The following is a 253,629-nucleotide window of genomic DNA, read 5'->3' as shown; positions in this document are numbered from 1 at the left end:
TATTTACTATTTTTTTTACTTTTGGGTTCCGCACTTGTTGTTAAAGTGTTTAGAAATGGAAGAAGGGGCTGACAGGGAGGCCAGGATATTAGTCCACGCCCACGGTCTCGTCTCTTGTAAACAAACCGGGTACGGTGTTAGTTACCTGACATGTACCCGACACGGTTTACTTATAAAGGCCTTTGAGAGAAACCAGTCTGTCGGCAGTATTTTTACGTTTTAATGTCTAGCCTTGATAATATATCCCTGACTTTACCCATCTCTTCTGGACTCTCCAACCTTCATTCAATTTAATCTTGCAAACCCTACTGGCCTTTCAGAGTTCGGATTGTGACTGACTCTGTCCAGCCCTGTAAAGCTTGTCCGGCGACGATGTTTGGCCGGCCCTTCTTGACTAGAAAATTCTCAAAATCTGCCCAGAAGCTTCAGCCCGACAGAAAGATGATTCTGCCCCTTCAGTAGCTTTACATTCAACAGATACTCGTCATTCAGAGCTGGACACGTGAATGACTCCTCTGCTCTTCTGGCCTTTTGCCGTGCACCGGACCTGCCCTCCCTTACCTGTCTTTCAGAGGCGTGTCGAAAAGCCTTCGGATTTTATCCGATCTGATTCCATCGGCTACCCTGTAGAAATATAGTGCCCACTAGGGTCTAGCGCCTCGCCTCCAGGCGCATGCTGACTTTAATGTCCTTTTTTCCTCTGCCCTGCAGAACATCTCGTGCACATGCTGTGGAATGAAGCTCACCATGGTGTGAGTTTACATTTCACTGAAACCCCAGCAGTTCTAAACAGTGACACCAATCCGGCCTCCTTCCCGCCTCTCACACTGCTGTGTTGCCGTACAGATACAAAACAGAACACTGAGGCAGCATCATAGCTCGAAGGTCAATGCCCCTGCTGCAGACCACTAGACGTCATCCTCAAAATGAATTCCAACTAGTTGGACTCACTCAGTCTTTCATGCTTTGAGATCGATTAATTAAGCCTCACCAGGTTGGCTAAAAATGCCACCTATTATTTATTATTCAAGCGCCTAGAAACATTGCCATGTTAATGCTCTGCTCGAACCTGAGGTCCTTGCATAATAAATGGCATACAAGAATCATGGAAATAAAATGTATACCTATTGTGAAGCAAAATGAGACAACTGCAGAATGTAAAGACAAAAACGCGAGGGAGTGTGAAAAAGAAAACACTATGGCGGGACGAGATAACAAAATGCATTGGCAAAGCCAACAGGACCTGCTTCCTGTTGCCTTTACCTTTTAGAAAAGTTGGCTGCCCAGCATCATCCAACAAGCATTTGCAATGCAACAGGTCTCGCATTTACGCGAGTTTTAGCTATTTACAGTGTAAATGACAATGCCTTTTATTTATGTTTTTTTTTTTTTAAAACACATTGTCATTTACAATGCCAATAGATCCAACTCGCGTAAATGCGAGACCTATTGCATTGCAAATGCTTGTTTTAGGTCAGGCGTCAGCCAAGACCTTTCGATCTATTAAATGTGTACGTTTTAACGAGGTCACCTGCAGCAAAGATGTTGTGTTGGCTACAATGTTTGAAAATGCAACAAATAAAAGCTTTTTTTGTTTATTTTTTTTAAAGTATACGTATAGTATACGTACATGCCAACATTTTAGAAGAGATATAATGTGGGAGAGTAAAATAATCGGGAGCTTGACATTTCCCCTTTGACTTCTATTGAAGCAGAGGCGATCTGGTCTATTGGCATGTATGCTACAAGGGCTTTCACACAGTCCTCTTTATCCATTGGTGTTTTATTGTGTCATTCACATTTTTCTTCCTCCCACTTCATCAATGTGGAATTCACTTCGGCCGCTGGCTAACTTCACTGTGAGTGACAGCACTCCGTCTTTTGACAAGGCACACTTCCACATACAAAATACCTCTTTTCAATGACAGAGACTACAAAAGCCATGTGTTTTTGATCGGGGAAAAAAAAATCCTTAGGCAATGCTTTTTTAGGTCTCGCCTAGCGTTGCACACATGCATAGCTCGCTCGGCGAGATTTATTGTTAATGCTATACAATACCATTAGCAAAGCAAATGGCTTTAACTTAATCAAAGGCGAGACCTATTGCATTTTCAATGCTTGTTTTATATATACCCTAGCACATTTTACAAAAACCGTGACCTACTGGGCTTATCGATGCTTGTTCTTTATGCCCTTATTTTCTGATAATCTGGCATCTCCATCTAATAAAAAAAACATATATTGAGTAATTAGCCTCCCATTTCTTTCTGCTAGAAACTTCTAACCAGAAATTCCCCAGCCATCAGACTTGATCTAGAAACTTTTGAGCAGTACCTCTGGGTACCAGTAGGTGGCATGTGAAGCTTAGCACTGACACTGTTTCACTACTAAAATTAGGTGCGGGGCCCATATATGCGGTACTCCCAGGCACTGGTGTCAGTTCCTTTCTTTACAAGTCACCAGACCAGTGCTCAATTTGAGCCGGTGGTTTTCGTTGCTCGGCACCGGCACTTAATTGTCAACACCGGCTCTGGGGACAGTCCACCACATGGCAGCACTGTCTGTCTAATTTTGAGATGAGCACAACAACAGTGTTTAATAAGTCAATATACATAAGAAAATCTAATACCTGCCGCTCACGCCATTAATATAGCTTTGGGTGGCCTAAAATAGTCAGATTTGTAACACTTGCGGGAGTGCGATGGCTAGTGGTTATGTTAAGACTGTTAGATGCAGAGCTGACTGGGGCAATGGGTGGTGCAGGCTGCAGTGGCGTCACAATAAGGCCCTGACACTTACCTTTTTTTTTTTTTTACAAATCAAGCACTGCACCAGACACGAATCTGGAATTTCTTGACGGAAGTTCTCCAGCCATGGCCAACTACTACCGAGCTCATGTTACCCTTTAACGAGGCCTTCAGATATACCCTCTTAGGGTCATGGCCCAAACCTTGCTATGAACGCCCGGTAAACTGCCAAATTGAATGACCCCATCGACCTGCACAGGCATTTTTCTCTCAGGACCCTTTCCTGAGAGCTTAGTGGTACAGTCATCGACTAGCTGGACTGATCCATACACATTCCCAACTTCTACCCCCTATATGGAGTCCAAAAGAGTATAAACATTTGGGAAGAGGGCATTTTCTTCAACCAGTTTGGCCCTCAGGTCTGTAAATACCAACTGCTGATGAGATGCTATTCCCTAGCTCTTTGAGATTCGGTGGCTCAAGTCCTCCCGGGCGTCCCGGAAGATCACCGACCTGTCCTAACCCAAACTATACAGGACTGTTGTGATGCGGCCATGTTCACAATTCATTGTGGCTTGGATACCACCAATTCCATCAAGCGAGCCATTGGCACCAGCATCGCCATTTACCACCACGCCTGGCTGCAGTCAGTGGGTTTATCGGGTGATGTCCAAATGTCCCACATGGACATGCCATTTGACAGGACTCATTTGTTTGGGGACAAAGCAGATTCTTCTCTGGAGCAGTTCAAAGACAGCAGGATCGCAGCACGCTGCCTGGCATATATGTCTGCCTCACCAGCCACATCATCCGTGCCGTTCCTTTTGCGGTTTCAGTAGAGGCACACAAAGAAAGACGGAGGCCTTCCTCCTATTTTAGACCAGCACCCTCTCAACACCTTCCTCCAGATTAACAAATTCAAAATGCTAACACTGGCCCAGGTCTTGTTTGCCCTTGACCCTGGAGATTGGATGGTGGAGTTGAATCTGCAGGACACCTATTTCATATACTTGTGCTGCAGGTCCATCAGTGCTGCCTGTGGTTTGTGGTGGGGACAGGAGCGTTTTCAGTTCACTTTTCTTCCCTTTAGTCTCATCAGCACCCATCAGGTGTTCACAAAAGTACTGGTGGTGGTAGCAGCGCACCTTCAGCTGTCAGGAGCCCCAGTCTTCCCCTACCTCAATGACTGGCTGCTGAAGTCAGCTCACCCCAGGCAGATGTCAACCACCTTCAGACTACAGCGAACCCCCTGTCATCTTTGGGGTTCACTAGCAGAATTCCAGAGTCACAGCTGAGTCCTTTTCAGATCCTCTCCATCACAGCCAATTTTGGACACAGTTTAGTTTTGTGCCTAACCCTCGGAAACGAGAGTCCAGGATATTCAGGCTAAGATCTGGATCTTTCAGCGAGGTAGAGTCTAAGGCTTCTGAGACTGATGGCCTCCTGCATCCTGCTGGTCAAGCACACCAGGTGGCATATGTGGGCTCTGCAGTGGGATCTGAAGTCTCAGTGGACACAACATCAAGCAGACCTCTCCAAACAAGTACATAGTTCAGGGGAGACTGCAAAAGATCTGCAGTGGGGCTTACTGGACAAAACTTGGGTCAGTGGCAGACCGTCTACCTACCCCACCAAGAACTGACAGTGGTGACTGATGTGTCACTTCTGGGTTGAGGCAGCCACCTAGGAGAGGTGGAAATCGGAGGTCTTTGGTCTCTGGCAGAGGGCCTGCTCCATACCAACTTCCTGGAGCTGAGGGTTATCCGCTTGGTGTTGAAAGCCTTATTTCCATCCATCAAAGGGAAACTGGTACAGGTAGTATAAACAACACCACCATGTGGTTTTACAACAAGCAGGGTGGAGATGGGTCCTGTGCCAGGAGGCACTATGCTTTTGGAAATGGCTGGACCACCAAGGAGTCTTCCACACGGAGGATTTTTCATAGAATGTAGAATGCAAGAGTGAACTGCAGTAGGACTTGAAACTGTGTGAGACTGCTACTGGGAGCGCGTGGTTCAAACCCTGAACAATTTGATGGGGAGGACGGCCTGCCCCAGTTCCTGACCTACACCGTGATGAGGCAGTCAATGTACAGCCTCTCTTGGTAGTGGGCCCGGTGGAGCCACTCACGCACAATTTACTACAGATGCTGCTGAGCTTTGGCGGCGGACACAGATTTCATAGATCTATCGAACTCTGTTGTCCATGTTGACGGACCATGGGAAGCTGGCTGGTTTAGAACATCCAGGGGGCAGGAATGGGAGCAGGCTCTAAAGGGTGCATAAAGTCTCATGGAGCAACCACTAAAAATATACACTATTCAATTACTTACACCGTACATACCTCACTCCATACAAGCTAAACATTTCACTTTATAACAGACTCCTTGCTCTGCCCACACTGTAATCTGGTAGACGCTGACTTTACAGACATGGCATGGAGTTGGCCTATTGCAGCACAATCCTGTGACATGAGCACACATTGAAGAGGTGTGACCTGCAAATGCTAGACATTTGTGTATTAGGCATCTACCCACGACGGGATAAGAAAGTAGGCATTAGATTACCTAACCTGGCCCTTGGTATTGCCCATAGGGACATAGCACAACCCTGGAGCTCCCCAGAAGGGCCACCTCAAAGTAGATGGAAAAGGGCAGCGGAGAGTTGCTCCACTGCTGAGGGAGCTGCCATTAGGGGTTGAGGAACTGAGAGGGATCGGCAGGAAATCTATAGCAGAACTATGGACAGAAGTTCTTACCACTTTCAGGGATGCGGATGACTGATACTACTGTGATACTCTGCACTGTTGATGACATGAGGCTCCTGATCCTTCCACCACAGGCTTACGTACCATAATTTATATCTGTTTATTGATCACGTGATTTATATCTGGAAACGGCTACTGATACAACTATATGTGTGTCCACACATGTATCTCCTCTCCCACCCTCTCCTCCAGCATGGAGTGCTGGAACGTCCCTTTGCCGGGACAGCCATGCGCTCTATAAATTACATAACATATGTACGACCACGAGAATGTTATATTACCACTTAAAAAAAACAAATGAAACTGAATAAACACATTAATAATAAAATCTTGGCAGCCAGGCATCCCTCGACAAAAACTGCAAATGCCTGTCAGGGGACATTTGTGGTTTAGTGCATCACACGCCATATCCACCTCCCCCCAGGCCAAGTTATCTAACAGTCTTTTTTTCTCTCGACTAGCAATGCTTTGGGCACAGATAAAGGGTCTCTTTCTGTCTTTTGCAGGTGCCGCACCTGCCATTTTACTTACAGCACAGGTTGTGGTGAGATCTTTGAAAGGCCTACAGCCCTTGTTTCCCTCTCCTTTTATCTCACCACAGTGGGACCTTAACTTGATCCTCACTTATTTGATGTGCATCCCTCATAGGCCACTTCAAAGCTGCCTCTCGTGGGGCTTCTGATGCTCAACAAGATGTTCCTCATTGCCATAACATTTGCGCGGTGGGCGAGTGAGCTGCAGTCTCACTGTGTCAATTTGCTGTAACCACCTTCTTTCCAGACAAACTGGTTCTGCAGACGCGAGTATCCTTCTTGTCAAAATTTGTAACGCTGTTCCATGACAGTCAAACTATTACCCTGATAGCGTTTAATGCTGAGCCTCACCTCTCTAAGGAAGAGAATAGACTCCAAAGGAGTGCTGAAAGTTTACATCAAAAGCATAAAACAACACCGGGTGGAGAATCAGCTCGTTGTAGGGCTCACTGGTGCAACAAAAAGCAGGACCCTCTCCTTCTGGATTTTACTCTGCACCAAGATCTGCTATGCGTTGGCCGAAAAGCAGCCTCCAGAAGGCCGGCGGGCTCATTCACCAGGGTCAAAGCTGCTTCTACTGGCATGTGGACTTCCTGTTATTGACATCTGTCAGGCAGCTATGTGGGGGTCCCTCCATACATTCACGAAGCACTACTGTCTTGACTGCCAGGTTTGCAAACCGTGTCATTGTATCCACTTGGTCCTAACAGACTTTTTGGTTTGAGCCAATTCACAGACCCACCACCTACTAGGTACGATTCTGGTATATATTTAAGGTGAGGAATCTGCAGTTAAAAGTCTCTATCAAAAGAACAAGTTACTTACGTTTGGTAACCCTCTTTCTAATAGAGACTTTATCTACCTGAGCATTCCTTATCTAACATCCCATCTTTCCAATTCTGTGAATTGTTCCCTACCCATTCATAAAATCTCAAGTTTAGAAATCTGCACACTGGTCAAAGCCAGTTTGCTGTTGGGTCTCTATTCTGGGAGTGTTGGGTCTCTATTCTGGGAGCACGGACAGCCCAAAAAAGAAACTGCCTTCATCGCGCAGAAGTAGCGCCCATATAGGCCCCCCTAGTGTCATTTCCAGAGCGGAATGGCAACAGTGCAGAACTGAACGGTGCCATCTGCCGGCACATAGGGGTACTGCTAAAAAACCTTTTTGATCTAGTCTGACACCTTCGGAATATTTAAAAGGGTGGAATTTACAGTTATAAGGGTGAGGACGGTGCACCAGAAATGGAGTCAATGGAAAACCTCAAGTTCATTCAAAATGTCCTTTATTCTATAAATTAATTTTTAAAATTTCCACCACAGCCAACGCGTTTCGTTCCATAGTAACTTCGTCAGGGCTCAAAAAAGTGTCTCACGAGGGCTCAAAACAGTCCTATACCCATATAAGCAAGATCATAAACACCTCCATCCGATATTGGAGGTTTGTTCACCTCAGCCTGTATTTGTAAATAATATTACAGCCTCTTATCCGTCATTTAAAAGCAGCGCGGGGGAGGGGCCATGTCTCGCAGACAGTTCTGAACCTGGTGAGTGCGTCCGCAAAAGCTCGTGCTTATGATCCTGTCCGATTCTCAGTGGAGCAGAGGTGCGGCAAGCTCCGGACGGGTGTGCACAGACAAAAGACTCTCTTCACTTTGGAATTGAGGTGCTGAACCTTGGTCAGCCGCATTGATCTTTTGTATGGAATTTACAGTTAGATAGAGTCTCTTGGAAAGAGAGTCACCAAAGGTAAGTAACTTGTTCATTTAGCATATTTTTAGAATTGTAACAGGCTCCTGCCCCCTGCGTTCTTCCTCCTTCCAGTGATTTACTCTGAAGAGATTCCACATGAAAAGCTAAAACAGCAAAAAGTTGTTCTTTTCCCCCCTCAGGTCTGACTGTCAGCCCCACCACACCACACTTTTTGCCACCATTTTCCCCAAAGCCTCCCACCTCCCAGAGCCCCTCTCACCTCCAGGACCCACTTAACGGAGGCCACAGCATGGCTGCACAACAGATGCGCCGCCAGCCCAGGAACTCAGGTCCCGCCTACCTCCATCAGTACACCACCAACTGCTGCAGTGTTTCACCGAGAACGACAGAAGGACCTTTCACCTGCCAGCACTGTTGCTTTACGTGCAACATCAAGATCCTTGCATCTCCGATCCAGCCGATACCTGTCCACAGGTCAATGCTCCACTGCATGCTGCTCAACGTCAGGTCCCTCCGCAAGCAAGCCTTGGAAATCTGGGACACCATCAACACTCTCGCATCTGATGTGATGTTCATCACAGAAACATGACTCACTCCCTCTTCTGCACCTAAAATTACCACGGCAATGCCCACTCCTGGATGCAACATGCTTCACCTCAACCACCCAGGCTGACACGGCAGAGGTATCACCAACATCCACAAGGACACCCTACAATGCACCACTATGGAGGACCAGAGTATGCCGATCATGGAACACCTCATCTTTCGGATCGGAATAGACGGTAAAACGACCATCAGAGTAACGCTCGCCTACAGACCCCCGGCCCCCATCAACGTTTCTGCAACGCCATCCTGGACTTCATCACCCTCCTAGCTATTGACTCTAAATACTACATCTTCCTGGGAGACCTGAGCTTCCACCTCGAAGACCCCAAGGACACCAACTCTGTCACTCTCCTGGAGAACATGAGCAACATCGGGCTCTCGCAGCTGGTCACCACTCTCACGCACATTGCAGGACACAGACTAAACTGATCTTCTCCTCCAGTGACAGAATCACAGTCTCCCATGCAACTGAGCTAACCTGGAAAGACCACGGCATCGTCAACTTCACCATTGCCAACTCTCCATAACCCCCGCTCAAACCGCCCACCCAGCCTCGCTGAAACTGGAGCAGAGGCACGGAACCCCTCTGGAGCTCCGCTCTCAAAGAAACCAAGCTAGACCTCTCAAGACTCTCTCGAACGCTATGTTCAGAGCTTCTCAAATTGGATCGTCTGCGCTGCCAACTCCATCCACCCCATGAGGACCACTACCAGCAGCAGTCCCATCAAGCACACCAACTGAATCAATCCTGAACTACTGACCCTCAAGCGTAACTGCAAGAGACTGGAAAGACGTTGGCACTGCAACAATAACCCCACCAACCTCAGCACCTTTAGGTCCACCCTCAACAAGTACCACCACCACCTCCGGGAGGCCAAGAAGAACGCCCTCACCAACCACATTGCGTCGAGCATGAACCACGTCCAGGAACTCTTCAGCATCGTCAGAGATTTCTCCTCCCCAGCCACCACAGAGAATACAATCACCCCTCTCAGGCCCTCTACAACAGCCAAATGACATTGAAGCAACAGGTCAGTGCCATATCCTCTTCCTGCTTCCATACCCTCGGCAGAGTTTTCCAATGGATCCCCACCTCCACCAGGAAAAGAGTCCCCCAAGGCCTCGTACCCAGCTGCCTTGACTATGGCAACACACTCTACGCTGGAGCTACCAAACAGCTCCTCATCTGCCTCCAATCTGTCCAGAACACCACTGCAAGACCCATCCTCAACCTCCCCAGAAGAACCAGTGCCTCCCCGCTACTCAAAGCTCTACACTTGCTCCCCATCCAGAAAAGATGCCTCTTCAAACTCTTGACACATGCCTACAAAGCCCTCCACAACTCCAGACCAGCCTACATCAACCACCGTCTGACGTGACACCGACCTACCAGAGAGCTCACTCCGCCTCCCTCACTCTGGCACGCATCCCCTGCATCTGTCGGAGCCGCTGCAGAGGTCGTTCCTTCTCCTACTTTGCTGCCAAGTTCTGGAATGACCTCTCCCTCCACATGCGGACCGCCCTCTCACTGGAAGGCATCAGGAAGCAGCTCAAGACATGGCGATTCGACCAAGGCCCGCAGAACCCCAGCGGCTGGAGACCTCTTGGGGTGACAAGTCACGCTAGACAAGAACTGATTGATTTAAAAAAACTGTTAAAAGGTATGTGAGAGCTGTCTAAATCATGTTAGAGCGACTACCAGAGCAAACAATGTGAAAATAGTCATGTACAAAAGAATTCGGACAATTTAACTCACGTTTATTTTCATCTACTTGCTCATGTCAGTTCCAGAATAGCAAAAAAGAAACTAATGGCCAGTATTTGTTTCTCTGAGAATGTTGAAAACACTACAAGGAAGTCTTCTAAAAGAGAGAGAGAGATTACAACTCTCTCAGACCCTCAGTAAATTAGGGCTGCCGACTAGCCGCAGTGTTACTGGTCTGGCTTGTATGATTATGTCCTTACCAATAAAGAAATAGGAAAAGGAGTGAAATCTGGTATTTATTCATTTTAACTATGAGACTGCAGCGGACGTACCAGAAGGATTTTATTTATTTAGAAAAAGTTCAAGATCAAGGGATGAGCTCCACTCACAATTTGAGGTTTTCCCTTTTCCTCTTGTGTAACTATGAGCTTGGACTGAAGTCACACAAATGAAACTGAAAGCAGATAGTGCGTAGTTTTCAGTGTGATCAGTGCTTGGGGGGAATAACCCGAGCCGCCAAGCACCGTTCAGCGTGGAAGAGGTACCTCTCTCTAGTGGTTCCCTACCTAGCAATCACTCTCAGAGGGAAAACCCTAAGAAGGGATCCACCCACTGCTCACCAGGGATTCAATTAGGGAGATAAGCCCTTCCTAGACCAAAGGCAGGTGCTCCTTCCTTCCCCAAAAAAGCAATATTCCGCCTCACTGGGGAAGGTGATGGGAGAGAGGTTTACTGGACACCAAGGATATTATAAAAAAGAAAAGAAGGGTTGGGGGTCGCCCTCCGAGGCATCAGGCTGAGCTCCCACCCAGTAACAAGTCCAAGTCTTTCAGCCCCTTTTACTAGGGCCCGTTATGTTAAGTGCTGGTAACCTCAGACGCAACAAAAGAAGGTACATGAAACTTTAAAGGGTTCTGTTTAAATTTATCGAGACAACAATATCAGACACTTCCAGGCCCGACAAGAGATGGCCATCGGTACCAATGGCTATCTGTGCTACTATCGTTGCTTCAAAGTGACTGCACTGCCCATGGTGTCTGCGGATTACACCAAGTAGGAACACCGAATGACACTGAGACTTTGAACTTTACCCCAGGTTGACAATACAATTAAGGAACAAGGCAACCATGTTTTGTGGGAAACAACTATGTTGAATTGAAGGAAAAGTATACTACAATGTTACATGTATTATTCAATTTTATATCTGTGCACACCTGCTCCAACAGTGGTTAGTAGGTAATAAATGACGCATCAACTTTACCAACGACAGCTAAGAAGGAAATACACTGCCAAGGAGGTTCCATCTCCTGTCCAATAAGAGTTGTCATTAATAACAATGTATTATAGAATTCCCCTTCAAGGGATACGAATAGGAGGAGTGAGTTCTTCCTAGGTTGAGACTAGACCAACAAGTAGTGGCCCCACTATGCATCCCAGGTGCCCGATGCCCGATCTTCTTTTCTAAGTCCACCCAACAGGTAGCGCATGACTATCTTGGGTTTGTTATGACCAAAATGTCCCAAGTTCAACATTTGTTAACACAATGAACCACAAATAGTGGTATACCATGACAGCCACCAAAGACTGGCCTAAATGAAATAATAACGGTGAAATACAGCAATGCTAATTATTCCCCACGGTAGCAACAGCACATGTGCAAGACAACATCTAGCACTAAACAGAGATGGAAAGGGGCAGTTCCAGGAGAATTAGGAACACTGACATTATTGACTGTCAGAGGAGGGAACGTAGAAACCAATTTAAGTGACTTTTAATATTGAGTGTTTTTGTTGTTATTTTTTTTTTTTTTACAGCTCTGCTTGTTCCTGCAAGCTGAGAAGATGGAGATAACTGTACAGCAAACCTTTTATTGATGCCATCTTTAGAAAAAAATACTCTTTATTCACAGCACTTTTTTCCCCATTTTTCCAAAGGAAAAAAAGACATCTTTGCTACATTTCGGGGACTTTCTCAGTCCTGTCCAGGGGAATACACAAGCTCTATGCACCTTCAACACCCACAATATATGGTAAAAAAAAAAAGACTCAGATTTTGCCCACACACATTTTGTGGAAAAAAAGTTATGAATGCTTATGCACAAAGTACTGCAAACATTTAAAAGTCTCAGCAGAAGAGGGAAAGGCTCAGTAGAGAAGGGGTTACAATATATACCCAAAACATGTGAAGAAATCATTAAAAATATTTGTTAGCTGTCTTTATTTGTATGTTATTATTGAAGCAAAGAGAGGAATCAATCACAGAATACTGATCATTGTAGGCAAGTTCTTTTTGAACTTCCAGCTTTTGCTTCTTTCAGAATAGCAAAATTAAACAAGATGGCAATTACAAGAGGCCACTTAATCATGATAGGGCTGGTATTAGCAGTTACTGGCCCCATCAAAATCTTGAAATTATGCCCTCCCCTTTTCCCCCCGGCATTACTATACTTGGGCTTTGCCTGACTGGCCTCTGTCCCCTGCTCTGTTGTTCCATCTTCCCTCCCTTATCTCTCTGCCCTTCTTCTCTTTACTTTCTTCCTTCTACAGCTTTTTTTTTTCATCCCTCTCTTTCTTTTTCTCCCTTTCTTGTATATTAGCATGGTTTGTAATTGATGAATGTATCACAATCAACATTTGTATCACAATATGGGTCCAATCTGGACTTGCATGTCGCTGTATTTGCAGGTATTTTTTAGTACTTCATTTATGCCAATAAAAATAATTGCTACACAAAAAAAAAAAGATGCAACCTGCATCAACACCCTAGTTCTGTTCCCTCTTTCCCAGAGTGTTCAGTCGTTGGAAGTAGCTGACATCACCAGGTAAAAGTTCGGGAACAAATCAGGAATTACCAAAGGAATCAGACCCAAAATTATTTATTCAACTGGTCATTCTACGCCCGTACATCTCCTCAGTGAAACCGCTAAGATGCGGAGTACCCCAGGGCTCAGCCTTAAACCCGCTGCATTTTAATATCTACATGACTCCACTGGCAGCTCTCTTCGCTAGGAGAGGGGTCAACGGGATCTCCTACGCGGATAACACCCAGCCAGTGTTTTCCTTAAAATATCACTCTCCTGCAGCTTTTGATTTTTTCAAAGACTGTTTACAAGATAGCAGTCTGGATGAATGGAAACTGCTTAAAACTGAATGCCGATAATACGGAGGTCTTATTTTTTAATCAAGCTTCCCCACCTCCTGCGGGCCTTTGTTGGCCCTGGGAACTCGGCTCCCCACCAGTACCTAAAAAAATTGTAAAAAACCTTGGAGTCAGGTGGGACAAAGACTTAGCCCTATCGGCTCAAGTCCAGAAAGTTTTCGAAGCCTGCTTCGAATAGATGAGAACCATCCGAAAATTTCTGGGCTTCCTGCCGGAAGAAAGCCGGAGGACCATGGTTCATGCCCTGATGACCTCCCACCTCAACTACGCAAATGGCCTATTTCTGGGCATACGTGGGTTTTTGATCAAAAGGCTGCAAATAGTGCAGAACGCAGCAGCGCGGTTAATCCGCAAGGTGCCGCTGCAGCAGCACATGCCCCCACTCCTCAAACAATTTCATTGGCTCCCAGTGGCCAGGAGGATTTAATTTAAGGCCCGAACTATTGCGTTCTGCCCCTACCAGGGTAGGGGCCCGGCTACCCGAGGAAGAGACTTTGCCCGTACCGCCAAAAGCAGATCTTATGTTCCAACCTCTGAGGCTACCTTACTGTCCCCTGCTTTTCCAAAGCCAGGCAGGCGAGGTAAGTCTTTCTCGGTGGGGACTGCCAAATTGTGGAAAGACTTACCTACCCCCTTACGCATGTGGAACAGGTTTTCAGAAAGACGCTAAAAACCTGGCTCTTTAAGCAAAGGGAATAGCTGCTCAAGTTCTGCTTCTCTGCTGTCTGCTGCGCTAGTGCCAGGACACCTCGCTTAAGGTAGTTGTGTGCTTTATAAATGCTCTTTATTATCATTATTATTATTCCTCAGGTCTTTGGGCAGCACTCGAAATAGGCTGGATTTCTTCACTCTCCACCCCCAGGTCATACCGATAACCAAGGCGGTCCATTTTCCGGGCCACCTTTATGGGCTTCAGTGGTGAAAATGAAGAAAGTAATATCAAGTGACCAACATGTAGCATTATTTTTCCAAAGTCTGTACCAAAGAGAAAGACTAGCATACAAAAGTTCCCACTTACATTATAAGTCAAGTCAGAGCCTAGTTACAAAATCAGTATTTTGTCTTTACACTTACCAAGCAATAGTTCTGGCTTTCATGTGCTAATGCATGCGAGCACAGGGGTGTAGATGCTGTTTGCATGTCTTAGCACCTTGAAGCAAGACTTACCAAGCTTTGCCAATGCTTTTTAGACTTGGTCAGCTGTGGTCCGAAGAAGTGCTTATTTCATGGCCCAAAAACTGCTGGTGTGAAGACTTAAGACAAACGAGTGAGCAATTCATAGGTGCCAGAGACCCTTCTAACTTCTTTATTTATATATACAGTTTTGTATAGTGCACAGTGTATAACTGAATATCTTCTAAGCACTAGTGATAGAGAAGAGAGGCGGGGAATCGTTTTCTGAATGCCAGGTGGTTGTTAGATTTCTACAATGTTTTAGAAAAGTTGGAATGAGGCCGTTAGCCAGGCAAGCCATGATGTCGCCCTTGCAAGTGGATGATTTGGTGTGTGTGAGAGATCACCATCCAAGGAGCAAGTATAGACTGCCTTTTGGATCATCACTGTGAAGCCTTCTCTGAACACAAAGTGACTATGCAGAGAGGTGATGAGGAGGCACACAAGAAATGTATCCTTTTCAGGCGATTTAGGAGACCCAAAAGTCAACCCTATTTGACGAACAATGATCGAGAAACTAACAGAGGAGAAGTTACCCCAATTATTGTTGTCTGGCCGAATCTGAAGACTCTCTGAGGTTGAGAAAATCTGTGAGGTGGCCTTGGATGGTGCCCTTGCCTGGTCGAGGGGAGACCACCTCAGTATCGCCCTCTTGCTAATGCAGCACCGTCTCAGAAATACCGTGATTACGAACAGCGATCTGGATACCGCCTCATGTAATACAGTTTGCAGCTGTCTTAGAATAGATCCTATTCTGGGAAGAATGTAGTGTTTTGTGCGCAGCGCTAGGGAATTGATAATGGTTGCCCTGGTTGTCCACCCTCTACAACCGAGGGACTGGCTCATGCCAGAATTATGTCATGAAGTGAACATGAGGGTCCAGGACCCCATGTGTGGGGTCTTTATGAGTTGGTTTCAGCCCGCCCTGTGACCGTGCACTTTATGCCACCGCTAGGAGGCAACCCCCACACAACACCAACCTCTGATTTAAAGACAGGAATGTAATGAAGTCCTCTACTATGCCTGACAAGGAAGTACCGTGGCCTTCAGTGCTCACAGTGTACACGCTCAATCATCAAATCTGGACTTTATTAGAGGAATGGTATGTATGCAGGGAAACATCTCTCCCATATTAAGGATAAGGTATGTGCAGAGATATGAAACAGACACTGCCCTTCTCCTCCTAAGAAAACATTTTCAACAACAAGCATTTGTGGTTGTTAATAAGTAAAATGCATTCCCAGAACACTTTATTGGAAAATAATTTATTAGGACAGAATAGAGAACACAATTAAGCAGTGAAAGATAAAACTTAACAAACATGTCAATTCACACCAAATAAACGAATGCAAGTTCAGCATCTTGGGCCTCACAGGGGAAGTGCTTGCTTCCCTTTTGTTCTGCTGCCTCACCAGGTCTCCAGAGACCCAAGCATAGCGGTGAAATGGAGGTTGGTGGAGTCATCCATCTTCTTCCGCCTCTCCCTGGTCTCCGCCATACTCAAGGAAGACAGAGGAACACGGGTGGCGCTGCTCCTAACCGGTCCCCTTCTCCCTTGTCAGCTAGGGTCTCTACAGACTTGTGCCAAGAGGAGAAAAGAAGACACTGCCAATGCGGTGATGGCTCTCCCCACTCAGTGTGAGAGAAGGGAGCAAGGCTTTGGCCTTGGAGGTGGAAGGCGTGCACATACGGTGGAGGGGGTGTTTGGCAGGAGACCACGTTTTCTTTTTTCTTTATTTTGGAGTTGAGCGGGTGAGGGATTTTTCAGAGGGTCCTGGGGTGGATAGCAAGAGGCCTAGTATTTATTTTTTTATTGGTGAGGGGGACAGTATATGTAGAGGGTGGTGGGGGTGGGTGTGGGTGGAAGGAGGCCAAGGTTTTTTACTGTAATGTTTTTTTAAATGTAATATATGGTACCCCACTTACGCCTCTGCCCCTGTGTACAAGCTGGAAGCAAGAGCAGTTGATTTGGAGAGGGCCATGTACAACATAACATTTCAGATGCTTAAAATGTGAATAACAGGGATGTTCACATCAGAGTTCTGAGTCACATCACAGGTAACTCCAGCTTCCCTATTGTTATCAACCTAATTCTACTCAGAACCCCTTGGTGAATAACATCCCTGTTATTCACAGGTACCCATCCATAGATGTATAGGTTGGCTTTGAGAATATGTGGATAAATGATTTTTAATTTCACTAGGAGTCCAATGCAAATTAGCTAAAAATGACGAAAATATTTCTTCTAGGTAATGTTGTAGCACAGAAAAAATTTCAGATGTGCAAAGTTTCAGTTGTTAAAATGATTTCAGTCAATCTTTTGTTAGAGAAGGGAAAGAGGTTACTTTCTGTCTAAATATGTTGGTGGTATTTCAGCCTTCAACAAATAGCTCTGCATAAAAAGGGCCCCAGTTCACGTACCTTCCTAGGTCCCTGGGTAGGAGGGAGTTAGGAAAGACATTTTCTCATTTGGTGCGGTGAAAGTGATTTTCTCCAATATGTGTCACTTGTTGTATAAATTAGTGAGACAAAAGAGTTTTCTTTTGTCCAATGTTCTTCTCATGTGTAGTGCCGGGAAAGGGCCTCACCACCTATGGATTCCTTGCTGCATCATTACAACCGACTTATGAACAAAAATTGTCTCACTCTGTTACACAACGCTGTAGAAGTGCCTTTGAGTAACGCTCATTCAGTTGAAGGAAAGGGCCTGTGTGTGTTTTTGTTGATGTCTTAGGAGAGTTTGCTTTATTGTGAAGCTTTTCTCACACTCAGTGCAGGGAAAGGGTCTTTCTCCTGTGTGAATTCTTTGATGAGCTATAAGATTTTCCTTTCGTATAAAACTCTTTTCACACTCTGTGCATTGAAAGGGCTTCACCCCTGTGTGGATTTTTTCATGGTCTTGAAGATGTGACATGTAAATAAAGCTTTTCCCACACACTGAGCATTGATAGGGTTTCTCTCCGGTGTGCGTTCTTTGGTGGTATACAAGATGTGCCTTTAGAGCAAAGCTCTTCTCACATTCATTGCAGTGAAAGGGTTTCACCCCTGTGTGGATTCTTTGATGTGTTAGAAGATTTGACTTTTGAGTAAATCTTTTATCACACTCAGTGCAGGAAAAGGGTCTATCTCCTGTATGTATTCTTTGATGTACCACAAGATATGCCTTTCTAGTAAAACTCTTCAAGCACACAGTGCAGTAAAAGGGCTTCCCTCCTGCACGTAACCTTTGATACCTTAGAAGACTGGGCATTTCAATAGAACTAGTTTCACTTGCAGTGCCGAGAAAAGTTTCCCATTCAGGGTGCATGATTTGATGGTCTACAAGAAGTTCTTCCTTGTTAAATCTCTTCTTAAACTCAGTACCATTGAGACGTCGTTGACTCCTATGGACTTTTTGGTGTTTCTTCAATGACCATGTATTGGACTCTTTCCAAAATAAATGTCCTGTTTCTGATTTGTTCCCTGAAGAATGAAAACAAGTAGACATTCATGTAAGAGAAATGTTTTATAACATAAAAAGAACACAATTACAAACATACTAAAGGAATTGGAGCTGAAGATAAAAGAAAGGATGTTTCTGTTCTGGTGCATATAACCACGGGCACTGGTAGAGGATCTTGGGATGGATAGGTTGGTGAGGCGGGGAAAGAGGATATGGCTTGCTGTATGGACAGGGGCAGTGCGAGTGCTTCTTATTATATTATATGATATGCAATACAAAATAAACTTGTGTTCAGGAACCATACTTGTGGTTATGGAAGCTGAATGATCTCCCAAAATTCCATCTTTTCAGACCTGCTCCACGTTTTCCCCTGCAGTCGGCTCAACAATCTTTGGGTTTAGTGGTGGTGCTACAGGCTTTTGTAACACTGAGCAACAGAGCACTAGGGTGTGAGGGTCATGGGGTGCACCAAGAGTGTGATGCCATTCGTAGGTGAGTGCCTTTTGCCCCCTCATGCCAGGCAGTGAGCAGTCTGACACGTGGTGGCAGATGAATTCTATTCTTAGGAACACATACTTTGCCTTAAACCCTTGTGAAGAGAGGTTCTTCCAGACTATCCCCTGTAAAATATGTGCAGTCCCATGGAGATGGGGGTCCTTATTTCCCTAATAGTGTGTGTTGCAGCATGTTCCATGTATGAATTACTTGTATACATGAGATCAAGAGACTGGTGAGTGAATGTTGTCCATTCTTGGCACAGGGTACACTTGAACAAAACTTTGAATCAGTGACAACCGGAATATATTTGGTTCTTTTGTGTCTACCTGGACCTTCCTATGGTGCCTTGTGGACTCATGGTGTATAAGTCTGCTCACTGCCAAACCAGCTTCTTCCTTGTGCTGTACGCGAGCCTCCTTCCAACCTACATATGCTGTTTTATGCATTGCCCAGAAACCTTGAAAACCCTGGCTGGGTTTGTCTGGTTTCAAACACGGGGAATCAACAAAAACCTTGACCAAACAATGCAAATTGCTTCTCCTGGCCTGCAAATATCTAGGTAGGCACTCTAGTCTGATGGCTCACCATTTACATGGTTTGCTATGTGAGAACAGCCCATCGGCTGGTCCTCGCTTTCTGTTGATGGGCCTCCTTCAGCATGCATAGGGACTTCTGAAGGAGCTGATGCCTGCAGTGGCACAGAGGGACATTGGTCCTTCTCCTGCTGTTCACCTTTAAGGGTAGGGACCAAATCCTAAACTCCAGACAAATCCTCTTTCTGTTGAGACCTGGAGAAGAGGGAGCAGTACTGCCCTTTAAGAGGAGAGGAGATGAATAGACCCCGGAAAGCAGGAAGCCCAAGGTAACTGAGCATTGCATGGACAGTGCTTTAAGGAGCCATCCAGGAGCCAGGAGGACTTGGCCATCCAGCAGCCTGCAGAGGTACATTCCAGGTCTGGCAGGGGGCAAGCTCCATCTCACTAGACTGGATGGATTTATTGCTTCCTTGCTGAAAACAAGTCAAACCTTCTCCTCGATTTCATGTTTGATTGCAGACAATTTGAACGTTATCTCCAGCCCTTACAATTCCAGAGAAATTCACTGTTAAACCTGCAATGGCCTTCTGACTCTACGCCCAGTTGTCCTGCTTGAGGCTCAAATGTGAGACATACGCCCAGTAGGCAGGCACTCCCACAACTGAAACACTTCACTAATTCCAATTCTGAGTTTCTGAAGTTCAGTATCCCCGGGGATTACGGTGGGTGCCAGAGTCATTTCAGGCCCTGATCCCCCGCCATTTATCCGAGTTTTGTTGATTTCCCCATGAACTGCGTTCCATGCGAATGTTGCCTTCCGGACTGCAAATATCTCTGGTAATTGGAGACCAAGGCACTGCACGAGCAGGCGATTACCCATAGTGTGTTTCCTCTTTAATTTGAGTAAATGCAACATTACAAATGGCCATTTCAAACAATACATATCAAATATAATGTCCATTGTGTATTAATTATTAAATGTCAAGTTTATTACACCATAGATGCCACTATAAACATACATTAGCAATTCACAGCTCTAAAGCAATTAAGGCTTTTTTAAATACACAAGGCTAATGCTGTAGCCATCTTTGCATCATTTAAAGTAAATAAATAGTCCACTGCTTTTAATAACGGAGACCAATAGATGAGTACAAGTAGCAAATTACTAGAGCAAATCTTTACAATGTTTATTAAATACCTCTAATATTTCATTGATGAGTCACACTGAGTAACCCCTCTAGCTTGCCCATGTAACAATTATTTATTGAGAAAAGTAAGCCCATTCAGACTCTTAGTACGATCTCCCTAGATCTTACATCTGAGACTCTTTGACCTGAACTCTAAGGATTTTTAGTAATGCATAATCCAGATCGGATATACTACAATTAAAAAATAGTTTCCTTTAATTCATACTTGTTTATACTAACTGCAAGTTGTTTTTAAATGAAAACATAGGTAGGCATTGTAAATTATATCTAAGAGTTTTTTTATGGTGGAGTAAGACCACTCGGCGTTATTACTGCAAAGTTTCCCAAAACAAGGTTCACTTTTAGTTACACGGATGAAAAAGAAGATTGACTGCAGTTGAAGTACTGCATTTGGAGATTGTAAAGCCAATTTAATGCAAATCTTGAACAACAGCGGAAGCAAACAACCTCATTTTAGCAGCTTCCTCTCAAACTTGTCAAATTTATAGTATGGCTCTAGGGATGTCACTGGGTAACCATATGGCACACTAAGGTTTTTGTTTGCTTTATACGCTCTCAAAAATGGAATCACCGATTGTCCCCCATAGAGGGAGTTAAATTGTATAAAACCACCACAGCCCATTAGGGCTTTACTGAAGATTGCTTTCCCGGGGAATGTCCATGTAAGTAGACCTCCGTTATAAACCCCCAAATATTTATAATACTGTGCTTCCAATTTCACCCCCCCGAGATACCAGCTACACGTGATATTCAGTCTACATATTTATCTTAAATTTGCTATTACAGTTATCTAATACCAGAGTCAAGGTAATGACGTAAACAAATGTATGTCATATCAAGACTTTAAAATTGTTACCTGAAAGCAAGACTGTTGCTGGACATTTACTACCTTTGGGGGACAACTGCGTCCATTAATAATAACTCTCTTATTTGATTATTTCTCCTTTTATGTTGATTTACTTTCGTTTTTGGTTCATTTAAGTTTATAGCACCAAGATTTCGTTAGCAGTTGTGCTTCATAAAACTAGATAACATAACTATTCTCAATAGGAAATGGTGTTGACAAATCACTGAAGCAATTTAACTTGTCCAAAATGTCAAGTGCTGCTGGGAAGTCCACAAAACATGCTTACAACACCCCCTACTTGGGATAGTGGACTTCCATGCAAAATACCACAATGCAAACTTATAAAATTGTGTGTTACATCCAGTTCAAAGACCTGGTTGTTTGCTTTACCAAATATTCTCAACAAAAAAGAATCAGCTTTGCAAACATTTTCCCTCTATATCTGAAAGAGTAGTGCCAGATATATCTCCCTTTTTAAAGATGGGTTTAATAATGGAGACTGGGTGCTGGTAGTTGGCATTTTTTTACAAAAAGATATGAAGCTAGGGGAAGTCTAGTCTAGCTCACCAATTGAGATTTTATTTACTTGTAGCACTTGGAATACCATCTGGGCCTGGGGTCCTGCTATTCTTTAAAGACATGATGATGTGTGCAATTTTATTTGTACTAAGGTTTGCTTCCTTGTTTTTCAGTAGTTTACATGGGGAGGATTGTTTTGTTAAATAATAAAAGAAGGATTAAAATGTAAGAGAATTGTTTATAGTCACGGGTTTACAAAAACAAGTCTAAAAAGGTATCAAAAATATTTACAGCAGTTATATTTTACAAATTAAAATTGAATTATATTAGGAAGGCATAAACAGCGTTACTGGAACTATTGGCAAGAGAGGGCCAAATTATGTGACAGGGTTGAGTAAATAACGGCAAGCGCGGTCAACCTCGAATATGGGGAACCGAGTTTGAGTCTCGGAAGGGATGCTCAACAGCCTGCGAATCTGGGCAAATCACTTCATCTCGCTGTGAAAACCAAAATAAATGTGTCCATCTGTAACGTAACTGGTGCTTATGTAAAATGCTCCGATACCTTCAGGCCGAGTTCGCGCTGTCTAAAGCTTTCCCCAAAATACGACAAAAAACGGCAAATTATGAGGCATAATGCGGCACATTTTGTAATAGTATTACTTCAATATTTCAGCATTTTTAAACTTAATAACACTCTATGGGCATTGGTGGCACAATTATTAGTGCCAGTTTAACACCCAAATATAACAATAAAGCAACAGAAACGTGACCAGTCCAGCAAAGAGCCTTCCACTGCGCGGCAACATGTGTTGCTGCATTTTTAGTAACTTTTGAACCGTTTGAGCTCAAAATTGTTTTTGTTGTTGTTTAAACCTATAGATTATGCTGCAGATGATGGCTTATGCGGCAAATGCAGCAAATCTATAATTATGCAAAATCACTGCAGCCGCACAATCGCATAATCCAGTGGTCCTGGGCATAAGCAATTAGCTAGCAAGTTTCATTTACTTCAACTCCAGGGATTTAATTAATATCTGGTTATTCTAATGACATTTTGCAGTTTCGGTTACAAGCTATTGTAGCAGGAGTCACAGCCCTAAGCCCTATTTGTGATGAAACAAAGAGAGCGAAAGAACACCTAGAAGTGATCTAGCACAAATTCATGTTCAGTCTTCTGAGGAAGTTAAGTCTCTAGAGCACCATCTACAAGTAAAGCACTCAAAAGGGTAACATTTATAAACAAAATGTAAAAATAAAACCTTGGCAGTTTGAGGCTCAATCAGGTGGACATACTTTTCAAAGCACCAAGTTATTTTGAGCGGACTATAGTATGGTGTCAGAGGATGCAATATTTACTTTATTAAATGTTATTGCACAGGACCAAACAATAAAAATGCTTTCAACCTGCATAATCGAAGGCATTGTAATCATTAACAAATTGCTCCAAAACGTTCCTGGTCAAGATTTGCAGACTTTCACACACAAGTTAAAAGAATGGAGATGCTGCGTGCCAAAAAAAGTTCAAAAATCTTATAAACTTTGCTAACAAGTATCAACTTTAGGGAGATCCAAACAGCCAATCAGTATTTTTGTGGGCCAAACAAACCAGGCTGCGGTGAAAAAAACGTCACTTTTTAATTAAGCTACCGGCATAGTTAATAGCGGACGCCAGGTTGAGAAAATATTTTCTGTAATTCTCAAACCCAACAGGTAAACAATGCCTCATATTTCTGACCCATGTAATGCAGCTGCGACCGTTCTGACTTGATGGACTCTTAAAAATAAATGAGACAACTCTGACACCAGTGCAACGAGTCACAGTTAAGACGCTTTTCCTGTATCTGGTCCTTCCCTTTATAATCAATACTAAGGAAGATCCTCAGATAGCCAAAGGCGGACGCTCACTCTAGATGCTCTCCATGTAGATGAATATAGTCATTACATAGTTTATGGGAATAATACACAATATATTTATTTTTCTTCTTATTAATGCAAACACCTTAATCACTGCAAAAATAGGTAAGCCCCTTAAACAGGTTAGACAGGTCCATAGAGACGTAGGCAGTGTCATCTGGAAAAAGCAGAATGCTAAGAGGGGGCTAGACATGGTGGGAATACCATCAACTAGGAAAGGTAATTAGTTAATCCTAACTCCGCTCCCATTGGACATTTCCAAAAGTGCTGCCATGGATGTTCCTTATACCTGACAATAAATAAAGTTGTTTATCTAGTTTCTCCCGAATGTGCCAGCTTTCCATGCAGGACACTATTAAATTCTGATTTTGTCAATGAATTATATGTAAAGCGAACCAATTCTCAGATGAACATATTTAACAAGAAGTAGATGCTGTCTAAACGCCTAATCGATTGTGCAAATTGTTTTCAAGACACCAGCACAGACAACTGTCATTGGAGACTAAATTACAACGACATGGAACACCACTTTTTGTTTATGAAAGATGTCAGCATCATGTGAATTGTACCTGAAATGTTAAATGACATCTTTTCTTTTTGGAATTTGTGGGAAATGTCCAATTTATTTATTTATTTATGCAATTTATTAAGCGCAACATATGCCCTTAGGCGTCTTGGCGCTACGACTTCAACAGAATCGAAAGGAAAAAAGACTTTATCAGTAGTGGGGGAGGAAAAGGGAGAACCAATGGGAATCATTATTGGTTAAATAGCCAAGTTTTCAGTAATTTCCTGAACTGAAGAAGAGTTTGGCTTAGTTTAATATGTAATGGTAACATGTTCCACATTCTAGCAGCCGCTACCACAAAGCGTCTGTCTCCCCAAGACACGGTTTTTGTGCGCGGGACAGTGATTTGAAAACTTGTCGTCGATCTCAGGGCTCTTGTGGGTTGGTATAGGATCAATTGGTCTTGAAGAACTTGTGGACGTTGCTTATTTAAAGCTTTAAAAGTAAGACATAAGGTCTTAAATTTGATCCTATTCCTGACTGTAAGCCAGTGAAAATCCCTAATGGTTTGACTAATGGAATCAAATTTAGGTGTTTTAGAAAGCAGTCTTGCCGCTGCATTCTGAATTGATTGCATTTTTGCTATCACCCGGGATTGAGCATTTGCAAAAAGGCTATTGCAATAATCCAAGGAAGACAACACTAGTGTGCTCACTACTGTTTTTGCCGCATTGTCAGGTAGGAATGGAATAACCTTTTTAATAATCCTTAATTTCTGAAATGCAATTGAGGCGGTCTGATTTGCATGAGAGGCGAAATTAAGTTTATCATCAAAGATGATGCCTAAGTTCCTAACTTTAGATACCGGAGTCGGCAGTGTTCCCATAAATGGAGGCCACCAGACGGGGGACCACTCTGGGGATAATTTTCCAAAAATGATCACCTCCGTTTTCTACGAATTTAGTTTCAAGCAATTTCCTGCCATCCAATCTCTGATTGCCAGCATACCTTCCTGGAACCTTACTGCTACCTCCTCCCCATCGTTCTTAATTCGTAGTCAATAATTCCCGATAGAGAAAAGTACATATTTAAATGTGTTCCTCTTCCATGCCTATTTCCACACATAAAGAGAAACCTCCTCTAGCATGTTTGACCACCATTATGAATGCACTTTTTGCTATTTCCCACTCTTGAAAACGTTGGTTGTAGAGGTACCGTTCACCAATGGATTCAGTTCTTCCTTCGCAATAGATTTCAGTGTCCCTGCTCCTTCCTGAGTCTACAGCACTTACCTTTGGTGTTCCAATGGGCTGTGCCCTCCCTCATTTAATTCATAGGTGGATAACAGACACCTGATTTTCGCTCTTCCTCCACTAAAAACACACGATCTGCTTCCGATCAACCTGTTTGTTTGCTGAATTCACTAGTATCTAAGCACATTTTTGAGAATTGCCATCAGGGCACGTAAGACAATGTCTAATCACTGAGTTTTATTCACGTACGGACAGTTCTTAGCCATCGATTAGATTGGTTTTATATTTTAGTGATTTATTTATTATTGAGGACTCTTGTTTTATTCTGTCATCCGAATTTTATGATATTGTGTTTATACAACTGTTATTCTAACTATTTTGTATTGTTACTTTTTTCCCTGTCATTTTTAACCATTGTCGTACTTTTATGGATACTATGTTTATCCGAATAAAGTTTTGTGAACTGAACTGAACACTAGTATCTACAGTGCAATGGTAGATGTCAACTAACTTTCTAAATCCATTAAAAACAAAGATTTTCTGGCCCTTCCTACCCTCGCTAGCTGGGTGCAGAACATGGCTGACCCCCTTCAAAGTAGTTTGCAATCCAGGAGTTTATGTAGATGATGCTCTTTCCCTCGAAGTCCACAAAACCAAAATGGCTCAAGTTTGTTTTCACAGTTGTGGATTTTATAAAAGATTTTACCATTCATTCCTTCTGTCTCCGCATCTTGGTCCTAATGCTTTGGTACAGTCCAGATTGGACTGCGTGAAGGCCAAATGTTTGCTGCTCCTGAGAAAGTATTAAACTACCTACAGCTTGTCCATAATGTGGTAGTGCGCTTGATAGCCAAACCCTTCTGGACACGCCCACATTACGCCTGTATTGATATTCCTTCATTAGCCATCTCTTAGATCTGGAATTACTTTTATAGCAATGACTGTTATTCCAGCACTCTTTCAACCCAAAAAATGGCTGATACACCACTTGGTGTAGAATTCATAGACTAGCCAAGCCTCTGATGGTTGATGTTCCCGAAGCTTGCCGAGCCTCTTCTGGAGACCGTGCGTTCTCTGGTGCAGCAGTAAGGCAGTGACCGTACACTTGTGACCTGATGTGCCTCACTTTGGACAGCTTTTAGAGACGCTGCTCTTTAATCTTAGATTACGTTTGTCGTCCGATGTCATCCTCCTGTTCTCCAATCTTTTACCTTATGTTTAGTGCCAAGAAGCCCCATTGTATCTCACGCTTTATAAATACTCATAACGTAACAGGGGTGGTACATTTCAGGTTTTGTACATTTTATAGGGGACGGGGAATTGGTCAATTTATAGCACGCCGTGCACTTCTATCTGATTAAGATGTAACTAGTGGTAACTTCTTGCTCTGAGTGGTTTACAATCTGGGGGTTTCTGAAATGGACTGTCTTGCAACTTCGTGACAAACCATTGAGGGGCACGATCCCACGCATTCTAAAAGTGGTTTTCATTGGTAGACACAAGTGTTATGGTTGAATGGGTCATAGGCAATACTCACAATATTTATATCAAAAGGTAACATGAGCAAATTCATAATATTCCTACAGGTACAACATACCCTGCAGCTTATGCCCCTCACCAGTGGAACATCTTGGACATCACAGCTCCCTTTTTGGGGCAATGCATCAGACAGCTGAAAGGAGGCGGCCATCTTGTGCACTCTGCCTTGCAGCAGAGTGGAACAAAACCATCCAGTGCCTCTCCATGCAGCTGCCACTAAACCTACTTGACTGGCTTACAACACTATCACCTCTGCTACACTAAGGAAAATGAAATGGAATAGCTGGACTCGACGGAGGAGAAGGTTACAGAGGAACCTAGTTTCATGGGCCATCTCATGATGAAGACCGGACCCAAGGTTCGAGCCAGGCTCTTGAAGGAGATTATTACCGAAGGAGCCAAAGGTAAAGCAATATCCCCTCAGCCCGGTCAAAGTTGAATGTTACATACGTTTACGGCTATGAGGAGTATTGTTAGGCATCTGCTGCCCCAACACCAGATCAGAGGTTGGCCCCTGGAGGTAGCCCCACCTCTGAACCCAGCCTGGATGAGTTCCATTATATGCCTCACTTCCCTTGAAGACATTGCTATTGGTGTGAAGGGCCACAGAGTACTGAAGAGATGTACCACATCTGCCCCATCACGTGGAACCAGTGTCACAGTAGGCCTAAGAAGGATGTGGGCAGATCAGCTATTGGCCATATATCAAGGGGGTGGGCTTGGCCAAGCTTCATAACCTTAACATTTAATGCTAGCAACATTTAAGGCCATGTGTGATTTTCAAGATACATGAACCATGCTAAACAGACAGTGCCATCCTTGAGGGCAAACAGCTCACAACAGTATTTGACTAACCAACACCTTCCCTTACAAGGGACACTGCAGGGGGAAGCTGTGGGTGATGAGCAGCCTTCCACCAGCCATGCTCGCCCCCTCTGTAGATGACAACAGGCAGAAAAGGCGACTAGCATGGGTACAATGCTACTGTCGGACCCTACACCCATTCCTCCTTAGAGGCCTCAGGTTCTCCTGTAAGCGGTTCCTATAAAACGTGCCGTGTTCTCAACTATGGATAAATGCAATTATTGAGTTATCCCAAACTTCACTGCTTCTACAAATTAAATATTACATTATGTTGATATATTTATTTTATATTTACAAAGAAGCAACACACGAAAAAAACACGAGACCTTTGTCAATACATTTACTTGATTCATGATACATTATTCAATTTACAAAATATTAAAACCACATGTTTTTTACATAAGCACAACATATTGTATAGTCCTAATAAATGGTTTATCAACCTCGAAACACTATATTTACGAATGTGTTTCACTTGCCAAATAGAGGCTCGCTTTCACATGGCGGTGAGCCACTTGCCGGCACCTTTATCCATTGCATAGACTCCACAGCATTTTTGAAATAAGTGCCTCCCTGGCACATTGTCTGTAGTTCTGCATCCTCAAGGCAATCCTTGCAAGGGCCCATGGTTTACGTTGCTTGTGCACAATGCAGTGTTACATGTTTGTTCCAAACATTTGCCTGGTCCAATTTGCACAATCCTTCCTGGGTTTGTTAATCCCAAGTAAAGCGCGCCTTAAATCGCAGCACCACATGTCAAGGAACTATAAACTGGAAAGAACAGTAGTCAAGAATGGAGAACAAGTAAGAGCTGCTGCTCTAGTGAAGAGTCAGATATTTACATCATGCATGGTCCCTCTGTTGGTACCTCCATCACTGTTGCTTCTACTGTCTCCATCCCCCACAGGGTACCTCCAATCACAAAGAGGTGATGCCACCATCTCCATCCCCCATCGTGCTGCTATGCCCCCCCATTGCCCATGCTCTTGTTGTCACTACCTCTATCAACCGTCTTAGCTGCTACCATCTTCAGTGCCCCTGCCTATTCTACTGCCACCTGCATTACTCACACCTCTGCTGCTGCCGCCACCAACACCTCTGTGCCACCTCCAACTACTGTTACCTTCATCACCGCTGCCTCTGTTGTCACCTACATCACTCTTAGTGCTTCTGCCACCTCCTACTCCTGCCACCTCCATATCTCCTGCTGCGGGCACCTTCACCCTGCTGCTGTGGATGCCACTGTCCCTGTTGTTGCTACCTCGATAGCTCCTGTCACTGCTGCTGGCACCTTCAGTGCCGTCGCTGTCACCACCTCCACTGTCCCTGCCTCTGTGCCACCGCTCATGTCTACAATAGCACCACCTCCATCGCCACTGCCTCTGCCCCTTCCTCTGTTGCCGCCCCTTCCATCACCCCTACCTCTGCTGCGGCCACATACATCATCTTATTCTACGGATGCCATCCTCAATTATCTGTCTGCTGCCACCAACTTCACAGCCCCTCCAGCCACTGCCCATGCGTCTGCCACCACCTTCACACCTGCTGCCGCCACCACCAATGCCCCTGCCTCTCCTTTCACCACTCCAATGCCCCTACTACCACCTTCAACGCCTCTGAACCTTCACCCATATCTTCTGCCCTGCAGCTTTGACAGCTGGAGTTCAACCAGCTAACTTCGTCGCCCATGCCTATCCTGCCACCAGCACCTGCATATTCCAACTCATGTCCCTTCATCTGCTGCCACCAACTCCATCTCTTGTGTTGCCACTGCTTCCATCATCCCTTGTGCTTCTATTGCACATCCATCAAGCATGGTTGGTTTGTCATCACTTCTTTCTCCCCTGATGACACTGCCTCCACCGCCCTGCCTCTGCTTCCACATCTATGGCATTTGGATCTCCAACTACATCCACTGATCCTCCAGCTGTGGCAGCTGGCATAGCTGCCATGAGGTTAGCAGGGAGGGTGCAGCCAGACATCATCATGTCGTTCAACAGACTGGAGCCTTGGGGTCAGGACTTGGAACATGAGTGGGAGGATACAGTCTGTTGTGCTCATGTAGCGGGACTACTCTACCATTGCACATGTCGACATAGGCAAACTATGGCAGTCATGGAGGCAGAACTTATCTTATCACATGCTTATCACCTTCTGGGAGGCTACAAAGGCATTGTAGTACTCCCTGAAATTAGGAACACTCTCCAGAGGCTGATGAGTGTGCAGCTCTAGGAGGCTACGTTGGCACTGCCCCACTGGATATTGGCAGTTATCAAGGATTCACCATTCGCACTACACAGCAGCCAATATTATTCAATCGCTGCAGTTGCAGGGAAGCTGTTCTTAGGGCTGTACCATTTGTGGAGACAACGCCCCTTGGATTTACAATCCTTCCTACTTGCGCCATCCTACGAGTCTCATTGTACTCTGCTTTTTTGGGGCCACTCTACCATAGATCGTTAGCGTCCAGTGGTTGCACAGAATTGCCTACACCTGGTCCGGATGTCTTCAAACTGGGCTGCTGGCCCACCTGCAGAGCTTTAAGTTATCTCCGTGGTGCGCCAATCTGTGATGTAGGGAAACGTTTATTGGGCCCAAAGGAAACCGGTAAAACATACTTAAAATGGTGCTGTATTTTTAGTGGACCACTCTATAATGGACCATCAGTAAACATCTTTTGTCACTCATTTCTTAGCTGTGATTAGGTGTTAAAGTTGTGGAAGGGGGTTGGTGTTGATTGGGGCCTGCAGATAACCTTCAAAGTCTCCCCACAATTTATTTTAGAAAGGATCACACTGTGGCTTTTTACAATTTTAGGAAGTCCGGACTGTCCCTTGCATGCTAGACATCATGAATTTGATCACATTTCTAAAAGGGATAACTCAACAAAAGTCCAGTGTTTGAATTGTTAATTTTGTTTAGAGTTGCCAGTTTTATAGATTAATTATGAGTAACATTAAAATCCCCTTGCCCATGATTTTTAGGTCATAGCCTACTAGACAGCACAACTAACGACATCTTGGGGGATATTCTGAAAGCTTCCCTAGGAATGCATTCAGTGCTTACGATTGGCTTGGTGATCTGTAACTCACATTTACTTGCTTTCTACTTACTGCTTTATTTGTTTTAGGCTGTCCAGCTTGAGGTAATACCTTCTGTGGAGCAAAGCCTATTTACTGCATTCTCCTTCCACTAGTGCGTGCCTATTGTAACCAGGCCTTTAAATCTTGTTCTTATCTTGTCACATTTACTTTACAAAGACAGAGGTCAAATGTCAGGCTCGGTCTTCTGAGGAAGATTGGTGTTTACTTTTCTTTCTCGGACTTCAAAGTGAAAGGATTTATGTAACAATCTTGCTGTGAAAGGAAAGGCTTGTCTCTAGCACACAACAAAATGTAAATGTCTGTAAATGATCTGTGCAGATATTTCAGACTATACCAGAATTAGGATAGTACAAACAAAGCACATTTTGTTTGTAATTCAAGTGCTGTGGAAACTAATTGTTTAATATGATCAAAACAATACACTAGGTGATGACATTTACTCATATCGCTTGTGCGCAGTATACATTTATCAGTAAAACTGTATGTCTATGCAAATGTAATGGTCATTTCAATTGAAAATGTGTTGTCTGTAATGGCAGTGTGCTACCACCCTATGCATACGCCACACTTCACCACTCCACTCTACAACATTCTATGCCCCTCCATTCCATTCAAAGCTAATCCACTCTGCTCCGCTCCAACACACTACACCACTCCCCTACGCTGTACAACATAGCTAAAACACATTGGCTAAGTGAATAGCTCTTGCATAGGTGAGAACCTATTCACTTAGCTAATGCTTGTTTATAATGGTCTCTTCAAATAGTTAAAAAAACACCCTGTTCTCGTTTTGAAGTAAATAAACCCAAAGGAGCTAGAGTCTGCATAATACTGGACACAACAAATGTGAGTCACCACGATATCCCAGCAGTGGCTGGTATGTAGGGCAGAGGGAAACCATGCTACAGGAAGAGGGACTATTAAGCCAGCAAGTGACAATACAGGACCTAACCAAACACGTAGAATAAACACAACTGGCCTAGACGTTTGCTCTCAGGATGCACACCTGCCTCCTGGAGGTAATGGAGCTGCAACTCCCAGCAGCCACCTGCTAGCCTAGGGTAGCAGCAGCACCACTCCCAGCTCACACACCCACCTCCTCTACCCCTACTCATCGCAACTGGCCATGCAGAAGGACCTCCAGTGCTGGACAGCTGCTTGGAGCAGGGCAGAACCATGCTAAACAACCTGCAGAGGGGCACACTGCACATGAGTTTTGAGGTTAGGGTGGGTGTTTGAGGAGTGTATACAGGGGTACGTTAGTAGGGGTTTGGTGGAGGGAGCAAACAGCAGCTAGAGGATGGTTTACTTGGTGTCATGTGGGGGGCTACATGACCTGCCAGAATGGCAGGACTGTTTGAGTAAGGGTGGGAGGTAGGAAAGGCAGTTCGGGGATGCATTGGTTTGGGGTCAGGTGGGGGTTAAGATAGAGCAGCCATGAGTGTTGGGTTAGGGTAAGAAAGGATTTATTACTTAGTGTCTGCTGTGGAAGCAAAGTCTGCCAGGAGTAAAGAAAAGCATTTAGATGTTAGAGTGGTTGGGGTCAGGTGGAAGTAGGATACCGCTACCAGGGGACAGGGGCTGTTGGGGCTAGGGTTGGAGGTAGGATAGAGCAGCTAGGATGTTGGGGGTCAGATGGGGATAAAGTACAGCTTCCTAAAGCATGGTGATGGTGCTTTGATTATTAGAACATTTGACATTTGAGTTAAGCTTTTCACACAATCTGTGCACTTAAAGGGTCTTTCTCCTGTGTGTTTTGTGATGACTTAGAAGAACCTCCCTCTAACTGAAGTTTTTCTCACACTCTAAGCAATGGTAGGTCCTCTCTTCGGTGTGTTCTTTGATGTGTTAGAAAGGTTTACATTTGAGTAAAGCTTTCCTCACACACTGCAATGAAAGAACCTTTCTCACATGTGTGTTCTCTGGAGATCTAGGAAAGAGTGCTTTTGAGTAAAGCATTTGTCATACTTTGTGCACTGATAGGGCTTCTCTCTGCATGTTTTCGTTGATGGTTTACAAGACTTTGCCTGAGAGTAAAGCTTTTCTCACATTCAGTGCAGTGATATGGCCTCTCTCCTGTGTGTGTTCTTCTGTGCCTCTGAAGATTTCGTTTGTAAGCAAAGGTTTTCTCACACTCTGTGCACTGATGAGGCCTCATTCCGGTGTGTGTTTTTTGATGTACTAGAAAATTTGACAATTGACTAAAGCTTTTCACACAGCCCATGCACTGATATGGCCTTTCTCCTGTGTGTGTTTTTTGATGGTTTAGAAGAGCATCCCTGTAAGCAAAGCTTTTCTCACACTCAGAGCATTGGTAGGGCCTCTCTCCGGTGTGTGTTCTTTGGTGCGATAGAAGGTTTTGCTTTAAATTAAATCTTTTCGGACACTCATTACAATGATATGGTTTCTCTCCTGTGTGGATAATCTCATGCCTTAGAAGACTTTGCCTTCGAGTAAAACTCTTCAAACACACAGAGCAGTGAAAAGGCTTCCCTCCTGTATGAAACCTTTGGTGCCAAAGAAGACTCGACATTTCAGTAAAGCTCTTTCCACACTCCGAGCAGAGGTAAGGCTTCAGTTTTAGTTCAGGGTGGATTCTTTGATGCGCCAAAAGAAGTTCCTTTCTGTTAAATCTCTTCTCACACTCAGTACAGTTGAAGTTTCTCTCACTCTTGTAGACTCTTTTTAATGAGTATGTATCGGACTCTTTGTCAATCAAACATCCTGTCTCTGATTTGTGCTCTGAAGAATGAAAAGAAAAGTAAATATCATGCAAGGATTTTTTTTTATGAAATAAAAATCATACAGCTGCATTAATACAACAGATACTGAAGCGGATGATAATGGGAGTGGATGACAGTACAGACCTGCATTTCGATGGTGCAGAACTAGGCTATGGAAAGAGGTGTATGGATTGCTAGGTTGGGAGAGCGGGCAGAAGTAATGAGGTTCACTGGGTGGCCAGGAAGGGGCTGGTGAGGAGTAGGGGTTAATAGGGGTGTTTGGGGGGTATAGGTGTGTATGAGAGTGTTAAATCTATAATGTACCATACAAAAGTGTGCCCATAAATCCGATCAGTGGAATCTGTCCATTTTCCACGTTTTCAGATCTTCTCTGCATTTCTTACTGCAGTGAACACAACAATCTTTGTGTCCACAGGAGGTGCAACAGGCTTTTTTCAATGTTCACCAGCAGAACCCAAGGTTGTGAGGGTCATTCGGTGCACCCACAGTGTGCTGCCTTCCACAGCAGAAGGTGGGTACAGCCTCTACATGACAGGTTATGAAAAGGCTGACACTTAGCAGCTGAATTGTGATCAGAAGGGCCGAGAGCTTTTTACCAGCATTCCTGGACAAGAGGTACTTTCAGACTCTCTCTTGTAAAATATGCGCAGTCCCTAGTAACTGAAGTCCTTGTACATCCTCCTTACCTCCACATTATGTGCGCTACACTCAGTGCGTGTGTGGTATGTTTCAGACTTTATTTACTTAAATAGTAGTCATTGCCTTTGCCACGTGAATGATGTGAATGCATTCAAGGTGCTATCCCCTGCTATGCTGTGGAGGCGACAACCAATACACATTTAGTTCCTCAGTCTTCTACACCGGCTAACTGACGCGAGCCTTCTTCATAGGCTGTGCTAGGTATTGACTAGCAACTCTGAAGACCTTTGCTAAGCTTATTGGCTATCTGAAAAGGGAGTCTATGAAAACAGTCTTAACTAGTTGCTATACCTTTTCTGAAAACTTCACAAAATACACTCTTGTCTGATGCCAGTGTCCGAAATTTGGAAAAAGTTAGTCTTTTTGCTGGGCCCTGCTTCCTGTCACTAGGCCTCCTAGAGCAATTATTTGGACTTTTGAAGGAGTTCTTGTCTGCAATAGCATAAATAAATGTTTTGCAAGGAACATGATGCTGCTGCTACATTCCGTTAAGGGCTGGGACCAAACCCTAGAGTCCAGATGATCCCAGGAAAGGAGTGATTAATACTGCCTTTTGAAAGGATGTAATCTAACCCCCTGACTAAACAAGCCAGGAGAAAGCTCGGCTATCTGACCCCTACATGGGTTGCACTTTAAGGTGCTGAGTCGTCTAGCTCAGGAAGCAACTGAGTGACTAGAAGTCAAGGACCTGCAGAGATGGTGAATTCCAAGACCACAAAAGTGATTGCAACCTCTGCAACCAGTCTGATGCTCGCTGACCCCAGGTGTGCCCTTCTCGAGATCAGCTCCAGAGGGAGAGATGCTGTGGTTCTTGTTAGTGTCCAGTCGTTACTCTGATTTCTGAACCGTCTCTCCAGCCCTTACTATTCCAAGATAAACTCTGTTAACTATGTGGCTGATTCTGACCATAATGAATGAACAATTTATATAGTGCAAACAAATACTCTAAGGTGTCTAGGCGTCAAAGCAATTACAGCGATCTGGTGGGGACAGAGTATAAAAGATCAAGTTTCCAAGACAAAAAGCCAGGTCTTCAAGGCCTTGCGAAAAGGAAGATGTACCTCTAAGCCAGATATAGATAAAGGAAGAGTATTCCAAAGCTTGGCCGCTGTGACCGAGAAAGCTCTTCCTCCCTATCGTGACCTTCTGTATCTTGGAACAACCAGCCAATTTTTATTGTTCGATTGCAATTGTCTGATAGGGACATACTGGTGGAAGATGTTCCTGATTCCCTCTGGTCCTTAATTGTGTAGTGCCGTATGCACAATACACAAGGCTTTAAATAAAATTATTTTCCGTGCTGAAAGCCAATGCAAATTCTTGACGGCAGCCGAGATTGAATGGTATTTAACAATGTCTAGTACCAGTCTTGCTGTCGCATTCTGTACTTGCTGGAGTTTATTTATGGAAGCCCTGTTAGATTCTAAAAGAAGGGCATTACAGTAATCCAACTTTGACTGAATTAGTGATACAGCAGCTTGCTTCCGTGCGCCAAGGGAAACAAATGGGAATATCTTTCTGAGGGTCCTTATGATCCAAAAGCAAGAGGATACAGTCCTATTAACCTGGAGGCTGAAAGATAGCCTGGTGTTAACTATGACACCAAAGTGTCTTGCAGATTCAACCGGAGTGGAACATGACCCCAATGTTTCTGGCCACCATGAGTGGGTCCATTCGGGGTGATGATTACCAAACATCAAGACCTCAGTTTTGTCATCGTTTAACTGAAGGTAGTTGTCTCTCATCCAGAGAGCCACCAACTTCATACAGTTATTAAAATTGGCGGCTGAGGCGTCTATGTTTTGTGTGATTGACACAATTAGCTGTGTGTCATCTGGATAGGATATTACCTCCAGCCCAAAAGATCTGACCAATTTTGCCAGTGGGGAAACATATATATTAAACAGTGTGGGGCTCAAAGAGAACCCCTGAGGGACTCCACAACAGTTTCGAAACAGGTCTGAATTAAATTGATCCATCTTAGCCTTTTGTGATGTCAGTCAAGAAGGAGGCTAGAAGCTTCAATGCACATCCAGAGACCCCTATTTGTTGTAGTGGATTGATCAACTTGTTTTCAATTCCTAGTAGTCCGGCCTCTGCGTTATTTGTGGGTCTGCTGTCCTGTGAATCCTCCAATTGAAACTTGTCACTGAAACTAGTTCTGAGGTTCTTACTCCTGAAATTTAGGACACCTGGGAAAGTTGTTGTAGGCACTAATCCCAGAACTTCTCCGGGCCAATTCATTGACCTGAGACCAACGGAAATCCCTTTGAACTGGGTCTCATGTGAATATGGATAACCAGATTCCAGGTATCCCTGTTAACTGGAGACTCAATCCTTTGTGTGGCACCCAGACTCCAGTTTGGCCAATGGGATTTTAGAATTACTGTCTATTAACATTTACTGGAGGCTCCTCCGTGGGATTTGACAATTCAATCAATTAATCCATAATAGTTTATTTCGAATAGAAACAACTCACAACAAATATACATTACAAATGATGATTACAAAAAATTCATTCTATCCAAAATAAAGTGCGAGTGTGTCAAGAATTATTTTAAAAAATAAGGATACAATATAGCCATTTGTAGGGACAGATTTGCAAAAAATATCTTGAAAATATATACAAACATTCATAGCAGTTATGTTATACAATTCAGAACGTAATCACAGTACAGAGGCATGAAGAAATAGACGGCAAGCTTTACTAAATTCTCATGCCTCCTACATCAGTACAATAAATATTTGGTTAGTGCATTTAAGAGCATTCTGTAGTCACATTACAAGCTAGTAGAGAAGAGGTAAAAGTTCCGAGTCCTATTTGTCATAAAATTGAGAGTGACCCAGAAAGTCTAAAGTGACAAAAAAAAGGAGAACAAAAGCAAAAAGTGACATTTCATCTTCAGGGGAAGTTGTGTAGCTGGAGTGTTATCTAACAGTAAAGCTCTGTAAAATTCCTAAACAACATTTAAGAAACAAAAGCCCAAAATTATTTTAAACTGAATAGGTAGTTCAGTACAAGGGGTGCAGCTTTCTATTTTTTTTTATTCTGTTGCACAGGACCAAGCAAACCACAACCATTTAACCAGAAAGGTTGTAATTTTGAATGTATTTGACCAAATACTGATGCCATTTCACAGACAAATTTTAACCAATGGCGAAGCTTCACACCAGATAACATTAAGTGACATTTGCTTACAGATTTCAAAGGGAGAGCTAAAGAGTCAGCAAGAATTTTAGTGTGCCAAAGCGGGCTTCGTGACAATATCATCACATCCTAATTCTAAGTAGCTCAAGAATTACATGGTGGAAGCTGGGTTAACCAATGCAAGACAAAGTTGTGCCCAACTACAAAAGGTTAATATTTTCGCGATTTTGAAATGCAGATGAGTCAATTTGGCTTCATGGACTTTACGAACAATTGAGACCACTCTTCCATATTGGCTACTGCTTTTCGACTAGGTTCGCACAACAGAGATACATTTTTTTTCCCCCCAGAGATTTATATAGTGCGAACTTGACCCGAATCGGGTATTAGAGCGCTTTACATAGCACCAGTTGCATTACATGAGGACACATTCATTTTTGTTAGGCACAGGGAGATTCAGTGGTTTGCCCAGAATCACAGGATGTTCAGCGTCATTGCAGAGATTCTAACCCAGATCCCCAGATACGGGGTCGACCGCCCTAGCCATTAGGCCAACTCCTCTCCCCTATAATGAAATGGTTACTTACCAATAGGAGTAGTTTTGCAGCTTTAAGAATTTTCTGAATTCACATGCTGTGCATTATGCAGCCATCTAGTAATTGGGTCCGGAAACGTTTGTGTTTTTCTTTTCATTTTGTTTTCCGTCATGGGTGTTGGGGACCACCGTTTTGGTGGTAAGCCCATCCCTTGTCTGATGTCAGACGGTACCCCTGAAGTTCCTGTATGTGATTGCCATCTTCAGATTCTTCTTTCTTTTCTCTTTCTCTTTTTGTTTTCTGTTCTCTTTCCCACCTGTTTGTTTCCTCTCCCATTTCTGGGGAGTCACGAGGATTGCATGTGAATCCAGAAAATTATTCAATCTGCAAAACTACTCCTACTGGTAAGTAACCATTTCGTTTTGCAGCATGCATCCTTCTCTGGATTCACATGCTGTGCATTAGATTACATTGTATTATTCTGTCCCTTTGATTGTTTGGGATGAAATGTGGATGTGTTGGCAAATAGGAGTTGTAGTACCTTCTGTCCCACCTGTGACTCTTTGCTCATTTGGATGTCCACACAGTAGTGTCTATGTAGGTGTGTGGAGATGACCAGGTTGCTGCTGCGGAGATTTCATCAATGGATACATTTGCTAGTTATGAAAGTGTTGTGCCCTTCTTTCTGGTTGAATGCACTCTGGGATGCACGGGTAATGTCTTTCCCACTCTGGTGTAGCATATTTGAATAGTTTCTACTATTCACCTTGCGATTGTTCCCTTGGTTACTGCTGATCCCATGTTCACCTTTTGTTTGCTAAAGGTAGTACATTAGTGTCCTCTGCACGTCCAGTGTGTGAAGGTCCCTGTCTGCCTGTTTCTTTGGCTCTTGGAAAAAAGCTGGTAGTTGTATGCTTTGGTTGACATGGAATTATGACATCACCTTTGGTACGAACTGTGGATTTGTTTTAAGGACCCCCTTGTCCTTGTGGATCGGCAGGTAAGGTAACTATTATTTGAGCTTGCAGCTCGCTGACTGCGTAGGGATGTGACCGCTACTAGAAATGTTGTTGTAAGGGTTAGAGACTTTAAATCAGTCTTGTGTATAGGTTCAAAAGGGTCTGTCATCAATTTTGTTAGCACCTTGTTTAGGTTCAACACTGGGGCTGGTACCGTTCTTGGTGGTGCAACCGCTTTTGAACCTTCCAAGAATCTTTTCATTATAGGAAGTGTGAAGAGCCTGGTTCTTCCTGTATTCTGGTAGAAGCTACTATTGCTGCTAGATGTATCTTTAGTGATGTGTATGTTAGTCCACTCTCTAACAAGTGTGTGAGGTATGTTAGTACAGTTTCCTGTTCTGTCCTTGTTTCCATCCTCCTGTTGCTTGTGCACCAGTGAACATATCTGTTCCATTTCTCTATGAAGCATTTTATTGTGCTTGGTTTTCTTGCTTCCCTAAGTATTTCCATTGTCTTGGGTGGTAGATGTAGGTGACTAAATTCTAAGTATTCAGTAATGAGCCACGCTGCTAGGGTTGTGGTTAGTTCCGGATGGTACACTCTTCCATTTTGAAATTTTAGCAGTTCCTGTTCAGCCTTGATTGGAATCTGGCGCCCTATAACTATCTCCAGCAGGTCTGAATACCAGGTCAGTCAGGCCCACTATGGGGCTATGAGAAGGAGCATTGTCCCCCGCTGTCTGGCCTTCTCCAGTACCCTTGGGATAGGCAGAGGCAAATTCCCCTGACAAGCTTATTGACAGGGCATTCCCCTTGGAAGGGTGGTGTGCACCACCTGGAGGCAAAGTCTTGGCATATTGCGTTTTGCGGGCTTGTGAAAAGATCTATGCTTGGTGTGCCCCAAACTTTGAAAATATTATTTAGTACCTCCTGTTTTATATTCCATTAGTGGGAGGTGCTGTCTTGCCTGCTCAGTCTGTCAGCCTCTGTGTTTAGTGTCCCTGACAGGTGAACTGTTTGAAGTGTGATTTGTCTTTGAATGGGCCATTTCCATATCTCCTGAGCTAGTTTGGACAGGGTGAATGACTTTGTTCTTCCCTGCTTGCTGAGGTAGATCATGGTTGTTCTGTTGTCCGTTCAGATCAGTACAGTCTGACCTATTACATGAGCTTGGAACACTTTTAGGGCAAGAAAGATTGTCTTCATCTCTAGATAGTTTATGTGTTTTGCAGCATCCGTGTTGTTCCATAGTCCTCTGATCTTCAGGTTGCCTGTGAGTGCTTCTCAAGCCTTGTGGGATACGTCTGTCATTCTCCCTATGTTCACATTTCTCAAGTTCCACCATTTTATTTCCCTTTGTACCTTTTCAGTGACAACCACTAAATCCTCCCAACTCCCCGTGGCTTGTGACCATCCATTGCAGATTCATTCCTGTATGGGGCTCATATGTAATCTCGCATGCGGTATGAGTGGGATGCATGATGCCATCATGCGCATCAGCTTCATGACAGTTCTCACCATCAACGCCCGCCCCCTCCGGTAAAGGCCAGCTTGCTCCGCCATTGCCTCTGCTCTCTTCTGGACTGGGTATGCTTGCGCTGTCCTTAAGTTTATGATTGCTCCCAGGAACACTTTCACTTTCTCCAGTTGTGGTGAAGACATCTTGTGGTTTATTATGAAACCAAGGCATTGCAGTGTGACGATCACTGTTTGGATGTCTTTGTGGCATTTTGTCTCTGATTGTGCTTTTACATGGATTCCTTGTCTACTTAGGTGGGCTGCTACCGCTGTTAAACACTTTGTGAATACTCTTGGTGATGATTTTATGCCGAAGGGTAGCACCCTGAGCTGGTATGTACCTTGTGAATAAAAAACAGAGGTTCTTTTGTGTCTTTTGTTCATAGGCACGTGTAGGTGTGCCTCCTTTAAATCTAAGGTGGCCATGTAGTCTTCTCCGTGCAGTGTTGTCATCTTAAAATGTTCGTATGCACTTGTTTAGAGATATGAGGTCTTGGATTGGTCTTGCTTTGGAACCACCAAATATGGCGAGTACATCCCGGTGCCTGTTCCCCTGGAGGGAATCTTTTCTTTGGTCCTCCTTTGTAAGAGCTATTTGACTTCCTTTCTGAGTTGCAAGATCACTTGTCTGTTGATCCTTTCCCTCTGGGAGGATGGCCTCTTCTTGTTTACCCCGACTAGGATGCCACGCTGGATCTTGCAATTGATGTTGCAGCGTGTGTTGTGGGTTTTTGGGGCGTGGTACTTTGGAGCTGCTTTTGCTGCAGCCCGGAAGTTAAAGCCGCCGTGCCTGTGGGTCTTCTGTTTTGGGGCCCTACTCTCCTGAAGGATCCTCTAAACTGGAGTTCCCTCATGGTCTCCGCAGTGTTGGTATCCTTCTTTATCTGTTGTAGGGTATCATCTACTGCCTGTAAAAACAGAGCATCGCCTGTAAAGGCCATGTTGATAATTGAGGCTTCTACCTAGATTTTGAACCCTGATACCCTGAGCCAGGCATGTCTCTTGAGTGTTGTTCTGGTACACATTTGCCTATTGGCTGTCTCTGCCGCATCCAAGGCAGATTTAAGGCAGGTGTTGGCAATGTTCTTGCCTTCCTGTATTACGCTTTTGGCCTTCTTGCGGTATTCCTTAGGAAGGTTCTGCATTAGGCCCTCTATCTCATCCCACTGCTGGTTTCCATAGTGGTAAGCAGCACGTTGGAGTTCGCTATCCTCCATTGTGTGGCTGCTTCTCTTCCCATCAGATCAAGCCTCTTGCTTTCCTTCTCTATTGGTGGCGCCGGTGATCTGGGGACATGGTTTCTTTTCCTTGTGTTGGAGACTATTGCGTCCGCTGCTCTTTATATATATGGAGTCTCAAGTGGAATGTTTGTATTTTTTCTACACTGGTGTTACTGCCCTTGCTGTGGCCAGTTCTCAGGAGGCCTCTTTCCCCTGGTCGATGATGCGAAGGATAATTGGTAGATAAAGATTAGTCTTCTGAGGGCATTAATGTCTCAAGTAGGTAGCATGCTTCTTCCTTCTCCTCTTCCAACTGTACCCCATAAGTGTCTGCAGCCCTTTTGATGAGGCTGTGGAAAAAGAGATAGGTCATTTGGTGGTGAAGGCACAGAGGGATAGCTTTCTACGCCTTCCTCTGGCGACTCGGCATCAAGATCCTGCCATATGTCCTCAAACTGGTTTTGTTTGAACACTGCCTTTTCTTCTACCTTCTCGAGTTCGCACAACCTCGAGTGCTGTCTGCATTCTTTTTCAGCGTCAGAGGTCTTCTCCCTCTTGAGCAGGTGTCTGCGTCAAAGGTCTTATTGACGATTTGCCCCCATCTGTGTCCTTTGGTCAGGACCTGTGTTGCTCTTTCTGTTTGCACTGAACTTTGGTCGTTGGTTGTTTTGAAGCCAAGGCCATTTTTGAGGACTTGGAGTTCGAGGGTTTATTCTCCATGCCTTTCGGCAGTTTGTTTACCTTAAGTCTTTTCTTCTCGACGTGTTCAACGCTTGCCTCTTTTCGGCGCAAGCTGTGTAGACTTGAGTGTCCAACTCCTCTCCTCGCACTGTCTCGCCTCATCAACATTCTCTTCATCATCATTGGATAAGCCAAAGTCTTTAAGAGATTCCTGAGTCTTGTGAGAGCTCGCCCTGGTGTAAGGCTCTAGCCTCAGTCAATGTATCTTGAATGTTTTCGGTACAAACTCTGCGCAGGCCTCACAGTTCTCTTAGTCCTTCGGTAGGGAAAGGTTTCAGACTTCACGGGGGTCTCTTTCTGCGAATTTGTGATGGTGGTTAGGCCAAAAGTTAAAGGGGGTATTTTCCATGACCCCTTTCACCTCTCCCCTCTTCATTTGCCGACCACTTTGTTCTTACCAGCGGGGTCACCCGTCAGGATCGAGAAGGCTCCCCTTCTCTGGTTTAAATTTTCTTGTGGTTTTCGGCGATTTTTGTTGATTTTCTGACTACTAGTCTTCTCCTCTCAAAATTTCTTCAGAGCTACTCAGTCGTGCTTCCAAACCCAATGGCGGAAAAAAGAATCTGAAGATGGCAACCACACACACAAACTTCACACAAGAGATGGACTTATCAACAAAAATGGTAGACGACGACACCCACAAAAAGAAAAAGAAAAACATGAATGTTTCCGTACTCAACCACTATATGGTAGAATAATGCACAGTATGTGAATCCAAAAAAGGATTTATGCTGCAAAACATACATACAAATATTTTTATAATGTTTGGGGTGGTGAGTCACAGTTAAGGCATTTTTCTGAACTTGGTCTACCCATTTACAATCATCACCGAACAAAATACCCACTAGTAAAGTAAAATAGTAATAATATCACGTTCTGTATCAGGTCCAGTTAGGCTACTTTAATTTAAGCCTTAGCTCTGTCCTGAATAGATGTGGCACAAAGCAGTCAGGCTTAAGTAAGTGGAAACAAGTGTAAAGCATTTATCAGTATATATTTTTATATTGAAATAGACACCAAAAGGACAAACATCTGATGAAGTTCAAAATGCAGGTCTACCACCAGGGGCCAGATTTATCGTGGTGAAACGTTTATCTTCTGACTTAGTCGTTCTACTGGAGGAATTTTCTTGTTGGCAGGCTGGGCTGCCAGATTGATTTAACGTAGGGCTCGGGTGACAGCGGAGTGGTGCTCGGCATTGGTCCTGGTAATATCCTTCCCATTGGGACTTAGAAATGTTTCTGAAGGTAGAAGTGCTTTCAGCAGGGATACCAGCAAGTTGAATCCTACCAGCAATACGATGGTCATGGTTTGGTGGGGATCCCATGGTAGCCTCTGGTTCTTTTATGAAAAAGTTCATAAAAAGTTCTCAAGTTTCCACTTTTGCAATCTTGAGCGGGAGAGAGTACACTCTAAAACCAGCCAAGGGTGAGGAAAATCCAATTGGAACTGGTCGGCTGAGCTCCTCTTTGTTGCAGGCTTCTTGCAGCTTTTGTGTTCCTGGAGCTTAACAGGAGGCTAGCTAACTAGTCATTGGAGTCCACTCTAAGGGGTAAAGGTGGGAGCATGTCCAGTCCTTTGGGTGTCTCTCCAGAGGTACAACAGGAGGCTTAGTCCTTTATCTGAGTTCCAGTCCTTAGGTGCTCTCCGCAGGTTCAGCAGTGTTTTGAGGCAGGTAGCCTAGAGTACCATCTTTATGCCTGGCCCTAGCTTGTGGGTGGGGCAGACACCCTGACCAATAGGAGTAAAATTCCCATGGGCAATCCTACCCACTCTTATATCACTTTATAGGGGTTTCACTCTAAGCAATCCCAAGATGTCTGTATCTTCCTTTCCTGGTTCATAGCTCTGGGCACACCCCTGTCCAGGGAAATGAGGAACGCTCCTTGCAAAACCAGTACTGGGAGAGGGCCCCCCCCACCAACATTGGTGCCACTCTGGCTACTTGGACAATGGCAGGGATAGGCCTAGGTGTGAGTTACATCTGCCTGTGACGGAGGCTGCCCCTTTGAAGCTTGTACAGTTGATGGCCTAATCCCCAGGCCACCCTGTCAGGAAGAGATCACACCTCCTGCTAGCCAAGGCCCTTTTTTCCTCTTACTGAGAGCAATTCATACCTCCCAGCATGCTGCCAAGTGACAGCTGGGGATTATCTCTGAAAAGGCTACTATAGGCTTTAGGCTTTTTCAAAACATTCTTAAACTGATGTTCACAGAAAATGTTTACCAAGAATAGTATGTAATTACGCAAAGTGCCGTCATTTCGGGAGTTTTGTGAAACAAACGTAATTTGAAATTCCCCAAAATAGAAAAATTTACCCAGCTTAATATAAATTTCGCCCATGCCTACTCACAATTAACTTTGGTGGAAGATTGTGTGTTTAAAGGCCTTGTCTCTGTTCAAAGGGATCACAGCAGTAGAAAGAGAAAGACTATAAAACTGAGGAAAATGGAAGTTAATTATAAGAGGAATAAATGGCTCAGTGGGAAGTGAGGTTGCCATATCTCTTATTGCAAGCCAGGGATTTGCCCCCATCCCCGCTAGACTCCACCAATCCCACAGACTGCCCGAGAACATGGGTTCTTGATGTTTTTATTTTAATTTCCTGCAAGTTTTCAAAGCCCTTTGTTTAGGGTCTTTGTTAAGTAAAATTAGTGGGAACTTGATTTTGAAAGAGATATTTAGTTGCACGATGTTAACAGGTCTACATCAGAGTCCAGTCCTTGCTAGTAGCCAACAAGATCTATGCCAGAACCACTCACTGTAAGTGGTGTTTCACTCCCAGAACAGCACATCAGCAGTAATATATCTCTCCCAGAATCACACTGGCACTGAGGTACATCTCCTAGAACCACACACTGGCAGTGATGTAATACTCCAAGAACAGTACATCAGCAGTGATACACTTCTCCCAGAACCACACACTGGCCCAGAGGTACATCTCCTTGTACAACACACTGGCAGTGATGTAACACTCCAAGAACAGTAAGTACATCAGCAGCAATACACCTCTCCTAGAATCACACACTTGCACTGAGGTACATCTCCAAGAACCACACACTGGCAGTGATGTTTCACTCCCAGAACCACACACTGGTGATGATGTTCGTCTCTTAGAACAAGACACTGGTGGTGATACACCTCTCTCAAGAAAGCACACTTTCCTTTAATTCACCCACTGCCAAGTTTAAGGTAAAGAGTCCCGACGGTAAGAACGAAAGAAGATATTGGTTTAGGGAAGGTCTTGCATAGGGACAGGGCTTATTGTTTTGGGAATATGAGGTGGAGTTGGACATGGTGTTAGTGCATTTTAGAAATAAATGTCTCAATGTATTTACGCCCATCTTCTTTTCAACTGTGATGTGTCTTAGTTAGCCCCAGTGGGAAACACAGCCATTTTACATGCATACGTTTTTCCTAAGTTGGCTTCCCCCTCACACAATGACTTTTGACACACATTTGCGTGCAGGACAGTGTAGGATTAGTTTCCATGAAACTACACTCGCTTACAAATTCCACTACGTAAGAACACTATCACAACACTTTGAACATACAGTACAAGGTCTGAACATACATTTTTCTAATGTGGTTGTTTGTTGTTCCTCCATGCGGCAACGCAGCTCTCTATAGAACATAAACAATGGAGGCCTGACTAAGGACCGGTCTCGGAGCAAGGATACTGTTGTATAGATGAGCGCGACATGCTTGTTGCACTCATGCTTTGTTTTATGAAGTAGATATGAGCGGGACATTGTGTGTTGTGCTCGTGTCTATTTCATATGATGCTGGCACATGGGGGTTTGGGCACCCACACAAGTGAGGTGTAATTTTTATTGGGAAACTGAGGGGAATGCTGCGTGGGCGGACATTTGTGCTGGCGCAGTGATCTCACAACCTTCCCACACAGAAATGTGAGGGAAAATTGACTTTTTAGCTACATTTAATGTGTGCAGGGTGTTCTGGGTAAGAAAACATTGGGAATCCACACAAACCACACATCCCCGGACTCCCCGGGTGTCTAGTTTTCAGAAATGACTGGGTTTGGTAGGTTCCCCTAGATGACCGCCGAGCCCAAGACCAGAAATGCAGGTGTCCTCCATCAATCACAAAACAACCTGTTTTTGCAAGGGGGGCACCTGCGTTTTTGGTTCCGTACTCAGCGGCCATCTAGGGAAACCTACCAAATCCAGACCTTTCTGAAAACTACACACCTTGGGGAGTCCAGGGAGGTGTGGCTTGCGTGGATATGCCAATGTTTTCTTACCCAGAATTCCCTGAAAACCTCAAATTAGGCACAAAAAAATTATCATTTTCTTCACATTTTTGTCTGAGATCACTGTGCCTGCACAAATTTCCAATCACCCAGCGTTCCCCTCGGTCTCCCTTGTAAAATGATACCTCACTGGTGTGGGTGGGCCAAGTGCCTGTGAGAAGGAATGGCCAAAAACAGAGACTGAGGGGCTAACACAGCGAGCTCTAAGAGCTATATTTTTTTTATATACGATTTTAGGCTGACTCTGCATTGGACACCCACAAAAGTGAGGTATCATTTTTATTGGAAGACCAAGGGGAATGCTGGGTGGTAGGAAATGTGTGCCAGTGCAGTGATCCAAGAAAAAAATGTAAGGAAAATGTGATTTTCTTAGCTAAATTTGAGGTTTGCAGGGGATTCTGGGTTGGGAAATGTTGGGAGATCCACACAAGACACACCTCCCTGGACTCCCCCAGGTGTCTAGTTTGCAGAAATGTCTAGGTTTGGTAGGTTTCCCTAAACATGTGCCCCCCCCCTGCAAAACCAGGTAATTTTGTGATACATAATTTTAATGTCTCCACTGCACTGCACATAAAATCCTATCCTCTCAAGGGCCTCCCATTTTGTCCAATTTGTTTCGCCCTTATCTGCCTGCATGGGCTCTGCGCTCAGCCAACCTCAACTTGGCACGCGTCCCACGTGTCATAACAGCAAGCGCAGGAGGCCACACTTTTCACGCCAAACCACCTGCTCTCTGGAGTTTACTTCCCCTGTCTATCAAGATCATTCAAAACCATTGGTCTTTCAGGAAGGCACTGAAAACCTGTTTGTTTTCTGCTTAACCATGCCTGTGATTCCTTTGCTTGTCTTTTACAGTGGCCCTTCTTGAGAACAGCACTGGGATGCCCGGTTGCTGGGGCAGCCATGCTCTTTACAAATATGTTAGCATAACATAATAGATTTTGGGCCCTTACCTGTCGCGTGTACCCAGCCCACACACAAGTGATATACCATTTTTATCAGGAAACCTGGGGGAACGCTGGGTGATAGGAAATATGTGTTGGCCCAGTGATCCCACAACTTTTCCACACAGAAATGTGAGGAAAATGTGATTTATTTAGCTACATTTGAGGTTTGCAGCGTATTCTGGGTATGAAAAGATAGAGGGATCCACGCAAGCCAGACCTCCCTGGACTACCCCAGGTGAGTAGTTTTCAGAAATGTCTGGGTTTGATGAGTTTCCCTAGATGCCCATTGAGCCCGGGGTAAACACCTAAGGTGACTCCCTTGCAAAACCAGGTTGTTTTGTGATAAATAATTTTGATGCCTCACAATATATTTTGGGCCATTTCCTGTTGCAGGCATTAAGCCTACCCACACAAGTGAAGTACCATTTGTATCGGCAGACTTGGGGAATGCTGGGTGGGTGGAAGTTTGTGGCTCCCCGCAGATTCCAGAACTGCCCATCACAGAAATGTGAGGAAAATGAGTTATTTTTGACAAAGTTTGAGGTTTGCAAGGGATTCTAGGTAGCAGAACCTAGTGAGATCCACACAAGTCACCCCTGGGTGGCTAGCTTTACAAAATGTACAGGTTTGCTCAGATTCCCTAGGTGCTGGCTGAGCTAGGGCCCAAAATCCACAGCTAAGCACATTGCAAAACAAGCATTGGCATAGCCAATAGGTCTTGCCTTTGGGACCTTAGAAGTGCTTAGCCATGCAACACTTGATGTTGTTGCACCAAGGATATTGTACTGGATAACTAAACACTTATAAGGTCCCAGAGGGGAGACCTATTGGCAGTGCTATCAGGTTCCGGCTGCCACTTAGTCCACCGCATCCCACGTAGACGCTGCAGCCGTCTGGGCGAGGTGTAGAGAGAGGTGTTGAGAGGTAGAGAGAGAGGTAGAGAGAGAGGTAGAGAGAGAGGTAGAGGGAGGCAGAGGGAGAGGTGGAGAGGTAGGGGGAGAGGTAGAGAGGTAAAGCGGGAAAGAGAGAGAGAGGTAGAGAGTGGGGTAGAGAGAGGTAGAGAGGTATAGAGAGAGAGAGGTAGAGAGAGAGAGGTAGAGAGAGAGAGGTAGAGAGAGAGAGAGGTAGAGAGAGAGAGAGGTAGAGAGAGAGAGAGGTAGAGAGAGAAAGGTAGAGAGAGAGGTAGAGAGGGACAGGGAGAGGGAGAGGTAGAGAGAGAGGGAGAGGTAGAGAGAGGTAGATAGGTGTAGAGAGGTAGAGGTAGAGAGAGAGGTAGAGAGAGAGGTAGAGAGAGAGGTAGAGATAGAGGTAGAGAGAGGTAGAGAGAGGTAGAGAGAGAGAGGTAGAGAGTGGTAGAGAGAGAGGTAGTGAGAGGTAGAGAGGTGGAGAGAGGTAAAGGTGTAGAGAGGTAGAGAGAGAGGTAGAGAGAGAGAGGTAGGGAGAGAGAGACGTAGAGAGAGAGAGGTAGAGAGAGAGAGGTAGAGAGAGAGAGGTAGAGATGTAAAGAGGTAGAGCAGTTCATCAAAATGCTCAGGTGCCAGGATCAGTTTTTAGGCCACAAAGCTACGGGTTCATGTTTAATACTTTATTGGGCGATTAATTAAAACACATATGATATACTCAGTAATGCAGGCAAGCTGGTCCTTTCTATGTAAACAAGGAGGCACTGCACGCTCCTGCAGGCAAAACGCCGTGTGATGCGAGGAATGCAGCTGAGAGGGCAGGGGTGGGGGGAGTGCGGCCGAGAGCACAAAAAAGCATTTCCCTTGCGGGACCGAGCAGGGGCACCATCTGGTTGCAAGTTAATTACAAACAGATGGTTTTAAAGCGCGCTCCCGCAAGGGAATCGCCAAACGTGCACACGTTGCCATTGAAAGCAATGCAAAGCGTGCACGTTTTTGGCCCAAAAAGGGAATCGATTCCTAAAGGTCTCCTCCTATGCACCGCATGCGCGCTGTGTAGGCGAGACCTAAAAAAGGGTCAGTTTACAGTGGAAAAATGTGATGTGCCATGTTGCGTTTTGGGATGTTTTGAGTCGCAAGCACTATGCAGACCCACACAAGTGAGGTACCATTTTTATCGGGGGACTTAGGGGAACACAGAATAGTAGAACATGTGTAATTACCATTTGTCTTTCTCTGCATTTCTGCCTTTCCAATGCAAGACTGTGTGTAAAAAAGAATTCACATGCTAATAGGGGTACCCACAAATTCAGAGAGGCACAAATAACCACTGCTTCTAAACTCCATATTTTGTTCCCATTTCAGCAATAAATAGGTTTCCTTGATACCAATTTTTCACTCTTTATATGTTACCAAATGAATTGTTGTATACCTGGAATACAATGAAAAACCATTGCAAGGTGCAACTCAGTAATTGGCTCTAAGTACCTCGGATTCTTGAGGAACCTACAAGCCCCATATATCCCACAACCAGAAGGGTCCCGCGGACGTAACGGTATATTGCTTTAAAAAATCTACTATAGTTAGAAGTTACAGGTGAAAATGTAGGCACAAATTGGTGTTTTTTCAACTCAATTTCAATATTATTTTTACCTTCTATAGGAAAACTGAAGGATCTACACAAATGACCCCTTTCTGAATTCGGAATTTGTTCTACTTTTCAGAAATGTATAGCTTTCTGGGATCCATTATTGGTTTCACACCCATTTCTATCACTAACTGGAAGGAGGTTGAAAGCACAAAAAATAGGAAAAATAGGCTATATCCCAGTAAATGCCAAAACTGTGTAGAACATTTTGGATTTCTGACAAAAGTCTGCCTGTTCCTGAAAGCTGGGAAGATGGAGATTTTAGCACCACAAACCTTTTGTTGATATTATTTGAAGGGAAAAAAACAGAGGCTTTCTTCGGCATCTCTTTTTTCCCCAGAAAAACCCAAATGTAGCTGTATTTTAGCTAATTTCTCAGTCTCCGCCAGGGAAATCCACAAACCCTGGGTACCTTTAGAAACCTCTGGATGGTGAAAAAAATTGACACAGATGTGGCATGGATACCTTATGTGGACAAAACGTTATGGGGCTCTTAGCACGACCTACCACAAATAGCCAAAAAAGGGGGTGGCATGGGGGGGAAAAATTCAAGAAAGGTTATGCACCACTTTGGACATGTTACTAAATGCAGCCATAGAAATTGCTAAAGCGATTGAGCATTCGGAAAAGTTTGTACAAGAAATAAGGGGGAATGATGAGGGTGAAGTCCATGTGGTATCTAAAGAGAAGTCTAAGAAATTGCCTGTGGTCAAAACCGAGTCATTGCATTAACCGGAGGAGAAAAATAAATGGCAATGGCCAGAATGGAGAAGAGGGATATTACTATGTTTAAGGTGTCGTAGTTGGACAATTCGAAGATGTGTCCTGCAATGGATAATGTTTGTTCCAGGTGCAATAAGAAGGGACATTTTGTATGCAGATCTGAGCCCAGGAAAGTGAATGTTGTGCAAAGTTATGATGATTATGATTCCCTTTATGACAATAATGATTAGGATAGCAACACTGTTTTGAATATTAATGGAGGCGCATGTGCCACAAAATTTCCGTCATGTGACGTTACCAGTAGATGGTGTGAGTATTCGGGTTTTAGTGGACTCGTGTGCTTGGTATACCTTCATTTCCTACGATTCGGTCATAAAGAAATGGCCTGCCAACATTTTTTTGCCTCCAGATATCTCTCCAGGTGGTTACACGGGATATAGAATTGATTTAGTTGGATATTTTTGGGCCAATATTGAATTTGGCAGATGCTGCACTTTTCGGAAAACTAATGTGGCAAAAAATGGGCATAATTTACTATACTAGGTTGGCCATATCAAGAGGAAATGAACATCAGATTAGACCCAAGAGCTGATCCTCCCTTGTACACTTTTGGACCCACTTAAAGCCCTGTTGCAGGATTTATGTGAGAAAAAAATTATTAAACCTGCTGAATCTTCACCATCGGTTTCTACGGTGGTGATATCAGTTAAACCTTCTGGGGAATTGAGGCTCTGTGTCGATTTACGTAATCTTAATAATGCCATCGGGGTGGATGCTCATCCCCTTCCTAATTTCCATTAAAGGGTGACCACTTTGGCAGGGGAGCAGAGGTTTTCTTGTTTAGCTCAGGCTAGTGCCTACCATCAAGTGTCTGGAGGAGAAATCCCAAAAACCTCCCTGCATTTATTAGGGATTGTTTAGCTTTTTTTGCATGCCTTTTGATTTAGCTAGTGCAGCTGCTGTTTGCCAAAGACTAATGAAAGAGACATTGGATGGTTTAAGTGGCACTGTTACATTTCAGGATGACATATTGGTATTTGGCAAAAATGTTGATGAGCACGACTGTAGGTACACGAGCACGAGCGGCAGCAGACGAGCTGCAGAGGAGCGTAGCAGCGAAGCGAAGCATGACCGGACCGGTGCGGCGTAGTGAGGCTTAGCGAGGCGAAGCGGAAGCGGGAGCTTGAGGAATCTGAGGAGACGGAGAGACCGGGTGAGTCTTGCCTGGAGAGCCGTGAGCTACGAACCGCCACCATTGCCATTACCTTTTCCCCTGTCCCCGCCATTGCCGCTGCCCCCGCCACCACAGAAGATCGCTAAGCAGGAGCGGAAGCAGTACAGGGGCAGCGGTGTAGGAGCAAAGCAGTTGCGGGTTTTGCGGATCCCTAGAGCCCGCGAGTCCCGCAAAGTTGCGGGAGTTGCGGATTAAAGCCAGAGAGTCCCGCGAAGCGGCAGGACCGCGGGAGGATTAGGGAGGCCCGCGGGAGCATCGTAAGGGCACTTCAAGGCCCATTAGAAACTGAAGCTGTAGCCGCAGCTGGGAAAAGTGTGGGAGCACCGGGAGGCAGCAGACCCAACAGGTCCATTTCCAACAACCCCTGCTAGGGTGCAGGGGGCTGCAGTGGCGGCAGGGACCACATCGAGAGGCTGAGGCAGTTTTGGAGGAATCAACTGCAGTAATAACGGCAGGGTGCAACCATAGGTAATAGAGCAATAGAACCCGGCAGCAAGCAGTCATAAAGGGAGACCAGTAGAGGGCTAGTTGAATTGGACTCGGTAGGTGGCACCGTCATACTTGGAAGACAAAGAGCCAAACAGGAGCACACAGGAGCAGAGGAGCACTCAGGGGATTAAAGGAGCCTCAGTGCACCCAAGAGGGAAATTTACAATCAATTTAGTCCCTCCAACACCCAATATCAAAACTCTTTATACATTCAACCTACCTGCCCCAGAATGAGATCGGGGAAAACCGGTCAAGCGGCAACAGAAAAAAAAACAAAGAAGAAGGTATACCATCAAGCCAAAAAGAAAAGGCTTCAAGACCGAGAGTGATGTTGGTCTCTGCACCAACCCTGGAAACAACAACGCTGGGCCCGGGAAGTAAAACTGGGATTCACAAATTCTTCTTTTTAAAGGACCCAATGGCGGTGATTTACGCACCGGCAGTTGAGGCCACACAACTGCCAAGCCCTATTTTTCCAGACAGAATACACGTTCCTCCCCTACAGGTATTGGCAAATACCCACGACGCGCCAACAGGGAACCTAGCATCACAGAAATTATTTGCAGATTCACCAGCGAGCAAGCTGGTATTTGACACTGCTCAGGTGCATCAGTCAAAGTCTACAATAAATGTAAAGGAAACGACTAGAAGTGCAGTAATTGGCGGAAGCACAGAGGAACCTATGGAGGAAAAGTCCATGATAGTCGGCTCGCAAAAAGTAAGGCCTTACTTTTTGCGAGCGGACTATCGTGTTACCAGTTGTCGTGGACAATCTTGTTTTCGGGGTACACTCTTATCATGGACTTGTGCCTATACTTTTGACTTTTCTCCGGAGCACTCGCTCTTATCGACTGACTATTTTGCCGTAGCCAGAGGCTTTTTTCCTTTTTGAATGAGATAACTACGCTGCATTTATCGGGCTGTGTGACAACACGTGACTCATCCACATGACCAGCTGCATATTATTGTCTTTTTTGATATACGGGAAATCATCAGTACCACCACAAGATACTCCATAAGCAGTTTTATGCATTCCTGTGCCTCGACGTTATTTGAATCCACTGTTGCCATATTCACAAACCGCCTTGAAAAAGTCTGAGTACAGACGAAACACGTGTCGGCTAGATCGTGTGCTGGGAATCTTTTAAGAAAAGAACCAATAAAGACAAGAATCTGTAAATGACTTGACTTGGTTTGGACTGTCTGTTGGTTTTCAACAACAATTCATCTGGGAGCTTCAGCAAGGCAACTCCAAACGGGATCTGACGACATTCTATGTGTCCTACTTGACTTGCCTGGGAACAAATTCATAGCCCTTTTAAATGTCTATTCAAGACCCTCCCCAGGAGGCTGTGAATCCAGGGTCATTACAGCTCTGAATGATTTTATTCTGACTTTGGATTCAGAATATTCACTCATAGTTGGTGGTGACTTCAATTGCCAATATGAGCCACTAAGCCTCTCTGCACAGAATGATCCTGTGGCGGAAGATGCTCACTCGAATATTCCTGAGCCTATGATTCCCAAGGTTAGGGCTTGGACCCCTATAGTGCTGCAAATACTCTCTCTGGCCCTTTCTCTATCGTTGAGGGCTTGTAACGGACGATTTAAATCTGACCAGCCTGGACAAACCACTTTTAATAGAGGTGGGCATTTGTCGATCTTGGATTACAGTCTGATTGACATAAAATCCTGGGATAAGGTCATAGATTTTAGGGTGGTCGCTCGAGATGATAGCGACCACAATGCCCTTACTCTGGAATTAAAACCAGATCACTGGGGATTTACAACATATGTTAATGGACCGTCATCTCCACCACAACCCTTAATCCTACACAATAATAAACGAAGAGTAAGATGGTCCAACATCCTTGTGTGTCCCGACAGATTGGCTGAAACATATAGATTGGCACTTCCCTGTCTCATTGAAATGGCCGGAGTCGAGCTAAATTGCTCCTCTACTGAGAGCTTACTCAGCCCTGTCACTATTCACACCCAGCTATCCACAAAACTTGTGGAGGTTTTCTCCAGGTCAGAGGCTCCTAAGGCCCATGTGACCAACAAACACGCCTGGTACACTCCTGAGTGCAGGAAATTAAAAACTGAATTGATTGGGGCAATAAAAATGAAGGACAAAGCTAGGACCAAATTACTCCGAGCCCAGTATAAACAACAGACCAATAGGGCAAGGAAGTCTTGGGATGATGATAAGTGGGAGGAATTGAGAACATCATTGCAGAACAAGGATTTTAGAACATTTTGGGCCATTTTTAATAATGGAAGGCTGAATCCTGATACTATTACTGGCTCCAATATTGCTTCTGCAGTATGGGAAGGGCACTTCATGGCCCTATATTCTATACCAAATTGCAACTCATTTCCCCCGATTGATCTTCCCTCCAGTCCAGTTTGTCATGCTGACCCCATTCCACGAATTGTAATCAAAGAGGTCCAAAACGCCATTCTTATGCTCATATCTAACAAAGCGCCGGGTCTGGACAAAATTCCGGGTGATCTTTTTAAGTCTGAACCTTTGATATGGGCCCCATATTTATGTGTCCTATTTAATGCTATTCTATTCGGTGCAGATCCACCAGCAACTTGGCGAGGTGCCGAGATAGTGCCTATTCATAAAAAAGGTTGTCCTTTACAGCCTTCGAACTACCGCCCGATAAGTCTAATTGATACGACTCAAAAATTATTCGGGCGTATAATTCTGAATAGACTACAGGCCTGGGAAGAAGAATGCAACATCCTAAGCCCTTTGCAGGCAGGCTTCATGAAGGGTATTTCAACCCTCGACCAGATCTTTCGTCTCCAGGTTATATCCTGGAAATTTGCGAGTGTAGAGGGTGGCAGCCTCTACCTCGTTTTTGTTGATCTACGATCAGCATTTGATCTGGTCCCGAGGGAAAAACTGTGGGCCGTCCTGCAAACGCTCAATGTTCCCCCCTATCTTCTGGATGTCCTGAAAAGCTTACACAAGGCCAACTTCGCTCGGGTCGGATGCGGAAAATATGGCGAACTTTCTGAACCCTTCCCTGTCTCTCGAGGAGTTCGACAGGGATGTGTGTTAGCGCCCACGCTGTTCTGCCTCTACATCAATGGGCTTGTAAACCATCTTTTAGCCCTCAAAGACACTGATGTTCCTAGGCTGTCCACGGGTAAGGTACCGGCCTTAATGTTTGCCGACGACACCTTCTGTTGTCACGCACCCCCATGGGCATTCAGCGCATATTAGATGGCTTTGTAGACTTTTGCAGTGATAGGGGTCTTGAGATCAACCTGGCCAAAACGAAATTTATGATTCTTAATCCTCCTAAACGTACCCGCCCCAACCCAGTCTTGAATGGCACTCCCCTAGAACGGGTGAAAACTTTTACCTATCTGGGGATTACTCTCCAGGAAGACTTGGGCTGGGGTGGCCAGGCTCTTTATTCCACTCTTAAGCTGACACAAACTTTAGGAGGCATGGCCCGATTGTTCAATGGATCGGTTTTCAAACCAATTCTACCAGTGGTAGAAATCCTTAAAACCCAGGCAAGACCTGCTTCAACTTATGGAGCAGAACTATGGGGTCACTCGAATATAGATAGTCTAGTGAGGGTTGAAAATTCTATTATAAGAAAATTATTAAGTCTACCCTCTAGTTCTCCTTTGGCCCCCATTAGATTTGACCTAGGTCTGCTTCCTATTGAAGAGGTGGTGGCAGCTCAGCCTGTCCACTATTGGAAGAGACTATGGTCTAATCCGGATCTCGGGACCTATAGAGATGAATTTATAGAGATTTGGCCCACAATCAAACATATGAATATTCCTTGGTTGACTCATGTCAGGGACACCTGTTCCAAGATTGGACGACAGGAACTTTGGGATACCCCAGGAAGTTCCTGTTTAGCTGTTTCCAAAACCAATCTGGCTGATGAACTTAGAAATTTCCATTTAACACGTCTACACATGAACTCTAAAATAGGTAGGCTGTCTGAACAGTTTCTCCTGGTCAAACCAAATTATGGGAGGGAACCATTCTTGGATTTGATTTTTCCCAATGTGGCTAGGAAATTATATGTACAATTCAGAATGGGTACTTTACCACTCAGGTCTTTTACCTCTAGTTGGGGCACCACTAAGACTACTTCATGTCCTGCATGTGGCTACAAGTTGGAAGATGAAAACCATGTGTTCTTCTTCTGCCCAACGTACCATATCCATAGGAAGCGTTGGGTGAAATCAATATGCAGGAATCTTGGTTTTAGAGACTGTGTTACCGCCCTGCGAGTTTTAAAATATGACACCCATCCCCCCATTGTCTTCGCAGTTTCACGTTTTTTAAATGCTGTATGGTTGCAGCGTAGGAAATTTTCCACCAATTGTTAATCATTTGATTATTTTAAACCCAATTCGATCATTTTATACTGTTTTGGTGGTTTAAATGTGTTCTGCTTTTTGACATGATTATTGATGAAATGTATTGCTGCTTTTATGGCCCTTGTGGCCGAAATAAAGTTTTCAAATGGAATGGTTTTCAACAACGTTGATTTATCCAAATTGATTGGACTATTGTATGAATCCTGCTTGTGTTTTGAATTCATCGCATACCAGTGGTGGACAGACCAATATACATAAGGGTGTGCTGTATTAGCTTGTGTTTCATGTATATGCATGTTATAATTTAATGTGCTGACAACATCTCTAGGTAGTAGGTGTTACAAGCTGCCCTAGCACCCCGTTCTAACCTTTGGAATATAAGGATACATGCTGATGAATATGAGATAAAACATACAGGATCATTATTTGAAGTGCGGTCTTTTCCTTCGGGGAACAATACTACCTATCTCTCTTGTGTATAATAAGAAGGTGTTGACAGCCTCATCTTCAAAGGGTCTAACTTTACCTTCTTAGAAAGGCAAGTTTTAAAAAACCGAAATGGAATACTTAGGGCATTGCATTAATAGTGCAGATATTAAGCCCACGAGCAACCATGTGAAAAACATTTCCAAAGCACCATTTACTTTTTGTTATAAATAAACAATATTTCCTGGTTGAGGTAGAGGAGCACTTGCTGTCATTGAGAGGCAAGTAGACGCCGAAACCTCAGCTCAGCTGCCTTCTGATCCCTCTGCGAGGAGGGATGTCCAACTTGTGAGCCAAGACGGGGACCTACATACTTTCCCTTCAAATAACGGGGTTGGGTCATTCGATAGCGGATTCTTGGCAGAACGCGCACACACCCTAGATGCTTAGGTTAGGGATCGCATAGTAGGAGTACACTATCTAGATACATATATTGTTTTTAGCAAGATGCTGGAAGTGTTCACTCTGTTCCCTGTCCATATACTGTTAATTACTCTGATCTGCTTCTGTCTATTGGTCATCGCAGCTTATATATTCTATAGAAGAATCACAAAGGTTCAATAAATATTGAAAATGACCCTCTATGTATTCTTTGTATATTTCTCAGTGGGAGAGCACAAGTGACTGAACGAAAGGGTTCTAGATCTGAAACCAGGGAGAGTCAGGGTTGTCTTGTTCTGTGGTAGCCCAAGCCATTTGCTACCTGTCCAGGTTTAGGGGTGCTTATAGTGGCACTCTGAGGTAGCCAGCCTATAGGACAACATATCCTGCGGCGGTGCACTGAATCAGTTTGGCACCACCCCAAAGTTTATATTGCCCAACAAACTAGCAATTCCTACTGGAAAGTGGAAACTACACGACATAACTCTAGGATACTTCTGGTCCTGCACTGTCAGTGCTATGTCTGGCGGGAGGTATCGGGCTGGGGTTGCATAGCTGCCAAGGTTTCAGATTGTGATGTGTAACATTTTCATATTTTCAGTGTATTTATTAGTGACATTTCAACAACTACAAGTGACGTGACACTTTCTCACGAACAAAATCAAGCAATAAAGATGAGGGAAACAAATATCAGAAATTACACCCATGAGCGGTAGAAAAATCATTAATAGTAGCTCATGCTAAGTGGCAGACCACCCTGGTGTCCTGCACGCCACCAGCTAGTAGCACCAGTCATGGCTCTAGCAATTTAAATTAACAATACATATAGCACTGGCACAACGAACGGAAGCCAGACCCAGAATGTCAGTGCAGAGAAAGCAAAGGACTGATCGCAGAATGAGACATACGTGTGGCGGGACGCCATATACATTGATGAAGGACACTCGGTTGGTGACCATGCCCCAGCTAAGAACGGGGTCAACGCTGGGTCCAGATCACAGGACAATCACTCAGAGGAAACCAGGATGTTCTCGGGATCTGAAAATATGCACCCACTGGCTATTGAGTTTTCCGCCCTGGAGCAGGAATCAGAGTCTAGATTGCAACTACTGCAGGACGAGTCTCCAGATCTGGACCCCACAGAAACAGGAACTGGTACATGAATGCTGGTCGATGGAGCTCTAACTGTGCATCGAATGCTCCAAATACCCCTAGCCTAGCGCTCGGGACCTTTATTGAGGGACTTTGCTGGTTTTGTTTACAAGTTCTAAGTCCTTTAGTGTTGGGCACGGAGTAGTTTCAGTGGGGGTGGACGACCGACCTCTCCCTCTTCTCTGGCACACTGCTGTTTCTCATGGATGAGGTGAGGTGCTGTGGGGGGGGGGGGGGGTCAGGAGAGGGTTTGGTTGGTGGGAGAGAGGGCGATTAAGATTCAGTTTCCATTGTTCTCTTTTGTTGGACGCATGGGTCAATGGAGGACAGATACCCCAAAGGGCACAAGAAGTCTCCAAGAGATATTGGCACACAGGTGACACATTGAGTAACCATACCCTATGGCCATGCCCACCGCTGCAGTGAATTCAGACTTTACGGTGATGACATGGAATGTCGGAATGTCAATGGGTTTGGGTGATAAGATTATAAGGGGTTTGGTGACACAATATTTCAAAAGGCTACACTCAAATAATAGTGATGCTCCAGGAGACATTTGCAAGGCACAAATTGGAAATTCCTTGGCCCGGGCGCTTACACAGTGTTGGCACACGCAGGCTTTTCCACAGAGTCACAAGTCATGGCCATACTAATCAAGAGATCCCCCCTTTCAGGTGACGCAACAATGGTTAGATTCCCTGGGACGATACGAGGGAGTCACAGGAAAGTGGGGCAGATGAGAGGTAAATCCTAAATGTACATATGCTCCCACGCTGAATAAATTGTAGACATCCTGCTCGAGACATATTCATCCCTCCACTTGATAGCGGGTGACTTTAATGATGTAATTAATCAGTCGCTTGATCACTACGGATATAGCGAGGGTTCGCTGGGCACCACACCCCTGTCACGATTTGCTAGTAATCTTGGACTTACTGACCTGTGACAGCACTGCCATAGCCAAGACAGGCACTATTCCTACTTCTCTGACGTGCATAACATGTACTCCAGGCTAGATTCCATAGTTGTACCAGGAGATGAAATGAACAAAGTGGGGCAGGCAGAAAACCTGGCGAGAGGTTTCTCCGACCACTCCCTTCTCCTGGTGAGACTAGGGACTCGAAGCCATGACCACTGCGCAGTATGGAGTCTTAACGCTTCGGACCTCCGGGATAGTAAGGTACTATGGGGAATACAGGCAGACACAGAAATCTACTTTCTTGAAAACAAGAATATCATCTCTTCTGGGGTAACAGTGTGGGAGGCCTATATGATTGCTGCGCGATAAAGCTCAGAACCGAATCGCGTGAAAAAAGAAAAAAAGGGTTGATATAATGAAACGGCTAGAACAACAGATACTACTGCTTGAGAGGTGGGTGGCCAATGATAAAGACTCCAAGATAACCCATCAACTAGATACACTAAGGCAAAAATATAGGGATCTGGCTACGGATAATGCCAGGAAACAAAGATTGGTAAAGCCACACCAACTCTACGAAGTTGGAGATAAGGCAGGGAAGTTACTGGCCAGTCTCAGTAAAAAAGAAATGCAGGCCAGGAGGGTACAGGACAACGTGGATAATCTAGGAGTAACACACACCGCCAACACACACATCCCTAGAGCATTTGCAGATTACTCTAGAGAGTTTTACGAAGCACACCCACTTAACGATAATGCAGAGATCAGGGACTACTTGGCGGCTGTTTTGACCCCTTTGCTGGGAGATGGGGACGCGAAAGAACTAGAGGCAGACCTAACATTGACAGTAATTCAGGAAGCAGTGACTAAGGTAAACATGGGAAAATCCCCAGCCCCAATGGAATACCAGCAGAACTAAATAAAAGGTGCATAGACCTCTTAGCCCCCCCCCCCACTGCGTCTTTATCAAGATGCACACAAAGATTACATTTTACCCCCTGATCCGAGGACCTCCACAATTGTAGTCATACACAAAGACGGTAAACCCCATAATAGATGCAACTCATACCGCCCCATCTCCCTATTAAATACCAAGGTAAAAATACTGGCCACAGTTCTGGCGACTTGCCTCCCGAAATGTATCACATCTCTCATTCACGATGACCAGTCCGGATTCATGCCAGGCAGCGCTATCAGGCTCAACCTTTGCAGGACTCATAACTGGCTGATGAGGGTCAAGGACAATGGTACACCACACATTTTTTTGTCATTAGACGCAGAAATAGCATTTGAGGTAGTGCACTGGCCATTCTTTAACTGCACGCTAGCCAAATTTGGAATAGGACCTAGATTCGGGAGCTGGGTGGCACTACAACACAACATGCCAATCGCAGCAGTTAGGGTAAATGGGGAGCTGTCTTTGGCCTTTCCTACTGGCCGGAGAACGAGGCAGGGCTGTCCTTTCTCCACTCCCTTTTACACTCACACTGGAATCACTGGCTTGTGAGATCCAGAGTCACTGAAAAAGTTGAGGCTTCAAAACCACTCCCTCTAAAGTGGCATGGAAGCTTCCAGATTATTGCCAGCGACCCAGGTTACCCTGGAGGTGTGAGAAAGAGCAATAAGAGGAATAAGATGGACACATCGGGTCACTGCGGGGATGCCGCTATTGAAGGTGGTTGGTTCAAAGACTTGGATAAACTGAAGGGTTTTGGGGTCTGGGACCTGGTGGGCATCTCTACCATAGGGGATATTGTGGACAGAGGCAAACTTAAATCTTGGTCCACTCTAAGTGAAGAATATGGGCTTCACAGGTCCCAGTTCATTAAATATGCACAGCTATGCCATGCACGGTTGGCAGAGGGTATACCGTGTGCTGATTTACCAGAATATGCACCACTGAAGGGGAGGCTACTACAGGAGGAACTTACAGAAAAAGTGGTTTCCTTTACATATAAAACAATAAACAATAACATGAAAGATAACCTCGGGAGGCTACGCGAGAGATGGGAGAGGGACTTAGGGGCCTTGGAAGATGTTGACTGGGAGGTGGCCCTGATGCGCCCTAGAGAAGTGGCCATCAAAGCTAGATTACACGTTGTTCAATACAAAATCCTTCTTAGAATATACTTAGGCTTTCCTGTTTTCAGTTTCTATCTTTGGTAAATTCTGGTGGGGTTTTTTCAATACTTTAAAAAACAGTGGTTACACATTTTCGTGCCATTAAAAACAACAGAAACAGTGTTTTTCTGGTGATTATGGAATTTTAATTTGATTTTGTTTATTACCTGCTTTCTGCACTGAAAGTGCATGTGTATAGATAGCGTGTGCATAGGGTATATGAGGTCCGGAATACATTTTTACTGCACCAGAATGGACTACAAAGTCAATAGCATTCTTCATTAACTCTGAAGATGCTTTCAGCATACCATCTAGCAAGTGACAAGGATCTCTTACAGGGAGGCTGTTCAGCTCAGGTATTGATTTTGACAGACCATCATACGACTTTTTCACATACGTAGCTGAATTACTGCAAATACAAACAATATCACTCCAATCTTCATTGAAATTGGTAGGACCTTTTTTCAGCAGCATTCCAAGTGACACTGCATTCAATTTTTATCAAACGTCTGGTGTCATGTTTTCACCACTATCTCAGATGCTTGGTGACAACATTCTTTTCACATATACCTGTCACTACATCTTGCATTGAATGTTTAAGGCCTGGGGTATTTGCTAATTCACTTGCAATCAATGCTGACTCACTAGAAAAGGGGGCTGATGTATCAAAATATTTCACCCATTCTTCCCCTGGGTAAATGTGATGGGTACATATCAGGAAAGAGTCTTATGAAACTAGCCATTTTACCTATCAGTGAAATCAAAAGTATCCAAAATATCAAATATGATTTTGATATTTCCAGATTCTCTACAGTTTACAAAATAACTAAATAAGACCTAAAACATGCTTCTAAACACTGCATCTTTAGACCAAAGACCACAAAACCGAAGAAAGCAGAAGAAAGATGAGACAATGTTTTCGTGACATCCCTCAACAACAAAACTCAAGCAGAATAATGTTAGCCACGTCTTTCTTGATGCTACCTTGTATAACAAAGTTACATTGTATTGGCCCCTTCAGGAAGAAATAAAAAGGCCTCTTTCACTCATCTTTTCCTTTCTTTGAATGGCACATAGTTTGTGGTTGCAAAGGTGTTTTTTCAGTGTTTATATGTTTACACCGGTGATGGCTATTTTCCTTTCGGTTGGGGTTTTATCAGTTATTATAGGTTTAAGCCTAAAACCAGCTAGCCTAAATAAACTATGATAGAGAGAAACTACACAAGATGGGCAGGGTAGAGGCACCATACTATCTTAAATGTAGAGATGTTAGGGGTGACGTTTTTCACACAATATGGTCTTGCTCCGCTATACAGGCCTATTGGCCGGCAATCATTGGGAAGCTGGGTGCGATTATGGAGGTACCATTGCCGATTGACCCTGGGTTTAACCTTCTGCGGATCCCGAATGATGGCGACATCAACAGGGCTCAGTTGCTCTTTAGGTCTGGTGGTGGCCAAGCGAGATGTGGCTGAATGGTGGGGTGCAGAGGAGGTCATCACGATACAGGAGTGGAGGGGCATGGATCTTTATATAGCCGCTGAATGTACCACATACACTAGCAGGGGATGCCCCCGAAGGTTTTGTAAAATATTGGGTCTATGGGCTAGACCTGTTGGAAGAAACGCACAAGCCCGCGTCATGAATAAATATATATGTGGACCCCACCACATACTGCGGTAACCATTAGATTAGATCCCATTACGTTGTCACTGTCTTTGGGTCTGGATAAGGAACTGGGAATCACCTAATTTTTCACAATATTTACTATTTGTAACTGGACATATTGGAGTCGATTATACACTGTCCGTGATGATTGTACTTTACACGACAAAAGTTGTCATGAAGACTGTATGTTCATGTTATCTAAAACTTGTAAATAAAAAAATAGTTACAAAAATCATTACAGATAACAGTACAGAAGTGTTTACATTAGGACATCCTTTTAATACGGGCTGAGCTCACTGACAGTCTCTCTGGCACTTGCTTAGGTCTGGTGGGCCTCATCAGCTTGGCCAGCCCACAAAATGTACTCGCTCCTGGGCCCCCGGCAACGCACCTGCCGCACAGATTCATGATTTTGTGGTGCCACTACAGACCGTGCTCTCACTCAGGGGGTCGCCAGCTCAGGAACGCCAAAGGCCGCCTGGGTCCGTACTCCCTTGGAAACATCATGATGATGTGTGGCAGGCAGCTCTAAGTACGGCTGCAGGCGCTGCAGCCTGGTGCGCTGGGGTCGGGTCCATCCCCACTCATGAGAAGGATGTCATCCAACACCACGGGCCGCTGACAGCGAGATTCATCCACCGTGGCCAGCATTGCCTGGGTCCGGTGTGTCGCAGGAATCGATCCTCGATACCGCCTGCCGCGGTGCAAGCAACGAGGTCAGAGGAGATGCAGCCAAATCTTTATGAAATGCACCTGCTCGCACCGCGGGTAGCAGCAGGATGGCGTCGGACCCGTGACTCACCCCCCCCCCCCATCTATAAAACGGTAAGTCTCAGAGAATTCACTCACTCTTAGTTACTAGTAGTCAGGTCATTAGGCATTGACTCTGTGACGTCATATGTGCTTCTGTCGGGCCCAGGCGTGTCTGTTTTTAAACTAGATACATTAAAGCAGAGTACTCAAACTGCGAGCAGATCTTGAGCCAGGCCCAGCCCTGCCCCTTAGCCTCCCGGGACAAGCGTGCACAGCGCTGTGTGCTACTGCAGCTCAACAGTCATGGTGCATTACACCAGCGCTGAGGAAGTGCTATAATGCATGATTTTGCATTTTAGTGCGGTGATATGGATCACCACACTGAGAAGCGTTAGTGTAACATCTGATGCATGGTACTTGGCAAGGTTGGGGTTGGAATGTGTGAAATAGAGCTTAAGCAGACATCACAGTTGGAGAAGATTAACCCACTGAGGTTTCCCAAGAGAATACATGGCCTGCATGATACACACAGCACTCTGCACGACTTCTCTTCACCCACTCTTTTTGCCTGGGATTAGAACTTGTGACCTGTGGACTACACATAGATCTCTGCAGATAATTATTAACCCACTGAACTATCTCACAAGAACTGGAACTAGGGCCCAGAAAATTACACATGAAATTCTGCTATATGCAAATTAATCATGCGCGGTAACTCCCTGACACTGTAAACTGCAACATATGGAGCCGGTTACTTTTGGACTACTTTCTTATTATTTCATTCTTCTGCCTTAGACACCCTTACATTTTACTTCTAATCTCTTCCTTTGTCTCTTTTCATTACATGTTTTATGTTATATTTTGCTGCTCTCTCTCTTCCTTTTAATTATTTTCTGTTTTACGTGTCTTACTCTATTCCTCTGTTTTACATTCACTGGGTCCGATTCTAAATTGTATGCGAAATCCCAAATCGGATAAAATTGATTTCTGCACCAATTATTAAACTGCGTGGATAAAACATAGCAGTCAGGATTATACTGTGATTGTGCACCTATTACTATGGCCACTAAAATCAGAATGAGGCTGTAGGGCTCTTACCAGTCTTTGATTGTTTCTGTAGTTTCCAATTCTTGTATTGTTTTTCCTTTCTCTGCTTTTCTGCTCTTGTGGATCCTTTTAATCTCTCTCCTCTTATTCGATTTTTATCTCACTGCAAGATCTCTTCCACTCCTTTAATTTGAGTGTTCTTTTCGGTCTCTCCTCCCTTTTCCCCCTAGTGTGTCCTGCAGTTATATCATTTCTGCCACAGAACCATGTGACCCTGGCACCTGCTGCCTGGTGCTGCTCTTACTGAAGTGTTTCAGATGCCAATGCAATGGGTGTCTTTGTGCGCAGACCACCGCGACCCTGGCACCTGCTCCCTGATGCTGCTCTTGTTAAAGTGTTTCATGAGCCCGTCCGGTGGGTGTCTTTGTTCCACAGACGCACGCAAACCCGGCACCTGATGCTGCTCTTGTTAAAGTGTTTCAGGAGCCCGTCCGGTGGGTGTCTTTGTGCCGTGGACCCCCGCGACCCTGACACCTGCTGCCTGGTGCTGCTCTTGCTGAAGTGTGGCATGAGCCCGTGCTGTGGGTGTCTTTGTGCCACAGACCCGCGTGACCCTGGCACCTGCTGCCTGGTGCTGCTCTTACTGAAGTGATTCAGATGCCAATGCAATGGGTGTCTTTGTGCAGCAGACCTCCGCGACCCTGGCACATGCTGCCTGGTGCTGCTCTTGCTGAAGTGTTTCGGCGCCTGTGCAGTGGGTGTCTTTGTGGCACAGACCCGCGTGACCCTTGCACCTGCTCCCTGATGCTGGTCTTGCTGAGTGTTTCAGGCGCCTGTGCAGTGGGTGCCATTGTACCGCAGACGACCGTGATCCTGGCACCTGCTCCCTGATGCTGCTCTTGCTGAAGTGTTTCAGGAGCCTGTGCAGTGGGTGTCTTTGTGCCGCAGACCCCCGCGACACTGGCACCTGTTCCCTGATGCTGCTCTTGCTGAAGTGTTTCAGGAGCCTGTGCAGTGGGTGTCTTTGTGCCGCAGACCCCCGCGACACTGGCACCTGTTCCCTGATGCTGCTCTTGCTGAAGTGTTTCAGGAGCCTGTGCAGTGGGTGTCTTTGTGCCGCAGACCCCCGCGACACTGGCACCTGTTCCCTGATGCTGCTCTTGCTGAAGTGTTTCAGGAGCCTGCGCAGTGGGTGTCTTTGTGCCGCAGACCTCCACGACCCTGGCACCTGTTCCCTGATGCTGCTCTTGCTGAAGTGTTTCAGGAGCCTGCGCAGTGGGTGTCTTTGTGCCGCAGACCCACGCAAACCTGGGACCTGCTCTCTGATGCTGCTCTTGCTGAAGTGTTTCAGGAGCCTGTGCAGTGGGTGTCTTTGTGCCGCAGACCTCCGCGACCCTGGCACATGCTGCCTGGTGCTGCTCTTGCTGAAGTGTTTCCGGAGCCTGTGCAGTGGGTGTCTTTGTGGCACAGACCCGCGTGACCCTTGCACCTGCTCCCTGATGCTGGTCTTGCTGAGTGTTTCAGGCGCCTGTGCAGTGGGTGCCATTGTACCGCAGACGACCGCGATCCTGGCACCTGCTCCCTGATGCTGCTCTTGTTAAAGTGTTTCAGGAGCCCGTCCGGTGGGTGTCTTTGTGCCGCGGACCCCCGCGACCCTTGCACCTGCTCCCTGATGCTGCTCTTACTGAAGTGTTTCAGATGCCAATGCAATGGGTGTCTTTGTGCCGCAGACCTCCACGACCCTGGCACCTGCTCCCTGATGCTGCTCTTGCTGAAGTGTTTCAGGCACCCATGCAGTGGGTGTCTTTGTGCCGCAGACCTCCGCGACCCTGGCACCTGCTCCCCGATGCTGCTCTTGTTAAAGTGTTTCGGCGCCTGTGCAGTGGGTGTCTTTGTGCCGCGGACCCCTGCAACCCTTGCACCTGCACCCTGATGCTGTTCTTGCTGAAGTGTTTCAGGCACCCATGGAGTGGGTGCCTTTGTACTGCAGACGACCGCGACCCTGGCACCTGCTCCCTGATGCTGCTCTTGTTAAAGTGTTTCAGGAGTCCGTGCTGTGGGTGTCTTTCTGTCACAGACCCCCGCAACCCTGGCACCTGCTGCTGCTCTTGCTGAAGTGTGGCATGAGCCCGTGCAGTGGGTGTCTTTGTGCTGCAGACCCCCGCGACCCTGGCACCTGCTCCCTGATGCAGCTCTTGCTGAAGTGTGGCATGAGACCGTGCAGTGGGTGTCTTTGTGCCCCAGACCCATGCAAACCTGGCACCTGCTCCCTGATGTTGCTCTTGCTAAAGTGTTTCAGGAGCCCGTCCGGTGGGTGTCTTTGTGCCGCGGAACCCCGCGACCCTTGCACCTGCTCCCTGATGCTGTTCTTGCTGAAGTGTTTCAGGAGTCAGTGCAGTGGGTGTGTTTCAGTCGCAGACCCCCGCGACCCTGACACCTTCTGCTGCTCTTGCTGAAGTGTGGCATGAGCCCATGCAGTGGGTGTCTTTGTGCCGCAGACCCCCGCGACCCTGGCACCTGCCCCATGATGCTGCTGTTGCTGATGTGTTTCAGGCACACATGGAGTGGGTGTCTTTGTGCCGCAGACCTCCGCGACCCTGGCACCTGCTGCCTGGTGCTGCTCTTGCTGAAGTGTTTCAGGAGTCAGTGCAGTGGGTGTGTTTCTGTCGCAGACCCCCGCGACCCTGGCACCTGCTCCCTGATGCTGCTCTTGCTGAAGTGTGGCATGAGCCCGTGCAGTGAGTGTCTTTGTGCCGCAGACCTCCGCGACCCTGGCACCTGCTGCCTAGTGCTGCTCTTGCTGAAGTGTGGCATGCGCCCGTGCAGTGGGTGTCTTTGGGCCACAGACCCCTATAATCCAGGCACTTGGTGCTGCTCTTGATGGAATGTTCCAGGAGTCAGTGCAGTGGGTGTCTGTGCCACTGGCCTCCAGGGCACTGCCTTAGCTGCACCATTGAGAGCTGCATCTCTCAGACAGGGTTCGTACTGTTGAAAGGATAACAGAAAGACAAGGCCACGGAGAGAGGTCGATTATGCTGTGACAGTTGAAAGGTCTAAAAGAGAGGGTTCAAAAGTGGTTTTTCAGGGGCAATAACCCAAATTCTGATGAGGGTAGGAAGGGCAATCCCTAGACACCTTCAATATTTCCCGGTTTTTTACCCAACATAACTTTGAATATTCCTGCATATAAATGCACGTAATAATGAAAGTGATAAAAGCCAAAGAAGGGAAAACAAATATTGGTAGAAGATTACAGAACTGGAAGGAATGCTTCCCAAGGTATGAGGCATGAGGCAAGATCCCAAGTCACAGCAATGACTGGAGAAACTTAAGTATTAAGAAGCAACTGTAAGGAGCATGTTGGAGCCTTCAGGGCCTGGCTGAGTTCAGCTCTTTCTGCAACACCTCAATGCATGATGAGATACAGCCTGGCTATATATGGCCCATCAGTAGGTAAAGCTGTTTTGCTCACTTGTGCACACCTTTGTTCCGCGCACTGCTCAACAGCTTTGTGGTCTGCCCTGCAACAAGAAGTGATACAGGAATAGCGCGTCCAGTCTCTTTTGTCCTCTCCATAGAGTGTTCTGCATACGTCTCAATCCACGCTGACCAAGCTCTCCTCAAAGAAGCCGCGCACTTAGGTTAAGTTGGAGACACACACACAGGAGAACACACTCTCAAAGAACTGGACCTCTAACCATACCTAGGTGTCCTACATAATGCCACAAGTCTGCTGCCCAGATCCTTTGTACTTAATCTTGCAGCGTCTCGTAAAGCGATACATGTGTAGCTTTTTCTTGTGCATTGCCTATATATACAAATGCATTGCCTTAATATTTAAGTTGCTGTTGACAATGTCAGTCAGGGTCCAAGGCAGCCTGCGTTTTCGAGCCTGTAAGAACTCAGTTTTGCTTTGTAGAGGGTTTTGTTGTCTTGAAGTGACAGGTGTGCTAAGGGCAGGGCATTGAACAATATTTTTAATTAAGTTAATTCATTTAATCCTTTTTTTAAAACTAATTTCAGTTTCTTTTGTAGTTGGATGTTCTCAATTTCCACATCTGTGTGGTTAGGTTGCACCATCTTATGTATGGTCTAACGGAGGACATTTTCTGCATGACTTTCAAAACGCATCAAGAAACTTAATGAATGGTGGGTAAACAGAATCAGTCACATTTCAGGTGGCTGCTACAAAGACCACCAGTATTAATTTGTGTCAGTTCAATCTCAGAGGAGCTGCGCCAAAAAAATATGTGGGATACAAATGAAAGGTGTACAAAAGGGAATGTCTTATTCGAAAAAATCTCGCTGTACTAAGACAAATATGTTTTATTTAATGGTCTTAACTAATTTTATGTCACCTAGCTTGGATTCTTTTTTTTGTTCCACTGTGCCTGTAATGCTGTATATGTGATACATCTGGTGATATAATCACTACCTGAAATTGCTGTGGTTTGACTCTCTCCACACTGACTCGCTATAAGTACCTTCAATTTTGTAAACATTGATGTGTACTGAGCAAGTGTTTAATAAAAAGACTAGCAAAAAAAAAATATGATTCAACAAAAACTAAAAACAAATCTGTGTAAATCGATGAACGATGTGGTCGGGGATTCCAACTGTTTCCATAAAATTTTAAAAAACATTGCCTGAGAGGAATACTATAATAGTGGGCGACACTCCTAGAATTAGGTTTCTGGGTGTAGCCCTTTTTCTGCAAAGAACTACCACAATCTATGGCTTAGCGAAGTTCTCTATATAGGTTAGGTTGTTTTATTGTTCAGAGGCCCCACATTCACCAAACGTAATGGGACAACCCCCTAACCTGAATTACACATCTTAGGTGCACCTTCATTACAGTAAAAATGTGTGCATCCATCACAGAAATACAGAGTATTTCATTTTTGTAAGGACACTGAAGATGTTTGGTGGCCATGCTAAGGCCACATACATTGCTGCAGGCAAATTAAGGCATCTGCTCAGGTGTACTAATCTTGTGTGCGTCTCATCATGGTGGAAACACAATGCTGCCTGGTGCAAGCAGGGCACTCGAGCAGTTAACTTTTTCTGTGTTGTGTACTTGTGCCCGTCCAGATAGCTACGCAGTCCTGCTGCCGATTGAGCAGTGAGAGCAACTCTTACCTAGACCACCCCCCCCCCAACAGAGCCCAGTGCCACTGCCCCTGTAAGTGAGCCTCCAGCTCTATGCCGAGCCATCCCCAGTTTGGTGAGGGAGGAGCAGTCTGTGAGATTCTCTATGCCCATCAGCACTCTCCCCTCCCTCCATTGCTTCTGCCAATCCTGGTTCCAGTATGTGAACTTAAGCCTGGTGAGGGGCAATGACATTCATAGAGGGCACCCTACTCACAGCGCCTTGCAATAGCCAGCTCTGGTGCTTCCTGTGTGAATTAGGCTAACCTTCTAAGAGCCAGAAATGCATTGGCATTGCCTCTGAGAAACCCACTCCATCAATGGATTGGTGCATCCTTTCAGAAAAGACAGCCCTCTCCCTTGCTCTTCACCCAGCCAAACATCTTTCTGCCCACACTCAACTACAGTCCTGGTGTCCATAGCAGTGCAGTTGCCCCTTTCCTTTAATTCTCCCCTCCAACAGAAGGATGATCAGGGTGCTTAAGCTGAATCTGTCTGCAGGAACTTCAGTGACATGGACTCCTGCTGCACTTTGATGGCTCCTGCATAGAGAGAGATGGCCATGGGCAGGGGTGAGCAGCACAGGCTCAGATATGTTTACATCCAGCTGTATTTGCTCATCATTGGGACACTCTGAATGAAGACCACAAATGTGGGTGGAAGCAGTGGCGGCTGCTACTTAACAGCAAGGGGGTGAGTCACGGGGGGAGGGAGGGTTGCCGGTTATCACGGGCTGGTGGGAGGTTAGGTGAGGGAATGGAAAAAACATTTTAAAAAATCACCTACCTGTCTGCCAGCCATCGCCTCTCAGTCCTCTTTACCTGCTTCCAGGACTCCAGGGGCAGGAAGCAGGAACAGGAAGCCCCCAGGCTTCCAGACTCCTCTAGCCAATAACGACGCTAATGTTAGCAGCGTCATGATTAGTCTGAGCACCGATGGTTTGGCGCTCACATGGGGACTGGGAGCCTGGGCATGTTCTCCACCCAGGCTGTGTAACACAGCCAGGTGGAGAACATGTCAAGTGCGCATGACAGTTTGGCCGGACCGAGATGGCGAGACAAACCGCCATGCGCACTTAGGAAGTGCCTACTACTCCTCCCCCTACTCTGTGGGCAGCCCAGCATGCCCCGCCTCTACAGAAGAGTACTGAAACATAAAATGTTAATATCATGCTGTTATTATCATTTTATTTTTCCTGTGGGGCCACGCTCCTCAGCCGCAGCAGAGAAGCCGCCCCTGGGGAGAAGTGTTCAAGGGAGAATGGAGGGTTGGATGATAGTGTGAATTCAAATGTGGCACCTGTCTGCAGCAGTGATTGGTGGAATGTTGCTAAAAGCTCCCTCCTTCGTCCAACTTCACTCATTGTCAGAAACTGTTCCTTCAATAACAACAAGCATTTGCAATGCAATAGGTCTCACATTTGCGAGACTTAGAACAATTGGTTTTGTAAATATAAAAGCGGGAGCCGTGCTCATACATAAAGTGTGGCGCCCGTGCACATAAACGTTATGCGCTTGGCGGCCGAAGAAGTGCCCACCATGGTAATTTTTTTTAAAACATCAAAGCGGGCGCTGTGCCCAAACATAAAGCGCGATCCCCCGTGTTGTAAATATGAACGGAGGCACCATGCTGAAACAAAAAGCGTGCCACCCATGCACATAAAAGTAATTTTAAAAAAACATGACAGCAGGTGCGGTAGTGATACAATATCATTAGCAAATAAAAGAAATAGTCCCTAAACGAAACACATACCTTTAGCCCACGTAAACTGCTGTTGGCCGGTGCTCCTTGCCATGATGTATTGATTTATCAGGAGCACCAAGCAAGAAAGAGCCAGGAAAGAAGAGCAACACTGGAGTGAAACAATGGCAAGCAACAGGAGGGATTGCACTCTGGATTATAGCAAGTCCTCCAGACAGCGCATGCGTGCTGCCTAGGCTCGACCTAAAAAGGAAAGAAGGTGTGCTGCCTTGGTTTGCCACAGGTACATCCAGGATCCCTCCACAAGCTGTAATTGGGGCAGGCTTCTGGCGCAGTTCTTTCCAGTTAGATGTGCACACATTTATCAGCAGCCGTCTTGCTTGCGTGAACTAGGAAGGTTCAGCTCTTACGACGCGTGTGCATTCACAAGTGGCCGTCTTTTTCATTTATACAAATGTGCAAGGGAGTAGACTTTTCGTTCCTGAAAGATGTCAGAGCAGGTTCCTGGTGCTGCTTTTTCAGTTACACATGCATGCAGTCACAAGCGGCCATCTCTCTTCTGCTTATTAGGAAGGCTCAGCCAGTAATGTCAATACATTCCACGCACTGTCAAGGGAAAGACGTGCACGCTTATGTAGCGCCCATCTTCCCTACCAATCATGTGACTCTCCCTAGCTGCCATTGGCCTCCACGCGCGCATGAAGAATTCACTTTGAGAAGAGAGTGATCCCACGTGGGAAGCTCCAGTGCCCAAATTCATTTAAAATTCTGTTATCAGGTGATGACTGAAACAAAAAGATACTTTATTGAAGATACTCTGTTTATTTTCTCTTTAGAACTCTTTAGAACTCTCTGGAGACTCCACAGAGATGAATTAGATTCTATCTCAGGACTGGAGGTGAGGATTATGCATTTCTTTCTTCACTTTATTAAATCAGCAGCCTTTAAAGAACATATTACACAAAAAACAACACAGAATACATATCCCATGAACCATAGAGAAATGAGTCTCCATAGTAACCATAGTCCAATCTGGTGTATATAATTGTATGATGTCCCTTCCTGTTCCTCTTTCTTCACTGCTCGTCAGTTAAGTCTCTGTCTTTTCATAACTGTTTTAAACATACTTTTTCTCCCGACTTGTGTAGATTTAGCGATTTACTGTAAAATTGTATCTGCCTGTGATATGCTACTAGCGTTTGGTCATTAGCGCTTATTTTGCGCAGTAGGCTCATTAGCCCGAGTGTCTCGCCTGCTCGGGTCTTGTGGGGGTGTTGTTGCGCGCCGTCTTCAACCTTGTCCAGCACATTACTGCCGTGTGAGGTGGCTTTTTCTAGCGCTCCCACGGGCAGCACACACACGCTTGAGGAGAAATGCTGTGAGGCACTGCGTAGCTTTTAGGCTCTTCTCCCCAACCAACTCTTGCATCAGACACCGCTTCAGGTGGCTGAGTCCCTCCTGTGGCCGGAACGCTATAATGCCACTTAGTTGTAAATTTGCAAAAATACAGCGGGTTACACAGCAAAACTGAGCACTTGCAAGGGGGCTATTCACAGAAATTATTTAGGGCAATTGATTCATTGTGGTGCTCTCACACTCAAAAAAAAATTATTAACTCAGCCAGGGATCACAAATATTCCTCCTTTTAGGAGGCTGAGGAAGAATCCCCTCCTAACGCCTTCCTGGGGCTGTGAACCCAATACTGTCCCAAGCTATATCCAGGGCACTGGCAGTCCTTAGGGACCAGGCGGATAACTTAGCCAAATGTACTTCTAGGGTATTCAGTGACTCTCAATGTCTGGAGGCAGGACCTAGTGGTAGTGCTACGGGGAAGCAAAACGGCCTTCAAGCAGACACAAGCTTCTGGAAGGTTTTGATAGGATTAGGTAAACCTTCCGTAAGAGGGCACGCACGCTTAAACACATACCCATCTGGGAGGAAGAAGAATCCAGAGAAAATGCCCAAAATTTAGACCCAGATTGTGGGGTTCCATATAGAGTGTATTGGAGGGAGACTTTTCCGCCGATAAGGATAAGGACTCAGGTAGACCATGGCACCCGGGATCCAATTCCTGTGAGTCCCCGGACGGGGATGGCAGACACTCCGACATGTTTGACCCGTCTGTCATAAATCAAACTAGGTCAGCAGAGTGGAACCTACACCAATAAGTTGCAGAGTATGTTGCCAGCAAAATCCGCCAACCTCTGGAAAAGATGGTCAGGGCAAGACTTTGGGAAGAGTATCCAAGACCATCACTGAAAGGAAAGGTAACGGCCACCTCTGAAATTGATGATGAATTTTGCACCTTCTTTGGCAAATATATGAGACCCCAGGAATGGCATTGATCGATCCTGGAGGGCCTGCCAGGATAAACTCTTATATAGTGGGACCTATCACCCAGATCATTCAGACGGCAAACACACAAACTGTGCACTAGTGGTGGAAAGGAGGAAATCTCTCCTCATTAAGATCAACCCTAAGCAGGGGGAACTGGTCACATCCGAAGCACGGACCATAGCACAGGGTAACCAAATCGGGGAACCTTTCGTCAAGGAGCTGAATAAATTCATAACAACGTTCTCCTCCCTTGACAAGGCTTTTTCCCAGGAAGGTTTTTGCAGGGGCCGGAAGAGGCAGGGGCTACTCCTCCTGCCGACCATACAAACAGCGTCCTTCTAGAGGCTAGTCCAGGAAAAAACAACGGCTGAAATGACGGCCAACAGGGCACCTTCTACCCCAGCAGAGGCTACGGCAGAGAAAAGGGTAACCGAGCCGACAGAGGAGGCAACAACACCCCAAGACGAAACTCTGGTAAACATTACCCCTTCTTCCACTCAAGAGCTAGGGGGGAGAATCCTGCGATATGCACACAATTGAGGGAAGTTTACATCGGACCCGTGGGTCCTACAAACAGTGAGAGGGTCCCACAAAGAGTTCTATGGATCCACCCCATTCAGGGGAGATGTCCGAAACCACTGTTTTTCTCAACCAAGATCATGCACCAAAAAGATTCTGAGGTAGCAGAACTTTTGCAAAACTGTGCCATTTATAGGTCAGCACTTCACCCAAGCAGGGTTCACAGCAATCTATTTCTCGCAGAGGAAAAATACAAGGGCGTCAGGCCCATCATCAACTTGAAGGAGTTCAATGAGTGGCTAGTGTATTGCCACTTCAAGATGAAGGGTATCCATCTTCTCAGGAATATTCTTCATACAGGGAACTGGATGGTCAGGCTCAAGGATGCCTACCTGGCAGGTCCCATCTACCCTCCACAACGGAGATTCCTATAATTCGCATGGAGGTGACAAATTTACGAGTTTTGGGCTCTCCTCTTCGGCATCTCACGGCTCCTTGGTGCTTCACCAAGTTACTGCTGCCAGTGGTACTGACCCTCCACATGGGAGTAGTATGAATGATTATTTACCTGGACGACATCCTCCTCATGGACAAGTCACCAATGCAACTCCGACACAATCTGAACACAACGATTGCGCTATTTCAGGATCTTGGCTTCATCATCAAAAAGCAGAAGTCTGAACTGATACCTGCAAAACAGATCACCTTCCTGGGGTTTCTCATCGAATCGACACGGGCTTCCGTGTGCCTACCATCCACAAAGGTCTCCAAAATCCGTAAAGAACTTCGAACAGTCCTAAGGCAGGACAGAATCTCCCTGTGGCAACTGGCCCGGAGTGGGACTACTCTCGTCATCAATCCAAGCCATCTTTCCGGGCACGCTGCACTACTGGGCCTTACAGAGACTGAAGGCAACACACCTACGAAGAGGACTAACCTAATCGTAAGTATTATCCCTGACACAAGAAGCCAGGACAGAACGCCAGTGGTTGATTGGCCACACAGATGCTTGGAACTGGAGCGCGATCTTTGGGACGTCGCTGGTCATATTCATAGAATCAGAGGCTAGCTGGTTGGACTTGGGAGCCAGATGTGTTGATGGGGGGATGATGCTCAGAGGAGGAGCACAGTTACACATCAACTGCTTAGAAATCTGCTGTGGTCAAATCTCTTACCAGAGACAGAGTATCCTGTTGCATCCTGTTACAGATGGACATCTCGGCGGTCCAATACATCAATCGGCTGGGGGCACCCACTTGAAGACACTTTCAAATTTAGCGAAGGGCTTCTGCCACTACTGCCTACAGAAGCAGATTTTGGTGATGGCAGAATACCTCTCAGGAGTACAGAATGCGGTAAAGGACTGGAAGTCCAGGAACTTCTCGGACAGCAGCGATTGGCAGCTGAACCACACGATCTTCTTGGCGCTGATGGACAGACGGGGTCCTTGCAATTTGGACCTTTTTGCATCATGGCTGAATTATCAACTACCACAATATACGAGCTGGAGACCTGATCTGGGAGACATACCGGTGGATGCCTTCCTCCAGGACTGGGCGCCATTCATGATGATCCCCAGGGTAGCAGCTCAAATCAGATGTCAGTCAGCATCCCTGGATTTGGTCAAGCTGATCTGAATGTCACAGGCATGGTTCCCGATGCTGCTGCAGCTGTCCTGGGACCTACTGATAGAACTGCTGTCATTCCCTTAGGTATTTTGGGACCTACAGGTTGCTTGCACCCTCATGTTCTACAGGGACACCTCTCTCCCATGGCATGGAGGATTTCTGGGGACGCTGGAAAGTCGACCAACTTTAAGCAAATGCTGCAACCTTGGTGTTTGGAGAGACATCTGGATCCCTCAGGGGCAGAAGTTAATCACATTCTATATTTCTTGGCAGAATTGGAACAATCAGGGCTGGAATACCGTACAGTCAATTCCTTCAGGTCAGCCATATCTGACTGACATAACATTATTGATAACAAACTGGCTGGAGAACACTCTTGGGTCTCTAAACTGATAAAGGGTATCAGACTCTTTAAGCCCCTGGAGGCAAGATACTCGGGACTATGGGACGTTAATGCTGTGTTACGACTTATCCTGAGTTGGCAGGATTACCAATACTTGTCACAAAAGTCTGCAAAACTGGCCATATTACTATGCCTCATTTCATGTATGAGGGCTTTGGATATCTCCGCAAGAGTTATCACGCCAGAAGGAGTCACATTCACCATATCTACAATACTAAAACTAATACCAGGTCTGTTTCTTATGATTCATTTATGGAGCACCCTAAAATGTGCGTGGTCAGATGCGTTAAAGCGTATGAAGAAGCGACAGCAGAGATTAGACCAGCAGGTGGGAGACAACTTCTAATTGCCATGCAAAAGCCGGTCAAGGAGGTATCATCAACTTCTGTTGCCAGGTGGGTAAGGTGGATTATGGCCGAGGTCAGTGTGGATGTGCATCACTCCAAGAGAGGCGCCATGGCATCTAAGGTCATACATGTAGGTGGCAGACTTGAGGATATCATGAATGCAGATGGCTGATCATCAGAGTCAAGCTCAAGAAGTTTTACTTCAAACCCATTTTGGAGGCTGCAACTCCAGTAGTAAGTAAGCTTTGAACATGCATAATCCTCGCCTCCGGTCCGGACATAGAATTAAAAATGTCCTAGCCAACGAGAAGGAAAGTTTCAATTCTATTAAGGACAAGAAGGTCAGGATTATCCCACCTAGGGACATCATGAAATGGTTTTTCGGACCCACCCGAAAGTACTTCACTATCAGTAAGTAGGGTAATATCATATCTATTTAATTGAAAGTTCATGGCGGTGAGGTAAATGTTTCTTATATATCTATTTAATTGAAGGTTCATGGAAGTGATGTAAATATTTTCTCAAAATGTAATGAAATTGAGGTGTTAAAACCATGTTTGTGATTAAAGAATCTTATAAGGATTTGGATAACGAGTTACCTCTCTGTTGTAGGGAATAATCAGAAATTAGAATAGGAAAAGCGTACACGGTTAACTTCCTCCAGTGAAGAAGAGGAACAGGAAGGGGTGTCATATAATTATAACACCAGATTGGACTATGGAGACTCATCCCCTTATGGTTCATGGGACATGTAATCTGTGTTGTTTTTTCTTTAATATGCTCTTTAAAGGATGCTAATTTAATAAAGTGAAGAAAGAAATGCACAATCTTCGCCTCCTTGTCCTTAATAGAATTAAAACTTCCTTCTCGTTAACTTGGAAATTTTTTGATTAATCTACATTCTAAATAGTGGATTTTGACATTGACTATAGAACGGTGAGTTTTTACAGCTCTTAGCAATAGGCACATCTCCTTAGGTCTTGGGTGAGCTTGGTATTAATATACACATATCTTTGATTTATAGGCAACATTGGGAATTCATACCCCGTTTCCTTGAAAAGAATAATTTGTGTTTTAATCTGGAGATTTTTCCACCTGCGTACAGTGGAATTGGACACATAACGGTGAGTGTTTTATGTCCCACTTGGTTACATGCACAATTGCTTGTGCACTATAAAACATGTTAAAGGAAGTAATCATTATGTTTCACCCACATGGAAACACTTAATTTAGAATTCTCTCCCTCCTTGGAAGATAATTGTGGGATACTGGTGGATACCTGGCAGTGGACTCCATCCTAGGGTGGAGGAGTCCCGCTCTATAAGCATTCCAATTACAGCTTGGGGAGTCACTTTAGCGTCTTCCTTTTTTTCTTTAAATCATGTTATTGGACAACATACACCATTCTTATGTGAGACTTTTGGTCAATCATCCCCTAATGGAATTAATGATGTGATAAGGTGCATGTTGAACCAGTAGATACAAGGACAGACTAACATCTTTCTATTTTTTGTTTCATGTACATTTTTTGTATTATGTTATGTCAAGCACTTTTGCACTTCTTCACCAAGTCAAGTTGTGTTATTCATTTCTGTGTTTGTGACAGTCTCATACGAAGACATTTCTGTATAGTATCATTATATATAATTGTGAATATACGCAATAAGTAATGGTTATGTTGAGTGTTGTTTATTTCTTCACTGATTTGTGCTATAGGGTGTTAAACATTGGTCAAGTAAAGGACCATACTCCACTTATGTTGTGGATATTGTCTACTCAACTTTCCAGACCATAGATTGATCTGCATAAATTGGATGATCTATTTATACATAAACACCATTTTTATTACGCAAAGCAACTCAGATAGCCGACAGAACACATTGTAGCTTTTATCATTATAATTCACTTCAGCTCGGTCATGTTCACCTGGCAGCCCATGCATATATTAACACTGCAGTGCTGTCATGTTCACACGGCAGTCCCCACATATATTGTCACTTCAGCTCTGTCATGTTCACGTGGCAGTCCCTGCATATAATATCACTTCAGCGCTCTCATTTTCACCTGGCAGTTCCGGCGTATAATATCACTTCAGCTCTGTCATGTTCATGTGGCAGTCCCGGCATATCATATTACTTCAGCGCTGTCATGTTCATGTGGCAGTTCCTGCATATAATATAACTTCAGCGCTCTCATGTTCACGTGGCAGTCCCGGTATATCATATTACTTTAGCGCTGCCGTGTTCATGTGGCAGTTCCTGCATATAATATCACTTTAGCGCCGTCATGTTCACGTGGGAGTTCCTGCATATAATATCACTTTAGCGCCGTCATGTTCAGGTAGCAGTCCCTGTGTATAATATCACTTCAGCGCTCTCATGTTCAACTGCCAATCCCTGCATATAAAATCACCGCGGTAAAAAAACAATGGTTCGGGTGTGGCCAAAAGGTCCAATAATAAAGTGATCCTAAGGAGAGCACTTATGGTTAGAGAGTTGAAGATTAATTATTTTAAAGGAGCAAAAAAATTAATAATGTATATAGGGACATAAGTCAGTTCATGTGGAACATTTATTATCACAAGAATAGAATTCAGGTGCTCACACAATAAGTGAAAGAGGCGTGGCATGCAGAGTGATGGTGAAGTTTAAAATAACGGCATCGCATTGACAACAATAGTGTAAAACTCCTCAAGCAACTTTATAGAATAGGAAGAGTTTTGTTGTAAAGGGTCAACGGCGTTTCGATCTCAACTGTTCGAGATCATCATCAGGACATATAACGGGTGAGCAAGCTGAATTGATGCAATTATTCGTAGCGCAAGGAAGAGAAATTGAGGGCTTCAGAAAACAGCTGAGGGTAGACGAGTTCACCCAGATTAATTCGCTGAAGGTACGAGTGTGAGAATATCACGTGTGTGTAAACTTGAAAGGCAGGGTCAGCTGTATAAGTTGCGCTTAACGATTTGCTGCCCATATGTTTAGTTAAAGTCACTATTATACTCACAACAGGTAACCTAATGGAAATTGTGCTAATATGTGAATCACAAAATGCAAAAGACACACTCTAAAAGTAAGGAAATGAGCATAAGCTTTTTAAAGACCAGAACCCTCCACCACTTGGGTGACATGCTTCATCATTGGGCTCCCTCTTACACACAGTGCCCGCAAGGTGCACTGTGTGGGCTACAACTCTCCCTCTGGAGAGGAGCATGGTTTGTTTTTCACTCCAATGTTTACGGTGAATGAGGGGCAGAGTGCACAAATTATAATCAAAAGTGTATTAAAACCATCTCAGCAAAACACACAAGATGATGGACGGAATGTTGCACATTGGCAAAATATTCATCCCCAGTCACAGATCTGGGTTTAATCCATAGTTATTTTGCTCACCACGTCACCCCAGTTCAGACATGGCAATATGCAAATCAGTCTTGACCCTGTGCCTCATGGGAACAGTCCAGCCCGAACTGCCAAGCCATGTCTTCCCTGGACCGGAATCAAGCATCCTAGGACCGGTTTCGGGGTTTCACCCCTCTTCAGCCAGGATAGCTTGAATCCAGTGGCGTAGTGAACACGGGACCCACGTCTGGGAATACCCTTCCCACATAGGGCAAACAGCAAAACACACAAGATGATGGACGGAATGTTGCACATTGGCAAAATGTTGTTTTTGCATTTGTCACCCCGAGTGGGACTGGTATGCTCAGACATGAGTCCCGTGCTCTCCATGCCACTGGAATAAAGCTATCCTGGCTGAAGAGGGGTGAAACCCCGAAACCGGTCCTAGGATGCTTGTTTCCAGTCCAGGGAGGACCTGGCTTGGCAGTTCGGGCTGGACTGTTCCCATGAAATAGACGCGTTCCCCGTTCTTGTGGCCTTTACTATGAAGGAGTGATGCAGGGATATTTGGTGAGTCTGTTTATAATGGATAGCTGTAACACGCATATATCGTGCATGTTGTGTGATGTAGCCGGTTTGAGGGCACTGCGCAGAATGTTCGAGCCTTTGGAGAAAACGCATCGTGTAATACGATGATGTGGATATTATAGGACCAGTGCTTTATTTATAATTTAGACACTACGTGGTTGTGAGAGGCGCGTGTGTTTAGCTAACACGTTAGATCCATTAAGAAAGAGGAATATCAACGGGACATATAATAACCTATTCGAGATATTCTTTAGATCCAGTGTATATCTGAAAGACGCGTTGTGGTGATAGTGACAATACATTAGTTTATGTAGTCACTTGCAATAATAATTTCTTTTTTTTTTTTCCAAACATTGTCCTGATATCGGCCTTTGATGTGATTTAATTTGACCTGCAGGTACCCGCATACAGATAAAGGACCTGTACAAAGTAGAGGCAGACATTGTATCTGCTATTGGTGAGAATAATGATTTATTCATGTGGTTTTCACGTTGGCAGTGTTATTAGGCACTATTTTTCACAATACACGTGGGTAATAGTTCATATTTGGAAAGTCTTGGGAGAGGAGCTCAGCGCGTCATGCTGCTTGGGCTGTCCGCGTTTAGTGCACTAAACGGGCAGTTCCTGCATATAACGTCACTTGAGTTCCGTCATGTTCACGTGCCAGTCTCTGCATATATCACTGCAGCGCTGTCATGTTCACGTGGCAGTTCCTGTATATAAAGTCACTTGAGTGCCGTCATGTTCACATGCCAGTCCCTGCATATATCACTGCAGCGCTGCCGTGTTCACGTGGCAGTTCCTGAATATAATATCACTGCACCGCTGTCATGTTCACGTGACAGTTCATGCGTATAATGCAACTTCAGCGCTGTCATGTTCACATGGCAGGTCCTGTATATAACGTCACTTGAGTGCCGTCATGTTCATGTGCCAGTCCCTGCATATATCACTGCAGCACTGCCGTGTTCACATGGCAGTCCCAGAATATAATATCGCTGCAGAGCTGTCATGTTATAGTGGCAGTCCCTGCATATAATGTAACTTCGGCGCTCTCATGTTCACCTGGCAGTCACTGCATATAATATCATTGCAGCGCTGTAATGATCACGTAGCAGTCCCTGCATATAATGTCCTTACAGTGCGGTCATAATCACCTGGCAGTCCCTGCATATAACGTCACTTAAGCGCTGTCATGTTTATGCAGCAGTCCCTGCATGTAATCTCACTTCAGCGCTGTCATGTTCACGTGGCAGTTCCTGCATATAACGTCACTTAAGCGCTGTCATGTTTATGCAGCAGTCCCTGCATGTAATATCACTTCAGCGCTGTCATGTTCACGTGGCAGTCCCTGCATATATCACTGCAGCGCTGTCATGTTCACGTGGCAGTTCCTGTATATAAAGTCACTTGAGTGCCGTCATGTTCACAAGCCAGTCCTTGCATATATCACTGCAGCGCTGCCGTGTTCACGTGGCAGTTCCTGAATATAATATCACTGCACCGCTGTCATGTTCACGTGACAGTTCATGCGTATAACGCAACTTTAGCGCTGTCATGTTCACGTGGCAGATCCTGCATATAACATCACTTGAGTGCCGTCATGTTCACTTGCCAGTCCCTGCATATATCACTGCAGCACTGCCGTGTTCACGTGGCAGTTCCTGCATATAATATCACTGCAGTGCTCTCATATTCAACAGCCAGTTGTCTCACATGATGGGACTACTCTTATAATGATCAGCACCCTTGTTCTATTTCATTGTCTCGCGTATGTGCTTATCGCCACCACTGAGCTCACGGTCCCCCAGGGGTACACTGAACAGTTCTGAATCCACAGGCTCCTCCCCTCCAGTGCCCAAGCAGCGGCTCATCGACTGCGATATGGACATGGACTGCTTTCCCAATCATCAATGCCAAATGTGTTAACTGTGCCAAAAATCCGGTACTAATGGTATGCATAGGTATTTTTATAGCGCAATCTTTACTGGCTGGAATCCAAGCACTAGCACTAGCTGGGAGACATTAAAAGTATATACATTTGGGATTTATACGTTTGAAGTTGACAATAACATGATTTTCCATACATTTACAATTGCATTACATTTCATAGCGAAGTAGAATTATAGGCTCAGGGAGATTAGGTGATCTGCCAAAGTCATATGATTTCAGCCACCTAGAGATGGCAGCCAAGCCACTAGACAACATCTCCTACCCTGAAAGTCACAGACCTGCCAACCTTGGAAAGATTCCACAGTGTGATCCTTCCGCTGATTTACGGGAGTGGGCCTTGCAGTGCGCAGAGCAGTGTCGCAAGAGTTAAAAAGAAGAAACTTGAAATGCTGATTCTGGGAATTACCAGGTAGTTTATTAATTGCTGCATGTGCATTAACTGCTTTAAATTATAACATTATTGTAAACATCGAAGTACTTTATACACATTAGCTGCTTTGCAGTCTTTCCTTTGCTAGCCAGTACTGGTCTGGTAAATAAACTGACAGTTCTGTTCTCTGCCCAACCCCAGCCTAGGGTTTCGGGTGCAAGCTGCTGCTTTTCTATATTGGGAATGAACAATGCGAGACCTTACGTTTTAAGGACTCGTTGTGAGGCTTTACCATTATAACTGCCGAACAGAAAAAATAGATATCAGCAATTCCTTGTACAAAATGAACATGCCCAGATCCTACTTTGAGGAATGTTCCCTATTATAGGACTTAGCTGCGGACTTGGCGTTATGAAGTTACTCTCTGGATGGCTCCCAGCTACACTGTAGAACACTACTTTCTGGGTAGGCATATTGAACAGATAAAATATTAAACAGTGTCCCATCAAGTTTTAACAATGCTCTAGAGTAACTTTTAGTTTTACCAACAATGCTACACACGCTCTCAAGTTCTGCGTTTGAATGAGGTATTAAACGTACCAACTTTGCAACCTTAAAAAGCAGTTTGAATCGCTTTACATTATTTGTACAATCATACGTTGCAAGTGGTACCATAACATATACATCTGATGCTGGCACCGGCCATCTCCCTCATTCATGAGGGCCTCTGTGAATGCGGATTGTCCTATTTCCTCATCGGAAACGCTTTGATACTCTGAAAACTCATCAAAAAGCTGCAGGACCTATTCTGAAAATCTGAGAAGGCTGGAAGACCTTATTACAAAGTCCTCGACATTTGACCAAGCAGCATTAACCTGGTTTGTAATATTAACCCATTTTGCATTGACAATTAAAGGATTAGTAAGTGGAAATGTATTTTAGTATACTAAAGGCTTCACCTAAAGTACTGTTGTGCTGCCATGAAAACTTGCTCATACTCTGCTTCTGAGATGTCTCCATCACTGAGAAGTTGAAGCAGAATAGTTTTTGTAGACAACCCTAGGAAAACATCATCTGGTGACTTGTAGATGTTTTCATCATGTAAATCAATGTCCCACAGAGGAGTTGTCTTCAGGATGTCTGGCAGTATGACAAGCTATGCAAACCTCTTGTCACGATCCAGCATGGCTTTGTGTAAAATATAGATCTGTGGTTCTTGCCGCTGCAATAGAGTGTTGAACCACATGAAAATTGGTAGTGCTGAGGAATGCAACAGTAGGTGGACCTCTGTTAAAGGATCTTCATACAACATTTGAAGATGTTGAAATATTTCCTCATAGAAATTCTGACTTAGAAAGTAAGACTTTAAACTCTTATGTTTTGTTAGTGCGCTTTCATTTCAACACAGCGCACCAGCGATAGCCATCTTGTTTCTACATGCTTTAATACTTTTGCGTACCCCAAATCACAATATTCCATGAAGTCTACTAATGCACCTTTTATTTAAGAGCTTTTTTCAAACCAATAAAAAAAAAGGTCTACCTTCATATCCTTGACATTGTGCCCAGTAACATATGTATAGCTATATTTGCCATAACAAGCCGTTATATGAGCAAGGTGGCAGGGAGAGCCAGACAAAGATACTACCGACTTCTTTGCAAGACTGGGAGTCAGCGAATTTCTACAGCCAGAATGAGTAGCTGTGTTAGCAACACTCAAAGAGACACTGCTTTTAAATGGTATCTGATCATGCCTTTCAATGCAGTAAATATGGATTCCGCAGTTGCTCGATGTTCTCCAGATGTAAGGCACATATCATGAAAATGGTTGTGACAGCATGTGCTCTTTCCACGTCAAATACATTTGAAACCACAGCATTCATGTTCTCTACCTCAGTGTCATTGGAGCCATCAATTCCCATGCTAAAGGGTTCATTACGACACAAAGTTATCAACTAATTGTGGCATTCTGGGCCCATGGCACCATTCGAAGTACAGGTTTCTTTTGTCTGTGCTGATGTATACTTTTTTGCAATTGCTGAATCTGGAAAGATTGATTTGAATAAAGGGCCAATATGGTCTGCAGTAGAATGCGGTAAATTGTGCTGCACCAAACATTGTGCAACTTTTACTTCCGAAGCCCGAAGTACTTTGTTATCTATGTCACTGGCAGCCGTACTCGCACCAAATTGCAGTGTTTGCTGTGATGTCACTGCATTTACTCGCTTCCTGTGACCCTTTGTACTACAGTGCAGCTGTATGTCTCTGACTCCTTGATGTTCACATTTCATTATCTTTAAGCAAGCAAGACACTTATATGAAAATGGATCATTATTCACTCCACAGACAGGGTACTCTTTACTCCAAGCTGGTTGAAACTTTGTTTTGTACTTTGCTGCGCCATCCAACTTCCTCGACTTAATAGCCTGACCACTTCTTTCCTGGCTACTCTTTCTCTTTTTAGGTGTCCCTTTAGTAGGACACCTATTCTCACCATCAATCGAGATTTCAGAACTGGGCAAATATCCTCCTGCCGTACGCTCTGCTACCGACATTCTGTGCCGAACTGAAATAAAGTTAAAAAGATATTGGTCACACTCCGACCGAAAGTCATCCTCTCTTTAAAACATGGCAGATGCTGTAAGCAAGCACACTGTCATCAAGAAACTGTACTTATTATATAAGAGATAAAGTACCCCTACTGTACATTATTAGAATATTGCAAGTCACTGAGGCGTTTCATAACCATATAGAGGAGCGAGGCCGAACATGTATGCCAGGGGGTACATTATCCCATATAATACATAGTCACACTATCACCTTTTCAACAAACCACTTAAAACCATGGTGTGAAAGAGCGAGCATGTTTAAACATGAAGAAATAAAACGTGCCTCTAGTTCAAAATTAAACACATCAAAAACCTGTTAGATATTTGTTGCAAACAGATATTAGAAACACTTCAATATGAGTACAGTTCTACATTTTTTTTTTTGAAGGTCAGCTCACACACATCCACATCTTCCACACTCCACCGCTGCTGGTGGAGGGTCTTTTGGGGATGCCTGATCTCATGCTTCTCTGGCAGAACCAGAGTCGCCTCATTAATTTTTGTCAGATAGGGACCTGCCCACTATTCTGTGCCTCGCAAGATAGAGTAGCAAGGAGTACAGACGGGTGCACCTGCAGAGCAAAGTCAACCTCAGAAAGATTGCAACAGGAACTCTAAAAACAACAGAAACAGACCAGAGGCTGCTGGGACCAAAGTGTTCAACTGACAATTTGCTCCAAGACTTTTCACTGATGGTGGGCTGACTTACAGAACTTAAAAGTAGATATGGCCTTTTGCAGGCCTCACCTGGACAATACGTTTTTTTCTGATGCAACTCCAACAGGCACGAAGCACACTTGAGCTCCTGAACAGCAAACGTTCAATGCTATGTACAGCGGACGGCAGTGGCAATTGTAGTTTGTGTTTACTTTATCTACTGGACACCAACTCAAGAGGACACAAAGGGTGGGGGGGCATCAGCACTGGGAAACAACCTCAATACCATCATTTTTCTTAAGCAAAACATCAATGGAAGAGATGCCTCTCTGGACATCTCTGCCAAGTGCACCATATTTTCTTTGTCAATTAAAAAAGCTTTGTAGTATTCCCTAGCAATTTCAGTCACTATTTTGCTGTTTAAAATAAATTGTTTGGATGGGCTCATTAAGATCACACTGATTTTGACATCCCAAAAGGGGGAAGGAAAGACGTTGGCCCTCAGAGGCCACGGTTTCTACAGCAGCGAATGCACAAGGCTTTAAAAGAACAAGCAAATCACATTAATTGCAACATGGGTCAGGGATTTATTCCTCTGACTCGGGACGCGCTTCCGGAGTAGGTGCAATGTTTGCACCGTTATCTAAATTTAATTGCCAATTATTAGCAAACTCAATTATATTGCTTTTTGTTACAGGTCACGGCCACGTGTTTCGTGCCTGACACACTGTTTAGTATCAGTGTCTTAAAATGAACTGAGGCCGTGTGTGCAGTGCTGCAGTGCACGACACACAGTGCATGCTTCTGCGGACGCTGGCACACTTGCGGCGCTCTGAGCACTTAAGCTGTCTGGCCCGTGAATGGCCGATTGTCTTCGGCAAGGCCCTCTTCTTGGGCCCTTTCAGAGTCATGGCCGACATTCCTGGGTGTTGGCCATCAGCTTGCGCCATTCTGGAGCCCGTGACTGTGGGAAACTTGCCTTCGGATATTCAAGGGGCCTTGTTTGCCGTCTCTGAAGAGTAGAACCTGAGGGGAGCCCAGAAGCACAATTAATCAAAAGGCAGATTTCCATAGACAACAGGTGACAGTCTGCCAGCTTTTTGACTGTTTTTCTCAACAGCTACCTCTCCACCCGAATCGAGGTACATCACCACCTTCTCAACTCACGCTGGACTGCGGAGGTATCGCCACCTCAACTTTGGCATATCCAGTGTCGCTGAAGTCTTTCAGAACATGATCCAGGAGATCCAGGAGATGCTCAGCAGCTTGTCGAGAGCCATCAATGTCAGCAATGACATTCTAATATATGCCAAGTCAGTTAGGGAACATCACGTACACCTTGCCGGAGTTGGGGAAAGCCGTGACCGCAGATGTGGCGGACCCCTTGTCCGTGGCGGCTCTGCCCCCCCCCCCCCCCCCCCCGGTGAGACGGAGGGCCTGAGACGTGCGGGGTGGATGAGCAGGCCATCCCTGCCGATTGACACGGAGTTCGGGCCCGTTACTGCATGCAGCCGGTCCCCCTGCTCATGTGGGGGATCGGTGGAAGAGACGGTCGCTGACTGCCCAAAGGTATTGGGGGCGTCATCGCCTGGAGCCACCGGAGGCGGGCGTTCGTCCCGCTGCTGCCTACCTCAGCTGCTCAGGAGTGACCGGGAGGCCGTGGAAGGGGCCAGATGAAGAGGCCTGTGCGGATGCTCCGGAACAGGTGAAGAAGTGCCTGGAACGCTGGTACCGAGTCAGACAACGGACGCGGGGGCCATCCAGAATCCGAAGTGTATATAGGCAGGCAATCGGTGCAGCCCTTCCCCCCTCCCTGAAAGACTGGTGGTAGTGCGAGGGGTTGAGCAGAAGAGTACCGCAGACAGGGTAGTGATCACACCTACCTTGGGAGGCCGACCGCGTGGCTGGCACCAGGAGGCGGCTTACTAATACAGGAGGGCCTGTGTCTGACTCGCGGCCCACTGTGTGAGCGGGAGGGAGGACTGCCGCCGGGGCTGCTGGGGGCCCGCTTGCTTCATTGCTGCCACCCACTGCCCCGCAAACACCGAGACGGTGCTGCGGTGGTTACTGTGGCCCACAAGAACGGATCATAAGTGAAGCAATGGAGTGGGAGAGTTGTGCGCCTGCAGCGGCGTAGGAGCTGGCACACCATCAGCAAGAGAGCGAGGCCGACACCACGGCGAGGCCCAGCTGGAACCCCCTGAGGGAGTTGCTGAAAAAAACTGGAGAGATCGCAGGGGTGACTAGCACCCATACGTACTCGACCACAAGACGCCCGCCACCGCTTTTTTAGGCCCAACCTAAGGCTGGCAGGATCGCCTGATTGGGGCCCCATGGCACAAATATAAATATTATGAGGACAACAGGATTATTGTCGCGATTAGGGGGTGGCGAAAGCAGTGAGTGACACATTGCCCTTCAACTGTTCACTCTTTATTAGGAACGGAAAGTACCTAGCTTGACTGTTTCCTGCACCTGCAGACCCCCCAAAATCTACTATTCGCTCGCGGACCCGAAGCGAGGACTCTGGCCCACTAGAGTGAGAGGCCTAACTTGACATTACCTAGTGCCTCCCAGCCCCCCGATTGAGATACCACGCAACACCACAATATGGGCAAGGACAGGCCACAAAGAGGGGTGCAACAGACAAAATTGGACCAATACATTGCACGAGGGGGGCATCAAAACCCAGACCACCAGTGCGACCCCCCCGCGTCGGACACTGATACATTGCAGTCGGGACCCTCAGGGACTCAAATCCTTGCAGGCATAGAGGCCTCGAGCACAGCTGTACAGGCCAAAATTGACGCAATATCGATGGACATTGGGTTACTGATTGTCGACCTATGCACAGTGGCCGAGAGATCCCTGGCCACAGAATGTATCTGAGCTAGAAAAAGAAGTCTCCACCCTGAAAACAATCCTTGCAGAGTTAGCTTCAAAAACTGCCATGCTGGATCGCAGAGCTGAAGAAGCGGAAGGGAGATCGAGAAGAGGCAACCTCAGATTTGTGGGGTTCCTGAGGGCAGGACTCCGGAACTCTTCTTGGAACAATGGGTCAAGGACGCCCTTCCCACGGCTCGATTGTCGGCCATCTTCGTAGTCGAGGGGGCCCACTGGGCACTCACGCCAAATCCTCCAGCAGGCGCACGTCCCAGGACACTCATCGCCAAAGTGCTAATACGGGGTCTTTCGCCTCCTCTAACTCCGCTATTGACATTCCCGCTATTTCCCCTGACCCGGACAGGTAACCCAGGGCCAACTCCAGATCTGTTATTAAGGAAAACCTACTCCAAATAACTACTGCTCATATTGAAGTGATTTACATCTCCCCTCACATTAAATCGATGCTGCTCAATTACAGATCGGCTGTGAAACATTCTGCTGACATTTCTGCACTCATCCTAGTGCAAGATTTGGACTTATTGATTCTAACGGAAACATGGCTCAACGATGCCTACTCCCGTTCGACATTTTAGTACCGCCCAACTATGCCATTATCCAACGTGATCGGCCGGGGGAAATGGGGGGTGGGGGTGCATTGCCTGCATTCATCGCTCCACCCTAACCATAAAGCAATCTCAGAAGGCCCCGCTATCTTCCTGTGAGCTACTTATGACTGAAATTTGGAATAAGGGCAAGATTGTCTGTGTGTTTCACACAATTTACCATCCTCCGGGTGACAACTTGATCTTCATAGAACAAATCACGGAGCTCATTAGCTCATGCTCGGATCAACTATACCATATCTTCCTTGGAGACTTTAACCTCCATTGGAATGACACCAATAATCTTTTAGTCAACTCCTTTAAGACATTCCTCTCCGATCTCAACTTCTCTCAGTTCTGTAAAGGACCAACACACAACAAAGGCGCCACCCTCGACCTCATTCTTGCTAGAGACAATCTCATTCAAATGACTGACATCCTACCTTGCGACTGGTCGGATCATCATCAAATTGCCTTCCACATACTGGAAAAGACCACTAGCAGAAAGGGACAACCTCTTAAAGCGAAACAATGGTCTTGCAACTTTAGAGACGTCAACATTAATGCTCTTACTTCCATCACTATGAATAGACTTCAGCCTCCCTGTAACACGACTAACCTGGATGATCTTTCGGATCATTACATTAGCACTGTGGCTAATATCTTTGACACCATTGCGCCGAAACAACTTAAAAGGATTCCTCTCAATCAATCCAAACCTTGGTTTAATAGTTCCCTAAATGACGAACGCCGTAAACGTAGGCTTTTAGAGAGGACCTGGAGAAACGAGCCTTCCACCACCAGCCTCTATAGGCTAAGGAAAATGAGAAGCACTTACAATAAAAAAAATCCTCATTGCTAAAACTGACCATTTCAGGGCGCAGCTGAACGGCGCTAAAAACAGACCCAAGATGCTATTTGAAATCATCAAACAGCAAGCGAACCACACTTCCAGCCCAAACCTGTCTTCGTGACTCCGCTTCCTAGCAGGGAGGACTTCACAGTGCACTTCTCTGAAAAAACTAGGAAAATTGAACTGGAGCTTCAACCGGTCACTCCTATGGTGCAGACCCTAATTCTCACCACATCTCCAGAGGAGCTTGGGGTTCCCTTGGCAGTCTCCTCTTTTCTCGGTTGTTCTCCCAAAAATGACGCCTCTTGGAATTCCTTAATCCTACCAGATTGCACAGAATTTCTCCACGATATGGCAACTCTAAAACCGGCCAATCACTTCAATGATCCTCTTCCTGCTAAATTTTTCAAAGACCTCAACTTGCCCATTCTGCCTCTTTGGTCGCGGATTATTCATGAATCTCTCCTGCAGGGGAGCATCACCGATTGCCTCAAAGTTGGGCAAGTCACTCCCATCCCTAAGAAGCCCAACTCGGATTTATCTTATCCCAACAACTTCAGAACTATGACTAACAACAAGCAGCTCTGCAATCATATAGAGAAATTTCAACTACTGGACCTCTCTCAATCTGGTTTCAGAGCAGGGCACAGTACTGAAACTGCACTAACGCACATTGTGGGTGACGCCCTGAAAGCCCTGGATCAAAATGTCCCTTGTCTTCTGATCCTTCTGGACCGGTCTTCTACATTCGACACCATCAAACATGAAACCTTGATTAATCTTCTTCATCGTAGGATGGGTCTAGTGGGACCAGTCCTAAAGTGGTTTACCTCGTTCTTACATAACGCACACAAAGGATTAAACTCAACCAGTCCTTTGCTTCCAGTACCCAGTTCAGGATTGGAGTTCCGCAAGGATCCGCACTCTCGCCCATGCTCTTCAACCTTTTTATGGAAACTCTCACTGTCATTCTGAACCAATCTAACATTCACTACCACATGTAGGCGGATGACACGCAACTTTACTTGAAGGTCTCCTCTCTAGATGACATTAAAACTTTAAATGAGGCTCTTTCGCAAACAACCATCTTTTACTGAATACCCACAAAACTGAATTCCTGTTGATTGCCCCACACAATCCCTCTGCACCTACCCTGGACTGGCTAAGGCTAAAGCAAATCACAGCCCTGAACTGCACCCCTCACTTGGTTGACTGCGCTAAATCGTTAGGCATTACTTTGGACAAATACCTTAATATGCAAGCTCACATCAGTGCCACTATTAGGGGTGCCAACTTTCATCTGAACACCATCAAGAAAATCAAACCTTTCCTTCCGACTGAAGACATACAGCCTGCAGTACAATCCCTGGTGATTTCTCGTCTTGAATATGGTCTGGTGACACTTGTGGGGCTGCCTAAAGGGAGCTTGGCTCCCCCAGAGCCACTCTCAACACATCGGCCAGGCTCATCACGGCTCCAAAAAACACGATCAAATTACACCGGACCTTGTGCAGCTTAACTGGCTTTCTATTGAAGCGAGGATTAGTTTTAAAATAGCTTGCCTCACGCATAAAGCCATGCATCCCAACACTCCGGCCTATCTGGCGAACAAGCTTGTTCTTTCTGGCTCGGGTCGAAACTTAAGAAGTACTTCCACACTTCTCTTGAAACCTCCCAAATTCAAGAAGAAAACAATGTGAAAACGTGCTTACTCCAGCCTTGCACCTAGAATTTGGAACGCTCTTCCTACTGAGATTAGAGCCAATCCTTCCACTGCCTACATCAAGAAACAGGCCAAATTGATTTTCCTGAATGATCACTAACTGCACCATCGTGTTCTTTTTTAAATGTCCCCATTTTGACAGACTTGACATTTATCCCAACATATCGTTCTCCATTTATTTTATATTTGGTTAATAATTGTTATTTTACCCCAGGGCCCTCACCCTACAGTTTTGTCACCTATTTTATTATATTGTAAATATGTTGTCAAGCTCACTTTTGTTTGTTTTGCTGAATGTCATAGGAAATATTTTACAGCCTAGGAGAATTTTTTCTAGTGTGGCCCTCTACCAGGTCCCTGATCTTGATTGTGTACTCCTTGTTGCTTCAATATGTTGGCCTCTATTGTACGGATTTTATTCATGCTTTATACTTTTGTACAGCACTCTGATACCCGCAAGGGTCATGTTCGCGCTTTATAAAACTTTCTTAATAAATAAATAAATATAGGGACAGAGACTGCATACTAAGAGCGGCCCGTCAAGAAGGTGACCCCACATATGCGAACGATGTCATTCGTATCGTCCCGGATTAGACAACACAACAACAAAGGGCATCCTTCGGTGGGGTAAAGCAGAAACTCAGGGCGATGGGCCTGCAATATGTGCTACTCTATCCAACCAAACTAAAAGTGATGCACAATGATCGAGCTAATTTCATTACCACAGCTGAGGCCGCATGGGACTGGCTAGAAGTGCGAGCAGAGGCTAGGGCGATCTACAGAGCGACAGAAAGTTAGAACACACCAGGTTCAGGAACAACGAAAAGAAATTCATTGAGGTCAGGAGGCGGTGAGGGCCCTGGTGGAGGTGGTCACAGCATACAGTTCCGATGCCAGCACAGACGACATGGTGGAAGACATGCCACAACCAACGAACATTGAACTGGCCAAAATCCGGACAATATAAGTATAATCTCGAATGGGAACTTTCAATGTAATGATAGTCAGAATGTGCGTCATGCGACAGACTGAGGAGATGGCTGTGTGAACTCGCAAGGCTACTGTAAGGACTGATATGGGACGTGCCCTCTATCTACCTTCCACCTTACCTACCCTGCTCTCACTATTTTCTATCTCCTCTACAGTGTTATATCTCTTTCCTTGATCTTAACGGCATGTGTGGTGTGGTTGCGGTATAAATGTGTGGATGATATGATTGGTAGTTGAGTGATGAGTCTAGCGGTATGCCTGGGTGCCAAGAGACAAGGTGATGTGCTAAACGATCCACAGCTGTGGCCTGACGCACTTAAATCCACTCTGGCTGTCATTTCGATATTGGACGACCGAAAGTATAATTGTATGTGTGATAGTTGGGAGAACTGAATAGCGCTGAAATTGCGAATGCCATCTTATCAGAACATAACAGCAATTGGATGTTAAGTGTTCTAACATACATGCTACAGATGTTGCTGTGGATTTAATGCTATTGTATGTTGGTTGGGGTCTGGGAAGAGGGGTGGGGATCTCGGGGGTTACAGCAATTGGGAATGCACAAATTGTTGGTACAGTGTCTCCCCAGGGGGAGGGAATTGTTAAAACGTTACAGAGGGGGAATATCAAGTTTTTAGCAGCAGTGACGGTGGCGGACCAAAGAGGGGTAATGCCAGGGCCAGATAGGCAGTTATATGAGCCATTTTGAGATAACATGGAATGTGAGGGGGCTGAACATGTACACAAAGCGATACCGGGTAAAGACTTACCTGTGCAGGCAAGGGGCACAAATAACAATGTTGCAAGAGACCCATTTATTAGATCCGAAATTCAGAAACTATATACGAAATGGAGGGGGCAATTATATGCTTCCACATATGCAAGGGAGTATTAGTATGGGTCACACCCCAAATTTCCTTTCAGATGCACAATTACATAGCGGTCATTGAGGGCAAATACATAATAATACATGGCACGCTAGATGGAAAGGAGGTATGCCTCATCAACATATATGCCCCCAACACGGATGATGGCGGCTTCTTCCTGGAGCTAGAAAATCTCATTACATACGCAGCAATACTCATCATCTGGGCCACAGACTTCAATTGCATAACTGATGGCAGAATGGATAGACACCCCCCAAAAATGCACACCAAGCCTAACATGACTGCTACACTGCGGAACGTGATGCAACGCCTGCTGTGTGTGGATATCTGGCGAGAGACGCATCTAGAGGTGCAGGCATACACCAGCTTTACACCAGAGGTCCACAGTAGACTGGATAGATTCCTCCTCTCCAGCGAAGCCTTACCAGCTACCGTACAGACTTTTATCCTAACACGTATCCTTTCAGACCACGCTCCGGTCCTGCTCTAATGGGGCCCAATTTGTGCTAGACAGAAGCTGCTTATTTGGCGGCTAAGACCCCGATGTGCTTAGGGACCCTATGGTATGTACGGAACTTAAAGAGTCAATTGCTGGATTCATTAACTCGACCTGGTCCACTGCTAACTCTAGAGGAATAGAATGGGACACACTTAAAGTGGTAATCTGTGGGGAGTGTCTCTCTAAAGTTGGAAGGACACGACGCAAGCTAGAAAGGGAACTAAAAGAAGCAGAAGATAAGCTTTCCCGATTGCAAAATGGACTACAACTAACGTCATCATTCAATGCCTCCCTGCTGCAGGCCCTTTGCCAGGTGATTAAAATATGGGACAGACTTGACTGTCTCACCAGGCGGGAATATCGCCAGCTTTTACACAAAGAATTGGGAAGACTCCTAGCATGGTCACTGAAGAGGGAATGCACACCCCCGCTAATCCTAAGGTTAATGCATTATAAACACACAGACAGGAATTAATAGTCACATATACGAGCACTTAACCGCAGTATACCTTGCACCCCCAGAAACTACAGAGCCCACCATTCTCGAGTTCCTTAGGAGCATACCTCTCCCTCACATTATGGGAGAACAGGCACAGGCTGCAATTCAGATAGATGAATTACGTGAGGCTGTGCAAACGTTGGCTCGGACAAAGCCCCAGGCCCTGATGGCCTACCAATAGAGCTCCACAAAGACGTACAGCGGCTTATTACTCCCTAGATTATTGGAAACCCTGCGAGAAGATAAGGTAAATGGAATCCTCCCACAATCTATGAGAGATGCCCGCATAATTATGCTTCCGGAACCAGGTAGGGACAAGCGAGATCTGGGATCGCATAGGCCCCTGTCCATGCTGGGAGTGGATACTGGCTAAGATCCTAGCCACTCGCCTTAGCCGTGTGGTATCCCATCTAGTCCCTGAGGCCCAGTGCGGATTTATTCCAGGAAGGGGGACGCACATGAAGATAAGCCACATCTTGCACATGCTGCATTCAGGGTCAGGCTGAGCAGATAGGGCGGCGGTTGTCACCCTCGACATAGAGAAGGCGTTTGACACTGCGGTGGAACTACTTGTGGGAGGTACTCAAAATAATGGGTCTTGCCGATGAGTTCATCACCGTTGCTCTTCGCCCTGGCAATCGAGCCATTGGCGATCTGGTTGAAGAGAGATATGGACGAATGGGGAAATCACAGTCGATGGCTGCACTCACGTAGTATCCCTATATGAGGACAACACATTACTCTATATCCGGCACCCGGAGGAGGCAATGCCCGTTCTATTCGACTTACTACACTCATTCAGGCAGTCATCAGGCCGCTGTATAAATCATCGTAAGACTGTCATCTTCCCGTTAGCCGCTCATACACAAGCGGGTAAACAAGACCTCCCGCCGGTAGAGTTCAGCTGGGAAATTAATCATCTTAGGTATCTTGGCATACCAGTGAAAAATAGGCCTGAGGCACAATATGCCCTAAATATAGAGACAGTAATCGTTAATCTGACGGAGTTAATCTGGTTCTGGAACAAACTTCCCCTCTCTATGTTGGAGCGTGTTGCATTGGCTAGAATGGTCATATTGCCTAGGTGCCTCTACACCCTACAGAAAACACTCTGCCATATCCATGATACCACATTTGTTACTTTGAATAGATTGTTGGTTTCGCTGGTATGGGCTGGAGGACGCAGTAGGGTAAAATTAGACATACTCAAACTGAACACGGACCTGGGTGGACTAGGTCTCCCGGACTTTAGACTATATTATTTTGCTAGACTGCTTCAATATGCAGCACAGTGGTGTATGGATGGACGCAATATGGATAATGCATTACTAGCAAGCTGCAATAATGGTCCGATTTACCCAAATATCTGATGATGAGCACTCGGGCCCCCAACTCATGCCCATTTATAATCCGGCATGTAGCGGCGATCTGGGAACAGGCAGTCACCCGGTCCGTAAGGCGCCTTCCACGACCTCACTCCCCCCTACAATGGTTGCAGGGGTTTTGTCAAATTCGGTCAGTTATGGACATCTCTAAATGGGTAGATGCTCGACGGCCGGGGATCTATTAACTAATGGTTCCTTCCTGATGGATGAGAAAGAGAAGGAATGGTACCAAATACCTGAAGGACATTTCTTACAATACACCAAGATTGCACATACCTTCAGGGGAATGTGGCCCTCCTTTCCTGATGAGCTGACAGATTCACACACACTGGCCCTCCTGCTAAACCCGGGGTCAACTAGAGGGCTAATCTCCTACTATATAAGGCCCTTAAAGAAGACCGCATCACTGAGGCTTCACAGATAAAAGACAGGTGGCCAGCTGACCTGACAGTCCCCCTTACGGAAGGGGAATGGAAAAGGGCGTTCGCGCAGGTCCGGGAGGTGGCTAGTAATGCTAGGTTTAAACTTACCCCGTTCCACTACTTAAATTGTACATATTTGACCCCTCAGAGACTAGCTCACTTTAACTCAACGCGCACTTCCCACTGCCCCAGGTGCGACTCTGACCCTGCCACATTCCTGCATTTGACTTTGACATGCATCAGGTTACAAAGGTACTGGCATCAAGTTATTCAGAAGCTCCGTGCCACCACAGCAGTTCGCATAGCACAGACGGGTAAACACTGCCTAGTGGGGGTACTCCCGACACCAAAAAAGGGAACACGCACCAGACACAAATTTGCCCTCGTAGGCCTAGTATTGGCTAAACATCGCATTGCGATACACTGGACTCAAACACTCCTTCCAAAATTTTATGCATGGCTGTCAGACATGCAGGAGTGGCAGAAGAAAATTGTCTTAAAACACTGTGCACAGACAAACATGCTGAGCGAGATTTAGAGTACTGGGGACACATGCTGGAAGGGTTACTAATACCGGACTTGCAACAGGAGTCGGAAGCGGATAATACACAAAGAACGCAAACAAACACCTCTTTCCCACATACAGGGATAAGGAATAAGGGATAGTCCGGACACCCGTGCTCAGGAGAGTCAGATACTGCTAAGCACATCAGTCAAATAGCCCCAGAATGATGGGTGGTCGCCCAGTCCCGCGAAATGGGCAATTAACGGATTGGTAACCTCAATATTTAAAGTGAATTCCGTAACCAGTCACTGCTGCGCAACGTTATAGTTTTTTTTTCTTTCATACTGTATGATTCTAATTATTGTAATTACTGCACGCGGACTGTAGGCATAAATGATGAGTGAGTGAGTAAACCCTGGTGCACCACGCATATTGCAATGTAATCCTTGTTGAGCCACCATGGGCAGATTACAAGTAAATGTAAAATGGAACAATTTCTGTGCTTAACAATGAAGTAATATAACAAAAATAAGTTAGAAAATATATATATATATGTCCTCAATAACAGTGGGCATGGGTCCGAGGCGAGTTACTAGGGTTAGCGGGAGTTGTGCAAACATACAGAAGACAGGTCAGACTCTAAAGAGTGCATTTGGGAGGATATATGTGCATAATTGTATTTTTGGTTCATTTAAAAAATGTGAATTAACATACATCAGGGATTTGTCTTCCATATATGGGTTCTTACTAGCTAACCCAAAAGCACAGGTCATGTTTTCGAATATCATTGTCTTTGTATTTATTCACAAGCAAATCAAGGTGATCAGAATTACTGAAGGCTCTTAAGAACCAATCAGGGCACAGCTTTTCCCATGCCTTCAATGACAGAAAGCAAACTTTCTCTAATTTACAAATTATCAACTCCACCTCCCAGCCAATGACCTGCACATCGCACTCACCCGTGTTTCCCTGTTCATCCTTTGTTGCCTGCTGGACAAAGTCTTTACGGTCATCTGTAAAGGTCCGAGAAGTCCCAGAGATAGCAACTGGATCACCTGAAAGAAACATAGAACAAACAGAAGAATCGTATCAAGTCTTTGAAGAGTATTGTCGCTCAGAAGTGAATGAAACATTGACTACTAACTATAAAAAAATGTTTTCCATCAGCAAATTCTAGAACAACTAACACAGTATAGGTCCTGACCTGCTTTGTTCTATGGTGTGCTATTATGTCTCATTGTTTACGCTTTCGTGCTCTTCATTTATCAGAAACCTACAAAGTAGTTTGAGGGGCACCAGGCAGATAAGGTTTAAGAAGATACAATTTGGCGCAGACCTGGCCAATCAGGAATGCTCGATGCTGCTATGGTAGTAAAAGTTGGCTAATACAGTCAAGCTGCGAGAGTGCTTAAGCCAGTGAAGTAAGCCACAGAATTCTCATGTCCACAGCCAGACAGCACAGTGCCCCCACTCCAGGGTTTGGCCTTTTAGAGAAGTACACCATTGGAGCAGTCATGTTGGCATGGAGCGTGGCTGTAAATTTTTGATTTAGCATGTAATGCGCATAAGTTGGATGCTGAAGTTTAGGCAGCAGTGCCACTGAGCCATGAATGAGTCATCAGTCATTAATGAGTCATTTGTCATGGCTGCATGAAAGATGCTGCAGCCTAATACTACAGGAGCATTAAAATTGACAGAAACAGCCAAGGATTCTCTTGGGCTCCTTGAAGGCACAGGGTTCAATGATATTTAAAATATGTTAGGGAAGAAGACTTCTGAGGCATTACCATCCCTTTGTTCTCTACACCAAGTCCCTATTTCGAAAACTCAAGACGATACAGAACACAGCCGCCAGACTCATCCTAGGCATCCCCCGGCAAGAACACATCAGCCAACACCTACGAAGACTCCACTGGCTCTCCGTGGAGCAAAGAGTCACCTTCAAAATCCTCACCCACGCCTACAAATGCCTACACAACACCGGACCCAAATACCTCAACGACAGAATCAATTTCCACAAGCCCAAAAGAAACCTCCGATCTTCCAACCTCGCACCGGCCGAAACCCCGCGCATCTGCAGAACGAGAGCAGGGGGAAGATCCCTCTCTCACATTGCGGCAAAAACCTGGAACGAGCTCCCGGCAGACATCAGACTCGCCCCCTCCCTGAACAACTTCAGGAAGGCCCTCAAGACCTGGCTCTTCAGCTAATCGGATCTCCCCCCCCCCCGCCCCTATCCCCCCCAGCACCTTGAGACCCTCACAAGTGAGTAGCACGCTTAAAAACCCCTGATTGATTTTGTTAACAGAACTACTTCCTGGATGAAGGTTCTCACTATATTGAAGTTCCCAGGCTGCTCACAATATCTGCTGACAAATGGGGAGCAAACTGCGAGGGAGAGGTACACGCTTTGCAGCAGCCGACCAAACAGAGAGAGAGAAGACTGTCCAGAAACATGGCCAGCAACATGTAGAGAATGGACATAAGAAATCCTAGGGATCCTAGAGTAGAGCCGCAGGTTAATTGTTCCCTTCACTGGGGTCAACCAAGGAGGAAGCCCAAGGATGACAAGTGCAGGCAGCTCTAACCCTGGATGCCGACAGAGGCAAGCAAGGCACTCCTGGGTTTGAACGCAGCCATCCAGGTTTCCACAGTGTCTTCCTTCACATAGATGTAGAGCCTACACGTGCGCCTCTGGAACCAAAGGTGGCATTAGAGGACGATTGGGAGCCTGATCAACAGTGCGTTCCTCCACAAGGACTAGCAGCCTACAAGTAAGTGCCTCTCTGGAAACATAGGTGACATAACAGGATGACTGGGAGACTGATCAACACATAGATGAACAGCTCACAAATGCTCTTCTGGAACCACAGGTGGCATTACAGGACAATTGGGAGACAGACTACAGAGTGGCCCGAGCATACCAGTGTCGCTCATCTCAGCTGTTTATGCTAAGTCTGAGTCTCCCTCAAAATAAAAAATACCTAGCAGGACACAGCAAGTTACATACTTGCAGGTTTTCTTCCCTGGCACCTACATTGAAGGGGTGGGAGTTGGAGTGAAAGGACAGTAGAAGTTGGATCAAGACATCATGGGCGAGACCAGCTGAGAAAGGGGAGCGGCAACTGCTAGGCAGAACAGAGTCGTAATACACAGGGTTGGGGAGTGCAGGCACTGTTGGTGGACATCATATCACACACAATGTGACAACATAGTCTGAATGACTGTGTTAGACCCTTGGTCACCCAAAGGTTTTGAAAACTATGGATTAGCAAAACTCACCCACACTTTTATTTTTTTGACATGGTTAGCCCCATTTTGTGCCTGGAAATTGATGTGGTTTCGATTGTAGTGCACACAGTGTAGGAAAGTGGCTCTATATATACTATTCCCAAATAGGTACAGTGTGTATAGAGTCCACAGTCCCCAGAGGTTTGGCAGAGGCTAAAGTTAGATATAACCTTACTCTCTAAAGTGGTAGCTTGGTCGAGCAGTAAGGTAGTATCAGAGGACAGTGTAAAGCATTTGTTGTACACAGCAAATGGTCTCACACACTCAAGAACTGAACTCTAGGCCAATGGTTTGTTAAAAAAATATATGGTTGTTTTATTTTAGAACCAATAATAGGTATCAAAAATATACTTTCTCAGAATGAGATGTTTTAGTTAAATACTTTGCAAAAGACAATTGACTTTGAATGCAATAGTTACAGTTTGTTGCACTAGGCAAAACAATTTCAAACACAATAATACATTGAGCTCAATGGGAATTTTAAGTTGTATGCAATTGATTACTTTCAAGATTACTTTTCTAACTCCAGGACTGGATCCTAGATTCAGTCCTGGGACAGTTCTTGGAAACAAGTGAATAAATACTTTTTAGTTACTGTTGTGATTTTTAAGCAATATTTTGCTATTTTAAAAGTTGACACTTAAAAAAACTTTTTCTGATCTAATTACCAATGTTATCCTATGGAAGGAAAATCACTTAGCAGGTAAGTGGGGTTATGGGTACTTTTTATAGGTCAGTGTTGGATCCTGGATCCAGCATTAGTGTATCACCTGTAAGCACTTGAGAAACTGCGTTTAAGTTATACAGGCGATTTTTAAGGAATATTTATAAGTTTGCAAAATCGACACAAAGAAACAGTCAATGGTTTCCTATGGGAGAAAATTTGAGTTACGCGTAAAGTATGTTCTTTGTTACTTTTGTAATCCAGTGCTGGGCTCCTAGGCTCAGTGCTGGGGCATCTATCTAAAACAGGTAAGTATTTACGTTTTCACAGTTGGTACGATTTTTAAAGAATGTTTGTAGTTTGCAAAAATCGACACTTTGAAGAAATTTCACAGAAAAACAGTCAATGGTTTCCTATGGGAGAAAATTGAGTTAGTGGTAAGTACGGTTGGGAGTACTTTTCAGGGTCAGTGCTGGGCACCAAGATACAGCACTGGGATCTCGCCTAATACCAGGTGAGTATTTCAGTTTTCGTTACTCGGTTGATTTTAGGTGAATATTTTAAAGTTTAGAAACTCCACACTTAGAAATTTCAGAAGAAGCCAGTCAATGTTACCATAGGGAAGAAAAGTGAGTTATCGGCTTTTGGGTAAGTACTCGACTGGCAGAGTTAAGGTCCTGGGCACAGACTCAGGGTCTCCCAGGGTCAGGTAAGTACAGTTGTTACACCCTCAGCGGCACTGGGGCAGCCGGGTGCAAAGTGAGTTAGGCCCAATGTTATCCTATGGGAGGCAGGGGGCCTTGGTTGGTGGCTGCTGACTAGCAGGCCACATGGCTGTGAGTGCTGGGCTCCTGGTCACTTGCTCAGGGCAAATGGGGAAGTAGGTGGGAGTAGAAGTTGCACTGCCAGGGCCACTCGGGCGGCTGGGTGCAGGGTGCTTTTAAGCCTTCGGGCGCTCAATGGATTTCAATGGGAAAGCTCAAGGACGAACAAAGGCTGCAAGCTCGGGGACGAAGATTCTTCAGGTGTGCCCACCACTTCGAGAGGTAAGTCGGGTAGTTGGAGGATGGGTAGGTACCCAGGAGTCAGGCACAGGGGGCCACAGGGCGCCGGGGTGCCTTTTGGTGTCGGGAAATCTTACCCTCCGTTGATCGCGGTAGGGGGGGTCCCTGGTTCTGAGGCTGCCGGCGTCGTCAGGAGCGTCGAGGTGGGTCCTTGGGTGCCGGATTCTGGGTCACAGTCGCCAGGGGGACGTCCTCAGGGTCTTTGTCCACTCCAGCATAGGCCAGGCTTGGCGGGTGCAGAGTGTGCAGGGTTTGCGGTTCCGGGCTGATGCCAGGGGTTACATACTTGCTTTGAGCAGAGCCACTGCTCGTGGGAGTCCCAGGTGCTAGGTCCTCCGGGGTTTGTGAGGTTGCTGGCCACAGGAGGTGCTGGGATTTAGCAGGAGTAGGTTCGAGGGTCGACAGGCCGGTAGGGCTGGGGCCAAAGCAGTTGGTGTGTTCCTCTTCTTAGCAGCTGCACGGCAGGTCTTCTTTCTTCTTGATCTTCTTTGCTGTTTTAGAATCTGGAATTTGAGGAAGGAAGGTTCAGGGTGCCCCTAAATACTAAATTTAGAGGCGTTACAGGTAGGTAAAGGCCAGGGACCACTGGGTCCCTGCCCTGGGGTGGGTATACCCCCTATCCTGCCACTCTCCTGTGGTAGGGGGGCAGTGGCCTAGTCCTGATTGGGTAGGGCTCCTCATCTTCAAGATGGCGAGGGCCCGGAGATGTGCTTCACCTCGCCTCTCACACCTGAGGGGTGGGGTTGGCAGGGCTGGCACATCCCCTGTCCTTACTTGGAGTCCGGGCAGTCTTCCCGCCAGAGTGGGGGTCAGAATCGGTGGGGGCCAGTTGCTGGGTACAGCAAGTGGCCTGGAGAAGCTCACCAAGGCAGCATGCCTTTGAAGCTTCCCCCTGTCCATCCTGGGGGAGGAGACCTAGCACCTCACCCAGGATGTGCATTGTTGCAGGCCCAGGAGGGCGGGGGCTCTCCACCCAGGGGTCCAGCAACATGTCTGCTGTGTGGCAGCCTAGGCAGCCTCTCAGACAAGAGGTGGATTGTAGGTTAGGTTTCAGGGGGCATCTCCAAGATGCCCTCTGTAGTGCATTGTACATTAAATCCCACACTGGCATCAGTGCGGGTTTAATGTGCTGAGATGTTTGATACCAAACTTCTCAGTCTTCAGTGTTGCCATCATGGTGCTGTGGAGTTCGTGTTTTACGAGCTCCCAGCACCATATACTCTTAAATGGCAGCACTGCACTTTCAGTGCCCAGGAATGGACCTGGGTATTGTAGGGGCACAGTGCTCATGCTCCTGTACCCACACCACTGGCACAGTGCACCCAGCTAGAGGGGTGGCTGATGTATGCCAGGGCAGTGTAGGTTGTGGGCATGGCACACAGGGATGTGTGCAATGTCGACTCTCGGTTTTGTCTTGCACCCAACACTCAGCCTGCAAGGGAAGTGTGTTTGGGTTAGGGTACAGGGCTTCTAAGGGTGGCACAATAAGTGCTGCAGCCCTTCGACGCCTTCCCTGGTCACAAGGCCCTGGGTACCTAGGGTACCATTTACCAGGGGCTGACATGTGGCTAGGGTTTGCCAATTTGGGTTTTAGGGAAGGAACATGGGCCCTGGGCACCTGATTGGCAGGCGTCCAGGGCACACTCAGTCAAAGTACATTCAGCAATTCAGCAAAAAGTGGGGGCATGCCATGGAAGAAAGATGGCACTTTCACACACAGGGTCCCTGCCAACCAAGTCCCCTGTGCCAGTGCTTCTTCTCTAAAAACATATCCACAAGTGGTACTTCTGCCCCTTGTAAATCCATAGTAATTGGTTCCCTGGGAACTTGGGGCCTGGAAGCTGAAGAGGGTCCTCTGGGATACCCTCACTGGAACCATGCCCTTGTACCTTTCATGCCCTTGTACCTTTCATGCCCTTGTGAGGTGAAAAAAGACAAAGACGACATGGTCCCCTGCCTGGGTTCCATGTCAGCCAGCACTACCTGAAGGTATAGGTAAGTCACCCCACTAGCAGGCCTAAGGCAAGGTGCACTATACCACAGGTGAGGGCATATCTGCATGAGTATAGAAATGCCCCTACAATACTTAAGCCAATTGTTAAATATCGTAAGTGCCAGGAAAGCCAAAAGGAGTACATGGGCTGGAAGCTCGACAACTCGAGTTCCCCAGCACCATGATGGCTTAACTGAAATCAGAGTGTTTGGTACCAAACAACTCCTTGTAAAAAAAACATTTAAAAAATCCCCACTGATGCCAGTGTGAGATTTATAAAACCATGTACTTAGAGGGCACCTAAGAGGTGCCCCCTGAAAACCTACCAACCCTGGTGTGGTCACTGACTGGTTTTAGGCATCCTGCCCCACACAGACATTGTTCTGGACCCCTGGGTGGAGAGCCTCTGATCTCTCGGACCAGACACAATGCACATCCTGGGCGGAGGTGTCACACCTCCTCCCCCAGGATGGGCCCAGTGCTTGCAGGGGAAGCTTCAAAGGCCAGCCGCCATTGTAATGCGACCCCAGCCTCTGCTGCTAGCAGCATATGGCAGCCCACGGTTTACACCCCCACTTTAGGTGGGAAAATCAGTGGGGAAACTTAGAAAGACTAGGAGGTACACACCTCCACCCCTCAGGTGGAGGAGGTAAAGTTTAGCACACTTTTCAGTCTCCTAAATCTTAAAGATGAAAGGACTCGTCCAATTAGGGCTAGGACTATGCCCCCTACCACAGGAGAGTGGCAAAGTAGAAGGTGTAGTCACCCCAGGTGAGGTGCCCATTGGCACTATTACTCCATTAAACGCCCCCTAAATCTAGTATTTAGAAGGCTCTGACAGACTTTGAAACTAGGTACCTGCGACTTAAGAAGGACGAATAAAACGCCATGCAGCAAAGCCTGAGGACGACTACTGACCTGGCCCCAGTCCTACTGGCCAATCTCCAGCTTTAAAGACCGTGCGAGAAGACAGCGCCTGTCCTGCAGTCAGCGACATCCAGAAACACGAGGAAGACTGCCTGAACTTTGACAAAGACCAGATCTCCCGAGGACAGCGGTTATGTCTCCAAGAATCCAACCCCAAGGGCCACGGTGCCAGCTGGAACCGTGAGTCCTGACCACTCTGCACCCGACACCCAGAGCCAGTGGCCAGGTGGCCCACTGACCCAGAACAGGTTCCACAGCGATCCAGATCTCAAATCCAGCGTTGGCTAACCCCTCCTGAACTCCACGACGACACCTGCAGCCTGAATCCAGTCTCCCCCTAACCGGCTCCGGTAAGAAGACTCAGATATCTAACCCTCTGCACCCGAAGCCCCTGAGCCTTGGTTAACTGAATTGACTGTGCCCCTACAAACCACGGCGTCTCTACTTACCTCTGCTGTCGTTAGTCTTCCTCCTGCAACCTCCGGTGCGACGCCTGCAGCATGTTTGTCCGAATCAAGTTCTCAATTAAAAAGCATTGGGGGCACAACACTGAATTTTCACCCAGCCGCCCCTGTGCCGCTGGTGTTGTATGTTTGGTGCTGCTTTGTGCCCTCCCCCGTGCTTGCTCTAACCCCCAAAGCTTGGCCACTGCAGCCAAGTTACCTACCTGCAAGCAGCGTGACTTTCAGCACCCCCAGTCTCTATTGTAACGCATTGGGCCGAACTCAGATTTTGACCACTGCACAGGGCTGCTCCTGTACCAGTTGTGGTGCAGTTTTGGTACTTACCTGCCCCTTGCTGACCTTTGATCCCGAAGACTAGAACTGTAAGTCGGGTACCTACCTGTATAACCACATTGTTTCCTCCATAAGATAACAACAAATTCTTTGAAAATTGCACTGTCGACTTTTGAAACTGAAAATAATTCTTATTTTAAAACATACTTACCTTATTGCAAAGATCTTGGTATTAAAATAAAACACAAACAAAGCTTATTTTTTTATTAAATTTGTGTGGATCTCCTTTTTGAGTCCGGTGTCCTTTATTGGTTAGTTGTGTAATAAAGATCCCACACTCCTCTGTGTTAGGCATAAGACTGCTCGCCCACAGTACCACTAAAAAAGCACTGTGGGTTTTGCATTAAGTCCTGAACACTTTTGGGGAATCTCTGGACTCTGTGCACAGTATAACCACCTAGTGGCATACCACATACAGAGCCCGCTTCCTACATTGGTGGTGCAGCGGTGAGGCACAAGACTTTGACATTTGCTGTACCACTTGACCAATAAGTGATTTCACAAGAGGAAATCCAAAATTGTCTTTAGCTAGAATATTTTTTACATATTTGATTTTTTTCAAATTTGTTAAACTAGTGTTAGGGCCTTGGTTACGTCCCCCACTGTTTATGAATTAAAAGTCTGTAAACTAGTTTGGTCCTCAGTAGTCCTCTTATATTTAAAAAAAACAAAACAAATGTTTATAATAAGATCCCAATTACTTTAAAAAAAAAAAAAATAACGTCTGATACTCCAGGTACCAGCCAGGATCTCAACCTGGCCCCCTATGCACATCTGAAAGTTTCTCAACTTAATGATTTGTGCAGAGCATGGAGATGGAGATGGAGATGGAGATGGAGGAGATGGAGATGGAGGAGATGGAGGAGATGGAGGAGATGGAGGAGATGGAGGAGATGGAGGAGATGGAGGAGATGGAGGAGGAGGAGATGGAGGAGGAGGAGATGGAGGAGGAGGAGATGGAGGAGGAGGAGATGGAGGAGGAGGAGATGGAGGAGAAGGAGATGGAGATGGAGGAGATGGAGATGATGGAGATGGAGGAGATGGAGATGGAGGAGATGGAGATGGAGGAGATGGAGGAGGAGATGGAGGAGGAGGAGATGATGGAGGAGGAGATGGAGGAGGAGATGGAGGAGGAGGAGATGGAGGAGGAGGAGATGGAGGAGGAGGAGATGGAGGAGGAGGAGATGGAGGAGGAGGAGATGGAGGAGGAGGAGATGGAGGAGGAGGAGATGGAGGAGGAGGAGATGGAGGAGGAGGAGATGGAGGAGGAGGAGGAGGAGATGGAGGAGGAGGAGGAGGAGGAGGAGGAGGAGGAGGAGGAGGAGGAGAGGGGCAGTCCATGCGCCTGGCCTGAGGTAGTCACTACACACTCGCAGTGCAGGGTCCGCTCCCTGAGGCGCTCTTGAAGACGGGCAGCGCACACACCTCTCCCATTAGCAGAAGTGTCTGTGCATGGACCAGTCCCTCACGTCTGCCCTGCACAGGTGCAGTGCATGTGCCTGAACCCCCTCTGTTGCATGCACCAGTCGCAGTCTCTTCCGCTCCTGCCTCATCCGTACACAGAGGCACAGTTGGTGTGCAAGCAGCTCGCTCCCCCTCCATCCATGCAGCAAGCAGATCCGTACCAAGCTCCTCGGACCCGTGCCCCGCTCCCCTGGCTGCAGCAGGCAGCGCTGTAAACAAAGGCGACCCGGGGAGTGAGAAGCAGTAGGCACGGGCGCAGCAAGCACGAGCAGGGAAGGCACGGGGAGGGCGGAAGGGACCTGCAGCAACCACGGGGTGCAGTGAGCAGGCAGGGGTGGATGAAACCACCGCGAGGGGTGAAAATAGCAGGCACAGGACGTGCGGCAACCTCAGTGGGTGTAGCGAGCAGGCGCCTGGAGGTGAAGTAGCAGGCTCAGGATCCCAGAGGCGCCAGGACCAGGCACAGGGAGGTGCACCAATCACAGGAGGTACAGGGAGCAGGCACAGGAGGTACAGGAACAACAGGGTACAGGGAGGAGCAGCAGTCATGGGAAGAGCTGGCACGGCAAAAGTGAAAGCAGCTGCAGTGGTGCACGCGTGCTCGGCTCGACCTACAAAACGCGAGCACCATCTGTTTCCAATTACCACCAACGTGATAATTGGGCACAGATGGGATTAAAGCTTGCTCCCGTGGTCCCTAGGCCAAGGACCAGAGAAGGCAGGACATGCACCCGCCTTGAGCCAATTGCGTGCTGTCTTTCTTAGAAACATCTCTGTAAATTGTCTGGAAATGACCTGGAGACTTCCCCTTGGGCTGAAGTCGAACTGAGAACCCATGCAACCATGATAGGACTCTCAGAATTGGGTTTTGTAACAACCAAAGCACAGAACAGAGATCAAAGTGAAAAAGAGGTGCTGGACTCTGAAAGAGTGAATCAGTCCTCCAAGAGAAAGAGCAAGAAGACTGGGGGACCAGCTTCTAAACAAGATCCCTAGTCAGAACCCCTCTTCTCAGGAAGTGGACTTATTATCCACAGAGGGAACTGAGCCTGAAGAAGTTGGGCCTTACCAGACAGATCTCTTGGGCACAGGGGACCCTCTAGGATGCATCTGTGCCAGTGATAAACCTGTCCCAGGCTTGAAAGCCTGAGGCAGCAAGCTGCTGCACAGGAAAAGGGCGATCTCAATGGCACCCACAGTGTCTACTGGGAGGATGGGCTCCTATACACTGAGGCTTGAGACCCCAAACATGGTGCATTCAGAAGGGTGGTGGTGCCTTAGAGCTTTAGAGAGTTTCTCCTTACTTTGGCCCATGATATCCCTTTAGCTGGGCACATTGGTCAGGTTAAACATGAAGTAGATTGGTCAATCACTTCTACTGGCCAGGGATGTCCCATAAAATGAAGGACTTCTGTCAGTCCTGTGTCACCTACTAAGCCAGTGGCAAGGAAGGCGGCCACATGAAGGCCCCCTTTATTCCACTTCCAGTGGTTGGGATACCATTTGAAAGGGCAGGGGGTCGACATTGTTGGCCCCCTTGACCGTCAAACAGTCTCAGGGAACAGATCTATTCTGGTGGTGGTGGATCATGCCACAAGGTACTCTGAAGCGATTTCCCTAAGGATCACTACTGCTGCAGTAGTGGCAAAGGTCATACTTGGTATCTTTACCAGGGTAGTTTTCCTAAGGAGGGAGTATCGGATGGAGGTACAAATTTCATGTCTGTATACTTAAAACACATTTGGGAGGCATGCAGAGTGACTTATAGGTTCACTACACCATACCACCCACAAACCAATGGCCTGGTGGAGAGATTCAACCAGGCATTGAAAGGCATGATTGGTGGACTCCCTGAAAAACTCAGAAGGAGATGGGATGTCCTACTTCCATGCTTGCTTTCTGCCTACAGGGACGTGCTACAGAAGGGAGTGGGGTTCTCACCCTTTAAATTTCTGCTTAACCCTGTTAGAGGTCCTATGTGCTTGGCCATCAGTCCAGGATGGCTGAGTACATGGTAAAAGCAAGCCAACACCTTTAGACCAGCCAAGAGCTTCAAAAGCAGTGGTATGACCAGAAGGCTGCCATGGTGGAGTTGAAACTAGGGAAGAAGGTATGGGTATTGGAGCCTTTAGCCCATCGGGCCCTCCAGGATAAGTGGAGTGGGCCGTACCCTATCCTTGAAAGCAAAAGGGAGGTCACCTATCTAGTGGGCCTTGGTATTTGCAAGCACCCCAAAAGGGTGACACATGTCAACCGCCTGAAGCCCTATATGACAGAGCTGATGTGACCATGCTCATGGTTAAGGATGAGAAACAGGAAGCTGAGCGTGAACCTCTCCATGATCTCCTCTCCAGCAATCCCAAAGATGGGTCTGTTGATGGAGTGGTCTTATCAGCCACCCTCAATGACCAACGGCAAGCTAACTGCAGGCAAGTCCTAAGTCAGTATGTTGAGCTCTTCTGTCTGCTAGCTGGTGTACCCGTGATGTGGACACCCGTGACAGCATACCTGTAGAAAAACAAAATTTACAGGCAGTCTGATCACGTCAGAGAGAGTATCCAAGCTGAAGTAAGCAAAATGCTGGAATCCCTCAGAGAGCCCCTGGGCCAGCCCAGTTGTCTCAGTCCCCAAATCTCACTCACAAGGGTGAACAGAAATAAATTAGGTTTTGTGTGGACTATAGGGGCCTCAACGCTTTGACAAAGACTGATGCCCATCCAATTCCTAGAGCAGATGAGTTGATTGAGAGGTTAGGAGCAGCCATGTATCGGAGTACCTTTGATCTCACTTCAGGCACATACGTCTGACCCCTGGAGCAAAAGAAAAATCTGCATTCTCCACTCCAAATTGGCACGTCCAGTTCACTTTGATGCCCTTTGGATTAAAGAATGCTGCCTGCCACCTTCCAGAGATTGGTGAACAAAGTCCTTGCTGGACTGGAATCCTATAGTGCAGCGTATCTAGATGATATTACTGTCTATAGCTCCACTTCGCAGGATCACCTGATCCATCTGGAAAGGTCCATGAGACTCTGAGAAGTACAGGCCTCACTATCAAAGCAAGCAAGTGGCAGATGGGGCAGGGAAAGGTTGTATACTTCGGCCACCTGGTAGGAGGGGGTCACGTTCAACTACTCCAACCCAAGATCCAGACAATTCTGGACTGGGACAGCATTTCTTGGCTTGACTGGGTATTACAGGAAGTTTGTGAAGAATTATGGTTCCATAGTGACCACCCTCACAGACCTCACTTCCAAGAAGATGCCAAAGACAGTGACTTGGACAGTGAGCTGTCAAAAGTCTTCTGACACTTCGAAGGGCTCAATGTGCTCCGCCCCAGCCCTGAAAGCTCCAGATTACTCCAAGCAGTTCCTAGTAAGATGCATCTGTGCATGGGATAGGTGCAGTCCTAGCCCCAACAAATGATGATGGACATGACCAACAGTTTCTTTCATAAGCAGAAGAATACCCCCCCAGAGAGAAGCGTTGGAGTGCCATAGAGAAGGACGCCTTTGCTGTGGTCCATGCCCTGAAGAAGTTGAGGCCATACCTGTTTGAAATTCACTTCCTAGTTCAGACAGACCACAGGACTCTCAGGTGGTTACAACAGATGAAAGGTGAAACCCCCAAACTGCTAGGGTAGTTGATCCCCCTACTGGGAATTACAATGGAACACAAACCTGGGACTTCCCATGCCAATGCAGATGGCCTTTTCAGGTTCTTCCACTTAGAAGATGAAGACTCTCCAGGGAAAGTTAGTTTCATCCTCTTTCGCTTGGGGAAGGGGTCACGCGAGAAAGTCTTTTGACATGGTTAGCCCCTTCTTTTTGCCAGGAAATTGATGGGGTTTCATTTGTAGTGTACAGGGTCCCTGCCAACCACGTCCCCTGTGCCAATGCTTCTTCCCTAAAACAGATGCACAATTGGTACTTCAGCCCCTGCAAGTTCCTAGTAAGTGGTATCCTGGGTACCGTGGGCCTGGAACCGGAAGAGGGTACCCTGGGATCCCCTAACTAGGACCATTCCACTGCCTTTGCAGCCTGCATGCCCCAGTAAGGTGAAAAACAAAAAAGTCGACATGGCACACTGCTTGGGTGCCCTGCCAACCAGCACTGCCTGAAGGTACAGGTAAGTCACCTCTCTAGCAGGCCTTATAGCCGCAAAGCAGAGTGCACTATACCACAGCTAAGGGCATATCTGCATGAGTAGGTATGTCCCTGAAATACTTAAGTCAATTCTTAAATATTGTAAGTGCCAGAGAAGCCATAAGGAGTACATGGACTAGAAACTTGACAACCCGAGTTCCCCAGCACCATGATGGCTTAACTGAAACCCAACCAGGAGTGTTTGGTACCAAACAGCTCCTTGTAGTATATCCCCACAGATGCCAGTGTGGGATTTATTAAACTATGTACCCAGAGGGCACCTAAGAGGTGCCCCCCAAAAACGTAATGACCCTGGTATGGTCACTGACTGGCTTTAGTCAGCCTGCCACACACAGACATGTTTCTGGAACCCTGAGTGGAGAGTCTCTGCTCTCTGGGACCAGAAACAATTGACATCCTGGGCAGAGGTGCCACACCTCCTTCCCCAGGATGGGCCCAGTGATCAAAGGGGAAGCTTCAAAGGCCTGTCGTCTTTGTAATGTGACCCCCCTCCCCCCCCAGGCTCTGCTACTAGCAGCAGATAGCAGACCCCAGTTTACACCCCCATGCCAGAAAACCAACGAGAAAACATTGGAGAATAGAAGGGATGCCCACCTCTGCCAATTCCACCCCTAAGGTGGAGGAGGCGAGGTGAAGTACATAGCAGTCCCTGACATCTTGAGGGTGGGAAGAGCCCTCAATCAGGGCTAGGTCTATGCCCCCTCTCACAGGAGGAGGGCATAATAATGTGTGTAGTCGCCCCAGGTAAAGTACCTATTGGCCCTACTTGCTACTCCCTAAACCGCCCCCAAATTTAGTATTTAGGTGGCTCCCACAAACCTGGAAACTAGATCTGCGACGACCTAAGAAACAGGCAGACAACCCTACAGAGAAGACTGAACATAACTGCCTTGACCCCAGCACTACCAGTCTGTCTCCAGCTTCTGTGTATGCTGTGTCCCAAATCGCATGTACATTATCAGCAATGAGACAAGTGGCAATGAGGGATTTTATGGCTGTGCTCCCTTCCGACAACACTTTCTCAACAAATTAGTCAATTTCTTCAGACTCCCTATTGGAGGTGGTGGTAGGAAAAGTGCTTGTTGGTAGCTTGGAGGAGCAAGAGGCTTGAACCACAAGGCTTCCCAGAGACAGATTTGAAGACAAAACTGCTGCACCCCTAGTGGGCAGTCTGCAGCACACTGCAATTGATCTGTGCATTGCAGTGCAAGTATTTGCTTTTTCCTAAACCACAAGTATTGGTTCCATTAAGGCTGGCTTTTGTTTCTGTTGAGTGTAGCTGAAGTTCCAACATCTCCCTGCCTTTTAATTACTGAATGTTAAGAGGTAACCTCAGGCGTAGGAAGTCCAGTTGGAGAATACAGATCCCACTCGAGGGAGCTATTGAGATAACTGGCATTCTTCACTCCTGCAAAAATCAGGGTCCACAGTAGTGGAAAGCCCATACTCATCATCATTCTGCCTGGGGTGTTGTTGAGGATCTCTGTCTCCAAAAACAGAATCTGCCCTCCTCGACCAGGTGCTATGCTTCACTAAGATCGCTGGCATGGAAACAACTACAAGATCAATCTAGATGAGATAGTTTTGACGATGGTGAAGTCATAGGCTATGGCGCCGTTTGTGACAATCTGCAGCACCGGTGGAGTTGACTACAGTCGGGGAAGTGATGGTCAAAAACACCTGCGCTGGTGTGTGCACTACAGAGGTAAGAGAACGTGCACCATTTTGACTTGAAAATTCTATATCATTATTAGCCCATCCACACTAGACATATATAATTCTCCCCCAACACACTCATCTGAGATTTTTCCAATCAATTATACAAAGGAACTGCTGTATCAAGCTACACTCTAAGTCTAGGTCCGATTATCTGCTCCTCACAACACATTCCGTGTTGCACTAAATCGCAAATTTCCACCAGTATATACTTAGCACCCCCTCCATAATCGAAAGGATGCACATTCTCTTTTCTCTGTAGCACATATACCAATGCAAGTGGTTTCGACAACACTTCCCAGCAGTCCGCAGGGAGCTTGTCTTGATATCACGCGCCACGCCTAACATCCAACATCGTATTTGCGCTTACCTCCATACGCAAGTGAGCACTACAACAGCCACATAGACAGACACCCTGACCATCAGTGAATAGACAATTACGGTGGAAGGAGGGAATAGTATGCTAATATGTTGGAATCTTCTACTGAGGAAGAAAATAGGCAACATTTTGCTGGGCACGGGTGGCCCACCTGGGCAGCCACTGTACCATTTGTATTTTGTATCTATAAAGCAGTGTTTGTGCTGCTGAGATTAGTTGTTATGAACAAAATTTTACATGGTATTATCAGAAAGTGTATGACTATCGTTTTACTTTTCGTTCATGAATGGCCACAATACTTAACTCTGATATATACCATGCAATTATGGTTGCAAGTACAAACCACCTAGATGTCCTTCACAGCTATTACTACAAAGCTTGTCTGACTGAGCCCTTCCTGATACAAGCTCCTGCAATGTGTGTGGAGCGATACGATTCTGTAGAAGGATATGCACATCCCAACTTCAACAAAGTGCAACCCTGAAAGGGCACCAGTAAAGCCTACATTTAGTCAAATATACGTATAAATAATGTCTTTAATTGCAAGAGTGTGGCTACCTAGAGTGCACCCTCTTCACGGCCATGCAGTGGATAGAACTGCAAGTTAGGGTAAATAGAGAGTGTAAGAGAGTGTACAAGCATTTCCCTCCTGTGTGCAGTGTGAGTGTTTCTTTGAAGTAACTTTACGGTTTATCACTTTGGGAAATCACTGTGTGTGATTGGTTTTTTTTTGTTTATGTCATAGCAGTGTAGAATAAATCTATAAGCTATAATGCTCCCTTTATGCATCTCATCCATAGGTAATACCTACTGCTACTTTCAACCAACAGAGGTAGGGGAGTGTTGACCAAATTGGACCATGTATACACATATATAAATGCTGGCCAGGGAGGTATCAAATTCAGCCCTACTGAATGCCGGGAACCCACGTGGGCATTGAGTATGGCAGAAACAGGTTGGCACTGGATAGTGGATGAACGAGCCTAACCTTACCCTAGGTACCCACCTAATAAAGAGATCTCTTAACACTAAGGTAAATTTATCAGTCATGATCCCTACATCTATCCAGTTAATTTTTATTAAGAACTTCCTTAACATCAAGGTTGCCTCGCTACCACTGAGGGTCAAATACTGAAGAGGGTATTTTTGTTGGTCAGTTTGCAGGATCAAAGTTGGTCAGGCTCTAAGACAAGAGAGGTAAAAAGGCCTTCTACTACTCAGTTGGAGGCCAGTAACCTATGTTTGCCACATGAACCCATCAAAGGCTTCTGACACAGCAGCACAAAATGTATATAAATACATACTGAAGGGCATACTACAAATACATCAAGCTAATATTCAATTTATGACATTTCTAAGTAAAGATGCTCTACAGAAAAGATACAAAAACGTTGAAAAGCATACAAAATTCAAAGATTTAACCAAATGCAGAAAATGTAAAGCACTTGGAAAGCTGGGAAGTAATAGTAACCTTCTCCCAGGACCAATAGTCTTACTGCACTGTTACACCGTTCACAACAACACCAGTGAAGAACAATAGGGCAGTTCTATTTCTGTATCCTACAGCCCCAGTGTTAAAGATGCCTTCTATAACCTTGAAATGCACTGGGTTCAGCTTTATCCCAGTTGACTTCCTGCTCTTTCCCCAAGACGTTGCTTCCATCTCCAGAGGAACAATTATCAAAAGTCAAGAATGTTTGCACCTCCATGGAAGCACTCCAACTTTAAGAGTTCCCTTCATAGTCAATGCTGATGAGAAACACAAGTGCGGGGACATGTGCAGGTATATCTCACCTCAGGCTTTCTTGAAGAGACACGCTAGCTACAACCAGGCACACAGTGTTCCAATATTGCTCAATGTGCATGCAGTGACTTCTCCAGCACACGCACTCTGCTGGTCTCCCAAGTGCTTATCAAATAGCGGAGCAACCCTGGACTACAGAGTGCTGGAGTGATATAACAGCGCAGAATGTTTTTAACTGCTGTACAACTGCACCAATTGCGTGCTCAGCAGGCTCCTCTTGTGCCGTTTCAGAGCTCAGCCTCACCCTACCTGTCTCTGCGTGCTAAGGCACATCCTAGCTGAGGGAAGCCATAATGCTTTGCATGTGTGGGTTTGTATCCCATTCTCATCGCCAACGTTCTATCAGGATAATGTTCATGCAAGGGAGGAAGTTGCTTCCAGATGATTTTTTCATTAAGTATGAAATATGTTCCATGTATAAGTACAAATCTAACACCCCAGCAGTTGTTCTTCCTTGCACAATCATTTTAGAATCAACACACATTCCAACTTATATCATACACTCCGAAGACTATTCGCAACTAGACTGCAGAACACAGTACAGGATCACAGTTCAAAGATCAAAACACAGCCTTTCTGGATCAGAGTAAAAAATGCTCTAAACTGTTTCAAGCTATAGGTTTCAACCCGGAGCACAGCGCATCAAACACTGCTTTCATCAGTATACGTGATCCCCCAACTGACTCCTACTTGATCATTCTAAATGGAGAATAGAGAACATAGAAGCAAGAAGCACAAAATAAATAATGCTACTAACACTACACATCCAGTCCCCCAGCAGAAAACAAAAAGAAAAATCAAACAACACTAGAAACATAAATTACAAGAATTTAAGCAAGATATAAACAACGCACTATTTATAACAAGACCATGATATTAAATTAACAAAAGTATACAAGACGATTGCTAACACAATCTTCATATTTTCTTAGTGTAACAATAATTCTTCCAAACCTTCCCACCTTAGTTTTCAACTTTGTTGAGCAGAGCATTTCTGATTCTAGGGAAAGGTCTTCACTCACTGGCCTTATCTACCTAGGTCAGGCTCAACTGAACCATGCTTTTCATATATTTTCCCTCACTTAGTCTTCCTGGATAGAACCTTCTCATTGCACCTCTCCTATAAATTCATCTTCACCAATTCTACCTTCACCACCTAAACTGCTTTCACCATCCAACCACCACAAATTCTTTTTACCAATGGAACCCTCCTCGTTGGCTGCATAAAGCCAAACTGCTCATCTGCCAAACTCTGACATCATTCAACTTCCCAGCACTATCCAAAACCTGAACAATTCTGAAGGGATCTGAGAAAACATTTCCCCCTTTTACTACTTTGGAGGAAACTTTAATATAGCCCACTGCATTCCTTACTGGAGAAATTTTCTTAAAGCCATGCGTAAGACAGCAGAATGGCTGTGTATTTTTAATCCAAAACCATCCTTTACTTGGACATCCCACTCAAACTATCTTTGGTAAAGAGTATATGGGACCTGTAGTTTCACATGGCGTGATGACATACACCCATGCCATCCTTTTCACTTCTCCTTCCTAATTCAGTTTGCTGCTAAAAGCCAAATGGATTACCCCTTTTATCACCCTATTAAGCCTTTGAACAACAGCTTTCCAGCTAGGATGATAAACCACAGTGGTGGTGTCATCTTGAGAAAAAAAATAACCTGCTTTTTCTTAAAAGGGAAGCAGTCTGGTGAATCCCTGCTGACACATGCTGCTAATTAGCTCTATTCTGACTCATTTTTAATTCTATCTCAGCACGTTCGCGGTTTTAAATTGTTTTAGCCAGTGTTTCCTTCAAATTGTTTTTCTATCGGGGGCATTCAGGGACTCGGTTTACTATATTTACTGTGTGTGGATGTATTCGGGGGCATTTGAGTAGGTACCTCCTGGTCCTACTCTTACCTTCAGTTCCCTCAGGGCCTCTCCGGTCCGCCACGGGTTTTCCCCGATTGTGCGGAGAGAGCCCCATGCACCGGAACTTGCTCCCGGCTGGCCGCCATTTTCAGAGGTTGGTGGTCCAGCCTCGCTTTCGCTTCCGGGTCAGGGCATATATGCCAGGATAACCCCGGGCGCGCTGCTGGCGTGCCAAAGGTAGCCAAAGTCATGCCCGTCTGCGTCCGTCCGCACTTGGACGGCACCAGGGGACAGGTACCCTGCCTGTTTCTCCCCAGGTAACAGGGGTAACCAGGCCAGAACCTACTCCAGGGAAGAGCTCCTGGAGTTACATCCCAAATGCCATCTCAGAAAATACTGGACCCCTCCTTGGGAGGCCCAGCATACTGTCATCTTAGCAACCTCAGACTTACCATTGAAATGGTGTCTGGGTCCAGCTCCTACGCAGCGCCCTGAATAATGGGGAGCGACAAGTTTAGTGTCAGGACTAACATTCCACCTGGTCAGCTAAAGCTATTAAAGGGGCACTGCTAAATGCCCGCTCCATGATTAAATACACAACAGAAATTGCACTGACTATCCAGACTCATAATCTGGATTGTCTCTTTGTTATGGAGACTTGGGCCAATGATAACTCAGGCCCAGACCTGGTGGATGCTGTTCCCCCTGGATATACTATCCTCAGATGTGAGCCCACTGAGCGTGGGGGGGGAGGCCTCGCCCTGGTAGCCCGGGACTCTCTTAAATGCACCATGACCATGGTGGAAATGTATTTTGCTTCTCCTGGGGAAGCTGCCTCTTTTAGGATTTTGCTGTCAAAAAATTACCTTCTCTCCGGCCTACTAATGTACCGTCCTCCGGGCCCTAGACCCGGGTTTTTGGAATCATGGTGCAAAATTTTGGAGCCACTACTTCTCATACTACCAGTCTTGGAGATTTCAACTACCACCTTGAGAAGGAACAGGACACTGACTCACGGCACCTCCTGGAACTTATGTCATCTCTGGGCTTTGAGCAACTTGTTCAATCCCCCACCCATAATGCTGGCCATACCTTAGACGGTACAAAAGGGGGTGGTGAAGGACGGAGCGTCAGAAACAAGCAAACACTCACACCCAGTCAACAGATCTGGGTTTGAGCCATCACCGTTCTTTAGCCCACTCTGCCACCCCAGTTCAGACATGGCCATATTCAAATCAGTCTGACCCTGTGCCTCATGGGAATAGTGCAGCCCAAACTGCCAAGCCATGCCTTCCCTGGACCGGAAACAAGCTTCCTAGGACCGGTTTCTGGCATTTCAGCCGTCTTCAGCCAGGCTTGCTTGAATCCAGTGGCAAAGTGAGCAAGGGACTCACGTCTAAGCATACCCTGCCAACTTATGGCGAACAAAGCGGTACAAAAGGGGGTGGTGATGGACGGAGCGTCAGAACCAATCAAACACTCACACCCAGTCAACAGATCTGGGTTTGATCCATCACTGTTCTTTAGCCCATTCTGCTTCCCCAGTTCCGACATGGCCATATGCAAATCAGTCTGACCCTGTGCCTCATGGGAACAGTCCAGCCCGATCTGGATTAGAGAGAACTAATGCTGTTAGCTGTGGGGGTTTTAGATCTAAGGCATTTAGCCTACCCTGTGGCGTTCCCCAGGGCTCATCCCTGAGCCCCACCCTCTTTAATGTGTATGTGCCCCCGTCGGCCAAGCTAGTCAGATCTTTTGGGTTCCAGGTGATTTCCTACACCGACGACACCCAGATCATTGTTTCCATCTTTCATGATCTACAGTCGGTCGCTGGGAAATTTAACGAGTGGCTGGGAGATTGCGGTCCCCTTCTTGGGGTTATTTTTGACGTGGGCCTGACCTTTCGAATCTCAGGTCATTCGCACTGTCAGCACTTGCTCTTACATTTTGAAAAGTCTCAGAAAGGTGCTCACGTATATTCCATCAGCACTCCATCGGCCCACGATCATTGCACTGGTTACCTCCCGGCTTGACTACTGCAATGCCTTCTACCTGAATATTAATACCGCCTCCCTGAACAGGCTTCTGATTGTACAAAACATGGCTGCCAGGCTGATCCTTAATCTCCCTAAACGGGAGTCAGCAAAGGAAGGGCTGCACACTCTACACTGGCTCCCTATTAAGAAGCGAATCTTTTTCAAAGCCCTGTGCATGGTTCACAAGTCTCTGCATATTAAAGGTTCGCAGCAGCTTAAATCCATGTTTAAATGGTACATGCATGGGAGGGCTTTGAGATCTTTCTCAGAGTCCGCAAAGCCAGATGGGGTGGCCGCACAACTTTGGAATACCCTACCTTCGTCAATTTCCCAGGTAGAATCGCTTCTGGTGTTCTAAAAGTGCTGAAGACTTGGCTTTTTTCAGTTTAGTCAGCAGCCCGTCTCTCTCCTCTCTTCCTCTCTATCACCCAGCGCCTTGGCACCTTCGGGTTTTAGTGCGCTTTATAAATCCTCATCCTATCCTATCCTTATATAATTGGTACAAGAGCCTTTAAAAACTAGAGACCGCTGATACTGACACGAACAGCATAGCAAAGAATTAGTGTGATGAAGGCTGCCAGTTTTCTACTCTTGGCACGCAAGGGCATCCGTGCTGTGCTTCAGCAAAGTTTAAAGTAAAAAAAAAACACCTCTCTTCATTTGTTATTGACAATAATTAATCAGCCAGTCTTTAGAAGCTAGAATGTATCCATTAAAGTATTATTAATTAGGTCTCTACGGTCAACTCAATTTCCAGTCTGAAGATTCCATTAGTTCCTTTAGGCCAGCATCATGCAATTTAAGCTTGTGACTTCCTCGTGCAAAATCATGGGCATTTTGTAGTTAGGGTTGCTCTTCTATTTTGTGGGACAGTATTTTCTGAAAAACGTTTGAAAAAATCTTCTATATTCTTCTTTCTGTATAAACTCTATCACAAGAACCTGTTCTGGACTACTGGGGTCAAGAATTATGTAGAAGATTGTGACTTCATCCACCCTACAACTGACAGTCCTATTCCTGCTAAACATGCTTTTTTATAAGGTCTTTCTATTTTGAAATTCAAAACTCAATGGCGTAGATTTTCAAATAAAGCAACCTGAGTTTATGTCAGATGGTTCCAATAGAAGTCTTGAATTCTCTACAAATGTACTCTTCCTTATATATTCTGCAACAATGTATACGGCAACCAAGAAGCTGTAATGCTGTACAGTTTTAAAGTAGCAAGTTTCACTTCATAGAGGTTTACATATAGATTCCTTGTTCACTCCTAACTCATTATCGTCTGAGCATAGTACACAATTATCACTTCCTGCAGAATAAGACTCACATGAGCCATTTTCAGTTACACTTACTTTTGATTTCCTACTTTTCATTTTGCAAGCCCTGACAGAGTGACCAACTGTATACCACATCTGAACACTTAATTTATCACTAAATAGTTTTTACTATATGCCATGTAGCTTGAAATCCCAAAGAGATTGGATAAACAATAATCAGTTGAAGCTTAACTCTGACAAGACAGAGATTGTTGTCACAAACAACAAGCTTAACCACTGGAATTATTGGCCGCCTGAGATGGAACTCCCCCTCCCCCCCACCACCATCCAATAAAGCAGTAAAAAGTCTGGGTATCCAAAGTGATGAGGAAATATCCATGGGATCACAGAAAGGAGCTGTGACTTCCTCATGTTTCCTTCAAATAGGAAAATCAGGAAATATTTCACAGTTGAAGCAGTTATCTAAATCGTTATTGCTTTAGTTCTATCAAGAATGGACTATGCAAACACCCTCTATCTGGGACTTCTAATTGGCCTTAATCACAGACTTCAAATGGTGCAAAATCAAGCGGTGAGACTGGTCTTTCGACAGCCCAGGCATTGTCATATTAAACCTCTGATGAAGAAGCTGCATTGACTCCCTGTAGTTCAACATACCATTTTCAAAACAGGCGGCATCATTTTTAAATCAATTCATAACAAAAGCCCGAAATTTATATCCTTGACAATCCAGAAGTATCCCCTGAAGTGTAACCTCAGATCAGCCCACACGAACCTTCTAATTCAAGCAAACGAGTTTGGGAGGGGCAAGACTTTCAGTGATAGGTCCTCATACCTGGAAGTTACTACGGCCTGAAATTTGATCGTCAGTAAATCATATGACCTTCAGGAAGCTAGGCTATTTAAACAAGCATATGGCTAAAATTCTGGCTAGATGTTGCTACCTCTCTACCATGGCGTCAAGAAACCATTTTGGTGTATGTACGCTATACAAAGATGGTATAATATAACATCAATAACGTTTAGCAGAGGAGGAGCCTAGCGCGCAACCAAGATGGCCACGTAGGCTTACGGCTCTCGAGGGCCCCCGCAACCTCCCACGTCTATCCTGACTTAATCCTGGTTTATTCGACGGGCGTTTGCAGATGAACTTGCGCTGAGGTGCCACCAGTTTTCCAACTCCGGATCGGACGCCGGGAACCGGAATGGTTGCACTCCGAAGTTTGCGGCCTGCTCTCGCCTTGGTCCCGATCTCGAGCTGGTGAAGTGCCCGGGTACGAAGTGAACAACAACAGCTGGTTGGGCTCGACCTGTCACGGACCCCGCACTTTCACTTTCGTTTTCAAGCTCGTTTTCTGATATCGGCTGAGATACTTTGGTGTTTCAGAGGGGCGCGGACAGCGGAGGGTCTGGCCTGACTCTCGGACTATACATGGGCTTACTGTCGGCGACGGCTGTGTTCAATTGAATCAGCTACCCAGTCTCTTTTTCCTGGTGCGGGCGGGTGCCAACCTTGGTGGCCTCCGGACGATGGCGGCGAGACTAGACGGAGACGAGTCGAAACCCAAGTCAACTTGGAGGGGCGCCTATACCCAGGTCAATAATATGGATTGATATGCCCAGGCAAAGGGATCCCCTGGTGGCTCGCATAAATCGCCTGAGAGGTCTAAAGAGGTCTCAGACCCATCGTCAGAATTGACTTTGCTGGACGTCATGGGCGCCATTGAGGAGATGAAGACCGCTGTGGGTCAGCAGTTTGATACCTTGGCTCATAAATTGGACGCAGTCCTGATCGATGTGAATTTGGTCAGGGCAGACCTGTCCAAAACTAACGAGCGGGTCGACTCCTTGAGTCAAGCGGCGTCGAGTCTAACTGTTGACGTGGCCGCCCTGCAGACAGAGGTCCGTAGGTTGCGGCTAGCCAGTGATCTGACGGACCGTCGACTCGAGGACTCCGAGAGCAGGGCTAGACGGAACAATGTTCGTATCATTGGAGTGCCGGAAAGGTCGGAGGACTCTGCTGCGGATCTTTTTGTGGAGGATCTGGTGATCAATCGTCTCGCGCACAAGGGACTGAGCAAGTTCTTCGCGGTGGAGCGGGCCCACAGGATTCCGGGTGGTGCGCCCAGGGTGGGTGCTCCCCCGCGGCCTATAATCGCCCGACTCTTTAACTTTCGGGATAGGGATGCTATCCTTCAGGCGTCGAGGGTGCCCGGGCCGCTGAAGTTTGAGAACTCTAATGTTAGCTTTTACCCGGACTTCACGCAAGCGGTCCAAAAACAACGGCTGGGATTTTTGGGCGTCAAATGGCGCCTGAGGGACATGGAGCTTAAGTATGCGATGTTATTCCCGGATAGGCTGCGGGTTGAGTTCCGGGGTTGCTCACACTTTTTCGACCGTCCGGAGGCGGTTGGAGACTGGTTGGATGCCCTGCCTCGGGGACAGGATCGAGACAGTCGGACGGCGGAGCGCGGACAGGATTTGGTGGAGCAGGCCTAGAACTTGGTGATGGAATGGACTGGTGTTGTTTTGTACCTTGGCTCAACTGGACCCTAGTTTGGCACAATATGCCCTCCAAATGCCTGGGGGTTGTGGGGAGCTTATTGGGGTCCTTTCCTCCTTCTGGGGTTCTTTTTGTGGTATATGTCAGGGCGACAGGCACACTGCGAGTTGGGGGGGCTGTTTGGGCTCAAGCAGGGGTGAAGTGAGGGGTGCGAGTTGTGGTTTGGGGATTGTGGGGGAGGGGGGTTGTTGGGGATTGTTTGTTTGTTTCGCAAGGCAATGTGAAGTTCTCTGCTGACTTATCCGGTTTGTGCTTTCCGGGATGTGGGTATCATGCACGGGAGTGGGATGGGGGGTAGGGGATTGAGAATCCTTTCGTGGAATGTAAATGGACTGGGGGACAGGATCAAGCGTAGGGTGGTGTTGCAGTTTTTGAAACGGACTTCGCCCGACATTGTTTTCCTGCAGGAGACACATTTGATTGGGAACTCCTTCCATGCCCTAAATAGGAGGGGCTATCGCCTTGCCGCTCACTCTGGTTTCACTTCTGGCTCTATGGGAGTGGGCATTTTGGTTAGGGCCTCTCTCCCATTGGAGGTGGACGAGGTGCTTCACGATGATAGGGGGCGCTATGTGGCACTGGTGGGGAGGGTAGGACTGTTTCGCTCGTTGCTGTGTATGTGCCTCCGGGGTTACAGACGGCTACATTTGCTGATCTGGGGCGTTTGGTCCTGGGACTCCCTGGGGGGGTTCTGGTGTTGGGGGGTGACTTTAATGCTGTTGTCTCCGGGTTGGAGGACCGTCACCCCCCCAGGGATCTCCCTAGGGCTCAGGCCTGGTTGGGTGGCTTTTTGGACACCTTGGGACTTGTAGATTGCTGGAGATTGATGCACCCGGGACAGGCGCAATATACCTTTCACTCGGGGGCCCATGGGAGTCTCTCTAGACTTGATTATATGCTTATGCCGGCGATCCAAGCTGGTATGATTGGGGAGGTGCGTCATTTAGCCCGTGGTATTTCTGACCATTCCCCTATATGGTTGCAACTGAAGGTTGTCCCTGGGGCAGAGGGGAGAGTAGCACCCGTTAGCCCTTGGTATATACGTAACCCTAAGATCCGCATGGAACTGGTCAAGTCCACTGATCACTACTTCAATGATAATGTGGGGTCTGTGTCGTTGGCCGTCTCCCTATGGGAGGCTTATAAAGTGGTGATCAGGGGGCAGGCCCTGTCCCTTATCTCCCATGCTAAGAGGTGCGAGAGAGCAGAGGTGGTTCGACTGGAAACTGAAATAGCTGAAATGGAGGAGGACTTGGAACGGGGAGTTACTGATGAGAAATTGCACGTTTACAGCCTCAAACAATCAGATTATAGAGCGCTAGTCACGGAAGCCGCTAAAGGGATGAGTAGAGAGCAGCAAGGACGACTGTATGATGTGGGGGATAAGGCCGGAAAGTTGATTGCTTGGTTGGATAAGAAGGAGAGAGCGAGCAGGGTGGTGCCCGTTGTGGAGAGAATGGATGGAGTGCGTGTGACTGACCCGGTGGAGATTGTGGACTGCTTCGCGGATTATTTCCGCGGGGTATACTCTCCGGTTTCTGTGCGTTCGGAGGAGGATTCTCATCTGTTGCTTAGAGATATTGCATTGCCAACCCTATCGGAGGCTGATGCAGTATTGATGGAAGCGAAGTTGTCGTCAGATGAGATCGTTCTGGCCACTCGCTCGATCGCAACGGGTAAGGCTGTGGGTCCTAATGGTCTCCCCATCGAACTATATAAGTTGCATCCCGATAAGATAGCGCCGTATCTTCGGGACATGTTTTTCGCAGCACGTGCGGCGGGCTTCCTGCCCCCTAACCAACGCCTCGCCAACATAGTTGTGATACACAAAGAGGGGAAGCCGCGAGATCGCTGCGCCTCCTATCGGCCCATTTCGCTGTTGAACGCAGAACCCAAAATTCTGGCTAAGGTATTGGCTAATTGACTGGTTCGGGTCGTGGGCGACTTGATTCATCAGGATCAGTCCGGTTTCATACACCATCGGAATACCGCTCTGAATTTGAGGCGGTTGCACGGCGTGCTTGCTAGAGCGGAGTTTATACGTGAGCCAGCCATCTTGGCATCTTTAGATGCCACTATGGCGTTTGACACTTTGGAGTGGCCGTATATTTGGGCCGTGTTGGCGAAATTTGGATTCGGCCCCGAGTTTATTGGTTGGGTAAAATTATTATATGCTGACCCACTGGCTCAGGTGGTGGTGAATGGTAGGGTGTCGGCTCCCTTCGCACTGGGGAGAGGTACGCGGCAGGGATGTCCGTTGTCACCCCTTCTCTTTGCACTTTCTTTGGAGCCTCTCGCCGCCTGGTTGCGTTGGGAGCCGTCGCTGCGAGGCATTAGATGGACGCCGGAGTTTGAAGACCGTGTCTCCCTTTACGCGGATGACATCCTTCTGTATCTCACCTCTCCCCGACAGTCGCTAATTGTATTGGTGGACGTACTGAATTCCTTTGGTCGCAATTCTGGCCTGGTCATTAACTGGGCCAAGTCATGTGTTTACGTCCTCTCGGGCGGGTCCCCCCTCCTACCACGGGATTGCCCCATCCAGATTGCTACACTGGGGTTCGTGTATTTGGGAATCTTTATCTCTCTGGATCCCGCGGTCCGCTATGAGCGAAACCTTCTCCCCCCCCTCCAGCGATTAAAGGCCGACGTCGCGAGGTGGCGACGACTTCCGCTCTCGCCGCTCGGACGGGCGGCATTGTTTAAAATGATGTCGCTGCCTCGTTTCTTGTATGCTTTGCAAAATACTCTAGATGTCGTGCCGGCCCGTTATTTCCGGGAGGTGGAGGGTCTTCAGCGCCAACTGTTTTGGGACGGGCGGCCGGGATATATGGTCCTGCCTTGAATCCGGCCTTCGAGATGGATACATTTCTGCTCCAGGGTGGGGATTATAATAGGGCGCTGTACTCGGTGACCCCGGACACGCGGTTGACAGGACCCACGCAGGTTGCGGTACGTGTGTGGCACGCGGCGAATGCTGCAATGGGGTGGAGGGATCGCTTGACTCGGGCGACGCTGTTGTATGCCTCCGGGCAGCTGGGCTGTTTGTGGAGATCGAAAGGCTTTGAGAAATGGGATATGATTGGTATATGTAAGGTGGGTGATCTTTGGGCGAAGGGGTCTTTCAAAACGTTTGAAATGCTTAAAACTGAATATAAATTAAACGATAGAGAGTACTTCCGGTATGCGCAAGTTTACCATGCGCTGTGACGTTGCTGCTATCCCCGAGTATTCCCCACTGGAGGATAGAGTGTTGGATGGCTACGTGCCCGACAGCACTATTTCTCTGATTTATAAGAAACTCATTAATGATCGCGCGGACTTGCTGCTCCGTCTGCGGGAGGCATGGACGGGCGATGGCTTGGAACTGGACGATGAGGACTGGGTTTCGGCGGTGGCCTCCCCGAAAGAGGTGGCGATCCCGGCCCGCTTACGATTCGTACAGCTGAAGATCCTTCATAGAGTGTATGTCACGGGGCCCGGTCTGCTGCGTATGGGTTACTCGATGGATGGACTGTGTAAGCGTGGATGTGGCCTGCCGGGTACCTTTCTTCATATCTTATGGGAGTGTTCGGAGGTTGTGCGATTCTGGAATGGTATCCACACCGTAATGGAGGAGGTCACGCACGTCGCTCTGTTGCCAGAGGCTAGGAGGTGTTTGTTGAATGTCTGGGAACCGAATGATTATAATGCGGTACAGACGCAGTGGGTGACTCTGGGGTACATGGTGGCTAAGCGTAACATTGCACAGCTATGGGGCTCCCCGAGGCCGCCCACGATCGAGGTATGGAAGGAGAATATGGACTGGTGTATGTTTAGGGAAAAGACGGTGTATGTGGCGAGAGGCAAGCCAGGGAAATGGACTAAGGTATGGGGTCCATGGAATTTATATCGTGGACGTATCTGCACCCGCCTCTGCCATTAGAGGTCGATATTGCTTTGTCCCCCTAGCCATGCATTCTGCGGGATGGTGTGAGGTGTGTTCCATGCTTTGTCTTCCCGTTGCCCCCCATTACCGCTTCCAGACAAGAACTGCTTTGGACACTGTACGTTGCTCCCCGTCCTGGGAAGGGCACGCTGCTATTTCGGACTCTCATTGCCTTGAGTGTGTTTTATATTTAATAGAAAATGAAACTGTTTTTTCCGATTGCTCCTGGCCTATGGCCACAGCCTGTTACATGTGCTCACGAATTGCCGGGAGCTTTGCCTCTGGTTCATTTGAATGTGTGGCGTTGCACTGCGGGCCCTCGGGCTCTATAGCGGCCGGCCCTGGTGGTTGTAGGCCCTTGTCTGTATTTTATCGTGTACCTACGGTTTCTAATAAAAAAATATTTAAAAAAAAAAAAATAAATAACGTTTAGCAATTGCAAATTATTCAATCCATCCAATCTTTTTATGACCTAATGTATCTTGATCGTTCGTCGCAAGACTTACTTACAACTGCTTTGGTACACCTGCCCAAAAGTTCTGCCTTTCTTACAATTGAAATAACTTTCTGCAATGTTCCATTCCAATTTACTCAAAACAGTTGGTGTTGTATAAGCTCATAATGCAAATTGCCAAAGTGACAATTTAAAGACATTTTTTTGAAGCAGAGAAATAGGTGTCTATTACATCCACATTTCCCCGATTACTTTGGAAAAATATAGGGGGCCATCCAGTGAAGAGAAAAAACTATTATCTTTACCCAGCATCTCAATTCCTTAATAAAAAGCATCCCCTTAGCCCGCTGCTCTATCTTTATTCATATATGCACAAACACTTTGGGCCACGTTTGCACTACATAAACACAAAAAAACAAAAACAAGCGAAGGCACATATTACTCAGCAAAAGAATAATGTACGTGTACCAGAGGTGTCTGAAAGTGTATGTACAAATATGCCAGTAATTTAATCACAATATACCTTTGCCGAAAGTGACAGTATAGGTCCTTCAAATGTGTAAACTATACCTTTGAGTCTTCAATATTTTGCATTAAACACATTGTCAGCTGCCAGCATACTTCCATGTGCTTTCAGAACTTTACAAATTGGTGGTTCTCTTGAAATAAACCGAATGGCTCTGAGGTACTGCTACTCCGAGGTACTTTAGTGTGATCTTGTAACACACTTTAAGTATGTCGGCTTCCTTATTCTGTACATATAGTGCGGGAAAGGCCGGGGAAGCATATGAGTGGCTAAGCAATTGAAGGTGAGGTAACTGGCCATGGAGGTAAAAGACCTTAAAACAGATGCAAGCTGTCACATGCAAAATAGGCAGCAGTTATGGAAACGGGGAAGGTGGCTGACTATTCAAGACACTTAAGTCTCTTGCTTCTTTCAAAATCAATATGAAGAAATATATTAAGCTGGCTATGTGATATATAAAAAATCTGATATACCTCGTAAAGAGTCCATGGGTTCCCTTACTAGTGGACAGGGCCTTGCTATGCAGTTCCAAAGCGCTCTATTAGGGGGTAGTGTGGTTGAGAAGCCTTAGGCTTAACATAGAGGAGTGTAAGACATTTGCCATTTGCAAATATATAATGATCAATAAATGACAACACGACTCAAGGAGGAGATCCACACCAATTTATAGAAAAAGCAAGTATCTTTATATATGTTTAGGCAGCAGTGAAAAATTGTTCAGGTAAGTACGTTTTTAAATCTAAATTCTTTTCACTTTAAAAAGTGGACACAGTGCAATTTCTGAGTTCTGCAATGTTATCCCATGGAAGGAAGAACAAGTTCTGCAAACATCGACTTACAGGAGCAATCTCCAGGAGTTAAGGTGAGTGGTGGGCATGGTCCAAAGCACCACCAACAGTACACCACTTGCAGCATGAGGGCAGCCGGGTGCAGGGTGCAAATCAGCGTCAGGAGCCCAATGTGTTTCAATAGGGATCAGTCACTGCAGGCTTTGGCTAGGAAGCCAGTCGGGCTGAACCAGCAAGTGAGCTCAGGTCTTGTGATGCTTGGGGATGGGGGACACCTTTGGTCCTCTTTTCCAAGGCCCAGGGGCGATGGGTGCAGCAGTGTCCTTAGAAGTTGGGTTTTTCCTTACCGGAGCAGTCGGGGTGATGGGGCCTGCGTGCAGAGGCTGCAGGCCATGTCGGGGATACCAGGGGGAGTGAAATCACGATGGACTCAAGGACTGAAAGGCTAGGAAACCTTGTTGGCACCGGTGGCCCACTTCAACTCGAGCCGGAGGTGAGGGCTACAGTGGTGGCTTTGGGTGTCGGGTTTTGGTGGTTCCGGAGGTGTCAGTCTTTTCTTTTGGAGTTTCCACAGGATGCAGGGAACAGTTCCGCTGTTCTTCAGGGGGTCTTGATCTTTATTGAAGGAAGGCAGTCCTCACGGGCACAAAACAGCAGGTTTAGTCATCTTTCGCGCAGGTTCGACAGAGAACGGCAGACAGGACAGCGGGGCTGCACTCTCTTCAGTCTTCTGCAGATCTTTATAAGTCATCAGGATCTGTTGCTCTAGTGCCAGAGACACCCCTAAATTCTGAATTGAGGGGCGCTATGGGAGTGTAGGGTAGCAGCCATTGGGCTACTGACCCTTGGCTTCACTACACCCCTATATGATAACGTCCTGTGGGAAGTGGGCATAACCCGGTCAGATAATTCCGAAGTATGCCATCACAAAGATGGCTACTTCTGAAAAATCATGTCCATCTCACAGTAGCCCACAATGGCTAATCAGCAGGTTATCCTGTGGGAGGGGATTACACCCTCTTCCCAGGAAAGCTTTTGTTCCGAGTCTCCTGAGATCAAAGGATTTCACCCTAAGAGGTCAGAATAGCGTTTTGGGTGAAAGGCAGGCAGAAACCAGTTAGCAAGCACACCAGAAAGCGGTAGGTGCCCTCTGGGTGCATGTCTTGGTAAATGCAAAACTGGCATCAGTGTGGGTTTACCATACGAGATATTGGATACCAAACATCCCTATTTTCAGTGAAGCCATCATGTAGCTGGGCAACTCGTTTTCACCAGTGTCCAGCACATGTTTTAAAATAGCTTCCCTGTCCACTTGCCCTGACAGTAGTAGGACTGACCAGGCATATCTACTCCTGCAGGGGTGCCCTTGCGTGTAATATTCCGCTCCCTGCCTTGGACTTTTAGGCCTGCTGTACGGGTGACTTACAAACATGACATGCAGTGGTAGGGGACATGGCACACAGGGATGTGCGACATGCCATGTTTTCACTTTTGTCTGCAACAAGACAAGCTGCCTGCAAAGGCAGTCTTGCATGTGTTTGGTGAGAGGTCCCTTAGGGTGGCACAATTTGTGTTGCAGCCCTTAGGGGCCCTCCTAGGTACCTCAGGTCGTAAGAGGTAGGGTACTATTTACTAGGGACTTACAGAGGGTGCTAAAGGTTTTGGCAATTGGGGGGAAAATGTACAGCTTTGGGAAGGCGCTATGGCAGTGGGGATCTAATTAGCAGGAACCCAGAGCACTTTCAGTCAAAATCACATTATTTACCAAGCAAAAACTGGGGGTGACCATGTCAAAAAGGGGCCCTTTCCTATAACAAAATAAAAACTTCCATGCCTGAACAAGTACATAGATTCTTAGAACTTAATAATCCTTGAATGCACTCTGCCACTGTTGAAAAGCACAAATCCTTTTAATTTGCAGAATGGCGCATTTGGTTCCTTTTCATTGAGCCATTGTCAAATTTTTTTTTTTTTTTTATTAAACATTTTATTACCACATACAGAAACATAAATGCACCTTGCCTCATTACAACATATTCCAATGCAGTATCACCATTAGCATAGTGTCCGTTCCAGACAAGCCACCAAAATCAGCATCTCTGCACACCCCACCTGTGATAGCCACCCCCCCGTCTCCCCCTGCCCCCCCATCCATCCCCCATCACGCCCCTCCCCAGGCCGCGAGAATGGTACAACTTCAGCCTCAGTCACTCAGCTCGGACTCTGAGTCCGCCACCGCATTGTCAAATTTATAAAGAATTCTACAACAGCTATAAAGGGTCAAGCTTTATTTGCAGCCCCACATACAGCAAGGCATAAGAGCCACTGGTCACCACTTGACCTGTACTTGAATTTTAACACTTAAGTTGTAGAATGCAGAACACAGAAGCAAGAAGCAGAAATGGAAGAATACTACTAACAATACACCAGGTTATCCAGCCTATACCTTGTAAAACCAGGCTTTGACACAAACGACATTCCCAGGCAACTTAAAATAGAAAAGGATGTAATAAAATACTTGGGCATATATGTTTCCGCAAGCAAAACAGAGAGCCTTAACCATAACATCAACAGGGTTATTTCAGAGTTTAACAAGAACATGGAACGGTGGAAAACTCTACCATTGACACTGCTTGGGAAAGCGGCATGGTATAAAATGATAATGTTGCCGAAGCTATTATATGTCCTCCAAAACACATACCTCTCACTCCTGGAAGAGGTCTTTAACAAGATAGAAGGGGCACTTAGAACGTTCCTATGCGCACCTAGAGTGGTCCTCGACACCCTGCAAGGAAACCAATACAATGGGGGCATATCCCTTCCAGACATTAGAGCGTATTACTGGGTGGCACATCTGATTGTGATCAATGACTGGGAACCTTTGCCGACACCACCTCACATACGCCCTGGAATGCACCTAATTTGGTCCACGCACACACTATTTATACGGAGGTAAGGGAGTGAGGAAACTGTTGCCGGCAACGCAGGTGACCACAGATATTTGGAAAGGAGCAGAAAGGCAAATGCGATGGAATGACAGAGTAACACGGGAAACTGCTTTGTGGGAGGGTGGGGAGGGGGGTTGGGGGGCGGAATTGCGGGAGTTTGCCAAACGGAGAGGCTTTAGGACATGGGATATGCTGGGCATCTCAAAAGTGGGGGACATAATAGAGGGCAAGGATCTTATCCCTTTCACCTCACTGCAAAAAGAGTACGATATGCACACAAACCAATACTTCAAATACATACAAATGGCCCACATTTGGAAAACACAGGGGCAGTGGCACAATGAAAGCTTAAGGGGCCTCCCTGCAATGTACACGGAGGGGCCCCCACTCCGGATTTAATCCAGAGCGCTCAGACCTGAGTACTGCGCTGAGGGGGCCCCCTGTAATTCGGGGGCCCCCGCACCGCATGGGATGCCGGGGCTTGTGTTACGCCCCTGCACAGGGGTTAGACATGGATGAAATTCCTGAATATGCACCACTGGAGGGGAGACTCGTCATTGGGAAAATTGGCAAAAAGGCAGTCTTATGGACTTACAAAACACTTAGAAACATTAAGCCGGACACCCTGAAAAGATTAAGGGCAAAGTGGGAAACAGAAATAGGACCCCTGGAGGACCTTGACTGGGAGGCAGCATTGATGCACCCTCGTGAGGTGGCCATCAAATTAAGCCTCTGCTTAATACAATTCAAAATAATCCATAGGGTTTACTACAACAGAGCACGCTTACACAAAATGTGGAGGGCAGAAACACCTGAATGTCTGTGCTGTAAGGCAGAGAGGGGAACCTACTTGCATATTTGTAGGAATGCCCAATTATCGGGAGGTACTGGAACACCCTAATGAAAGAACTTAGTGAGATACAGGGGGAGACAATACCTCTAGACCCCAAGTATGTGCTACTGGGAATACCCACAGAAGTGGACCTTCCCAGAGGAAAGCTATTATTGGCAAACCTAGGTACGATAGTGGTTAAACAAGATGTGGGATGACACTGGGGGGCACTGGACCCACCCACAATACACAAGTGGAGAGGGGGGGATGGATTTATACATGATAGCTGAGAGGAAGACATACATGGCTTGTGGGTGCCCAAGGAAATGTAGCAGAATATGGGGCCCCTGGATGCAATATTATGGACGAAGTTACTATAGTGAAACATGGACGGAAACGGGGATACCACAGGGGAAAGGGTCTCGATAGGTACACTGACACAACCTGGCCAATTTAGAACCCATACTATTGCCATATGGCGATTGCTCTATGTTGGTCTATCAAAAATCTGTGATTGTGATGCTGTAACTGTACTTTAAAAATAATAAACACAGTTTTAAAAACAAAACAATACACCTGGTTTTAAGAAGTGTTAAGAGCCCGTTTTTCTGTTGTCATTTTCGCCTTTGGCCTATTTATTGATGTAATAGGTTATTAGTGGAGAATATTTGCATGCCCTTACATAGGTTTTAATACACCGGGATGTTGGCACCTTGGATTCTGATTAGCTTCTTTTTTTAGTATGAATAGGGGTTGTCTTTAGTGTGAAAGGCAATATAATTATGAAAGTCTGACTGCTGGAACCAACATTTCTTTATTTTCATTATCTGTGACCCCACCTGTGTTGTATGGTTTTCTTTTAATTAATAATGACTAGAAAGCAAAGCCTTAGCTGCTTATTGCTTATTCAAATGATGAAATTACAAATTTGGATACATTTCTACCAGAGAACTATTTTATGAACATCGGCCTGGAAACTATAATCCTAGCAAACTTTTGTGAATACCATGTGAGCATATATGAATGCTGAAAATCAGCAGTGATTTCAAATTAACATTCCCTACAACCCATTCTTTCCCCACCCTGGGGAAAAAAGGTTTGCTCCTGTCCTTGCCTTTTTCAAGGGTGGAAAGAAGCTGGAGTAGAGTTGGTGGAACCCCTTAAATATGTAAGTTTCTAGGTGTGCACAGGCATTCCCATCCTAGAACTAACACTTCCAGGCTAATTCCAGCCGATGTATGTCCATTTGCAGAAAGTTGGCAAAACCAGACACTTGACTGAACCTGAACCCCGATTTAAAAATCAGAGAGGCTATAATAAGAGCTCTGATATAATGAGAACACTGGCGTCATTTATGACATCACAACAAGGCTCCAAAAGCAACGAGTACACATATTTACAGCACAAGTCAATTTTTGAAGCATCATACATTAATAAATGCTCCAAGCTGACCACAAAAGCGATTTCTGATCTGGAGGCAGTAGGAGCCTGCCACCTTAAAAATCTCCTGAAATGTTTATGTTTTAAATAGGATTCTACACTTTACTGATTCCTCACATCACCAATATTGTAAACCTATTTTCACCTTCATTGTCTCAAAAACAAAAAAACTTCTGATTTTGCTTGCTGTAGCCCACACTTCTCTCACCTCTTGCCAGGATACTAACAGTGTCATCCTTACCTCAATCCTCAGTCAGCCTACTTTGGCTACCCATAGGAAAAAAAACATCCATTTTAAAATTGGATTCCTATTATACAGCAGTGACTGGTAAAGTGTTAAAATGGTAAGGCGTAAAACAATTACTTTTAAGCTTAGTGAGCAAACATGTTTATTTTCAGCTTGGGAAATGCTGAAGTTGCATGTACAGGATGCAGCCTTGAGAACAGTGCTTCTCAAAGAAAAACATTCTTAACATTTCCTTACTCTGAAAAAATCGTGCCCATAGGCTTAGAATAAAAGTATTTAATTTACGCTCAACCACTTTAACAACTCACCAGCAAACAGAGCTCATAAATAAAGCTACTTAACTGTCTAAGCTACTCACCATAATCATCTTTTAGAAGCAGAAACCCGCTGTACACAGAAAAACCACAATTTAGGTTGTGTAGGCTCAAAATGCATTTTTTACATGAGCTGCATCTAATCTCTGGATTTCTCTTCTATCCTTTAGATGACATTTAAAAGCCCACCTGTTCTGTTCTCTTGAAGGGTGTGTTCTATTCAATCTTGCAACCTTTTGAGCTGTAGCTCTCCATTATTATGAAACAATGTGGAGGTTTTGTTCTTACAAAATGAGCCCTAAAAACATTGTTAATGCAGAAACGCTAAGTAGAAAAGGTAAAATTAACAAAATGATGCAACCTGCTTTATAAATCCCATAAATAAGTAATAAACATGAGCTGCAGGGCTGCATTCCCCCCCCCCCTTAATCTCGATAATTAATTGAACTTGTTCAAATTTAAATACAAAAACGAACAATATTAATTATTGATGAATAAACGCAATGGAAATCAGGATAATTGGCAATAGTGGCGGAGGCATCTGTCAAAGTGGATCTCCTTAATAATCCAACAAGACAAAAAGGATAGCGCAATGAGGGAAAATAAAACCAACAAAACAACCATTAACAAGTGGCTAGGCAAGGTGCAGTCACAATGGAAGAGTGGACTGCTAATGATTATAGAAAAAATACTACTACACAGTATGGTTAGAGGAGGCTTCTTGCATATCTTTATAAAGCGGGTGCCATTTACTCACCTAGATGAGTGATGCTTCCTTCAATCTTAGAGTTCAGTTGGTCCACAAAGCTAGTCTCTGCCTCCTCTTTGATGTCTGATGAAATGACACATTCGATGATAGTCATTCCTTTAAAAGACATGTCAAAAAAATCTTTAGAAATAAAGGCGCCTGGAAAGAAATGTCACTTGATGTAAAAGCTCTCATATACTTAACCTGTATTTTCTTCTACGTCCTCCGTCTCAGGTTGGTAGAGTGATTTGTTGTCATCTGTAAAACTCTGCTTAGCAACTGGATCACCTGAAAGAAAGAAAAAAAGGACAGGATTTATTCTATGAAATCTCAGCAGAGTACTGTCAATAAGTGGATGAAACCTGCAATTCATGCCTTAGTGACCAAACCTGTGTTCAGGCAAAGTGAACTCATGGTGGATGAGCAGACTACCTAAACTGAAGGCTATAGAAGAGAGACCAACCTATTTTACTGGCATCGTTTTGAGGCAGGAGATACCTACTCGCCTATAAAATCAATTTCCCACTACAACCACTGCATTATCCAAAATCCACTTACTGCAAAACAGGAAACTCATGTAAAAAAAAAAAGAAAATACACACTGGGTAAAATTACTCCAGGACTATTAACGTAACCACAAATGGCCGGTATCAGCAGTCTGCTAAAGGATTAAAACATACATTTCTCAGTTGTTGGTAAATTGGCATAAATTCAACTAAAGCAGTTACATGTGGGAACAAGTGAAGCATGGTTCAGTAAGGGTCACATTGAGAAAAAAAGAAAGGTGGTCTGTTTTGGAAATACTCGACACACCAGGCCTCGAAAAATCTACACGCCCACAGCACCTATGCGAATGAGCAATAAAGACGCCTTTAAATCTTGTTTTTATCTTGACACATTCGCTGTCTGTTCAAGGTCAAAGTTCAAATGTCAGTTTATCTTTTTAGGTCGAGCCTAGGCAGCGCACATGCGCTGTCTGCAAGACCTGTTGTTATCCCTTCTATCAACTTTTGGCATGCCCATGAATTGCCATTTGTTTGTTGTTGTGCCATCTACAAATACAGGGTTTTTATTGGTGCATTGGGTCTGATTCTCCCGCCTTTGCGTGCTTGGGTCACGCCCAGGTGATTTCACTCATTGTTTGCTCGCGTTGGCCATCCAAATCCCTCCGTGGTTCCTCCTGGTCATCCTGATCTGCCTTTTTATTTTGTGGGCTATCAACATCGTTTTAGGCTTTCAGGCCATTTCACGGAGCAATGCTTTGTTCGGCACCTGAAAAGTGGCAATTTCTGTCCAGTAGCTGTTGAGCTATGCCAATAGCTTTAACTCCAAAAAAGGCGAGACCTATTGCATTTCCAGTGCTTGTTTACTAATTGTTCCAGTTTCTTATCCTGGAAAATGGTGTTTACCTCTCTCTTATTATAGTTAAAGGTTTTTGTTAAGTCAGCTGTCTGACAATCATTGTGATACAAAAGGCTGTAAGATGTCAAGTTTGTTTTCTAACACACAGTATTTAAACAGATTGTGAACTCAAAATTTCAAAATATATCAAGAATTACAAAATAATATTTTTTGAAATTCAAAGTGTGATGCAAATGAAGATTTAAAGAGGAGCAAAAAAAATCTCAACACTACTTGGTAATGTGCAAATGACAAATATTTGCAGAAACTATTTCCAAACATTATACACTACATAGTTTTATCAGTAAAACCACGTCAGTGGGAAATGTTGTGGCTATTTCAATGGAAAATCTGCAGACTGCAAATAAATGTGCTGCAACTTCATGCTTCAAATATGTATTTATTAAAAGTGGTCGTTTTTAAAAATGATTTGAGAAACATTCCTGCCCCTGCCCGGATGACAATGCGGTTTATTTTATTTATTTATTTATTTATATGGCGCCTGAATCAACCCCCGAAGGGGTATCTCTGCGCTCTGGACGGGCAGCATGGATATAGTGCAACTACAGCTGGATCAAGAACAGAAAAGGGTAGTCTTGAGCAGCTTCCTGAAATGCAAATGATCAGGGCATTGTCTCAAGAGTATAGGGAGTTCGTTCCAGTAACGGGGGCCAAGATGAGAAATGGCCTTTCCTCCTAATCTAGCCTTCCTAACTCGGGGAACCACAAGAAGATGTTTAGAGCCTGAACGAGGGGGTCTGGGAGGTAGGTGCGGTGTAAATTTCCCTGAGAGGTAAGTAGGGCCTAGATCAAACAACGCCTTATGGATGGTGCAGCAAACTTTGAATCTTACCCGTTGGCGAATAGGAAGCCAATGAAGTTGCAAGAGAAGAGGGTGAGAGGGAATCCTAGGAGGACGCTCGACAGAGCAGGCCCATTGTGTGGAAACAGGAGCCAGCTGTCTGAGCAGTATGCTCCTTCAGAGTAAGGGCTTGGTTCAATTGGTTAATGAACTGAGCAGCTGTCATATGTATCCTACGTGCCGCGAGACCTGCATTATATATGGGGCAAAGGTTTAGTCTATTAAATCAAACAAAAGTGTTAGTTTTTATACAACAGACATGCTGAACTCACGCAACTGAAGGTGATCTCATATGTCATAAAGAAGAAAATGGCAGTTCAGTGAATTAAAATATTTGCCCAGGATCACATCATTTGAAACCAGTTTATGGATCAAGAGCATTATAATTAGGTTGAGTAGATTATAAAGTCATTTTTATGGTTTTTCGAGGCCTGTACACTCCTAATTACCCAGTGCTTTAGGCTGATTCATTCTTTGCAAAATTAATTTTTCACTAGTCACTTAAACATTGTTTACTTCGCCAAAGACTTGTCGTGTTCATCAGCTGCAACTATAATTCTCGCCTTCTTCACATATAAAATAATTTCTATCAAAGACAAATCCTCCCACCAGATCAACTACTTCCACAATCAACAATACTTTAGGGGTGATTTGGAATGTGGCTGAGAGGGCACTCCATTGCAACAGAAACAAAGTCCCATCTCCGACAATCTCTTGGCTCGCCCACCGATTTACAGGTGGGTGAGTTACCAGGTTTACGCAGTCAAAGTAAATTTTACTCTGTCGATGTAAAGCTTTCTCAAACAGCCAGAGGGAGTTTAGGCTGCTTGTGGTAAGCCACCGGTCTGTCCGCTCTATTAAAAATGGGCGATTGGATGGCTTTTTTTGTTTTTTACTGTCCGCCACTGCCTGGTAAATGCTGCCAGCTGTAAGGGACAGTAAAAAAAAAAAACATTTAAAATGATCCCCACAACATGTGAAAAAACACTTATGGTTTGGGGGGTCATTAGTTTTTTATTTTTTGTAGGAAAGTGGATAATTATGCAGTGTGGTTGGGTGACCTCACTACGTAATAATTTATCAGGTCTTGTTAGGTTCTTTAATAAAACCTTTAGCTCAGTCCTGGGTAGCTGTGGCACAGAGCAGTCAGGCTTAATCATCAAAGAACATGTGTAAAGCATTTAGACGTACAAAAACAGTCAATAAATGAGAAATGCAACTCAGCAAAAATAAGACACCAATGTATAAAAATAGATTATATTTTTATCTTAACATAGACACAAAAACAACAAGAATCTATTGAGGGAAACCTAAGATGTTTGTTCAAAGTTAAAATAAATAATGCAATAGAAAGGTGGCTGGGTGGACTTCTGCACAAAATCGTATTTGTAAGTTATTATGACCAATTTCAAATTTGCTCAAAGAATAAGAAAACAGCAACTCAACGTTTCCAAATCGGAGGCAAAACCTCAATAAGATACAGAAAGGTTGTCCTGAGCAATTTTCCAATATACAAATGTCCACAAGTAGGATGCTATGCTCTTCTCTTTATTTTCAATCTTGCAACGCATCCAAGGTGATATCGTAGTCAGTCTTCTTCTCAGTCTTGTAAACATCCAAACAATGATAATGTAGTCAGCCAACATGTGTTTTGTCTGCATGTGTATCACTGACTTTCTCAGGGTAAATTCAGTGTTTTAAAAAAAAAAATGTGTTGTTGCCCCATATATTAAGGAGACCAATTATCCCTGCATCTCCTAGCACCTGTGGCCGCCACGTATATCAATCCAGTATTCCATATGAAATATACAGTACCCGTCTTTTCGTAATGCTCCAAGGAGAGAACTCCTCATGGGTCATGAATAAGACGGACTACAATATCACCTTGGATTGAAAATAAAGAGAAGAGCATATCTACAACAGCCTACTTGTGGACAGTTGATAGTTTGTACAATTGCTCAGGATAACCTCTGTGTAAAGTACAAATAAATCACTGTTGTTCAATCTTTAAAATGGAGAGGACTCCTCGATCTCTTGTTTGAATTTCTTGGGGAATTAGATACCTCAAGTGACTGGCCTAAACTTCCAAAACGATTTTTAACTAAAAAGGGGCCCCATGTCCCATCATTCAAGCCCCCTAACAAGAATATTACACGTTAAATTGTCTGCTGCCAGCGGAGGTATCAGCATACAGAGCTAATACTCTCCTACATGTGTAAAAACAAATCACATCTCATGGAATGGCCACAAAATATTCATTTCGCAAGACTATTCCAAATCCACCATGGAAACTAGGAAAGGGTTCCTTGCCCTCAGGCCCAGTCTTAGGAATGCGAATCTTCAGTTTCATGAGCCCTGCAAAATGCAAGGTCCTTGCCGATGGCAAACACCATAGCTTAAACAAATACAGTGCTCTACAAACCTTTCTAGACGAAAGAGAGAACCATCTAATGGATACTCATCAACCGTCCACGTCAAAACCATGAGACTTTTCAACAACCATCTTTCTTCTGTTATGGCACAAGGTGAGCTCTTTTCCACAAGATGGTACAGAAGGCACAGTCTTCTTTGAGGGTTCAACAGGTGCAGTCCAGTCTATGGTGCAGACTGTCATTGCTGGGTCCAGACAGCAGCAAGGCAGTCCTTCTGTCTTCTTTCCAATCAAGTAGTGATCTGTGGACTGTGTGTCAGGGGTGTCATTTTTTATAACATCTACATATTTGCGGGAGGGGAGGAATCACTAGACAATGGGCCAGAGTAGGAAGTTGGGTTTCTGTTGCAGTAAGCCCCGCACTTTTTGCCAGACTACTAAGGCACTTTGACTTGCCGTGCCCTGGGTCCCCGCCAATAAGGTTCCCAGGACCTGTGTTCTTTCCCAAAACTGTACCTTGTACCCCCTATTGGCCCCTGTCGGGTCACGTCTGTCCCTTGTAAAAGGTACCATGGATACCAAGGGCACTATGGCCAGGGAAGGCCTCTAAGGGCTGCAGCACTTATTGTGCCACCCTCAGAGGCCATGTACCTTTACATCCACACTGCCATTGCAGGCTGCGTGTTTTGGTGCAGAACAAAGTGAAGAGTCGACATGGCACACATCCCTGTGTGCCATGCCTTCAACCCACTGCCCTGGCATAGGTAAGCCACCCCTCTAGCTAGGTGCACTATAGCAGTGGTAAGGGTACAGGTGCATGAGCCCAGTACCTCTTCAGTGTCTAGACCAATTCTTAGACATTGTAAGTGCAGTGCTGCAATTAAGAGTATATGGTGCTGGAAGTTTGTCATTACGAACTCCACAGCACCATAATGGCTGCACTGAAAACTGAGGAGTTTGGAATCAATCTTCTCAGCACATTAAAACCACACGGATGCCAGTGTGGGATTTAATGAAAAATGCACTCAGAGGGCATCTTAATGATGTCCCCTGAAAAACAACCAGCCTCTGGTGGGTTCCTTGACTGGTACAGACCAACCTACCACCACATGTTTCTGGACTCCTGGGATGGGAGCCTTCACTCCCTCAGCCCAGAAACAAAGTCTTTCCTGGGCAGAGGTGTTCACACCTCCCCCAGGCCAGGAAGAGCCATCTGTGGCAGGGGCGCTTCAAAGGCCTTGCCTCCTTTGCAATGCGACCCCCAGCCTTTCGTGCTATCAGGAGCAGGCCCTCTTCCTGTCTCCCCTCCTTTTTGTCGGGAAGATAGGCGGGAAAAATTGGCTAGCCCAGAAGGTGTGCCCACCTCTGCCAACCCCACCCCTCAGCTGGGGGAGGCAAGGTGTAGCCCACTCTTCACTGCCCGCCATCTTGCAGATGGCAGGCACTCCCTAATCAGGGTTAGGGATTGTGCCCGCTCCCCCACGTGGGGTGAGCACACCAAGGGTGTAGTCACCCCAAGGTCAGTAGCCCGCTGGCTACTGACCTTGAGACCCCTAAAACGCCCCCTAAATACAGTATTTAGGGAGCAGCCCTGAACCAAGACGGCAGATTCCTGCAACCTAAGAAGGAGGACGAAAGAAGACGCCCAGCAGAGGAGACTGCAGAGAACAACTGACTTGGCCCTAGCCCTATAGGCCCGTCTGCAGTTTCCAGAGATCCTGCACCAAAAAGCGCCTTGCCCTGCAGCCAGCATTCTCCAGAACCCTGGGAGGACTGACTGCCTTCAAGAAATATCTGGATCTCCTGTGAACAGCAGCACTGTTCAAAAGAAACTCCCAAGACAGGCTTTGAGCCTGCGGAGGACAAAGAAATGCGACACCTGGAACCACCCTTGCACCTGCCACCTACGGCCCAAGTTCGAGTGGCCCACCGGTCCCAGAAAAGTTTCCAACTGCTCCAGAGTCTGAGTCCACGGTGAGTTGACCCCTCCAGGAATCCCCGACATCGCCTGCAGCCTCTGCACGGAGACCCCCAAACCGAGAGTCGCCCAGTAAGGTGAAATCCTACCTCAAAAGACATCCCTGCATCCAGCCGCCCTGGAGAAGAGAACCTACTTCTCCGAGCCCCCCAACTTACCTACCCAGCTGTTATTTCCTCCTAGAAGTCTTCCTGGACCAAGCCTGCAGCTAAAACCCAAAACTTGCAATCCCCATTGAAAACAACAGGGCACCCGACGCTAAAACAGCACCATGCACCCAGCCACCCCAGCGGGTGCACCTTATGTGCTAACTCAGATCCCCCTTTGCCCTGAGCCGAACACCAGGAGCTTTGCTCCCACAAACCTGTGGCCTGCTTGTGAGCAGCCACCAACCGGAGGCACCCTGTCACCCATTGGATAACATTGGGCATCAGCACTCTGCACCCGGCTGCTCTAGTGCCGCTAAGGGTTTTTCAAGGGTGCATCCTTGACCCTGGGGGAACCCTGGTTCCAAACCCCAGAATACCAACTCCTACAACAAAGTACTTACCTGTTAACCGATAATATTGACTGTTTTCCTTGCAAAATGTTCTCCGTGTGGAGTTGATTTGTATGAAAACCTGAAAAACTGCAACTGTACAAAAAGTGATTTACTTACCTTTTCCCTAGGAAATGTCCTAGTGTGAAATCTAGGCATATCACACGGAGTAGAAAAAGTTACTTAAAAAGTAATCTGAAAAGTAACGTGTCAAGTAATCTGTAAAGTAACTAAAAAGTAATTTCGACATTTTGACTTACCTGTATTTCAATCAACTGCATTTGAACCTGCATTCAATTGTAAAACACTGCAAAAGATTTTGCAAAGTATTTATTTCACTTACATGTGCCAAGCTTGGCTTGGTTCTAGAAATAAGATAACTTAACAATATTTTTATACATAAACAATTTGTCTAAAGTTCAGTCTTTGAGTGTGTGAATTTATTTGCTGACTGAGTGTGTACAACAAATATTTTAACATTATCCTCTGATAAAGCCTTACTGCTCGCCCACACTACCACAAATAGAGAGTAGGGTGCTATCTACTTTTACCTCTGACTACCTTTGGGGTTCCACTGGACTCTGTTCACACTATACCTCATTTTGGTATAGTATATACATAGCCAGCTTCCTACAGTCAGAAGTTCCCACGGGGCATCCCTTTCTACTTTACACCAGTTCCTGGGAGTGTGGCCAGAAACAATCCTAGAGTACTTTTCTTTGCCTGAAACCAAAAATGCTCAGGTCTTCCTCTCCTGTATGGAGTTCTGAGCACACCCCCAAGGTGTACACAGCATAATGAGTAACTCCTACTGGAAAACCACTGCTGCAACAGGTGTCTGCTGACACAAAGGAGCAGGTAGGCTAAGGTGTAATCGGAATTTGCTACGCCGAGGCAGTAGCCTCATTGAAGCTGGGCCATCTGAGCAGAAGAACAATGGATTCAACCATCATCTTGCTGTGTTTGCGACTTTCTAAAGTTACCTTTGCCTTAAAAGTTATTGTAAATCAAATTTCATAAATATTTCGGGTTTAATGCAACAATTATTTTGTTACCTTGAAGTCCCATATGGAGGTTGACATTCAGCATTTGTGCTAGTGAAATTCTATGTTAGTCGATGGGGCTACCAGCCTAACTACAGTAAAAGCAACCATCCTTCTTTATAATATCAGCATCCTGCCTTATGAGCTGATAAGGTTTTTCTTAGGGGTGACTATTAGATAGTAGCCAAAGCAGTTTCTTTGCCATGTCGAGTTGTAGTTTAGAAGCTGCCCGTCGAGGCTGCGATGGCAGACCTAGAGCCAGGTTTTCACTTTACAGTGGCCACCCAGTCTGCCTTTACTCCCTCTGCCAAACCCTGAATCAGATCCTTTGTTTCTATCAACACAAAAGAGTTCCTCTTAATTTACAAAAGATATAAAACTTTCCAACTATTAATGGGACCTAATAGATGTGAGCAACAACAAAGCCAATGTTCATCTGTGTGGTTCTTCCCGATCAGTGCAGAAACCCCAACCTAAATCCTACCCTTACAATAGACCCTTTACCAACTCACCTTTGCCTGGACAAGCAATAGAAAGAAGGGTGTCCAGTCAATTAATCGCTTCCATTAACACAGAGCAGATCGAAGATGACCACAAGTCTGGTTTCCACTCCAGCGGCAACACTGAGACTGCCACCTTCAAAGCCTCTTGTAGAGAGAGTCCTATGTTTAATACAAAGACTCTACGCTTTCACTGATCCCTCACATCAACAAAATTACTAACCCATAAATATTCATCTTTATTGTCTTAAAAAAACACATATCTGCTTTTGCCTGCACACCTGAGAGCTGTAGCCCAAGCTTGACACTTCTCTTGCCTGGATATTGACAATGCCAACCAAGCTTTAAGCTACGCTCACCCCTCACCAGCCCATACAACATTCTATGGCCACATTCAATTCTTCAAAAAAACGTCTGAACACATTACACCACTCCTAAGCAACCTACATTGGCTACGGATCAGAACAAATGCAATATAAAATTGGATATCTATTATATATAGCCTTAAAGCAGAATAAATCTACTCATCAATATATGCCACTCACCGCATTGATAAGACAATGAACTCTCAGGAGCAGAAACTCGCTTACAAAGACATTCCTTTTCTGTTCCATCCTTCAGACGAAATTTAAAAGCCCACCTTTTCTGTCTATATATAAAATAAAAGAGTGTTCTCTTGACGGGTGTGTTGTTTTCAATCTTGATATTGTTTGAATTGTTTCAACTCTCTATTATTATGAAACAATGTGTTGGTCTTTTTCTCACAAAAAGATCCCTAAAAACATTGCTGATGCAGGAGCCCTAAATAAAAATGTTCAAATAAACAAATTAAGGGAATGGGCATTATAAATCCCATAGCCAAGTAATACATAAACATAACCTACAAAAACTACATTTATTTCCCCCTCTAATTCTGATCTATCTATGGACCCTGTTCAAATATAAATGCAGGAGCATGATCAATAACAAGTATTGATGCAGAAATGCAATGAAGAATGAACATAGGTAGATGCATCTGTCAAACTGGGTCTCCTTAATAATCCAATGAAACTATTCCGAATGGGAAGGAGTGATTCCGACCTATGCTTGAGGGGTGCACTACTTCACACACTCTGGGGCTGCCCAAGGATTCAGCCATTCTGTGAGGGGTTGCGCCGTAGGACCTCAGAGGTGCTGGGCATAGCTCTAGAGCTCTTGCCACAGATGGTAGCCTTGGGTATTTGGGGACAGCTACCCCTGGACAGATACACAATGATTTTCTGCAATGTTGCTCTGATAGTAGCTTGCTGAGATTTGATAGGCAAGTGGAATGGCAAATGCGGGAATGGGAATCCAACACAGATTGGTGCATGAGGGCCGAGCAATTGGTGTATCAGTAATTGGGCTGTCCCAGAAAATTTGACAAAGTGTGGGCCCCTGGTGAGCAGCGGCGGATAGCTGAGCATAACTAAGGGCAGTGGGCCAGAGTGATATTGCGCGGGGTGACACCAGGAGTGGGGTCGAATTGTTGCACAAGATCTAAATGTTTGACATTTAGGTTGATTGCCTGCCAGAAACTGTACTCATGGAAATGCCAGCATGTATTGTATCAACAATGAAACCACTAGATGTCTGCACAGCGTAATAGGACGCAAACATACTGTTCAATAAGAGGCCATTATACTATCTCTTGATGTGCGCATGGCCTTTGACATAGTCAAATGGCCTTTCCTCTTTGCCGTTCTCACACGTATGGGGTTTGGACCTAAATTCTGCTCTTGGATATGACTACTATATACAAAACCACTCGTGCACGTAGTAGTAAACGGGCACATATCCAAAGAATTCCCTCTGGGATGTGGAACAAGACAGGGCTGTCCGCTGTCGCCGCTCCTTTTCGCCCTTGTACTGGAGCCTCTGGCAGCCTGGATAAGGAAAGATCCGATTATACGCGGGCTCCGCTGAGCAGAAGAATGGGAGGATCATATATCCTTATATGCAGATGATGTTCTGCTATATATGGCATCCCCCAAACATTCATTGCACAGACTTTTTAATATATGTGAAACCTATGGGAGGCATTCTGGGTACACTATTAACTGGAAAAAGTCAATTATCTATGTCCTCAACGGCCCACCACTGATGCTTCCTAGAGGATGTGAGGCGAAGGTAGTGGAAGATAGGTTTAAATATCTGGGGATCCATATTACTGCAGACTCAGAAGATTTTATGACCCAAAATCTTTTAGAGCCCCTGAAAAGACTGCGTAGAGATGCCAAACATTGGCAATCCCTACCACTGACGTTGCTAGGAAAAGCAGCCCTTTTCAAAATGATGGCACTTCCTAGATTCTTATACGCCTTACACAACACCCTGTTCTTAGTCCCCCCCCCCCCCCCCCCATCATACTTTCGAGCAATAGAGGAGGAGGTAACCAAGCTCCTTAGGAATGGAAAACCGGCTCGAATAGTTATGACTAAATTGGTTAAGAGTTGGTATGATGGTGGCATTGCGCTCCCAAATATACAAACGTACTACTGGGCGTCACAACCGATTGCAATCAACCAGTGGCTCCATGCCCCTCACACTGACCCGGCTTACCGAATGGATAGGCATGTCCTGGAGGCGGGAGGAATCAACCAAGCACTCTATAATCAAAACCAGAAAACAGCCCTTCTAGGACCTACTGTGCACACAATCCATGTATGGCACACAGCCCTTAGAAAACTGGACTGGAACAACAAGATAACGCAATCAACCCCCCCTTTGGGAAACCGGCAGGCTGGGCAAATTGTACAACCGCAAAGAGTTCTAACAATTGGACACCATAGGAATATCAAAGGTGGGAGATCTCTGGGCCAAGAGTAAAGTAATCACATTCACTCAACTTCAAGACCAATACGAGATGGCATCCACTGAACTATTTCGCTATCTCCAGATTAAGCACGAATTAGAAGCACTCATCCCATCCAACACTATCCTTCCTGAAGCCTCCCCATTGGAGGATAGACTCCTAACGGAGTATATGGACAAAAAAGCCATATCACTAACCTACCGTAAAATTATTAACAACCAACGTGACCCTACACAGTCTCTCCAGGAAAAGTGGCAGACAAATATAGTAGAGTTAGATGATACAGATTGGCAGGAGGCGTTAGAATTCCCGAGGGAGGTAGCGATATCCTTAAAATTACGACTAGTAAAGCTTAAAGTACTCCATAGGACCTACTTTACTAGGGTAACAGTATGCAAGATAGGAAACACTGATAGCCAACTCTGCCTGCGACAATGCGGTGCAATAGGCACATTCTATCACACGATATGGGAATGCCCAGAAATTGCGACATACTGGAAGACAACTAGGAGCACAATTACACGGGTGAGTGAGGCCCCTGAGCCTAAGCGCGGTCTACTAAATATATGGGTGGCAACAGACCTTAGTACCACAGCACAAGCCTGGGCGATACTAGGCATGATAATAGCCAAACGAAACATTGCCAAATGCTGGGGGGCACAAAACACTCTCACTGCTGGAGAATGGTGTAACAACATGGATATGGCAACGGTGGCCGAAAAGGCTGTTTATGTACATAGAGGATGCCCCAAAAAATGGGAACAGGAAAAGAGGAAAATGGAACACATTTAGGGGAGGCATATGCACTTTGCTGCTAGCGGGCCTTCTTTGGAAGAGAGTTGACGAACCAATAAGCAGAAAATGGAATAACTCAATAAATGTATTCATGTAGCAAGATGCATAGTTATTGATGTGAAGATGTATCGTGAAGTTTTAACGCAACATGTAAAGAACACGATAACTGTTACAGATATTGTCACAAGTCATGTACCTAATAAAAAGAGTTTTAAAAAAACAATGAAACCACTGGTTTCGAAGTTTTTCGTTTAAGCTTCCCAGATATGTGGGAGTTATGTCAAAATCTTCAATAAAATGTTTAAATAAAAAAAAAAGAATCCAATCAAACAAAAATAATAATGTAATGAGGGAAAATAAAACAAACACAATAACCATAAACATAATGACAAGGAAGGGCACAATCACGATGGATGGGCAGACTGCCAATGAATAGAGGGAAAAGGCTGTCATACAGTAGGGTTAGAGGGGGCCTCTTGCATGTCTTTTTAAGGCAGGTGTTATTTACTCACCTAGATGATTGATGCTTCCTTCTATCTTAGAGTTCAGTTGATCCACGAAAATAGCCTCGGCCTCCTCTTTGACGTTTGGTAATCTAGGCGATGTGATGACTGCCATTCCTTTAAAAGACATGTCAATAAATCTTCAGCAATAAAGGAGAAGGGAAAGAAATGTCTCTTTCAAGTAAAGATCTCACATAATTCACCTGTATTTACTTGTATATCCTCCGTCTCAGGATGGAAAAGTCTTTTGCTGTCATCTGTAAAAGTCTGTGTCGGTCGAGGAGCAGAAACTGGATCACCTGAAAGAAAGGAAAAAAAGAATAGGATTAATTCTATGAAATCTCAGCAGAGCGCCGTCAAGAAATAGATGAAACCTTGAATTCAGACTGTTCTTCAATGTCATCTTTCAGTGAAATTGTCCACAAAAAAATTTAATCAGCATGTGTCTAAAGTTATTTATCACCCATTTCCCACTTTAGCAGTACCTTTACATAAATGTGTGCATGAAACATCATAGCACACTTTTAATTAACATGGAGACTAGAACGCACACGAATATTAGTCTTTTTTCTCTAACTCATCTATTTCTTTCTTGACATGGGGACTCATGTACGGGGCAGGGAAAGGATACCCTAAACCTTAGGCCTGTGGGGAGAGGTGGGAGCCAAGATTTTAAAGAAATATTTGGGGGGCATTCATATAGGCTCCTCCCCAAGGTGGAAGAAGCATCAGGACCCATCATGCTGGTGCAATACTTAAGCATGGGGACTAAGCATGCATTGTCCCCCTCCCTGAGTTACTTTAAGCCCCTGGGTGCCCTCATTTCCCTGGGGAATCAGGAACATCTATAGTGGGGCTCTGTGATGCTGAAGTGAAGAGGAGAGGGGGTACCGTCATGCCTCCCTACCGCACTGCGGTGTGCTGCTTCCTATCACCAGGGGAGTGGGAGGAACATTGCATCACCCTGCTCGCAAGGAGAAGTGCTGGCTCCCACCACAAGCAAGGCTTATGTTGGTAGACGGTGAGTCGGCTCTGCAGAGCAGGAGTGGGCTCCCCACACTGTGAATATTGTAAATAAAAAAAACTAAATGTTGATGGGTGCCCAGGGTGAGTGGTGAGGACACAAACCAGCAGCGTGACCTTCCTGTGCTGCCTTTTAAAAAACGAAAAAAGGCTATATAATAGTAGAGATAAATAAATTCACACCTCCCAGCAGGGAACAGGTTGGTATGAAGACAATAAATCTGTCAGAGACCATAGCAGGGTTATTTTTGGGGGGCCCAACTTTGGTTTTGAGAGGTCAAAGAACATGTAGCATCTTTAACTCTTTTTTTTTCATTGCTTGGTGAGGCAGGCCCTGTCCTTCCGTCGATCCCTGATTATTGCTTCATGAAGTCTGATGACGCGCAGGCGGAGAGATCTTACACTTTTTCGTGCCCTTGTTGGGGTTAATACTGTTTGGATCCACCATCACTGCTACCTGCTGTGAGAGCCATCACACTGCGTAACAGCTGTGTCTGAGGAACAGCCACAAATGACTTATGAAAGCGCAACCTGCTTCTGAAAGCTTGGTCTGAGGATTCACATCATCTAGCTGAAAATGTGTATGGAAGTAGGAGCCAGAACACCAGACTTGGTTTCAGTTCTAAGTTCCAAGAACTGATGTGTAACCAAGGCTGGAGCCACCATGATAGCCAGTCTCTCAGAAGTGAGGAGACATCACCTTAAGTCTGCAGTTTCTACTGGAGTGGTTGAGGGTCTGCTAGAGCCTCAAAGCCTGCCTGCTGTGAGAGGTAAGGACCAATCCTGGCTTGGGGCACTGTCAGAGAAAGGAAGTGACTACAAGAGAGTAAATTGCTGAAGACATCTACACGGTCAAGAAGTGCAGGCCCAAACTGCACTAGGACTAGGGCCGCAACAACTGCTGACGAGCTGCCATGGCAAAACATTGCAGCTATTCACTTCGACAGAGGCTGCACCTCTAGCTCAAGAGCAGCCTTCCTGTACCATTCACACAGAAACAATAGAATGCAGGTAACAGCTGAGCATAAAACTACGAGAGGAAAGGGAGACTGTGTAATGAACTTAAGACTTTTACCAAGTAACTAAAAAATATGTGAAAACAAAATGAACTCTTGGAGGCATCTATGCCCAAGGGGTCATTCTAAGTAAACAGCACCTAGTGATTAGTACATTGTCCCGAGGAATTATAGATGCTGGAGAGCTTCATTAGCAGTCGGAGGGCAGCAAAGGATGTAGCCCCTCAAGGAAGACCATAAACATGATTACAACCCTGTGCATTTTCCGCTCAATTGCGTTCTATAGTACTTTCATTCAAAGGATAAGCGCTGGTGTGAACAATATGTTATTGCCTTACGGTTGAGTTCCAAGCTATTGTCCTCCACATTACCTCCCTGAGAAGCTGCTGAACTGATGATTGCTTACTCTCCCTCCACTAAGAGTCAAGTGCAGAACAGAGCAAGAGTGCCATGGACTGCATGACACCAATAGCAAACAACCTTGACCTCCACGGTTGTGGCCCAGTCCCCCCTGTGTGCACTGTCACCACCAGAACAGGGTCCGACACCATGGAATTTGGAAATGTTGCACTATACAAAAACAGGCCACACAACATTATCCCTGCTCTTTGTTGGACAGATTACAGAACTTTCAACTTCATTATACAAAAATATATGTAATTTTCTATAGTTGAAGGTTTGAGGCTTATTTTTACAGTATTAATCTGAAAATCTTAACCTTGAGAATAGTTCTTGTGACCTGAACTGAGCTTGTCTGGACTCTCCCTTCTGTGTGCGGCAAGCGGAGCAGGGCTCTTTCTTCTGTCCGTGTCCTGAGGTTCTTCCAGACACTTCATGTTATTCCTGTTCATGTTGAACATGTCTAAAGCAGGCATTGCCGCACCTGCAAAAAAAATGAAAAACATCTTAATCAAAATAAGATACCATTCATATTCAACAAGACATCATTTCAATGGAAAGCTTGTATATTCCTTTAGAGATGGAAATATTCATAGGAAATATATGTTCAGGCTGATTACAAGACTCCAAGTACATATTTTCAGACATTCTGTAAATATAGAAGCACAAATCTAGAGTTCTAAACCAAGGTTTGTCATCGTAAATATTTTTCCTCTTCATTTAAGGGGACAAAAAGAGGCACTATTCACTCAATGATATACCTTCCGATAACACAAACTCTAAACTGATTGCCAGCATAACTCTGCTGGGGTCGGATTAACATCATTCCTGGTACCTCAGTCTGTTCTGATTGTAAGTGGAAGAGATGGACACCATTATTATTTTAATTGTCAGCGTCATAATCATTCAGACGTGACTGGACAGCAGCACCAGGACCATGCTGCAATAGGATGTCTATCCAGTGACACAGTGTTGTTTCCACTGTATGATGTGTTATTGGTAGTGTAATAAGGAAGGTGCTGGCACTATTTTAGCATGGTGCCCTCTCAGCGAGGTTGCCCATGAGTTGCGTAGAGGTGTGCCCCCACAGATGAAGTGTTTGATGCTGGTTACTCATGTTCCTGTGGCCAACAATGTGAAAAGCTGAAAAGAGACCTTTGCTCCTCTCGAATTCATGCGTCAACAAGCAGCTCACAGGCAATCAGAACCCGATTGTATCCACACTAGAGATTCACTGGGTCTCGGTAATTCATTCCTTAGTGCCAAAATGCCCATATTCTTGTAACGCACTTTAAAAATTCACTACAAATGCAGTCTAAAACCAATTCAGAAGCCTTCATTAACACGTCAACATGGTATAATTTTCCACATATCCCACAGGATCTACTGCTATCATTCATCTTAGCCTAGAAGGCTCAGAAAATATTAAATCATGTAGTGATGGCAGAGGTGATAATTTCAACCTGCCCCTAATGAAAGTGCATGCCATGCACTGAAATAAAGTTCTGGTTCTCCTCTCGGCATGTGTTTGGTTGTATCTGGGAGTCAGCAATAATGCACGCTTGTGGTTGCAGGAAAAAGTATTTTCTGATAACTGATGAGAAATCTGAACCCTTTACACTCACTTGGGGAATGGTTGTCACTCTGTCTTCTGTTAGGGTTCTCATCTTCCACCAGGCACAAACCATCCTTTTGTTTTCCTCTTAATGAAAAGACCGAGGCTGCAATCAAAGGACCTGTTTAAAAAACATAAAAGGGAAATGTAAGTGTTGGGATGGACAAAGGTCCCTTGCATGGCCGAGGAGATGATGCACCCTGGCCTCAAATTCACCACAGCAAGCTGCTGCTTTTAGACCTGTGCCTCAGCATACAAGATAATAATGTATCTACAGTGGTGGTAGCTTTTGTAACAAGAATTGAGACACAGAACAAGGGTCTCTGGTTGGAAGGGATCATCATGTACACACATCTTCGGATAAGGGTGAATTCTGTCAGCTTATATACTCTATAGCACTGTCAGTGCTGGCAGCGATATAATTCTAGTGGCAGAACAGGCCTTCTTCACCCGTTAGGGAGAGTGGCCTACCAGTCTCGTATGAGTCTTTAATTGGACATTCCATCCATCCAAGTGGGACATGGATGCTGCATGTGTGTTTACTGTGTAGAAGATGCATGTATGGAGACTGTGATAAGGGCGGCTATAGTCACGCTGGGATCTATTCTGCATTTTCTGCATTGTAGCGGTACCAAAGGTCGAGGGCCCAGAACGAGAGTCCACACAGCAGATGTGGATTGCAAGGATCCCCAAGTAAATTCTAGGGCTCCTATGAACTGGCTCAGACTCAGGAGACAGACATTACCATTGAAGCTAGGGAATTTCCCCATATCCTTTCCTGGCATGTTGTTCTCTAGAAGTATTATCAGCACAGGTTTACAGATACTTAAGTGGGACAGTCTCTCTTGCCTTTGCGCCCCTGTTGTGGATTTCTTTCTGTAAGGAGATTTCCACCTCACCCCACTGTTCTGCTAACAACTTATATCAAAGACTTAGTCAGAGTGCAATAAGCAAAAGGGCAGAACTGCCCAGAACGGGTCTCAGAGGAAACGGTTGGAATATACGAAGATGGAGCATAAACTTAAAGCCAGTGTGACAAGATTTCCCTACCAGAAGCTGGGGTCGTACATCACTGGTAACACAAAGCTCTTTTGTGCTTCCGGTACCTACTGCCAATTCCCCTTGCCTGGTTCATGATCAGAACCCCGAGTAGTTCAACAGCCTTCTAGGAGAATCTCCCTTGGAGCCTGCCTTGAAGGAAGGAGCTGAATGACTGCTGAAGAGAGGCATCGGAGGTGCCATAGCAAAAGACATAAGCGGTTTAAAAAAGGATTAGAGGAGAGGCCTTAGGCGGTTTGGCATCCACCACAAATGTCTCTAATGGATTACACTACTGTATACTTCTCCGACAGCACGGGCACACACTGTTGCTCACACCACGAAAGCCTACACCATACAACGAGGCGCAAGAAAGGCGTGCACACTCTCACCGTGCTATTTGAACTTGCATTGGAGTCACTAGCAAGCAGGCTGCGTCATAGCGCTCAGAAGTGGGGTATCCCCATTGGACATACGATCCAAGCACTTTTGCGATATGCAGACAACATAGTAATATACACGAAAGACCTCCAAGAAAACATGCTAACTGTTGCCCACACCTTTTGGCAATTCGAGTCCATTACTGGGCGACCAATAAATATTGGAAAATCCTGTGCATTTTTCTTTAAGGGCAACCCTCAAATGCAACCCATCCCATTTGGAGAAGTGGAGATAGATGGAGCTCCAGACACATTTAAATACTAGGGGATCCAGTTAGACAGGGATTACAAGATCTAGTGGAAGGGATCCTCCAGATAGAAATCACCTCTATGCGATCCAGAATCACCCGTTGGACCCTACTTCCACTTTCAGTAGCGGGGCGACTTGCAAGATCTAAAATGGTATTGCTTCCGCGCATCCTTTACTTCTTCACTAATCTGCCAGTAGCCATTCCAATGAAGTGTTTTAAAACAGTGAACACCATCTTAGTAGACTTGATATGGGATAAAGGATGTTGACGTATCAGCCTAACAAGACTGCAACTACCTTCAGACGCCGGCGGTATGGGGGCGCCGGACTTTAGGGTTTACTGCTTTGATGGCCAACTGCAGTGGCTCTCCTACTGGCTTTCTGTCCGCAATCTGCAGGAAATAGCCTACATGCCCCGTATGATAGCCCAAGGGGCATTACATAAATTGCTGTGCCCGGAGGTGTGTATTCCAGCACTGGTCCACTGCTGCTCGAGGAGGCACTTACATATTGGATATCAGCCTTAAAATACACCGCTCAGAACACTCCTTATGCCCCCAATGTACCACTTCTAGGCCTTCCCATTCCCACAGGCACAATAACACAACGTAGTCTGTCTGCATGGGAACAGGCAGGCATGACCACTGTGAGCGCACTGTTTGGGGATGGGACATCACTCAACCATACCGATTTCATAAACAAACAAGGGCTTACAGAAACACTCTTTTTAACACATGCAAGCTTTGTAAGATATGTCAAAGGCCATTGGGCTCCGGACAGGACTGACCCCACAACGCACAAGCTACTCCACTCGATATATTTAATGGGCACTGGCAGACTTTTAATACGTTGGTTATATCGAGGTATACGTACACACCTATTCTCGCCCCTGTTGCCTGTACGTGCACAATGGGAAAGGGACGTGGGCAGGGCTCTCCTAGATAAAGAATGGAGCTTTATCTTTGAATACCCTACAATACATGATAGTACAGCAAGCTTATCTTACACCACATAGACTACACTAAATATTCCCCGCTGTTGCGGTTGCATGTCCAAGATATCCTGAACAGGACACTGGTTTGTTGCGCATGCTATGGGTCTGCCTTACTCTTTACACGTACTGGGTGTAGATTAAAATGGCACTGAGAGAAGTGGTTGGGGGAAACACATGGCATATGGCTGAAAGCTAAAGTCAAGGTCTCTACCCATGGCCAAAAGGTTATAAAGTGCAAGCAAGGTTTGCAGACTTGGTGCAAGGTTCGCAGACTTGGTGTAAAGCGAATTATAACCAGAAAGTGGATATCAGCAACTCCACCTGCTTTACTCACCTGGAAAGAGGAGGTGGAACGATGGGGGTTGGCAGACAGCAGAACACTATGCAGGTAAGAATATCGTGGGCTACGGAAAAAGCCTATAGCTATGAGCTGGGATCTCCTCAAGGAATTCTTCAAAGCTTTAGATATGTTTACAGCCTCATAATCATTGCCACTAGCTCGCAGAGGGCTAAGGCCACAGCAGACGAGGATGGGACTTACCACGAGTTTCTACACTGAAAGTACCTAAACTAATACTGCTATTACAGATAAATGGAAGACTAGGATAGTTCACTCGTAAATCTTACTGTATGAATGCCCCCATACTGCGACAAAATTGGTAACTACACACAATACCTGAAATTGGTAAATGATGTTCGAGCGGGCCACGTTCTACCCAATAATTGATCAATACACCTATCTGTTGGGGGGGGATGAGGGATTGTATTCATGGTTCAGTTGATTAAATGGGGTTTGATACTCAGACACAGTTACCAACGTATAGACATGTTATGTTAAACATCACGATGCTGCCGCACCCTATACAGACTCATACCTGGCGACCATAATGTATGTAACCTCAATGTATGAAACTATCAATCATTATGTCTGGCCCCATGGAAGAATGCCAATAACAATACACAACTGACTTCGAATAGCGCAACTCCTTCCGCTCTTCTTCTGGCTTTGGCACTGCATATGATCACTCGGACAGAGTAATGGGATGCATCTGCCAGGAACCACAACTGATGCTGCCTCAGCCAAGGAGAAGAGCAGACAATTCCCACCCAGTGGTCAGTGTGCAACGTGCACCCTTGGGAGCAGCTGGGCCACCGGCCAACAGAGCTGACGCCCACACTGCACAAACTGACAGTCAGGACAGAAAGGTTCTATGACATGGCAATCTCAGACAGGAAGTAAAAATAATTGTGGCAGTGGGGACAGAAAAGCTGATGTTTGAATAAACTGATTTGCCACACACAACTCCACAGAAGTGCTCCTCAGCAAAGAGCCAATGTACATTTCATCTAAGTCTATCCCAAGGATTTCTGAGGGTACTGTTTTCTATTAGTGGCACTTATGAATGCCTTTTTTTTAATAACAGTTTTCATTTAAGTTTTTTTTACATCAAGCAATGGGCATGTTACAGGAGGTAGTACACAATCATGGATCATATTCAAGCACTTAAGCGAAGCAGTACACTACATGACATTTCAGTTCAAAGGGCAGTGGGCACATCTTTCAAATGAGTTTTTCATTAGTAATTTACCACTAAAGATTACGATAGCAGCGGGCAGTCTAATGGCACTAGTGGGCAAAACACGGGTTTGGATACCACATCCATTGCTATCACCAGGCCAGTGTTCAATGCATGGAGTTGCTGGTATCCAAAGGTTCTAGTCCATAAGATTCCTTCAATTGCCACCAAACATTCTCAAGGTTGTTGGGACATTCTCTGCTAGCATAAACCACTTTTCACCGCCCATGCATACGTCAATCCCTGTGAGCCATCTCTTGTCAGTATTGCACAATTGTGCAATATCTTGCTTTGCCACCACCAAACCCAGCATACAGAAGAGTATTTTTTTCTGTAGGAGGTCAATGTCACCAGGGACACCCAGAGGCACAAATTCTAAGTTGAGTGGGATCTCGCTTTCTACATGCTCTGCTGCCTCATAACTGTGTTGAAATAACTTTGAATCTTGGGACAGTCCCATATTGTATGACAGAAAGAGCCTTCTGCATCACTGCATCTCAGACAAGTGGGTATTTGGGACTTCCCCATTTTACACAATTTGGCTCAAAATATATTCAGTGAAGGACCTTAAATTGAATAAGGCAGAACCTTGCCCCAATGACCACTTCCCTTGGATGCATCAGTGCAGCTTCCCCGTCTATGTCTTCAAGAACTTCCAAATCTCCCTCCCACCTTTGCCACACAACTTTAAGGTTGGCTAGAATGTTGTTAATTATTGTCCTATATATGGAGGATATGGCCCCTTTCGCTAACACACCCTTCAAAACATAACATTCAAGTGGGGCATAAACGCATATGTCCTTCCAGTCAATATGCAGTCCTGGCATGGCATGGGCATGTAGAATATATTGGTAGACTTGTGTGCATCAGATCTCGTGTTCTGTCTGAAGTTGTTCAAGGGTTTGTTGGTCTCATCTCCACAGGGGTGTTGAATTTAATAAAATACCTTCTTGTCCATGGGACAAGTTGCTTCAAAAATCTACTTGCCCTCTAACAAAATCCACTTGTCTCTTTTGTGCCACATAACGTGGTGACAAATTATGGCAGCAATCTCATTCTATAAGAGCTCTGAAATAGCCTCTGATTATTCCAGCGCCCCTTCCATAGTATGGTTTGAATACAAGTAATTCCCTTATGTTGCCACGTTTCTGCAGATCAGCATCCTGGGGCTGAAGGTAATGGTAACCAATAGTTACAGGGTAGGAATGCCCTTTTGAGTCTGTGCAAACCTACTAACTTGCATGTTTTAAGGGTTTTCACTAACTCTTCTCTCATTTTTTCCCATATTGAGAAAGGTTGGAAATGTACTCCTGACAATGGCACACATATAACTTCTTCCAGGGTTGGGGAAAAAAGTGGATGGAGGGAGAGTGAACTTGCAAACACTCAGATTTTTGCATGAGCGAATCTACACCTGCATATTTGCTCCTGCTAAAATGCAGTTCACAAATATTTTCTAGGAGTAATTCTGTAAAGTCTTGTGAATTTATGAAAGCCGTTTATCTACACTTAATGCAGGGACATGGGTGCACTTTCGAGACTTTATTGAATAATTTGGTCCCTAATTAGTTCTGGCGTTAACCACGACCTTTTGTGTTTATTAAAATTCTGTCTCTCTTTCTCTCGGCTAGCTTCACTGTGAGTGACAGCATTCTATTCTTTTCGCAAGGAGCTGATCAACACCGTCGTTTTGTTCATTGCTAGGAACTACTGTGGCAATGTGTGCTTTTTGAGACCTAAAACAATTTTTGCTTTTGCCAATGTTTATAATTGAGGGCATGGCAGCTCCCACAACAATAAGATTTTACAAAAACCATGCCAAAGCAAGTCACGCATTGACAAAACCAAAAGGCTGACCAGCAATTTCAGACCTACTGGCTTTACCAATGCTGGTCCATTTTTGTTTCACGTAACCTTATTAAAACTGGTTACACTGATTTTCCATCATCAATATTTTTGGGAAATACTAGCATAATCAACACATTTTACTAGATGGTGCTGCAAAAAAGGTACCTTTTTGTGAACATTTTATTTTGAAAGTAAAGAATTGGTTATCTTGCTTTCAAGCTCCTGTAAATATTTGCATCTAATCAGAGAGCATTCTGGGAGCATTATACATAGCCTCGGATTGCTAAACATTGAAAGCGTGTGTATACATTTTTATACTGGAACCACGGTCAGTAATGCAGTCTGAGCTTACAACATTTGATTAGAGCGCTCACCCTAATAATAAAGGCTTTGCATTAATGAACCATAAATACAAGTTTTAACGACATTAATACATGGACACAAACATTACCTTAACTGCAGTCAATGCCGTTCTCTGATCCATCATGTGGTACTGTACTCTGGCAGCCAAAGGGTTTGTGCTGTAGGGGGTTGGACCTACTTGTCCCAAGGACAAAATACACATGAAAACTTGTTGCCCTTGACCCTAAATAATATGTCCTGGGCGTCAGGCTATAGGAATTCCACATCTCTGTCTCCATTATGTCCCCCATTTTAGATAAACTGATTAATCCCACGGGTGCAACCCTGTAGTTTGCTCACCTCCCTAAACATGTTTCCTTTCCTTGGGGTCGTCTCTGTGTGATCATGTACTTCCATCCTTTGTGTGTCATTGCTCTATCCTAGGCTGCTAGGGCAGCTTGTGTAGGGATATTCTTTTCCTCTTTCCCTCCGTTTAAGTAATGCATCTAGGTGGGTACGATTATACTATGCCTGTCCAGCCGCACCGCTAGATCAGCCAAGGCATTAATCCAATTATTCTCTGCCTGCAGCTGGGATACCAAATAGTATGCCTCCAATGTGACAAAGCCAGCCTCCGATTGTATGTGGATCTGCAAAGCGTTTTAAGTGCCACTCTTGATGCTGCCCCATTCCAAAGCAGTTGTATCTCCCATTCGACACATGGTTTCGGGTAATGGAAAAGGAGTGTTCTGCATGATAAATAAAAGCTTGGGGGGGGGAGGGGAGTTATCTTGAAGAGGGTTGCTCACCCAAAGAGTGTTTGTGGTACTTAAAGCCATTTGGTAACATCTCCTTGAAAAGTCTATAAGTAGCCTTTCCAGGTTCTTCCACAGGAATCAGTCAGGTCGCAGCGTGATGTATATCCCAAAGATTTTAAATCGGTCTTCTACTGCCTGAATGGGGCAGAATATTTTGTTCTCTGGGACCCATTTGCCAACTCCATAGAGTTTTGACTTACCCAATTTTACCCTATTCCCTGAGTATACCCAAAAGTCCTTTATTGAAGTAAGGATGGGTGTCAGTGTTTCAAAAGGATTAGCCACAGACAGTAAAAATTTGCCCGCATATAGAGATATTCTATCCTGCTTTGGGCCCAAACCGTCCTCAAAGCAACCAGCCTTTTATTCGATCTAACCCAACACGTCAACAGTCTATACCTAGGGGAATCAAAAAAGAGGTGAGCGAGGACCTGTCTAGTCCCTCTTTCCAGTAGGAATGCTGTGGCCATTGGCCCATTGACCTGCACTGACGCACTCGGCTCCTGATAGAGGGTTAAGAATGCCTTTTGATTATGTAGAGTGATTATGTTTTGTGTTAGTAATAAAGAACTTTTGGCATATGTACAAAGCCTTTTTTGGAGGTTGTAAATGGTCCAATTCGCAGATTCGTCCGTTTGAGACAGCAAAAGGCATTTTTAAATAAACAAATTGGGATCTGGTAATTTGTTACCGAATCACAGTTTGGGTTTGAGATTCGGTATTTGGGTGGGGCATGTTTAGGGAGTCCCTTCTAAACACTAAATTACAGGAGTAAAACATTAATTTTTTACTGACTACTGAATGGTAGTGGTAACTATTTGCAAATAAGAGGGGTCCCCATGGGCCACATTCTCCTTTGAGCATTAAAAAAAAAAATCTTTTTAAGAGCAGGCAGTGATCCTACTTTTGATCAGGGCCAGGTTGGTTATTTTCTCTCAAGGTTCCAGCACTCCCCAGGCTCGAGCAGGTGTCCTATGGCTGGGAGTGAAGTGTCCTTAGGGAATGAGTCTATAGTTGCAAGTTCTGTGGTCTGAAGGTTGTGAGGGAAGACACAGAGACATGCTGTATTGAAAAATGCTTTTTTTAAAGTGCTATTCAAGATGTTAGTTGACAATGCTTCATTTAAAGAATTGTTAACGCTGACAGTAATTCATATGTCCATGAGGTTGCAGTGTTTTATTATTTATTGATGCTAAGCACCTTATTGCAAATGTTTGATTAATCATATTAAGTGCAGAGGGATTTTGGTTAGCAAGGTCAGTGACTGATGAACAAAGTAGTACTGTGACTATAGCCTTGAACTGTGACAACATTGACCTAATGCAACGGACGCCCCCATATATGGTTATGTGTTATATTGTATATGAGTGGGGGAGTAGTGTGAATTTTGGGGTCATGGCCCTTTAGAGGTCAAATGTAATGTTTCCACCAGCCTTATGTATGTTTGTAAAAACATGCATAGTATCGAGTAGTGGGAGTGTAATAAATGTACTTTTACTTATCTAGGGAAAAGCAGAGAATGGACAATCCTTTATTGAGGGCTATTACTGCGCGTCAGCGAATGGTCTTTACTAGCCCACACAACCTCCCTTGAGTAGGCCTTGGACTGCTGTGCTTCGCTACCCTGACGGAGTCAAGCGATACAATGGGGTGCTTGGTTTCCAGTGAAGGGCGAACGTGGACCCATTGCTTGTGCAGGTCACACAACTAATGGCATGTTTCCTCACAACATAGGACTCCAACTTAAAGCCTTTCACGCATCACACCAAAGCTCTAAGCTGCAGTAGTGGGCACTACAATCACCTCCATACTGGACTACTCAAAATTATATTGTGCTGCACTTCCAACTTCTAAATTACATAAAATGTTTAAAAACAGCAACACAATGTTGAGGGACAGCGAAATGCAGGCAGTTCTCCCACACCCAGCTGAAACTTCACTGGCTTTCTCATGCAAGCCAGAATAAAATTCAAATAGTCTTCTCAGTACATAAGGGTTTGGAGTTTATAATTCCAAAAGAAAGTCTCCAGGCCACCAGCCAAATACTTCTCTCTGTCCCACTGGAAATGAATTACAACAGGAAAGAAGAACCCACATCAAAGGCCTCTGCTTACTGATCTCTTCCAGGAAAGGACTTGAGGCACATTTCTTTTCAGACCAAGAGAGCCAACCTGTCACACTTCATTCTGGCACCCCTTTTTTTTTATAACAATGTACTTATTTGAACTCTGTAACCCTACATCAGTACAGTCCAAAAAATGAACCCAAAAACTACAACCATCGGGAACTGTAACCATGAAATGGGCCACAGTTGGAGAGATTGCACAAGTTACGATTGCACCACATTACAATTCCTCTAACCCCACTCTTCGAATAAATAATAATGCTGCAAACAGTCACGTAATTGTTTTCTGAAGCAGATCTGTTGCTAAATCTTGGCCAGTTTAAGGCCTCCACCCTAGGAGATGATCCCCTGCTCACCTATTCTATTGATACTATTTTCCCACAAACATCAGTTCTTGCCACCCCTCCGGCTGTGTTGCCTTTGATGCACTGCCCAGAACAGAAATTCAGAAATTACACCACAAAATGATTGCATGTTCATGTGTTCCTGTCCTACCGTGAGGATCATAACATCTTTCATTTCGCATCTTGTATAGGTCTAAAATGGAATTCAAATATATAAACAATTAATGTGCAATGACCATACATATAGCGAACTCAAGCATACATAACAGTATTATGACAACCATAAACCAGCCACTTGCAGGACATGCAAACTTTGGAAAATACATTCAATGTAACTTTACCCAGCGACATTAGGACTTGGTAAATTTCCTTCATCAAATTTTCATAAAGATCATTCTGCCATTTGTGTAAAAGCTCCCACTCTGTTTGTGAGAAACAGGCAACCACATCCTGGAATGTAAGCAGCATCTACAAGAAAATTTTTAAAACAATTATGTTTATATCACATTAAAATCTGAATGCAGCCAGGCATGATATAGAACAAAATGCGCTCATGTAATGAATGCTTTTATTTCTCTCGATGGGAGGGAGGGTGGGGGTTTACAGAAATCACAAGTAATGAATTTTACTTCTCGATAGGTTACTGCGAGAGCTTGAGGAAGGAGTACTGTAAGCTCCCCAATTTGCTTTCTGGACTTGATAGGTGGATTGAATGTTATTCTGGGTTACATGAGCAACCACTGAGGGGCATGCAGGCCTGATCAGGTATGCTATGTCGTTTGTCAAGACTGGAATAAGGCTGAGCGTCCTGTTTTGTGTCATTTGCATATTTTGTTTTTTGCGAAGAAGAAGTTGCGAAGAAGGAATGCTTTAAAAGCTGAGGACATGAACTGTGATCCATTACCAGTTAATATACATTTTGGAAGCCCTTCTCTCGTGAAAAGTTTGTCTAGAAATTTGAGGACAACTGTACAATTGGCATTCTGAACTATTTTGATTTTAGGCCATCTTGTATTTTGAAATGGTCAACAAGCAACAGTATGCATTTATAATTACCGTTCTGACCCTCAACTGGTCCCACAATGTCTAGTTCAACTCATTCCCAAGACATGCTAGGCGCTTCAATCGGACTCAAAGGGGTTCTGAATGTTTTAGGTCTCTTGTCCGAATCATTACAAGCCACACATTCCCTAACTAAACGTTCAATATCTTTGTCCAGGCCAGGCCACCAGTAATTACATTTAATTCTTTGTTTGGTCTTGGAAATGCCAGGGTGTCCCTCATGGCATAATCGAAGAATCCTATTTCCTAAAATGACTGGTGGTATTATTTTCCAAGATCTAAATAGTAAGCCTTCATCAACAAACAACTCATGTCTGATTTCCCAAAAATTCCTCTCTTCATTTTTTAGACTTTTTTTTTTGGCCAGTATCCACCAGCGAATTCACAAATTGTCAGTAATGCCTGGTCTTTGGCTACCTCTTCTTTCCATTCGAGGAGTGCAAAACCTTCAAGTCCTTCACTGAAAACTGAAACTGCTTCATCAAATTCCTCCATAAATTGCCCATCATGCTCTTCATGGGGTAACGGTAACCTGCTAAGGAAATCTGCAACCCTGTGTTTTTTACACCAGGCCAGTATTCAATCAATCAAACAACATTTGTAGAGCGCACTACATACCCGTGAGGGTCTCAAGGCCTGGATGGGGGGGCAGCAGGTCTTGGGTCTGTCGTAGGTTCAGTGGGAGGGTGTTCCAGGTCTTGGTGGCGAGTTGGGAGGAGGACCTCCCGCCGGTTGTTGTTCTTCGGATGCGCGGGACGGTTGCGAAGGCGAGGTTGTCAGAGCAGAGCTGGCGGTTAGGAGTGTAGAAGGAAAGTCGTCTGTTGAGGTAGGCTGGGCCGGCCTTGTGGAGGGCCTTGTGTGCGTGGGTGAGGAGCTTGAAGGTGATCCTCTTGTTGACGGGCAGCCAGTGCAGGTTTCTTAGGTGGTGGGGGGGGGGGGGGGGATGTGGCCGTGGCGTGGTATGTCGAGGATCAGTCGTGCCGAGGCGTTTTGGATGCGTTGCAGTAGTTTGATGAGCTTGGTCGGGGCTCCCGCGTAGAAGGCGTTTCCGTAGTCGAGTCTGCTGCTGACGAGGGCCTGTGTGACTGTTCTTCTTGTATCTGTCGGGATCCACCTGTAGATCTTGCGGAGCATGCGGAGGGTGTTGAAGCAGGAGGAGGAGATGGCGTTGACTTGCTTGGTCATGGAGAGCGTTGAGTCGAGGATGATTCCCAATGTCACAGTTGTAATCAAGCAATTTGCTTATTCTGGGGGGGATGCATTAGATAGACCTGCCGTTAATAAAATTTTCATCATCATCATCATCATCAAGCTTTATTTTCGGTTAAAAACCATAAAAGCACATATATGCAATACTTATTGCACATTAATAGGGGTTCATAAATCATGCTATTCCACAATACATTAAAAATACATAAAATATACTAAAAAGATAAAACATTAAGACAATCAAGGGCCAATTTGAGTACAATAAATATCAGGGTAAAGCGTCATAGAACTAGACACTTTTTAACTCGATTATTGCACTTCTTACATACCACATAGAAAGGAGGAATCTCGAAGTTGCGAATACAAACACAGGGGTCGTGTCATATTTTAATAATCTGTAAACCTCCCTGTAGTCCCTGAGGCCTCTCGATTTACCGAGGGGAACAATCCATTTAGTTTGTGCCCCGATGTAAGAGGGACAAAAAAGCATAACATGCAGATCGGTCTCTTCTACAGAGTCACAACCAGGGCAAGGGCTCCACATGGAGGAAGAGCCCGACCATTTGTTTAACAGGGCCCGCAGTGGGAGAGATCTGTGTCTGAATTGAAGGTATAATTTTTTTGCTAGCGAGGGCTGGATGTCATCCAGAAATTTTTCAAAAAACATAGTGATCTTTCACCTCCAGAAATCGGAGGGACAACCTGCCCAAGCTAGAATTCAGATCACGGAGATTCAGGTGGTACTGTTTAAGAATAACCCCAACACCCTCTTACTAATCAAAGGACAAGATGTTCCAGGCGAAGTCCACAGATCTTCCCTATGCAAATCATAGCAGAGCGGTTTTACATGTTTGAGCCACAAGATGTTGCCCGATCCCCTTAAAGACAGTAGATCGATTAACTCCTCCTTATAGCTTAGCAGCTCTGGAGTGGACCAGCGTCTCCTCCAATATAGCAAATGTCGGTGTAGGATGGTCTCCTGGATAGGAGCCAATCCCAAGTCCAATCTTAGAGAGGTCAAAGGAGTACTCTTGGGAAGGTTTAAGAGACGCCTGATGAAGTTATTCTCAGTAATAGACATAGAGGTGGCGTTAACATGGCCCCAAAGCTCTACGCAATATAGAGTCGCTCCCCTAGCCTGTGCCCTATATATTTCAACTGGGGGACCTAGAGGTTTATAGGAACATTCATTAAAAACCTTTAGGATTCCACCTGTTGATTGAGTCAGCTTAAGATTGGCCTTAACCATATGGGAATCCCACTCCATCCTATCATTCAGGGTGACTCCCAGATAATCAAAAGTGGAGACTCTCTCCAAAATACATCCCTCTAAGTGTGGGTGGGGATAAGTTGATGATTGAGAGTTGAAAACCATGAATTTGGTTTTTGAGAGATTTATCTCCAGATTTCTAGAGCGGCAGAAAGAACAAAAGGCCTCCAAAGTTCGCTGGACACCCACTGGAGATTTTGAAAGTAGAAGGGTGTCATCAGCGAACATTAGGGCAGGTATTCTGCGCGCTGCTAGAATCGGAGAGTCTAGATCTTTTGCCCCCAATAGATGTGAAATCAGACCATTGATAAACAGGGAAAAAAAAGTGGGAGCCAACACACACCCCTGCCTTACACCCCTGTCTACCGGGAAGGGAGCAGAGAGCTCACAATTAATACCATAGCGGACCCTCGCATACGTTCCAGAATGGAGACGCTTAAAGAGGTCACAAAGGTATGGGGGAACACCCATCTCAAACAAGATTGACCAGAGCTTGTCCCTCTGAAACAGATCGAATGCGGATCTAAGATCCACAAAGATCAGGTAGAGGGAACCCTTCCCCAAAAGCACCATCTTCCAGTATACCAGCTGTAACCTGAACAGTTGGTCAGTTGTTGAAACCCTAAAGCGAAAGCCTGCTTGAAGGGAGGATAGGATATGATGTTCATCCATCCAACTTTCAAGCCTAGTTAATAAGAGACGGGCAAACACTTTCTGTAAGACGTCAATAAGGCGGATGGGCCGATAATTTGCCGGGTCTAGTGGAGATGCCTTCTTGTGGATGGGAATAATTTCTGCGCCTTCCAAGTATAAGGGATGTCCATACCCAGGAAGATTGCATTAAAATATAACTGTAGGTATGGTACCCAAACCAGCGGTTCACTTGTAAATAAATCCCCGGGAATCCTATCTAAGCCGGGAGCTTTACCAGGGGAAAGACTCTTTAAGGCAGCCTGAATTTCACAAGAAGTGCAGTGTGGTGGGTCAGACACCCATACTTCATTAAGCACTTGGGGAGATAAACCAGTCAAAATTGGTGCTGATTCAACTACGATATCACTTGTCGGGAGACAAAAAAGAGGCTTAAAATGCCTCAGCCAAACCTCTTCATTCAAGCCGGGAGTTATAGCAGAAGATCCCTCTTGTCTACCACACCTAACTAAATTCCAGAAGGTCCTGGAATCATGGTTATCCAGGGCGTCCTTTATACTAGCCCACCTGGCAGCCTCCCAGTCTTTTTTAGATTCCGATGTTATGGATTTATACAAGAGTCTGGCTCCTCTAATACTGTGCGGGGTACCATTTTTCACCTCCAGCGTAAGTGCCCGTTTTGCATCCCTGCAACTAGAATTAAACCAATTAACTTGTTTCCTCACCCCATTCGGCTTGGAGTTGGCCGCAACATAAAAAAAACTGGCGGCCATAGTAATGAGTTTAGTGTGGGTAATCTCTAGCTCTTGGAAGTATAACGGATCCTGTCTACCCTCCGTGAGGACAAACGCTTCAGCTAGGAGGTTGCCCACATGGGAGTAAAGTACGGTGATTTTATCTGGGGTAGTCAAAAACTTTGACCACCTGATACGACGACCGCCTGCCGCCACTGTTAGATTAGGTGCTATAGATTGGTCCGGGATCCCTGGAACTCGTGTAGGGCCCAAGTAATGCAGTAATTCCAATCTAAGGAGGTTGTAATCACTATCAGCCCTGTCCACTATGGTAAAAGACTTGAGATGGGGCCAAAACTCCACGTTTACCAAAATGTAGTCAATAGTTGAGCTTTTGCCCAATCTATTAAGTACACTTCCCCGGGGCATCAGGTACAAGTCTGCCATTACAAGCTCGAAGAGAGTGAATAACTAAGAGCTTGTTGATCTCAATAGCCAATGGTGTTAAACATATAGCAGAATACATAAGGCAGTCCTGAATATCCCAGGTTGAATCCTCCTCAGAAGTAATAGAGGGGATACCAGCCAGGGGTTCAAAGTGGCAGTTAAAATCACCCCCAATGAATTTGTAGGCAAATGCAGAAAACAAAGTCAACAGGTCATCAAGGGCGTTGAGAATAGAAAGTCCCAACCGTAGTGGAGTGGGCCGTAGATAGATATTGATTACCAGTACCGAGGTACCGTCCCCAAATTTCAAAGTAATGCAAAGAATATCTAGTGAGTGGGAGTCGATCACTCTCACTGTACACCCAAAGTGGGTAGCCACCCAGATACACAGACACCCCGAGGGTCGCCCCCTGGGGCCCTGCACCGCCGGAATACTATAGGAGGCGAAACCAGCCCTAACCGGAGAAGTCGTCATCCAGGTCTCTTGAAAGAGGCATAGGTCAATCATCTACCAATGCTTCCCAGTCAGGATTAGAGAGTTTGGTGCCCAACCCTGCTACATTCCATGACCCATTTAGAGAGCCTGAGTTGACATCCCCGAAGGAACTACAGGGTACAATTTCAGGACCTGGAGGAAGGCCTCGGTGAGTCACTAAGGTCAAACCTACGTCATCGGAAAGAATACCAATACTTGAGCCAGAGGAAGTCATAGATGTATTTAGATAACAAGCAGTGGGAAGACCAGCCTCTACACTCTCCCCCACCATCTTGGTGGCATTGGCCCGCCATGTATTAAACCTGTAACCCCCACACAAGGGACTAGTCAAACCTCGCTGCCCAGTATGCCAAAGGAGTTGGCAACTGGAACATTATAGACAGCCGTCTGCAGGCCAAAATGAGAATTCCTTAAAGCGGGCCTGGCCAAACCAACCGGCCGTTCATAAAATTGTCCCAACGGGAGAGGTAAAATCGGGCTCTGGGAAGGCGAGCCTTGCCATTCAAGAATGTAATTAACCACTCTAGGATCCCTGAAGTTAATGATAACACAATCACCTCCCTCATCTTTCTGATTCACCCCCAACCAACTCACCCTTCTCACAAACAAATTTCCCCGTGGCCCCCTCTTGGCAAAGATCTAAAGGTGTTCAACCAGTGGGTAACCTTGTTCTTCAACTCAGGGAAAGATTCCTGGCGTGCACCAGACAATGGGGGGGGACGCCTGATAGAACCACCACATATGGCGAGGCCTCCGGAGGCAGCTGGGGAAGAAGTGATGGTGGTAGTTGCCCAGTGCTATGGTCATTCCCATCTATAGAATGGGGTATCAAATCACAGTCCACTCTCCTCTTGCCAGATGCTAAAATAGAAAAAGAAGAGAGGGGTGGGGGCAAGCTAGAAACGGACACAGATGGCCTGGAAAGTGGGGGAAGATCGGGTACATTAGAACTTATAGTGGGAGGAAGTGTATTCGTAGTAGCTGATACCCGCGCCCCAATATCATTAGAACTAGGTACCGATACAGTAGGGCAGGAGCCTTGATGAATAGGCATAGAAATCACAGGAACCATATGAGTAGTCCCAAGGGGCAGATAAATGCCCAGCAGTTTTGCTATTAATTAAGGAAACAACTCTATCGATTTTGCTCATCAGGCTTTTGAATTGAGAAGTGATGAGTTGTTCCAATTGGGTTTGCAGATCAATTAGTAGGTGGGTAGCCCATACCAGAGGATCTAGAGAAACAGACGGTTGTGTTGGTCCAAGATTTGAAGATACTCTGAGTGCAGAGCTATTTATAGAAGGTTTATTAGGTGGCTTTACCTTCTTATTTCTGCCACAAGGCTTTTAAATCCTGGGAGTTTCTTGAGGGACCTGGAATAATGATATATTATTGGGCGAACTAACCACTGGGCTGGCCGCTGAGTTTGCTTGAGCACAGGGAAGCTCAGCAAATGAGGGCACAAACAGCGAAACCTGGTGGTTATCCGTAAGAATGGAAACATTCCCAGGTAATGGAGGAGAGAGTAAGCTTAGAGTAAGAGAAAAACGTCTCTCGGTATTCTCTATTGCAGTTGCCACCACCCCTATAGTTTTTTGCAACATTTTGTCAATAGCAGTGAGACTTGGGAGAGGAATGTTAGAGACTACATTTTGTCTAGTGCAGGGACGGTTAATCACTGGCTTAGTTTTGCCCATCGTCTTTAGCCTGAAAAAACGAAGTGAAGACTAATAAAGAACCCCCAAATCAAGAACAGTAAAACACTATAACATCCCTCAATAACAATACCAATTTAACCAACAGGGTTGCCCACAAGAGAATGAGACAAATTGTACAGTCACCCTGCTTAAAGCACACAACAATCCACAATAGTAACTTTACACAACCTGAATCAGTCCATACTTAGGCAGCCAGGAGAAGTTGCCCAGCCCGGCCTCCTTCGGCCTCAGACGGCCCGCCCTTGTCCCGGGCTTCTCCCGCACGACCCGCGGGACGAGGTTCCATACAGGCCTTTATGCGCCTCGAGATAGCGTCAGCGGCGTCCTCGTCACAAGCGGGATTGCTGGGGGATGTAGTCCCGACCACACCATACAGCGAAGCCAAGCAGGCTGAGGGAAAAGTCACAAGGAAATGATCCCCTGCAACAGCGTATGGCAGCATGCAGCAGAGCCAAGCCCGGCTAAAGAAAGAGTCGCAGGGGAAATCGGGGAAAAAATCCCCCACAGCAGCATATATCAGTAAATAGCGGAGCCAAGCCCGGCCAGGGATAGTTGCTCAGGATAAGTTGCACAGGGGCCTTGGCCCCACACATGCCTTTATGCGCCTCCTGGCACCTGGAGATAGTGTCAGCGGCGTCCTCGTCACAAGTGGGATTGCTGGGGGATGTAGTCCCGACCACACCATACAGCGAAGCCAAGCCCGGCTGAGGGAAAAGTCACAAGGAAATGATCCCCTGCAACAGCGTATGGCAGCATGCAGCGGAGCCAAGCCCGGCTAAAGAAAGAGTCACAGGGGAATCAGGGAAAAAATCCCCCACAGCAGCGTATATCGGTAAATAGCGGAGCCAAGCCCGGCCAGGGATAGTTGCTCAGGATAAGTTGCAATAAAATTTGAAGAATGAAGTGGAATCCCCAAACATATAGCGGAAAATTATTAATGACCCATGTACATGCTAACGCTTCATATTAGATGACTGAATATTTCTCCTCAGCCGCCATAAGCGAATGTGAAGCAAAGGCCACCACCCATTCATTGCAAGCTTTGTCTCGTTGTGACAATACCTCACCTAAGCCTTTGTTACTGGCGTCAGTAGTGAGGATGATCTGAGCCAAGGGATCAAAACCCTTTAAAAATGGTGCCTCGCTGATTTCCCTTTTAATGTTAGTAAGGGAATCCTGGCATGACCTGGACCACTCAAATTAATTTTTGTTTTTAAGCAGCTGCTGAATGTGATAAGTTTTCCCTAAGAAATTTTTTATGATTTTAGAGTAATACTCCGTTAATCCCAGGAATGCCCTCACATCATCTTTACTAGTTTGACTGGGTGCATTCACTATTGCAGAAATGAGAACTTGTTTAGGTTTTAACCCACCCTTGCTGATGCTTTGTCCTAAATACACAACTTCATTTTGCGCAAACTTGCATTTGTTATAGTCCACTGTTAAGCCCTTTTCTCCAAGAATCTCTAAAACCACCCATATTAACTTTACACCTGGGTTTCTTAACCTTGACATGGTTTACATCCAAAATATCATAGTCAATACAAAATACATAGTTCACATCAGACTTAGCTGAATCTTCAGATGCCACATTAGTTCTTTCCTCCTCACCCCGAACACATTTAACATTCATACTGGAATTGTAATTCTTCCTCCTGCACATTTTGGCGAAATGCCCATTCATTCCACATTTCTGATATTTTGCTGGACGTTTCTGGAAATTAGCCAAATGCTCACATGAACCACAACGGGAACATTTTCTTGAACCCTGTTTACTGCCTGATGTTCCCCAAGTGTTCTTTTTTCATATACCTTTTTTTTTCTCCTGGTTACATTCTGAGTTATGTTTAACCTTACATTCAGCTTTCTCGTTTCTGTTATCCCAAGACTTACTAAGAAGTTTTACTTAATTTGGTTAATCAAGTACTGCCTTAGCACATCTCCCTGTAAGCTCGTCTTTTTTGACCAAAGCTACTACTTCCTTTAATGGGGATTCACCATTAACCCACAATTTGTTTTGTGTGTTTGGATTGCTAGTGTGCATAATTATTTAGTCTCGCAAAAATTCTTCTTGTAAAACCCCAAATCTGCATGTTAAAGCTAGCCCTCTTAGTGCAGAGACATACTCATCTACACTCTCATTTTTGCCGTTTACTTTGGAAGAATTTATATCTGTCCACAGCGACACGTACAGTAGGATTAAAATGTGCATCCAGGTCTTCCAATGCGTGGGAAAACAAATCATCTCCTTCTCTAGGTTCTTCTCTATCTGACTATAAGGTTTGAGACCACCAGGACCTAAGCAATACAACAAAACCTTTTTTAGGTCTCGTCTAGCGTTGCAGCGCGAATGCGCTGCCATCGCTTTGTGAGGCATGCAGTATATACTGTAGTGTGGAAGCTTCGTGGAAACTCCGCCCACTCTCAACCCAATAGCTTTTGTCTTAAATGCTGCCTTACGATTGGTTTGAGGCTTGTTAGTCCCAACTCATTCATCATTTGTATCCTTCCACGGCTATTGGCCCTTTTACTCCTAACATTATTTTCTTCCCTGTCTCCCCACCCCACCGCCCCCTTTCTTCAGTCTGTGACTTCTCACCCTCCACCCCCCCGTCCGTGTTTTCTTGCCTGCCGGCACTTCCGTTTTCATCTTTATTATTGCCACCTTGAAATATGCTTGGTCAAGATGCGTGCTGTACAAAAACTTCTCATGTTTAATGAACTAGATTTTAATGTTACTCTAAATATAATAAGACTCTAGGCAACATTCGGGGTATGCATGACAACTGACACCTCTTAGTTCACAAATGGCATTGTTGTGAACAGGCGGGCTTAACTCAAGCTTAAAATGAGCACTTTTAATAACTTCCTCTCAATTCAGTGCTATAATCTTGTGTACTGAGGTGACGCGCTAAAGAAATGCTCTTATTAAGTCTCGCCTGGCGAACACAGCGCGAAAGCGCGGTCGCCAGCGAGATCTATTGTTGCTGACTTGCCTCGAAAGTGGGCAGGAGATGGGCACGCGCAAGGCTTTTGGTGGATTTGAGCCGGTGTACGCGCACGTGAACATGCACGTCCACACACGTACATCTCCTGTCCCCATTCCAACCACATGCCAGCCCCGTTGGAGCGGCTCGCTACAAGACGGGGCCGCTCAGAATGCCAAAAGGACAGCATCGGAGCCCCGCGTTAGCACGGCACGCCGGTTTCTGTTTTTGCCGGAGCAGGCCCCGCCCACGTCCCGGGCAAGGGCGCCTGACTTCTGGCTTGTTTAAACTGTAGTTTACTGGAACGATTCAGGAGACAGTTGTTGAGAGAATCTGTCCACCATCTAAGTAGGTCCTTGGGTTGTAGCTGTGTCTTAATAAAAGGAAATCGTCCAGATGTCTTTTAATATAACATGTTTAAAAAGTCTTTCGTTGAAAATTAGCCCATTACATAACATTTATCCAATAATATCCTGGAGCCATCTGGAGCTCAAGATGCAGCAGATGAGCTCTTTCTACAGCAGACAACTTTGTACATATCTGGACAATAGACACACTCCATTTTTTTTTTTTTTTTAAATTATTTTTATTGCAGGAATTAGTAAATCTTTACATAATCGGCCAGCATTACATCTCAAACCGGAGCGTTGAAACCCAACCCTCCGATCCCCCCCGGAAATTGCTTACACAGCCGTTCAGCCCACAACCCTGGGGTCGGGCGGCGAAAGTCCGTGGGGGCTCAGGAGGCTGTCGAGGTCGGCCCGGAGGATTCGTTGTCCTTCATCTGCTTTTCTAAACAACCCTATAACTCCAAAAACACCCCCCCACCCTTAAAACCCCCCAATCCCAGAAAAACCCTCCCCCCCCCCGCCATCAGCGCGCGGCATCAACCGCAACCGGATCTTCTTGGGGACCCATGGGGAAAGCAATAAAGCTGAGCAGTGCAACCGTCTAACGGGACTCAGGGCGCGCCGCTTCCTCTCGTTCGGCATCGCCGGGGGCGCAATACTCCCTAAGGGCCTGCACGAGCATCTCCCACTCCAGCGCTGTCTCCTCGGCCTTCTCGTTACGCTGCCTCCAAGCTAGCTGGTATCTAAGCGTACTCTCCCCCGCTGCCCACTTCAAAAATTCGCTGTGCCACCGGCTCCCCGTCGGGCCGGTCCGTGCCTTCCAATTCCTGGTCACCTCCCGTTTAGCAAGGAGCAGCCCCAAATCGATGAATTTACTAGATATTTTATTCTTGGGGGTATGAGGGAACCAATGCAGGAGACCCACCGCCGCATCCAACGAAAGGGATCTCCCCGTCGTTTTCTCCAGGGTCTTCCCCACTTCCTCCCAATAGGCCGACAATCCCGGGCAGGCCCACAGCATGTGGAGAAGGTCCGCCTCCTGGGCCGGGCACCTGGGGCACTCTGCTGAGGCCGCCGCAAAATATCGCCTGATTTTCACCGGGGTCAAATATGCTCTATGGAGCACATAATAGTGGACTAATTGAAAGCGGGCGTGGCGTGTGCCCTTCCAGGCACGCCGCACCAGCTGAGCCCAGGTCGTTTCTGGGATCTCCTTGCCAATGTCCTCCTCCCATCGGTTTCTCAGGGTGGTGAGGGGAGCCAGCCCCTCCTTGAGCAGTCTACCGTAAAGGCATGTGACCGCCCTTACCGTGCCCGCGGACATCATCACGTATTGGCACACTGGGGATAAAAGGGGTTCTGCCTGCCCGGACCTCCAGTGCGCCTGGATCGCTCGAACAAGGGCCGAGTGCAGCAAAAAGTCGCCGCGGGGAATCCCGAAGCGATCAATGAGCTCCTGGAATGGCAAGAGCGTCCCGTCCTCATAGAGATCACCGATGAGCTGCAGGCCGGCGTCCTCCCAGGTCGCCAGCCGCGACCAATCACCCCCATGGGGCAAAGCCGTTAGCATCCCCAGCGGTATTTCGGGTGCATACGGTGTTCGCTGGTGGCCCCGGGCGTGAGCCCGGTTCCAGCACAGGCGAACAGTCCGCTCCTCCATGGACAAGTCCTGCAAGGCCAATCGTTGCCTCATCACTATGAAGGAGAGAACATGCCTGGCCATACCCGTTCCCCTCCTGTCCTCGGGGCCCCGGAACTCCCGAGCGATCTCCTGGGTGAAGGTCTGGAGCTGCGCCGCTAAGTAATATTTTTCGAAGTCCGGCGCCGCAAGCCCACCCTCCTCCTTCGGCCTCATCAGGGTCTTGAGGGCCACCCGCCGGCGGCCCGAGCCCCAAAGGAATCCGACTATCATGGACCGTAATAGTCGAAACGTGGTCGGTGGGATCCAGATCGGTAGTGTCCGGAAATAGTATAACAGCCGGGGGAGCGCCACCATTTTAAGCAGAGCGATCCGCCCTGCCACCGAGAGCGGCAGCGTGGCCCAAAAGCCCATACTGCCTCGAAGTGCTCGGATGCCTCGGGCAATGTTCCCATCAAGGAGGCCAGAAGGTTCGTGGTAGACATACACCCCTAGATATTTGAAGCAGTCGGGTTCCCATCTAATCTCCCTACTTAAGGCAGGTGTAGGGGTGCCCCTGCGAATCGGGAAAAGACAAGTCTTAGTCCAATTCACTCGGAGGCCCGAGACCTCCCCAAACTCCGTGAGCGCCGTCGCAGCTCCACGTAGGGCAGCAAGCGGGTCTTCTAGGAAGAGCAACAGGTCGTCTGCGTATAGCGAGACGTAGTGCGGGCCCGACAGGGTCCACAGGCCCGCGTAATGGGCTCCCGACCGGAGATGCAACGCAAGAGGCTCCACCGCCAGCGCAAAGAGCAGTGGGGAGAGCGAGCAGCCCTGCCTCGTGCCCCGTTCCACCGGGTATCGTGAGGAAATCAGCGGTCCCGCCCGAACCCTGGCTGACGCCGAGGCGTACAGCACCCTGGTCCAGCTGACGAAACCCTCCCAGAGGCCGAACCTCCGCAACACAGTGCAGAGGTAGTCCCATTCCAGGCTATCAAAGGCCTTCTCTAAATCCACTGAGAGGACAACCGGGCATGGGGCGTCCACAAGCGGTTCCCCAAGCAAGCGGCACAACCTGCGAATGTTCATGGTCGTGTTACGCCTGGGGATAAAGCCAGCCTGGTCCTCATGCACTAAGGAACTCATGTGCCCAAGCAGCCTCGTGGCCAAGATGCTGCTCAGTATTTTATAATCCACCGTCAGCATCGATAAGGGACGGTAGGAGCCCGGATCGGATGAGTCCCTGCCGGGCTTGAGGAGCGGGACCACCAATGCCTCACACATCGAGCCTGGAAGGCGCCCCAGCCTCTTCGCCTCTCTATATACCACCAACAACCTAGGGGCTAGGAGATCGGCATAAGCCGCATAGAACTCTACAGGAAGCCCGTCCAGGCCCGGGGTCTTATTTCTCGCCATCTTTTTAATGGCGCTACGGATCTCTCCCAGTTCTATGTCGGCCCCCAAGGTTTTAGCCACCTCCTGCTCCATTGCTGGAATCTCTAGGGGCCGCAAATAATTATCTAGCAGGGCGGGGTCTCGGACAGAGCGACTGCGGTACAAGCGCTCATAGTATTGCCGGTAGCAGCTCAGAATCGCAGGCTGAGTATACACCTGGGTTCCGTCTGCTCTACGCATGGACGTCGTCAGTGAAGTCTGCCGCGCAGGGTTGGCCAGCCACGCTAACAGCGCGCCCGACCTATCCCCCTCCGCGATGGACCGAACCGTATAGGCTTTATAGTCAAAACAGCGGAGCCGTTCGACCTCTGCTGCCACCGCCTCCCTCGCCTCCGCCGTGCGCGCCTGTAAATCTGGGTGCCCTGGGCGGCGTAATTCCAACTCGCGGAGTTTCCGATCCGCTGTCTCCAGGTCCGCGAGGATAACTCGCCGCACACCGACCTGTTTAGATATGCAGTACCCTCTCACCACCACCTTAAAAGCGTCCCACTCTAGCGCTCTCGTGCTCGCGGTGCCACCGTTGGACGCGAAGTACTCCGAGATCGTGTCACCCAGGTCCGCCTTGAAGACACTGTCCTCAAGGGTCTCGGGACGTAATTTCCAGGTGGGCACCGCCGGCACCCCAGGAAACCAGCGAAGGTCCAACAGGAGGGGGTTATGATCAGAAATGGTTCTGGTCAAATATTCAGACCGGACCGCCGCCGAAACCAATTCGGGCGAACCAAGAAAGCCGTCCAATCGAACGTGCAATTCATGGAGGCTCGAGAAGTAGGAGTAGTCCCTAGTTGTGGGGTGTTGCGCCCTCCAAATGTCCGTTAGGCCCCAGTGAGTCTGCCAGTCCCGACGGTCCCTAGCCAGACGACGAACCGGAGAATCAGGGAGGGGTGGGTGCGAGCGGTCATTGTCTACATCCACTATGGAATTGAAATCTCCACCCAGCAGGATGGGCCCGGAGAGGCAGTGGGCCAACGAGCCCGATAACCTGGAAAGGAAGGCAGTCTGGTCGACATTAGGAGCATACACACAGCAAACGTTTAGGTCTCTCCCTCCCAAAGTCCCCGAAATGGCCACATAGCGCCCCTCTGGATCTATCACTGTGTTCGTGACCTGGAAGGGGACCCCAGCTCTAACCCAGATCAGCGCCCCTCTAGCATACGCGGAGTACGAGGTGCAAAAGACCTGCCCCCTCCATCTACGCTGTAGCGCCGCCCCTTCCGCCTTGTTCAGATGGGTTTCCTGCAGCAGCGCCATTTGTATCTCCCTACGCACTAAATAAGCGTGGACCTTGTGACGCCTGGACATTGTATGTAGCCCCCGTACGTTCCAAGTAACACATTTCAGATTGGCAATCTCAGCCATTGTCCCATATCAGTCTCGCAAAGTCTCCCCAGCTGGGTCCCAACCATAAAAGGACATCGATCCTCATAGCACTGATGGCGGCCATTGTCCCCAAACAAAACTGAACAACCCAAATATTAATCAACTCCCCATCCACCCTCCCCAGAACAGGACCCAAATAGCACCATCTAGTTCCCATCCAAACCACACTCCCCAACAACCCACTACACCTTACTAATCCTGCAGTCGCCACCACAGGAAGGCCTTAAGGGCCAGGTGCGGGCCGGACGGAGGCAATGGGCCCTCGTCGCCTAGGCCATCAGGACTAGAGCAAGCCCACAACAGTGTCACGAAAAGACCCCCTGGGGGCCAGTCCAGGGCACCCCGCCCATCCTACCCCGGTAGACAACCACTCTTACCATCACCCGCCATCCCCCCGCCGGGCCCCCACCCAAACTGAAGAAGCACACCCAGTTACCCCTGTCCATCCAGTATGTCCTCCACCGATTGTGGTGTGATCTCCGGCGTATGGCCACTGTCCGGTACAGATCCCTCGGAGTCCGTTGAACCCCCCTCGTCACCCGGGATCCCCTCCTCCGCCGCGGCATCGTCCCGCGACCCAGACAGCGCCGTCAGCACCTCCAGCACTCCCCTCCGCTCCGTCGATGTCTCCACAGTTGAGGGACCCCCCGATCGGCCTCCGCGACCTCTAGTCCTCCTGGATCTCCGCCTCTGTCCCGGCTCTGCCATCCGTCTAGGCGAAGAGCCGGATCCACCTTTCCCCGCTCTATAAAGTTCGAGCCAGTGACAAGCGTCCTCTGGGGTGTCGAAGAACTGGGTTTTGTCATCGACAATTACGCGGAGTCTCGCCGGGTAGAAGAGCGAGTACTGGATACCCTCACTCCGGAGCTCGCGCTTGACCGCCATGAAGGAAAACCGTCTGCGTTGGGTTTCATAGGTGTAATCCGGGAAGATGTTCACCTGACTATTCGCCACTTTGAATGGTCCATTGTGTCTGGCGGCATTGAGGATCAGGTCCCTATCCCTGAAGTGCAGCAACCGCGCCACCACCGGCCGCGGGGCACGGCCCTGCTGCGGCGGCCTCGCCGGGACTCTATGGGCACGCTCCAGAGTGTAGAAGGAGGACAAACCCTCCGGGGCCACCGTGTCTCGGAGCCAGGCCTCCAGATACGCCACCATGTCGCCATCCTCGACCTTTTCCGGCAGGCCAACCACACGAATGTTGTTCCTCCTGTTGCGGCCTTCTGCATCCTCCGCTCTCTGCTCGAGGACCGTGATCCGGGATAAAGCCTCCTTCATTTCCGCGGCCAGGGTGCGCTGCGCCGGCTCCAAGGTTTTCACCGAGCCCTCCACTTCCTTGACCCGGTCCGACAGTTTGCCGTGGTCCGCTCTAAGGAGACCCAGGCTCGTCGCCACCTGGGCAATGTCCTGCTGGAGGGCCGAGCGCGTGGTCGCTATCGCCTCCAAAACGCGGTCGAATTGCTGCTGCAGAGGTGCACCACCGGCCTCCTCTGGACCTCCGCGTTCCTCCTTGTCCTGGGTCTCCACGTCCGAGACGACCGGGGCAGTCCCCTTGGCACCTCTAGGTTTCCCCATGTCGCCGGCCGTTCTCCGCCCGGGTCCCGGAGCAGGCGTCCCCGAGTGTCGGCACCGGCTACGACTCCCTCGGGTGCTAGGCCTCAGGTCAAGTGCCGGAGATCTCCGTCTCCAAGGCCCGTTGGATCGTCCCAGCCGCGGCCCGTGCCACCACCTTGCCGTCCGGGGGCACCGTGGAGGAGGCGGGGACAATCGTCGCCGGGTCGGGCAGGCCCACACGGCCAACCGAGTGTCACCAGCTCTACCGGACGACTCGCGGTTCCAAAGGGTTGCGCCTCCCATGGGAGTGGGTCAGCCAGGAGAAAGTAGCCAAGTACGATGCAGGGAGTGGGGCCACCGTCGGGATCTCCAGTTGTCCCAACGTGGGCTCCGCTATGGTGTGGGCATCCGTTCATCCGAGTGCAATCCCCAGTAGAAGAGACCACTCTGACCGATGTCCAGTTTCAATCCCCACCGGGAGACCACCGAGCTGGGGGCGCCCCGTCGTCGGCGACGATCCTCCAGTCTATCGGATCCGGTCACGGGGACAAAGAAGTCCGGGCGCCATGTTGGGTCACACTCCGCAGTTCCCTTAACTGCGATTTGCACCGGGTCACCGCTCGTGCCGATCACGCTGGGGGCCCCGGCAGGTCTCCCTTGGGCCGGTCACCAAAACATGGGGGTCGGGGTGCCCCGTAGCCGCCGATTTACAGGATAATCACGGGCTCAGTCCCGGAGCCGAGCTCTCAGGCGACCATCGCCATCGGCGCCCAAGCCACGCCCCCCGACAATAGACACACTCCATGATAAACACGGCAAATTCGTTTAAAAGGATAGGACAGACGGGCGTCTGGCTGCTTGCTGGCTCAGAGCTCACGCAATGACCGTCACCTACGTCTCACACAATGACCGTCACCCACGTGAGAGCGCCTCAGAAGCAGTGAGAAGGCGCAATGACCGTCACCCACGTGAGAGCGCCTCGGAAGCAGTGAGAAGGCGCAATGAAAGAAGAGTGGCCGTGCTATTCACGCGCATCCTTTTTATTCTCCGTAGTCCAGACACTTAAGGGCATCATCTATAAATAGCGCCTCAAACAAAGAGCGGCACAGTGTTCCTTTTGAGACGCTCCCTTGTGCCAGGACAAAGGGTCCCAGAAGGCATTTGTTTATGAGAAGTGTGTCCAGGAAGGGGCCGGAGCCCATGAATAACTCGCCTCATTAGCATCCCAATGCCTTCTGGAAAGGAATGTTGGCTTTTGCCTTTCCTCCCTGGCACTAATCTCTTCCCTGCGTGACCCGGAGCCCTGGGCAACCACGATAGCATGGGTGTTAATTCTGTGATGTCATCTGGGTCAAAGGTGGTTTGATTTCCCTTCTACTCCTTTGTGAATCGATTTTCATGTCTGCTCCAGCATCTCGTTGCTCGGTGACTAGCACCCGTCCGAAGGCACGTTACTTTTTATAGTATTGAGGCAAAGCACTAAGGGTAAGTTTCCTTATAAAATGAGAAAGATTAAACTTAGGGGCATGTTTACTAGAAAATGACGTAGCGCAATGCTGCAAGTCATCTTGGTTCGCTGAGCTGCGTCATTAGTAAAGTGCAGGGCTGCGTCATATTTACAGCAGTATGACGCATCCCTGTGCTCTCCTCTGCGCTGGCACACAATTAGCTGCCATGCGCCAATGCAGGCCCCCTTGCACCATGGTGCAAGTGCAAGGGTGCCGGTGCAGGGATAATTGTTTTTGTGCAGTAAGAGACACCTTCCAGCACAAAAACAATAATTGATGTTGTTTTCATCCTATGTGTGCTGCAATAGAAAAAGCAACAAGCATTTGCAATGCAATAGGTCTCGCATTTGCGAGAGTTTGAGCTATTGGGATTGTAAATGACAATGCCTTTTATTTATGCGTTTGAAAACCTGCAAGCTGTGCGTAAACAAGCACTTTGTACTTATAGTCCTTGCTTATGAGAAGCAAGGCTGGCAGTCTCTTTTACTGCCAACTTGCTTCTCATAAGCAAGGACTATACGTACAAAGTGCGTGTTTATGCACCGCTTGCAGGTTTTCAAAACAAAGGAATAAAAGGCATTGTCATTTACAATGCCAATAGCTCCAACTCTCGCAAATGCGAGACCTATTGCATTGCAAATGCTTGTTTGAATTCTGAAGAGACATTATCGCACATTTACATCATGTTTACTGTATGATTAACATGCTGATCATTTTCACGGCTCGCCCACTGGCTCGTATACGCTTGGCTCGTCTCCGGCTGGCTCTACCTGCTAATTAATATATTGGCTCGCGCACCTCTAACAAAGAGAGATGAATGGATACATGACAGTGAGCCCGGTAGATGGTAGAGAAATAGACTGGTGCAGACAAAGTCAGTCTCCATTGCCTCAAGTAAGAATCATCACTTTCAATAACCTGGAAATCTGCCGCCAACTCCCGCATGCCCCAACCTCATCCCCCTCACCTATTCTTAGCAGAAGCGGCAGATTCTGAGCTGTACCCTGCTGGTGCAGATGAGTCTGTAGAAGCGCTGGGATCCCTAGCCTCTCCGGGCGGGCACCTAAGCCTTCCAGGTGCCTTCACACTCAGGATAAATGAATACATTTTGTTCTGTGCTTTAGTCGCCCCTCTGTGAGCACTGTCTGGTAGATGGAGCTCTATGTTAATAAACACATTCAGAGAGGTGGTTGTGTACAAACAAACGTCACAATACCGTATGTTTAGTTAAATACCTGCTCATCGAGTACCTCATTGGCTGATCATTCCATGGCACCACCAAAATTACATTTGGACACATTTGCTCAACTGTAAAACACTCCCTTCTATGGGTCATTTAACAACTCGGGGCTTTGGGGTTAGGTAACCTACTTTGGATGCTGTGTAAAAGGGTAAATACAAAAATTAATGCAATGAAACTAAGCAATCAGTACTGTCTAAAACACTATGAAAACGGACACGCATTCTGGCATTTTGTTTAGTTAATGTCGATTTTCTCATAGATACGAGTAAAGTACTCTTAATATCTTAATGAAATCTGCACACTTTTAACTAATAGCACCGGGCGACCTTTGACAACCAGGCAAATAATACATTTTCATGTACCCTGAAGCCCCCCTGGCCCCGTCCCCTTGGCAAACTTCATTGCCTCCCAGTGTTTGGGGGATAACCAAGACGCAGGAGAGTGAGTCAAATAGTCTAGAAAATGAAAGAGAAACCGGGATTCGGTCCCATGCTCCGATCCCGATTGCGTTGGTTAGTCTGTAAGCACTACTTTTCTTAATGAGTTTCGCATTAGTAAAGCACCACAGTGTGCATGCGTGGCGACACTTCACCCATGAGGTACGTGCAAAGCAATTTGTTGACACAATCCACACTTTGCCTATTTTACTATATTTTTATTACGAAGTGCAGGACCTTTCCAAATGATTTTGCACACTACATACAGTTACTCCAAAAATAAAACGTGTAGGTAAACAAGCATTTGCAATGCAATCGGTCTCGCCTTTGGGACCCTATAAGTAATAAGCCATGTAGCACATTATGCGGGGTGCTGTAATAGCTACTGTTGTTGCAGCGGCTCTGTTAGAGTGGAAGCGACCTCGTTGAACACATCACCACTTAAGGCCCTTAATTTCAAGTTTATGCTAGCAGCCGACATGTGTATCAAGTTAGTTTTAAATGCTGTAAAGCACACAATACTAAAACAATGAAACCATATAGTGGGGCCTTTGTTTCTGGTTTATAGCCAACAAACAGGCATCCAGTCAAGTCCAACATAAAAGGATGGCACAGACTTATTTTTTTTACAAAACATATCCGTCTCAAATCTTTTAATATGTAACAAATCTGAGCATACAAAGTGTAAACAAACACGGCATAATATAGGCCTGCTCAAAACAATCAAGAAAAAAAGCCACTGGGGCCAGCAACCAGGCTGCGCTGCAGGCAGCCAGTCCTGTACACAAAATGAAAGATGAAGCCGTGCAGCTGCGCATTGTTGGCAGAAACGAAAACATTTCATCTTCTTCTTTGGTCACTAAAAATAAGCAATCAGTGGTTTCCAGTCGCACAGGCTTTATCTGCGGGGTAATCCCGAAAGACTTTGATGCACTGTGGCGTCTACAATTCTATGTCAGTCCACGGAGGCTCGGATTATGCTTCTCTATCTTTACTGACATTTACAGCAGCCAATAAACAAACTTTAAACTGGCATGAACCCAGAAGGTCAACCCCTTCCTGTATGTGCACCAATCATAACACAGTCCATAACATAAGAACGTCTGACCAAGCCATAACTTCCTCTTTCTTTGCTGCTGCAGCAGCAGATAAGTGCCTTTCCTTTATTTTTATCGTACCTGGTAAAGATTGTGGGGAGGTAGCAGTAACGGTTGTATTACGGATATTTCAATGTTCTGGCATTGTTGAGTTGATTACCGCGATAATTCGCTCCCTCGTTCCCTCAGGGATTTGCGTGTAGTTTCAGCGCACGCGCGCGTATTGCGGACGGTGCGCGGGTATCGCTAGGGGGCGGTGGAGCAGGAGGAGGCAGACGCGAGACTCTCGTGCACAGAGAGCGGTCGCGTCGTTGCCCCAGACGCTGCGCGTGTGCGCGAGGAGCCGTTTTCTCACATTACGAGTGAACGGCTCTTCGCGTGTGACGCTCAGACCAGACTGCATCAATCTCTGGCCTCAATTTAACGCTTACCGGAGCGTGTTTCCGGATTAGAGCTCGTCTCTAGGGGAGTTTATAAGGGGTTTCTCCTTCCACCTTGACATTACAGTTTTTTCAAAACTTTAAAGTGGGTTTCTGTCTGTTTGAACACTTTTGTGATCAGTTCTGAGACACCCCTGGGCTGCTCCCCCCCTTGAAAACCTCCTCCAGACCTCTCTGCTTAGAAGCTATGGCGTACTACGCCGAAGAGGAAAATCAGTGGGTAGAGTGTGATCAATATGAAGAGTATGAGGAGCCAGAACACGAACAATTGGAGGAGAATCTGGTAGAAGCCCTGGATACCCACGTCCAGGGTTCAGTTAATAAAGCTTTGATTAAGGCATTGAAGCCTTTTACAAAACCCCTTCACAGATATGGTAAGAGGAAGATGAAAGCTCCTCATCCTGGCGCGGAGAGCACGCAGTCTTCTGCCCAGGTTTTGGCGCGCATGGCTAGAAATGTCATGAAGGACCATGGCTCCATGGCTACATATACTACTGACGAGTCTTTCCCGTCCACACCAGCTACCTCAGACTCAGAGGTGGAGTCGGTGATGCCAAAAAAGAAGGCGAAAAAGTCCAAGCATACTGCATATAAGGCAGATGACAGTCAGGCGCTCTAGAATCTTTTATTTGACCCCCAGAGCTTGATTCACCCTAGGTCCACTGAGTGGGTGCCTTGCCCAGAGGTGGCGCATTACGTGGGTCTCAATCTGCGGCAAGGTTTTGAGAAAGAGGTGCGTGCCACCTTACGATCGGAACGTCCGAGACCCTCCTTGACTGGCAAAGTGGCAGATACGCCAGAATTAGACCCGAACATGGCCACTTTTATGCGAAAGTTCGCGAAGGACCCTAAAAAGGGTTTGGATAGGGCCTGGCGGGGGTGTCAGGACAAACTGTTAGATGTTTCTGGTCCCCTTACGAAAATACTGGATGCGGCTTTCAACACCAAGAACCAAAATGTTCCGTTGGACACATCGGATGTTATGGAGTGGGCCCAGAGGGCCTTGTGTTTTTTGGGCAATGCCAATGTGGCGCTTTCGACGGAAAGGAGACGATCCTTCTTAATGCGCATCGACTCCTAGTTGGCGGAGATGACCACTACCAAACCAGGTTCCCTTGCCAACGGCATGTTGTTCGGCGACAAATTTGTAAAAGAAATGGGGAAATACGTGGCCACGTTTTCGGCGTTGGATAAGGCGCAGGCAAACATCAAATAAGTTTTCCACACGGGTGTTTTTGACAGGGCCGGCCGCTCACGAGGTCGAGGGTTCGGCCGAGGATTTAACCAGACCTCGCGAGGAGCAGAGCAACGAGGCAGAGGTGGCCAGAAGCCACGGTTTTATCCCTCCCGCAATCGGGGAGGAAGAGGTAGAGGCCACAGAGGAGTCTACAGAGGGCAGCAAAATTCAGCAGGAGATGGCTCCTATTCAGGTAAAGATCTTGAGTACCACAGAATGTATGGTGGGAGGTCGTATTCAATTGTTCCTTCCCAGGTGGCAGGAGCTCACGTCCGATCCCTGGGTTTTACAGACAGTGCAGGGTTTTAAAATAGAGTTCTATGCCTTTCCGAAACAGAGTCAGGTGCCCGGACCCCTACGTTTTTCCCTACTAGAGCAGAATTTCATCGACAAGGAAGTGGAGGCGTTGCTCCACAAAGGAGCGATTGTGCGGTCTGCCCCCCATCAGCGGGGTTTTGTAAGCACTATTTTCTTGGTTCCGAAGGAGGACAAGGGGTTTTGTTTGGTGTTGAATCTCAGAGAATTCAACGCATGGGTGGTGTATCGCCACTTCAAAATGGAGGGCATACACCTACTGCGGGACATCCTTCTAGAACGCGATTGGCTGGTTCGCTTGGACCTGAAAGACGCCTATCTGGCGGTTCCCATTTTTCCGCCACACAGGCGGTTTCTCCAGTTTCTGTGGCACGACCAGTGGTTCGAATTTTCCGCGATGCCCTTTGGTCTGTCATCCGCCCCTTGGTGTTTCACCAAACTCATGAGACCGGTCGTACAATGGTTGAGAGAAAGGGGGGAACGTCTGATCATTTATCTAGACGATATTTTGATTATGGCGCAGTCGAAAGAGCTCTTGGTAGTACATCTTTCATGGACGATTCAACTACTGCAGGAATTAGGTTTTCTGCTGAATCTAGAGAAATTAGTGTTGACCCCATCGCAAACGATGGATTTTTTGGGATTTCAAATCAATTCGATTACAAGTCAGTTACTTCTTCCTCTGAAAAAGAGGGTTGCGATCAGGAAGGAGTTGAGGAGAGCGCTTGCCTCTCCGACAATCTCATTGAGGACGCTGGCTCGCCTGGTAGGCCTGTTGGCAGCTTCCATTCAAGCGATCTTTCCGGGGCCGCTACATTACAGGGCCCTTCAGAGATTGAAAATCTTGCATTTGCGCAAGGGTCTCTCGTATGCGCAACAGATAGTCCTTTCTACAGAGGCTCGTATGGAGATGAATTGGTGGTTAGAGCATATGGATGCCTGGAATGGCAGAGCCATTTTCTCAACCAGCACAGACGTAGTGATAGAGTCGGATGCCAGTCGATGGGGCTGGGGAGCTCGTTGTGGGACTCTAGAAAAAGGGGGTCGGTGGTCCCAGGAGGAACTGAAAATGCACATAACTTGCTTGGAACTTCTTGCGGGCGCATTTGCGATTCGCACTCTGGCCCCTCAGAAGGTCTCTTGTTGCATTCTCCTGCGCATGGACAATGTGTCCGCGGTGCGTTACATAAATCGGCTCGGAGGGACCAGATCTCGCCTCTTGACGGATATAGCCAAGGACTTCTGGCACTATTGCCTGGACCATCGTATTGCGGTGACGGCGGAGTATATTCCCGGGTCATCCAACATGATTGTGGACTGGAACTCACGACATTTGCGGGACAGCAGTGATTGGAGGCTGCATCCCAACAGTTTCAAGACGTTGGACCTCAAGTGGGGACCTTGTGTATTGGACCTGTTTGCGTCCAGACTAAACAGACAACTTCCACGGTTCTACAGTTGGCAACCGGACCCTCTAGCGGTCGGCTCGGATGCCTTTCTTCACTCATGGACGACGGGCATTCTATATGCCTTCCCACCATTTGCCATGATCCCGCGGGTGTTGGCACAGGTGCGCAGACAGAAGGCGGAGCTTGTTCTAGTTTCACCATGTTGGAAAGCACAAGCATGGTTTCCGACCGCCTTGACATTGGCTTGCGTGCCTCCGGTTCGACTTCGATCGTTTTCGGATATTCTCACGGATCCGCAGGGGCTTCGGCACCTGTTAGTGTTACAGGACCAGTTGGTTCTCATGGCCTGGAGACTTTCAGGCGTCGCTGGCAAGTGCCGGGAGTTTCGCAAGACACTCTCTTTTTCTTATCACAAGCTTGGGCACCCTCCACACACAAACGATACGAATCCGCTTGGAAGCGATGGGTTAATTGGTGTGGTGAACGACAGAGTGATCCCGTGGGATCCGACATTCATCTGATTGTAAATTTCTTGTCAGAACTAGCCAAATCTGGCTTGGCATACCGAACGGTGAATAACTTCAGATCTGCAATTTCAGCGGGACACCCGCATGTGGAAGGCAGACCGGTGGGGGAACATCCTCTGGTTTGCAAGGTGGTGCGAGGTATTCGTTTGGTGAACCCTCCTCAGCCTAGGTACACCGTACTTTGGGATGTGTCGGTGGTGCTGCGTTTTTTGGTAGACTGGCCGAATAATGAAGCTTTTTGACAGGAAGCAATTATCAGCAAAATTGACAATCTTGCTGTGCCTAATCTCATGTAGGCGAGTGTCAGATGTACGGGCCTTGGATTTGGCAGGTAGAGTATTTACTCCTTCGGGAGTTTCCTTTACGATTTCAAGGCGTACCAAAACGCATTCACATTGCATTTCGTATCCTGCTTTTCCTCATCACAGTAAATTGTGTGTTGTCAAATGTTTGAAGGCGTATGAAGATTGTACTAGGGAATTTAGAACTGATGTGTTAGGACAGTTATTAATTGCACTTCAGAGACCTTTTCGCCCGGTCACTTCTGCAACCCTGGCCAGGTGGGTCACTTGGTTACTGGGTCTTGCGGGGGTGGAAACTTCCATTTTTGGAGCTCATTCCGTTAGAGGAGCTATGGCTTCCAAGTCATTGGGGGCGGGCTCCCGGTTGCAAGATATCATGACTGTGGCGGACTGGTCTGCTGATTCCACATTTAAAACGTTTTACCATAAACCTATTGTGGATGTGGTTTCGGTGGTGGTGGATCAACTTTAAACTAGCATAATCGGAGCCTCCGTGGACTGACATAGAATGAAAAATTGTCTAGCAAGCGCGACAAAGAATTTTCAATTCTATTAAGGACACGGAGGTGAGGATTATCCCACCCAAGCTACAATACCGATAACAATATTGTATAACTGATATGTGTTGTACCCACCCTGGAATTCTGTAAGTTTAATGCAGGTTCATTATTTCGAATGGAAGTTACGATGTCGGTTTCCATTCCAGGTGACCAGGACAAGCAAACTTGAGCTTTTGGAGTTTCGGCATCTGCAGGGTGCAGCTCGGCGACAAAGGATGAGGTCGCTTCGGACTAGGATCTACATCATGTGGAGTTTTCCCGTTTGGTTGGACTGTTGGAGATTATGGCAAAGAAAGAGGAAGTTATGGCTTGGTCAGACGTTCTTATGTTATGGACTGTGTTATGATTGGTGCACATACAGGAAGGGGTTGACCTTCCGGGTTCATGCCAGTTTAAAGTTTGTTTATTGGCTGCTGTAAATGTCAGTAAAGATAGAGAAGCATAATCCTCGCCTCCGTGTCCTTAATAGAATTGAAAATTCTTTGTCGCGCTTGCTAGACAATTTTTCACTCAGATACACATGACCCTCACAAGATATAGACTTGGGGTCTGCTCGGTCTGTAGACAGGCAGCCCGGTACAGAGCTCTCTACACATGCAGTCCTGTTCAGGAACAGGAACCAGGCAGAGTAAAGTCAGAGGCAGTCCGGTGCAGAGCTCTGCACAGAGATAACACGGTACAGACTCAGGCAGCCAGGTTCAGAAGCTCTGCGAACAAGCAGTCTGGTTCAGAGCAGGCAGCCCAGTACAGAGTTGTGTACAGAGGTAGCCCGGAATAGCTGTGAGATAAACGGACTGTAAGTACAAAAACAAAGTGAATCACATTAAGACATCCAATTCAGAAGAAAAGTTTGCCGTACCTGAATGGGACTAATGAAATGGAGTAACAAGGAGATCTATTCAGAAAAGTGTCCATAATGATATTATCAATCAGGGAGTTGTAACTAGTGGTGCAAAGTTGTGTCAAATTGACAAAGTGATCTAGGAGAAATACATTATAACAAGCATTCGCACACATTTTAAATGCAAATGCTGGACTGTGAAACACAATCGCGTCTCGGCCAAGATAACTCCTAAAATTCCGAAATAGAAAGATGTATTTCCACGCTGATACGTTTTATACAGGAAAGAGATAAACCACTTTTACCGGAAAAGTTCAGATTTTGACTAAAGTCTTGCTTGCGCCTTTTTCCCATCATGAAACACAATTCTCCTTTGTCTGCCCCCAAAATCAACCTCCTAAAGGAGTACCCTTCTGTCCTTCAGGCACACAGCTTCAACTTGAATCAACCTGCACGAGCAAATAGTTTTATTCTGAAAAAAAACCAATTAAATAAATTGTGAAAATGAGGTTGGAGCCTGGAGATCAAATCGTCAGTAATAAGAACAATTAATCAGGAAGCCCAAACACACCTGAGAAAAAGACGCGACTTACTGGCTTCTTTAAAGCAAAATCATGTTACAACAAAAACAAAACGTAGACCTGCGCCCGTTGCACTCACCTTAAATATTACTTTATTTGCGACGTAGTAGATACCCCTCATATCACTAAGCGTACGGATAGCGAAAACAGGAGTTTCAAGGAATGGCGCCGTTCTCAGCTAAAATGACTCGTAACGTTGCAACTCCTGATGCTAAAAAGAGGCAGAGGCAGACTTTTGACGCGCATGTGTACGATGTATAGCATCGTAAGCATGCGAGAGGGTCAGGTCAGGCAAAACAGAGTGGGAATGCAGCCAGCCAATCAGAGGGAAAAAAGCATTTACAAATGCAATAGGACTCGTATTTATGCGAGTCCTATTGCATTGTAAATAAAAATTCAGGCGCCCAAGAAGGCAGGAACAGGAGTGGGTGGGGGGAGTGGGGGTATCCAGAGAGTTACGAACTGCGGGAGGGAACAGGGGGAGGCAGGGGAACAAAAGAGTTGCTGAAGTAAAGGGGCTGATAGCCATGGAAGGATAAACATGACATCATGGCAGTAAGGAGCCGGGACTAATACGCTGGCAACCAATCAGAATGCAGCATTTCAGATTTGAGCCAATGAAAAGCATGGGCAGAAAGTGGGCGGAGCTTCCCCCACAATACTGTATACAGCATCTCTCGAGGAGACAGCGCATGCGCTGCCTAGCCGAGACCTAAAAACATTGCCAACGTCAATAGCTCTAACTCACAAATGCGAGACCTATTTGCATTGCAAATGCTTGTTCTTCTCAGGCGTGAAATTCTCATCAAATGTTTCCAAATAATTATAAAAATATTCTTTCCACTCTTTCCAAGGCAAGCATGGTTCACCCTTAGCTGCCAAAAATGGCTATGGGCTTGTTTAGTTCATCAGATTCAAAGCACACATGTTTATACACCTGTCGTCAGCTAACTTCGCAATTAGTGTTTTACTATAAACCACTCTGTGGTTACAATGGCTGTAAATTGTCTATGTTTCCTATACCTCTGTAAAACAAAGCACCAATATAAGTGCAATATATCCTCAGAATATTTAAACAAAGTATTTCACTAAAGTTAGCACTAAGAGTAAATGCTCTCAAAATCCATTTCCTTTTTTTGTCATTGTAAGAGAATTAGAAGAAGAAAGGAGGTGAAGAAGCGATTCGATTAAGATAGCTATGAAATGAATGATTAACTGTAGCAGAACCACCAGATTTAAAAATAAAATTAGGTCACTGCATAAATCCTCTGTAAATATCAGGATTTTAGGATATTCCATGACACTCTCTCTCTTTGCAGCTAAGGTGTTTGCTGCCACCTGCTATTGTCCCGATTAGACTTTGGAACTAACACAGTGAAGAATGTCCGCACAGTCAGTTTCGTTAGGAAGTGCACGTGCGTGCATCCGCGTTCTGTTCCTCGCACACGTTCCGTTCTTCACACAGGCGCGATCTCTACAAACATCTGATGAAGTCCCGACATCAAAGATGGCTGCCATACGTATGGCACGTCTTTTGTTTCAGCAGCTTGTTGGGCACGATACTCAGCGTACAGATGCGTCTGCTCGATGACGTATGTTAGCAAACGTCATCACAATCTTCCGCCCTTCCAACAACAGGCAACATTCCTCGTGCTCCCGAGTGCTGCTGAACCTTCGCTATGTGCGCCGACTCAAATCGCTTGTCAGCAGTGCTCCACTGCATTTCGGCTACTCTCAGGGCTTAGTGGTGAAGTTCCCGTCTTATTTTATTTAAGTTTTCTTCTTCACTCACACTGTGTTCCAGGTAAGATTTTGCACCTGACGTGGGTCGGTTCCTTCGTAAGGTGACTAGGGCTCAGCTCCGCTAGTCCCCACTTTGTAGTAATAAGACGTAGGCGTAGTTGCAAGAAAAAGTAACTTATTAGTATGGCCCCAGGCATGTCCTAGTGAGGTGCTGGCTCAACAGTAACTGCCTTAACACACATAAGTAACTGTCAGGTGTGAAATGTGGGGATGGGGTGACAGGGAATATCAATAGGAAGGGGTGGAATGTGGTGCATCACAATACAGTAGGGGATGGTGCAACATGACGTAGATGTAATGTAATGTAATGAGGTGCTTATATAGCGCTCTATCACCCGACGGGTATCCTGGCGCTTAAAAAGGAGAGTCCCCACCAGAAGTTAATGGGGGCAGCCGAGGTGTGACACAGGAAGGGAGGAAAAGAGAGATAATATCAGAAGGAAAAATTACTCCAGCCTAGGGAATAAAAACGGTTTCAACTTTTTCCTGAAACCCATAAGACTTTGGACCTGACGTAGATCCAAAGGGAGAGTGTTCCATAGCGGAGAAGCAGCGGCAGAGAAGGATCTGCCACCTGTTCTGGACCGCCTGAACCTGACTACATTCATCAGAAATGCAGAAGCAGAATGAAGGTTTCTAGTTGGAGAATACCAGCTGAATTTTCTTTGCAGGTTCTTAGGGCCCATTCCATGAGCTGCCCTAAAGACAGTGCATAGAGCTTTAAATTGAATTCGCTGGTGGATCGGCAGCCAATGCAAATCTCGCAAGGCTAATGTGGTGGAGGTCCCTCGCTGCCTATTTAAAGCGAGTTTCGCTGCAATGGCCTGTATTCTGTACAGTTTCACTATAAGGGTGTTAGGCGCACCCAGATATAGAGAGTTGCAGTAATCAAGTCTGCTGAGAATTACGCATCTCACAACCTGCGTTCTAGCAGAGTTAGGCAAAAAAGGGAGGATCTTTCTCAGCACTCGGATTAGCAAGAAGCAAGTGCCAACGGTTTTGTTAACCTGAGAATTCAGTTGGAGATCCTGATCCACCATCACCCCCAGATTGCGTACTGTGCTAGAAGGGGTAATAGGTGCGCCAGTAGGGGACAGCTGAAAGATGGGTAAAACAGGCTGATCAGATCTTCTGGAAGAACACAGGACCACTTCCGTTTTAGAGCTGTTGAATTGTAACAAGTTCTTCTTAAGCCACTTTGTGGTGCTAGTCATATACTCGTGAAAGCTTTCCAAGGAAATGGAATCGATCCCTTCCAAGGAAAACACGAGCTGGGTATCATCCACGTAATTCACCACCTCCACGCCAAAAGATCTAATAAGCGGAATGAGAGGCTGCAAATAGATGTTAAAGAGCACAGGACTAATCCCTGAGCCCTGCGGGACCCCCTGTCGTAAGGAAGACTTGTTAGCGGAGAACGGCTGAAGGCACACTGTCTGTGTCCTGTCTGTTAGATAAGAACAAAGCCAGTCAAGGGCGCGACCGGTCACACCCTGGTCTTTAAGTCTCTCTCTCTGTGTGTTTGGTTGTGTGAGTGTTTGGTTGTATGTGTGGTTGTGTGTGAGTGTTTGGTTGTGTGTGTGGTTGTGTGTGTGTGGTTGAGTGTGTGTGTGTGGTTGAGTGTGTGTGTGGTTGAGTGTGTGTGTGTGTGGTTGAGTGTGTGTGTGGTTGAGTGTGTGTGTGGTTGAGTGTGTGTGTGGTTGAGAGTGTGTGTGGTTAAGTGGGTGTGTGGTTAAGTGTGTGTGTGGTTGTGGGTGTGTGTGGTTGTGGGTGTGTGTGGTTGTGTGTGGTTGTGGTTGTGTGTGGTTGTGGCAGTGTGTGGTTGTGGCTGTGTGTGTGTATGTGGTTGTGTGTGTGTGGTGTGCGTGGTTGTGTGTGTGGCTGTGGTTGTGTGTGTGTGGTTGTGTGTGTGTGTGGTTGTGTGTGTGTGGTTGTGTGTGGGTGTGGTTGGGTGTGGTTGGGTGTGGGTGTGGTTGGGTGTGTGTGTGGTTGGGTGTGTGTGTGGTTGTGGTTGTGTGTGGTTGTGTGTGTGACAGGCAAACATGGAATGGGCATCAATGGAAGGGTTAAAGGTAGTCTCCTGCAGACAACAGAGCCCTTCCTTCAGTATGGTTCTATTTCGAGAGGCGGTCCTCTTTCTGTTATTGTTGTAGCAATAGTCCTGCAAATACGTGTGTCCAAACATGCATTAAAGTTGATGACTTCAGCACTCACCTATGTGTCTGTTGCATACCAGCCAGCCCCCTGAAAAGAGCATTTATTAGGAAATGGTGAATCAAATGTAAATATTGGATGCACGCATTATAATCTTACTTATCTCCAGACATGCTGTTGGTGTGTTATGTCCCGATTAATTATTCTGGCAAGCCTGTTTGCTACATAATGCCTGTTTATTCAATTTTGCTGTTTGCTACAGGAAGCTCTTGTAACATTATGCAAGCTCGTGACAGCATTCTCGTGTGTGGCCTGATTCCGGTGTTTACATACTGTTTGCTACCTGAACCTCTTTTTTTGTACAATGCTTCTGTTATATCGCGCTGTTTGCTACAATAAAATAATCGTTAGCATTTAAGGTGGGCGTGATATTGCCCGACGGAGATGTACCCACTGGGAGAATCCCGAACGCTTGTAAGCGTGAAGGCGAGGGGAGGGGCGGAGGCAGGGAGCAAGTAAGAGGAAAGACAGATGGCGCTGAAGGCTGGCGGTTGACGCGTGCACGCTCGCGTGAACGCAAGCTTGTCGCCAGCCAGCAGCACTTTGAAAACTCACCTACTAAAGTCTCTCCGAACAGCGCATGCACGCTGACTCAGCGAGACCTAAAAAACTAGCCCACCAGTCGGGGTTTGTGTTATAATAATTGCTGGTTAATTGTCAGGACCTGCCACCATTGTCAAGTTCAGGGAGGATATTATCCTTTTCAGGGGATTTACCTTAACAAGTCCTCATCTTGACTTACCCAAATTCCTCCACATCATTATTATAAGCTGATTTATAAATATAGCATAGGTCAGGTTCCTAGGCGTCCTCTGGTACTTTGCACTGTGTCGCATCATTCTCTTTCTTGCACCCAGTCTACACAAGTTTCCAGAATGTTTTCATATTTTTTGCAGATACCACTCCCATCCTTTCTTCTCAATTTGCTGTACAACAGCTTTTCCTTGCCTTTACTAGTGCTACATATTCCTCTTTTGCGCTTTCAAGGATTTTCCAACCATCTAGGTTTTGTGAGAATCCTCTTTCTTATCTTAATTTCTTGAACTTTGTTTTTTAAAGACTGAAACTGGGAATCATACCAGGTTTTACTATTTACAGGAGGAGGCTAATGGAGCAATTGCATTATAATTCTTTGAGATTATAAGTATGTGCTACATTAGCACACCGTCATAATATTTAACTCTAACAGTAAGAACCTGGGAGGCTTGGAATTGGGTCAACATTTCTAGATGCTTATTGTCTATCTGCATTGTCCTACGCTTATGGAAGGAGGTTTCTAGGGGGGAATCACGCATTGCCTTTGCTGAAAATCGAAAGACTTCGAGCCCCATGGTCACTCCATCTGAATTTCAATACTGTAAAACTATTCCAGAACTCAAAATACCATGCTTAAACAAATATGTAGTCTATTGGGCACTGCTGAATCCCATCAACAAAGTTTGAGCCGCTGGTTCTTTCTGATGGCAGATTTAATACTCTATGATCCATCGCTTCTTCTGCCGGTGCAGCAATTGAAGAAAGAAAACTATTGTGGATGAAGCCTTGGCAACTTGAAGCAGACCAAAGGTCGATGGTACCAAAGCAGCTTTTTAGGAGTCCAAAACTGTTTGGTGAAGAGCTCAACAATCCAGTGCAAAAACCGTCTAGGAGAACATTCCAAGACCATTTAAATGTTATCCTTGCAAGAAATCAGCCATCCAGAAGAAAGTAGTGCACAATCAACAGTAGAGTAGGGAGTCCCTTCCGGGGATGAGCTCGGGCCACGGGGTGGTGGTGATTTGGGGGAGGACAGGGGGTTTTGAGTTTGTTAAATCCCAGCTCCACTCTTCTCAAGACTAAGGTCAGAAATGATAGATGATATGAAAGTTGGGGGATGGTTAAAGAGATTTATTTATTCCACTATTGTCTAGTATGCATAGGTACTTTTCATCATTAAAGAAGTTCAAACAGTTTCTTCCAACACAATGGTTCCAAGTACACTTCTACCAAAAGAAGGAGGAAAGCAACGCTTCAAAGTATACAAGATCTACTGCAGAATTTAGGAGACATATTGGTGTTGGCAGTGATTATTAGCACAATAAATTGTCTCGAAGTCTATATTATTACTAAGTCCAAGGCTCAGTGAAGGCCGGGGTACCGACGGATAGAGCGGTGCCTCACGTCCTGAGCAGTGGTCAGGTGAGGTGAGGTTTCTTACCCGTACATTTTGGGTTTGCAGACGTACCTTGAAATGATATAATTGGTGCGATAAGTTATATCTTTCCATTTTCTTCTTTTACATATGTTCACCCTGAACATTTTTGTTGTATTTTTTCACGCAGTAGCTTATACTTTTTAGGTCCTGAGGAAAGCTAGACACTCTTCTAGGTCACAGATAGCTGAAACATGTAGACCGACCTACCCTCTAAAACTAGACAGTAGTAGTTTATTCTTTCAAAACTGCCTTAGCACTGGTTTTAACCCTAACACTAAGGGATACACAATAAACACATTTTTCTCTTAGTAGCCAGTTTTAACTTCACTAATTTTCTGTTTTTTTGCACTGCGTCCGTCACCGAATAATAACCCACAGCTCATCATATCGTGGATTTTAGTATATCCTATGAGACCATTCCAATAAAACATCCCTGTGCTCCTCCCTCACAGTGAGGGGGTTGTAGCCCTCGGCTCTGCTAGGAGTTACTGCCGGGAGGAGAACCCAAATGATGAAGCATGTCACCCGTGGGTGAGTGATGGGACTCCGTTTCCCTATGAGGGTTACCCATATGGCATCTTATATTTAGTTGAGCTTAGGTACTTATGAGTAGTGCAGGATGCCAGTAGGCACCTAGTAATAATACAGACTTCGAGACAATTTATTGTGCTTTCAGAGTTGGTTGGGAAAGTGTCTTTGGAGGTCGTTAAACTTTTCCCGTGGACCCTCTCCCTCACGGTTTTTTTACAGGCAGCGATTGTTAGCCATGGTTTATAGCAGCATAGCTGAAAATAATGTTTAAAAAAATGGTACTATGACGTAGTCCTCGTGTTGTTTTGCAGACAGACACCAACATGGATGCTTGTGCCCACAAATAAGGTAAGCATGTTTTTCCTTTTCATTTACCAAACCCTGATGGAATACAGGCCTCAAGAAATATACTTGCCAACTGGCAATTGCGAGTCAGAGTTGATCAGATCAAGCTATTTCTAGGACCTACTAGCCCAGTCTGGTAAGGTGGTAAAGAACAGGTGTTCTGTTCATTCGGAAAGTGAACTAGCAATAAAGATAACTTTATATCTTTTTTGCATCTAGTCACATTTGCTGTGTGTCTAAAGTCAGAGGTCAAATGTCAAGCTATTTCTTCTGAGAAATCGCTGCTTATTTTTATCCTGGAGATTAGTGTTTACTTTTCTTTCTCTGATTGGAAAGTTAGAGAGTACTTTGCAAAGTAAACTTTCTGACAAGAGTACTGAGCACACAACATTTAAACAGCTTGTAAATGAACAGAACAAACATTTCAAAATAGATTTCAGTAGTTTGGAGAGCAATCGTTTGTAACTCTGAAGAGAGACGCAAGAAAAGATTTTAATTTGGTCAAAACCAATCAGAATACCTTACTTAGTAATGTGCACATGATAAATATTTGCTGAAACCTGATTTTGGCACATTATTGTTTGTACCTATATACTTTTATCAGTAAAAATGCATGTCAGTGGGAAGGTTTGAAGCCATTTCAATAGAAAATGTTTGTCTGTAAATGACAGTGTGCTACCACATCATGCTTTAGTGATATACATAATGAAAAGGAAGAGGATTTAAATACGAACTGAAAAACAATCCTGCCCTTTCCTCTACCCCGCCATGATGACAATTCTTATAGTGAAATAAGATGCAAGTCAAGGGTTATTTGTAACGTATACGTGGGTTATATTTTTGTTATAAACAGAGCAAAACTTTAGCCTATAAAACAAGTTTTTTGTACAGCAGACATGCTGTACTTTCTAATTTGAAGGTGGTCTTGTATGTGGTAATGAAGTAAAATGTGACTCCGAGAAATAAATATTTGCATAGGAACACAAGACGAGATGAGTTTAGGGGTCAAGCGCATTACAGTTAGGTCAAGGAGATCACTCAAGTCACTAGACCTGCAGGTCTGGTAACATTCTTCAATGCCTGGAATACTAAATACAAGTTGTGCAAAATACACTTACTTTAGATAGCGCTAATGCACTTTTTGATACAGCACCAATGTGCCTTTTAAAAAAATAAAAAACACGGGGGTGTGAGTTGGCAGTGTGGAGTGCCACAGCACAGATACAGCTCTCTGGGACACCCCAAACTGTACTTTTTGGCCTCCCAGAAAATGTGTGTCAGTACCCATGCCTTAAAGGCTTGACTCGGGTCAATCCTCAGATAAAAAGTTTGGTTCTGTCATTATTGATTCAGCAATCAAGTAATTGTTCTTAAATACACTTTTTTCTTCATTAAATTATTTGTCTCTCCAAATGTTATGCTTGGTACTTCCTCAATATGGGAAGGACGAAGAGGACGGATAATTACTTGCCAATAATTTTCATTACCCTGAATCATAGTCCTCCTGGCCCCAGTTCAAATCCCTCCCATGTTTGCACCCTTATATTTACTTGTTATTGAAAAACACCGGTAAATAATTATTTAATGTATTCGTGTTAAGTCTCTGCAAAAGCCCGGACATGATACGTAGCCCGAACTCTAAATAAAATCGTCTATTTACATTTATAACATGACCTTTCTGTCCTTGGGTGCTTTCATTATCAGTCAAGAGTCATTTAGGTTTCCTGTTTTAAGCAAGTACTGCTAACGGGTCAAATACCGGATTTGAGAGATTTTTCTCACTTTATATCGGCTGGGGCAATAAAATACTGGTCATGTCGGTAAAACCGGCAAGGTGGCAACCCTGGAGCTGTAATCCCCACAAAGATGTATCAGCCTTTCACCCTGCGAGGGCAGGTAGAGAGAGTACCCTGGCACTTAGTGATATAGCAGCTGCTGACGGCAGTGTCTTTGCAAGAGTGTGGCACTGGATGCTGGGAGACCGAGGTAAAGCAACCACACTTACAGTATGGTGTATGCCACAGGGTACAGAAGGGCGGAGCCAGGGGGCGCTCCTTAGATACAGGAAATATTCTAATACAATACTATATATCCCACAGCCACCGTCTCCCTGACAAATGTACATAGTCTGTATAAATATTACTCACGTTTTCAGCTCCCCGGTGGGACATTTTCCTTCCAGCTCTGGTTTGCAACTTCACAGGTTAAAAATGGAGTTTGAAGGGCAAATGGGTATGCAGAAGACGAACAACACGGATGTCCAGAGCCCGCAATTAAATATATGAAATATAGACCCTAAACCCGACGCCAATGTGTTCTTTCTAAGACGTTAACAGGACTTCGATGGAAACCTGACTGTGTACACAACTGACGTCCGATGATGCGCATGCGTGGGACAATCATGTATGAAAGAGCATGCGCAGTAGAAGAACACCACCCTATGGCGCACGCTCGGCGCACGCTCAGTGCACGCTACTGGTCTCAGACATGCGCAGCAGCGCATTGGAGAAACACAGATCTCCATTGTCCGACCATCATTACCAGGAGAGCGCTCTATAAACAAATGTTGGTTTTGGAGGTTTTTGAAGCGATTACTTGCCCTGGAGTCATTAGAGCGCTTTATCCGAGCGTCATCTTGCATTTCTTAGCTAAAATTACTTTGTCCTATGTGTCCTCGTTGTTTTATAAGTCTGGCATCTCAAAAACAGTCTCACCTCCCAGTCACTCTGTTTGTTTCTCACCGTTTTATTTATTTAGTGCATTTTATAAAGCGCGGACATTACCCGAAGGTGACAGAGCGCTGTACAATAGCAGACATGCCAACCCTCCCGATTCAGGCAGGAGACTACCGATTTCAAGGCTGGTCTCCCGCCTCCCGATTCCTGCAAGTAATAACCCGATAGTGACCACACCGTCATCCGCTCCACTCAACACGCATGCACAGACGTCACCCATAGATTACACTGACACTTTCATTGTGGGTGAAGAACTGCTGCAGGTTTATTTCATACAACATAAGTATGACGTTATCTTACGGGCTGTAATATCGGGCCCCAGGCCTACAAATGAAACGCTCGTGGACACAGGTGTACTAGTGGTGGTCAGTGTAATGCCTGCCACGCCCAGAGCCATGGGCTTTTTATTGACATTTGTGCGTGCCGTCCGAGGGGACGTCAGGCTCACCCAACTCCGGCTACGCTAGGGGGGGGGGGGGGGGTGTGACCCTAACACACGCACGCGGACCCTCGGGCAATGGTTCGGTCCGTCGCGCAACATTACATTCCTCCTTTACCCAGAATTGAAACCCAACGAAACTAGTCGCCTATAGCGACCCAACAGTTTAACAGTCTCTAACAAAAGTCTTATGGAAAACAAAGGAACAGTCTTACTTGGTTGTCCGTTGGAGGGGCAGCCTTCCCTCACTCCCACAGTTGACAGCGAGCCACAAAGTCTCTGTACCTCTGGGATGGTCGCGGGCGTAGGTGATACTGGCTCTGGCTGCGCCCATCTGATTGGGTGAGAAACATGTCCTCTGAGCCGTCCGCCACCACCGGGTCTGGGCGGCTCGGCGCCGCTTGTGGCACCTCCTCCCTTTCAGTTGACGCCGAAGAGTCCTTTCCGGCGTTCTCCGCCCTCTGGGGCTCTTCCGCTCCTGGGGGGTTCCGAGGGCTGTGAGATGGGGTTGGGTAGTAGTCTTCAAACTCCTGGAGGTCTTCCTCCTCTTCGCGCGGGGTTTTCTTGAAAAATGACACGTTTCTAGTTACTTTATCGCCGCCTCTGACGGCCGTGACCAGGGTCCCTTGTACATTGGTGACAGTCCATGGGGCCAGCTCGAAGGGCAGGCGGAATTTTCCCCCGGGGTGCCGGTCTTTCACTAGCACCTGGTCGCCGACCTGGATTGTACTGTCCGCCGCTCTCCGCCGCCGGGAGGCTTCTTGGTTCGTTTTTAGTCGATTTTCTGTGGAGCGATTGGGTGGGTCTGGTGATGACTCCCACACAGGGTGGTGCGGGATAGTGTCCCGGATCGCTCGGCCCAGACATAGGTGGCTCGGGGGAACCCCGGTGGTGCAGTGGGGTGTCAGCCGGTACTCCCGCAGGAATTGGTAGAGAGCTAGCTCGACGTTGAGGCCGTCTGCCAGGGCAATCTGAACAGTTTTGTTTAGAGTCCTCATCAGTCTCTCAACCTCTCCGTTTGCTTGCGGCCACCGTGGGGTTATGCGGCGGTGTTTGATGCCGTGGGATTGCAGGTACTCGGCCAGTTCTGTGCCGTTGAATGGTGGACCGTTGTCCGTGCGCAGCTCACTTAGGAGTCCGTGGGTGGCCATGACCTTCTCCAGTTTGGGGATCACGTCTGCTGCTGCTGTTGAGGGGACAATCTCTACCTCGGGGTACCGCGAGTAGTCATCTACCACAACTAGCATGTGTCGTCCTCCAGGTAGACTGCCGAAATCGGCGCTGGCTCGCACCCACGGCGAGGTCGGGCCTTCTTCCGTGATCACGGGTGCTGGGGGGTCGGGTAGGCTGGTCGCCAAACACACCGGGCACCGCTGGACCGTGTCTTCAACCAGCTTGTCGAGTCCCGGGAACCAGAGCTTGCACCTGAGGCGGTTCTTCGACTTGACAATGCCTTGGTGAGCGCCATGCGCCAGGAGGGCGGCCCGTTGGGTGAGGCTGCCGGGCAGTACCAGGCGGGGGCCTCTCAGGAGACATCCTTCGGGGGACACCGATAATTCGTTCCTGACGATGTAGAGCGCTTTCAGTGACGCCTGGGCCTCGGGCGTGCGAAAGGACGACGGGCTTTGGAGCGGCTTCCAATCTCCAGACGCGACCGCTCTGATGGCCATCTGCAGACAGTCGTCTCCTTCGGTAGCCAGCGCAACCTCTTTGAGGGACATCGGCAGGGGTCGGGACCTTTCCACAATCATCCGGACATACTCCTCGGTAGCGGCCGCCTCCGTGGCTTCCACGTCCGTGGCCGGGCGGGCGTGTCTGGACAGGAAATCTGCCGGATTTCGGGCGCCTGGTCGGTACTCAACAGTGAATTGGAACTCTTGGAGCTGGAGGACCCATTTCTCTATCCGCGGGGGAGGGCGTGATGACGAGCCTTGGAACAGCGGGACTAGGGGCTTGTGATCAGTGATCACCACAAACGGGTGTCCATACAGGTAGATGTGGAAATGGCGGCACCCCCACAGGATCGCAATGGCTTCCTTCTCGATCTGCGAGTACCGCTGCTCCGTTGGCGTGAGTGTTCTGCTTGCGTACGCGACGGGGGCCCACTCTCCGCACCTCTGCTGCTGGGCTAGCACGGCTCCTAGGCCTGTCGGGCTGGCGTCCACTATGAGTTGTGACTCGAGCCGGGGGTCGAAGTATGCTAGGGTGGTGTCAGCCGAGAGCGCCTCTTTGGTTCTCTGGAACGACTCTTGCTGTGCGGGGCCCCACTCCCAGGTGGCGGAGGCTTTGGTGAGGTCGCGGAGGGGCCCCGTGAGGTCAGACAGGTCTCGGATGAACCTCCCGCAGTACGTGACCATTCCCAGGAAACTGCGGACAGCCGTCACGGAGGTAGGCGCGGGGGCCGCGTGTATGTCCTTAACCTTATCCGGGTCCGGGCCTATCCCTTGGTCGGAGAATCGGTATCCGAAGAAGCTAATGTCTTTGCGCAGGAAGTCACATTTGTCTCTGTGGAGGGTAAGGCCTCGTTCCTGCAGCCGGGAGAACACGGCTCGGAGGCGTCGGATATGTTCATCCAGAGTAGGGGCATGGACGAGGATGTCGTCGCTGACGTTCAAGACTCCGTCCAGCCCCTGCAGGACATTCTGGATAATGTTCTGGAACACCTCCGCTGCGCTCGAGATCCCAAAATTGAGCCGGGTGTAGCGCCAGAGGCCGGCGTGCGTGGAAAATGTGGTGATTGGGCGGGAATCGGGGTGCAACGGGATCTGGTAGTATCCCGACCTCAGGTCCATCTTGGAGAACCATTTGGAGCCTGATAGCTCTCCCACGATGTCGTCGATGGTCGGCGTCAGGTGTAGCTCGCATCTGATGACCAGGTTGGGGACGCGGATGTCCACACAGATCCGCACTGCGTCCGGCTGTTTCGGTTTTTTCGCCACCACGATGGGTGACACCCATGGGGTGGGTCCGCTTACCCGTTCGATAATTCCCGCTTGCTCCAGTGTCCGTAGTTCGGCTTCCACTTTGGGTCGTAGGTGGAACGCGATGCGTCGATGCCGGAGGGCTACTGGGGCGACCGTCCTGTCGATGTGGAGGTGTACAGCGGGTCCTCTGAGGCACCCGATTCCGTCGAATAGGGCTGTATGCTCCTGCACCAGATGGTCGAGGTTGCTTGTTTGGACGGTGAGGGCGAAGTGGATCAGGCCCAGGTCTTGGGCTGTCCGGCACCCCACTAGGAATCCTGTCCCTTCCTGTGACACGTATATTTTGGTGGGCAGCCGAGTGGTGTCGTGGGATAGGTCTGTCCTGAAAGCCCCGCACAGGCGTAGGGGGCGATGGGTGCCGTAGGCATACACTTGCACCCTCGTTGGCCGGAGTGGTGGAGCGCTCCTCAGCGTCCGGTATACGCTGGCCGCCATCAGGTTGATGGAGGCACCGGTGTCGATCAGAGCCGGTACGGCCTGGTCCTGTACTGAGACTGTGCACATGGGTCCGGTTGACGGGGTCGCGGCCAGGGTGTTGAGCATCCGCACCACGTGCACCGAGGCGACATCCGCTTCGTCGTCGTCATCCATGTCGCTGTTGGCGGAGGTGCTGGGTAGGGGTGCCAGCTGTCTCACCCTCCTGGGCGGGCCTCCTTGCTTCTTCCTTGATGTGGACAGGCATACACTCGCAAAGTGGTTGGCTTTGCCACATGCGCTGCAGATTTTGCCTTGGGCCGGGCACGCCCCTTTGTGTGGTGTCGCTCCTCCACACCATACACAAGCTCGGCTGGGAGAAGGTTGGACAGGCCTCGGGCTCCTCCGCTGGGGATGCTTCGTGCGGGTGTCGGCTACCTCTGCCGTGATGGCGCACACCGGTTCTGTTTTGATGGTGACCGCCGGTTTCGGCTCCATGTGCGCGGCTCTGGCCTTGGACAGTTCCTTCGAGCGGCCTAGCGTGAGGATGTCGCGCATCGGCATGTTGTCCGCCTCCAGTACCCTTTCACGGAGCTTGGACGACGCGCAGCCTTGGATGAACTGTGCGCGGATCTCGTCGTCCGCATCGGGGAGTGTGCACGTGCTGGCAAGTTTTTTGAGCCTGGCGTAGAAGACGTCCATCGACTCCTCTGGGAGCTGGCGGGCTTGGCGGAGCAGGAAACGTTCATAGTCTGCACTTGCAAACGGTTCAAAGTACGCTGTGATGGCGTCGCGTAGCGTGGCGTATGTCATGGGCGGCCCAGCTTCCACCACGTCTTTAGAAATGTCATGGATCGCCTCACCTCCCAGGTGCAATAGCATGGCGCGCCTCCGCACCACCGCGACTTCCGCCGCCACGAAGTAGTTCTCCAAACGTTCCACCCATTTCTTCCAGCGTGCGGCTTGAGATGTCGGGGTGCCCGTGACTTCGAAGGGCTCGAGGGGGGGCACATTGGTCATACTCGCTGAAGGCGGCAGCTGGGGGTGTCACCGACTCACCGCTGGGGCTCACCGCACACCCGGGCGTCGTCTGCAGGCAGGTAGGGCGAGTGGAGGGCCGGGGGCCGTCCAGGGAGGGTGCAGGGCCAGCCAGGGGCTTCCTTCGCAGCCAAAACGGGCCTCACGCGAGATGCGTGGGGAACGGCAGGGCCGGGCCACGAGTTGCACGCGAGATGCGTGAGAGACGGCAGGCAGGTCCCAGCGTTCCGCGCGCGCAGGCCCCGTAGCAGAGGCAGGCAGCCGGAGGAGGAGGAACCAGTCTCCGCAGGCCTGGAAGGCAGTCGGGAGCGTCGGCACACAGGTGAGGGCCAGCAGGGGACCTCGCAGGGCTGCCAGGGGGGGCCAGGGGCAGCGCAGGGGCCGGGCCAAAGCAGGTGGCAGGAACCGCTCCTTGGGCAAGAGCGAGGGTTCGATAGCACTCGATGGGGTGGCGAGACCACCTCGTCGCCAGTGTAATATCGGGCCCCAGGCCTACAAATGAAACGCTCGTGGACACAGGTGTACTAGTGGTGGTCAGTGTAATGCCTGCCACGCCCAGAGCCCTGGGCTTTTTATTGACATTTGTGCGTGCCGTCCGAGGGGACGTCGGGCTCACCCAACTCCGGCTACGCTAGGGGGGGGGGGTGTGACCCTAACACACGCGCGCGGACCCTCGGGCAATGGTTCGGTCCGCCGCGCAACATTACACGGGCGATCCAGGGCAAGCAGCCCCTCGCTGCTCCGCCCGCCTGGCGAGCCAGCACGCACGGTGGGTCGATGCCCTGCAGTGCGGCACATATTTTCAGATCATCCTTTGGGTCACGTGATCTGTCGCATACTCCCATCCCTTTTGACGGGGGCGGAGCGTGTTGTGGCACTCCCCCGGTTGGTCAGGCCCCCCAACCGCCCGAAGGACTAACGGGGCGCCGTCGCGGTCTTCGCAGAACCTCCTTTGGCTCCCGGACCTTGGCTCGGGCACCCTTACTGTGCCAGACAGGGGTACCCTTACTGTACCGCCTGTCGCAGAGGTACCCTTACTGTACCCTTCTGCCTCCAGATCGCCCTGTAACTCCGCCTGCAACGCAAGAAAAAACATTAAAACATTCCAATGGCGCGCTACCTCCGCTGCGCAGGGTAAGAGGAAAGGGTGGGAATGCGCGTGGCCAGGAGGAGCGGCACAGGAAGCAGAGGAAGAACAGAAGGGGTGAGGTGCCTAAAAAGGGGGGCTAGCCTCGCCCACCCTAGTGGCACGCCTCCCCCAGACAATCCCATTGGGGGCCTCCCCTCCCCGAGGTGCGGCCTCACGCGAGGCGGAGCAAAAGGGGGGGGGGGGGGGGGGGGGGAGGCTCCGACGGGCGGCCACTAGAAGGCTGCCCTGCTGAATGTCCCCCTGACGGGGGCGGAGCATGTTGTGGCACACCCCCGGTTGGTCAGGCCCCCCAACCGCCCAAAGGACTAACGGGGCGCCGTCGCGGTCTTCGCAGAACCTCCTTTGGGTCCCGGACCTTGGCTCGGGCACCCTTACTGTGCCGGACAGGAGTACCCTTACTGTACCGCCTGTCGCAGAGGTACCCTTACTGTACCCTTCTGCCTCCAGATCGCCCTGTAACTCTGCCACAGCTCTGGGGAGGCTTCCGTCGCTGCCAGAGCCCCCCTTTCCCTACCATGCTGCTACTGATGCCCAGCCCTGGCGAGCGCCTCTTGCACGTCCAGCAAGAACATGTCCATCCCTACCCTGGACAGGTGCACCCCATCCGGCTCATAGAACCCCTCCACCTTCTCTTGGATCAATGAATGTCTGATGAAGCCCATGCCCCTGCGCTCCATGAATTTTTGCATGGACCTGTTGACCCTTTTGCGTGACCGATCTACTGCTGCCGGAGACCTGGCCCCCCTCCAAGTCTTGCGGGGGACGATCTCTGACCACCACAGTTCGCATGGACCCAGTGCCTGGCTGATGGCTGGCAGGTCCGCTTGCATGGACAGGAGCAGGGCCCTCCTCCCCCTGCAAACAAGGTCATTTCCCCCTAGGTGCAAGATGATGACCGACGGCTGTACCCCCCCAGCCACCAAACGCTGTTCTATTGAGCCCCGTGCTTCACTCCATTTCATCCCAGGGGAGCCCAGCCACACGAACTGTGTGTTAACGAAACTCTGCGGCCAGTTCCTGTGCGCCGCCCAGCGTTCCAACCTTGTGATGTAGGAGTGCCCCATCAACCATACCTGGTGGCCTGTCAATGAAACAATGAAGCAACTTTTAGACAGGCAAATGGAATTTGTACACGCGGCATCAAGGACGCACATACCTCTTGAAACAATCGGAGTCCCACCGCCCCACACCCTTCACGCCCTCAGAGCCCATACCAGCTTTGGCTGCAGAGGTGGCGGCGGCAATGCGGAAAGAATGGGAGGAGAATCTGCGCCCACTCCCTGATAAATCCCCCTTACCAATGGCGGACCCCAGGATGCGATCAAACTGAAACCTGGTGAGGGGGGACCCATCCGCATGAATCAAGAAGGGGCCCGGGGCCGCTGGGCGTAAGGCCAGGTATTCTCTAACAGTGTAGACCGGGCAATACCTGTTGTCCCCCAGTGCTTGTAGGACTACCGTCTTTCCCTTCCCCGCCTGGTCTGTCTTGGATTTGCGAATGCGGAGTTCCAGTGTTGTATTGAGACACACGTCTGCGATACCCAGCGCCGTGGCAGACAGGTCAACCTTGGATTTCGCCACCAGTTCGCTAACCCTAAAGGCCGCGAAAAAGGCCAGGCAGAATGCCGTTGTAAAGAGCCTAGCTTCGAACCGGGAGTGGGTAACCAGTGGTACTGCGTCTAGGAGGCGCTGCAGGTCAATGAATTCAATTGGCGCCCTGGTGTCCGGCTGCCTAATCTCCTCCCTGGCCCAGCCCTTCAGGGCCGCCCTGATCTTGAAAGACCCCGTTGGGTCAGCCCCCCATCCAGCTTGGCATCGTGTCGCACGGCTGCCAGGTGGCCACATGTCCATGAGTGGCTTTTGCCGTTCTCCTTGGCCCAGACCACGAATGTCTCTACCTGATCCTCGCTCCCCAAGGCTAAGCCACCCTGCGCCTCCACTACTGCTCTAAATGTCGCTAACTGGGAGCCATACTTCTTCTGTGTCGCCGGCGCCAGGGACCTCTCCCCCATCTTCCTCAGTCGTTCCCCCACCGAAGCAGGCGCCAAAGGGGGTCTGGGAATGGTGTCATCTCCGCCCTTGCCTGCGGCCATGCCTCTCGAAACCGGAGCCACTGAAAGCGAGAGAGAGCGTCAGCTGCCACATTCTTGACACCCGCAATGTGCCGCGCCCTAAATTCAATGTTGCTGCGCAGTCCTGCCTTCACTAACTCCCTCAGCAGACTTAAAACTAGCGGGCATGTGGCGGTAAGACCGTTGATGGCGTGCACCACCGCCATGTGGTCTGACCAGAAAACTACCTTCATGTCGCTTAGTGTGGCCAGGAGGAGCGGCACAGGAAGCAGAGGAAGAACAGAAGGGGTGAGGCGCCTAAAAAGGGGGGCTAGCCTCGCCCACCCTAGTGGCACGCCTCCCCCAGACAATCCCATTGGGGGCCTCCCCTCCCCGAGGTGCGGCCTCACGCGAGGCGGAGCAAAAGGGGGGGGGAGGCTCCGACGGGCGGCCACTAGAAGGCTGCCCTGCTGAATGTCCCCCTGCGGGTGACGCGGGCAGCGGCATTCCTCGGGTTTCAGCTGACAGGGCTTGGTATTGTGTAAAGTGCTAATTCTTCCAGCAATAGTCAGAGTGGTGATGCAGGGTCTCTAGAAGGGGTGAAAAACCAACAAAGCCCCATTAACAAGCGAATGGTCTTTTAAAGATCTGTGAAGTACTCGGGGACGGCTCGGGAAGCTGTTTCAGCCCGGGCTGCCACACATGGAGGGGGAGGGGGGGGAAGTTATGCAATGCCAGGCCAGTGCACAACACTTGCATCACCCTCTCTTTGCCATTGCGCCCCATGCTTCTGAAAGGTAAGAAAAAAACGTGCATTTGCGTTTCAAATGTCCAGTCCTACAGCAGCACACTTCCAAAGCCCATACATGACAGTAACCCGATTCAAGGCCCCACTCTCCCGATTTGTTTAAAAAAATCTCCCACTTTGCTCTTCTGAAATGTTGGCATGTATGCAATAGAACCAGTTACGTTACAAGAGAAAAGTGTTACATAATAGAACATTACAAAGATAAATAGGAGACTTAAAAGGAAGAGTACACAAACACAAAATCCAACACAGCACGCAAGGGTGAGGAATGTACAAGAAAGAAAACAAATTTACAATCAAGAGCGTACTTCCTAGAGGGGCCTGAGAATGAAAGTCTTAGTTCTGAAAGTGTCTTTGGAAGAGAAGAGATTTGAGTTCAGCTTTGAAGATCCGGGTAGACAGGGTGGCACGGAGCAATGGGGGAAGCGAGTTCCAGATTCTCACCGCATTGCCTGAGAAAGATTGCGCCATCGATCTTTCCCTTTTGAAGGAGGGGGGCTCAAGCAGAAGCTTTGCCGCATTGCGAGAAGGTCGAGAGCCTCCGGACAATTTCAATGTATTCGCCAGGTAACGAGGGGAGGACGTGTGCAAGGCTTTGTGGGTGATACAAGCCGTCTTGTAGATTGATCTTGCCTCGATCGGAAGCCATCGAAGAGAGTACAGGATAGGAGTGGCATGGTTGCTTCGTTTAGACCCTGAAATGAAGCGAGCTGCTGAATGGAGGATGGATTTGAGAGGGTAAAGGTGGGATTTGGGTAGTCCCGTTAGAAGAGAATTGCAATAATCCAGTCTAGAGAGAACCAGCGATCAGACCAAGGTTTTAAGGTCTTTCTCCGGGAAGAACCGACGAATTCCCCACAGAAGGCGCAACTGGTAACGTGCGTTCTTAGCAATAGAGTTGATATGGGAGATTAGACTGAGTCTTTTGTCAAGTATGACACCTAGGGATTTTTTTTTTAAACAAACTTATATTTGTCAAGTTGCACATATATTGCAGGGCTCTGCACTCCGGAGACAACTGCACAATCCAACTATACAATTATGATGACTTTGACTTTTGTACTTAATATCCAAACACATCCCAACATCACCTCCCACCCCACCCCCACCCTGATCGCACCAGATCCACATAGTCCTGTCCACCGCATAGAGATACAGCGGGAAGGGCAAGCCCCACAGGGCCCCCCGTAGCATGCCCCCACAGTCTAAAAGTATGCATACGCACTATCAAACCAGATGGACCTCTGTCACCGATGGCGGGTCCAAGAACAGTCCCCGATAATCTGCCCACCGCTTCCAAATCTTGTAGTGTTTGAGTGGGCACCCCCTACCAACAAAAATAGGTTGTTCTAGCCCCATACAGAAGTCGAGCCCATTCTTCCATGCGGCCACCGATGGGGTCCTTGGCGCCTTCTATGCCTTGGCAATTTTCCTTATCACCAGTGTAAAACCCAATTGCATGAGGTGTCGCTTATAGATGTTGCCACCTATTCCCTCCGTAACATGAAGTAAGGCCAGCTGCGGCATCCGGGGGAGCTCCCACCCCAGAATCTCCGAAAGACAAGAATATACCCCTCTCCAAAAGCGATCAAGAGACGGACAGCTCTAAACAGTGTGACTGAATGTACCATCCTCTCGGCTACAGCGAAGGCACACAGGGGAGGCGATCAGCCCTGCCCTCCACAAGCGCACACGGGTAAAATAGACCCTGTGCAGATATTTGAACTGAACTAGGCGGAGTCACATCGCTATGGCTGCCCCTCGCGGGGCCGCCAAGGCCTCAGTCCAGTCCTCCTCCTCCACCAGTGTGCCCACATCCTCCTCCCACGCCCTTCGAAGCCTCTGAAGTGTGGGGGAGCAATGAGTGACCAGGGACTGATAAATTTGAGAGATTTTCCGGTCGGTCAGATCTCCCATAAAAACCTTTGCCTCTAACGGGCTGAATTCCGGTAGCGACTCCAAGCCCTCTAAACTAGGGGACAGAGCATGCCTAAATTGAAGGTAGCGATAAAACTGGGATCGTGGCATAAGGAATTCTTTCTGCAGGTCTTGAAAAGATTTGAGCGTCCGGCCCCTCATAACATCACCAAGGACCGATATACCTATCGCGTCCCAACCCCGGAAGCCCTGTAAGGCCGCCAGCTGAGGCAAGCGCCTGTTGCCCCAGAGGGGGGTTTCCCGAGTCAGAGTGGTCCACCACCCCATTCGGTGCAGAGCCTGCCTCCAGAGCAGAAACACCACCCGCGTAACCGATGGCAGCGACCCCTGCAGCGGCGCCGAATATAATATAGTATGTAGAGAATGGTGTTCCATGAGCTGGCGCTCAACTGTATATGCCGGGTCTCCCCTGTCACCGTACCACCACTCGTTAAGGACCAGCAAGTGTGAGGCTTGATAGTATGAGAGAACATTAGGGGACGCCAGCCCCCCGCAATAGGTGGACAGGAAGCATGTGCGCAGAGCAACCCGCACTTTCCTCCCTCCCACAGGAACCGTCTCAGTGCTGCATTCACCTGTCTGAACCATCAGGGTGGGATCTGGTATGGATGATTCTGTAGTTGGTAGAGGAGCCTGGGAAGTGCCACCATCTTAAATATTGCTGATCTGCCATATAAAGACAGAGGCATACGGGACCAGGACTTAAGATCTTCATGAGTCCGTTCTCACACTGGGACCAGGTTACGTTCCCAGGAGACTGCAGGTATATCTGATAAAAACACGCCCAGATATTTCAGCCCCCCCGCCGCCAACTGAACCGAGGACGCCCACGCTCCTACCACAGTCCGATCCCCTAGAACCCAAAGTGTTGATTTATGGGGGTTCATATAGAGCCCCGAAGTTTCCCCAAAAATGTGCATAATGCGCAATAGCCGCGTCCCCGTCCTGTCTATAGCTGTAAGAAAGAAGAGAACATAGTCCGCATACAATGCAATCCTATCAGACAGACCTGGCGCCCATTCAAATCCCCGGATCTGCGCGTCAATGCACACCCATGCAGCCAAAGGCTCCATAGCTAGTGCAAATAGGTATGGGGACATGGGGCAGCCCTGCCGCGTACCCCGCCTGATAGAAAAGGATGAATAAAGTGCCCCCGCCACCCGCACCGACGCCGTTAGATCTGTGTACAGTAGCGTTAGGTAGGAGAGAAAGCGTGGGCAGAAGTTGAGCCTTCGCAGCAGGAAAAGAGGTACACACAGCTCAGGGAGTCAAACGCCCTGTCCATATCAGCCAATAACAGTGCAACTGGTTCCCCAAATTGCCTGATGGCCGCCATTGCCATGAGCACTCGCCTAATATTGTGTCTGGTCGCCCTCCGGGGCATGAACCCAGCCTGGTCGGGGTGCACCAGGGTGGAGATGTGGGGCAGAAGGTGATTGGCCAACACCTTGGCCAAAACCTTCGCCTCCACATTTAAGAGGGAAATAGGACGGTATGAAGCATGTTGCTCCGGGGCCCTGCCCAGTTTGTGCAATACCACCACCTCTGCATGCCTCCAGTCAGGGGGAAGCAAGCCCCGCTCCGAGCCTCTTCTATCACCGGTCAAAAGTGAGGGGCCAATTGTATAAAAAAATGCCTAAAATATTCACAGGGGAACCCGTTGGGTCCCGGCGCCTTCCCGGGGTTAAGTTTTCCCAGAGCTGTGCCCAACTCCTCATCAGTCAGTGGTAGCTCCAATTGTTCCCGCACCTCATCTGACACGGCTTTTGGCGGTAGGTCAGCTATGAATTTATCTATGACAGCAGCCGAGACACCTAGGGATTTAGCGCTATCGACAATGATGGATTTGTTGTTGAGTAAGTTCAGCTGATCCATCCAAGATTGAGCAGGAGGAGGGGAGAGAGAGGTAGAAAGGAGGAGGAATTCCGTTTTGGCAGGATTTAGAATGATTTGGCGAGCTAACATCCAGTTGTGAATAGCGTTGAGTATTGAGAGATCGTGTGCAGAAGAAACCTTGAGGTAGATTTGGGTGTCATCCGCATAAAGATGATAATGGATCCCAGATTTACTTAGGAGGTTCCCTAATGGTTCCAGGTAGAGATTAAACAAAGTGGGTGCCAGGATAGAACCTTGAGGGAAGCCTTGACCTACAGCCAATGGAGACAAAAGACTGTTTGCTATCTTGATCATTAGGGATCTGTCCGAGAGGAATGAGGCAAACCATTTAAGCACTGTGCCATCCAATCCCGTTCTCTGTTGAAGAGTGTTGAGGAGGGTGTTATGATTAACAGTGTCAAAGGCTGCAAAGAGGTCTAGAAGAATCATAAGACACGATTCCCCAGAGTCAAGTATATGCAGCGCACCAGCAATCATTTGCAGCAGGGCTGTTTCAGTGCTTCAATTTTGGATGAAGCCAGACTGGAAAACGTTGAGGAGATTATTGTCCATAATATGTAGGGAAAGTTGTTTTGCAACACATTTTTCAGTGATTTTTGAAAGAAAACGGAGGTTGGTGAAAGGACAGAAGTTGTTGAGGTCATTCGCATCAGCGGAGGGTTTTTTTTTTTTTTAGAAGAGGGGTAACCTGTCCTGATTTGAGGGCAACAGGGAAGGAGCCTTGACTGAGGAAGAGATTAACTAGCCTGGTCCAGTAAGAGAGGGTATGGGTGTAGAAATCGATGGCGATGACACTAGGGATGGGGTCAGAGGAAAGGTTGGAGGGTTTAGTTTCCAGGATGCATTTGAGGAGGTCATCTTCCGAGATGACGTCAAAGTACTGCCAAGTGACTAAGGATTTCCGCTCCTCAATGGGGGTGGGGTGGGCGACCTGATCCACCAGTGCTATGACCTTTTCATCAAAGAATATAGCAAAATCTACTTCTTTCTTTGTGGAATCCTCAGGCTTAATGGTTAGGGGAGAGCAGTTTGGGTTTTTGATGAGCTCAAAAATAATTTTGGGTCTGTTTTTGGCTGAGTCAAGGAGGGATCTGAAATGTGAAGCTTTTTCATGGAAGATGTGGTTGTAGTTTTTAGATCTTGCTGAACATAAAAGAGAGAGATTAGAGTTGGATGGAGATTTTCTCCAATGTTTCTCCAAGATTCTAAGGTTCTTTCTTTCATCATTAACAGCTTTATTGAACCAAGGTGCTGAGGAGGTGAGTCTTTTCCAGTTGCTTTGGAGTGGAGCGACATTATCAATTTCGACTGCTAGGACTGAGAGGCATTGAGAGGTGAGATCGTTGACATCCACATTAGGGTCTAGTCTAGGAAGTGACCGCATAGCAGAATCACGAAGAGTGTCAAGATCAATGTTTTTAGTGTTGCGGAACCAGGTAGTAGCTCTTTTAGGTTGGGTGAGAGTTATAACGTGAGAGAGGTGAAAACGGAAGGGAATGAGGAAGTTGTCAGACCAGTCTACATGAATGGGGGAGCAATAGTCAGCAGGTCTGCTTTGGAAATAACAAGGTCCAGAATTGAGCCCTTAGTGTGTGTAGTTTCCGAGCAATGTTGGAAGAGATCATTGGCTGAGAGAAAGGTGGCAAGCTTGTTGGCAGCCGAGTCTTCCAAAGAGCCCCAATGGAAATTAAAGTCACCCAGGAAGATCTGTTTGTCACTTTGAGAAAATTGGTCACTGATAATGTCGGTGAGTTCCTCCACAAAGGAAGAGCAGTTACCGGGCGGGTGGTATATGTCATGGAATCTAAAAGGTGAGCCGTGATGTATTTGAAGTTCTAGGAATAGGCATGCGAATGTACCGAAGAAGGTGGTGGGGAAGGCTGTAATTTGAATGGAGTTTCTGAAGATGATATCAACACCACCCCCAATTTTGTCTGTTCTGTCATTTCTGAGGATAGACTAGTCAGTTGGTACCAGAAGATCAAACAAAGTATGAGACGAGTCATTAAACCAGGTCACAGTGAGGAAGAACATGTCTAGATTATGGTGGGTGATAGTGTCAGAAATTTCCAGTTTGTGTTTGATTGCAGATCTGCAGTTGTGGAGCAAACCGTGCAGCACTGACGCAACTGTTTTGGTGATGGGGGTGTTAGGGCTGTTAAGGGAGATAGGGATAAGATTCTTGAATGAGGGTGCCCTGTGAGAGGGAGGCTGGTAAGTTCTGACAGAGGAGATGGTCTGAATAGCACTGCGTAGAATTAATAGGAGAGGAAGGTGGAGGGGGAGTGACGTTGGTAGTCTTGTAGCTGTCCAGTAAGTTGGTGATGTCTACAGAGGACAGACTGTGGTTGGCTATATTGGGGCGCTGGAGCAAGGAACTCCTCGGGAGGATATTAGGGATGGGGGGCAACTTGATGCTTAAAAGTGAGATGGACGCTACAAGCTGGGAAATGGAAGAGATGAGAGAATCAAGTTTATTTTCCAGGGAGAGGAGGGCTGAGCACAGAGTGTTGAGTGGCTCGATGGATAAGGGAGGGAGTGCAGAGGGTGAGGGAGGACGGGGAGGGGTGGGGGAACGGGATACAGGAGGGAGTGCAGAGTTTGGGAGGACAGTGCGGGGTGGGGGAACAGCATAAGGAAGGGAGTGCAGAGGGTGAGGGAGGGAGGGGAGGGGTGGGGAGTTGGGGAGCAAGGGTAGAAGGTGGGGAAAGATGGTGGACGAAAGGGGTGGATGGTGATACAGTGATGGGAAGAGAAATATTTTTACTGGTGTTGAACAGAGGGGAAGAGTAAGGATCATAAGTAGCAGGAGACAGTTGAGGAGTAGGACGGGGTCAAATGAAGGCCAAAGGTATTGGGAGAAGAGAGGAGAAGAGGCTGAACCGGTAGGGGAGGGTGGGGGGTCAGATGAAGGCCAAAGGTACGGGGAGAAGAGAGGCGAGGGGGCTGTACAGGGGGGGAGGGAGGGTATTCCAAGGAGGGCCAGAGGTATGGGGAGAAAAGAGAGGATGGTGCTGGACAGGTGCTGTAGGCTATGAAAGGTGAATGTAGGGGGAGAGGTAATAGGTGGAGTGGGGGGGTTGGGCTAGATGGCAAATGAGGGCGGAGTAAGGGACTGTAAGGTCAGATGGAGAGAAGAGGATGAAATTACCGAGGGGGGAGACATGGTTGGGAAGCCAAGGTTGAGGAAGGGAAGGTTGGAGATGTGAGGTGGAAGAGAAGAGTTTTGGGGGCAGGGGATGAGGGATGGGGAAGAGCGGAAAGGGATGAGGTGAAAGGGGGAGGGAAGGGGGAAGGTAAGGAAAGTTGATCGGAAGACCAGGTTGTAAGAAAGGTGGATTAAGTAGGGGGAAGGTGGGTTGGATTAGGGGGAGGCGAAAACGTTGGAGTATCAGGCAGATACAGGGTGGAGAGGGGGAGTGGAGGCCAGAGGAAAGGCAGAAGAGATAGGGGGAAGAACATATTGGGAAGAGGGTAGAGTGGGAGAGGAGGGAGAAAGAGCAGGGGGGAACAAATGGTAGGCCTGTGACTTCCGGGAGAGCGGCCTGATGGAGTAACGGGGGGTCGGGGGGAGAAAGGGAGAAAGGAGAGGAGCTAGAAGAAGAATCGAGTGAGATCATAGTTGTATGGGTTGGACGAAGGGAGTGGAAGAGATGGTCAAAGAGAGAGAGACAGGAGTCTGTAGCTTGAATCATGACAGTGCCACTGTTAGACCTCTGGCTTCTTGTACAGTTAGCTGGCAATCCTAGGTTACTCAGGTGCCTGTTTTGTAAAGAGTAAGACACTTTATTGAGAGCCCCTTACATGTTCTGGAGGCGGAGTTTGAACATGCTCCCTACCTTTTAAATACAAACCAATCAAGGGAACTGGTGCTTGGCTTTTGGACCCCTGAATCACTCCACGCCCCTCCCTTTTTCTCCCCTAACGTCTAGTTCCTTTACCGTTTGCTGAGCTCTGAGATACTGTTTGCCTGCTTTTAGGTATCACATTCACTAGACTTTCTTTTTGGAATTCATCTTGCATCTCGACTTTCAGATAAACTCTCAAGAAGGTTTCACATCTGACTACTACCCCGACGACGCTGACAGTTGACGCTTTCAGGTTAGGTATTTCCTTATTCTGATTGTTTGTGTGTTTCCTTCGCACTCAGTACCGTTAATCTCTATTCATACGCGACCGCGTTGACTCTTCCCTTATTTGAACTGCTTCCTCTCCGTTGAGTATGCGGGTCGCTAAAGGCTTCCCTTCTCTGCAGACATAGAATACTGTTACGCGGGGTGCACATTTGAATTTCCTTTTTGTTTCCTAAACGCGTGATTCGTGTTTGCAGTTTCGGTTGGCTGCCTTTATCTTTCTTTTCAAACGCGTGGTACGCGTTGGCGTTTGCTTTAAGACTGGATACATTGTTTATTTTTATGCGCGAGGAGCGCGTCTTATTTTTTGAGCTGGATACATTGTAATTAAATGGGAACCATTGTTTATGTACAAGCACGAGGAGCGCGTCTTATTTGTTGAGCTGGATACCTTGTAATTAAACGGAAATATTGTTTATTTATAAGCGCGAGGAGCGCGTTTTTATTTTCTGGGCTGCAAACATTGTACCTAAGTACATATTATGCACACTAAACTTTTACATACGCAGACAGATAAGGAGTGTGCATGAGACAGTACTGAGCGCATTTAATGGACTGCTATTATCCGTCACTTGTGAGACTCTATGGCCCTCCCCCATTTTTAAGAGTTAAGTATCAGAGTCCTGCTAAGATATTTATTTACATTATTGACTCCAGCCTCGGAAGAGTATCCAGTACTCACCACACAGCAACTCCTAGCTGTTCCTATTATACTTTCAGAGATGTCCAGCCGGTAAGAAACTGTCTACCATTATAAAACAGGCACTGAGTTTTCCTTGTATACATGAGGTGAGAGGACACTCGTTTTATGGTTATTCTGTTGTTTTCCCACAGGTTCTCATCCACCCACTTCCACTGTTAAGGGAACCAGCTGGGGGATTGAGACATAGTCACATCTGCGCAGTCTCTCCCCACATCTCCTTGGGTCAGTTCCTAGGTATATAGTGTGTAGTTATATCGGGTCTTGGCCTGGGGAGTGTTGGGAACTTCTCTTCGCTCCTGTGGATTGGGCCATGATCCCTGCAACAGGTTAGTGGCACCGGCAACAGCCATTATTGTAAAGTGTAATGATGAGAGAGCCATTAAAGCTAGCGGAGGGGGAACATTTTAGCCGCTGTCCATGTGGGATAGATGAGGAGGAGGAACGTTGAAGGAATTGAAGAAGCTGGTGGACCAGGAAGTGATATCTTGAGTGAAAAAAATAAAGTCATTTTTGAGCTTCCCTAGGCGCCCATTGTGGAATTGGTCAACAAAGAGGGAATCAGGGAATTGTTCAATGGTGGTGTGCTTGAACCGTTTAGCTGCTGCTTTGGACAGATTAGGGGGATAAATGACTTTGAAGTAGTTAACTCCAGACTTAATTCGAATGGAAGCCATGATAGGGAGAAGAGGAGAGGAGGGGTGTGGGGGGGGGGGGTAGAGAAAGGGGCCACTAGGGTCGCGATAGCGCAAAGAAGTATAATAAGAGGAGGGCGCATATTCCGGAAGTCGAGTGAGGATAATCCAACAAGATTGTGGTCATTAGGTGACTAGAAATGCAGGGCCAAGGACTATGGTCCAACTCCCCTATAAAACATCATACTGATGGGATAGAAGGCTAGCTTGCCTCCAGTGGCAGAGAGGGTGAGGGACCATTAACGAGGCAAACCCTACCACCAGGGATTAGGCCCTCCACGTATGGAATCCAGCATGGAAATGAGTGTCACCTAGTGGATCACAGTGATAGGTACAGACATTTATCCTGACCTGGATTGAAACTCCATGCGAAGGCAGCTCTCCGGGCAGGTAGATGGCCGCTGTAGTAGCAAGGCCAGTGGGGAGGCTCGTGGGAGGCCTTACAAGTTAAGCAGAGACACAGGCGGTTGGAGGGCAAACAGAATAGGACCAATAAGGAGAAACTATTGGCCACCAGAGGTGGGCCAGCTGACCAGAGTGAAAGAGAAGTCCAGGACCGGCAACTGACCCCAACCGATCCAAGATGGCTATTTCATTAGCTCAACCAGAGATTAGGTTCATGGGAGTCCCTTCTTTGTTTACATGAAGCCATAGCTATGGTGCTTTTCAAACAGTCCTCTTTCACTTTCTATGCGGAGGGGCAAGTGAGGATGTCTTCAGTTTTCCAGGTGTTTATAACAGCAGTAGCTTTGAAATGGCTGAACCGGAAAATGCAAGAAATGGCTCAAAACCCACTGCCTTGGGGTCAGGCAGCACTCTGCTAGAGTGAGACAGCTGCATTAGTCAGGATTGAGTTAGTGAAGTCATACGGGGGGGGGCGACCATACCTGCTGGCAAGATCATAGTGGGCAGCTGATCACAGCGTTTGCTGCTGATTTGGTGTAAAAATGCCTATCCCTCCTCTCAGCTGCCATCTTAGGGTCAGGCACTTAATGGTGCACGATCATGGTCAGGCTAAGAACAAAGTGGCAACACACATTGTCTTGCAAAAAGAGGGGGAAAAGGCCGGTACGGTCGCTGTACCTTATGGGCAGGTTGGTTGAGATCTCTCTTCATCCGCCACTTTGCCGGGTGAGGAGGCAGTGGGCCTTCGACCGGGGAGGTCACACAAGGCGAGGAGGGCACCCCGCAGCCCCAAGCAAGCCAGGTGGGAAGAGCCAGATAATCCACAGGGGATCCTGCGGCAGCCTGATCGCCGCGTGGGTAGGGGAGCGAGAGAGCCGGCAGCAGAACCAGCGGTAGCCCAGTTATAGACATAGCAGCAGGGCCGCTGCGGCGTGAGCGAGCCGAGCCGCTGTAGCGAGAGAGCATGTAAGGAACAACAACAAATCTCAACTGGTATCATTCAAAGACAGTTATACATGCATGTATGTAACATTGCAAGCAAGAAAAGGAAGACTCTCAAACTATAAAGTTGTTTAGCAAAAAGCATCATGTATTAAATACGATTCATACAAAAAAAGGGGAAGGGGGGAAGGGTTGAGCAAATGTAACCAATCAATGGGAGAATGTTACAGTTGTATCAGCACTGCAAGCGAGATCAATTGGCATAAAACAACCCGAAATTGTACTTGGTGCTCGGAGATGTACGTGACACAAAGAGACAGCGACGCAAGTGACAAGGTGAAGTCAGCAAGGGACGGCGCAAAGTGAAGTGAAAGTGAATATATACAAAACAATCAGAGGTTCTGGTCTCAGTTTTAACAGTAGAAATAAGTATTTCTCATTATTCGTTGAACCATAAGACAAGGTTGTGCCATCAATTAAGCTAACAAGTCGACGGCGTTTCGATCCACGTAATTTAGGATCATCATCAGGACCGGGTTGAGGAGTTCAGGCGGTGCTGAAAGGGTATGGCCGGTATATTCGAGACCGTGATAGCGTAAATGCAGGAAAAAATCCGAAATGAGGGGTCAGGATCTTGATCAAGTCATACTCCAATCGCAAGCGAAGCGCAGAACTTGGAAAATCTAGTAAATAGAAATTAGGCAAGAGGCGTCTGAATCAGCCTGGGTCCGGGAACATCAGTAGCGAGAGAGCAGGCAGCAGAATCAGCGTCAACCTGGACAATAAACAACGGCGGAAGAGCCGCAGTATCGTCGCAGCACCCTGGTCAGCAAGAGTCAGCTGGGATTCTCGGATCGGGAGCCAAGAGCAGTTTCCCCGCAGGCTCAGCTCGTATCGGCTCGTGTGAGAAGTGTGTTCGCCTGGCGGGAGGCCCGGTTCGCTGCTCACTCCAGCCGCGAGGGGGTCGATGCAGGTGTCGGGACTAGGCACCGACTCACAGCGGGCTCGGCTGAGTCCAATCCGCATCGGATGTAGAGGCTTCGTTCCAGGTAACCGATTATCCCGGAGTGGAGGGTGAAGGACATGCAAGCCGAGTGGTGGCCTTCCAATATTGGCAAATAGGTCCTCGTACCTTCATCTCCTCGGCAGCCGGTCTCAGTGTAGCTCTGGGGCTGCAAGAAGGAACAGGCACAACATGGCTGCGGAGCTCAGATGGTCTCTGAGGAAGCCGACACCCCGCTGGTCTCCGAACGGAACGTCGATCCTCCAGGCACGGTGGGGGAAGATCTTTTGACCGAGTGCGGGTCTCTAGATGAGTCCTCGGGGCTTAAGTTTGTTGTCGTCCCGGGTCGTGTATGGGCAATACAAAGGCGTCAGAAGTAAGGGGCTTTATTCCGGGTGACCGGCATGTACAATGCCCGGGGAGTCCAGCAAACAGACGGTTTCATCGGCGGCTTGTAGCGGTGGATGTACCGTGCACCAATGTTTAGCCTCCCGCGTTGAGCGCATTTGTAGAAGCATAGCAGGCCCCAGCCCTGCCGGCCACACCCCCTCTCAGACCCTATCAGGCTTGTATTTTACCTGCCTGAAAAAAGCATTGACAAAGCCAATAGGGCTGCCTTTTAATGTGCGAACATAAATACACAGAGACTATTTAGTGTCTCTCTGAAAGTAACTACTTTATGTATACCTCCTGTGTATTGTATTGTATTGTAATTGCATTTGTATAGCGCTTACTACCCCATACGAGGCATCAAATCGCTTTTTCGGCGAGTAGCACGCTACTCCGGGACCCATAGAGTATTAGTGTTGAATTAGTATGGTGAAACATGAAATTAACTTGAGTGGTGGATATGTTAGTCAGTTATTTGGGTTGGGGAGGGGGTAGAAAAGGGAAAAAGGTTTGCATTGATATATCGCTTGTAACCCTGATGGGGTGTTGAAACGCTTTATTGGCGAGTAGCACACTACTCTGGAACCCACAAAGGATTAGTGGTGAATTAGTATAGTGGAATTTGACATGTTAGTCTGTTATTTTGATTGAAAAGGATAGAGGAGGGATGGAAGAGTGAAGGATTTTTTTTTATGTCATTGCAGTAGGAGGCGGCTTTTGGATGAGTAAAAAGGGTTTTTGGAGGGGAAGAGTCTGAGGGAAGAGTTTAGAAAGGTTTGTTTTGGGGGATCGGTATAGTAAAAGAGGTGGCAGATGATGCAAAGAGGGGTAGAGTAGGAGAGAGTCTAGAAAGGGTTATTTTGGGGATCATAGTAGTGGTATGGGGTTTGGGATAAATGAGAGAGTGGATGTAGAGGGTAAATTGATAGATGTATAGGGTGAGAGATAAGGTAGTGCAATGGAAGTTACAAATTAGAAGAAAGTGATAAATATATAGATCCATAAGTACATTGAAAGTATATAGATGCATAAAGGAGGTAAATATATGTAGATTAAAGAGATTGATAGAGGTACAGGATGAGAAATAGGGCAGTGCATTGGATATGCTTTTTTCAGGAGAAAAGTAACAGACACACAGATCCAAGTACATGGAGGTACATAGATGCACAATAGAAGCAAGTACATGTGGACCTGAGATGATTTTCTTTTAACAACATAAGATAGGTACATATCTATAGTGAAAATAAATGCTTATATACAGAGGGATATGTTGTAAATTTCTGTTTGCGTATGGTGCTAATGTGGGGAAGAGCCAATTCTTGAGTAGTTATCTGAAGATAAGGGGGTTGTCGGTGGATCTTATGTTGGGGGGTAAAGAGTTCCATAGTGTGGCTGCTTGAACAGAGAAGGATGTGCCACCCATTGTTTTTTTCTTGTATCTTGGGATTTTGAGGCGAGATGCCCCTTTAGAGCAGAGGTTCCTTTGTTGAATGTGTTTGTTGATTTTATTCCTGATGAAGAGCGGTCCCATTTTATGTATTGCTTTGTGGGTGATAGATACAAAGCAGCTTGAACGTGGATCTTCTGGCAACCGGTAACCAATGCAGGGCTTTCAAGGCAGGTGAGATGTGGTCTTGCGGTTTGATATGCAAGAGTAGTCTGGCAGCCGAGTTCTGAATCTGTTGTAGTCTTTTCATGGTCCTTAAAGGTGATCTGTGGTAGAGGCTATTGGCATAATCAAGTTTGGACAGAACAAGGGAGATGGTAGCTTCGACTTGTGTGGAAATCCGAAATGAGAACAAATTAGTGGCAGTGTTTTTATAGTGACAAAGCTTGACCTTGCTACTTTGTCGACTTGGGCATTCATCGACAGCTTGGAGTCCATGGTCATTCCGAGGTTTCTTACTTCCTCCGATACTTTAGGCAGTGATCCTAGTTCATCAGGCCAGGCAGCAAGTGGGTCATAATGTTTCCAATCACCACACATGAGTATTTCCATTTTGGAAGCCTTCAATTTGAGATGGCTCTGAGTCATCTACTGATCCACGGCTCTGAGACAACTGAAAATTGGGGATTTTCCAATGTCTATGGGACATTCTAGTTGAAGGAGTATTTGCGTGTCATCTGCATAGTTATAGCACGTGAGGTGAAATTAATTGATCAGTACCGGTAATGACTTCATGTAGATGTTGAAAAGCATGGGCGAGATGATAGAGCCTTGAGGGACCCCTGCTTTCTGGAGTATGGTTTGGACGAGAAAGGTGGGGTATGGATGACATTAGTTCTGTTTCGAAGGTAGGACTCGATCCAGTCTAAAGCAGTTCCCTCTATGCCGGCTCCATAGAGTCTTTGTTTCAGAGTGTCATGGTGAACCATGTCAAAGGCAGCCAAGAGGTCCAAGAGGAGTAGCACAGCAACCCCGCTGCAGTCTACTGTATTATTCAGGTCATCCCAGATGGCACGGAGGGCAGATTCAGTGCCTTTTCCCGGACGGAATCCTGTTTGGAAGTCTGAAAGTATGTAATTCTCTTTAATGCATTGTGACATCTGGGCGAATGCTGCCCTTTCTATCAGTTTGCCCAGGAAAGGTCCATTTGTAATGGGTCTGTAGTTGTCAGGGTTCAGCGGGTCCAAGTTTGTTTTCTTCAGTAAAGGGCATATGTGTGACTTTTCGAGTTCTTCTGGAAATATTCCGGTAGTTAAGGAATAGTTGATGATTCTTCTTACTGGAGTGGCAACAGAGGTGGTTAAAAGAATTGTCTGGAAAGTTTGTGGTGGACAGGGTTCAGAAGGGCTACCGGCAGGCCTGCTTGCTTTGACCAGGTCCATAAATTCATCGTGTGAGATATGTTGGAAGGAAGGGAGAGGCTGGGTTAGAGTATTTTTGGATTGTTGTTTTGTACAAGGGTTAGTGCTGGTGCTTTGCTTCTGTTTTAAGTACGAGTCCAATGTGTCTGCTTTGTCCGTGTAATGATTTGCCAGTTTGTCTGTGAAATCTTGAGTAACAGGATGAGTTCCTTCTAGGCAATTTGGTTTGCGAAATTCATTGAGTATTTTATAGAATTCTTTATTTGCACATTTAGCATTTTGAATTCTGTCTGAATGGTACCTTTTCTTAGCTTTTTTGATAGCTGACTTGTATAATCTGTTAATTAATGTGTATGTACCCTGTGTGCACTGCAAGCTTGGAAAATGAAAATCGGGGCCCAAAAATAGGAAGCACTGAAGGAGGCTGGTTGCACAAAAACAGAGCACAAGAAGTGAACGTGAATTTGTGCACGCCTATGTGTGCATGTTTTAGCACATTTAAAGCACCAGAGCTACAGGCTTTGCCAATGCTTATTTCGATTTTGGGGCGAACAAGCACCCTACAGACTTTAAGGTTGCCAAAAGAACTAGCAGGCATAGTAGGGCTGTATCCTTAGGCCTGTTGTTTTTTCTCAGGTAATCCCCTTACCCCTAAATGTTATTATTGCATTTTGTTGCAGTTATGTTAATGTGGCAGTTGTAGCGCTTACGTGCAGTTAGGAAATGTTAAGCTGCACAGCACTAGCTAAATGCACCACACATTTGAAGATCACCAACACAGTACTCCATACTACTCAGTTCCATACTATAAGCCAGCTGGACTGATTTTGGTGCATGCCAGGGAGTCCTTACTGGAGTTAGAGGTAGGCCATATTGAAAAAGTACCAAACGTTGTGGCTGCCCCTTTTTCCAACGGTCCTGAATTTCCTTATGTAGCGTAATTCCCTGCTTGGGTACCCACCAATGACAATGCCACACACAGAGCTTGGTGTTACACCTATTTATTCATCTGCGTGTAACAACGAACTCAACATTCTAAACCTGCATTTACTTCCCTACGCCCCAACACCTATGTCACAGTTCTACGGAGTCCATCCATAGCCAAAAGGGTTCCATCATTGCTAACTCGTAAAAGACTACATCTCCCACTCTATTAAATAAAAAAAGATTTTTTTTAACAAACAGATATACAATCATAGCTCTTCAATAAGTCTTCGTGACTCTCTGATCACATGTCTTGATCGTGTCGTCGGAAACGGGGGACAAGCAGTAGAAGTGTCCGAGATCTGTGTTGGTGCTGTAGGAACAACAGCAGTCAAGGGTTTTTCAAATGTTCTTTCAGACCCAGTCTTGTACATTGACATCAATGCCTGATGAGTGTTGAGCCACAGTCAGACTTCCCAGGCCGTTGGGTGGTCACCATGTGTTCCTTGCTGGCCACAACACGAAAGGGCTCAGCATCAAAGGGATCATCAGTACTTCGCTTTCGCATGCAGATATGTCCACACATGTAGTATAGTGCACCCTGCCTTAGGGCTGTACGGCCTGCTGTAAGGGTGGCTTACCTTTACTGCATGCAGTGTCTGTAGGCATGGCACACAGAGATGTGTGCCACTACTTGTTTTCACTTTTACCTGCACCAAGACACGAAGATTGCAATGGCAGTTTTCATGTTGGTGCTGAGGGGTCCCTTAGGGTGGCACAATACATGCTGCAGCCCTTGGGAACCCTCTTTGGCTTCCCTGCCCTAGGTACCAGAGGTACTACTTACTAGGGCCTTACAGGGGGTGCTAAATAGAGGGAACAATTGTACAGTTTAGGGAAAGAGACCCAGCACTGGACACCTGAATAGAAGGAACTCAGTGCACTTCTGTCAAAATTGCATCAGATACCAGGCAAAAACAAAAGAGAATGAGACTAACCTTTCCCAAGAGAGTCTTCATCATCTTTGTGGAAAAACCTGGAAAGGCCTGCTGCATTGGCATGGTCAGTCCAAGGCCTGTGCTCCACTATAAAGTCCCTGGAGGGAGATGGGCCACCACAACAGTTTGGGGTTTTCACCTTTCATTTGCATCACTCATCTGAGAGGCTTGTGATCAGTTTGAACAATGAAGTGAGAACCAAACAATTATGGTCTCAACTTCTTCGGGGACCAAACCACAGCAAAGTGTTCTTTTTCAATAGCACTCCAACGCTCCTCTCTGAGGAGTAACTTCCTGCTAATGAAAGCAACAGGCTGGTCATGGCCATCATAATTGATCTGGGATAGGTCCGCTCCTATTAGATGTTCAGAGGCATCTGTCTGCACTATGAACTGTTTAGAATAATCTGGAGCTTTCAGAATGGGTGCTAAGCACATTGCTTCCTTCAAAGTGTCAAAAGCCCTTTGACAGCTAACTGTCCAGTTTACTTTCTTTGGTATTTTCTTGCAGGTCACTTCTGTGAGAGGTGTCACAATGGTACCACACCCCTTCACAAACTTCCTCTAGTACCCAGTCAAGCCAAGGAATGCCCTGACTTGAGTCTGGGTGGTTTGAGCTACCCAGTCCAGAACTGCCTGCATCTTGGGTTGTAAGGGTTGAAATTGGCCTCCACCTACAAGGTGACCCAAGTATACAATAGAGCCCTGCCCTATCTGGCACTTACTTTTGGATCTCCCCTGACTCCAGGAAAACAGTCACTCACGCACTCATCACCAGCAGACTGGACTACAGAAATGCCCTCTACGCTGGAATCAACAAAAAGCTCCTCCGCAAACTCCAGACCATGAGGAATGCCGCAGCCAGACTAATCCTCGATATCCCACGGCACAATCAACACCTCCGTGACCTCCGCCAGCTCCACTAGCTCCCCGTTGAAAGAAGAATGACTGTCAAGCTGCTCACGCACGCCTACAAAGGCCCTCCACAACACCGGACCCCAATACCTCAATGACTGCATCTCCTTCCATGCCCCCAAGAGAGACCTCCACTCAGCTGACCTCTCCCTAGCCACCGTCCCACAGTTCTACAGGACCAGAGTGGGTGGAAGGTCCTTCTCCTACCTTGCAGCCAAGACCTGGAACGATCTCCCGCTTCACCTCTGGCGAAGCTCGACACTGCACCAATTCTGGAAAGACCTCATGGCCTGGCTTTTCCAATGACCCCAAATGAGCTGCGTACACCCACCCCTCAGTGCCTGGAGACCCTAACGGGTGATTAGTGTGCTTTACAAAACCCTGATTGATTGACTTGCCTTGATAGTGAGGCTTGCATTCTGCAGGGCTTCAAGGAACTTTCCAAGGTGGATCAGATGATCCTGCCAAGTAGAGCTATAGCCAGCACTATCTTCAAGATATGCTGCACTAAAAGCCTCCAACCCAGCAAGGACTTTGTTCACCAACCTTTGGCTGGGGCATTCTTTAGTCCAAATGGCATTACTATAAATTGTTAATGTCCATCTGGGGTCGAGAATGATGATTTTCTTTTGTTCCAGGGGTCAGATCAATCTGCCAATACACTGATGTTAAATCAAAAGTACTGAGGAACTTGGCTGTCCCTAACCTGTTAATAAGTTCATCTGCCCTTGGTATACGGTGTGCATCTGTCTTAGTGACAGCATTGAGACCTCTGTAGTCCACAGAAAACCTCAGCTCCGGTTTACCGCCCTTGGAATGAGGTTTGGAGACTAAGACAACTGGGCTGGCCCAGGGACTTTCAGAGGGCTCTATCACCCCTAACACCGTCATCTTACTGACTTCAACCTTGATGCTTTCCTTCACGTAGTCAGACTGGCTGTATATTTTGCCTTTTGACAAGCATACTGTCACTAGTGTCCACATGATGGGTACGTCATTAATCAAAGTGGGGCTGTAGGAGCATAAAGGGGTCCACTCAGCTCCCAGAGAAAGTACTTATTTAATCAAAAGAGAGTGAACAACACCGGTTTCTATGCCAGAGTCTCAATTTTTTATCCAGCGGTGTACATCATCTCCACTAGGACGACTTAAGTGGGTGGCATCATCATCCGGTTCCGCACCTGGGTACTCGCTTCCCCAGGAGAGTAATGCCTCCAAATGGAGCGAGAGTATCTGGTAAATGATACTGGTGAGATCCTTGCAATTTATAAAATTAACTCCTATGCCTGTACAGAGTCTTTTAATAGGAAGATGAAGGAATAGGGATAAGGTTAAAAGAAGGTGTGATGTTGTTTGGACAAATTACTTATCTTTGACATCAACATAGGTGATCAAGATGTTTCGGCCATAAGTGCCTCTAGGGGTCAGCGCCCTTCGTCAGGACCTTTTGTGATCAGATCCCTTTTTTTCCTCTTAGTATTGAGGTAAGTATATTAACTTACGTTGCTTCGTTATTTGTTCATTATCAAATTGCTGTTGCAGGCATATTGGCCTGCAACTTGAGAGAAACACAAAACAGGAGGAGATAAAATACAGACATGTACATACTGTTCCTCATCTTATGAATATTTTGTCTGTTCCCAATGGGTAATGGTATTAGCATGCAGTGATCACCTTGGTAGTGCAGTGTTTAGTTTGCTGCACTATGGCCATCTTGTGTAGGGGATGCATGCATCCTTTTTAGGTCTCGCTGAGCCCCAGCGCTTGCGCTGGCTCGAATAGACATTTTGTATATGGGATTTTCAAAGTGCTGCTGGCTGGCCTAACGCTTGCATTCACGCGATCGTGCACGCGCGCAGCCGGCCGCCAGCAGCACTTTGAAAACTCGTGTGCGTCATTGCGATCACTTTCGCTTTCAGAGCAATCGCGATGACGCACGCTTTCAATGCTTGTTTTTAATTGCAGGAAGAGTGCTTCAGAGGACAGCGTGTTCTTTTAGCAGCTCTCCCACAATTGTTTTTCCACCATGTGGCATGTGTATGCAAAATAAAAAAAGCATTTTTTCTCATTAGCACAGGTGTAGTTTTTGACCTTCCACCTGTTACAGTTAGTTTCGATTGCGCCGCCCTCTCTAACTATTCTGGAACTGCAGTAATGGTGCTCGTGCTCGCTTATCGAAAGCAGAGCTATGGCTGAGCCACTGCCGCTCCTCTGTTGCAGTCTGCAACTCTCTTGCCACGGAAGGGTCCACCACATTACTGCCGCCCTTCATTGCACAAACCAGCTGCTTCAGTCACGGGGCTTCCTCCTTCTCTCAATAAGTGACTGCATCCTACGGATGGCAAAAACAGCCTGGCACCGGCGCTGATGTGCTCTCAGTTTCTCCACATTGGCGGGTGAGTGCATTTAGTATTGCTCATGTTGCTTTTGCCTTCCGCCCGTGACTGTTTATCATTTAGCCGGGTACAGTTTACTTTAATTTACACGTCTCGCCCGCTGCTTTTCATTAGTTTTTTTTTTTTTTTTAACTTATGAGGGGTATTGTACTTCCAACTAACTTTGCAGCAAGCACTTTGTCGCTTGCTTATTTAAAATAATGGTCCATTCCGGAGAGAATGAAAATAACCACATGCGTTCTCGATTTTATTATGCTATTTTACTATTACTCCCGTTCTAACTTTTATTCGCCTCCACTCGTTGGCTGTTTTTCTTCAGATCGTCATTCCTCTTCTTCACCACCTGCACTGCACTAACTAGCCTTAGTATTCGTTTTGTCTTCCTGTCATGCCGCCTTTCTAACACATTTATATTCTTTGATCAGTCTTTGGTGTAGAGTGAAGCAACACGACGTTGAGAGCATATGTGAAAAATGCAGATGCATCGAATTAATAGTTTGTTCAGTGGTGCGTGTTTCAGAGCAGTAATTGATTCGTGAATTGCAGTAGGAAAATAACCTGTCACGGATTCCTACGTGAATAATTATGAACCTGTAAGCAGGGCCAGAGTGTACGCCCGGGTCCCAATTAAGTGTCCCTCATTAGCAAATCAGTTCGCTAAAAAAAGCATCACCCATTTGTAAATCAGGGCAGTTCTAAAATCATCAAGACCCCACTACATGTTGTAATGGACGACAGATCAATCAATCAATCAAAGGCATTTATAAAGCGCACTACTCACCCGGAGGGTCTCAAGGCGCTGGGGGGGGGGGGTCCGCTACTGCTCGAACAGCCAGGTCTTGAGCTTCTTCCTGAAGGAGAGGTGGTCTTGGGTCAGGCGTAGTTCGGTGGGGAGGGCGTTCCAAGTCTTGGCGGCCAGGTGGGAGAAGGATCTACCTCCTGTAGTCGCTCTGTGGATGCGGGGGACGGCTGCGAGGGCGAGACTGGTCGAGCGGAGGTGGCGTTTGGGAGCGTAGAAGTTGAGGCGGCTGTTGAGGTAGGTCGGGCCTTGGTTGTGTAGGGCTTTGTGTGCGTGGGTGAGGAGCCGGAAGGTGATTCTTTTGTTGATCGGGAGCCAGTGCAGGTCTCTCAGGTGTCTGGAGATGTGAGTTCGTCTGGGGACGTCGAGGATGAGTCTCGCCGAGGCGTTCTGGATCCGCTGGAGTCTCTTCTGGAGCTTGGCGGTGGTACCGGCGTAGAGGGCGTTGCCGTAGTCCAGTCGACTGGTGACGAGGGCCTGGGTGACTGTTTTCCTGGTCTCGGTGGGGATCCACCGGAAGATCTTACGTAGCATGCGCAGGATGTTGAAACAGGACGAGGAGACGGCGTTGACTTGTCTGGTCATGGAGAGGGAGGAGTCCAGGATGAAGCCCAGGTTGCGTGCGTGGTCTGTCGGTTTGGGTGCGTTGCCCAGGGCAGGGGGCCACCAGGAGTCGTCCCAGGCGGAGGGTGAGGAGCCCAGGATGAGGACTTCCGTCTTGTCTGTGTTCAGTTTCAGGCGGCTGGTCGTCATCCACTCGGCCACGTTTTTCATCCCTTCGTGTAGGTTGGCTCTGGCGGTGGCGGGGTCGTTGGTCAGGGAGAGGATCAGCTGGGTGTCATCGGCGTAGGAGATGATGTTCAGGTTGTGTTGGCGTGCGATGGCCGCAAGGGGGCTCATGTAGACATTGAAGAGGGTGGGGCTGAGCGAGGAGCCCTGAGGGACGCCGCAGGTGACTTCCGTGGCTTCTGATCTGAACGGGGGCAGGCGGACTCTCTGTGTCCTTCCGGTGAGGAAGGAGATGATCCATTCCAGTGCCTTCTCCTTGATCCCGACGTTGCTGAGGCGCTGCACTAGGGTGCGGTGGCAGACAGTGTCGAATGCCGCGGAGAGGTCCAGGAGGATGAGGGCCGCTGTTTCTCCGTTGTCCAACAGGGTTCGGATGTCGTCTGTGGCAGCGATGAGGGCGGTCTCGGTGCTGTGGTTGGCCCGGAAGCCTGACTGGGAAGGGTCGAGGGAACCAGTCGTCTCGAGGAAGGCTGCCAGTTGCTTGTTGATGGTCTTCTCGATGACTTTGGCTGGAAACGGGAGGAGCGAGATGGGGCGGTAGTTCTTGAGTTCGGTGGGGTCCGCCGTTGGTTTCTTTAGTAGAGCGCTGAGTTCGGCGTGCTTCCAGCTCTCAGGGAAGGTGGCGGTGTTGAGGGAGGTGTTGATGATGTCCCGCAGGTGGGGTGCGATGACAGCGTCGGCCTTGTTGAAGATGTGGTGAGGGCAGGGGTCGGTTGGGGAACCGGAGTGGATGGAGTTCATCGTGCTGATGGTGTCTTCGAGGTTGATCGGTGTCCAGGCGTTGAGGGTGGTGGTGGGGGGCGTTGGTTTGGTCGTGGGGAGCGTTGGTTGTGTTCTGAAGCTGTTGTGTATGTCAGCGATCTTGTTGTGGAAGTAGGAGGCGAGGGAGTTGCAGAGGTCTTGCGATGGGGTGATGTCGTTGGTTCCGGCGTTGGGGTTGGAGAGCTCTCTGACGATGTTGAAGAGTTCCTTGCTGTTGTGTGCGTTGTTGTCCAACCGGTCCTTGAATGCTGTTTTCTTGGTGGCGTGGATCAGTTGATGGTGCCTTCGGGTGGCGAGCTTGAGGGTAGTCATGTTGTCCGGCGTTGGGTCTCTTCTCCATGCTTTCTCGAGGGCTCGGCAGTTCTTCTTGGAGCTCTTGAGTTCGTCGGTGTACCAAGGGGCCTTCTTGCTTCCGGGTCTGCTGGGTGGGGTCCTCAGAGGGGCGAGCTCGTCCGCGCAGGTGGAGATCCATTTCGTGAGGTTGTCGGCGGCTTGGCTGGGGTTCGGTGAGCTGGCGGGAGGGTGCTGGCTCAGGGATGTGGTGAGTTGTTCGGCTGTGATCTTGTTCCAGCTTCTTCGTGCGGCCTGTTGCTGGTGGTGGTGGACCGTGGTTCTTTTGAAGGTGAAGTGGATGCAGCTGTGGTCCGTCCAGTGGAGTCCAGTGGCGTGGCTGAAGGAGATGTCTTTGCTGGACGAGAAGATGGCGTCGAGTGTGTGTCCGGCGAGGTGGGTGGGGGTGGTCACCAGCTGCTTGAGTCCGAGGGTGGCGAGGTTGTCAAGCAGGGTGGTGGTGTTGCGGTCGTTGTTGTTCTCCAGGTGGAAGTTGATGTCCCCGAGGAGGATGTAGTCAGCCGAGGGGAGGGCGTGCGGGCTGATGAAGTCGGCGATGTCTTCGCTGAATTGAGTGCGTGGTCCCGGGGGTCGGTAGATCAGGGTGCCTCTGAGGGTGGTCTTGGGGTCGGTGTGGATCTGGAAGTGCAGGTGTTCGGCGGATGTCAGGGTGTTGTCGGCGTTGGTCGAGATACGGATGGTGTCTCTGTGGATGATGGCGATGCCTCCTCCAGTCTGGTTGTCGCGGTCTCTCCGGATGATCTTGTAGCCCTCTGGGACGGCGATGGCGATGTCGGGCGCTGAGGAGTCGTTCATCCAGGTTTCCGTGAGGAAGGCAACGTCAGGAGCTGTGGTGTCGAGGAGGTTCCAGAGTTGAACGGCGTGTCTGTGGACGGAGCGGGTGTTGAGCAGGATGCACTTGAGGTGGTTGCTGCTGGTGTTCGGCTTGGCGGGTGCTGGTGCGGGGCAGGTCCGGATGCAGGTGAACTTGCAGGTGAGGCAGCTGAAGGGTCCGTGGGTGCGTCTCGGAGTGGCTCGGTAGCACCCGGGGGTTCGGCCGGTGTTGAGTGCGTTGAGGGTGGCGGCATCGTAGGTCCTGCGGGGGGGCTGGCAGGCGCGGGGGCCAGGGGGTCTGGCGCTGGGCGCGGTCCAGGCGCGGACGGGCGCAGACGGGCTTACCTTTGGCGCACCTTCGGCGCTCATTCGGTGCTCCCGCTGCGCGCGTCCGCTGCGCGGTCGCTCTGGGGGCGTCATAAGAGGGGAGCCGGGAGGGAGGGTCTGCGGGGAGGCGGGGAGCGTGGGAACCAATCGGCGGGCGGGGGGGCGGGGTCTCGTGGGCAGCGGCGGGAAACCAGGGGGCTCGGTGGCGGCGCTTGGCGGCCCTGTGGCGGCTGGGGCGGCGCTCGGCGGCCCTGTGGTGGCTCAGGCGGCAGGCGGCAGCAGGAGGTCCAGCAGGTAAGGAGCAGGCGGGAGGTGTGTGAGCGACCAGGCCGAGGGCACAGTGGTCACACCTGGGACGGGGGAGAGGGTCCCCTTAAGAGGGGAGCCGGGAGGGAGGGTCTGCGGGGAGGCGGGGAGCGTGGGAACCAATCGGCGGGCGGGGGGGCGGGGTCTCGTGGGCAGCGGCGGGAAACCAGGGGGCTCGGTGGCGGCGCTTGGCGGCCCTGTGGCGGCTGGGGCGGCGCTCGGCGGCCCTGTGGTGGCTCAGGCGGCAGGCGGCAGCAGGAGGTCCAGCAGGTAAGGAGCAGGCGGGAGGTGTGTGAGCGACCAGGCCGCATTTGTGCTTGCTGCAGGCAATGTTTGTTGCAGTTTCAGATTGATCGACTGGAAAAACGGCCTCGATCATGCCACAAACAGCCAAAAAATACAAACTTAAAAAACAGCCCCAACACTGATCACCCCAACACTGATCACCCCTTAAGCCATTGCCAGATTGTCCTAATTGCCAATATGTCGCTGTCTGTAAATTGTCGATCTAACTTTGTCTGGTTACGTAAAAAAACAGCCTATTGTCCATGTTGCTATTCGCTCATTGCTTATGGGGAAGATTCGCTTTGACTACTGGCTTCGCCAAAGCTGTTTGAGAATGAATTTGCATTTTTGCTCGCCTGTAATGCTGGTGTCAGGGTACTCTGAGTGGGAAGTCTGCTTCTGTGCTGGCGATGGGCAGCATAGTACAGCAAGTTAGACTCTCAGCATCGGCTCAACATCCTGGGATTCTGGTCAAATCATGTAATCTCCCCAGTGTAATGGGTCTCGCATTTGCAAAAGATTGAGCCATTGGCATTGTGAATTACAATACCTTTTATTTATATGTTGTTTTACAAAAAAGATAAATAAAAGGTATTGTCATTTACAATGCCAATAGCTTAAACTCTTGCCATTGCGAGACCTGTTGCATTGCAAATGCTTGTTTTATTTGTTATAGAATAAAAATAATATAACAACAACAAAATACAGCACACTGGCTGTGTACAAATCCATCCAGTGGTACTTGTAAAATCAGGAGGGAGGGGTGTGTTTGGCAGTTTAAAGGTTAAAATCCACAGAGTGTGTTGCGAGGATAGGATGTACAGGTAATATTTTAAGTTGTGCATGCCTGTCGGTGAGAGCATGACTTCGGTCTCATATGGGTTGGACAGGTCGTATAGTCCCAGGGTGAGGTAGTGTTAGGGAGACTCAGTGTGATACTCTGTTGTTGGCCTGTCAATTATTAGTGGTCATAGTAGCATTTAAGTAGGCGCTGCCTGTATGGTGGGTGTCATTTTAAATTAAAGAAAGGGCATCTAGGGACTAAGTTGGTCTAATGTTGGGTGGCACTGTATTGTAAGCATACGTCATAAAAATTAAACACAACAAAACTAGACAAAAGGGTACCTTTCATAAGGGACACTGTTGCCTCATAGGTATCGGGTGAGGGCACAGATACATATATGGCACATTTTTATTGTTTTGATAAAAAAACATCTAGATGCATTCGTCTACAGTTATACAAGTATTTATGAGGACCAACTCATTCTGAACTTACATGGTGCAAGGTGAATATCCTCGGACTGCAAAGGTGTCCTCCCCGTCCTGGATGTAAAAAAGAACTGACTGGTCACTGTATTAATTGGTCGGCGTTAGGCTTAATTGCTCCATAAAAAAATTAATTGAAGATTGGTGTTTCATGCTCTATTGCGCTGGGCAGCCTGATTACTAATTGAGGGCTCGTGCGGCGTGTATAGACCTACAAATTCCTTTTAGGTGAGTCCCAATTAGCCGGCTCAGGTGGCGGGGGCTGGGACGGCGTTTCATGATTGAATGTATGTATCTAGCTGGTTGCGGACAGCCCTGGTCTACTGTTTTTGTGAAAGGGCACGAATGTTGGCACAACAACTTGAACGGCATACACGTCATGGTAATGGGCTATCGTTTTATGGAAATAAACAACAGCGTCGGCTAAGAAGTATCTTTAAATCAGAAACACAATTAAATATCAATTGTATGTGCAGGTGCTTGTAATAACTATTTACAAAATGCCCTTCGTGGTGATCTTCAGATTTTCAAAGAAACATTTACATATAATTTCCCTTGATGGGACACTGTGCTGTCAGCAGTTTCAGCCTTGAAGGTTTCCACCTCATCGCTAGATTACATATAAAATATGTGTTGTCATGTGGGTATCGAGGCAAAAAATAAATCATTGAATTGACAAGCAGTGTTCTTTACTAGTGAAATATGTTCAGGTCCCAAGGGAGTGTGCACTATCCTTGCATTGTCCTTTGATTAAAAGAGGAGTTATGCTATGTATGGTTTTGGGAAATTTAACAAATGCTGCTGATGGTAGGGATGTTGAGGAAATTAAGACAGGATAGCAAGATTTCGTGGAGGGCATAGTATGTTAGGACCAGGCCGGGCTTCCACGATGATCAATATCTTTGCAGGATTGTTTTTGATGTTGTGAGTTCTTTCAGTGGAATAGAATCTCAGTTTTTCCAGAGGGGACTTTTCAGAGTTTGATCTAAGTGGCTACCGGTTAAGTGCTAGCCATGGTATATTGTCATTCAAGACTGTATGGAAGGTCCTCAACCGGTAGACCCATCTTTGTTCTTTCTGCCCTCTCCGCATCTTTACCAATGTGGTCTAATGTTTCTAGGACAACCCGTTCCATTTAGTTTTCTGTGTGCTTCTCAATGTGAAAATGGTGACTCGTCCATGTCGTTATTCTTCCACATCTGATGTTGCAGTGGTCTTTCCCGAAGCGAGTTTTGATTTTCCTACACGTCATGAATAAGTACTTAAGGTGACATGGGCACGTGATCATATAAAATGACGCGTGTCAAGTTACAGTTGGTGTGCCTCCTTAGGACCCAGTTGACGTTGGTATCAAGGTTACGCTTTTTTTTTTTTTTTGAAAAACCTTTATTACAATTTCAAAGAGATACAAGTATGGGCCTACAACCAACAGGCCGGCCGCTAATACGCAGTGGAAGCCTAGGCACAGCTTAACATTCACATCGATGAAGCAATAAAAAAGTTACTGGAGTGCTAATCATCGCAGTCGGCCGCAGCCGCAGTCCATAAACAAGCAAGAAAGGTTTCATATTTTTGAGAAACGAAAAACATCAAACACACAAGGCAGAGGAAGTTAATGACAGTAACATGTGCTCCCCGTATCGAAGGAGTAAACCAACTCGGGTAGACAGAGGGGGGGGGGGGGCAAGGCAGAAGAAACAAATCCGCATGTCGCAGGAGCATACAGGAATGCGCGGGCTAGGGAGACAGAGCGGCATCCATCTCACGCGTCTGGGGCGGGGCGCAAATATCTCCACGATAGGAGTTCCAGGGACCCCACACCTTAATCCACTTCCCAGGCTTGCCTCTCGCCACATATACCGTTTCCTCTCTGAACATACACCAGTCCATGTGTTCCTTCCACGCGGAGACCGTTGGTGGCCTCTGGGAGCCCCACAATTGTGAAATGTCACGCTTCGCTACCATATATCCCAAAGTCACCCATTGCGTCTGCGTCACATTGTAATCAGTCGGCTCCCAGACATTCAACAAACATCTTCGTGCCTCCGGCAACAAGGCAACATGCGTGACTTCTTCTAACACCGCATGCACTCTGCACCAAAACCGAGTCACCTCCGGACACTCCCACAGGATATGGAGGAAAGTCCTCAGTAGTCCACAGCCTCGCTTACACAGACCATCCACCGAATACCCCATACGCATCAAACCAGGCCCGTGACATACACTCTGTGGAGTATCTTAAGCTGGACGAACCGCAATCGGGCCGGGATAGCCACCTCTTTCGGGGAGGCCACCGCTGACACCCAATCCTCGTCGTCCAGTTCCAAACCGTCGGCAATCCATGTCTCCCGCAATGAGGCCAGCAAACCCATGCGATCATTGATAAGCTTCTTATAAATCAACGAGATGGTGCTATCTGGCATATAGCCGTCCAACACTCTGTCTTCCAACGGGGAATGCTCCGGAATAGCCGCCACGTCCGAGAACACGGAACACAAGGCATGATGGATCTGAGCATATCGAAAGTATTCCCTATCATTCAACTGATATTCAGTTTTCAGCATGTCGAACGTCTTAAATTTCCCTTTCGTCCAGAGATCCCCTACCGTGCTGATACCAATCGTATCCCACTTCTCAAAGCCTTTCGTAGTATACAGATAACCCAAACGCTGGGAAGCGTACAATGGCATAGCCCGAGTCAAGCGATCCCTCCACCCCATCGCCCATTTGCTGCATGCCACACTTGCACCGCGACCCGCGTCGGGCCCGTCAACCGCGCATCAAGGGACCCCGAGTATAGTGCTCGATTATAGTCCCCGCCTGGCAGTAACAATTTGTCCATCTCAAAAGCCGGGTTCAAAGCAGGCCCATACATCCCGTGATTGACGGCAGCCAACTGGGAGGCCCAGTAATATCGCTTAATGTCAGGGAGAGCGACCCCCCCATCATACCACGGTAGGGTTAGTTTGGCAAGAACAATCCGCGGCCGCCCATCCCAAAACAATCGACGCTGGAGACACTCCACCTCCCGAAAATAACGGGCCGGCACTACGTCCATAGTGTTCTGCATGGCGTACAAAAAACGTGGCAGCGACATCATTTTGAACAATGCTGCCCGGCCGAGCGGCGAGAGCGACAGCCGCCGCCAACCCGCCACATCCGCCCTGAGGCGCTGAAGGGGGGGGAGAAGATTCCGTTCATACCGGGCCACCGGGTCCAGGGTTATAAAAATTCCCAAATACGTAAACCCCGACTGCGCAATCTGGATAGGGCACCCCCGCGGAAGGGGGGGGGGCCTCCCCGGAAAGAACGTATACACAAGACTTAGCCCAGTTGATGACCAATCCGGAATTGCGACCAAAGGAGCTCAACACATCCACTAATACAATGAGCGATTTGCGCGGAGATGCAAGATACAAGAGGATATCGTCCGCATATAGGGAGACACGATCCTCGTATTCCGGCGTCCATCTAAAGGCACGGATCGAGGGGTGCCACCGCAACCACTCCGCAAGGGGCTCCAAACAAAGCGCAAAGAGAAGAGGCGACAGCGGACATCCCTGTCGGGTGCCCCTACCCAAAACAAAGGGAGCCGACACCCGTCCGTTGACCACCACCTGTGCCAGTGGGTTGTCATAAAGCAATTTCACCCAACCGATAAACCCCGGGCCAAACCCAAACTTCGCCAATGCTGCCCAGATGTACGGCCATTCCAAGGTGTCAAACGCCATGGTAGCGTCCAGGGACGCCAAGATGGCCGGCTCACGAATGAATGGCGCGCGGGCAAGGACGCCATGCAGTCGCCGCAGGTTCAAAGCGGTACTGCGATGGGGTATAAAACCGGATTGATCCTGATGAATCAGGTCACCCACAACCCGGATCAGACGATTGGCCAGTACCTTGGCGAGGATTTTGGGCTCCGCGTTTAACAAAGAGATAGGCCTGTAAGAAGTACACCGATCCCGCGGCTACCCTTCCTTATGGATAACAACAATAGTAGCAAGAGGTTGATCAGAAGGGAGGGAGCCCGCCGCCTGAGCCTCAAGGAACATGTCCCTGAGATACGGCGCAATCGCATCTGGGCGCAGCTTATATAATTCGATGGGAAGTTCGTTAGGACCCATGGCCTTACCAGAGGCAATAGAGCGAATGGCCAGAGCAATCTCATCTGGCGACAGGGCCGCATCCATCAATAATTTATCCTCATCAGATAGGGAAGGCAGAGTAATGTCTCGAAGCAGCAGTCGAGAGTCTTCCTCCGATCGCTCTGAGACCGGAGAGTAGACCCTTTGAAAATACTCCGCAAAGCAATCAACAATATCACCGGGGTCCGTCACACGTACACCATCCACCCTCTCAACCTCCGGTACCACTCGACTCGCTCTCTCCTTCTTATCCAACCAGGCAATCAACTTCCCGGCCTTATCACCCATAACGCCCCTGTTGCTCCCTGCTCATACTCCTAGCAGATTCAGTAACCAGCGCCTTGTAGTCGGCCTGCTTAAGCTCCAGCACATGCAATCTGTCATCCGTAACACCTTGCTCCAAATCACTCTCCAACTCGGTGATCTCATTTTCTAGCCGAACAACCTCCTGCGCCTCGCATTTTTTGGTATGGGAAATGAGAGATAGGGCCTGGCCCCGGAGCACCGTCTTAAAGGCCTCCCAAAGGGAGATGGCGGAGGACACCGACCCCACGTTGTCATTAAAGTAGTGTTCCAGAGACTTAACCAGGTCTGCACGAATCGTGGGGTTTCGTAGGTACCAGGGGTTGATCGGCGCCACCCTCCCCTCCGCCCCCAGGGCGATATCCAGGTGTAACAAAAGGGGGGAGTGATCAGATATACCGCGTGCCAAATGTCGCACCTCCCCGATCATCCCCGCCTGGGCCGCAGGCACTAGCATATAGTCAAGCCTCGAAAGGCTACCGTGGGCCCCGGAGTGGAAGGTATATTGCGCCTGTCCACGGTGTTTCAACTGCCAGCAATCTATCAGTCCCAGGGTATCCAGAAAGCCCCCCAGCCAGTTCTGGGCCCGAGGGAGGTCCCTAGGGGGGTGTCGATCCTCAACTCCGGAAACCACAGCGTTAAAGTCCCCCCCCCAGGACCAACACCCCCCCCGGGAGCCCATGCAGCAGGCGCCCCAAATCAGCAAAGGTGGCCGTCTGAAGGCCTGGCGGCACGTAAACCGTGACCAGCGAAATCAACTTACCCTCCCACCTCCCCACCAGCGCAGTGTAGCGCCCTCTGTCGTCGTGGAGCACCTCATCCACCACCAACGGGAGAGAGGTCCTGACTAAAATGCCCACTCCCCTCGAGCCAGAGGTGAAACCAGAATGGGCCAGAAGGCGATATCCTCGTCTGTTCATGGCATGGAACGAGTTCCCTATGAGGTGCGTTTCCTGCAAGAACACAATGTCAGGCGAAATACGTTTCAAGAACTGCAGGACTACCCCCGCTTTATCCTGTCCCCCAGCCCATTCACATTCCAGGAAAGAAGTCTCAGCCCCCTACCCCCCATCCCTCCCAACACAAACCATCCCCCTCCCGGGGAGCACAATCATAATAGCACAGCAGAAAATATTACCTCGCCTTGTACCAACAAACAAACCCCAGCCCCACCCCATCAACCCCAACGAAACTCCCCCCTCCCTGCACCCCTGCGTGAGCCCGAACAGCCCCCCCAACATGCAGTGTGCCTGTCGCCCCAATATGAAATTCACTACAAAAAGGACAAGAAAAACCCCAGAAGGAGGAAAGGGCCCCAGCAAGCCCCCCGCAACCTCCAAATACCACAGGGCAAAGCGTCACAAACTGGAGTCCAGTGCAGCCACAGGTGCCAAACGTTACCAGTACAGTCCATCGCCAGGATCACAGTTCCATTCCTACTCCGTCAAACCCTCTCCGCTCTCCGCCATCCGACCCTCCCGATCCCGACTCTTGGGCAGGGCATCCAGCCACTCTCCCGCCGCCTCCGGCCGGTCGAAGAAGTGTGAGCGACCATCTAACTCGACCCACAGCCTAGCCGGGAATAGCATCGCATACTTGAACTCCATGTCTCTCAAGCGCCGTTTGATGGCTGAGAATCCCATCCGTTGCTTTTGAACCGCTTGCGTAAAGTCTGGGTAAAAGCTAACATTAGAGTTCTCGAATTTTAATGGCCCAGCCACCCTCGACGCCTGCAGGATAACGTCTCTATCCCGAAAATTAAAAAGTCGGGCAATGACAGGCCGCGGGGGGGCACCCACCTTAGGCGCACCCCCTGGAATCCTGTGGGCCCGTTCCACAGCGAAGAACTTGCTCAGCCCTTTGGGTGCTAGATGAGTCACCACTAGATCCTCCACAAACAGATCCACAGCAGACTCCTCCGACCGTTCAGGCACGCCGATAATGCGAACGTTATTCCGCCTGGAATCCTCAAGGCGACGATCAGTCAGGTCACTGGCGAGCTGCAGCCTCCGCACCGTCGTCTGCAAAGCGGCCACATCTACCGTTAGGCTCGACGCCGCTTGAGTCAATGAGTCGACCCGGTCATTGGTTTTTGACAAATCCGCTCTGACCAAGGTGACATCAATCAGCACCGAGTCCAATTTATTAGCCAGGGTATCCAATTGCTGGTCCACAGTCACCTTCATCTCCTCAATGGCCCCCATGACATCCAGCAGAGTCAATTCGGATGATGCGCCCGAGGCCTCCTTGGGCGGCTCAGGCGATTTACGTGATCCACTAGGGGATCCCTTTGGCTGCGCACAGCGGTCCATATTGTTGGCCTGGGAATAGGCTCCCCTCCGGGTAGATTTGGGTTTCAGTTTGTCGCCGTCCGCTCTCGTTGTCATCGTCAGCGACCAGCAAGGTCAGCACCCTCCAGCACCCGAAGGAAGGCCAGGAGATCAGGGCCACTAACTGAAATAGGCCCGTTTACAGTTCAAGACTAGGCTTTGCACTCCGTCCTCGGCGCAGCTCTCCCAATGTCCCAACATCAGTTTCCGCAGCTCAGCTCGAAACCGAAAGTGAAAGCACGGGGTCCGGGGCAGGGCCAGCCTGGCATGCCGCTGTTGTTCACTTCGCGGCCGGGCACCTCACCAACCCGAGTTCGGAACCAAGGCCGGAGAAGGCCGCAAACTTCAGATCGCCAAAAAACCGGTTCCCGGAGTCCAATTTCGATTTGGAAAACGAGTGGCACCCTGGCGCAAGATCATAAACAGAAGCCCATCGAAAAAATCAGGATTATGACAGGATAGACGTGGGAGGTTGCAGAGGCCCTCGGGAGCCACAAGCCTACGCGGCCATCTTGGTTGCGCGCTAGGCTCCTCCAAGGTTACGCTTTTTGGTTGTCTTTGTCAGGTGGAACATCGAACATGAGCCACATGGCTAGTGGCCAGTCACTGGTTGTACGCCCAATGCCATTGGTACTGTGTGAATGTTAGACCTGGCACCATTGGCGTGGGTCTCCCTTCTATTTTTCGCTGTTATCTCCTCTGTTTTTGCTGGTATTAGATGCTCTGGGCGCTGTGCCACTGCCAGTCAGTGCCACAGCGCGAATACTCCCTGTGTAAATATGACATGTGAATTGGTATATACATGATTGGCTTATTTGGTTTACCTGTTAGTCCCAAGGAGGGTGGCCTGTGTGTGCCCAGGGCTGGTAAACAAAATGCTACTGGTGGGCCTGCAGCGCTGATTTGCGGCACCCACAGAAGCAGCTTGTAAAGTGTGTCTCAGACCTGCCAATGCAGAGTATGCGTGCAGTCCAGAACTGCCATCTTGGCTGTGAAGTGCACCCACTTCCCAGCCCCTGAACCTTCCCTTAGCATCATGTGAGTCACCCCTATGGTAGGGTGCAGTGAATGTGTAAGGTAGGACATGCTCTGATGCGTGTAGCATGTCCTGGTAGTGAATTACACCCAATTTCGTTTTTCACTACTGTAAGGCTACCTGTTCTCCATAGGCCAGAATGGGCAGTTTGAATATTACACTCTATAGTCCTAACTGACCCAAAGAACATGGTATAAAAACGAATTTAGTATGCCTGAGCTCAGAATATTAAAATACATCTTTTAGTAAAGTTTATTTTTATATTCTGTGTCTGAAAATACCACTTTTAGAAAGTAGGTATTTTCTTGCCTAAGCCTTCCAGTGTGCTCTGCTGTTATGTGTATTGACTGTCTGGTTTTGGAGGGACAGGGCAGGCTGAGTCAGACCTGGGTTGAATAGAGAGATCTGCATTGGAGTATGGGGAGGGGTAGCTCCCTGACCTGAATAGGGCTGTGCCTGGCAAGGTGAATGCTGGCTCCACCTCCTACTGTGCGTCTGTGTCAAGAATTCCTGTCATGCGTGGGGAGGAAAACGGTAACCAGCGACAACGGACTACATCTCCCAGGATGCTTAGCGGTTGAGAGGTTATGAAAACAGGAGAGCTGTTACAGAACTCAAGGAAAACACGCCCTATAAAGGGAGGAACCGGGAGGTACAAGGCTGTCGGATATTGTGTTTACACCGACGTACCTGCTTCGTGAAGAGCAGTGTTCCGGAGTGGTGCTCCAGTAAGGCAAGAACGGAGGTAGGTCGAGTCGTTACTCCCTGGGCCGTGTCTTGCCCCATCGTCACCTGTGAAGGACCCGGAAGCTCTACCGGTCAACCATTGAGCTTCGCTTTTTGACTCGGCTGAGTCAAAGCGCAGTGGCGCTTTTGCTGGTTGGAGTCGTAACTCCCAGCCCGACCAGAGATACAGGGACTGCCAGCTGTCACGCACACCAGGAGGTGTTTGCCGCGTTACAGACTCGGAAGTCCACAGGATCGATCGAGCGGCTGCTCTCGGTTCAGTCTTCTTACTATTTGATTGGGGTATCGGTGACGCATCACCAGGAGGTGACTCCGCGTCCCGGTGCAGTCTGAGGAAGAGGTTGAGCGGCTGCTCCCTTCAGGTAGAGACCCCGGCTGGGTGTTTCCCTGACTCCTCGATTCTCCCCAACACTCTTCGTGCCCCTCACAGCCTACCGATTGGCATTGTCGGCCATTTCATTTCTGCCCTCTGTTGGCATACGCCGGGACCGGCGTATATGCAGAGGACGGTTAGGACCATCCGTGCGGTGGGCTGGTAACGTACATAGCCTGGAGGATTCCAGTGACTATAACTTTTGTTTATTCTTTGTGTTATTTGTGCCTTCATTAAAATAACTTACCCTTCACAAGTGGTTGCGTCCTCATTATCGTGTCTGTTAAACGATCCTGAGACGTTCAGGGCGTTACAGTCTGATGGCAGACCCCCTCTTTCTGAAAGGAAGGATGCATCCTGGTAAACAAAGTGCTCCAGGACTGGGCAGAACTGGTTCTGGCTGGGTTCAGTGACTTGTAGCTTCTGAGAACAAAGACTTTTGGGGTATAAATATCTGTGCTGAAACCCCTACAATTTGTATTGCGACTGGACAACAAGGGGAACCTCTGTCCGTGTAACTGAAGGAATCTGCAGGAGATGACTGTCCTTGTGCTTGTGTGCGGTTTCTTGGATTGGCCTGCAGTAGTTTTCACTGGACTTGGAAGAAGAGGAAAAGGACTTTGAAGAGAACTTTTATTTTAACTTGCTAAAGCAATCACCCAAGGGCTAGAAGAGAGCTAGCCTCCTGCTGGAGTCTCAGGCACATCAGACTCCACCACCAGCCTCCTGTTTCCTCCCAGCGAGGATTTCTATCTGCAGGTGAGGCTTCTGTGAGTTCCAGGGCCTCTAGTTCTACTACAGAGAAAAGAGTGCTGAAAATCGTCGCTAACGCCCGATTGCGAGCCGCCGCAGCTGAAGCGCGTACGAAAAATCATCGCGCTGCTGCCGCTGAGTGCTCGCTACCGGAGATCATCGCATCACACGTTTGCGGGCTGCCAAATGCTCGCTGACCTCAAGATTATCGCTTTGCACGTTTGTGGGCCTCCAAGTGCTCGCTAACCCAAAGATCATCGCATCGCACGTTTGCGGGCCTCCAAGTGCTCGCTAACCAAAGATCATCGCAACGAGTTCATCGCTTCACGACATTGCAGCGCAGACACCGGGCACCTGCCATTTTCATCGCACCCGGATCGTTGCTCCCTCGCGGAGCGCCATTTCTTCTCATCGCAACAGAGTCACACATGCAACAGGCTCGGCGCATCATCCTCCCTTGCGGCAAGGATTTCAACGCATCGCCGGCTTAGTGTGGAGAAGTTTGTCGCTTTGTCCTCCACGCATCTGTAGATCAGCGCATCATCCTCCCTCGCGGCAAGGATTCAACGCATTGCTGGCCTCGCGTGAGGAAAATCATCGCTACAGCATCCAGGTACTTTGTAAGTAAAAGGGTCGCAGAGACCACTGCTTTGAACTGAACTCCTCTTTGCACACTTGAACTATTTTTGCAGCATTTCAAGAGTAACCCTATTTCTCTAGTATTGTGGCTTTTTACTGTTATTGGTCTTGTGTTAAGTCTATATATAAAGATACTTATTTTTTATAACTACTTGTGTGGTGTTCCTTTGTGATGTTCCTCACTGTGTTACTGTGTATGGTCATAAATGCTTCACACACTGCCTCCGAGATAAGCCTAGCTGCTCGTGCTACGTTACCACAGGGTTGAGCAGGGGTTATCAAATGGTGTAGCCCGCTTACTCTGACTTAGGAAGAAGGGTCCCTACTTGGACAGTGGCCAGCCATTGCCAACTAGAGACCCCATTTCTAACAGTGAATTTTTGCTTTCTTGGTGGCCGTGTATGTACTATGTAGTCTTGGATATTCTTGCCCCTTTTGTGGGCATATCTCGGGCTTGTCCAGTTCAGGGATCCCAACGCGATTATGTCATGACATAATTTTCTGTACTCCTGTTGGATTGTCTCTAATCCGATTTTTGACACATTTTTGACATATGTTGATGATGTGTTCTTGATATTTTCTATGCTTTAACTTCCAGGCGAGGTCTCGCGCCTGATCATTGAAGTCATTTTTAGGTCTCGGGACCATCCGGTCGGCAGACCGGAAGTCCGGAGATTTAATGTCATTGAGAAGAGGGGCTTGCACCCGCCCCTCTTCGCTCCTGTTCTCCATTGGCTGGCCTCTTAAATGCTGGCCAGCCACTGGAGAAGAGGTCCAGTCACTCCGTTGAAGCCCCGTCTTTTTCGGATCGGGGGGCGTGTTTTTTGCGAGAAGTCTCAGGGAGGAGACAACAGCAAAACACGCCCCCAGATCCGAAAATGAGGCTCCCTTTCTCCGAGGCATTTTCGCTGTGCCTCGGAGAAAGGCGGTGGTGTGCCTTTTGCTCTGCCTTGTTTTCTTTTGCTATAACATATTGCCGTGTTTGTTTTTGATTTGCCTCCTGGCAGCTCCGAGCTCTGCTTGATATACGCTCGTCTCTTAAACTCTGGCATGTGGCCGTTTGATATGCTTTAACTTTACACAGTCCATTTAGTAGGAGAGGCTTCGTCACGCCCGGGGTCAGCTGAGATTGACCGCAGAAGGTCTCTGGGGGATAGAAGGGATGACAAGACCAGGAAGGGTTGCTGCGTGGGCCCCACTGTGGTTCTTAACAGGGTCTGTGTCAGGGGCGCTTTCTCCTATATGCTGGGCGTCGGCCCTTAACAAGGGCATCAGATGCATAGACCGGAAATCTTTTATTTTTATTTGTCGAACCTTGCATTGCTGATTCATTGGCCCAGCATTCACGGCTTTCGGCATGCGAGCATTGCTACTACTTCAGGCATTCTTTCGGTAGAAAGTTTTAAAATATGAACTTAATTGCTCTACTCTAACATTCCAAGTTGCAAGGACAATCGGCTGAGTCTGTAAGCTGCGCATGCTCCCTGCTAACGTGGGTACTTGACTCCCAGCTGCAACAGAAAGTGAATGTATCCAGTTTCCTAGACTTTCATGGCAACTATTGACTAACAGTTCAAGCTTAGCTCAAAAAGGGCGTCTGTGTGATTCAGGATATAGTACAGCACAGTTTTCACAAGTCCGGTAAAGATATGAATTTCCATTCAGAATTTTGTGTTTTCTTGCGTTTTTTTTACCGGCAGGCTTCAGCTCTGCCTCTTCTCTCGCCCTTTCACTGTCTCCCCCGCCGCCCCCTCCTCAGCCTCTTCCTCTGCAGTCTCAGCTGGACCCGATCTCCCTCAGCATTGGTATGCACAGCGCCCTCTCTCCCCCAGTCCCTCCGCCTCTGCCTCTCTGCCTCCCTCCCTCCTCCTCGCCTCTCTCCCATGACGTCTGATCACATCTCGATGCCTTGAGAAGGATGCCCGTGCTATCACCAGCAACAAACAGCCTCAACGCTGCATCAGCCCTATAGTCACCCGGAGCTAAATTTAGAATTAAACAAATAAACGTCGAGGATCACATGTTGCCGCTGGTCGCCAGAGGTTTCTGGGATTCAAACACAACACCCTGCAATACAGTATGAAGCCACTTAAGCAGTATTTTGTTGCCATATACAGCCTGACATGGAGTAAATTGACGCATTGCATTAAACCTCACAACATATTCCACTTATCACTTCTCGTCTGGCTCTACCTTGTCTGCCCCGCCCCCCCCCCCTCCCTACATTCCTAAGTTATGTGCATGTGAATAGCGCTTACTACAGCTTGGAAGTTCCGTGGCGCTTTCGGAATCTAGGCGCCCGGACCCCTACTGTCCCTGGCTAGTGGGTGACAGGAAGAGGTCTGCTGATATATGTTTGTTTACGTCTCAGGCTGTTTAGAGATGAGTCACTGTGGGTGGTGGTCGGTGAGGTGAGCATGGGCCGGAGTCTGGACAGTGGTTGGACGTGTGCACTGAAAGGCTAATGCTCTTGTTAGGAGGCAGACATTAGCTCCAAGGACAGTTATATTGTAGTGGCTTGAAAATAAACACACGCAGTGCCAGCGGGTCTACTAGGCGCTGAAACAGGAGTGCAGAGTCTCGGACCTGATGGAATTCCCCTCCCCCACATCTCCTGCTCGCTGTCTGTAAGGGTCACCCTACAACTGGAAATGCCTGTGCAACCCTCTACTTAACAATGGAAACAGAACACAATTACCAACAAATTCAGCACAGACTGACCTTTGTGCTCAAGAAGCTCGTTTCCAGCACCCCTTCCCCTCGGATGCTTTAAAACTGCTTAAATCAAGCCATATGGCTCAGTGAGTTATTCAATACTCTACTACACAATAAACCGCGCCTGAGCACTTCACAGGTCTTTAAAAAGACCATTTGCATGTTAATGAGGCCTCGCTGTTGGTTCACCCCTTGTAAGAACCCCCGCAGCTCCACTCTGCCTAGATTCAGCCCCCCCACCCCCGAAATCAGCGCCACTCTGCCTACTGTTTAAAGATTCAGCCCCCCCCCGAAATTTTTGCTTAGCCCCCCCCCCCCCCCCCCAACATTAACTAGCAAGTGATTTCGCTGGTCGCTTTTTCACAAGCTCTGAACTTTGGCAGTGATGTTTCCCCTTGATAGAGAAGTTTCAGTTTCTGTATTTAGATTCCATGCCCATTCCTTCTTTGTCCTCTCTGCTGAAACTGCTCTCTGAAGTGTCAAATTTTATTAATACTAAACAAAAAACGCACTACCGTGCCAGGGCCAGACTTGGCGTTGATAATGATTGTTTGAAAAGGGAACTTTGAAAGGATACGAACTTGAACAATTCTGGTTTCAAAATATAAGAGAACACTGTAGAGGCATGCGTCTACCGACTGTTATATATAATTTGGGATATATTTCTTAATCTTTCAGTTCAGCCACTGCATGATTATATTGTTGTCTCTTTTTGAAACTCAGGAGCAGTAACATTGTCGTGGTGTCACTAGGGCTGCAAGTGGATGCTTTTTCAATATTCTATACAAGCCACAGTTACTGCTAATTTATCTTATGCAACTAACAACGATTGACAAAGCCAATAGTCGGTACTTGTTGTAGGTATCATGTTACTTGCTGTATCATTATGCCTGGATGCAATGACAAAAGAGACAGCAAAATACAAGTCGTATAGACCCCGCGCAACACCGCCCCCCACCCCCACCCATTTTTTTTTATCCCACTTAAAGCCGTGGGTCGGATACTCAACAACAGGACCGAACTGGAACCCCAAAGTAGGCCTGGCAATTATGTCGGAACAGCTGGAGGGTCATGGGGGAGGTTAACTGGGAAGCACTTTTGCTTCAGGAAACGCCCGATGCCCGGGCAAGCCAGCCCGGCCCTGCTCAACAACCCCGTTCTCTCCCGCATTTACCTGTGATCGGGCGCGCATCACCAATTGGGAGTTTTGGTGCTTTGGCGTCGGGCTGTATATTTCCGTTTGTGTCCGCAAAAAATCACTGTAGAAGATTAAAACTGATAGAAAGAAGAGTTGATATAGCAAGAAAACCAAAGTCCATGGTGGAGCAACGGACAAACGGGAAAACATCGCCCTTTCACTCTTTTCCCTGGAGGGGGCGCGTGTTCCGGTGTTAATTTCGAACATTTTCTAAATGAGTGTAGAACACGTATAACAAATGGCTGAGACAACCGCTGAGGGGTTAGATAAGGCAGAGCAAAAGGCACACCACTGCCTTTCTCCGAGGCAGAGCAGAAATGCCTCGGAGAAACGCAGCGTCCAGGACGGGGTCTGATCGGAGTGACGGCACCTCTTCTCCAATGGCTGGCCAGCATTCAAGAGGCCAGCCAATGGAGAACAGGGGAGAAGAGGGGCGGATAGCCATGGATTTCCAAGCTATTGGCATTGCTCATGACAATGCTGTTTCTTTAAATGTTTTAAAAACGAAAACATAAACAAAAATAATGTCATGAGCAATGCCAATAGCTCTAACTTTACCAATGCCGAGACCATTGCATTGTAAATGCTTGTTGTTACTGCAGTTGCTCAGAATTCTCATGAATTGCCTGTAGGGTACATTTTTCCTCAGGGGACATGAATGGAATATGCTGAAGGAGAGCAAGCTGTTCCTGTCCATTGGCTTGTAGTAGGTCTTGGTGTTCAATCCGGTTCCATCTGTAAAGATTATTACATCTAGGAAATCTAGTTGTAGCCCGTTAGTTGAACACATGAATGTTAAGTAGTTGTCTTATGTATTCAACCAGCCTAAAAACTCCTAGACTGTATCTTCTGTTCCATGCCAGATAATAAGTATATTGTCAATATATAGTTTCCAGAAGCCTATCCTCTGTTTGAAGGGGTTTGAGATGTCAAGGATGTGTGTTACTTCGAATTTGCTGACATACAATTCTGCTAAGCCGGGGGCAAAAGTATTGCCCATTGAAGTTCCATGGGTCTGGAGAAACAGGGAACCTTCAAATTCAAAGAAACGTTCTGTCAGCGCTAGTCTTCAGCACTCTAGGATGAAGTGTCGAGGAGTATTGAAATGCTAGTCTTCTCTGAACAGCATACTTTCCACCGTCTCCAAAGTGGTTTCTTGTGGGAGGCTGGTGTACAGGCTCTCGATGTCTAAGCTGACAAGAAGGTGACTGGTTGGGTCATATTGTTGGTCTTTCAGTAGATTAAGCAGGACTCGGGTGTCCATAAGGTAGATTGAAGTGCATTGCACAATTGAGCGGAGGAAATGGTCTGCAAATTTTGATAGTGGTTCCAGTATGGAGCCAATGCCCGGTGGTATTGACTTATATTTGTGCATTTTGGGGAGAGAGTAAAAATATGGGGTTTTTGTTTCTGTTTGGAGTAGGCATTCTGCTTCCCTTTTGGAAATCCAGCTGTTTATTTCTGCTTCTTCAATCATGTTCCTGATGTATCTTTGCAGTCTGGCTGTGGGGTCTACCATCAGTGGTTCATAGTATCTTGTGTCATTGAGGAGTTTAAAAAAGACACACAATTGATGGACGGAATGCAGAACAAATCAAATCATTCACTCCCAGTCAAGAGATCTGGGTTAAATCCATCATTCTTTTGCTCACCATGCCACCCCAGTTTAGACCAGGCCATATGTTATGTTATGTTATATTTAATTTATACAGCGCACGGCTACTCGAAAGTGTCCCGGCGCTAGCTTCAGAAAAAGACAGATGCACACAAATCAGAGACTAAAAAAGCAGCGTTTTTAGTTTTTTCTTGAACAGTAGTGGGTCCTGGGTGCCCCGAAGTGCCAAGGGCAGCCTTTTCCAAGCCAGGCTGGATTTTCGCACAAAGCAATTCCCACCAAGTCTTTTGCGATTAAACCTAGGCGTCTGTATCAACAGCTGAGCAGACGAGCGCAGCTGTCTCCCTGGTGTGTAAAAGGCAAACCTCTTCTGCAAATAAATGGGGCCTAGCCCATAAAGGGCTCGACGTGCGATAGACAGCATTTTGAATTTCAGACGAGATTCAACTGGGAGCCAATGCAAGGAGCGCAGGTGGGTGCGAACACTATGCCTTGATGACAGACCCAGAAGAAGTCTGGCAGCTGAGTTTTGGACAACTTGCAGTTTCTTGGCAAGAAAACCCGGACTGACGACCAGAAGGGCGTTGGCATAGCCCAAGCGGAACAAAATAAGGGCACAGACCAAAGCAGGTACCGGCCAGATTTTCATTGAACCAGACGCCAAGGTTTTTTGCGGCGCCTTTGTCTGCAGTTGGTCTGGGAAAACCAGGAGGCCAAAGCCTTTCTTTGAAATCCATCGTAAACGAGCCATAAAAAAGCACTTCAGATTTTCCTTCATTACATTTCAGCTGTGCATTCGCCAGCCACTGAAAAACCGAAGACAGACAATGTTGCGCAGCCACAACCGAGTCAGCCTCCTTGCTCCATCAAAACAAAAGCTGGGTATCGTCAGCGTATGCCATCACTTTAGCCCCTAATGACTCTGCAAGATAGACCAGCGGAGTCACATAGATGTTAAAAAGCAGGGGGCTAAGTGACGACCCCTGCGGCACACCAGTAGTCACCTGCATAGGCACGGAGGCACACGGAGGAAGCCAGACCTGCTGCGACTGACCTTCCAAGAAGGACCTGATCCACTGCAGAGCCGAGCCAGAAATACCTATTTCTGATAGACGGTCAAGGGGCAAGGAGTGGGGTACAGTGTTGAATGCCGCTGAGAGATCTAGCATAACCAAAGCTGCTCTCCCGCCGGCATCCAAACACTCCCGAATCGCCTCTGTCACCTTTAACAGTGCTGACTCCGTGCTATACGAAGCACGGAAGCCGGATTGTGCCGAATGAAGGAAGCCTGACACATCAACATAGTTGGTAAGTTGGGATGTAACCACCTTTTTTGCATACCTTAGCCAAACTTGGCAGAAGCGAGATCGGGCAGTAATTCTCAGGTAGCAGAGGGTCAAGTGATGGCTTTTTGAGGAGGGAAAGAATCAGAGCCTGCTTCCATAACATTGGAACATGCGCCTCGCGAAGCGATTGGTTGACCATTAAATTCACTTCTGAATTAATAGTATCCGCCACATCAGACAGAAGCCTGGCAGCACACGGGTCGTTAGGTGAACCCGACTTTAGTGCCTTAAGGATTCTGAGAGAGCTGGGCAGATCGACCAATCTAAACGTGGAAAAGGTGGAGGCAGATGCTACCATCGGCCACGCCAACAAACCACCTATGAACTTCCTGGGAGAAGTCGAAAACGTCTCTTGGATGCTAGTTATTTTGTCCTTGAAGAATTTCACCAAAGTATTGCACCAAGTCTCCGAGATAGGAGCCCCCGCCACCTGGGCGCTAGGGGCTAAGAAGCTCTGCACAATAGCAAAGATTTCTTTTGAACTGTTGTTGGCCCGATCAATGCGAGCGGAGTAATACTGGCCTTTGGCCACTCCATTAGCCGCATAGTAGAGTTTTAGTTTGGCTCTAAGGGCGTGTTTATCAGTAGAGCCGTAGCCACTGGAGCGCCATACTGTCTCCAAAATTTCGCACGCATGTTTCAGAGTCCTCAGCTCAGGAGTGAACCAAGGCTTAGAGGGAGACTCTCTCCTCAGCCTAGGCTGACATGGTGCCGACAGGGTGGCCACCGAGCTTGAAATCCAGTCAGCGAATTGTGACAGATGTTCCTCCAGGTCCCCCAGAAGGGAGGGCCGGGAGGCTGCCAGGGAGCTACTAAACTGCCCGGGGTCCAATTTCCTAGTGGAAGGGGGGGCGGTGGCAATTAACTGGTCGTGAAGAGTGCTTAATATCCCATGAGAAAAATATGGGAAAATGATCCGAGCAAGCGATCCTCCTCGGCCTCACCACTGATATGGGGAAATTTGAACAGATAGTATCCAAGGTATGGTCTCCTTAATGAGTAGGGTACCTAACCCATTGTGAAAGGTTGGCCAAGTGCAAGGAGTCCAGAAAAGCTGCAGAGTTGGTCGTCTCAGTATGGTCAAGGTGGAGATTAATATCCCCAAGAAGCACATAAGTCTTGATCCTGTGCCTCATGGAAACAGTCCATCCCAAACTGCCAAGTCAGTTCCTCCATAGGGCGAGACAGCAAAAGCGACACAATTGATGGACAGAATGCAGAACAAATCACAACATTCAAGAGATCTGGGTTAAATGTTGAGGAGTTTGATGCATTGGATACAGTAGTCACCTTTATTAGAAGGACCATGTTGCCCCCTTTGTCAGCCAGTTTTATTATCAAGTCCAAATTGTCAGTGAGTTCTTTTAATGCCAGCCGTTCTCTTCTAGTGATGTTGTGGTAGGGT

General features: G+C 47.1%; 1 pseudogene across 1 annotated transcript; it reads right to left on the bottom strand.

Annotated features, from left to right (window-relative positions):
* Positions 1-27,854: 27,854 nt before the first annotated feature.
* Positions 27,855-199,950, bottom strand: LOC146800035 (uncharacterized; annotated as a pseudogene). The gene is made up of 10 exons (XR_014967612.1): positions 199,713-199,950; positions 163,392-163,518; positions 153,285-153,395; positions 151,979-152,143; positions 149,425-149,520; positions 149,231-149,338; positions 136,602-136,685; positions 136,407-136,514; positions 99,120-99,215; positions 27,855-33,376 (listed from the first exon to the last, which is right to left on the bottom strand). The product of XR_014967612.1 is annotated as an uncharacterized LOC146800035 (transcript).
* Between the last annotated feature and the right edge of the window lie 53,679 nt (positions 199,951-253,629).

Source organism: Triturus cristatus, chromosome 8, assembly GCF_964204655.1.
Source record: "Triturus cristatus chromosome 8, aTriCri1.1, whole genome shotgun sequence".
In the NCBI taxonomy this organism is placed as follows: domain Eukaryota; kingdom Metazoa; phylum Chordata; class Amphibia; order Caudata; family Salamandridae; genus Triturus; species Triturus cristatus.
Note: the sequence above shows the minus strand (reverse complement) of the source record. Positions and strands in the feature narration are given on the sequence as shown.